The 288,358-nt window shown below is 40.8% G+C and overlaps 4 protein-coding genes, 2 long non-coding RNA genes and 1 pseudogene across 16 annotated transcripts; 5 read left to right on the forward strand and 2 right to left on the reverse strand.

Annotated features, from left to right (window-relative positions):
• The first annotated feature begins 2,358 nt into the window (after positions 1–2,358).
• On the forward strand, positions 2,359–52,832 carry CPLANE1 (ciliogenesis and planar polarity effector complex subunit 1). Of its 7 annotated transcripts, none has more exons than XM_081881307.1 (54): positions 2,359–2,498; positions 3,686–3,818; positions 4,184–4,303; positions 5,124–5,350; positions 6,109–6,215; positions 6,771–6,927; positions 7,300–7,403; positions 7,491–7,673; positions 8,281–8,530; positions 9,334–9,492; positions 10,487–11,232; positions 12,601–12,812; positions 14,489–14,569; positions 15,375–15,533; positions 16,290–16,445; positions 17,017–17,245; positions 18,101–18,240; positions 19,252–19,469; positions 19,738–19,902; positions 22,290–22,428; positions 23,477–23,586; positions 24,425–24,586; positions 24,737–24,845; positions 25,093–25,411; positions 26,270–27,188; positions 29,041–29,192; positions 29,310–29,467; positions 30,629–30,705; positions 31,262–31,344; positions 32,209–32,289; positions 33,145–33,322; positions 34,333–34,623; positions 34,738–35,466; positions 36,025–36,194; positions 36,947–37,061; positions 37,450–37,530; positions 38,822–38,873; positions 39,881–39,979; positions 40,376–40,474; positions 42,478–42,576; positions 43,723–43,841; positions 43,982–44,177; positions 44,381–44,625; positions 44,743–44,824; positions 45,424–45,582; positions 46,458–46,491; positions 46,789–46,920; positions 47,678–47,843; positions 48,715–48,776; positions 49,489–49,653; positions 50,282–50,379; positions 50,515–50,637; positions 51,640–51,782; positions 52,357–52,832. In XM_081881307.1, exons 1-54 carry the CDS (start codon positions 2,418–2,420, stop codon positions 52,495–52,497), a joined length of 9,714 nt encoding a protein of 3,237 aa, XP_081737433.1. In that variant the 5' UTR covers positions 2,359–2,417; the 3' UTR covers positions 52,498–52,832. The 7 variants fall into 7 exon arrangements, with proteins under 7 accessions (XP_081737433.1, XP_081737435.1, XP_081737434.1 ...); XM_081881309.1 differs by having other exon boundaries at positions 44,384–44,625; XM_081881308.1 differs by having other exon boundaries at positions 31,265–31,344.
• Positions 52,833–56,372: 3,540 nt separating this feature from the next.
• Positions 56,373–182,058, reverse strand: NIPBL (NIPBL cohesin loading factor). 3 transcript variants are annotated; one of them, XM_081881314.1, is made up of 47 exons: positions 181,535–182,052; positions 124,954–125,097; positions 123,908–124,073; positions 122,673–122,803; positions 121,571–121,670; positions 120,016–120,167; positions 118,213–118,364; positions 116,859–116,952; positions 106,611–107,243; positions 98,079–99,587; positions 95,051–95,233; positions 92,746–92,949; positions 91,861–91,932; positions 91,666–91,755; positions 90,297–90,400; positions 89,562–89,648; positions 85,091–85,322; positions 83,488–83,639; positions 82,974–83,054; positions 81,563–81,663; positions 80,163–80,301; positions 79,213–79,295; positions 78,080–78,212; positions 77,350–77,493; positions 76,701–76,790; positions 75,026–75,240; positions 74,807–74,909; positions 73,139–73,237; positions 72,891–73,037; positions 72,157–72,291; positions 71,557–71,655; positions 69,981–70,034; positions 69,469–69,577; positions 68,215–68,351; positions 67,183–67,323; positions 66,772–66,865; positions 66,518–66,672; positions 66,259–66,349; positions 65,251–65,424; positions 63,756–63,946; positions 63,128–63,235; positions 62,282–62,482; positions 61,072–61,218; positions 59,773–60,065; positions 58,973–59,147; positions 57,887–58,072; positions 56,373–57,347 (listed from the first exon to the last, which is right to left on the reverse strand). In XM_081881314.1, the coding sequence occupies exons 2-47, from the start codon at positions 125,015–125,017 to the stop codon at positions 56,982–56,984; spliced, it is 8,316 nt and encodes a 2,771-aa protein (XP_081737440.1). In that variant the 5' UTR covers positions 125,018–125,097; positions 181,535–182,052; the 3' UTR covers positions 56,373–56,981. The 3 variants fall into 3 exon arrangements, with proteins under 3 accessions (XP_081737440.1, XP_081737442.1, XP_081737441.1); XM_081881315.1 differs by having other exon boundaries at positions 57,204–57,347; positions 57,846–58,072; positions 181,535–182,058; XM_081881316.1 differs by lacking the exon at positions 106,611–107,243 and having other exon boundaries at positions 181,535–182,046.
• A 195-nt stretch (positions 182,059–182,253) lies between these two features.
• LOC309352879 lies at positions 182,254–215,417 on the forward strand. Of its 2 annotated transcripts, XR_014161435.1 has the most exons (6): positions 182,254–183,243; positions 192,483–192,702; positions 195,958–196,029; positions 198,669–198,777; positions 209,743–209,841; positions 214,898–215,417. It is a non-coding gene; the product is annotated as an uncharacterized lncRNA (long non-coding RNA). The 2 variants fall into 2 exon arrangements; XR_014161436.1 differs by lacking the exons at positions 198,669–198,777; positions 209,743–209,841; positions 214,898–215,417 and having other exon boundaries at positions 195,958–197,356.
• Positions 215,418–230,604: 15,187 nt separating this feature from the next.
• On the forward strand, positions 230,605–231,282 carry LOC309352298 (ragulator complex protein LAMTOR5 pseudogene; annotated as a pseudogene). Its single transcript has one exon. The product of its transcript is annotated as a ragulator complex protein LAMTOR5 pseudogene (transcript).
• A 4,777-nt stretch (positions 231,283–236,059) lies between these two features.
• On the reverse strand, positions 236,060–273,087 carry SLC1A3 (solute carrier family 1 member 3). Its single transcript, XM_081881531.1, has 10 exons — positions 272,867–273,087; positions 270,954–271,240; positions 255,137–255,274; positions 244,716–244,920; positions 241,892–241,934; positions 241,441–241,736; positions 240,854–241,087; positions 239,459–239,653; positions 237,505–237,639; positions 236,060–236,935 (listed from the first exon to the last, which is right to left on the reverse strand). The coding sequence occupies exons 2-10, from the start codon at positions 271,132–271,134 to the stop codon at positions 236,731–236,733; spliced, it is 1,632 nt and encodes a 543-aa protein (XP_081737657.1). The 5' UTR covers positions 271,135–271,240; positions 272,867–273,087; the 3' UTR covers positions 236,060–236,730.
• LOC309352406 (small ribosomal subunit protein eS26) lies at positions 243,171–243,615 on the forward strand. Its single transcript, XM_081880830.1, has one exon. It carries the CDS (start codon positions 243,193–243,195, stop codon positions 243,538–243,540), a length of 348 nt encoding a protein of 115 aa, XP_081736956.1. The 5' UTR covers positions 243,171–243,192; the 3' UTR covers positions 243,541–243,615.
• Positions 273,088–277,334: 4,247 nt separating the features above from the next.
• LOC309352906 lies at positions 277,335–279,081 on the forward strand. Its single transcript, XR_014161467.1, has 2 exons — positions 277,335–277,561; positions 278,675–279,081. It is a non-coding gene; the product is annotated as an uncharacterized lncRNA (long non-coding RNA).
• The last annotated feature ends 9,277 nt before the right edge of the window (positions 279,082–288,358 follow it).

The raw sequence follows: 288,358 nt of genomic DNA on the forward strand, positions 1-288,358 counted from the left end.
TTACCTTAGACCAAACTTAATTAAACTCAGTAAGACTTGCTCCTATATATACATATATTTACATATATAGAATATACATAGGATAGAAATCTTGTGCACACTTACCAGAGAGGCAAACTGTACTTCACTGCATGGGCTTTCTGAAACACACGAGTCCCTACAACAATTAAGAAAATGTTACGGGTGGGGGCGTGTCTTAAAGGAGCCCTGCATAACTTACACACCATGGGTAGGCAAACTAAGGCCCAGGGGCCGGCTCCAGCTCAATCTCCTTCTAAATCCGGCCCGCGGATTTATATATATTGCATCTCTGGGTTATTTGTGGGGCATCGGAATTTGTTCATTTTTTCCTCCTTCCGGCGCTTGCTGAAAACGTTTGCTGATCCCTGACTTGCACAGTCCTGTGGCACCTTAAAAACTAAGCAAATTTTATTCCGACGCAAGGCTTTCGAGGGTCGAAGCCAAAATTTAAGTCTCTTGAGACCAAGGATGGGGAAATCCCTTCAGATATCGTTGGACTCCAGCTCCCATCAAGCCCTGCGCGCAGCAAGGCTGATGGGAGTTGTAGTTCAACGGCGTCTGAGAAACCACTAGCATCCTAAGCCAGCTTTTTAAGGTGCCACAAAGCCTTATTGGAGAGGAGGCGCGTCTGGAATCTGCAAGCCCTGCGAATCCAGCGCAGGGGGCTAGAAAGCGGGCTTGAGCGACGACCGAAACGATATAAAAGACGGCCCAGCCTCCAACCTCCGCCCGTTAACCGCCGACGCTTGACTCCCGTTTCAACGGTCGCCGAGCGACGCATGCGCATTCGGTCGCTCAGCTCCTCCCCCACCCCAGCGGTTGGACGTTCGGGAGGCAGTTGGGAGCCGCGAGGCAGGATAACCGTTGGTGCTGAGGGGGAGAGGGAGGCGGTGACGAGACGACGACGCGCACGGTGGGTCCGCGAAGGCGGCGCCCGCTATGAGGAAAAGGAGGCGGCTAGGGAAGAGCTCTCCCGCCCTCGACCTCTCTATTTCCCACAAAAATGCGCTTATCCCTTCTCCAGCCGGGGGTGGACTGAACCTACATGCCCAAGGTTGAGTGGGGGAGGCAGGCAAAGCTTCCTTTATATGGGGGGGGGGGGCAGGCAAAGCTGGTCGGCAGCTTCATCTGTCTGTCTGTCTGTCTGTCTGTCTATACTGTATGTATGGAGAGAGGGGGTAGGCAGACAAAGCTGGTCGGCAGCTTTGTATATTGTATAAAATCTCTAATGGTGCAGTTATTCTAACTAAACCATCTGTGACCTGGTGGATCATTGCTTTATTGTTATGTATTTCTGTGTCTGGATGCTGGAAACCGCCCTGGGATCCTCAGGTGAAGGGCGGCATATAAATTTAATAAATATTAAATTTGATGCTGATGATGATGCTGATAGCACTTAGAATACAGTGTATAATGAATCTGTTGCCAGTGGCGTAGCGTGGGGGGTGCAGGGGGGGCCGGCCGCACCGGGCGCAACATCTGGGGGTTAGGGTTAGGGGGCGCAAATCCACGGGTTAGGGGGCGCAAATCCACGGGTTAGGGGGTGCAAATCCACAGGTTAGGGGGCGCAAATTACTTGCCTTGCCCCGGGTGCTGACAACCCACGCTACGCCACTGTCTGTTGCTGTCTCTCAGAAGGGATATCGCGGAGCTGGGAAAGGTTCATTGCTGACAGAAGTACCAACCTCACCTGTGTAGGGAACGGATGCTTATCCTGCTCCCCGATCCAGTTATGGGTTTTGTGGTCCCTCTTAACCGCTCTTTGTTTTGTTTTTGCCCACACTCCTCACCCCCCCTACGTGAAAGTAGACAGACTGAGCTTGATAACAGCAAATGCCCCTGTCCCCAAAAATAACATCAAAATAATCAAGGCTAGAGCAATTTCCTTATGAGGAAAAGTTAGGGGGGAGGAGATGAGCAAGGGTGGGACATGATAAAGGTGTATCAAGTATCCTTTTCTCAGTGCTCGAACCCCAGGGTGTGAAATGCTATTTAACACAGCAGCAACTCATAGTTAAATTTCACCCTTCACTAGCATAAGATGTAGTGACTGCCACCAATTTTGCTTTAAGGATTAGACTAATTGATGGTGGATAACGGTTATTAGTCATTATGACCATATGCTGCTTCCAGGATTAGAGGCAGTATGCAGTCATTGGAGAACAGCAGCAGGAGACAAGATGCTCTATGTGAGACAAGATGCTACACTACATAGGCCTTTGGTCTGATCCAACAGTTTCTCTTACATTCTTTTTACAATGGTGTACATTAATGTGATAGAAGTTGTTCTATAAATTTGAATGTCTCTATAGTTATGTGCTTCTTCTTTTTTACAGTCATGTAAAACGACGTTCCCTTTTTGAAAAGTTTAATGGCTACACTACCTTTTAATAATCATGGAAATTAAACTGGAAGTTCTAACTTCTACATGTATCAAGCAAAGGAAGCCATGGCCTCAAATCACTTGGCTGGGACAGGTAATCAATCATCTGCTATTTTTGTATGATACAGTAGGGGCACAACACCTCTAGAATTCAGCCTCCTGGCTGAAGTAAATAGTACTTAAAAGTGCTCGATTAAATTGTGTTCTGTGTTTGGTTATATTGCAAAGAACTCATCCTTTAGAGACCAGTAATAAAAATACAGATTTGTTAGGAAATACAGGGGCATATTATGGTTATGTCTGCAACTGCAACTTCGTTTCACAAGATTTAAATTCTTTACATATGAAATAAATAAATAAATGTGTAGGAATTCTGTTAATCTTAGTTTTCATATGATTTGTTTCCATATGTTAAAAGACACTGTCCATTCCTTTATTCATCTATTTATACAAAAAAAAGTATACAGCTAAATTATAAAAATACATCAATGCAGTTTACAACATTAAAAAGATAAAAACCATACAATAAAAGTGTAAAAAGTTAAAAACAATTTAAAAGCTAAAAAGTTAAAAACAAGTATCAATAAACATTGTGGAAGGATGAATTCTTAATTGCCTGCATAGGCCTGGTGGAATAGAAGAGTTTTCAGCAGGTGTTCAAAAATTGTTGCAGAAGGTGATCGCTGAATCTCTATTGGTAGAGGTCTGGGCTGATTACACTAATGACATGGTTTCTCTTTGTTGTCAAACAAGCCTGAGCCACTTGGGGAAGCAGCTGCAGTGTTCTCTTAGTCCTCCTATGTAGGAACTTCTATGTTACATCTTTTCTGTGATATGCAAAAGACCCTTTTAGCAGTGGGGAACTGTCTTTTTGTAAGTGTGAGCGAAAGTTCTGTATACATAAGGCATTGGAATGCAAGCATGGTGTGGTTTTTTTACAATTTTGTGCTTCTGTTTCTGTAATTCTAGCATTACAGTAGTACCTCAGGTTACAAACACTTTGGGCTACAAGCTCCGCTAACCCGGAAGTAGTACCTCAAGTTATAAACTTTGCCCCAGGATAAGAATGTAAATTGTGCGCTGGTGGCGCAGCAACAGTGGGAGGCCCCATTAGCAAAAGCATGCCTGAGGTTAAGAATGGTTTCGGGTTAAGAACAGACCTCCAGAACGAATTAAGTTCGTAACCGAAGGTACCACTGTATACAGTAGTTGTGCTTATTAGTTTTCAGGAAAAATGTGGAAGTAGGTACCTGAATAAAAGGCTTTCTTTCTTTATAATAGGAAAAGGAGGCTGTTTTTCTTTTAGATGACAAAAGTATAAATGAAATTAATCTGCTTTCGGGGAGGACAAAGAAGATCCCCCAGTTACATCCCTTGCTGAAGAATGTTGTTGTCTTAACAACTTCAAGAAATGGTTAAGTATTAGCACTAACAAGTTGTTGCATGATTTTATTTTTTGAATTTATTTAAATGAATTGTGTTTCTGACAATTAAAAATGTACTGGCTCTCTACTTTGTGAGGGCAGTATCTAAGTATCTTAAATAAATAAACAAGTAAAGGGTTTCCACTGCTACCACCTTACCCTCAATATAGTTCTGATTTAAAACTATGTAACGACTTGGGACCAAAGGGGGGGAAATAGTGTAGTCTTATGCATGTTTCCCTGGGAGTAAGCTAACTGAACCTAGTTTACTCCCATCTGAGTAAATATGCATGAAATAGTATTATTTGTCTAAAATCTTGCACTTTGAACAACAAAATTCTCTTTAATCAAACAGGAGCTTGGTTGGCAGGAATACTTAAAACAGGAGAACTCTTTCTTTGGAACAAAGACCAAGACACTATAAAAACTGTCTCGGCAGCTGAAGAATGTAAAAAGGTGGTTTTAGCAGCACAAGGTAGGAATATTCAATATTTTGATTAACATTTTCCTTTCCCCTGTTTATTTTGTTTAAAAAAAAGTTTTTATCAAACATTACAATTTTGCTTATCATTTAACAACTAAAAATGAAAATGTTGCTTTTATTCATGACTTTCTGAGTTATTTAATAGTGTTTATATTTCAAAGAGAAATGACTTGTTAAGCTAAACCTTAGCATATATAATGTATTTTTTATAGAACAGGGATAGAGAAGCTTTTTGGCCCAGTGGGCCAGATCTTTATCACCCCGTCGCTCATGGGCCAACTTTGGTTAGTGGGCATGGCCACCCACCTATCAATGATCAGCTGTCATGATGTCACATGACTGATAGTTGGGTAGTTCCACCCACCAGGACATTCATACCAGGGAATGTGCTGAGGACGCAGCACCTAGCAGGATTGAACCCCACATATCAGCTGACATCAGCCAATGGCCTGATGGGTGTGTTTGGCGGGAAATGGCATAATGGGCCTTATTTGGACCCTTTGGCAGGCCAAGATTGACCCATGGTTGAGAGGTTCCATACCCCTGTTTTAGAAGGTAATCATAATCATGTTGAGGGCAATAAAAATATTATACTGCTTCTTAGTGAAATATGCTAGGCTTTCTTTGTTCTGTGCTATTATAAGTACTAAACATGATATCCTAGGTTTAATCTTTGTATTGTGTTCATTGACTTTTATACAATAAAAAGTTAGCACAGTAGCTAATGTCAAAAACTATTAAAACTGTCAATGTTTTTTGGATAGATCATGTAAAGAATGAGATGCTGCATTAACACAACATTATTTTCTAGACTGTTCAATGAGATTATACCTATATGTTTCTGATGATGGAAATAAGGTTCTTCTCACTACGACAACTGCCAGTATCTTTCTATGGGAAAGTGAGGAATGTAAAAGTACACCATCTAAAGGTTGTGTAATGGGACAGTGGTCACAAATTATTCCTGACGCATCAGTTGTATTACCATCTGTTGAAGAGAAAGAAACGTCAGTGAGTGTTGACTTCATCCAAAATGAGGTAAACAATAAAATCGGTCTAATTTATATAGATTCAGTAAGCTGTGTGTGTAAAATGCATAGTGACCTTTCTGTTATGGAAAAGTAGTGGAAAGTAGAAGTTCACCAGCTCTATGTACTTTCTGAATTATGAGGCAAATAAGGGTGATTTAGGTGAGATTTTCACATGGCCTGGGTTGGATTGAGTCCTTAACAAGGCATCTTGAGTTGGTGGTGCACAATCCCAAAAGGCACTGCGCATTTGTTACTAGCTACCTAAAGTGGAAGACATGCCTGGCATGCTCTGGTCCATGTCGTCACGAAGAGTCGGACACGACTAAACGACTAAACAACAACAACACCTTAAGTGAACATTTGCTTTTAATTTTGAGGCTTCTGTGGGACAAGGATGGTCTATGACAAATCAGTGTCTGGTATCTTGATCCTCACCATATGTGCCTGCAGTAGAAGTGTCCTCATGATTTGTGCACAGGGCAATAGTAAATATACCCTATCCTATTTATGCCTAGACAACAAAAAATAGACCTCACTATAATACTGCATGAACACAAAATCTCAATGTAATTTTTGCTTAAATCATCAAGCTGTAAGATGTGAAAGCTTATGTTTTATATATTCTCTTGCTCCATGCGAATTATACAAACCATGTGGTGAAATGTTAATTGCTTTCAGCTGATTTGACCTTAAAATATGGCTTGTATATGAGTCATTTAAGAAATCCAAGTAGAGTTATTAAGCATTATTTTGATTCATTTGCAGATGCTGGGGGACTGCTGCTTGTGTTGTTTTGCATTTTATTCTCAGGAGCATTTAATGCTGACACTTTTGGAAATTAAATGGCAAGAAAACGGTTTAAAGATTGCTTGGTAAGATTAAATCATTAATTCAATTTTAATATAGGTTTTTAAGACTTGGTTTTAAAACTTCAATGTTTGCTGCCCCATCATTTGAATAACATGTAGATAGTTTAATCAAGAAAAATAATTCTGCATTAATTAAGGTGCTTTTATATGTGCAGGGATTGAATGTACAGTAGGATTGTAACGTATGCTGAAAAAGGTTGTTGATGTTTTTTAAATTTCCCCATAATACGGAACAGGGATACAAGATTCTTTTGTTTTTCCAAACTGGGATTTGTACCCGAGCCAAATTGGGCATGAAATAGTCCATGCTAAACTGTGCTGTTTTCCAAAGCACTGAATCAGGATTTGAGCTGAGTCATGTGGTTGGTGCATACTGCTAAACTAAACTCTACCAAAGTTCTCCTGGCCAGACAGGAGGACAGAGGCTTTGTTCAAGCCTGTTCAAGGTCATGTATCTATGCTTTAGTGTTACAGGGAAATCAGCCACTTAACTTACAGACATCCAGAAATAATGTTTCCTTTTATGTTCTTATCTATATATATTTTTGTTTTATGTAGCTCTTTTCCATTTCTGATACACTGGACACAGCGGACATGTTCTTTGTCTAGTTTGGCTCCCCATTGTAAGCCAATAAAATCAAGAGGTGCTTTGCTTACTGCATTTTCAAATGATGGGCTTGTTCTAGCAATAGGTGTCAACCAGAAGGATTTACAGGTACAAATATTAGTAGTATAAAGCAAAAGTGATCTTGTTAATACTGTAAAGTATATTAAGTGTGATGCTGCAAATCAGTCTTCTGGGCTACCTTCATACTTCAGCAAGGGGCTAGTAATAAAAACAAGGAATTAGAGAAGGAGTATGCAGTTCTTTTGTATTGTGTTATTTACCGTACATCAGTGCTTCAGATCAGCACATTCAGCAATTGAAGTTATATGTGCTATATATATATTAGATTATTCCAGTAAGTTTCTAATGAAAGCTATATATGTGCTGTGAAGTGTTAATTAATCATTATAATTTATGTTGCTTGGTTTGCATGCAGTTTAACCATTCTTTCTTTTGTCATTTTTTTTTTTTTTAATTCAGGCAACTCAGATTTTGTTTATGAGCACAGCAAATTTCATTGCAGTTTCTGGTAGCCTTAAAGGTTGTGGTAGTAAGAAACACAAAATTCAGTCAAAGTTTATAAGGTTAGTATAGTATTTTTCAGAATTTTCAGAATCATATTTGGATAGCTGGATACTGATGTCTGAAGGTGATATTTGTTTTTGTTTTAGATCCTATTGGATTTCTGACATGAGCTGGACTCATGATAGCCTTTTTTTGGCTTGTATGTTAAAACGTGGATCACTGATCTTAATGACTTGTTTGGGTGAATTGCTTACTTTAGTAACATATGGTTGCTCTGTAGAATTTGGACCAGCAGAATTTATTCCTCTACATCCACTAATAACATACAGGTGAGACAGTCATAATGTGGTTTATTAAATTCGTTTGCTCATATCTTTCTTTCTTTCATTCATTTCTTCTCTTTTAAATGTTTCGCCTTTCAAATAATTCTTTTGCTTTTTCTGTGTCTTTCTTCTCAATATCTTGTTTCTCATTCATAGTTCTCTCCTATTTCTTATAATGGCTTTTCCTGCTGAACAAATGACATTTTCATCATGTAAGTACAAATTACTTAAGCCACTATTAGGATCAATTATGTATTTTTAAGCATGACTGAGTGGAGTTGATGAGGGTTGTAGCCCAAAACATTTCAAGGGCACCAGATTGGCAACTGCTGTGCTAGTGTAGGAGAAGATATTAATCTGAGCTGGATTTTGTGTTACATTGTTTAGTCATGTCCGACTCTTTGTGACCCCATGGACCAGGCACTCCTGTCTTCCACTGCCTCCCGCAGTTTGGTCAGACTCATGTTGGTAGCTTCAAGAACACTGTCCAACCATCTCATCCTCTGTCGTCCCATTCTCCTTGTGCCCTTAATCTTTCCCAACATCAGGGTCTTTTGTGTTACAGAACTGCATTTACTTTACTTTTCTGATAATTTAGTATTTTATCTGTTAGATCACAGAACTCTTTGATGCAAGATCTGAATCATTCTAATGATTCATCAGCCTCTGAAGGGGATCTAATGAGGCAGAGATTTTCTGTAGCATCACATCCAAGTTTACCCTTCTTCATTGCCTCTGATGGGTATATAATCACCGTTCTTAAATTTTATGATGGTTTCTCACCCTCGGCATATATGAGGTCTTTGCTGCTTGATTCAGCCCAGAGGCTTGAAAAACTGCACCACAGCTTGATTAAATCTAAGGTATTGTTTCATTTGGTTTTCTACTGCAACATAGGTTTAATAGTATAGTTCTTAGATTCTTGCCTGGAATTGGTTCTAGACATTATTAATTAGTCACATTAGGACAATTCACTTATTCCATGATTAAATACTTACATTGCTTTAGCCTACTCAGTGTTGAGAAGGAAAGTTAATTTTAGGTTTCTGTTCAGAATAAAGTGTTTGAATCTCTTCAATTGTGTGATGTGGAATAAAGCACCCACAATGTTCACATTAGCCAGCCTATCTGCCAAGATCATTGTCCAATGCCCTTCTCAAAATAACATCAGAAGCAAGGTTGGTAAGAGCGAGAAGGGTTTTTCGGTAATGACATCCAAGCAAATCAATGCCGCCACACACACAAACGCAAATATAATCTCAATAATAATCTGAAGTCTTTAAAAGTTTCTGTTTTTGCATGCTTATCTGCTGGTAGTCTTGTATATATTTATTGATATTTTGCTAAGATGTTTCCAACAAGTTCCTCTTCCTTGATCCTGTCAAATCATTCTCTGTGTATGTACTGAGAAATAAGACAAAATTTCCAATTATAAGTGTATAAAACTGCAGTCTGTATTTATAAACATCTTAGATATTAAATATAGATTAGACTGTTTTTACTGCCCAGCAAGTCCATCTTAATCATGTTCTTTTAAAAGTTTCATCTCTTGAAATATTTTTGTGATCCATCTGCACTGTCAGCTTCAGCATCACATTCATCAATATCTTTCAGATGTTCAGAATATAAAAATAGGATAATAAAACTAACACATTGTTTCCAACAGTCCAAGGAGAAAAGGCTGCCATTGCAATCACTGTCCTCCTTAAAAGCTAACCTGTTACAACACAATCAAAGTCAGAGCTCTGCTTTCTCTACCATTCCAAAATTTCTGCAAGAAGAGGAGGAAACAGTAGAGCTAAATGGAGAAGTAACACACTTGCAGGTATTCGAGTTTCCTTTGATGCTAGTTTCTTGATATAACGCAACATGAATTAGAATAATAGTATATAACACATATATTTGTTCTTCTGATCTGCATAGATGTCAGCTCTGTTGCATGGAAGACATCTTTAAAAATAAATAAATCCTGATATGATACCTATAATAATAAAATAAGGTTCCCACTTCCTCCATATATGTGCTTATAAGCCAATTTATGACTTGGGACTCCTAGCTTGGCTTGTGATGGCAATTTCACTTTTGTTCTAAGTACAAATATGCCCTTCATTTTCTTGAATGCATGTCAAACCATTATATACTTCACATCACCAACAAGACAAGAAACCTACCCTTCACCTCATTTTGAGTTATCAGCCTCCATCTCATATAATTGATTTATCTTGTTAATTGATGGGTATTATGGAATAATAGCTATTGTAGCCAGCTGAATTATGCTCAGGATTAGACCCATTGAAATTAATAGATCTGTCATGTCCATTAATTTTAATTGGTCTACTAGTAGACTAGTAGAACTACTGTGAGATGCAACCATAAATCCCTTATATGTTCACAAAGCAAATACTAATGACTAGGGTGCAAACAGTTCCCCATTCCATGGCAAAGTCTGTAATGTGGAACTGTATGTGCCCCAGACACTGGGATTGCTTTGTTCTGGTGAAATGATTGCAGTTGTTTTGAGTTTGGTTTGACATGTATCTGCAGCCTAGCTGTTAAGGTTTAGTTTGCATTGGGAAAAATCTATGGATCCTCATCCATCTCTATACAATACAAGACATGTCAAAATGCACCATAACAGTAGCCTGGATTATACGTTAAGTTTTACATTGAGTGACATAGCTCCACATATTTATTGTGCAACATTTTGCACTAGTACCTGTGAAACAGTTCCCAGAACAATTATGTGGGGTACTTCTTTATACAAATGTGTGATAAAATTCACATGTATCAGATAATGAGTAATGTTATCTTCAATTTAGGATTACGAAGAAGAATCAGATTGTGACAAGCTGTTTCAGAGTTATTCCTTTATTTTGGGGAGCCAAAAAGGAGATACTTTTGTAACTGATGAAGGCCGGTTGGAATTTGCATCCATGTTTGACACCATTCACGCAATGGATGCAACAGGAGAAGAAGATGACACGGCTTTGGAACTGAACCATATCCAAAAAAATCTAATTGCAGCTTGGAGAGTAGGGATTTCAAGAAACATGCAAGAAAGAGACACTTTGTTAAATTGTACCATACGTTGCATTATATACTTTTTTAACATTCTCCAGTATGCAAAACTTAATGTTGCACATTTAGATCACCCTGTCCGGAATTGTACCTGGATACAGTCAGTGTTAAAATGTTTCCAGCAATTTTTGTCTCTTCTAAGTTGGGAGGGTAAGCATAGACAAATTCTGGGACATTTGATGAAGTTCACGTTTCAGGCCCTAAAACTGATGCTTGTGGAACAACAAAACCAACTGTTCTCCAATAATCTTTTGGGAGGCTTCTCTCTGCTGAAGATGGTTACTCATTTTTTAAATGGCAAGAACGCATCTCAGTATGAGATACTTCCAGCAGCCCCAGATGTTAATAATCAGGTGGAGTTTGATTCCATAATTGTGTCTGTGTTTCAAGCTATTGATTGGAGCAGCCACCAGCATTTCTGTGCATTGAATTGCATACTGAAGCTCTCTCCTCCAGCTGTAAACCTGTCCAACAATTCAGAAAAGAGGTATTTATTATCTGTTTGAAAACTTATTTTTATAGTTTGTAATAGTATTTAAATATTTTTAAAAAATTTGTATTGAATGAAAGAAATAGAGATTTTTGGATTACTTGAATTCTGAACAAAATAAGAAGACTGCCATTGGCCAGATTTTTTTTTTTTAAAGGTAAGGGTATTTTAGGTTTGGTTTACACGTACAAATCAAATATAACATTTTTTTTAACAGTGGGTCTTCATGCTGTGTTATAACTCTCCCCTCATCTCATTCAAAGCTGCTGCTCGAAAGAATCTGTGTTCACCCTTTGTTGGGCTCAGAATTAGTTCCATGGTTCTTTGGATCCCAACCATTGTGTTGTGTTGCATAAAATGGGAGTTGCAAAATATATTATTGCCTTTGTTTATTCAGTTTCTTTCCTACTCCTTTCCAGGGTCTTGGGTAGCTATTGCAATTAAAATAAAACACCCAATCAAATTAAAGATATCACATACAGTATGTGCTAGTCATTGACTGCCATTCTAAGAGGGATAGTCCTAAAGCTTTTTTGTGACATTGTGTGATATTAGACTTTGCTGGATTTCTAAGGGATGGGAGAGGAGTTTTTTCATAGGATCTTAAAAGTTCTTACTTAGGCCTAGATGGTCAACGCAAAAATTCAAAAAGTTGCACCCACCATACATATGCCATTGTTAATTATTACTTGGATAATAGCTTCCTTATCTGGCTTTTAGTTAAATGGGCTACAGTTGTCAGTGGTATCCAATCTTATAAAAGATTACTTTATGGCTAAGGAAAAATGTTGCAGATACAATGTAATTAATACAAAACAAATTCCTTCCAGTAGCACCTTAAAGACCAACTAAGTCCGTTCTTGGTATGAGCTTTCGTGTGCATGCACACTTCTTCACAGTAAAAGTCAGACCAACACGGCTACCTATCTGTAAATGTAATTAATGTTTAAGTAGACTTTTTCTGTGTCCTTTACATAAACATTAACACCTCAGAAATCCACATTCTATAGAAGTTTAGTGTTGTTGAGTTAATAAGTTGTTTTTTAACTTTTATCTATCTTGATCATAGTAAATTTATTTATGTACAGTATATTTAGCAGGGAAATATTGGGAGTTATTTTTTTCACCACAACTAGTAATAATAAATTTAACAGAAGGTAAATAAAAGTAGGACACCATTAAAATTGTGATAATGCACTGAAGTATCTGATAGGGTTAATAAACTGATTTACTAGTTTAATTCACTGATAAGTGATTTAAAACATAATCTGCAAGTATTAAGGCATTATTTCCTAGCATATTAGCATCACTAATTTTCTCTGAGCTGACTTTTACTGTAAATATTTGATTCTTTCTGTACTTCAGGGTAATTGTAATGTGGCAACTGTTATATAAGCATGTCCTTTGGTACTGGACACAGTTAAGGAGAAAAGAGCATAAGTCAAGCAAGCCAGTAACTGAAATACAAATTACATATGAAGGACCAACCGTTGAAGCACTGGCAAGTCATACACAGGCAATTTTACAGTCTTCAGGAGAAAGATTAGAACGAATACTGAAACTCAACTCTGTGATTGGTTAGTATCATGCAGAACACTGTGATCAGTTGATTTTTGTAACAGTGGACAATTTCCTGAGCTTCAACTTAATTTTGATACTATTCTTCTGCAATAATAATGAGTGGGACAAAAAGTCAGCTCCGTATTTTATTAATTTTGTAATTGCACATGTTTTAGTATGTCAGTTAAATTAGCATTTAGAGTTTGCTTAGCCAATAGTTGGGAAGCATTATGTTGTTGTGATACATAACGGAAGTGACCTTCCATTTTGAACCTTCAGATGGTTTATCCTGGTTGGGTAAAGATGTCCATACAACTTTGAAGTGGCAATAATTTTACTTCTCTTAAAGAAAGCAATTTAGATTTTACTGAGATTAATAGTTATTATCCAGTATCAAGTTTCTTAGCAAGGTACTTGAAAAGGTGGTGGCATCTCAAGTCCAGAGAGTGTGGCATTATACTGAATTCTTCATTCTATTTCAGCTCAGTTTGCAGCTGCCTCCATCACGCTAATGTGGCCCTGTTGGTTCTCCTGGAACCAATGATTTTCAATACCATTGACTATTGTATGCTTATGAGTTGCTTTGCCAGAGTAGGAATTGTGGCAAGGATGTTACAGTGCTCTGATCCCTTCAGGGGGAGCATGTCCAGAAGGTGGGGCTGGGAGACTATCCCTTGGCTGCAGGGTTGTTTTTTTAGCTTGCTCCTTATACATTTTAACATCTGCATAAAACTGCTTGGAAAGGTCATCTGGTGTTTGTGCCAAGCTGTTGTTATTATGCAAATGACACACCACTGTGATATGTTTGAGTGAACTAATCCTGGGGAGGTTGTGTAATCCCTGAACTGATTTCTGGAGGCAGTTCTGATTTCAATAAGGGCAAATAATATGACTCTTAATAAAGATTGTATTTTACTTTTTCTTTAGCTTTTATTTGTAGTTTACACGTTTTATTGTAATTATTTTCCCTGTTGCTAGAAACCGCTTTGTAGGGACATTGTCCCAAACATTTCTAATTAACTAATAAACCTGATTAATTAGAAACATTTCTAATTAATAAATAACAAAATTTCTGGTCTAGAAACCTGACAATTTAAAATTCGTTTCCTTTCTCCAAAAATATCCTGTGCTTAAAATAATATGTTTTACAGCTTGCAGCTGAGGGTAGCATTGAACATTGTGGCAGTTTTATGATGCTTTTTATGTATCCAAATCCTCCACCCTCTTGGATCTTGCCAAACCCACCTACTCCCTTTAGAGCTCTGCAGACCACTCTCCACTCCCCTCCAGCTCCCTTGGAAGAGTTCCTCTGCATTTCACTGGGGCCTTCATGCTACATCCATTTCTCTCTTCTCTTTCATCCACACACTCCAGTGCTGAGGCCGAAATGCTGTCATCACTGTGAGGTGGACAGCAACAGAGTAGGATAGTTGCTTGGGAGCTGCCCTAGACTATCCTGAATATTCCTCCCTGGATTACTTGTCCGCTTGATTCTGTCTCTCTTCCACCTTAAGACAAGACAGTCTCCAATGCTGCTGTCATGGTCCAGCAGCTCTCAGTAGTCTGACATCACATTAGTTAGCAGCAGCATCCCTTAGCAGTCAAGTGAACTGCTGTGTGACAACAGCCTTACCCTTTTATTATATGTTAAGAAATGTATTGAATATTGGCTGAAATTTATTTATTTATTTAGGTGAGGAGCAATTTCTAATAGGGTCTTATAAAGAATCAGTGGAGGCATGGGAGAGAGCTCTTCAAGAAATAAAAGGAAAAGGTAAGGTAATAAGAAACTCTAAGCTTATTCTCACTGGAATACTGCAGTCAGAAGCAGTGTCTGGGCAGAAATCACTGAAATATCTGGAGAAATCTGGATATATGGCAACCAATGTTGGAAGTCTAGATTTTGGCGAATTTCCTGCAAAATAGCGCAATAACTTCATTGTTGTTGTTATAGATTTTGCAAGAGAAGCTCAACAACATTTGTATCTGAGTTTTAACTTTTTGAAAAATGGCAACCCTACTTTACAGTATTAAGAGTAAAACTGGGAAGATTCATATTCAAATGTCCACTCAACTACAAAGCTTCATATGTGATGTTGTGCCAATCACTGCTTATCACCTTAGCATTCGTTACAGAGTTGTTGTTTGTAGAGGGATCCCACATACAGCGTTCTGAGCTTCTTGGAAGAAGGCTGGGATATAAATGCAATAAATTAAAGCAAATGTTCGGTTTGACAGTTGCATTTCTTCTGTCACAGTAACTAGAGAACCTTCACCTGTTCAGCTTCTCTTTGCTTTGTGTCTTTTGAAGTACTGGAGTTGAAGAGCATTATTCAAACAATATGGACCCATTCATGTTTGAATTACTGTTAACAGTAACTCTGAAAAAAAATTCAGTGGAGTTGATTTTGGTCCTGTATAATCCTATTCACCTTATTTATTCCTTCTGAATGTGATAGTACATCTGTGGGTGGGTGGGTGAGGAGACCTTAGTACACTCATATAGGTTGGGTTTATTTTTCATTACATCTCCAGGGTTTATATTTTTAACTGGATAATTATTTCGCTTTTTAATACAGGAGGAAAGAGAATACCTTTTCTTCAAACTCGATATTATCTTGCTATATTATATTGCCATCTATATCACTACAATGTAAATGAGGCTCAGGGTCTGTGCGATCATCTAGTGAGCGAGCTTCTAAAACGAACTCAAATTTCTGAAAGGGATGATGTGTCAGGTATGTGAATGTGGAATATCCTAGTATAGTTAAATGAATGATGTGTAACAAAATTTGTCATTTTATCCCATTATTTAAAACTGTAACATTATTGCAATAGAGTGGTATTTTTGTTGTTTTATAGTGATTATAGAATTTTTATTTAAGACTTGACTAAGCATCTGTTAGTTGCTTATTTTTTAAAAGTCCCTTTAAGAACCCTTTATCTATTTTAAATATATCTTTCCCTCAGAATTGTAGAGGTATGGTGACAAACAGCTGTCTTTTATAGTTAGCAAGATGGTTAAAAGGTCAGATTTAAAAGTCCCATTAGTTTGAATGAGATATTGTCCTTCAAGCTTAATATCTGGCTGTGATTTAATAACTATAGTTTGGTGTAATCAAGTATAACATTGTAATCATATATACACTTTTTAAAAAGTAAGTCCTGTTGGACTTAGTGGGACTTGTACCTCAGTAAATATATGTAAGATTGCACAGTTAATCAAGTTTTATTGTCATTGAATTCTTACTAAAGGAATTCCACAGAGTGAAGCTTACGTATGAGTTGTCATCATGCAGGAAGGCAAAGTTGATGTACGAAAGAGGCTTCTAGGGTTTTATTTTGGAAAGATCAAAGAATTATTTCAGCACAATATGTAATGTACCTTTGCCTTCAGTAGCAATGAGGGTTGATAGGCTTGAATTTATTAGTTATATCTTTTTATTTCTATAGCAGATATTTTGTTTATATAAGACTCTTTAAACTCTTTTTAGGTGCTGAGCAGATGATAACAGATGTTCATACTGAAGCTATATTAGCAGTGGTTCGGTCTCTGGCACGATTCATGGCAGCTTACTTCACTAATGAACCACTTTATGTGCTTCCTCCACATAATGTTGATGTTTTACCCCCGCTTCATATCAGACAAGGTATTCTGTTAATGCTGTCACATGTTCTGGTTTACTATCATCCAGACAGAGTTAGGATTTCTAAGCTCCATTGATGTTAGTGGGAGAAGAGTTTTCCTCAAAACTTCATATCTGCCATTTTTATATTAGTTTAGAGTCTCTTGTCTCAGGCTCATCTTATAAAAACTCTAACCTCCCCCCCCCACACACACACATTGGAGTGATAATCCTTCCTTCTCTTATCTTGTGTAATTTTTTGAGTGTAGATTGACTTTCCTTTGTGAATGCATTTCTCATTATGAGTTTTTGAGGTGCATTCACATTTCTGTTCTAGCACAAACAATTAAAAATAAGTGGGGAAAGGGAAGAACAGCAAAAATCAAGAGTCATGGTAATTCCCACAAAAAGCATGGTCTGAATGATACATTGCATTATGAAGACTGTAATTCACAGTTATTTGCGAGTAATAATTTGCGTGGAACTCAGGGGATTTTCCACTTAAAGATGTGTAGAACTCCTTTGGAAATCATACAGGAATCAGTTATACAACAAAGCAAACATAGATAACTAATAAACTTCCTTTGTATCTTAGACAGGTGTCTTCGTATTGTTCCACTGCAGCACTCCATAGTCACCAATGCAGTTAGGGACCATGGTCTCTCGTGCGTCTGGACAGTTGAATATGCTCTTGATTTGTTGCTTGTTGGTGGACTAATTCCGGAAGCTGTGTGGCTAGCACATAAACTTGGAGACTGGAAAATGGCTGTTTCAGTTGGGGTGGCTTATCAACTGTATTGTCAAAGTAGCAGTGGCTTCCCAACGTACGTTGTGTGTGTATAAATTACAGAACTGCATGCTGCAGTGTTATTTCGATGTTTATCATGTTATAGACATATAATATCTACTATTTACAATAAAATTAACTGAATGTCTTTATATCTATCTTTTATTATCCCTATTTTTGTAAAAGAAGAAATATGACATTGTCTTGTGTTGGTGATTTGGACAATAGTAGTTTGTAAAAAGATATGTTCTTTGCTTCTTTGACTCCTGCCCTCAACCTGATTCTTTCACATAGAGATAGGAGTGCAGTATTATTGGGTGGTGGAATGATTAGGACAGATAATATACATCTATTAACTGAAAGGCATAGTTCCCAGGAGTGCCATATAGACATAGCTTGATAATGACAGTGGTGCCTTCCATTCTATAATTCCAGTGGTGGTGCATCTAGCTGATAGCTGTAGTAATTGTAACATGATAGCTGCAGTAATTGTAACATAAGGTTACCATATTTTTTTTCAATGAATTCGGGGACAGTTCTCAACTTCAATGGATTTTGTATGCGGACTGATTTGTAAATCCGAGAACTGTCCCTGGGAAACGGGGATGTCTTGTATCCTTATTGTAACATCAGTTGAGCAAAGCAGTCATTAGCCCTCTGGTCACCAATTATGAAGTATCTGTGTCCGCCATTTGAAAGTATTAAAAATACCAAGTGGGAAAGAACTAGTCCTAAAGCCCTTCAGATCATTACACAATACAGATGTTCTCTGTGCCTGTCAAACTTTGAATTGTCACTGTACTTCCATAGATCCCATATATGACTGCACAAAAGTCATTCAGAGAACAACAGTTAGAGACAAGCTAATCTCTTTTTCTTGATTCACTCTCAGGTCACAAAAAGTAGAATTCTGCATGCCATTGCACTTGACTCCAACACAAATCTTTCAAGAAAAATTACAATCTTTTTTGGGCAAGCCAGTCAACAGTGAAACATCAAATGAAGGAGACCCCAAATGCAAACAGTTCACAGGTGTGCAATTTATACATCTGAGTTCATTTTCTTGAAGTTGTTTTTTAACACATTTGTGGAAATGCTATGATTTCATGCAAATATGTGACCCTTTTCCATGACCAGGGAATGACCAGAGATGCTAATGTGAATGCCATTTGTTTAATTATCTAGTCAGAGTTTCTGCGTGTCCATGTTATTCCTTTCCACTCTTCTGCATTTTTTATATGAACTATGATTCAATTCTCATTGAGATGGAAGATCTGTCTTCATGTGGGACTCACGTAGCTGTATGGAAGAAAGGCTCTAGCCTAGCCAAAAAAAATTATATGAAGTAGCCTCTACTTGTAAAGTTTTTTCACCTCAGTAGGTTGCAATAAGGTAAATCTGTGTGCAAGCAAGAGTACCGTGCACATACTCAGAGATTGCCTCATGCATGCATATAGAACTTTGTAAGATAGCAGTAGGCCTGGGTGACATATTGATGGCTTGGTACCCACAGTCTCGAAAGAAGCAATACTCTGTCCACTCATTGAAAAGCCAGGCCTGGACCCAATGAAATGCAGCAGCTGTCATCAACATGCTAACACTCCATTTTGGAATAAGGTATCTTGGGTCATGGCGGAGCATCTATCTACAGATGTTTCTGGAGGAAGCAAATTGTCTAGAATAGATCCATTTCATTCTGGGTTCAGGCTCAGATTTGGGACTGAATCATCATTAGTTGCCCTGAGGAATTACCTTCATCAGGAGAGAGATGAGACAGGAGGAGTGTGACTGTTTCTTCTACCTGAGATTTTGATACCATTAATCACAGTATCTTGCTGGAGCATCCAGGGCATTGTGTCACCTTGGTTTTCATCCTACTTGCAAACTCATGTCCAGAGATTAGTATTAGCAAACTGCTCTTTGAGCCCATGGTGGTTATGTTATAGGGTCCCATAGAGCACTATCCCCCCAGTGCTATTAAGCATTGATAGGAAGCATTATTATTGCATTTGCTTTATTACTTCCTCTGCTGTCTGTCTTTAGATCCTATTGAAGAGGAAGATGTAAATGTAATTTTTAGTTCAATAGAAGAAATACTGAAAGCAGCTGTTATGGCAGAAACAGACATACTGTCAGAGACATTTCAACTTTTGGTGGACTCTGCCAAAGACCTGAGCAGAAAGTTTTGTGGTTTGGTGCCTGATGGCTTATATCTTCCTGCACCACCCTTATATTGTCCTCAACCATCATTTCCTGGTGAAGTAAGTATATTTGGAAGCCATTTGATTGTTTCTTCTATTTTGTCTACACTTGACCCACTGTTTCTTTTGCTTTTGGATTTTGAATCCATCCTGCTTTTTTGGGGGGGGGTGTATTTTTGGGGGAGCCCATTAAGCTTTTCTTAGAATTCCAGCCATAAATATAGAAAAAGGGTTAGGGTGGAGATAATTGAGTGGAGAATCTGCACTGCACTCATTTTCATTGTTCATTGCTATACCCTTTATCCCCTTTTAATTTTGCAATATCTAGGAAGAACACATTGATTTAGCATTAAGAATGGAGAGAGTTTGTCGGCAGAAGGTGTCTGGAGTTGTTCAGCGAATTCTTCTCCTTTTTCGGGCAGCACACTGTTCTTTCCCTGCTGCTCAGTGGTATATTGTGCAGCTGAAACGGGCACGGAAAATAATGCAAAAGGTATACTGATGAAATTGCTTTAAACTTTTCTTATAACTGATAATAACTAACTTTTGTAAGCTGCTAAGTGTGGTTGTGATTTTTTATTGATTTTATTGTTTTATCTTTTTGTAAACCACTTTACGTGGTGAATAAATTTTATGAAATAAATGTAAGGTGGGATCTATAAAATGCACCTCAAGTGTCAATAGCCAGGGTAAAGTGGTGCAGATTTAGCATTTGATGGGAGGTGTATAATGAAGTGCCAGATGCACCTTGGGGGGGAGTGAGTTCCACAGCTTAGGGGCCACTGCAGAAAATGCCTTCTCCCGGGCTTCCAGCCCTCAAGCCTATGAGGGCAGAGAAAGTACCAAGTGGGCCCCCTCTGCCAATCTTGGCACTCAAAAGGGTCTGTAGGAAGGGAGGCAAGTCTTTCAGATATTTCGGGCTTTAAAAGTTGGTTGCAAAGGTGGGGAATGTTATAAAAAGGAGAATTCCTGGTTGCCTAGATCCAGGTTTGGGGCAAGAACTCTTTGGTGTGAGAACCCCAGCAAAGATTTAAAATTAAAATATGCAACAAAGTAAAGCATGAAGAGGGACGCGGGTGGCGCTATGGGTAAAACCTCAGTGCCTAGGACTTGCCAATCGTAATGGTCGGCGGTTCAAATCCCCGCGGCGGGGTGAGCTCCCGTCTTTCGGTCCCAGCTCCTGCCCACCTAGCAGTTCGAAAGCACCCCTAAGTGCAAGTAGATAAATAGGTACCGCTTTAAAGCGGTAAGGTAAACGGCGTTTCCGTGTGCTGCGCTGGTGCTGGCTCGCCAGAGCAGCTTCGTCACGCTGGCCACGTGACCCGAAAGTGTCTCCGGACAGCGCTGGGCCCCAGCCTCTTAAGTGAGATGGGCGCACAACCCTAGAGTCGGACACGACTGGCCCGTACGGGCAGGGGTACCTTTACCTTTACCTTTAAAGCATGTAATTATCGACTGTTAGACCTTTAAAATATCCCCTTCTAAGTTGCTTGCAAAGTTCCTCTCTTTCCTTAGCTTATAAAGAGACCACACATTTGGAAAGTTAAAAATGGCTTATAATGGAACCTCGGGTTGCAAACGTGATCCGTGCAGGAGGCAACCCGCAACGCTGTGTCTGTGCACGCACGTGACGCGATTCAGTGCTTCTGCACATGCGCGAGCACTGAAACCCAGAAGTAACCCGTTCCGGTACTTCCGGGTTTGGCACAACCCGAGGTATAACTGTATTTACAAATTCTTCAAAGGTCAGATTCATGTGCTTTCCCATACAGCATTCAGAAAACACAGGCAGTAAAATATAGATTCAAAAGTGATGAATGTTTCTAAAATATTTTCATAGAAACACAAAGATGGTTTTGTAGAAAACCATGCAGTCTGAGCTTGCAGCAACCAGCCCAGACCAATTTACATGTCATAGCTCACATGGTAGAATGATGAGGAACAAAAAGCTTGATAAACCTTGATAACTTTTCCTCCCAAGGTATGGGGGAGTGACTTAACTAAGCCTGTCAGGACAGCATACTCTTCATGCATTACCCCTTCATTCATTAATTAAATGTAAGCAAGTTGGTAATATGAGGCTGATTATCTCATAAACCCTTCCCAGGCAAATATAACAATTGCATGTAAATTAATGAACCAACCATAATCCCATCTTGACAAGAAGGTTCTTGAAACTCTCCTAGTAGGGGCTTGGTGAGAATGTCGGCTTTCATTTCTTTGGTTTGACAGTGTGCCAATTCAGCAAGTTCATCTTATATCACCTGACTCACATAGTGGTATTTCATCCTAATAATGTGTTTAGTTCTTGCATGAAACTTCTTGCTCTGAGATAATTTTGAATAGCTTTGGATGTGCTCCATCAATCAGACAGGTTTCTCCCCAAACAACCCAAAGTCCATAGTCTGTTGGTCAATCCAGACCAGTTTTCTGCATGCCTCTGTTGCAGCTATGTACTCTGACTCTGTGGAAGAAAAAGCTACAGTAAACAAAACCCAGTAAACAAGACCATTTTCAAACATAAAGAGAAAGCCACCTGTTGATTTGTAATCCTTTATGTCTCTGGCCTAGTCAGCATCCATGTAACCTAGATGAAAATGCTTCTTTAGGGACATGTAACAATGTCCAGACGTCCCAGAAATGAGAACTTGGGACACATAACACCTCTGTCTTTTCAGGAACACTTGTTTATCTAAATCAGTGTTTCCCAACCTTGAGTCTCCAGCTGTTTTCGGACTACACTTTCCATCATCCCTGACCACTGGTCCTGCTAGCTAGGGATTATGGGAGTTGTAGTTCAAAAACAGCTGGAGCATCAAGGTTGGGAAACACTGATCTAAATTGTTCTCTTGTAACCTTTGCTTTTTTCCACTCTTTCAGATTCGCAAGAAAGGTGCTCTTCCCTCATTAAGTGCTCTTCCAGAAAATTTGCTTAATTATTCTAAATGTCATACAGTGTTCTTAAGGCCTACATCTTCTGGTGATCATGGACTTGACAGTGTTTCATGTAAAACTATAGGTTTGTATCTAGAGAAAAGTGCACAGATGCTGTAAATTGTTGAAATGGAGTAAAAGGTCAAGTTGGAGTGGCAATGCCTATTCACAATGGTCCTTTTGAAACAGGCCACCCTTCGTTCTGAAGGTATTTGTCTACTAGTTTAGCCAATGAGCCTAGAAAATAGCAAAGACCCTTTGTTCCAACTCCTTGCCATTTTACTGATCACTTACTGTGAAAGCTACCTTTGTTCTCCTAAGACTTGAAAATGATGTACGGTACTAAATATAATATTTGACCTGTTGTTGAAAAGAGTATAAAAACAAAGAGTCAGATTCTCAGCTCCAGTTCTTTACATGGTGACTTTCAATCAATAGACAGGTCTGTCCACTAGAAGTACTTTAAGGGTGTATTCATCAATGTTAGAAGGAACCTCTTGCGAAGCACAGCCAGTTCAGTCCCCACATGTAAAGAATCCTTTTTTCTTTGGGGGCTTTTATGTCATGAAACAGTTCTGAACAGAAATTCATGAAGCTTCCTGCAGACATCTAAAGTGAATGTAGTCTGACCAATGTGAATTTTGCAGAAAAACATTTGATTTTCCTCTCCCTTGATGAAATGCCACCTGATGCAAAATTGTATTCCAACATGAATGCACCATTATAAGCTATAGGAGTTTGTAGGCTACTTTAATTTACCCCAAATCTGGGAATGTGGTCAGATTTATTTAAGAACCTGGAAGGTGCAATGAACCACTTTATCACCTAAATCTTTGTTTCCCTTTTATGTACTAATCCTGTCTTTTCCCCCAGGAAAGTCTATCAAATATTGCTTGCCCATAGGATGAGGAATATACTTAAAAATTAGTATTTCCAATTGAAGCTTATTGACAAAACATGCTGCTACAATAGTCTGTGAGCAAATATCATTTTTTAAAACCAACATTTTGTTTAGATACTGCCACTTATAAGTTAATGATTTTTAGTGAAAATGTTGATAATTTATATTTATTTTACAACATTCTTGTTCTCTTGCTCGATCAAAACTTTATCTCACTGGCTTCCTCTCACAGCATGCTTTAGAGAACTATGCGCATTGTGTTGGATGTTTCATGTTCGTGAAAGATTATCTGACAGTTGCAGACGGTACCAAACTGCAAGAGAGAACTTGGAAAATCAGAAGGTAATATTAATAGCATAGAACTTTAACATCATAGGCAACTATGCTGTCATCTCTCCATTGCTCTTAAATGGCCATCTTATAAATGACATGTTTGTGCTAAAAAAGAACAACAGCCAGGACTGAGGCTCAGAATATAGATACAATGCAGACGTCTTAGTTTTAGCCCAGATCCACCCCACTCACTTGTAAAATGGGTGTGTGTCCAGTTTTAAAAGCCAAAGCAGAGTTTGTAACAGCGCTGAACTCTTTCCACAGCCTGCACTCTCAGGCATGCTTAGGAAGCTGCCTTATGCTGAGTGAAACCAGTAGTCCATCTAGCTCACTATTGTCAGTAGTCTCTTACAATCCTACCTGGAGATGCTGAGGATTGAACCTACCACCTTCTGCATTCAAAGTAGATGTTATTCCCCTGAGCTATAGCCCTTCCTCTAAATTTTCTGAGTGTGTGTGGGGTGGGGGACATAGAAGCATCAGAACTGAAGACAGTCTCCAAGTCTTCAGGCATGTCCTCTGTTTACCTGGGGCTTGCCAGGTGAGAAGCTGCACACATCTCTCAAGGACCCAAAAGAAACAGAGAACATGTTCATGTATCTTCCAGTTGAACTTGCTTCTAGTGTTGAGTATCATCTGGGGAAAATGTGGAGGAAGGGAAGCTTGTGGAGGGGGAGAGTTTAGTTTTCCTAACCTATGCTCTCCTTTTTGCTCCTAAAGTTGGGACTTGAACCCAATTCCACATTTTATATGTTATTGGGACATACCGAGGTTTAAACAAATAGGTCTGCTGCCATCACAGGTAGTTTGAGACTTTTACACCTATTGCTTTGTGTTATTTCTTTAGGAATGTAAGACAACTGAATTTGATGCCTGTATAGTTGAACACTCTTTCAGTGCATTGGAGTGGGCTTGCCGAATGCTCCCTTTTGCTAGGTTCATGAATGTTGAAGAACTTGTACAGGATATCATTTTAAGCCTTACTGGAGAATTGCCACCAACCAAAAAGGTAATATTACCTAGATCAGAAATTATAGGGGATTACAGAGTTTAGCTTCCTTTATTAATATTTTCTTTTTCGTGTTTGTTGTTGTGTGTAGATCTTCCAGAACCTATGTTAAGTAGCTTAAAATTATCTTGACATTGTTCTTTTGTACAGGTGGCAGAAATTTTGGTAAAAGCATTTCCAAACCCTGATGATGTGAGAGTCCCATTAAGAGATAAATATAATGCTCTGCACCAGCGACTTAGACACTGCGTAGTCAAAGGTACCATTAGTGGTGATGAAGAAAACAAAGTGGACAACTAACTTATCTGCATTTTTCTTAAAAAACAACAACAACACAAAGCAAACCAAAAAACCACCCCTTTCTTGGAAAGTGGTGGAATGTTCAAAGGGTGGAAATGTTCAAAGGGTCATATGTTATTTGAAAGGCATTTTGTATGTATTTGTTTACATATACTGTAGTCTCTGTAGAAAAAGCATAGTAACAAATCTCATGTCTCTTTGATTAGGTCCCAACAATGAAGAAATAATGTCTGTTGTAATACAGGCTTCGCACAAAGTGAATATGAAAACATTAAAGCGTGTGATAAGGAATATAGGACCCCATCAAAGAAGCATCTGGGAGCCACCAGAAGAGGAGACACAAGATCCTGAAGCTTATTGCTATGATAGATTTTCTTTGGGAACTAGTCTAAGCAGAAGCACAATTTCAGATCTGGGAAACTCTCAGGTTTATAGTGATGCTGAAACAGCAGACTCAATCTCAGAAGCTTTTCTGATGGAAGAAACAAGAAGGCACGTTTCTTCTCAGATGCAAGAACATCACAAGTATGAGTTTATGATACTGCTGAATATAGTTCATTTCACCTTCCAGCCCTTCATAGCCAGTTAATACTTGGGCAGTCGAGAAAAGTCCAATGTAACTGTTCCGCATAGTTAATTGGAAATAAGCTGCACTGTATTCAGTGGAGTGTATTCCCAGGTAGGGGTGCATTGGATAGTAACAAGCAATTCTGCTTCTGTAGCTCCATCAGTGTGGGAACTACATGGAAACTTAGTAGAGTAGTAGTAGTAACTATTATTATTATTATTATTATTATTATTATTAATTTTATTTGTAGCCTGCCCAACATTATGTCAGCCTCCATTGATTGAAAAATGTTGTTTCCCTACCAGAAAGACATTTTTAAAATGTTATGAAATGATCATATTAAGGTATAATTAATAATCCTTTCAGTTTCAGTTAACAATTGTGATTCCATATGGAGTTGACATTAGTTTGATAGCTATACAGTGGTACCTCTGGTTACGAACTTAATTCGTTCCAGAGGTCCGTTCTTAACCTTAAACCATTCTTAATCTGAGTTACCACTTTATCTAATGGGGTCTGCCACGGCTGGCGCGCAATTTCTGTTCTCGTCCTGAGATAAAGTTCTTAACCCGAGGTACTACTTCCGGGTTAGTGGAGTCTGTAACCCGAAATGTTTGTAACCCGAGGTATTTGTAACCTGAAGTACCACTATAATTGGTGCAGGACTATTTTCATCTGGTATTCTAATAATAGTGTAAGGATTTCTAACGCAGAATCTGTGGCTACCAGGTTGGTGGCCCTCGTGTTTTTCAAGAAAAAGAGGTCATTTGTTAGTTGATTGCCCTTTCTAATCTGTTTGTTGTGATTTCTTGTAGAGAAGTGTCCAACTGTGCAGGAGAATTGACTGGATACGATAGAAGTACTGAAAAGCTAAAAGACTTAAACGTAGAAGGGAAAAGTATTATAAAAGAGAACTGCAAAGACTTAACCAATCAGCATGTTTTGCCTCTAGTCGGTGAATGGGAATTTGAACGTGATGATGACGAATACGTTAAGTTTTTAGATCTCTTTTTAACATACATGCTTGAAAGAGATCTGATCAATCATAAAGACTCTATGATTCCTTTTCTGAGGAGCTTTTCCACACTCCTTAGGGAACATGAACTCAACTCTTTCCTTTTTGATGTTCATACAACACTGAAACGTCGACAGATCAGAAATAAAGGCCAACAAGTTTTTAGGGCTGGTTCTTGCTACGCTCCTGTTTTTGATCCCAGTGCTGCTAATCTGGATCCTTTGTGTGATGATAAGAAAAAGGTTTCTAATAAACCAGCTGTGCTTGAGACTTCTGTTTGTGACTCAGTGATGAAACTCACTGCAAGAAGAGGATTATTTGGTCTAAGCCAGCAATCAATTTATGGTGCACGAGATTCCTGTAAAGAAAAAACTCTTGCGCCTGTATTCACTCAGCGTTTGTCTGAACAAACTTCTTCCCCCCAAACAGCTCCTGTTCATAGATATATCTACAAAGCAGTTCAGGTAACCAATATTCTACAAAGAACAGAACCAACTCCAGATATGAACTTTAAATTTAACAACGTAGCTCGCTTGCTTGAATGGATGATCAGATGGTCTGATAGAAGACTGCTTTATGATCCCATCTCCACAGAGCCATTTCAGGAATGCCAGCCAATGATGCATGTAAAAACATCTGCATCTGCCATACTTACATCGTTGTGGCTTTTAGAGCAAAATTTCTCCAGTGAATCACAAAATCAAAATATCCATCTTTGGGTAAGTAAGAGAAATTAAACCCACCAGGTTTGGTTGCTAGCTAATATGCATCAATGTACAAATAAAATCTGGATACAGAAAGACCACAAATTTAGAGTGGACATTTCCTAGCTCCAAATACTTGCCTTGGGAATATTTGCACTCTTTATCTTATTTTAAATGTAACTTCTCCCAAATGTAAGAATCTCCCAAATGTAAGAATCTCATTAATAATATCCATTGTGAGCAACAATGTATACAGTCACTCAGACTTCTCCCCAACTTTTTGTATGTATTAAGGGGGAAAAACACTTTCTAAGCTGTGGTGTAGTTGGGGGTCTTTAATTTATTATTTGTTCCACACTGTGCCATATTTAGGCTGCAAACCTATTCACACTTTCTTGGGAGTAAACAACACTGAACTCAGTTGTACTCATTTCTGTGTCGGGATGGGGGATGAATTTATAAAATGTGACTCATGAAGCAGACTCATCAGTCTTGCATTTCCTGCACTGATGTACGAATCGGACATGGGTCATTTTCAGAATCCACACTCCTACCAGATCCCACAATGAGCTGACTTCTAATTGTCCAGTCGGCAACCACTTGGAGCAACTAGGGCACACTGTTCTTGTGATGTGTTGGAAATATGGATACAATTCCCCACCCCCCAGGAGTGGTAGAAAATTATGATGTGCTAAACTGTCTGTACAATGTTCTTGTATGTTCCCAGTTGCATGTATTAAGCCCTGTTCCATCTTGAGAGAGTAGCACAAGGCAACACATGCTGACTGAACATCAGAAAGAACTTTCTGACAGTAAGAGCTGTTAGAAAGTGGAATAGGACCCTATTGAAAGTGGTGATGGACTCTCCTTCCATGGATGTTTTGAAGCAGAGGTTGTGTGGCCATCTCTCATGGATGCTGTAGTTGAGATTCCTGCACTGCAGGAGGTTGGATTAGATTATCTTTGCTGACCTGCCAAATCTATTAATCCAACAATTCCAGGATTCTAGAATTGTTTATAAAAAAGTAAAGTGGAGTCAGCAACAGGGATGAGGAACATGAAAATACTATAATGTTCAGCTGTATCTTTAGGAGACAATGTGGATAATCACATATTTCATGAGAGACGTATTTTAGGTGAATGCACTGTAGATAGTTCTGCCTCAGTGTTGAAATATAATTCAAAATACTTATAGCAAATGCTATCATACTTTCTTTGTTGTTGATTGCATAACATGCTTTTATGCTGGCTGAGTGTTTAGAATGTGAAGTAACTGCCTATAGTTCCGTTGCTAGGAGATCACAGACATTCCATAAACATACAAGTTCTTTCTGTGATGCACTTTGACTGCCTTGAAGACCTGAGTGAGAAATACTAGGGCTATGGTATTTATGTAATTAAAGTTTTGACATGTAATATTTCTAATGTATCTAAATACCATACTGTATGAACAATTTGGCCATTGAACTCATTGCTTTGCATTTAATTTGAGAAGTTTAATAATAACTAAGTAGAGCAAAGCCTTGTATAAAGAACAAGTTTGATACGCTTAACATGCTCGCAGGAACAAATTTGGTATGGGAGGGACATCAACTTCAAACTCTATCTAGATCTAGTAGCATATAGCAAGTTGTACTCCACTGTTAATGCCACAGAGGGGAATCTATATCAGAAGTCCACATCCAGTTCTGTGGATCCAAATTGGTTGCATGCTCACCATTCTCCTTAGACAGGCAGATCTTCCTTGCTAGATAAAGGCATTAATATATAGAGAGAGATTGTGGGGCATTGCTGGTGATGAAACGTTATTGCTAGTCATGTATTTACATAGAAATTATATGTGTGTTCTGTTTTGTTTTGTGTTTAGAAACGACACAAACAGTATGCAAGTACTTCAGCTATTAGAACCAAACTAGAGAAAGACATCAGTGTGGATACAGGCTATTCTCCATCAGTTGGGACTCCAGTTGGTATCCAAGATGGACATGCCTTTGGCGAACCTTTTGAAAGTCTTTCAGGGTAATAATTGTTCAGTCTCATGTAAGAGCTTAGAATGTCAGGAGCTGGAGCATGATGCTAAGAAAGGCTGTCTACAGTCTGAAGTCTTCAGTTCTTGCAATTTTTTCCCATGTATAGGACCTTACATGAAAAGCAGTCTGAGAAGAAAGAAATCAATTTCAAGGATCATCCTTTGACACGTGGTGTGGAGATTGAAGAAAGAAATCCTGTCAAACTTCTGACAGAAGAAATAGGGGGATACATATCAAATGAAGATGTGACATCTGAAAATGAAGGTTAGTTAAATTTAAATTAATTAAAATAATTATTTCTTTTTAACGCAGGTGGCGCTGTGGTCTAAACCACTGAGCCTTCTTGGACTTGCCGATCGAAAGGTCGGCGGTTCAAATCCCTGCAACGGGGTGAGCTCCGTTGCTCTGTCCCAGCTCCTGCCAACCTAGCTGTTCAAAAGCATGTCAAAGTGCAAGTAGATAAATAGGTACCGCTCCGGCGGGAAGGTAAACGGTGTTTCCGTGCACTGCTCTGGTTTTGCCAGAAGCGGCTTAGTCATACTGTCCACATGACCCCGAAAAACTGTCTGTGGACAAACATCGGCTCCCTCAACCAGTAAAGCGAGATGAGCGCCGCAACCCCAGAGTCATTCGCAACTGAACTGTCAGGGGTCCTTTACCTTTTAATTCTACAAATATCCACATACATAATATTACGTTGCTATTTTACACAAATTTTAATACAATGCCTTCCTGTAACAAATACCTATATATGTGCTTAAACTAGTAAAACTGCTAGAATAACACAAAAGCCTGCTGTTTCTCCAGAATTCATACTCTAATATTCAGCCTCTAGCTATGCTTTTTATCTATAGTTAAAGTCTAAGCCAGTTGCTTACAAATAGTGGCTCTCACAGCACTTTCAGGTGTTCCCTGCAACCATTATGAAAATATAAAACGTGGCTGAGAGCAATTGGAGGCACATATTGTTCATATGTCAGTTAAAAGGAAGTGGAATGAAGGAAAATAAAGGGCAGAGGAAGCCCTTGGCAGTTTCTAGTAAATGGTAGTGGGGGGTTAGTGTCTTTTTCAGAACGATATGCCCCTGCTCCCAGTATATCACTGTACAGTAGGTTTGAGGGGAAGGCTTGGGAGAGCTGGAAGGAAAATAGGAAGTGCTCTTTATTCCTTCCCCACTCCTGAAACACCCTATCCCACAAGCAGCCAGAACAGTACTACCAAGTTCCTGCTCCAGGCCTAAGAAGAGTACTCTTCTTAGGATATTTTGTAGCAGATCCCACTGGCCTTGAAATATACACACTTTTAAGGGATAATCACTTGATAATCTGCATGGAGCAGGGGTGTTTACAGCTGGGAAGGGATGGCAATAGACTGGATTGTTCCCATAGTGATTTAGTTTCTCTTGATGTGCCTTTTATTTTAAAGAGCATGAAGATCCGTTTGCAGTTTCAAAGAGCCCTACCATTTCTGTCAGCATTAAATCGGTACAACGAAAGAAAGAGGCAAGTTACCACAGCAATGAGTAAAATATATTCACTTGAACGTGCACATTCTCTTATGGTTGCCAGAGGTCTCTAAGCAGGTTGCATTGCATGCCCTAAAGCTTGCAAACAAATAATACCTAAACTTCAAAGTCTTTGCTCTTTTCTGCCTGTTGAGGCTCAATCTGTTTCCTGTGTCAGCTCAGAGCACATCCTCCTTGGGATCTTCACCTTACCTTCTGTTTTCTCTCTCTCTCCTGAGTTTTACCTGGATATTTTCCATTTAACCGTATAAAACCAAAAAGCTCATTTTTTACCTCAGCAGCTCCTCCTTTTCCCACTCCACCCTCACCATCTTTTTCTGCTCCTTCTGGGTCTTGAAGCAGGTCTTAAGAATTTCCCCACCACTAGTAACAAAGAAAACCAGACACATTTCTAGTGCTGAGCACTCATCAGCGGAAGCCATAAGGATCCAAGCAGTCACCATTGGACTGTATAGATTTAAATAAGATGTTTCTGTAAGGCAATTACATGCTGACATGCTAAATGCACTTAAAAGCCTTTTTTTTAATTACAGCAGCCGTCTGTATCAGATGTTGAATATCCACAAGAAGATCCATTGACGGAAACATTGGAGGAAAAATTTACCAAGCTGGATAAGTGAGAGAAATTATATCCTTAATTTAAAATAAAATAAAATAAAATTGTGCTTTAACTCTATTCTAGTTTAAGGGAAGTTTAGATACCTGACATTAAATTCATCATCAAAGAAAAGGATGTACTACTTAAAAGAGCAGTTTAGTTTTATCAGACTCCTGCAGATTTACATGAATCTAAACTAAACTTTTTTGAAAAAACAACCTAGCACAAAAATTATTGGAAGGGTGCTCAAAAGCCTTTTTGCTTTGGTATCTTGGCCATTGGTCACTTCCTTGTTTGCAATGGCCCCAGTCCAAAAAAATCCAGTTAATTTGTACAAAGAACTGTATCTCGTGGAGATTCCCTTCCCTCCTCTTCCCCTTCCTCTGATTTTATTAGAACTTTCAGTAATTCTATTTCCTGGGACACCATATTGTGTCACTTTTCTTCAGATGTTGCGGTGAAAGTTGCAGTCCTTCTATTTGTGCAAGGACTTCCACTCTGCCAACAGAACTTCCTCTCCCTGTGTCTCTCCCAAAATTGTCTTCAGAGCTTTGGCAGTGGAGTGGGTGGCAACCTAGAAGAGAATTAGGGAGGTTACAGAGGGAAAAGATGGAGGAGAAATTCAGTTGCACTAGTCTGAACAGAACTACTTCATTTGATCCAACAAAGCAGGCCAGCTTTTATGAGTATATGACATAATTCAGACATTCCACCCCCACTTGAATATGTGGGGCCAGCAAGCACCCTCTGAATTGGCCGCTTGTGTTTTAAGTAGGATCAAAGGAATAAAGAAGTATAACTTCTCTTAAAATAATTGACATGCATTCAAATCAAGATACCTAATGTGATGAAAAAATCCTGATATATTTTTTCTCTCTACAGTATTTACCATACAAAATGCGAGACAACTCCCAGTAACACTCCATGCTCATTTTGCCCTGAAATGAAGTCAGAAACTACTAGGCAAAAGAAACTAAGAAGCTCTTTTTAAATATTAGGCATAGCATAAGGTCATCTGTCACCTTAATCTCTAATAACACTTTTGGCCATTTCATGTGAAAAGTTGAAGTTATAATTAAAGATACGCTGGCTGCTTCATATGTTTTGCAACCCATTGTCTGGTACTGCATACAGGTAATGGCTGAGCAATTCAGTTTACTTTTGAGCCTGGATTCATAAGGGTTCAGTCAGATAACCTGCTTTTCCATGTCAGTGGCACTCAAGGCAGAGGATTGAGTCTACCAGCCCACACATTCTAAAGAGGAACTATGCTTGATTTTAGGTTGGTAGATGTTTAAGGAACTGCTAGGTATTCTAGGAAGTACTACTAATACTAAATTCCAAATTGAACTCCATTTCCTTGTGTCAATATTCATTTAACATCTCATGTCTTACCAGCATTAAGGATCAAGTATCTTAAGTACAGCCTACTTTTTCTGTCTTTTTCACAGTGGTTGATTAAAGTAGCAATTTTGTAGATAATATGCTTTAAAGAAAAAGCTATTAGCCATTTTGAGTCTATAAAAGACAGCATGGTATTGTATATTTATAAGCACATTTCTAATTGTTAATGAGAAAAATCACTAAAAATATTTCCTAGTCTACTGTGTTAAGTATGCAAATGACAAGCTGTCAGACAAAACAAAACTCTTAGCCACATCTTTATATTCCTGTAAATGGCCATAGTTACTGTCTCCAGCAGTAGAAAGATTGGGGGCAAACACTATATCAGATTAGGAGTATTTATGTGAAGTGATCAGAATCTAGGTATTTTACAAGTTAGTTTGTCTCAGGTATATTTTCCCTCTGCTTTTGCAGTGTACAGCTTGCGGTCTCAGATGAACGGGCTTCTTTCACTGCAGTGTCAAGTGTTCTTCCAAGTAGTCCTCTTGTTCCAAAGAACGAAGTTAACACTACTTTACCGATGGAACAACCACCAAACATTTCAGATGCTGTTAGGCAAATGATGCAAGATGAAATGTTTAAATTGGTTCAGGTAAATAATATTCATTATGAAAAAGTGCTCCAGAGCCTGCTAGAATTTTTCTGGGGGACATGTCTGAAACACTTATAGCAGAAGAAGTTCCTTGTTTGTTTGTGTACATTTCACTAATTCATCATGTTGTTCCTCAAAGGGGGTTACATATGGTACTCCAGCAGCTTCTGGGGCAGACACAGATGGGGGTTCAAATACTCGCCTCCCCACATATTTGTTTGATGCAGGGAGGGGGACTGTGGCTACTGTCCTTGCAATACTTGCCTGTGCTTTGTGCATTTGCATGAATCCTATGGGATCAGGGTTCCCTGTAGGCACTTTCAGCTTTATGCACATAGGAACTTCTTTCCAATGCTCTGCTGAATGTTAAGAGGTTGGGTTAGAGCTGGCGGCAGCCCACTTGGGAGTGGGGCGAATGGGTACACTCCACACTTTAAGTACAGTCAAACCTCGGCTCCTGAGGTTTTGGAACGTTTCGGCTCCTGAACGCCAAAAGCCCGGAAATAAATGCTCTGATTTTCAAATGTTTTTCAGAAGCTGAACTTCCGATGGGGCTTCCGCTTGAGTGCAAGAAGCTCTTGCAACCAATCGGAAGTGGCGCCTCAGTTGTTGAATGTTTTGGAAGCTGAACGGGCATCCGGAACGGATTACGTTTGACAACTGAGGTTTAACTATGCACATGAAGGAGGCGTTTCTGAGCATTGTGGGAGTCTGATGTGACTTGAGATGATCCGTTGAGCAAGACTGTGTACTGATTCATTTATTCATATATTGGTGAAAATTCTGCATCTACAATAAAGTACTTGCAATAATTGCGCAGGACAAAACTGTGCTTGTGAAATATGATCTTCCTGAGCAGAATGCTTGGTATTATTCAGCTGGCATTATTTCACTAAAATATAGAAACTTTTGCCTTCCTAGATAACTGCACTTTGCTGAGTCAATGCAATAGAATAAGAATATTATGAAGTCGTGGGTTTTTTTAGTCATGATTTTGGTTTATATTCTAGCTGCAGCAGATCAACTTTATGAGCCTCATGCAAGTAGTAGGATCATCATTTGCCAACTTGCCAAATATGTCACAGCAGATGCAGCAATCACAGTCCTTTCAGTTGGGAAGAAACCAGGCTTCAAACACTGGCGGCACTGATGTCAATAGGACTCCTCCAAAACTTGTAACATATGACTTGCCAGTAAAAGAGATGACAACTCTAGAAAACAGTAGTGATGTCACTAAGAAAAACACCAATTCCCAGGAGAAAAACAGCTTGCATTATCAAAGCCATAATGGAGATACTTCAGTAAGTAGAGAGTTGCCCTTTTAAATGTAAAGTTATAATTCATTTAGGGTCTTCATCTACTACATTAACCCAATGTCTCTTCAACTTGTGACAGTATATTTTTCTCTCATTTAGAATCCACTGCACATCAGTGATTCTTCAAGCTTGCCAGAGGGCCAGACCATTGGAACAAGCCAGATTCCACCATTTCAAAACTTGCTTCATCAGGTTCCAGCCAGACCATTACCTTTATTATCAGTCTCCCTAAATGCTGAGAAGATACCTAAGCTTATTCCAGTTTCAAAACCCGTAAATAATGCAACTGGGCTTCCTTTGCTTAAACTTAAACCTGACTTTCAGTTCCAGCCGCTCAATATCTGCCCAGTAAAAACCCCAAAAGTTTTCAATGGACCATTCCCAAAACAAAGAGAAGCCTGGGGTGTACCTCCTCCTCTGGTGAAGAGTCCTCAAGGTGTACAGATGCCAGAGTACAAAGGAACAACAGAACACCTAAATTTGAACAACTATGATCAGGCAGGCCGTTGGTCAGAAACTGTAAATAAGGGTCATTCCAACCATGTTAATTTGGATGAATATGAGAAAAAAGAAAATATGGCGCCTTCTCAACACCTTCATGCACATCTAAAGGCAGAGAAGCCACTGGTTGACAATGGAATTCCCTTGCATAAAACTTACCAAAAATTTGCACCAATTCCTTTGCTTTATCTGAAGCCCTACTCACAATACAAGCATCCATCCACTATGCCGCCTGCTAAACTTTCGGAAAAGAACTTTGATTCCATAGACCCCTTTTCGCAGACAGGAATGCCATTGCTTTACACTAATTTACCTCCACTCACCAAGGTAATTGATTCTATATAAGCATGCATAAAGATATCTTTTGAAAGTTTTTCTGTTTCGGTCACATGATTTGGTTATATCCATTCTGAAATTTGCTTCGGATGTTTTATATGTTTTGTTGTTTTTAGATGTTACGTTTTTTATTTTCATTTGTATTTTTATTACTGAACTGTTTGCTGCTGGGCATCCTTTGGAGGAAATCAACTTAAGAAATAACAAATATTTTAATTAAATAATTTAACCTTTCCTTTAAAAAACAGGGATGGGGAATTGGTGGCCCTCTAGATGTGACTGATGGGAGCTGGAATCCAGCAACATCTGGAGGGGCACAGAGTCTCCATCTCTGCTTTAAAAGAATTAAGTATGCATAAGAATTAAGTATGTCTTAATAAACATTCCTCCTTCCTTTCTTTGATTGTTGTTTTCATTTACATTAGTGGAATTTGAACGTCTTTCAGTATTATCAGAGTCTGACCTCTTTTGCTTTTCAAGGTCATCATCCAATTTGGGAAAAATATATTATTCACATAATTATCAAATTCTGCTTTCTTTCCTAAACAGTTTCAAACACCAAAACTCATCCCACTTCAGAATCTCATTGCATTTGAGCAAAGCCGCCAGGTTGTCCAAGTCCCCCACATTGGGGTTAAAGACCATCCTGAAAAGATTCAGTTATTAAAAGCTAACTTTAAACCGCGTGAAGTGAGACAAGATATGAATAATAAAAAAAGGTAAGAACAAATAGTACTGATCATACCAAGCTATCTAAATGTGATCATATCAGTTTTGGTGAACGTTCAGAAACGGGGGTTTCTTCTGCCAAATCAGAGGCAAGATAGCAAGCTGACTTTAGTCTGGATTAGGATCCACAGAAACTTCATAAACTCTGGTTTGCTGTCTCTTGTTCCTTTTAGCCCACCAAGCTTAAGCATCAGTCTTGTTTCTCTTTTGTTATTTTACATGTTTTGTTTTAAAGAAGGAGGCTTCAGCCCCACAAGTTCCCTGCTTCTTAAAAGTGTGGGAATTGTCTCTGATCCCTAATGAGCCTGGAGAGGAACTACTCACAGTAATTCTCCATAGGCACAATTCACCGTGCAAAACACCACAGGGAGAGGCAGGCAGGGTCTTGTGGTCCAGTTTCATGGTCATTTGAGTGTGTATAACTTGCCCATTTTTGCTTCCTTCTTTTAAACATGCTCTTGAGACACAAAATTAATTATTTGTATCTCTGTTGTACTGTGGTGTTAAGCGGTAAAAGTAAATAAAACAGCCACTTCCCAGCTGCCTGCTGCTGTTTTCAGATGAGTCCATTCTCAGGGAACACCTGGACATATAAAGAGACTTACCAGGTGGTATTTGTATTTTCTGCAAGTCCTTTGACACTAGTGCCATCCCTAGGTTGCTCAGTTGATGGACTTTGCTATTTGCCTAAATACAAAGAGAAAATTATCAGAATGTTGTTAAAATGCTAATGTAATAATAGGCAGAGGAGGCGTGTCAAGAAACAGATCAAAGAGAAGCAAGAAAGGAAGAAAGCAACTGTGACTTTTCAACAAGATGGCTCCGTTGTTTCAGCTGATATTGTAGAGCAAGCAAAGGTACAGTGATACAGCAATTCTGACTCATAATTATATTGTTGACTGTATTATTTGCTTTAATGAGCACTTCCAAGCTGTCGGTATTCAGCAAGAGAGATTCAAGCACATAGTGGGGGATTTAGATTTGCACAATTGAAGTGCTCTTTTGCCCTAGCGCAACAAATCCACTATAAAAAAGAAACAGGCTTTTTGTGGTTAGGAAAGTAACGAGAAAATTCACTGAAAAGTGTAGGATGAATGAATGACTAACTTGAAGACCCTGTGAGGAAATCAGGTTCAAAGCTTATTGTCATATAACCTCCCTGCTAACAAATCAGCACAAATGCTCAGTAAATAGGTCTGCCTGAGCTACCACCCATGTGAACATGTCTGCATTTCTTTTCCTTAGGTTTCAGGTGACATTGTCCTGCCAATAACGGCTCTGGAGCAGACGAAGGGAGAACAAGAGATATGTGCAGCTAGTGAAAAGGTTAACAACAACAACAACAGCAACACAAAAAACTATACAGATTAAGTATAGAGTCTCATAGTGAGAAAAGAGCAGCTAAATTCTGAGCAGAAATGACACTGATATGATAATAGGTCTGATCCTGGGCAGGGCAGAAAAGGAAGCAAGGGTAGCACCTCCAGAGCCAAGAAATAATAATAATAATAATAATAATAATAATAATAATAATAATAATAATAATAAATAATTATTATTTATACCCCGCCCATCTGGCTGGGTTTCCCCAGCCACTCTGGGCGGCTCCCAACAGAATATTAAAAACACGATAAAACATCAAACATTAAAAACTTCCCTAAGCAGGGCTGCCTTCAGATGTCTTCTAAAAGTCAGATAGTTGTTTATTTCCTTCACATCTGATGGGAGGGCGTTCCACAGGCCAGGTGCCACTACCAAGAAGGCCCTCTGCCTGGTTCCCTGTAACCTTACTTCTCACATGGAGGGAACTGCCAGAAGGCCCTTGGGGCTGGATCTCAGGCTGAATGATGGGGGTGGAGACGCTCCTTCAGGTATACTGGGCCGAGGCCATTTAGGGCTTTAAAGGTCAACACCAGCACTTTGAATTGTGCTCGGAAACATACTGGGAGCCAATGTAGGTCTTTCAGGACCGGTGCTGTGTGGTCTTGGTGGCCACTCCCAGTCATCAGTCCAGCTGCCACATTCTGGATTAGTTGTAGTTTCCGGGTCACCTTCAAAGGTAGCCCCACATGTTCCTGCCTATTCTGAGTAGGAGACAAAGACAAACTTGGATGCCGACCTGTTAAAGTTAACTCTGGATAAAGAAAAAGGGAAGGCATATAGACAAAACAGCTCAGCCAACAGAACAGCCCAGCTGGGAAACCCAGCCAGATGAGCAGGGTATAAATAATAAAATTATTATTATTATACTCTGGCAGAACAATTATAAGACTCTATGAAGTAAGCAATGTTAACATACATATTTTTTCAATTGTGTATCCAGTAGATCTTCCAGATAGGATGGACTAATCAGAACAAAACCTATTTAATTTCCCTCCCTCAGATGCTTCCTAGGTGTATTTTAAAACGATGATGGGAATCACAGAAGCAAATTGAATTTAAAATAATAATTTGTAAGAAAGTTATAGAAAACCATGTATGATCTCTTAATCAAAAGGAGTTGCACACTTATCTGTTTCTTATTTAAGCATACTGTATTGAAATAATATTAGTATCTTGAAATATGTTAGCAGCAGTTGAACCTATATGAATTTAATCATATTTATTCTTCTGTCAGGATAATCAAACAGAATTCAGCTATGACCTCAATGATGGTGGCTCCTTACTGAGTGAGTATTTCAACAAAACTGTTAAAAATGGAAGATCCAGTTATGACCTGTCCATTCTATTGAAATATGAGGTTGTATCCAATTAAGTCCTACTTAGAGTAGATCCATTGAAATGAATGAATTTAGTCATACCTGTTACCGTATTTTTCGCTCTATAAGACACACTTTTCTCCTCCTAAAAAGTAAGGGGAAATGTGTGTGTGTCTTATGGAGCGAATGCAGGCGGGAGGCTCTGCTCAGTGCTCCCTTTAAAGCGCCGTGTGGAAGAACTGCCCTTCTCCCTCCTCGGGGAAAAGCCCCCAAGAGCCGCACACACACTCTGCACGCTCTTTAAAGGGAGCACGGCTCTTTGGGGAGCCTTAGCCGCATGCAGCCTCTCCCAGGCAGGGGATGAAGGCTCCCCTTGCCTGGGAGAGGCTGCGCGCGGCTAAGCAAGAAGCCAGGACAGCCAGCGGGATCGTAGCGCAGCGATCCCACTGGCTGTCCTGGCTTATGGGATTCAGAATTTTTTTCTCCTTGTTTTCCGCTTCCAAAAAACTAGGTGCGTCTTATGGTCTGGTGCGTCTTATAGAGCAAAAATGCGGTAATTTCTATTGGCCTGCTCTGAATAGGAGTAAGATGGAAAACAACCTGTGGTATTCATCTTGAATGACAGTGATATTTAGCATGATCTAGTAGGTACAAAGAACTTTGGAATGAATTGTCAGTCATAACTTTACATGCATTCACTGCTTTTGTGGATTCATTTTGAAATAAATCACTATTTCCTGGCATCAGTTTCCTATCTGTAGAAATATGATTATATTTATAATGGATATAAGAGCAGGATTCACCTAACACACCTACATATGCAAAAATGTTTCTCTAATCATTATTAAATATAATTTTATGTTTTCTTCATTTTTAATTGTACAGCTGAGACAATGAAATTAGCAAAAGCTATTGAAATAGTTTTCTTCCCCTACTAATTTTGATGTGGATAGTAATTATGTATTCCTCCCTCTTAGACCCAGAGGCAGTTATTTCTTCAGCAGGACTACATTACTTAGCTTCTGTAAGAAAAAGAATTGCAGATCTTCAAGATGCCTCTACAAATACAGATCCTGGTAAAATAACCTGCCGGAAATTGTTATGTTGTTGCTCTTTTAGCATTTGCAGCTAAATTGCTTTCCTCTAAGTTAATTTATATTAGAATATCTCCTAGCAGCATAATCCTATGCATGTCTACTCAGAACTAAGTCACATTGAGTTCAGTGTGACTTCTAGGTGTGTTTAGGATTACAGCCTAAGAATTGTGGAAGAAATGGCAATCAATTTTTTGCAATGTTAAGCATTGTGTATGAAATTTGTCCTCTTCAGACCAAGTCATTCGATCCTTCCACCAGAAATAACCCTCCTTTAATAAGTAACAATGTTTTGTTTTGCCTTTCTGTTGATTGATCTTGATTTTACTTTTTTCTTACTTGATTGATCTTGATTTTACTTTTTTCTTACCAATCAAGTTAATAAATCACATCAAGATGTACAAACTGTCTCAGATGAAATAGTTTCTGAACCTGATAAAAATCAACCAATCACCACTGCTTCTGCGTCTGTAACAGGTGTGCTTTCTTTTAGTCTGTTTGTATGAAATGTTGGATTTTTTTGCTTGCTTGTTTCTTTTTCAAATGTGTTCATTCTGGGTGGGTTCCACTTTTCCCAAAGTCTCCTGGGATGACTAAAAATTTGCTCTGGGTGTTGGAGAATAGTGTGGGAGGTGTTGCAGGGAACTAACCTTTTTTGAAGATTGGCCACATTGTTTGCTGCCCCTCCAAGGACCATATGTCAGTGTCATGCACAAATCTGTGGTGCTGTTGTTAGAAGGAGAGGAAACAGGAACTCAGGAATGCAAGACTAACCTGCTGGATCAGACCAGTGGCCCATCTAGTCCAGCATCCTGTTGTCACAGTAGCCAAGTTTCTTCCTGTTTTCCAAGAATCTCTGAAACATTCTAATAAGGGCACCACACCAGAGGGAGAAGGGCCCCTTAGAAAAATAAAATGTGGCACTATAATGTCCCCTCCTTGTTTATGAGATCTGAGGATGGGGTTCAGCCTATTCAGTGTGGTGTTCAATAGCGCCACCTGCTGGTAAAAATAATTTTGGAAAGTTTCTCAGCATTGCTTTTTAATAAGATAAATTGAGGAACACCAGAAACTGCTTGGGAAGCCAAGCATGCCCTACAGGTTAGCCAGCCTTGCTGTAGGGTGGAGGAAGAATTGGCAAATGAGTAGGCAGATCTGTTGAACTGAGAGTCCTTGAAGGGACTCCTCTGGATCCAACCAGGTATCTTTAAAGTTATCTTTAATTTCTTTTTATCTTAATAAAAAAATTCCTTCCAGTAGCACCTTAAAGACCAACTGAGTTAGTTTTAGGTATGAGCTTTCGTGTGCATGCACACTTCTTCAGATACACTGAAACAGAAGTCACCGGACCTTTCTATATAGTGAGAAGGTGGGGAGGGGTATTACTCAGAAGGGTGGTGGGAATGGGTGATTGGCAGATAGCTGTGATGAGCCTGTTGACGACTCTTAACGACTGCAATAGGTCTAACAGGAAAAAGCAAGGGGTGAGAAGGTGAAAAATGGCTTTGTCATGTATAATGAGATAAGAATCCAATGTCTTTATTCAAACCAGGTCTCTCCATAGTTTTAAGTTTGGTGATAAGTTGCAATTCAGCAGCTTCTCTTTCCAGTCTATTTCTGAAATTCCTTTGTAATAGAACAGCTACTTTGAGATCTTGTATAGAATGTCCTGGGAGATTGAAGTGTTCTCCTACTGGTTTTTCTGTCTTGTGGTTCCTGATGTCGGATTTATGTCCATTTATTCTTTGGCGTAAGGTCAGGCCAGACCTTACGCCAAAGAATAAATGGACATAAATCCGACATCAGGAACCACAAGACAGAAAAACCAGTAGGAGAACACTTCAATCTCCCAGGACATTCTATACAAGATCTCAAAGTAGCTGTTCTATTACAAAGGAATTTCAGAAATAGACTGGAAAGAGAAGCTGCTGAATTGCAACTTATCACCAAACTTAAAACTATGGAGAGACCTGGTTTGAATAAAGACATTGGATTCTTATCTCATTATACATGACAAAGCCATTTTTCACCTTCTCACCCCTTGCTTTTTCCTGTTAGACCTATTGCAGTCGTTAAGAGTCGTCAACAGGCTCATCACAGCTATCTGCCAATCACCCATTCCCACCACCCTTCTGAGTAATACCCCTCCCCACCTTCTCACTATATAGAAAGGTCCGGTGACTTCTGTTTCAGTGTATCTGAAGAAGTGTGCATGCACACGAAAGCTCATACCTAAAACTAACTCAGTTGGTCTTTAAGGTGCTACTGGAAGGAATTTTTTTATTTTGTTTTGACCATGGCAGACCAACACGGCTACCTATCTGTAACTTTTTATCTTAAATTAATCTTCAAGTAATTCACTTGCTCTCCTAAGGCCAAATTATTAAAATATCCTCTGAAATCCTTGTATTTTAATAAAGAATAGAATGTGCTTTCCTGCTATTGATTCATCTTGACTTTTCTTTATTTTATCAATCAAGTTGTTAAACCTTTTGAGGATATGCAGACCATCTCAGAAGAAATCGTTTTTGAATCTGGTAAAAATCAACCAATCACTCCTGCTTCTGCGTCTGTAGCAGGTGTGCCATCAGTCTGTCCGTGTTGATTTTTTATATGTGTACATTGTATCTTCCTTTAGAAACTTTATTTTACTGATTTAGAATCCATATATGACTATAGTATGAGACTGTTCCCCGCCCCCCAGTTAATATGGACAGAAAGTTCATGTTGATTTTTACTGGCAAAAAAATGTTGATGAACCAACACTTTTCACTTATGTACCCTCTTTTATTGTCATTTGTTTTTCAAAGATAGCTAAGAAGTTAATGTTTAGTATTTGCCTTCTGTGAAGACCTTAGAAAAAAACTTTTGAGCAAATTTTGTATTTGTATTTCATATGTTATGATTAAGAGCGAATGGACTCCCCATCACACATCATGTTGTTTTCTGCTGAGAACATGCTTGTGGAGGAGAGGGTTTAACTTTCTCATTTAATTGTCTGTCTTTGAAAGCAGTCTTTTCTCTCTTTGAAAGCAGTTACAGTGGTACCTCGGTTTACGAACTTAATCCATTCCTGAAGTCCGTTCTTAAACCGAATCTGTTCTGAAACCGAGGCACGCTTCCACCATTTGGATGCGGAGTTCATAAACCAAATAGTTCGTCAACAGGGCTGTTCTTAAACCGGGGTACCACTGTATTTGTCTTGATAGGTAAAGGGTTAACCCACTCCCCCAGGGCTGCTGCTCCAAACAGAATCACAGGTCCTCTGTGGTTGCTTTTAACCAAAAAAAAGGAAGAAATACTGAGCGATCCAATGATGCATTTGCTGCATCTAGTGCAGCTAGGCCCTTGAAAAACTAATTAAAGTTTTTCTGATGGAAATGAGCACCATCAGTCAAGTAAACTCTGCCAGAATCCCTCTTCTGGGGGAGACGCATGAGGCTCATTCCCACTTGTAGTACAGGGCTGGGGAACCCGTGGCTCTCCATGTGTTGCTGGACTCCAGCTCCCATCAGCCTCAGCCAGCATGCCCAGTGGTATGCGGGAGACAATATGGTAACTAACCCCCACTGCTCAGCACAGGAGGAAAATACCTTGCTGTCATAGCATATTCAGGTTTTCAATGTTCTTATCAGTCCTATTACCACTGTGTCCAAATATATTTTCCAGCATTCCTGGATATTTACTGCCCATGGTGACTTAACAATTTCTTTTTCTCCACACAGAGCTTTTACCTGCAAGTGTTCCCCAGGCATTGCCACCAGATGTGTACTTGAACCTTACTTTCCCTGCTGAATCAGGAAATGTGACTTTACAATCCTCATCTGATATTACATCTGATTTGGTAAGTTATGAGAAATATGTGCTGCTGATGCAGCAGTACATAGATACAACATGTGTGTTATATTCATGCATCCACTGAAGGGGGAGTCGTTCACTAATTTCATTTACTAATTTAATATTGGTCTTTTTGATGCGGTTTAGACTGGACGGAAGTTTATCAATGTGATTGATATAGAAGATGGTGATCTTCTGAAAAACTTGCCAGATATTTCTGAGTCTGTTCCAAAACACATTGCCACTCAGCCTATGAAGTCTGAATTCCCAACTTCTGCAAAATTGCATCACATGGCAGCATCTGTTACCAATACAATTCCACCTGAAGAATTTGAGATAGAAGGTGAACAATTTTCATTTTATTTCAAAATATTCACTTTTAAAACCGGATCCTTTTGATGTTGTTAATTGAACAATTCCTCTGAGAATGTGCACCCCTTCAAAACACACTTTAAGTTCTTCCTGCAAAGCTGTAGCGTTCATTGTTGTATATTGTGTTTCTAGCAGTTAATGAAAAAGCATTTTCCCCACTTTTTTGATTCAAAGGAGATCTTCTTCAAACGGAATCACCCCAAGCGCCACCCAAGCCAGCAGAAACAGAGATTCCTGGTGATCGTCTAACAATGAACCTCCTGAACGAGGATTTTAGCACTGCTTCCTCCACAGGACCATTAGCCAGAAAAATGAGCAGAAAGCACATTTCTGCCAAGCTACAGGAAATGGATAGGCAGCTACTGGCCCTACAGAACGTGGCAGAAAGAATAGAAAAAGAATTTAGCAGTACGAAACTGGTAGGTTTATGTTTTATATGCTTCCTTCTGCTCAAAACTTTTTTGTGCCTGTGTTAAAGATTGGAGAGATATTTATGTTTAAAGTGTGGCTTTGTGATCTCTCTCCTTTTTTTTCAGGTTGTGGACACTGTAGAAGATGTAGGTACGGGAGAGGATGACATCTCATTCTTTGCCCCAGGTGTTAAAGTAACCAAAGAAGGTGGGTCTTGTTGGTTCTACCGGCTGATCTATGGAAAGTTGAAAATAATTGTCATCAGCAGGAGTGGAAGGGATGTGGGCTCAGGGTGAGAATGGTAGGAGTTTGTGAGGATGAGATGATGGGGAGAGGTTTTGCTGGATAAAATATTTTGAAATGAATAAAACAGTGTAGGGAGCATTGGGAAAGGGTAAAATATTTCAAATGTATCGAAATACTGCAAAAATAAGGAAGTGTCTTATGACACCTTCAAGACCTAATAAATGTATTGGTTCATTTCATGCATCTGAATGAGACTATTGCCAACAAAAGCTTATGCCCATAATGAACTTGGTAGTTGGATAATACCCTAAGTCACACAGAGCAGATCTGTGTAAGTTTAATAGACTTAAGTCCATTAAGTTCAATGGGTAAACTCTGAGCATGATTAACACTGGATTTTTGTTTTTAAAAACCCTTGTAAGTGTCACAAGACCCTTTCCTGTTTTTGCTACAAGAGATTCACACGGCTGCTCCTCTGAACATATTGTAAAAATGTGTTTTATTGCTTCTAAAAATCAATGTGCACTCATTTGGCTTCAATTATCCTTTTGTTGAAACAGAGCGCTATTCAACCCGTGTGATTGTGGAGAATTATACAGAGGAGGAAAGGAGTTTAGGAACGGAATCATTTCAAACTAACTACATTGCTTTGCAAACACCCTCTGCTTCTCCTTCAGCATCAGCTTCTAACCTTCCCAGAATCAAAAAGTCATCTTCTGGTACCATTCCCTACTTGTTGATTATTCTATAATCATGCTGCTTACTATTTTTAGTTAGCATTCTTTGTATAGTAGCCTCATTTCATCATGATATGTGGAATAGTTCTGCTTCCATAACATTTCTGACTTTGCCATTTCATTTAGTCATATTTGAGGAAAGTGTCATGGATCTGTGTGAGATAGTAAAGTTGAGCCTGGTTGGGAAATTGTTCTTTCCTATGCTGTTACCTCTGTTCTGCATTCTGCTTTCTCTGATCTTTGCATATTAAAAAGAAATGGGCAGAATATTATACTTACTCCTCCATAATCCCCCATATGAGGTGCCGTTTTACCTCTATTCCTTACAGAGCTAGACAAAGGCTTGGCATGAGAGCGTTGCATAAATCATTTTTCTTAATGGCCACAGATGGATGGTTGAGCCCTTGTAAAACATAATTGTAGGGTCACTAAGGTTTGTAGGATTGTGCTGTTCATCATCTAATGAGAGGCATTTGAAGTGTGGCTTTTTAAATTATGTGGGCTGGCCCTGCAATGCTTTAATGGTTTATTTTAGAGTAGTGTCCTCACAGTCCTTTTTTAGTGATAGACTTATGCTGTGGTTTTAACACTAAACTTGGTAGTTGTCCTGAATAATGTAATACTGTCTAAATACAAAGGTATAAACTATTCATGACTACTTAGCAAATCCAAACACTGCAACTCCCAAGATCCCTGACATTAGGCTGACGGGAGTTACCATCCAACAGCATCTACAGAGTTACACCTTTCCTATTTCTGTCCTAATGTATTTGTACAGTATCCCATGTTGGTTGTATCTTATGGTGCATTTCTCTTCTACAATCTATGTTGTCAATAAATTCTGTTTCTTTTTGCAGATATTAATGTTAGATCAGAAGAATTGGATGAGAGGTATGTATGAGAAAATATTGAAACAGGAGATTTGTCTGGAGAACTGGACATGGGAAAATAGCCTTTGGGAGGAAGGGTTAAAAAACACCTGCCCTCCCAAAGTCCTGATCCAAATTGAAAGTCTCCATAGATGCTTTTGTTTGTTTAAGTAAAGGTATGAAATTGCAATTATACATTTAATGTACCATCAAATTTGACTCCCTAGTTTTTTCTAGAAGTGGTATGTTTTTCCTATTTGCAGTAATGTAATTGCTTTTTTAAAATAGTTGCAGTAATGTAATTGCTTTTTTAAAATAGTTTTTCAGAAGATCCTCTGCAGATCACTGGCTTGAGTGGTGTTTCTGACATCATTGCTGACCTTCTACTTGAGGGTGGCATTTCTGCTTCAGAGCTGGGTCTCACAGAAACACAAGCAAAAAAAATATCCAGGTAATAGCTACATGACTTGTGACATTGTGGTAGAACGGTTAGAGGTTAGGATACACCTTGGAAAATCAAGGTTCAAATCTCCACTCAGCCATAAAGTTCACTGAGTGAATTTGGACCTGTCATTATCTATATCTAACCTACCTTGTAGGGTAGAACCATGTATGCCACATTGAGCTCATTGGAAGGCAGGCAGTAAGTAAATAATTACAGCTGAACCTTTACTGAAATTTGTGATAGATGTCTGTTTACCTTAACCGGTCAGGTGGCATTGTGGGACAACATCCCCACCCCATCCCCACCATTATCCAGTGATGGGCCATGACTTGGGGGGGCGTGTCCCAGCCAGCGCAACACCAAAAATGGTCTCCATGCCATCCGGGGATGTGGATTTCAGCCTGCCCCAAATTTGGCCAATCATGGGAAGACTGCATTGCTGTTTCCATCCTAGAGGCAGATCAGACTGAGCTGGAAGGCTTCACTCCCATCCATCTCTTGGATATTTATTTCCTCCCCACACAGCTTCATGGAGATTCATGATAAAGTTAATAATGTTACCTTGAGAGAGGTCCAAATCCAATTCGAGTTGTGGACTAACTTTTGTTTTCCATGTACTTGATATTTTTTGAAACTTGGTAGTCCTTTGAGATCAAAACAGATGTATATATTGCTATGCTACTTTTACATGCTTTTAAATGTTGTTTCATCTAATTATTTGAAGTATGTGTTAATTATGTCTGAGTTTTGTCCTGTATTCCAGCCTCTCCAGTGTAGTGAGTGGGCATTCACGTAAAACAGAAAAGGAGAGAAAAGAGTTACACACTTGGATGAAAAGAAAGCGAAAGGAAAGGCTAGCTGAGTATCTGCAAACGCTGGCTGAACAAAGGGCAAAAGAACACAATCCATTTCATTTTAGAAGAAAAATGGTAAGACTACTTACATTGTATTGTGATCATGTGGCTGTAACAATTCAATGTAGAAAAGCATTTTTAAAATGTGTTAAGACGTCGTTCTCAAATATGAATGCCCTAATCAGCTTCCGCTGCAAATTCTACATTTTTCTTTACAATCTATTACAGCTTTAAAATTAGCTGTATTCATTTGAGGCTGGTTCAGATACAGAAATGATCAAAGCTTATTTATTTGTGGGATAAAATATGAGAAGGGGTGGGGAGTGGGGGGGAGGGGTTGATCACATAGCCTGATCCTTTAATCCAAGGGTGGCCTGACATACCAATAGTGGGTAGAGCAAAATGAGTAGAGATGCTCTTTTCTCTTTGTCCTTCACACATTCCATTCATTTATTTTCTGGTTGGAGTGAACAGTGCATTGAGTATGGATTAGCTTCTCCTACAGCCCAAGAAAGACAGGGAACATGCAGCCAAATTTGGGAGGGGGGGTTGTCTGTGCCGAGCTTTAGACTAGATGACCACTGGGGTCTCTTCCAACTCTACAATTCTGTGATTCTGTAAGGGTAGCAGACATCACTCCATCATGCAAAGATGCATTTACCAGACCTCTGACCCATTCAGTCACCCCCCACCCCAGCAGTTGACTGAAAATTCTCATAGGTTGTGTCAGTTGAAAGTATAGTTGTGGACCACGTTTGTTGGCTTGAAATGTTCCGAGGCAACCAGTTGAATAGTTTTTATTTGTTGAGTGGCCACACCTTACTTTTCCATTTGGGCACAGTTCCAAAATCCTAGCTCTGAAAAAGCACTTATGATGAATGTGTAACCAATTATGAAGACTGGAAAGAGAAGATAATTTTAGTAACCGTTTGCCTTTCTTGTATAGCCACTTGGAATCACAACACAGGATATTAAATTACAGCAGAAAAAGAAATATGAAAGAAATAAGTAAGTTATCACTCAGTGCCATTCCAGCCTTTCCCTTTATTTTGTTCTGGTGTATGTGACTGCCAACCCCTTTACCCTGGGCAGGGGATGGAGTTTGGATCCGGCTGAGGTGTCTATGTCAGCCCTGCTGGCCTCTGTAGCTTCCCAGCAGCCACCAGCTGATGTCACTCTATTGGCATCGAGCTCCTCTTCTGCCCACTCACTGGGCGTGTGGATGGGCAGAAATGCCACTGGCTGCTGGATCCTAAGCATTGGGCCCAACTGTGATGTCGCCCTGTCATTCTGTAAAGCCCTGTTGGTGTGGGGGTGGGAACTTAGGATTTCTCCATATAGACCTTTCAGTCACCTGCCCGGAAATAAGATCGAATGAAGCAATTTTACATAAGGACAATTGTCTTAGGCCTGGATATGAAGCTCCAGCCCTGATGATCTGCTGAAAAAAAGGCCTTGGGCAGAAAATTCTGACTCAGAAAAGGGGGAAAGATGGTACATCTAAAAGTTGTATATTGCTGTCTGTCCTGTTTTTCTGGGGAAGTTATACAGCAGGGTTGTACAATTTAAGGCCCATAGATGAATTTGGATCCCTCTCTGCTTTCCCCCAAAGGTTAGATAGGCTTTGTTTTCTTCTTTAAACTAGACGAAATGTCAGTAAAGAAACAAAACTTGTAATAATAGGCTTAAATAATAGGCATCTTGTTTTTACTCCCTTCAGAGCCTTGTTTTCTGAGCATCATAACATTAGAGTCTCTGAAGCCCTCACTCTGATGCATGAGCTGTTGTCTGACACTGTGCAACTTCCTTCAAGTGACTTTGACTCACTATCTAAAACAAGATCACCTCATGATTTCAAGAGACCACATATTGCTTCCGCTGGAGGGTAAAGTATACAGGCTCCCCAATGTCTTTAATTTCCCCAGCTCAGAAATAAGACCAATTGAGGCCAATAGACAAAAATATTAGCTGCTGCTTCCCCCACCATCGGGGTCAGGACCGCAGCATGGATGGCTAGAGTTAACTACGCACACACACTCTCAAATATGCATGTTAATATAACATGTAGTTTGCTCTTCAGTAAATGGAGATTGTTGTGGATATCTGTGCTACTTCCAGTGCTAACAGCCAAAAGGGAACGTAACTTAGTGGTAGAGGATCTACTTTATATGTAAAGATCCCAGGTTCAATCCCTGTCATCTCAAGTTGAATTGGTAAGATGATGGAATCAGTTATTTGCTGTAGATAATACTTGCATAGAAAGCCAAATAGTTTGATATGGTTTTCTCAGTAGTTGGGAATCTGCCTTATGCCAACTCCTCATTACAAAAATGAACCATTTAAACACGGCGGTGGCACATGGTTGTCATTACAGACACAATGGTATTGTAATGTTACATGATTAGCCCCAGCATGGACCCTGCTAATGTTATGAGAAGCCATTTTCATGCACTTTTGTATATTATTTCTGAAACCAGTATTGCTATGATAGAAATGTGGTATATCCCTTGTAGAAGTTGCCACGGTGCAAGGAGGAAGGTTGCTTCCAAAGGTAGTTTGAGTCAGACGAGATCCTTTTCCAGTCTGTCTTGTGGCATAACTCCAAGGAAAGGTAAGAATGGAAATGAGATGGCCACAATGCCCAGATTGCACTGAACTATTTGGGCGGAGGGGGGGCGTTGTTATATAGTTGTGCTTTCCAATTCCTGATCCATAAATTGGGTGTTTTGTGTCCTTTCTGCTCAAGGCCGACTATCCCACACTCCATACAGAAGAAAGGGACCAGAATCCCATCAAGGGGAGATGTGGTGGAAAAGCAGAAGACACCTGCAACAGTGGTCAAGTCACAGGCTTGACTTGAGAAGTCAAGGTTTGTTATTGAACCAGTTCTCACACTGTTCATTGCTGCTCATCTCTGCTTTCCTGCAGTGAACACTGAAACTTCTGGGAGGAAAGTTTTTTGTCTTATTATAAGCTTAAAAAGTCCAAAATACATAGGTTAGGGGTTTAACTAAAGAGCTGGATAATGAAAAGTCTTTACCAATGCTGTTTGCTGGAGTTGGGGACCTTTCCAGAACTTGGTCTGGACAGCTTCCCCAAGACTTGGAAATGCGAGTGAGCTTGCCCAACAGTTGAAGGAGTTTTAAAAATGTTTGACTAGCTGTGCAAGCCGTAACTAGGGTCTTGAACTTGGTGTAACAATAGATAAATTCAAAAGCACTTTTTGTGCCTGTGCAGAACCTTCTGAGCCTTTGAGGAAAATAATGATGTTTGAGATGAATACCATTTCAACGTAACAAAGTAGCCAAATTTGTACTTGGTAATTACACCATTTAGTGGCATGTCCAGTGGGCATCACTGTCAAGACCAACATAATGGAGGAGGCTATGGGAGCAGAGCTTTGTGCTGCAGTCCCTTGATTAGAGATTGAGGGCTTTTGACTTCGTTCAATACAGTAAAGTTTGCTGTGTTGAGAAGTTTATATTGCATCGCTTTGTAGCGCATCTTGCTTCAAATAGTAAACGGTTGAGGGTTAAGTTGTAATACTGCATGCACTGATTACAGACTCTTTATTCTTTCCATTTGTAACAGATTCATTTTGCTGCATCTCTCTTCTGTGAACTTGGAACTATAAGCAGAGAACAGTAGGCCCCAAAGTGTACCATGGCAGGGGTGACTCTAAGACAGTTATAATTGGGTAGAACGAATAAGAGGACTCAGTAGCCCATATTAGATATTCTAGAGCAGGTGGAAAATCTGACTTTGGGAGCAAGGGGGATAAAGGTTGCAGAATTTAGGTCCAGAACACCAATTAACAAGAGATAATTGAAGGAAAGAAATACTTGCAAATAAAGAATGTGCTCTCTTGCAGCTTCTGATGAGCAGAGAAAGTTCCAAGACACTGACACAACAACTCGCACAAATGAGGAGAGTGAAGACGATGTCATGAGTGTTTGGAGCATTCCTGATGAGATCCAGAGGATACTGTATGGCGGTTCTAATTCCCATTTCAAGGCAAGGGTGGAAACATAATTAGCCATTACTCATTCTGCGTATTTGGGACAATCACTTTGTTTTAATCCCCTCTTCTATGCAAATGCACCCGACACTGCTGGCTAAAAATGCAGACATGATAACTGGAGGAAGGTGCCAGCCCAAGCCACTGGTGGAAGGGATCATGGCAGCATAGGATGCACCCACCCTACTGTCCCTGGTGGGTTTCTGGGAGAGGGGGAAGAGAAGCTGAAACGGTGTGAGCTCACAGAAACTCCAAATAAGGTGGTCTTTGCTGGCATTATGGACAGCAATGCTGGGCAGGCAGGATAATTATTCTCCTGCTGTTAAAGCAGGACCTGGCTGCTGCTCCAAAGGAGTGGCTATCTTGAATGTTTAGACCACCCTCTGAGAGGAAATACAGAATTTGGTAGACTGTAAGTCAGAGTAGAGGAGGAGAGGGGGGAAATGAGATCCTGGCAGTTGGTGGTGTCAGTATAAAGTTGGTGAAGAAAGCACTTTGGGGAGCTTAGTCTGGCTAGCTAAGCTCTATCTCACACATTCCTGTCATTGATTGCCTTTTATATCTCCACAGGAGTCTTTGCCTCATGAAGATGCTTGCTCCATTGCCAGCCTTAATAACTTGGACAGTGTGTCTGAAAGTACTAGCAGCATCCTCAGCAAGCTTGACTGGAATGCAGTGGAGGCTATGGTAGCAAATGTGGAAGAAAAATAAAACCAGAATTTCTTGGATGTTCTGCCCTTTAAAAGGAAAGTAGGCCCAATATTATTTGGAAAAATATCTGATAGCTGACCATCATGGCATAATATTATGGCAAAATTCTAAGCAAATAACACTTCTTTCCTAACCAATAAGCTAGCATATAAAGCAAAATCACGGAATTATGCAGACCAGTACAATACCACATATACTTAGGCTTCTTGGAACATACTTATGTTTGGTATATTGGGCAAAGAAGACAAGATTCATAGTTTCTGAAAGCAGTATTTAAATAGCAAGATTTAAATAGCCATAGTTGCACAGTGATTAAAAAGATAATTCATACCTAAGATTCTGAATCATGTTTTATAATTATTTAAGTAGCAGTTTGTAGTAATGTAATAATTTTTTTTGCTGTTTAATACTTTCAAATGGTGTTTTTGCAGAAGAAAGATGATTCTGGCAGGTCAGTCACAGTCACAGCTTTATTGTATGTCCTCAAAGGCCATTACAATTGAATGACGCAACAAGGTTTTGTTGTTCAGTTGCTTTGAAGACTATGACTGATGCTGCCCACCTAGCCCATAGTCGCCTTCTATGTTAGGCCTACTGTGACCATTTAGGTAAAGGGACCCCTGACTGTTTACGTCCAGTTGCGGACTGGGGTTGCGGCGCTCATCTTGCTTTGTTGGCTGAGGAATCCAGCGTACAGCTTCTGGGTCATGTGGCCAGCATGACTAAGCCGCTTCTGGCGAACCAGAGCAGCCCACGGAAATGCCGTTTACCTTCCCGCTGGAGTGGTACCTGTTTATCTACTTGCACTTTGACGTGCTTTCGATTTGCTAGGTGGGCAGGAGCAGGGACCGAGCAACAGGAGCTCACCCCGTCGCCGGGATTCGAACCACCAACCTTCTGATCAGCAAGCCCTATGCTCTGCAGTTTAACCCACAGCGCCACGTGTCTCCCGTGACCATTTACAAAATACTTGTTCCTACAGTCCACTGTGCTGTGAATGCAAGGCACAACACCGATTGTACCTTACTCCATTAGAAGGGCAGATGTGCAAGAATTACATCTGAGACAGAAATTGGTAGAATGGGAGTTAAAATTTAGGCTGTGATACTACACACACAAAACATTAGCACAAGAGATAGCGGTGGGGGGGGGGGAAGTCTTGTAAAAGTACCTCTACCCTCAGCTGGGCAATCTGTCTTCCCTTGGATCTCATTTCATCCCTATATACCCTACAGTATATACAACACAACCTCCTATAAGTATAGAGTTGGAAGGGACCATGGAGGGTGATCTAGTCCAACCAACCCCCCCATTCAATGCAGGAATCCTGCCCACAGCTGTCCCTGGGTGGGCTCAGGCCACCAGCCTTCGGGTTAAGAGCCATTGATTGTGCCACCTGTTTACATTTAAAATGGGATTACAGGCTGTGAGGCAGGAAGTCCCCAAAGAGGGAATTCTGAATAACTAAGAGTCGGAACTTGATCTTTGAAACAACATTCTTAAAAGGAAAATCCAGATTAATAGAGGGATGTTCAGCAATATATACAGGGCAACAAGTTAGAAACGGTGTGTGCTTGACAACAACTCCCACAATCCCTATTGGCCATGCTAGCTGGTGTTGATGAGAGCTAGAGTCTCGACAATATCTGGAGGGCAACATGTTTTCCTGTTCATGTTATAAATCATATAAACTAAGAGTTTAAGAGTGTCTGTTGGACTCACATTCTTACCTGTGAGGAGTACTCAGGTGGCATCCCAAAGCAAATAACCCTGTACAGAATTGCTCTTTGCCTCCAGTGGTACTTGCTATCTTTGCAGAAATTACCTGGAGGCTGAAGGGGTATATTTGAAGAAAAACATAAGCCAACCTTTAATTAAAAAGTAAACTTTAACTCAGAAGGGAGGAATACCCTTTTCTCTGCCCAGTTCCAAGGCACCATTCCTGAAAATAGTATTGCTGTCCTTATCAAATTATCCAAAGATTGATTTCTCTTGTCAAGCGCTCATCAATGGTCAGAGATTGCAAGATTCAGACTGTATAAAGATATATCAAACATCCATATTTTCTTATTCAACAGTTTTGCTTGTATATGTAAAAGGAGTAGGTGGAATTTATTACAATTTTTGATGCCCCTCCAGAAGCAAGACAACATATAATCCACTCACCATTAACAATACCTGCTCCCCTTAGGAGCTTGTGCTGGAAACACAGTAAACAACTTTGAATCAGTTCTGTGTAAACTCAAAATATCCTGGAACAGTTGCTGCAAGGAACAAGCTTAATTAGCAATGGGAATATATTAAAATGAAATTTCAAACATTTTTGCTGTTAAATTGTATTCCAGAGAAACAAAGTTTAACCACTAAGATATTAATTCTACCCAGGAAGGTAATAAGGAATAATAAAGTAATAAGGAAGTATTAAAACCAATTTGTGAGCACCTAGAGAGAAGCCTTCCCCATCGATCCCTCTATATGTTTTGCACTGCAACTTCCATCTAAAACTCAAAAACTGTAAACCAAAACATCTAGAAGGCACTAGGGTTGGGGAAAGCAGACCTAGAGGGTAGATTTGACTTACTAACCATCAGCATGGTTTTATAAAAAACATGTAAAAGAAACCCATTGACTAAGTATAACATTTGCTTTCCCAACTTAAAAGACTAAATTAGCACTAAACTGCAGTACAACAAAAAACAAATAGGAGGAAATGAAAATTATTTCATAGAAAATTATTAAATGGATTCTGATGAAGAATTAGTCATGTTGGTTTAATTCTTGAATTCTGTTTAAGAAAATGTAGGATTTGAATATTATTCTACTGTTCCTAAAAGATCAAGTAGCACACTAGAGTTCTGTAAACTGATGTAATAAAAATCCCACCCCACCATATATCCAATTTTGCAGAATAAAATAAATGCATCCCAAAATTGTTTGTTTGATGAACATCCACTTCTATACAAGCTTGAAAACAAAGACTTTAAAGTACTTCTCTGCTAACTATTTGGATGCTATTAATTTCTTTTCTGTACGTTAATATGGGGAGGGGGGAGAGATTACTATCCAGAAAGTCAAGCTGCTTTTAAACCTGGTGATGAGAGATATTGAAGCAACCACTCCAGAGTTTTAAGTAGTATTTCTGCTGTGTAAAAGGTGAAAAGATATTTCAGGTAACTACAATACAACCAAGTGTTCTGACCCCTAACTTTTAGAGAATAACTTATGAACATATTAGCACAATTAATCAGTTACAAATCCATATTTACTCCTCTGATATTTGCACCCTATTACTGTAATTTAGTTAAGTGAAAATACCACTAGTGCAGCTAGGATTTTCTGGTTCACATAAAAATATATCCAACAATAGGATCCTAACGCACAGGTGGTGTTCTTGGGTCACATACATTGTTCCTGGTCAAGAGCAGTCTGATCTCCTAACCAAGTGAAATATATCCATTGCTAGTTTCTCAGGCGAGTGTGATGGCTGTTCCCACCCCCACTCAAATTTTGAACATTGCTATATAGACAGCATTAGAAAGAAATTGAAGCATACAAGGCATAAACTATAGTTTCTTTTTATATCAAAATGTACTCTTGAAAATGTGTTTGGCACAGTGCTAAATCATATATAGTTAATACTAAATATTGCAGGATACAATAAAACCCTGGAGTTAACTTGTGTTTACACCCTTTTAAGGGATAAAAATAAAAGATACCAATTATTCAGAAGTCAGCCTATACAAACTGTATAAACAATATTTATGTCTTGCTTTGAAAACCACTGATATAGTAAATTTTACATAAAAGACTGCAAAATAATATAAATGGATTTAAACAGATCTTTACAATAAGAAATTCAAATGGAAACAGACAAGTAACAAAGAGAAGTAAAAAAATTTATTGCAGTATTCGTTCCACCAGATTTGCTGGGGATCCCTTTTCTTGTATTATTTCAGGGTGACCTAATACATCAAAATCTACATTTACAAAAACTCCTCCTGCAGATAGGTCATAGATACTGCATGCTTTTCCCCCCAACAGAATAAATTATATATCCAGGAGATTCTGCCATTTTACAGCCTGGAAAAACAATGCTTCCCTGGAAAATGGGCTAAGCTAAAGAAAGCCATCCGCTGCTAGGTTAAACTCCAAGAACACTTTATTAAGAACATTAACAGACTAATTTCCAACATTCACTTGTTTATTTTTTTTTTAAAACAGAAAGGTTTTTTTTCAAGATATAAACAATTTTTGTTAAACTATTATACAGTGGGAGTAAAAATGAACTGAGAAGTTTCTGCTGCACAACAGCGAAGGAAGCTCCCACAAAAATGTTTACCAAACATTTCCTTCTGTTTCCTGCATCCCAGGTGTCATTCTTACTCTTCATTAAAATGATTTTTTTTTTTTGCCAGAAAGTTGATATTTCAAGTTTTTTTCTGTTATTTCATTTCCTGTAAAATTTGGCTGCATGTACAAATGCATTAGCTGGAAGTTCCATCCTTGGCGGCATACAACGATCGTAAAGTCTGAACCACTTTATTAGTCAGCTTATTAGCACTCGTTAGAGCAATTTTTTTGTAAATAATGTCTGACTCTTTAATAGTGTCTACCCAAGGCACCAGTTTGCGGCCATCACGGCGCTTAGCCTCAGTCCAGGAGCCACTGTAGGAGCCTGCCATCCACTGAACACTGAAGCCATTGCTGGTTTTCTGTACTACTCTTGCAATTTGTGGTCGATCTTTGTACTTTGGACAGCAAATAGCGATGACATCCATGACATCAACACTTTCATTCATCTGTGCTGCCAACTCCGTAGAGTCTGAATTTCGTTTTGACCTTCTCAATGACTAAAACATTGGGAGGGGAAAAAAGACCAAGTGTTACACAAAAGAACTTGAGTGAAATTATTGCTTTTATTGCTTTTAATCCCTTGACGCCGGGAGTTGGGATTTCCCGGCACACATTCCATTGCCGGCAATGAGACGCACCGCGACCGCCAGCGCCAAGGGGTTAACATCCTTGCAAAATCACATATTAAATTGTACCCGTGTCTTTTAACTCTTATTGATATATAAAATTATATGTACAAATGAATCATAAAGCTACATAAAAACTTGGCAACAATAAAAAGGATACACACAGTACATTCCAAAGGAAAATTAAACTTTATGCTAGATAAAATCTCTTCTATGTTTTTTATTGTTTTTGTTAGAACTTTCTACAAAAAGGTGTATAAACGGTTAAGAATTTCTATCTACAAAATGGTTTTTTTTCCATATTGATTACATTACTCAGTGTACATTTTATTATAGACTGACATTTATAAGCACATAAAATCATTTTACGTAATACGCTGCGAAATACGTTGACTCCTCCTCCGCCTCACCCCTGAAGTGCCTCCTCCTCTATCCTCCCCATCACTCTCATCATCCTCTGTCTCAGCTGCATTGTTTTTAGGGCTGCCTCCTCCGAGCAGCGAGGTAATAGCTTTGTTGCGAGCATTTGTGCTAGCTGACACTTCTCCGTCTTCCTCTTCTTCATCAGGATCCAAGTGTTCCATGAGAAGTTTGAACTAAGAAAAGATATTGGAAAGAAGATTAGGCGCCACCTTAAAATGAGTTATGAAAACAGAAAAGAAAAAAAGGAAGGAAGCCTTATGGGAGTGACCTTAAGACAATTTGTGGAGTACACTATCAATTTAGTAGCATGTGACACATCTTTTCTTGGAGAAAGCAAAGATTGTTCTCTTCCTTAATAGGCCTTAAAGGGGTAAGGTTTTAGATTTCTTACATATTAGAGCCTCAATGTTGGCAATTGTGGGGAAATTTTGCTAGCACCACACCAACTCAAACCCAAGAGGGAGTCTTTTGACTCTTTGCCTGCTCTGTGGTCCATTTCTGGGCCAAGCCCATGCATGAAATTTGCATTAGGTAGAAAAATCCCAGTAGAAAGAACAGAGACTCCCCTGCAGCCCATAATGAAGATTGAAGGCATGGGGCGCCCCAACCCAGATCGGGACAACAGCACACTAGGGTATGTTGGTAATGTGTGAAAGCAAAAGCTTGTGCTCAGTGGCAAATTCTGCGATGTCACATGTAGCTTGAGCCTACACTTTAATTTTTGCGTGGACCATCTCAAGCTCACTGTGACAGCCCAACCCAATGACATTGCACTGTCAATGGAAAAATGATGCAACCTGCAGCTCATCCAACAGCCTCTAATTTGCCTAGTTTTGTGCATTAGATACACATTTCTTCAGCAAGCAAACTGAAGAGGGCAACTTGCAGTGGAAGAAGTCAGCATACTCCATTCCTCACCTCTGAAGAAAAAAAAACAATTTCAGCCTGCAGCCACTGCTCTTCATATTTCACCTTCTAAATAACAAAAACTTAAAAGTATTTCAGAACAGAGTTCAAGCGTTTTTATAATGAAGTTGATAGGCAGTAAAATTGTGCAGGCTCTCAATACTTACATCTAAGTACTGTTTGACTATATTCCTCTTCACTTCATCTGTGAGCTTGGAATGAGCCATATCACTTCGAAGGAAGTCTAGCGTCTGTTTTGGATGGAAATGAATTCCTGCCTTCCTGTTTATTGTTTTATCGTATACTTTTGCCGATTCAGAGGGAGAGTATTTCTGAATTTTACTGTTATCAAGAAAACAAAACGAATGCTTGAAGTTAGTAAGATTTCCCCACATCCTTTGAAAGTAGAATCTATAAGCAATTCTTCTGAGTCCCTTAGGTCAGAATTCTTAGTGTTATATAAAACAAACATAATGGCACTAGGTTTTGCTAGATGCATCTGCATTATGCAGAATTCACCCAAGTTTTGAGTTCAATCCGTAACAAAACCTCAATAATGTGATCACAGGGAATGATCAGCTAAAACAGATGTAGGAAACCTCAAGCCCACCAGCAAAATGTGGCCTTCCAGTCCCCAGGCCTCTCCTCAGCCACACTCCTCGCCAGCCTTACTGCATGCCTTCCTTGAGAGCTTTCGCTTGGCTAAAATGCACCTGAACTGTGATAAATAGTTCTTGCCTGCCTGAATAAAGGTTGGAGAGATGGGCTGGGTGTACAAGAGGAAAGATCTGACTTTCGCTTGGCTGGAATGTAGCCTACTGTAAGAGTCACATCTCTTGCTCCAAGTTTTGCTTCCAGCCCCACCCATCACTGCCATGCACACCCTAGAAGTTGCTCGCAGAAGAATGCAAACTGAAAAGCTTCCCCACTCCTGAGATAAAGTAAGCAAAACTTGAATGCTCCTCACCTGTCAGAAAATCCACAGAGGTTCTTCAAATGCTGTTTTAACATCAACAGCAACAATATGCCCTGGGAAACATTTGCAAATTCAATGAGAGGAGCTGAATTGTCTGGCAAACATTTCATGACAGCATTTATATCATTCTCTTCATCAGTATCTGAATCAGACTCTGCACGTTTTCTCAACTTTCGGGGTTTGTGAACTTCCTCCTCACTGTCGCTGTCACTTTCACTGTTACTTTCACTCTCACTCTCTTCATCAGATGATGGCTTCCTTTCTTTTTTATATTTCACCATAGACTGAAAGAAAATGGCAGGTAGTTAGAAAAATAGCAAAAACCATTATCAATATATTATAAAAAGGGATTTGAAGACCGTTCCGACATGTAGTCATTCACCAGTATGAACTATCAATCAAGGGAAATTAAGTGGCGAGATTTTGGGAAAGCAGACTCAAAGGATGAACTACACGCACATCTAAGCTATTAAATATTCAACTCAGAATACAGTCAATGCATCCTACAAGACAAAGGACTGCTTAACTTGATTATCAGCAGCCCCTTACATGGTTGCAGCATTTCTTTTTTAATGTATGGGTGGTAAATCTGCAGTGGGGGTGCAGGGCCCCAGCTGGTAGGCACAAGATTCGTGGCACATTCGGAAAACAGCAATAGGGTTCATTGTCACCCCCCCCAATTGATTTTTTTTCTTTTCTTTTCCCCCCTGCAAAAATAGTTTTCCGTTATTTCATATTTTCTTACAAAGGAATGTGGATTCTGGGCCTCTGACAACAAGTAGTCAACTATGGACAGATACTTAAATCTACAGGATGGGTTGTGTTTTGACTTTAAATTTTATTAAATAAATAAACAATAAATAAATATTTTTTAAAAAACCTGCAAAGTGGTTTACCAAGACAAAACAAAGAAAACACCCACAGCAATAAAATGAAGAAAAATCGGCTGCACGCAGGGGATGGGGTGAAGGCAAGGCAAGGCCTAATCTACTCGGCCTAGTCTCATTTTCTTCACATAGACAGACTTTCCAGGACCCAGGAAGCCCAGTGGAGTATAGGGCAGTAGGGTGGTTCATAAACTTTTTTTTTGTAAAGTGCCTGCTCCGAAGGTCTTATCTTACTAAACTAGGGATTATATAGCTATATCTGAAATTTCATGCATATTAGTTAATATCTTGACCCAGCTCCACTGAATTGAAATTTCAGCCTTCAGGACATAGGAAAAAGGCCAAGTAAACAGCTATTTTTGTGGAAGAGGGAGGTAATGTTGTATAATATAATTCCACTTACCTCCTTAAATGACTGGAGAAGGTTACTACCAGAAACTGATAATGTGATGTCTATATGGTGCATTATAAAAAGTGGCTCTTCCTGGGTTTGGTAAGGAAAACAGGCTAGATTGTCTGCTATGTACAAAAGCTGATTCACCTCCGTTTTCTGTGGAAGTAGAAGAAAATAATAATAGACAGATACACATATACAATCATTTCTGTGCCCAATGAGCTCCATGCCACATTCTTGCTCCTTGAATACAGTATCCAGTGAGTTCCACCCAACATTTTTTAGGGGAGAGGGGATTTCCACGTGTTTCATCGCGTGTGCCGCAAGGCCCACCACCATTGCAAGACCTGGCCCCTCAAGATTGGTAGGCTCAGCCCTGTCCCAATAGATTCTTTCTTTTTTGGGGGGTGGCTGAAGACATCTCAGCCCTACAGAGTTGGCACATTTAGACGGCATGGAGGAGATTCCGTTGTGCAAAGGCAAAGTAGTGGATTCCCACTACTTTGAATACAAACCATTATGCCTATTCCAAGTTATGAGCATGAAAAACTCTTGCAATTGTAACCACTGAAACATCACAGAAGGAATGGATTCTGTCTCCTGGTGCCTCTACCCACTCCATCTATAAATACAGGGGCTGTGCCAAAAAAAAAACAGAGAGCTCTTTTGGCATTGGAAGGAAGCTAAGATGAACCAGGAAAGCCACAAAGCATTCTGGGAAGAGAGAGGGATGGGTTTCACTCCTGTCAAGGAGAAGAAGTGAAAACTCAAATCTGACCAAGCAACTGCCTTGTTAACCCTAAGGATGGAATCCCGCATTTAGGAAAACCTATAAATATTATTGAATCAAGTTTAGCACTGTGTAGGGGGAATGCATCTTCATTTTTGTTAGCAATTCTCCAGGCCAGCCTCCCCCAACCTGGTGCCCTCCAGATGATTTGGATTCCCATCAACCCCAGATAGCATAACCAAAGTTTAAGGATGATGGGAATTGTAGTCTAAAACATCTGGAGGGCACATAATTGGGGACGGCTGCTCAAGACAATGAAAGAAATAAAAAAAATGCCAAAATTCAACATGTCACCACTTAATTTCTATGTAGCTATTATACTGCAACTTTTATACTATTTTCAAAACCAAGTATCCTCTCCAAAGCAGATCATACTTCATCAAAAGCACTTTTTAAAAAGAGTATAGAAAAGGTCTGCATTAGACTCACAGCTGTGTCATCAAAGAGGTTGAGTAAGGAAATGAGAAAGGCTCGTCGGTGTTGTCGGTTTCCTCGGATCATGGAGTAAAGGTGTGAGCACAAAGCACTGCTGGATTCATCATGCCTAAAGCCCCTCACAGGATCTTTACGGCAAGTGTTGATTGCTTGCTGTACCTGGTATGACATCTTCATACCAGCCACTGCTTTCATCTGAAGTTAAAAACATTTATAAGTCTTCATTTTGCTTAGGACAAACAGAAAGAGGTTGCCACAAAGATTTGAGCTCAAAGTTACCTGTTTCAGTTTCCCCAATAGCTTTCTATTGAACAATTTACAAATCATTTGCTTTTCTATAGCAAACATGCACAATTTTGACACATTGGTATACATGTTGCAGTTAGGGGGATTATTTGTGCTTTTAATATTTGTAGACTTTCTAGGCCAAGGAAGAGAAAATATATGTGTGTTTTCCAAAGCTATTCTAGTTGCAATGCAAGCATTTTTGTTATACTGTGAATTGAGGCAGAGTTCATATCTACATTCCCAGTTTGTTAACCACAATTTAGCAAGCTAGGATTGCGCATCAGGCATCATCTCTTCCCTGTGCACAGATCTTGATAAATGTAAACTACAGTTGGTCATTACTTCCAAAACAGGATTTAACGTCAGATCAAATTGTACTTGAAGATCGTAGTCAGTAAATACATTCCACCACCGTTCCCCATTTTATTAGCAGGTCTGTGACCATATAATAAATGACTGGTTTGTTGGTTGGTTCCCCATTTTGGAAGTAATTACTGAATGGCTTCACTGGAAAGGAACAAAAATAAGCACAACAAACAGAAGCATACATACATGAATAAATCCAGCATATTTTTTGTCAATCTCCACCAGCTGCTGGTCTGCTTTGTTCCTCATAGAAGGCTCTGGATCTGTGCCCATAGCTATTAAGTATGGCACACACTGAAAGAGAGATAGAAACATTGTAAAATCTTCACATATGCCTGCAGATGTCTATATTTTCCTCCTTTTATATTGTACATGTTTGACATGCTACAAATATCCATAGCCTGCAGAGCACCACAAAAAGAGGTCTGGAAAGGCTATGTGAACACCACAGAGCTACACTGTGAAAACTGTGTAATTTACTTCTTGATTTCAGTGAAGAACTGCAAAGTAGAAACAAAAATATCTGACGAAGTCACTCAAATAATAGCACAACAGTTTAACCAGGTGGTAGTTTTTGAAACTTTGAACCTTTTCTGGAGCACCTCTTAAGAGATTACAGATTCTATGAAAGAAAACCACCAGTTCCTGTGTCATTGTCTATAAGTCTGCAAGTAAACAGCTCATTGATGTATTACTGAAAACGTAAATCAATTTGCAGATTAAGAAGTGCAAAAGGTTTTTGTGAATACGTTTTTTTATTTTACTCCAAAGCAGGTGTATATAGGATAGCAGCCCAAATTATGCAATTGCATACCTGAACTGGATGGATAAGACCCTGGTTTAATGTCAGTGCAATAACATTGAGTGCGAAATGACGAACGCTGGACTGCGTGTGAAAGAATGCCTCAAGGACCTGTTTGAGATAGAGCTGCATGATAGAGCTGCTCATCCCTGAGGAAATATCACCCATTTCTTTCAGATCTTCCTGCTTTGCTACCTTTTTCCCTATGAAAAAAACAGAAACCAAAGGAGATGTTTTATCAACACTTTTTATCACATTATATACATACAAGTATATGGTTTTTCCTACTATATGGAACACAGGTTGGAAACAGCCTTCCTAAGGTATGGGCAGCAATTTTTTAGTGGTACTGCTTAACTCCTTCCTAACCAAATCCCTGGTCCAGTATTTGTATGCTTTGCTGGAAACACAGAAACAGCATCTCCTTCTTCCCTACTAACTCATTTCATCAGCATAACATGACTACATTTCAGCATGTGCCTCCTCACTAATTGGGATGACTGAAAGGCCTCTTGAGAAACACCATCACCGCTGAAGATCAAAAGATACAGTTTAAGCCCAAGCTTGATACCTGTGTCAAAAACATGGAGGCGCATAAACTTCTTGGTTGTTTTCAGCTGCAAATGCTTAAAGTTTCATTACCGCTACAGGAGAAAAGCATTGCTTATTTCAGGATATGAAACCACACAATATCATTTCTGTTGTGGTTTACTACAGAGGTAGCAGAAAGACTGGAAGGAGAAGTGCCTTCTAGTTTAACCAGACAAGTCTTTCTTCTAAAAGAAACTGCCACCAATTCCAAGTTTAGGAGGGAAGGAAAAGTTTGAAGCAATTGCTCGAAAAAAATCTAAGTATCGTTGAAAACTGAGCCAGAGCTCCTCAGAAGCCCCATCACTCTAGAGCAAGTAGGTGAGAAACTGGAAAACAGCAGTTACTTTTGCAACTGCCATTGACAAAGGTTTTTTGAATAATTTGCATAAGCCCCGCCTGCTGAAGCAAGTGGGAGGAGTAATCCACTCCAGGGTAGCTGCCTCCAATGATGGAGAAACTACTTTTAACAGCCATTGTTTAAGTCCTTTTCTACATATGAAAAAGGCTAAAGTGGAAGAGCAGACTGTACCACTTCATACTCCAGGTGGTAGCTGCTATGCTTTTAATGCTCCCTCTCAAGAAACCTTCTCTGAAAAGCAACACACATACGGTTCTGGCACAGCCCTTTCACTGCTATGCCACTTTTCTTCTTGCAAATATGTTTTTACTTTGGGGGTGTTCAAAATGTGATTATACACCTGAGGTTTACTGCTTAAACTGCATTCAACCATTTCATTCTGCTGCACGTATAGATCTTTCCTAATTTGTTATCCCATTATCTGTAAAGTTTTCAATGCACAGAAAGCTCTTTGTGAAAACAACATCAGAGATGGAACTGAAAACTAAGTTGCAGTTACTTGATATTAATTACTTCTTTAAAATGTTTACTTAAAGTGCAACAATGTTCATCACTCACATTCTCTATCTGCCTGCTGCATCCGTGTATCTTCCTCTTGGAGGTATGTTTGGAGATTTTTTAACACCTGGATTTTTAAGTTTACTGAGCTGTTCTTATCAGAGAGTATGCTGTTGTATAATGTTTTCACTTCTTGTTCAAACATTAGACCTGGGTGTTGTATGAATGCAAACCCTGAAAGAAAATAAGATGATACAATTTGGTATATCCTTTTACTGAAGCAGATTTTAAAAGAAAGTCCTGAGTGTTTATAATGGGGCCACATTCATATTTGCAGGCAACTTTATTTCAAATTCCTTTTGAAAAGATACTGTGCCAAATTGTGGAATAGTATCAGCTGCCTTACGACAGGACACAAAAAGTATATAGATACATAAAGTGGGTACTAACCCATTTTAGAAGCATTAGAATTTATCTGAAGTATAAAACTTGCTTGCATAGAATCAAACTCTTACAATAATCTATTTCAACACAGAAGCAAATCCTCATGGAATACTGTACAGGTGGCGACCATTCTGCATAGGGGTTCCATTCCTGGCCCCTGTGTGTGTCAGCAGAGTGCATATTATCCTGTCCTGCCCCTGTTCCGCCCCCTTCTGGATCCAAAAGGACCTCATGTCAGCACAAAATGGTCACTGCCTATATTTAATTAGCAATTGCTCTGAATCATCATAACCAAGAACTCATAAGTAATCCTGAGTGTCTGTTCAACAAATGCAAAGGTAACTGCTATTCATCAAAGCAACTTCAATCCAGTGCAGGTTGCTTCTGGAGGAGGGGACAGGAGGCATTTTCCCACCAATTTCCCCTTTCCCTTGCAAATTTCCTATTCCACCTGCCATCCACCAACTCTCTGGAGCAGATGGAGGGGCATGTAGGAGGCTGCAGGGGAAAGCAGAAATCAGCAGAAGCTCTCTTTCCTACTTCCATCAACCGAACTTTGGTAGCAGAATTCCACTATAGGCAAATCTGTGTGCATCTAACACCACAGTATTTTGATGTTCTTACCTAGACCAATAATGGCTTTTGTTTGTACCTCCTCATCTGAATGTTTGGTAAAATACATCAGCAGCTCAAGTACTTTATCCTTAATGTTAACCTATTTAAAGGGGAAACAATGTGGATAATTCAGGGGGGGAAGCTTGAGAAAATTTTCATTCATTTAAAAAGTAATCACATAGGAAAATCTGCTCATCTAAGTTTATTTTTCCCCAAAATGTCAGTCTATCCAAATGTAGTAGTAAGCAAATAAATACTGAATGTTTACCTTGCTGTTGCCTTTAAAATCTTCTTGATCAAAATCAAAATGCCGACACAGTGCACCAACAGTGAAAAGGGATCTAAGGAGTGCTGGTTTATTTGCTGTAAGTATAGTGCTGTTTGGGTCTTCTTGATGTTGACTTTTTAATTTTGAAAGTGCACCTGCAAAAAATGAAGAATACTTGTCTTCATAGTTTCTTTTCCTATTAGATGTTTAATTAACTTTAAAATAATGAAAATTCTGCATAAAAATTTACTCACCATAGTATCTATTAAAGCAGGCCCATACAAATTTGTAATTCTGAGTGACCTTGTTTACAACAGCCCCAAGACAGCTGACACAGTGTTGCACTACCTAGAAACAAAGCAGAACACATTAGATTTTGTTAGAAGTAATTTCTAAGACAATGCAAAGCAGTCAGTGGAGTAATCAACATATTGCTCTTATTTTAGCAAATGCCAAAAGCTGAAAGCTCTGCGGCTATTATGAGAATACAATTTTATTCTACTATATTTCTAGCTTTCTTTTCTATACAAAAACTAACATCTCTATAAGAAGACTAATGCTAATAAAGTGCAGTAAAAACCATTACAAAAATATGAAGTCAAGTCATATTTAACATGAGTACCATGCTAATGCAAAATGAGTTTGAAGTAGAAATTAAACCTTACTGTCATGCCATATTTGATTATAAGCTTCATGAGATCTTCTTCAATAGTAGCAAGGAAAGTCTCACTCGGATGTTCCATCAGTGGCACTACTAATTCTAAAATTTTTGCAACGTTGCAGATCACCATGAAATCATTTTGACTCTACAGAAAAACATTGCATATGGTTAAGCTTCTACACTCTTCATGTTCTGTTATACTACTACGTTATCTGAATAAAGTGAGTAACAATCACTCCTAGTGATCAATTCCATTTGTTTACAAATACACCTTGAATGGAATATTAAAAATTATATTGCAGATAGAAAAAACAGTTGCCAGTATGTGAGTTTAAACAGTTAGCAACTTTATTATAAGTAAATAAATAAATGTTAAACTAGCATCGGCAAGGGTTGACACAAATGGGCATATGACAAGGGCCAACACGCCAACAGAGCTCACTGTAAAGGGCCCCCTAGACCTGCTGCAGTGAGGAGGTAGGCTCACTGGGGGTGGGGCATGGAAACCATCTCCAAAACCTGGAGCTGAAACTGCCCTGAAGCAAACATAAAAGGCATATATGACTAACATGTAGAGATATTTGTCTAATAAGGTCCCTTCTGATGTGTACACACACACTCTGCATGTTATCACACTTTACCCATTTGCCGAGGGAAGTATTGGAGACCATGCAAACTTATTGGGCACATAAGGTTTGAAACTACCCTGAATTAAAGAAGAGCCATCTGCCTGAAAAGGAATGCTTTCTGAGGCACAAGAGGACTATCAACCTTTTTCCCAACCCGTGATCTCCAGTTTGCAAATTTAAAAGCAGCAAGATGTTTGCAACTGTTTCCTATGCAGCTAACCAATATATATAAAAAAGGAGTAAATCAGGGCAACCCCAAATTCCCCTGGAAATAGGTTACCTAGGCCTGGTGCCTAAAAGCCAATAGGGAAAGCCAATAACTTTGTTGCTTCCAATTTTCACTTCAAATCATGAGTTTCATATAACATAAGCAGAGGCAATGTGGGGAAACAGTAGGGAGTACTTACACTGCATTTAGTGGTAAGATATGGCTGCATGGTCATGGCATGTTTGACCATTAACTGGGGCCTGATTTTGCTGAATAAGAACAAAGTGGTTATGCAAGCTACCAAGCAACTTGAATTCACACCCTTATTGTCGGAATCTGAAAAATAAAGAAAAAAATGTAAGCATACATGTATATACATATGCACACACAAACACACTTAACTAATATTCCATTAAGATGTTCAAATATACAAAAACTGTTGTTAGTATTATTTAGTATCATGTGCGTCCTGGATATATTATGGACAATTAAATCAACAAGCAGAATTAGAACCGAAGCTGCTTGCAATGGCCAGGTCCATGTGCTGCTTCCTGGGGAGGGGAGAACTGTGAATATCTCATTTGCCCCCCTTCACCCATCAGAGGGCACAGTGCTACCATCCTCCTCTGACTCGAGGATGAGTGCCCTACTGTACTTCCGTCTTGCAGAAGTCAAAGGCTACAAAATAAGGCAAGGGCCCTTTAACAAACCAGCCAGCTCCACCAGCAAGGTGTAGATGCCTTAGGAGGAGAATGTTTCATCCAACAGTGCCCCCTTGGAGCTGTCTATTATCCTGTTCCTGTCTACTTTCTGGTTTGACATGACAACATCTGCTTCCCCTGCAACACTCAAAGCTTCCATGGGAACATTATTTAGATGGGTTTTGATCTCACAAGTACAGAACTATTGCAATTCAGTTTAAGACCATAAAATGTGCACTGTGTGCTTCATTTTGTAATGGATATAGTTCTGAAGGCTGGGTCATAAGAAGCTTTCGCTCAATGTGAACAGGTCCTCCTGTACCTGCTTTCTAGCTACACAATCACATGATCAAGTGCATTTCATTTATTGAATTTATCTGCCACTCTTCCCCTCTAAGGGGACCAAGACAACAAACTCACCCACAACAAATTTTAAAAAGCATTCTAAAACAGTTACCGTTAAAAATACCTAAAAGGTTACAGGTAAAAATATTTCATCCAGTGATCTCAGGCTGGCCCTTACAGTATTCTTTAGCCACCAAATGCCTGGGTAGACAGGAATGTTCTCCAATTCCTCCTGAAAGCTAACACTGTTGGAGGCACACACCTCACTACATGAGGTTTATATATGAACACACTTCTGCAATAATTCATACAGTCATGTGGAAGGGTAATTTGAATTCCACCTGGAGCTCTGCTACCCACCAAAAATTCTACATAGCTTATGAATGGAATGTAAATAACTGTTTTACCTGCCAGAGATTCTTCATACTTCAGAATGTGTTCAACCAAATTATCCACAAGCTGAGTACAGGCTTTCTTTACAGGCTTATATGAAGCATCTTCTTCAGATTTTAGCAACTACAAAGATAAACAATATGGACAATGTTGATACTCATGGATAGATTCTGAGAATATACAAGCCATCTTCATAAGAAAGCATGTAAAAATAGCAAAGAACTATATTTCTGCCACACATGGGAAGCAACTGTCAATAGGCCAATAATTTGCAAGCAGTGCATTGGAGCAAAAGAAAAGTGTGCGTAGTGGGGTTGGAGGAGGGTGACTTTCCTCACACCCTCCTGGCAACCCCCCCCCCCGAAATGGCTTCCCAAAAAGGTCTTGCTCCCATTTGTGAAAGCAACCTCAAGAATCCACCTTCACCTTCAAATTCCCACTCCACAGCCTACCCCATTCAGTATAAACCTCAAACTGAGGGAGTTCCATTTTTAGAAAAAAAATTGTTATCTGAACAGTTACTTACATTTTGAAGAAGCTGTTCAAACCAATCATACCCTGTATCTCTACAAGCTGCAACCTAAGAGAAAATGAAAATTCATTTACATGTAACTTTTCTACAGTAACATATGTGAATATTAAAACATCAATAAGAAAAGGTAAAGGACTCCTGGACAGTTAAGTCCAGTCAAAGGTGCCTATGGGGTGTGGCTCTCATCTCGCTTCAGGCCAAGGGAGTCAGTGTTTGTCCACAGACAGCTTTCCGGGTCATGTTTGACAGTGGAATTTGCTGCCAAGGAGTGTGGTGGAGTCTCCTTCTTTGGAGGTCTTTAAGCAGAGGCTTGACAACCATATGTCAGGAGTGCTCTGATGGTGTTTCCTGCTTGGCAGGGGGTTGGACTCGATGGCCCTTGTGGTCTCTTCCAACTCTATGATTCTATGATTCTATGATTCTATGTAGCCAGCATGACTAAACCGCTTCTGGCACAACAGAACACCATGATGGAAGCCAAAATGCACGTAAACTCCATTTACCTTCCCACCGCAGTGGTACCTATTTATCTACTTGCGCTAGTGTGCTTTAGAACTGCTGGGTTGGCAGAAGCTGGGAGAGAGCAACGGGAGCTCACCCTGTCACGCAGATTCGAACTGCTGACCTTCTATCGGCAAGCCCAAGAGGCTCAGTGGTTTAGACCAAAGCGCCAACCACAATAGTAATATACCAAATGTAAGTTTTTTCTAACCTTATGGCTATTGCTTTATGTTACTGTCCCTTCACTCTGTCTAACCTACAATATTTTTGGAGCAGGGATTCCTATTAGGCTCTGTAAAGTGACATGCTCATTCATAGTACTAATAGATTTCTGAATAGCATCTCAAATATTTGAAACACTATCTAGGTTCATTAATCATCATTAAGACCAACGCAGACCAAATATGTTTTTGGAAACAATGTCAAATAAACACGAAATCTGCTTTATATAAATGAAAACTATAAAAATATTGTAAGTACAGTGGTACCTCTAGTTATGAACTTAATTCGCTCCGGAGGTCCATTCTTAACCTGAAACTGTTCTTAACTAGAGGCGTGCTTCCACTAATGGGGCCTCTTGCTACCACTGTGCTGCCGGCACACGATTTCCGTTCTCATCCTGGGGCAACTCGAAGTAACTCTTTCAGGTTAGTGGAGTTTGTAACCTGAAGCATTTGTAACCTGAGGCGTTTGTAACTCAAGGTACCACTGTACTGTAGGAGTATTGTTAAATTCTCTTGAAAACATTCGAATCCATTTAATGTTATGTTTACTTAATCAACTTCAATCCTACATACATGCTATACTAAAATAGTTGGATCAGTTATAGGGAACCTCACAAGACCCAGAGTATTTTACAAGTATCAAGAGAGATGTGTGCTACAAACTGCAACATTTGCTTAAGCGCTACAGCATGAGAACTCTCAGCCTTCAATGAATAAACCAACACTAGGGACAGAGTATAATCACCAATCATGTCAAGGACAATAACAAAATTAGAACATGTCAGATACAACTCAATTTATCACAATTGATACATTAGTCAATGCGAACAATAGAACTCTCATACCACATCTGTAATGTTCAATATTTTCCTGGTCATTGCTTCTTTGTCATTATGGGGAGTTGGAGTAAACCACAGCTTCTGGAATGTCTCATTTACCAGTTTCTGGAAATAAAATGGATAGCTATTGATTAGGTAAAAGTAGCTTGCCACCGTCTCTAAACTACCAACAAGAGTCTACAAAAAGCACAATCCACTAGACACACATCACTAGCAGCTCAACTTGAATGGAAGGGAAATCAGCACCAATATAGCCTCAGTCAAGCAACCTCCACCTTGCTGAAGCAGCAACCACCCACTGCTCACAGGAGATCCAAACACTGCTTTTGAAAAGTGCTTTAATCCCTGCTCAGTCCCACTGTCCCGGCTGCACAATCCTGTTACTTGCTGGAAACATGGCATGCTGCTAAGGCAAGATGTCAGCTGATGGGCATGAGGACAGGGTTTAATCCTGCCTTAGCAGCATGCCATGACTTCAGCAGATGGAAAGGTGGGCCTGGTTTGAGGGAAATGGCCTCACAGGCAAAACTGGAACCCCTGCCGACCAAGATGGGCCCACAGGTCAGAGGCTGCTCACCCCTGTAGTGAGTGATTTGTTTACTGTACCTTAATGCCTTCTTCATCGTTGACTCTGCGAATCATTTTCACACACATTTCTGTAATTTTGGGAAATGTTGGTTGTTCAATGCAGATATCCCTAAGAATCTTTATGACTCTTTTTCTGACACTAATACCAGTATCCTGAAGAAGCAGAAGAAAGAAAAAATTTAATACTGGAAAAAAAAATAAGCATGTTACCCATCTTACAACACATAGGGCAGCTATAATAAGCTGATTAGCAACAGATAACGAATATAATGTCTATTAAAACATGACCACACAGTACCATGATTAATAAACTAAAACACTTAGTGTAAAATCCTTACAAATGGAGAAAAAATCTTCTTAATGCTCACTATCGCCATTTGAGATGCTTGTCAGAAACTATGTTTCAAAAGAGGTGAACAGAGGACCATCATATTTATTTTCATTATAAAGAGCTATGTAAAAATTGAACTTATAAAATATAACAGGCTCATCACAGCTATCTGCCAATCACCCATTCCCACCACCCTTCTGAGTAATACCCCTCCCCACCTTCTCACTATATAGAAGGGTCTGGAAACTTCTGTTTCAGTGTATCTGAAGAAGTGTGCATGCACACGAAAGCTCATACCAAGAACTGACTTAGTTGGTCTTTAAGGTGCTACTGGAAGGAATTTGTTTTGTTTTGACTATGGCAGACCAACACGGCTACCTATCTGTAATTATAAAATGTTAGTATTTAAAAGTAGCCATACCAGTATTCGCTCAATCAGCATGTCATAATACTGTTCAGCAAGCTGTGGTCGACAAAGCACAAACCGACCAAGTAATTCCACGGCTGCTTCTCGTACACTAGTGGAATTGTCCATCAACCGTCCATGGACACCACGTTGCATGTCAAGCTATAAGCAACAAGCAAGAAAGAAACACAAAGTGAGGGAAACCATAAAAGATGCTTGTGAGAAAAATATGTGTATGGTTACAGAGTGTTTTCTTTGTTTACCCTGGCTAGAATGCTGGGATCTACAGCAACAACCTCAGACAAACACTTCATGGCTTTTGTTCGAACAGCAATTGCATTTTCACCAAGCACACGCAGAATCTAATAAGAAAACAAAAAAAAAAAAGGCATTTTATTTGCTTTTGAAAAGTAGCAAGCAATGTTTAACGAACAAAAATGAAGTGAGGAAACATGCTAGAATTGAAGTAAAATGAAAAACCAGCTACCAGAAATCTAACATAACCTCACCAAAGGGGCACTCAGTCAAACATATTAATTGCACCACCCCATTTCACTCCATGTGAAAGGTCCACATGTTTTGCCACAATTCAGTAGCCAAGCCATTATTTGAAATAGCCAATATTCCCCTCCTTCAAATCCTTGAACATGTGCACACTTGCATATGTGGAGGACTGGGGGCAAGAGGTGCCTTACGTCTTGCTGACATTTGAAACTGGCAGAAGCAGAAAGTGTTTGCCTGCTCCAAAGCCCAGCTTATTCCAAAAGGAGACTGGGTGGGGCACCCTGTGTCCCACTTGATTCACTTATGGGGTGGGCAGGTGCATCCATTACCTGTGTCACTTTTCAAGAATGATGTAAATTGAAGACCACTCCAGAGAATATTACGGCTGGCTGAACTGTAAGAGGGTAGGATTTTCATTGGCTATCACAGAGAAAGCACTTCCTCCTCACCAAAGATGCATGATTTTGGGGCCAGGAAAATAAACTATCCTGTCTATACCACTGTTGGGCAGATGCAGCAGTGCATTGGAACTCACTACAGTGAGCCTTGGCTGCTTGTATCAAATATGGTCAGGAAGAAGGTAAAGAGAACATCTAGGCCACAGCACTGAGCCTGGGTGAGGGACATTTGCCCCGGTAAGTGGATTTGTGGAGGGCCTGCCCCTTGAAATGAATGGAGGCTGTGCAATAGCAATGTTAGGTGGATTGTGCCCAGAGTGATATAAAATATGACTGCTTGCTTGTTGATAATGCCTTCGTTAAAGAGGCATCTAAGTATGTGTTTTCTTTTGATTTTTTTGTGATAATTTTGGATCAAGTCCTCCATAGTAGCTATTTAATTATTCTTTCTGCTTTTTTAATCCACTCTGGTCAAGAACCACAATGAAGGCCAAAAAATTAAACAAAGTAGGAGTACGCTTGTATTTCTGGAGGCCTAACGTGGTGACCCATTCAAACATGCTTGCATTCCTATTAAGTATTAATATAATCAAGCTACTAAATTACGACATTCATCATGGCAGTACCATGCACTGCAAGCAAACTACTAAAACTATTTTCTATTTTGAGTTATTAAGCTGCTCTACTATGATGTGTGAATATACACTTTATGAGGTAATATCCTTAAAATTCAAGAATGCAAATAAAGTATATGTAGGCAAAGGACCATTATCCTTTTAAGACACCTTTTTAACTTAAGGTTCTTGTTACAAAAATGCAAAGATGAAATAAAGAGTTCAAGGAGGTGTGAAATGCATGCAGGATAAAGAAAAATGTTGTGGAATTGATACATAATTATGGAAGCATGTGGTGTTACCACGACCTATTAAATACCTGCGCTTAACAATGAACAGATATTGCACACTACCGCATAAGCGTTTGGAACCAGGAAGCCAACTGTATTTCACTAAGACTTCTGGCACAGTTTACCTGTGTCAAATAAATATCGAAGCTCTGGGCAAACGGCCTCATAGAGGCCAAGTAGCGAACAATCAAGCAAGCATCTTCATAGTCCACAGTATCAGAATTCATCCTGTAATGAAGTGGTAGAATATTACTTTAGCATTTGCTTATCAACAGAAGAATATGGCGATACATGAACACCAAATGTTGTTTAGTAAATAAAAATGAACTATCTGTGGAACTCACCTTAATGTACTGAACTGAGAAGGTGCCGTTTTAATGATGTTGCGAAGAAATTTTTTGCGACTTTCTGCTCTGTGCATGATTTGTCCCGTTGTCTCGATTTCTTTTGCATGGTGTGTTCCTTCAGATGAATCATCATCCTTCTGAGTTTTCATTGCTTTCTCAGTCTCCATAGTAGTGTCCCGAAACCACTGTGCTATATAAAATTTCCGAGAAAACTGGTGCAGCAGGAGAGAGTGTGGGAAAATAAATCCCAAAAAGGACAATGTCAGAAAGTGTTTCATTGCTCATACTGTTTGTTGGATATGCTTATTTAGTATATTTTTAATTGGTGAAAGATGCCTTGAGTATTTTTACAGCAACGGAATGGAGGGATATAGATTTTCGTCAATAAGTAAGACACTAGTATTTTAGAATATATTGATCTAAGTTCTTGTTACTGGAAATGAAGCAGGGCATTTCCATATTCCAAGCCAACTACATTTTGAATTACATATAGCTGAATTTATCAACTGTATTTTGAGTTGCATATAGTTGAATTTACTCCAAAGTCATTTTCATGTACAAAGTCATTTTCATTTTGCAAATACACTTTAACTCCTGGATTATTTACACTACAAAACATGATAAAACAATTATAAATTGATTTTTAGAGTCTATGATAAATGAATGTGTTCCTCAACTGCTTATTAAATGTGACCATCATAAAAGTGTTAGGGCCTACTCTTCACCTACCCAGAGTGCCTCTGTCCATGATAATACAGAACTGCTTACATGATAGGAAGCAGAGTCAATGACAAATTCAACCTGGGGTCTTCTGAATGTAAAGCATGTACTATGCCTTGAGATGTGGCCCTTCTCCTTTATGGGGAATATACCACAGTTGTCATTGACTCTGCTTCCTATCATGTAAGCAGTCCTGTATTATCATGGACAGAGGCACTCAAATGTAGTTCTGTCATCTCTTTCTTAGGTTATATTACAACCCCACAAACTTTAAAAAGAAAAAAAGTATTGCCAAATTGGAAGAACGAGCATTTTTATACTGAACAGTGGTGTAGTGGTAAATTTTTAGTGCAGGAGCTTGTCAAACTTCCTAACACTGGGTTTGTATGAAGCAGAAAACAGTTTATAGTAAAAAGAGGCAATTTGCATGTAATACTAAAACACTGACATGTAAAGCTCAGCAGGGAAAAACACTAGAGTAATACAATTTGCCAGTTTTTTGCCTCATATCAGAAAGCTACAAGTAACATGAACTTTATAATTGTTGGTATCAATCTCTACATAACCTTTTAGATGTCCATACATCTATATGTTTAACTTTTGATGCCTGTGTATCTAACTTAGTTGCAGTTTCAAAGTTTCAAAGGCAGTAGCCTTTGTGCCACCTCCTCTATTGGTGTGCTAAGGGAGAAAGGCTTAAGGTCTCCCAAGACCTTACTCACTCAGCTTAAAAGGGAACAAGCCAGCACATTTGCAAGGTAGGCAAAAGACCTTCCTTTCCAATACAGCACCATGGTGTGTGGGTGGGTGTGCACGTGCATGTGATTTCTTTCTGCAAACTTTGGCCATGCCCAACATGGACATACCACCCTCAAGGGGTTGGCCTACAGTTGATGTGGCCTTCAAGACAGAAAGGGTTAAGCAGACTTTCACTTAAACAACTACAACATACCACTAGTGCTGCATCAGTTTCTGTATTTTCTTCCAAATAATCTAACAGTGCCTTTTGCAGTTGCTGGATTTCATCATCCCCTCCTGAGACCTGTAATACACAATATATTTTAAATAAAATTCACCCTTTCCAATATCAGAACACACTAACTTGGATCAATTTGATCTAAACACACTTTAAAGTAAACAAATTACAAAACACACCGGGAGCATCAATATGTCACACACAACATGTTAACACACAACAAAAATAAAAGGTATCAAACAAAGTCGTCATACGCACAATCAATTAGTAGCAAGTGTGTGAAACACCATCTCCCAGCAAACCTGTTGGGCTGCTCCTTCTGCAGAAATTTTTTATTTTGCCATGAAATTAAATGTTGTCTCTTCCCCCTCACCCTCCACATCACCCCAGCTAACAGCTGGATGCTCCCAGAGGCAACTGCCACAAACTTATATTTTAAGGGTAAACTAATCAAAATGAGAGGTCAAAAGCACTCTTGATTTTTGAGAGTAACACAAAGAAGAAATCTCACAATGCTATTTTTCTCATCAGTGTTTTGTATGGGATGTTACTCCAAATATTTTATGGACACTAATCTCTACACTGAAACCTGCCTTAAAATAATCAACAATAACTTCACTCAAACCTGTTTTAAAATTCGAGCTATAGATCCTTGATCCATTTTGCTAGTGACTGCATCTTTCCGCAGCCGTGCTGCTACGGTACCAAGATAGTCGAGTGATGCCACCCTCAAAGCCATCTCTGTAGATTTATTACTAAATTGATGGACCTAAGAAAACGAAAGAAAAAAAATATGTAAACTTCATTTTTATTCCCCTCACATTTCAAGACAATATTGCTTGATCCTCTCCTACAATAATGGGAAGAGTTCAGTAACATTATTTAGCATTTCACATATAATTCAGGCCACTTCATATCAAAAGCCTGAACTTCCCCATCCTCTCTCCATTTGTAAGAAAATTTCTTCTGCTTCTCATTTAGCATATCTTTACAGTTGACCAACATTAACTCAAGGATACTTCAAACATAGCTTTTGAAATCTGGAGTCCATTTCTGTAACCATGTTTAACACTGGTGAGACTTAACATGGAACAGTGATAATAGAGCAGGAGGGAGAAGAATTCAAAGTCTAAAAGAAGAAATGGTAGGAAAAGGAGTGAAATTGCCTGTTCTTCATCCCTCATCCTAGTTAAGGATCACTCTTATATTAAGTCTGCACCAGCTCAAAGCACATCGCACTGCATGCAACAAGCAGATTCAGTACAATAAGACTATTTTCACAACTTACATCAAAATAAGCAAGCCATTATTAAAAGTGAAGCAGAATTATTGCTTCAAAAATCCAAGCATCTTACCAACAGTCTTCCCAATAGACTAAGTAGTAACTCCGCAGCTGGCCACTCTGGTTTGTTGACCGTGGAAAGGAGATCCTGAACAAAGTTCTCAAAGAGTGGCCTATAATCTTCTTCCCCTTGCTTGCTACCACATCTGTTTGAAGAAAGCAATGAAAAGGGGAAAATAAGACATAGTGAATTCACCTTTCAATCAATCCTAGATTTTTCTTTTACATTTTAAGTGAGAATTTTCTGGCACTATATATATAATCATAAATGTGGAAGAATATAACAGTAGCAAGCCTGATAATCATATCTGGGAAAAGAAGTATGCCTTAACATCCTTTTGATGCCAGGTTAATGAGCGCTAAATATAAAAGCACTCACACATTTTTGCCTCCCCGGAACAAGCCCCTCCCAGTTTCACCATGGACAAGCTCATAAATGTCAAGAGTTATCCGGAATTGAGGGAGGGACAAAGATTAGAGAAACTATGAGGGAAGGGTTGTTTATGATGCAGAAGTGTCTGCATGTAGTCCTAAAAAATAGATTATTGCCACTGAATGCCAGCCACTGAATGAGTGTTTTGGGTTGATTCTGAATGCCTCTGGACATTTTGAGAAGGAAAGTCCCAATGTTCCTTTCTCTGTGTAGGCAGATATCCAGACTGTGATAACTGTCCAACAGATCTGACATTGGAGCATTTGATGACAGGGATGCTGAGGGAACTGCAGCCCTGATGGAAAGTACAATGATGATGAATTAAACAGGGATGTGTTCTGCTTTGTATGCTAGAGGAATGCAAAACTTGATCTACTAAGCAATGGTGGAAGTAGATACTTCTTTCACCAGGGAGGGTGGAAGGAAACAAAAAGGCTATAAAATTTTCTGAACAATGATGTGTGTTAGATGTCTATTTTGAGAGCTCTGAACACAACCAATTTATGCCATAGGTCTTTGGTAGAGTGGGATAATTCCTGATATTCTCCAGGGAGAAAGAAAGAATTATAGAATTGTAAGAGTTTAATAAGGGAGGTAAGGGTAATATTTAGCATGATCCCTGCCTCTTGAGCAAGTGGAAGGAGACAAAGCCCTGCATGGACAGCAACACAGAAATAAAACTTATAACAGATGATCAGTTGAATTCTACTCACTTCTTGAGAAAAATGGAAAGGAAGTTTTGTGCTGTTCTCATGGCTGTTTCATATGAGTTTGTAATGAGGACATCCTGGTCCACCTGAAAATGAACACAGCGCCTGCTTACTGAATGTGTGTTGTGATTTATGCAACAGCAAGTATAATACATACGTTTCTCAACTATGAACAAGGAGATGCAACCCTGCAATCACTTTTGAGTCTAATGAACATGAACAATACCGTATTTACTTGAACCTAACACTCACCTTTTTTGGACAAATTACACTGTGAAAATTAAGGTGCACATTAGATTTGATGGCACATTTACCATATTGGCCTGAATATAAGCCACACCCGAATATAAGCTGCACTACGCGTGAGGCGGGCGCTGTTTGTCCTGTACTCCTGGCTGCATACCGCAGGTTGCGAATCTAAGCTGCACCTTAACTTTTCATGGTTGGAATTTGGGGGGAAAGTGAAGCTTAAATTCAGGCCAATACAGTACATTCACCAGCAAATACTTTTTTTGGTTTCAATGTTCTGAAAATTGAGGCGCTCATTTGATTCGATGGTGCATTAGACTCGGTAAATACGCTACTTCATTATCTTAAAAACAAAATATAATTCACTCAGCCAACGAACAATGTCATCAAATAACTTAACCTCAGTTAACACAGTTAATTGAATATTCATTTCTCACAGTTCTTTCAGTCTATCTGCTCTGTTGCCCAGGTTCACTTTTCTTCCTCTCTGATATATTGTGTTTACTTGCTTCCTCTCTCTTCAGTGCCTTTTCAACTTCTCCTTCAAGTGTCACCAACTGAGATTTCCCCCTTTGCTCTTTCCCCACATTCCATGCCCTACCCATCACTGGCCCAGCATTCCATGAATTCATGATGATAACGGTAAGAACTATATGAACATATGCTAAATACATATATCTTCATAAATCTAAAGCATTTTTCACCTTCTTATTTGACTCCTCTTCAGAATTAGAGTCCTTCTCGCCTGATGGTAGATGCACAACACACTGAATTAGTTGTAGCACCAGTGCAGTCACCATTTGAATATACATAGGTTCACCATCAGTGTCACTGCTGTTCAGTCTGTTGAAAAACACAAACCTATTTTACTAACGTTAAAAATGAACCCAGTGAAAAACACTAAAACCCCTGGCATTTTTTTCAATTGGCTTCAATTATTACAATGATCTCAAATCTTATTCCCACAATAGAGATGTGATTTTGCATTCAAACTAAGCAATAAGCTTCCCCCAAAGAGCAGTACATTTCTGGAACAAAAGTTGATCCAACAGAAGTGTATCACTTTACTTTGAAGCTACATGATTTAAACCAGGGGTGGGAACTTTTTTCCTCTACAGCCCAGCTTGACTACAAGCAAGGTTGTAGAGGAAGACCCCTGACAAAAGCAGGACTTGGAAGTTGATGCTGAATTCAAGCCCCACTTTCAGCATGTGAAACTGCATGTGAAAAGCAACTGCATGTGAAAGCTTTGAATCAGGAACCCCAGTGGAGATTGCAGTCATCACCCTTGAGCTATGACAGCAACCCACACCTTCAGAAGGGATCAGCAGCTCCCAAGTGCTATGGAACAACTGGGAGTGCTCTTCAAGGCTTTTGGTTGTTCCTTTGCAGTAATGTCTCTACCTGTCCTAAACCTAATACTGGGTGTAGATACAGATTGACAGGAGGTGTATGGCATGGGGAAAACAGCCTTGTAGGCCAAACTAGACCTGCTGGGTCTAATTTGGTCAGAGGCCAAACTTTCCCCATGCCTGATTTAAGCATTCCCGCCTCACACTCATACATCTCCTTCCTTCAATGTTATCCCACCTTTCTTTTATAGCATTCAGAGTGGCATGCTTTGCATGGCTTGATCCTATGCTATGCTCCACCCCTCTTTTATCATCTCATCAAATCTGTGATGTACGTTGGGCTGTAATAGTAGCTAGTGCAGGTCACCCAGGGAGTTTCATGGTGGAGTGGGGATTGGAATAGATGCTTGCCTAGTCTTAGTCCACTAAACCTCACTGGCATTTCGTTAACCAATATTCAGTTAAGCCATATTAACAAAAAATCAAGCAAAATCAAGCAAAAAGTAGGGGATGGTAGGAGTTTTCCCTCATCTGACATTTGATGTGTTTTCTACTCTCCCAACAGCCACAAGCCTTGTATGCAAAATCTGAAATTGCACCTTAGATTCAAATCCCAACCCTGCAATTATGAAGACATAGTTTGGCTTAGCATACCCCTTGAAGCAGGCAGTTAACAATAAAATGTCTTAAAAAATACAGACTTCTTCAAAAGATGGGAGGAGAGGGAGAGAGAAATTAGCACTGTACATTACCTGAAGTTCCTCAGACTTCGTTTGCTGGTTGGTAACCTTGCAAGTGAAGTGAAAATTTCTTCTAATATCAACTGCCTATGCTTTTCATATCTTGAGAAGACCTGAAAAAAGATCATTATGGTTATTATATGTATTTTATTTCCTGTTTATTTTGCTGTCCAAAATACAAAACATATTACAAACACACATACACACTTATTAAAACATAAAGTTATTTTCCTATTACCAATCAATATCTATAGCCAAGAGGTATGAATCCAGAAAAGTGGTATTAATGTAAATGTATTAAATGGTTTAAAATTATTTTGGAAAAGGTACTACTAACATCAGTTTAAAATACCAACTCAAATTGTTTTCTAAGTAAACTTTCAAACCTAGTGAGGCTCACCAAGTTGTTCACACACTGAGCCATCAGGCTGGACAAATCACCGTACTTTTTCATGAATAAGACAAGGTTTTTTTACTCTAAAATAATGTTAAAAATCTGGGGTCGTCTTATACATGCATAGTGCAGAGGGGAGATGGGCTATTGGTTGCAGCCACGAGCAGGAGCTTGTCAACGGTGATTTGGTGGGTGACTGGTGGCTGCGGCAAGGGCTGCTGTGGATTGGCTGTCGCTGCGGCAATTGGGCGTGCGAATGCCGGCTTCTGTCAACAAGTGAACAGACGCTTTGTGGCTTTGGCGACACTTGCGATTTGTAGCATTTGTAGCATTTGTCAGTCAGGTTAGTGATTTTTGGCACTCCCCCCAAAAAAGCTCAGCAACCCTAGGCAATCCCCCCCCCATTTTCTTACATTGGAGTCCCCCCAAAATAGAGGTCGTCTTATACATGGGGGCGTGTTATACATGGAAAAATACAGTAGCTGCTTTAAAGCTACTGTCCTAATCTACACTGCTTCAAAAAAAATTAAAAATCAGACCAATCTGCATTTGCTATAGCAATGAGATTTCTCTCTCAGGGATATCTCCTTGTAGGTTTTCAGCTACTCTCAGCATGCCCCAAATCAAGTTAGTGTCCCATCATAGACACATCAGACATGGTCTCAGTAACATAATTCCTTAATCCTTGCCTACTATCAAAGCAATAGATTTGTTTGATCGGCAGTGCTCCTGCCATCATATCCTTCCTTCTAACAATTAAGGTAAATAATGGCGTGAAAGATCAGTGGCGTTGTTATACTTTTCTCACAAACCAGCAGCAATCTGGGTTATGAGGCAAAGCTTAGTGAGAAGTAGTTCAGTGGGGAAAAGAACCTGTTGCCAGGCAAAGTTAGAAGTGAGGGCATGATCAGGACCAGATTAAGTAATTCATGAAAGCCACCCACCACAAAGGTTCCTTTAAAAACCAACAACACCACAAGAAGTCATTCATTTCTGTACAATTAAATATTGGTTAAAAGGTGTGCTTACTGCAGTGACAAGTTTGATGGCGCATAACTGAAGTTCACTGACATTTTCTACAAAAAAAGGTGTTATCCCCATTGAAGAAACCTATTAACAGAAAAGGAAATATATACATAAATTCTCAAAATGCTTGAAAAACGAAAATAAAATCTTTTCAACAGAAAAAGACCTCTGATCATCATCTTTTTAATTGTGTTCTCCAATTCCCATACTAGTCGCAGTAGCATACAACAGGGATGAAAAGGACCTCAGATTTAAGACAGAAAAACACATTTGTTTTCCTTGGGTATTTTGTAGTTATTGTTCTTCAAAGATTCATATATTTTCCATATCATATATATTCATAACTGACTGTCCAAGTTGCCTTATAAAATAATTTTTAAAATCTAGTAGCTTAAATTTAAGAAGTTTCATCATTACTGCTTGTAAAAGAAAAAAAATAGCCACTGGAGAAGAACTTTAGACCTGTGTGTGTGTGCAGAAGGGGAAGAGAAATCTGGATAAAATGGATCAAACTTACCTGAAGAATAGTGGTGTCAGTAAGAAGCTGTATCTCCAACAGTTCAGCCAAACTGCTAACAATATCACAAATTTTGTTATATAACATCACGATTACTCTTTGCTTATGGGTAGAACACTTGGCACGCTTTGCTTTTGAGCTTAATACACCACCTAGTAAATTTTAAAACAAGACACATTTTTTAGAAATTTAGCACAATGCAACCGTATTAGATATAAAGCTGCTCCTCACCAAGCTCATATATTTCTCTTATCTCCCAAGATGAAATACAGTGGTACCTCGGGTTACAAACACCTCAGGTTACAAACACTTCGGGTTACAAACTCTGCTAACCCAGAAGTAGTACCTTGGGTTAAGAACTTTGCCCCAGGATGAGAACAAAAATCACGTATCCGCAGTGCGAAGCCCCATTAGCTAAAGTGGTACCTCAGGTTAAGAACAGCTTCAGGTTAAGAATGGACCTCCGGAACAAATTAAGTTCGTAACCAGAGGTACCACTGTATAGTCAACCAAGTTGACTATAATAAATCACGTTGATTATATGTATTGTATGTATGAGAGGAGAGAGACCTTCTGAAGGGAACACTTAATGAAGCTTTTACACCATTAAGTATGCAAATTAAATTTACTCAAATCAATTATGACAGGGCACCAAATAATTTCAGACTATTCAGATCCCAACAGGATTTTCCCAGTCAACATTTTCAGGGAAAATGCAACTTATACTTTAAGTTGCAGCTGGCACAGATAGCAATGGGAACCCTCTAAAGCACAAGCCAATATTTTGAAAAATACAAGAAGAGCATAATGAAAAAGAAAAGAGACTGCTGTGATGTGCTTTGCATGGGTCTATCAACAGCTATATATTGATAGACCATCTAGCAGCTATCAATGTCTGCTAGCTGCAATGTCTACACAGTTGGAAGCAATAGGCTTCTCAGGACCAGTTGCTGGAAACCACAGGAGGAGATAGTGGTATTTTGTTCAGATTCTGCTTGTGAGCTTCCTATGGGCATCTGATTGGTAACTTTGAACACAGGATGCTGGACGAGATGAACCACTGGTCTGTTCCAGCAAGGCTATTCATATGTTCTTATGGGGCTGTCCTTTCAATTGCTCCAAAATGAGCTGCCAGGTAGTCAATCAAATTGTTTTACACTTTTCTGAGCTTCACTTGTTGCCAGTCTCAATTCAAGGTATTGATAGTGACCTTTAAAACTCCAAGCAATCTGGGACCAGAATATCAACAGTTCCCTTTTTTCCACTACACGACATATACTTGGCAGTATTAATTTATTTTAGCCTCCTCAGCCCTCTCAGATCTCTCTCTATATTTTTAAATTTGTTGTTGGCAGATACTCTGGGCACACCAGTGGTGGAACAGAAAGGCGGGATATCAATACTGTAAACAAAATATAGCTAAGTAAATTTGAGAAGGCTTACTTTACATTAGAGTGGTTGGGGAAACCCAGGCAGATGGGCGGGGTATAAAGAAGGAGGAGTAGGAGGAGGAAGGAGGAGGAGATGATGATTTTGGATCTGCCTGTATATTCTCTACAATAGTATGATTTCAAAAAGCAAGAAATATATCTGTTATACTAACCACCATGAGGGTCCAATCGGTAAACAGGATCATACTGAGGATAAAGTGTGTTCTGTAAGTGAAATTTAGTGTATTGAATAACTCTTTCTATTACATCTTCAATATATACAGCTTTGGGCATGTTGGGTGATGTCATAATGTTGATAGCTGTAAGACAGGCATCTGCAGATTTTGTGACTCTCTCCATGATCAAGTCTCTCCATAATCTTTCCTCATCTTCAGTGTCATTATTCTGCAGAAAAATTCAGAGTGCTAAGTTTAAAAGAAAACATTTTTAAAAAGCAATCAGAGAAAATAAATGTGAGCAAAGTTTACGCAGAAATAGTTAATATATCAATATGAAAAAGTTTAGTGATTACTCGTATTTTAAAACCTCCTAATAGCCAAATACAAACCAGGAATCTCTGTGATATATTGCACAATGCTACAATCTCAGAAAAACTCTTCCTGAAGTACAGTTGCCAACTTTTTCACCAGCTGTGCTCTTGCATCTAATCAGCCAGGGATTTTTTTCTGGTTAGTAACCGTCACCCAAAATGACCCTGCAGAATGACAACAGTGAGTGAGGCTCACACTGTTCATGGCAGTATTGGAGCCTTACTCAGTATTTCTTCATCCATTGAGATGAACTCTTATAGAGCATCATTTCTGATTTAAAAAAATCTGCTCTTTTCCATCTTCTGTTAACCAAGTAGGAAACCATGTCAGGAAGGAAGAAGCAACACAAAAACAGGGAAAAGTCACTCTGGAATAATAAATAATAATAATAATAATAATAATAATAATTTATTATTTGTACCCCGCCCATCTGGCTGGGTTTCCCCAGCCACTCTGGGCGGCTTCCAACAGAGATAAAAAATACACTAAAATGTCACATATTAAAAACTTCCCTGAACAGGGCTGCCTTCAGATGTCTTCTGAATGTCAGGTAGTTGTCCATCGCCTTGACATCCGATGGGAGGGCATTCCACAGGGCGGGCGCCACCACCGAGAAGGCCCTCTGCCTGGTTCCCTGCAACTTGGCCTCTCGCAGTGAGGGAACCGCCAGAAGGCCCTCGGAGCTGGACCTCAGTGTCCGGGCAGAACAATGGGGGAGGAGACGCTCCTTCAGATATACTGGACCGAGGCCATTTAGGGCTTTAAAGGTCAGCACCAACACTTTGAATTGTGCTCGGAAACGAACTGGGAGCCAATGTAGGTCTTTCAAGACCGGTGTTATATGGTCTCGGCGGCCGCTCCCAGTCACCAGTCTAGCTGCCGCATTCTGTATTAGTTGTAGTTTCCGGGTCACCTTCAAAGGTAGCCCCACGTAGAGCGCATTGCAGTAGTCCAAGCGGGAGATAACCAGAGCATGTACCACTCTGGCGAGACAGTCCGCAGGCAGATAGGGTCTCAGCCTACGTACCAGATGAGCTGGTAAACAGCTGCCCTGGATACAGATTTGACCTGTGCCTCCATGGACAGCTGTGAGTCCAAAATGACTCCCAGGCTGCGCACCTGGTCCTTCAGGGGCACAGTTACCCCATTCAGGACCAGGGAATCCTCCACACCTGCCCGCCTCCTGTCCCCCAAAAACAGTACTTCTGTCTTGTCAGGATTCAACCTCAATCTGTTAGCCGCCATCCATCCTCCAACCGCTTCCAGACACTCACACAGGACCTTTACCGCCTTCACTGGTTCTGATTTAAAAGAGAGGTAGAGCTGGGTATCATCTGCATACTGATGAACACCCAGCCCAAACCTCCTGATGATCCCTCCCAGCGGCTGCATGTAGATGTTGAAAAGCATGGGGGAGAGGACAGAACCCTGAGGCACCCCACAAGTGAGCGGCCAGGGGTCTGAACACTCATCCCCCACCACCACTTTCTGAACACGGCCCAGGAGGAAGGAGCGGAACCACTGTATGACAGTGCCCCCAGCTCCCAGCCCCTCAAGACGGTCCAGAAGGATGTCATGGTCGATGGTATCAAACGCCGCTGAGAGATCCAGCAGAACTAGGAAACAGCTCTCACCTTTGTCCCTAGCCCGCCGGAGATCATCAACCAGTGCGACCAAGGCAGTTTCAGTCCCATGATGAGGCCTGAATCCCGACTGGAAGGGATCCAAATGGTCCGCTTCTTCCAGGCGTGCCTGGAGTTGTTCAGCAACCACTCGCTCAATCACCTTGCCCAAGAATGGGAGGTTTGAGACTGGGCGATAATTGGCCATCGTGGCCGCATCTAAAGATGGTTTTTTAAGAAGCGGTTTAATAACCGCCTCTTTCAGCGGGTCTGGGAAGGCTCCCTCACGGAGGGAAGCATTCACCACCCCACGAAGCCCATCGCCCAGTCCTTCCCGGCTAGCTTTTATAAGCCAGGATGGGCAAGGATCCAGGAGACAGGTGGTTGGCTTCACTCGTCCAAGCAGCCTGTCCACATCCTCGGAGGTAACAGATTGAAATTGATCCCACACAACTTGACCAGACAGGACTCTAGCACTCTCCCGCCCCGGCCCTGCTCCCACGGTGGAGTCTACTTCTTCCCGAATCTGAGCGATTTTATCTGCAAAAAAATTTGCAAATTCATTGCAGGAGAACATGTGGCCCGTACTGGGCCCCGATGTTACAGGTGGTTCCGCTAAATTGCGAACCACCTGAAAGAGTCTCCTGCTGCTGTTTTCTGCAGATGCAATAGAGGCGGTGAAGAAAGTCTTCTTCGCCGTCGCTATCGCCACTTGGTAGGCTCGACGTTGAGCTCTAACCCGTGTCCGGTCAGATTCAGAATGAGTTATCCGCCACCGGCGCTCTAGCCGTCTCAACGATTGTTTCATTGCCCTCAGATCCGTGGAAAACCACGGGGCTCTCCGGGCTTCATGCAATCGGAGAGGGCGCTTCGGAGCCAAACAGTCAATAGCCCTGGTTAACTCCTGTTCCAACTAAGGAATCTGAATTTCCAATGCAAGAGCATTCAGCTATTTCCAGTAACAGGAAAGTAAGAGCATTAACTCTCTCTCAAAGTGGAAGGTAAACAAGTCACTCTAAAGTCTAATTCTGTGGAATTTAGCATAATGTGGATAAGGCATTATATAGAGGTCACAGCACTTTGCTACAGTATTCCTTTAGGCCAGGGGTTGTCAACCTGGTCACTACTGCCCACAAGTGGGCGTTTCAGGATTCTAGGTGGGCGGTAGGGGGTTCTATGGCACAAGCTGAATCCTCCTTCCATTGAGCACTGGTGGGTGGTAAGGAAATTTTACCATCAAGAAAGATGCATTAGTGGCCGGTAGGTATAAAAAGGCTGACTACCCCTGCTCTAGGCAAACCAACAGAAAGAGAAAAAATAGAATGTAGATCTTGACCCAAGTCAGTCACAGAAGTCAGTTACAATAATGGAAAAAGGCCTTTGAGAACAAAAAAACCATGCAGACATATCACTGATTGAGAAATATAGAGCAATATGCATGTATGTAAATTGTCCATCCCAAGCCTTCAGGTGAGTTTACATTTCAAAATAAAAATTGGACACTAGAGGGCAGGCATGTGCCAACTCTAGGCTTGAGAGGACCAAAATTCCTGTTTTCCACAGATGTATGTTTAGTGTCAAATTCAAGAAAGGTAGCCACAGTCTTCTGCTAGAGTAAATACAAATAGCTTTGGTTAGCGTCTGTGATTCCCTCAGTGTGTGCATTGCTAAGTGAGCGAAAGCCTTTTGCACTGCAGCCACCAACATTAAGAAGGAAGAGTAGAAGAGGTCAGGGAGAAGTAAATGGAATGGAGGGGGCAGGGAGAAGGAAACAGATTTGAGGCAGAAAAAAGTAACAAAATGTGATGCACAGAAGCCTAGGTAATGGGAAGAGAAAGTTGGTGGGGGAAGTAATACATCGGGTACAGAGGGAATACAGAAAAGTATACAGACTGCAGAGAAAACAGAAAGGTAACAAATGGGATACAAAGGTATTTGGAAATGGGAGCAGAAAGTGGGGAGGCTAGAGAGGAGAATGAAGTTCTATGGTGGTATAAAGAAAGAGAAAAGTCTCTACTTGGAGAGAGATAATAAACAGCAGTATGGGTCATGGAGAAAAGAAAGGTCAAAAAATTAGCTAAAGAGAACACTGGCTAGTTAAAATTATAACATGATGCTTGTCTTCAGTTAACGTATCAGTGATGTCCTGTTGATAAAATATAAACAAATCCTTTGTGGTTATTTGAGTTGTGCATAACTAGACTAGTGGAACCTCTATTTCAATTTAAAGAGGCTCTCTGTAGAAATGACTTCCTAGTAAGTTACTTAGACTAGATATTATTTTCTCTATGTGACATTCTCAGCTGAGGTTGGTAGCAATGTCACAGTATACTCCATGCCATCTGAACCAACCTTTTTGGATTCCTCAAGTGCAGTCTCCAGTTCAGAAGGAGAGCTGGAAAGGCTATTTCTAGCCTCTCAATTAATGTATAAAATAAATACAATGACACTAGCATCATTTAGCAACTTACATGGTTAAGAAGAGTAGAAAGCTTTGAACCATCTTGAATGTTCTTCTCCAATATGTTCAGGACTTTCACTGTTTTTTCTGTTGAAAGCTAAAAACAGAACATTTTATCTGCCAATTATCCTTCATGGATATAATAATCTCTATGTCCACCATTTGGACTTATAAACAGAGTAGTGTCTTTCATCCTCAAATTGTGTATCCTTCCTTTCACTTGCCAATTAAAAAAGTAATGGCTCCAAATAAAATTGGAAGTAGATCCTAGTTCAGCTCAAGGTTAGGATTTGGAGGGCGGGGACTGTCTCCTAGTGCCCAGACAGAGCTCGGACTAGACTGCGGGCAACTCTCAAGTTACATTGGGATTACGTTCCAGATAGCGCCTAAAGCCAAAATAATGTATTGTAAAAACCCATGGGGTTCTTGAGTGGGTAGGCTTCCCAAACGGGTTTTTCCTGGATGCTCACCCCATTTTTGCCATCTTTTTAATTTATTTTAATTTCTTAATTTGCCAAGAGCATAAAGCTGAATGTGTATAAGTTGTGAGTTGCCAAAACAAATAATAAATGTCTCTACATTTAAATGACAGCACACACTTGTCTTTTACATTTCGTCCCAAATGCCCTGGAGATTAAAAGAGGTCTCAGGTAACATCTCTTCCAGATGAAAAATATTTGTTGAAGAATCCCTCTGTGAACAAAAATCTGCTGCATTCTTCATTTTTAAGGCAGCAATAACTTACCCTGTCCATAATGCCCATTGCCTTAATTTTAGCAGATTCACTGCCCAATTCACTAAGTTGATGCTTTCCCAATAAAAACTCCTGAGGAATTTCATCATCGTCTCCTAAAGAAGAAGAAATTGAAAGATTTCGTTTTTCTTTTCAATGCAGCAGCATGACAGAGCCATTTTAAAGATAGACATCAATATCTCAAGAAAGTTAGAGCTGCTGTTTTTATTTTATCTTTGTTCCTTATTTTTCCAGTCTTCCATTCACCTTAGTTGTGTATCAGTTTGCATTTTTTTAAAGTCCACTAATAATCTGTGTGCATTTTCATGTGCATTTCACCTAATATATACTTTTTGTATGCAATTTTTCCTAATATACGCATTTTTGTGCAGAGTCTCCCCAAATATATGCTTTTTAATAAGCATATTTTTGTTGCAGAAATGCATCACAGTTTGGGAGATGTGACTACGAAGAATGTGAGCCCAACTATTTTCTCCATCCCTCTCAACTACAGAAGTATAGGCTAGAAGATTGTCTCTCAAAACCTAGCTCAGAGTTTCTCAAACTGCTCCATAGATCAGCTCCATTCAATTGGTCCACTGAAACATTGCAGAAGAATTGAGAAGTTATGAACTTTAAATTTTTGTGATGACAGAAACTGAAGCTATTTTGAGCAGGGTTGAATTATCAAGCAGGCTAACAAGACCATAATCTAAGGTTCGTGATCCAGGGGGACCCCCTATGCCATTCCATGGTTTAATATGAATGAGCAGTGTGCTTCTGCATGCTGCTCAAAAGTCTTGGCTTTGATCCTTCTGTGTGACTTGAATGCTGGAAACAAATCATAAGCATTGGCATGTTGTCAAGCAAACCTTGGCTCACATTTTGTTTCCCCCCTGATGAAACACAAGTGGTACACAGGAAGATGACTTAGCTACTATTCATGGTTTATTTAGTGAGAAACAAACCACAAGCCTGGGTCTAGATGACACAACAAGCTGCTCCTGGTGCAGCCAAGAAAGCAGGAGGAGTGAAGTGGTGACTCCACCGGTACAATGCTCAATTGCATAAAACAATTAAGGTGTAAATGATGTTTAAACATAGCCAATGTCTGCAAGTACAGCAGTTAGAGATCCCTGGCAAAAGTTGGGTAAAAAAACCCCTGAATTTCAGAACAAAAGTCTAAGCAACACATTCCACCCTGTCTAAACAGGAATTTTTGTGCTGGTTGCAATGACTATTCTTTCTTGAATTCTCAAGCGGTGCCATGGGGAGGGGGAGTTTTAGGAAAATAATGTTCAAGTCCACTAAATCTGTCAGTCAAAAAAGGCCAATATATATAGCCATCTATGTATCATTGGATAGGAAAAGGGTTATTTACCAAACGCAGTATAATCCATGTCTTCCAAATTGTCCAAAATATTTTCTACTGAAGCGCTGAACCGCTTGAAGGTAGACGAATCCATCATTTCTAATAAAAATATGAAGTATAGTATATTTGAGCCATGATCAATTAATGGCAACTAACAATGGCAAAGACATTAAAGGTAGGAAACAACGGCGGCAGCAACCTTACCTTCTGGTGTTAGCTTTGGTTCATAAGCTTTCCTCTTCTTCTGTTTCTCTCTTTTCTTCATTTTTCTAGCCACTTAAAATACAAAATGGAACATTTCCACAAATGCTTTCTTATATGGTAATGCAAAGATTGTGTTCAGACATCACTATAATCATGGTTTATGGAGATGGGAATGAGCCCAGCCTCCTCCCTGGCTCATATGCTCTCCTCTCCTCCTGCTGCATGGCTGTGAGAGGAGACAGGAAACTTTTGCTTCCACTTTCAGTTACCTGAAGCTTAGCATTATGTCCAAACCCTAAACTGAAGTTAATCTTAATTATGGGTTGTTGAAATAAACCAGCTTCACAGCCAAGGTTAACAGCTTCCAAGCAAGCCAGGATCACAATCCAAATTCAAACCATGTTTGACTTCCAAATCCTGACTTTTTTCAAAGTCATTAACCATAGTTCCTGGTTCACATGAATGGAAAGCTATGGGCAATTGCAGCTTCCTGGTTTGTTTTGTTGCCTACATAAAAGGAGAAGTGACGCGGGGGCTATGTGTAAGTACATGCAGCTCATGTATTACTGTGGCTTATTAAGCCAAGATTTCATCGTGTGAATGCAGTAATTCTTAGGTTCAGGTAGATGTCACATTTAATCAATCTCAGAAACTTCCACACTCCTTCTTGGGGACATACTGAAGTAGAGGGGAATACAAGCCAGGGGAGACTAGGCTTCTTCCTGTCACTATAAAGTATGGTTTATCATGACATTCAATATGACCAATACAACTTTAAAACTATCTGTCAATAAGTCAGGTTTTTAAGAATACTTTTTTAAAAATTAAGCCTTAGAAAAAAATTATCACTAATGTGAGCAAGTTTAACAGTGGTGTGATAATTACCCTCACTGAGGCTAGGAGGGGGAGAATAATCATCTACATCTGAGTCTTCTGGACTACGATTGCGATATCGACTGCTACCAGAGCTCCTCCTTCCTTCATGATAGTGGCTACTCCTTTTATGTTCTCCAGAAGCTCGTCTGTCATGTTCTTCATATTGCCAAGCTTTATCATCCTCTCTATCCTTTTTATGCCTTTTCCGAGAAGCTAGAAATTAACACACTGTTATGAATGCAAAGTCCAGTTTAAAGAAACTCAACTTATCTTCCAGCTAGGAGCAATTCACAAGCATGTTTTCACTTCTTTCTTGGTGCAGTAGTAATCATGGAGGACAAACCGATAAAGCTCAAGTTGCTAAATTCTACTGAAAGTTTTCAAGCACAGTATTCAATATACAGAAACACAGAAGCCCATCCTTTCCTGTTTCTGCTCCCAAAAGCTTTTTCAACCTTTTATTTCTTGTCTAACGTATTGCTGTGCTTACCTGGGCTTCATCTCTCACCTTCGATTTTTAGGTCAAGATCTGTATAAACTATTATTATGGTTGATGTCTGACTTTCATTTGCTGTTTTCACTTCAGAAATTCCCACAGCTAAATATATAGGCTGAAGTGTGGGTTGTGTTTGTTTGTTTGTTTGTTTGTTTGTTTGTTTGTTTGTTTGAGTTAGTGCTAGTGGTAGGTTTTTTCTTTTAATTAAGCAGCAACATCCCAGATGTGCATGCAAAACTGACTTGTATGCCAGCCACTTCTTTGAAACCTTGATGCTGTTCCAGAATTCCTTTACTTACATTATTTCTCTTGCTCACTGAAACAAACATGTTCTCTCTTCTTTACCGTTTTCATCCCTGGCTCCAAATCTCATCAGGTGTTCAGTTTATATGTCTGATTCTCACTTTTCAGGCTCTCAAAAGTTGGCGGGGGCCCTTAAAAATATATATATTGATGTTCCTGCCTGGACTCTACATTAATCTGACCCTCTTCTTGATAGACCTAATGTCTCTTATTCCATCAAACTTCTGCAACCTTTCTTCTTTTGCCTCTCCCTTAATAAGAAAATTAGTATGTTCCAGAAAAGTTTCAAAATGTAAGTTTGAATTTCTCTCCTATGCCTTTTCTCCCTCTTACTCTTTATAAATTGCCTATTGGTTGAAATTAGTGTTCCTTGACTGGATAAAACTGTGTATCTCTAGCTTCAGTTACTGAAAGGTATACTTTTTAGCTAAAACTTAGATTTTCATTTCAAGACCAAGGACACCATTATATGTATTATTATTTTCCATTTTCCCCTAATTCTTTTAATTTTGTTTTGGAAATACAATTAAATTCCTAAACACTTTGTTTAGCGGCCTATTCATTTTATCTTCTTGTAAATAAAGCGTATCTGTAGCACCATGAAAGTAGTAGGACAGGAACCCAGAAGTAGGCATGTGCATGTTATTTTCCACTCCAAAATTTTTCAAACCCTTCTACTGAACCATAAAACCTTTCTTCTGATGTTTCTTTACATTTTGTTCACTTTTTGCTCAGTTTCTAGGAAGGGAAGGAAAACATAGTAAGCCATCTTTTTCAGCCCAACTAGTTCATTAAAGGTGATTAATTTTTCTATAAAACACAATTTCCTGAAGCACCACAGATGAGTTCTCAAAATAAATTTGTTTACTGTTTAAAGAAAAAGAGCCATGTATGATTTCCATGACTGTGTTTATCTCTGTATTGTAGTGAGTTCCTATTAAGTGACCTTTGTCTAAGTCAGGCATAGGCAAATTCAGCTCTCCAGATGTTTTGGGACTACAACTCTCATCATCCCAAGCTAACAGGACCAGTGGTCAGGGATGATGGGAATTGTAGTCCCAAAACATCTGGAGTGCTGAGTTTGCCTATGCCTTGTCTAAGTTATCTCCCCAAGAGTTGCCATACTACACCAGCATACCTCAACACAGCCTACTATAGTTTCCTCAATATGTCTACAGTACCCTACACAAGAAAACCATCCAGACTTGTGAAGGAGAGCCAGTGGCTAAATTCTGTCTCAGCTCCTATTTGCGTACTCAAAATGTGAGACTGCAGGTTACATAGCTGTTTCCTTACTATGCTGAATCAGGAAGTGATTTACTTCAGACACTGGGTTACTCAATGAAGACCACAGAATGCTGGGAGTGTGTACACCTACTTGGTACCCCCCCCCCCATGTGAACTACCCTGGCCTCATCCTTGCTCATCTGGCAGGACTGATTAGGAAGACACCACAAACCATTTTTAACACAATATATCACCATTATCAAAATGAGAAATCACCACTCTACTTACTTTCAAAAGCCACTTCACTGTCATTGTCATCATCAGAACTGATTTCAGCGTATTTTGGTTTTTCATTTACTGTGCTACGCTTACGTTTGTTCATTTTCACTCGTTCACAGAGAGGCATGGTAGATTCAATTTCTGCTAGGAGTTCTGGAGGTAATTCCTTTAACACTGACTGATCTATGCTACCTATCAATGAAGGGTACACTGTGAGTGAATAAGGTTCTAAACAAATTAATATTTGCATGTGTTGATTAGCACTTTCACCTGTCCTTTCACACGGTATCACAATATAGTTTCTAAAACTTAAAAAGTTATAGCAACTAGCAACACACAGCATTATCAGCAAAAAGACCTAATTCAAACTTTAAAGTACAAATTGTTAATTAAAATATCAAATCAATCAACAGCTCTTGTTTGCAAAAAATAAAACTTTAAAAGATCATCTTCCTCTCAGAAGCAGCCTACTTCAGCATGACTCTTCATAAGCACAATACACAATGTTTTATTTGCACCCATTCATTACCCATTTCATATTTGCATATATAAGCAGACTGTGCATGTAATCAGATGAAGGCAACTTTGAAAAGCTAGTTATGTTGACAAAATGGATATTCCCAACTTATAGCAGAGCAATTTTATGTGCATCTTTAGATACACTGGCATCATTTATAACAAGCATACTGTACAAACAAGTGGCAAATACATCAATACTATGGTTCAATTCAAGGACATGCCCCCTCCTGCCCTCAGCAAAGCCTTAACACAGTGAGCTATGTTGCAAGCAGCTGACAGTAACTGCTGAACACTGGGTGAAGGTGCCTCCCAGAAGTTTCTGCTCACAAAAGGTGCCTCTCTCCAACTTTTGGTGAGCCTCCCCGCCCCCATAAAAACTTTCTGGGAGTCACCTTCGAATGATGTGGGAAATGAAAAATTTCCTACAGAAAAAGAAAGCGTTGGAAAATTTTCTATTTCATATGTTCATTAAGAGCAATGAAAGAATGTCAAATACAAAGAAGGCATAAGGTAAGCTTGGCAGTTTCAAAGTTTTTAACTTTGTTTACTGAATACAAGCAAAGTAAGCATGCTAAATCAGATCATCCTCTCTAGTCTCTGCTCCTCTCCTGTACTATTTATCCACAGTGAGCTGCAACATAACCACTGTGAAAACAAGGATCTTTCTCCAGTTATGAGAAATGAGGCATTACCCTTCTCTAACAGAACAAATGACTGAGGTTGAGATAAAACTCACAGACACCTCTTCTCCCACTTTGACCACCTGATGCATACTTCCACCCTCTAGATTGTTCAGTTATCTAAAATGTTTAACACATCTGTCATGAAATCCGTTCATGTGCTCAAATTAAAGTCTCTGACCCAGATATTAGTTATAGATCAAGAACTATTTAAATAAACCAGTTTTACACTAACTATCGAAGTATGCTTGTTTTACAACTTAGTTACTATTGTCTCAGGCACATCTGTGAAAGGAAACAGTTCATTTTTCGAAGTGACAATGAAATAAATAAATAATCCCAACTGTAGGCCTTAAATGAGGACAATAATGACAACATTCACATATCACAGTGAGCCAGAAACCATGGTGTACCATGCACAAGTCCATTATACCTACTCTGCTCCTCCCTCCTTGTGCTGAGGAACAAAGCTTATCATGGACATGTGAATGTAGCCAAATTTTTTAATGCTAAAATGGGAGTTGTAGTTCCAGCATCAGTGACCATACAGTAATTGCTCTGTTTAAGTATAGATCAATATTTTGCAACCAAACATAGATTGAAAGCTAGCCACTCTTCTACATTCAGCTAATGTTTACAGAAATAAAGACATATAATACATTGATGCCTTCATATATATATTTTTGAAATTTACATTAATTATAGTTACACATGTGTGTGCAATATAATAGTATCATGTTGAGCAAAAACCTTTAAAGGAAAGGATACTAATAACTGAGAAAGGACTACCATGTGTAGAAATGGGTAAATTAGCTACAACCTGGACAAGAACAGAAAGGCAAAACAAGCTGAACATGGTTAACTAGGTGTACATGGCTGATCATCTGCTTATACTGTACAATATCTACAAAAACAAATTAAGTTCCACTTTTTAGGTTGATATGCAGAATTAAACAGTTAGCACTAAATCTTCATCTGAGGCTCTTCTTTGTGTGCTTCTGTCAACTGAGCTTCATTCAGCAGGTGGCTACAAGTGAAAGAATCTTCTTGATAGTGGCATACTTCCTCCTCAAAGAATTCCAGCTGGCACTTACTGCAATGCCTTCTCAGCACCAAATACCATTTCATTTTCACAAACCTACTAAATCATGATTTTTTTCCTCTTTGTTTTCTTTTATCTGTTTTGATCCAAGTATACTTTGTTGATAAAGTATTAAATAGGGAAATGATTATGTAATCATTATTTCCCGAAATCTAGGCAGATTGGTGACTTCTGTGAAATTCCAACTTTAGGACAAGCCTACACCTGGCATTTTTAGAGCCATGTTTGTTTCATTTTACCAAGCTAATATTGGTCATACTCAGTGTAGACCCACTGAAATTAAAAGACATGACTAATTTAGACCCATTAAAAATCCACATTGGTTATACTTAGCTAGATAAAACATAGTATTGTATTTTACTATTTTTCTGAAAAATGCAGCAGGTTACCATCAAAGATGAAAGCTAGAAACCCTAAGAAATAACGCCCAAGTAAATATATAATAAACTCGATTCCACAGATAGGCTGAAATAAAAACATGTACTTTTCCTGTGGGGTAGAAAATCAACACCTACAATACTTTTATCTTTGTTAAACAACCTTTTTGGATAATCAAGCTATGTAAGTACAATCTAATACAAAACAATCCCTAATATGTTTACACAAACTGATTTAGGAAAGTCATGGCTCGCAACAACAGCAACAACAAGAAGAAAAACCCTCTCTACCAAAATTAAAATTTAGAATAAAACACACCACGATACTAAACATAATGGATAAAAACTTGAAAACTTACCTTTGTTTGATCTGGATGACTTGTTCTTGTTAGGTTTAAAACAAGAGCTTCTAGATTTGTCTTCTCTATCCTTAATAATTTTTTGTACATCATCCAAAGAAAGCTTCTGCAGAACAACAACTGGTTTAGCTCCTTTAGTTAGATCCTCCACAAGCCCAATCTTCTCAACTTTGTCCTTCGGTTCACCCTTAATTTCTGATTTCCTTGCTTCGTGCATGACATTACCATCTTTATCACGTTTGATTTTTGGAATGATAAAGTGTTTCAAAGCCCCTGATCTTCCCCCCAACAAATAACTGGGAAATTCCGCTTTATTGTCTGTGTGTGCTTTGTTACTATCCATTTTGCTCTTATTACCATCTGTCCTTCGTTCATCTTTACTGTTGTGTGATTTAAAACCCGGTCTATCTGGCCTTAATTTACCAATATCACTTTTACTTTCTTGTTTAATACGAGGGCTGTCAGGTCTTGGTCTCTGATCCCCAGATGACAGCCTATCCCGGGACTCACCAGACTCATGCCTGTGTTTTCTGTCTAGTTTTTCAGGTTTTGTGTTATCAGATTTAATGATATATTTAGAGTCATGCTCGCCCTTACTCGAAGACCTCAAATACTCAGGTCTTCTCAGCTTGGATGAATCTCCTCTGTGTCTTTCTGATTCACCCCTGTCCTCAGATTTTTGTTTAAGGTTATCATGATCCCGTCTTAGAGAGTCAGAAACTGAACGTCCATCTGTCCTCTGTTTTAATGCATCAGGCCTTTCAGATTTCACTCTGGAAGGATCAGATTTCATGTCCATTTTATATTTAGATATATCAGGCTTCTTTTCTGAAGATGATTTACCAGAATCCCGCCTGTTTTCATGTCTGTGTTTGGGGGTTTCTGGCCTGCCTTCATTCTTCTGCTTTGGGGTTTCTGGCCTGCCTTCATTTTTCTGTTTTGGAGTATCTGGCCTCACTTCATTTTTCTGTTTTGGAGTCTCAGGTCGTTGCCTTATTTCCTGTTTGCCATTATTCTGCTTGCTCTCGTTTGGTTTCACATCCACCTGTCTACTCTCATGTTTGCTCTCATGTTTAATTTCTGCCTGCTTGCTTTCAGTGTGTTTAGTTTCTATCCGTTTACTCTCATTTTGCTGCACTTCTGCTTGTTTGTTTTCATTGTGTTGTATTTCCACCTTTACACCTTCGGAATCTGACTTTTTCCTAGGGATGTCAGGGTGGTTTTCAGATTTTAGTTTAAGTACTCCAATAACATCCTCTTGAGGAACAAAAACAGAACCATCATTACACTGCTTTATCTCTTCAGGCTTTTTGATGATGTCAGCGTCCTGAGTAGCAGTCGCCTGAGAGTCCGCCCGTCCTGCTTGTTGTAGATCAATACTAACCATCAAGGCTGGCCTCGACCCATTTCCTGCAGAACCTGTCTCCTGAGAAGCTGGCTTATTTCCTCCAGTAGCACCTCCAGCCTCCTGTGGATAGGAATCTTGTTTTCGTTTCTTCAAAGGCTTATCTGCAAATCAAAGAAAGAATAAATTAAAAATCTTCATTTTAGTGAATATATCAAGGAAATGAAACATATGCATTTTTGTATGTTCATTGACTATGCCACATAAGTGGACTGCTGTAGAAAACAATATAACTTAAAATGAATTATGGAAAGCTACTGAGATTTAAAAACAAAACAGTCACACTAAATTATGTTTGAACCATCTACAGCAAGATAGAACCAACTATACCAGCAAGAACAGGAAATAATTAAATTTCATTCAACATTCATTACATAAATATTCTTTGAGGAATAAATATGATTCTGAATTACATCTGTAACCTGAAGCATCTGTAACCTGAGGTACCACTGTATTCTGTCTAAAAGATTTGTGGTTAGCAATGAGCTTTTACAAAATTCCTGACATCCACCAGGGGGAGCCCTGAGCTCTGCTGCCTGCCAATGCAAGAACTGCTAGGCAATGCTTATTTCCAAATGTATCAGTGGGAAATGATAGGATTTGATTCCCTCCTCCCCCACCCCCTTGCACGGGGTTGAGCTAAGACTTCACCTGTTCTGGTGGTTACTTTCATTTTCTATTTTAGTTCTGTGGCTGCTTATTCCTAAACCAACAGCCCACAATTTGGGGCAACAAAAGGGAAGTAAACAAACAACCAACTGTAGTAGCACCAAAGGGGGAGAGGAGGAAGCAAAGTAAAAATAAAAACAAAAACATCACCAATTCAAAAATATACAATAGGAAAAGCACCAGACCAAGAAAAGGCAAGTACTCAACAGAGAGCAAGGAGACTCAATCATCACCAACTGCAGGCAGGAAAAGTCAGTCTGGTGTGAGGGATCACTCCTCCCACTGGAGAGGAGGCAAAAGGCTTCAGTGAACCTGCCTGTTCCTTCCAGTAAGCAGTGCCATCTCTATGAGGAACACCATCCATCATTCTCTAGTAAACCCTCCCCTGCCCCCAAAGTGAGGAACTTAAAAAACTAAAGGTAGCTAAACTAGGTCTCTTTAGTCCTGGCCACTGCAGCAGTGGTGGAAAAGGTGGAGGAAAACCCAATTTCTGAAAGACAGGTACCATAGTACTATAAAAGTGAAGGTGGAAAAAAAATCATTGCACAGAGAAATCCTGCCTCCTACTTGACTGAGCATAGAGCACGCCAGTGTCTGGGTGATTGGATAGTGCCAAAGAAAGAAATTACTAGTATTCAACAGTCACAAAGTTCATTAATAAATCTATAGCTCTTGTGCAGATTTTTAGGACTACAGAAATTATAGTCCAGCAATCAGAACTCAGACCATCAGCCATGTCTTGTGGTCAGCATGACAACCCACCTATTTTTACAGTCCTCAGGAGAACGAGTTTTGCCAAGGCAGAGTGGCTTAGGGAATCAGAAGGTAAACAGACATTATACACCTGTACACGTAAAACCTCATTATTTTTGTTCTCCTGGCATGCATTTGTTTGTATCCCTAATTACAACAATTTTAGTTGAACCAAAATTTCTCAAAAGCCTTTTTTTCTGAAAGAACTTGCGAGATTTCACCCAGAAAAATATGTCACTTTGAAAATTTTATCTGAATGCTCTCCACCATTTTTTGTGGTGAACACTTTTTCCTTCTACAATGCCTTGGAATGGTGTTAGGTCCAGGCAATGTTAAGAATGCAAAATGGTGGCCAGGCTGCCAACAGTTTCTTGCAACAGCAGTGGGGGAATTAATGAGAAAAACAAGCTATACTACTGCTTTATAAGTTCTTACATAGGTTGTATCAGTATCCGTTAGCTACACTGATTAGTGAGCTCTGATCCACAAGTACTATATTTACCTGTATTGATATTCTAAAAAAAACTACTTGGTATGTATTCCTTATTCCTTATTTAATATGCAGGTTGCTCAGTATTATTTTTGTTGTCATTCACTGTAAGTAATGTCTTTAATTTCATTATCAGCTTACGAAGTGTCTAGTTCAAAACAGTTGATCCAATACTGTACTGCTTATTTGCTTATTGCTGTTGAATTCGTTACGTTGGAGCACCCACCACAATACTTCTTGGGCATTGAAAGGCATCCTGCCTGCATCATGGTGTTCCTCACCAGTAACTCTTTACAGTAACTGTTTGGTTATGAACCGATATATATTATTTGGATATTACTTGGAAATTGTAAACTCTGGATGACATTCTACTACCAATTATAATATATTTATCACATTCATTAGCAACATGTTGTGGTTGTGTTTCATTAGATATAACTACATTTATAATGGCAACCCTAATCCAATTTCTCCTCTCTCCAGAAAGATGATGAAATGCTTATTCCCCCTTTCCCATCCCCAATTTCTCTGTCCATAAATAGGGTTGAGAATTACAATAGATCATTTGCATACAACTAGTTTAGATTACAAAACTACCAATAGTGGACATAAAACTGTCTTTTAAAAAATATGCATTAAATCCATCTCCTGATAAGAAAAAGAGTGAGACACTAATAGAAGGAAATAGTTAATAGTTAAACAATTACCTCTGAAGGATGTAATCAGATTCTTTGACTTTTCATTGAATCAAAGATCAAAGTGACTCAAATCAGATCATATATAATCCTAGGAAATGAGATCCTTGAAGTTCAATATTTAAAGATGGCAAACACACCACAGAAAACAGCACAACATAAAACATGGCCACTTCCTTTTTGTTCACTTATAGGCATGTGCATACTAGAATGAAATTAAGAGAAGTCTTATAATCTCTAGAAATTTCTTAATTTGTGGAATTTTGGATAGAATTTCCTACATACAACAGAAAACTGGAAGAAGCTTAAAACAGTGATGATGCAACTCTCTGGCTTTGTGTGTGAAAGGTGTGTGGAGACTTCAACACACACTCGGTGGATCGAACCATTCAAAAAGGTTGTGGACATATGTAGCTTTTCAGTTGTTTTAAATCAGATCTACATTTCCGTAAGTCAAACCAATTTCTTCTCCTTTCATTGGATAAGGAATCTCAGCACAGGCTTGGAACTATGTTATTATGCATGCATTTTTACACATACTGACTCACGGTCCATCAATGCCCACCTAAAACTTTGCTCATTATTATTTGCTCATTATTTGCTCGAATTATGTTGCCTAGCCCACTATCTCCAGGATCTATTCAATCATTACGGACCCCTGGATTTACCTCACTAAAACAACAACAACCAGCCCTCCAATTTGAGATCATCCAGAATCTCAACTTATCGTATGTTCTGTAATTTATGAATCAGATTTTATATATTATCCATTCCTTGAGCCACATAATTAATAGAAGCTGCACTGACTCATGCAGAATGTTGATGGATAGTCAAACAATTTGATGTTGATCTGTGTATTTTTACTCAGGAAATGAATTTTCAATTAACAGTATCAAACTTACAGTGGTATCTTCCAGTTCATTTTTCTCAAGCTCTCACTAGTAGACAATGTGGCAAGGCTAAAAGTTGCTATGATACAGATATAAATCAGATCTCCTGGGCTACTAGATCTTTTAAGTATATCTAACTGGGCACAAGATTTGTTCTGACTGTTAAGCTTTCCTCAACATACCTTGAAAAGCGCAACCCACACATTAGAGTAGCATTTTTAGTTTACATATCCCAAATATCTGGGAATGGGTTGGGGGAAGGGGAAAGCAGAATGTTTTTTTTTAAAAAAAAATGTTTATAAAAAAGCAAAAAAAAGGTAAATATGGATTTGTAATGATTAGGAAGCCGATTTCAGGACACCTTTATATTGTGTCACTAACATTAAGATGTAACACACATTTCTGAACCAGCTGTAAGAATACATAAGTGAGAATGATCTGATAAATTTAGTAAAAGTATTAGATTTAAAAGAGAAAAAAGAAACACTGGATTTGTATACAAGTAATGCCAATCAACACTTTGAAACATAATTATGCTAAACCATTAAAACAGATTAAAGCTTCATTAAAGGGAAAATGAATTTTAGACTTTGTATCACACACTTGGTGTATTCTGACAGCTGAAATAGTGACCTGGTATGGTACGGGCTTCCATTACTGAAATATAGCTCTACTGTTGTAGTAAATTATGCAGGACATGGCATTCTTATCTATGGCACAACAGTGATTGCATCAGATTATTAGGGAAAGGCACTCCCAAACTTTTCATGTTGGTGACACACTTTTTAGACATGCATAATTTTGCAACACAGTAAATCAGTTTTGTTAACAAATTGGAGGTTAAACTAACCACTTTCCAGCCCCGGTAGGAGCACGGAGAGCATTCACGAGACACACCACAGCCAATATGCTGACGTGTCACAACACACAGTTTGAAAAGTTCTGCTCTACCTGCTACCTATCCTTCCCATAGCACCATCTATTTAACATCTTCTCAATCTCACAGGGTATGGAAAGCATTCCTGTTACTATAGCATCTGACACCTCTCTCCCACATCTGCAGCAGCTGCAAGGCATGTGTGCATTGCACCCATTGTCCAAGCTCTAGGTTTAACCCAGAAGAGGGAAACATTCCTCCATTGTCCATACTGGCAAAGACACAACAAACAAGGGCAATTCCCATGGTCTTATCAGGTGCTATAAAATTTACTGAGAGCTATCATTTCAAAGAAAAAAAGAGGCAGCATGTATGCTGATTGGACTATTTCACTGGACCAATGGAGCTAAAACAATATGTCATCTACACTGATTTCAGAAGAACTAATGTAAGTGTTTGTATTTACAAACCACGGTATCACTGATACCTCCTAGATATTTCAGATTTAGAAAACTGGTGGTGATGTATGTTAACAATGCTCTGCCAAATTACTTAAGATATCCAATTTTAATGAATTATGGATAAAACGTAACAACTGAAATTGCAGGCAACTCTTTGTCAATGGACCCTTAGACGGCTCTATGCTATTTGAAGATATCCCTGTTTGCAACTAGAACTGGTGATTAACTTATTGGTGTCAGCCCAAATATGTATCACAAGCTATTGGAAAAAAGAATTTCAAAGGTATAAGCTAGCGTTCAGACAACTTTTAAAATAAAGAAGGAGCCCTTTTCCTATGTCTTTTACTAGTATTGACTATCCAACAATTCAGTAGATTTGGTTGTCTTTCCATTTCTCCATGAAGCAAATGTTGAGGAAATGCTGCCAAAATGATTTAACAATGAAATGTAAGTAGGCTACATGGATATTCCCATACTGAACAGCAACAGCCATTTCTATTATCTCAGTGTGGAGGCAAGCAGAACACTGCAAGGTAAAATGTCAATCATGATGATTTTTGCCTGCCAATAGTCTCCCCTGAGAGACTTGGCATGATCTTTCTTTTATTGCTGCTTTGTGCACATGTCCAGCAGCATTTTTACCCTAACTGCGGATCTGCACCTGTTCAAAAGGCCAGAATAAGAGTAACTAAGTTGCTTCTGATGAGGCAAAGTTAGCAGCCCAGATGGAGACAAAAAATTGCTTGGGGTGCCAACTAGCAAAATTCTGAGGTGAGAGCAACTATTTGATCAAATTCCCCTCTCATTCCCAAGCATGTTAAGCATCCATCCATAGAACAGAAGTGAGAATCCATATGCAGGAGCCACAGCTGTTTTCCCTCTCTTTTGCCTCCCTATCTTCTCCCCCTTGCAAGGAGAAAGTTTGCCTTGCACTAGCCTGGAGAAGTTGGAGAGCTGTGCCTGCAGCCTTAATTGTGATGAAACTTGAGAGTTTGTTCTATTTGAGAGAAGTGCTGCCCATAAACTTTTCCTCTCTTTGCACCTGCCTCCCCGCCAATGACTTGCCCAAAGTGCATGTAGTTCTACCCTCTTGGTGACAGAGCTAAACTTGTATCAACTTAGGAGCTGCCTATTTTATATTTTCTTCTTCTCTTCCTACTCTTCCACTTCCTTCCTCAAAAAAATCCTACTTCCCCCCTAAATATAACTGCCACTCTATCTACTAACAAAAAATCTGGGGGGGGAATAGCACACTTACTTGAAACCAAGCTCAACTGAATACAAAGTTACATTTCTAAGTAAACATGCAAATAATTGCTCTGCAGGTCTGATGGCGATGAACTCTGGTGATCTGCTATCTTACTTTTATGAAATTGTTCAACCTAGTTCTAGTATGGCTTTCAATCACTCATATCTTGGTGACATTTCTGACTATATATGCATTGGGTAGATATTAGATGTATCTCCTAAAATGAATTAATTTAGTTTTACAAGTAGAGTAGGTTCGCAAGTCTGTTATTTTGATAATGCAAGATGTTACTAGTTTTATTTGTGGTTAAACAAGCACAGGATTGATATTAGTTCCATTCTCTCCCTCCCTTCTTTTCTTCTTATTTCTCATCACTTGAGGTAATGAGGGGGGAGCACAAGGGAGAATCAATCAGCATTGGATTATGATGTTTAGAAAAATAATATACTAAATGCAATCACTGTAACAAGATCTTTGTGTGATGTTAAGTCTCTGGTGTGTGGTTCAGATGTAAATGTCTACTGATAAAGGAAGGTCACTGCAATTGTGTCCAGCTCCAGCCACATTTTTTCCAGCTAGATTCACCACCAGTATGTTGTAACTGGCTCTGGCAAATATACACACACAAAAACCAGATCCTGCAAGCTGAAAGTCTGCCCACCTTAACAAATGCATTACAGGATGAATGCTGCAAAAAGTGGTTATCATCAATTACAAAGCTTTTCCCTTATCCCCTGCTCTACTCTTGAGAAGAGAAATGCAAGTTACAGTAAACAGCCCTATCCTATGTCAATCCAATTGAGTTCAGTAGCACTTATCTCCAAGTGAGTATACACAAGATTACAACCTAAATTGTATTCCTTTTCGGTTTAAGAGAGATTTGTCACACTACAAGTTTGTTCTCTAAATATTCAGACACCACTAATCACCAACTTTTTACTAAGAATGTGATTTTATATGGAGATTATGGTTTATTTTCAAGGACTTCTAGGGGATAGGAAATTTGATTAAATATAAATACAGCACATACGCAACAGTTTTACCTTTGTCTTGCACTTCTTTTGAAAACCGTTCCCTTTCAATAGCTGATTCCCGTTCTATCCGTTCAATTTCAGCCAATGCATCCAATTCTACTTCATCATATGGCGTGATAGTTCCATGTTGTGAAACCTGTTGATGCGTCTGTACCAAAGGATTTTGAGGTTGTTTTGCAGAAACTGAAGTGTTCGGTTGTAAAACAGGCACTTGTTGTGCCTGAAGGAATGCTGTTTGTTCATGCTGCGGCAAACACTGAGCAGCATTTAATGGGCGATTAATATCCTGTGGAGTAACTGGTGTTTTAGAAGTCTGTCCTGGATACTGCACATTAAAGGAAATGTCCCCTTCTGACACGTTACTGTTTTCCAAACCAGAAAGCATATCATCCTGCTGGTCCATATCTGAAGATCTTACACGAGTAAGTCTTAACGTAAGTTTAGTAGAGTCCTTAGATGGAGAGCTAATGATATCATACATTGCAGCTTTTTCAGTCTGGTCTTTTTCATCCTTGCCTAACTTCATTTTCTTTTGTTTCTTTTGCTTTCTTTCAGGAGAATCTAATAATATGTCTGGGGGAACATCTCTAGGTGATGAGTAAGGTGGAGGCTGAGACTGAAGTATTAAAGGTGGTCTTGATCCTAGAATAATAATTCAGAAAAACTGAACAGTTATGTTGGTTCACATTTCTATGAAAGCACACAAAAATAGTCTTTATTAGTAATTTGTACTTGTACAGATATTTGCACTTACAAAATGGCAAAAACTCAGTTTAGAGGAATATTGAGGTCTGTAATATTCACTACAACCCACCTATAATATCTGCAGTAAAAGATGCCTGTAACTCCTAGCAATTTAGCAATCCACATCTAACATGAGAGGTACCAAGAGGTAGAAACCATTTTGGGACTGTGCTCAACCGGGGCAGGGCTTCAACTATTAAAGAATGGAGTTAATCAAAATGCATCCAAGGCCATAGGGGAGAACAAAGTTTAAAGATTCTCACTAGAGTCCAGTGATCAAAGCCCAAAATAATGAGCTGTAGACAGGCAAATCGGATTGCAAATAACACACATCCATACACACATCCATACACACATGCAGCATCATGCGAGTTCCCTACTCTTAAGGATCTGAGAAAGGAAAATGACCCTAATAGATTAGCTGGTTTTGCCTCTTTCAGCAACTGGAACAGGCCTCTCACATGAGTCTGGCATAATTTTTACATACCAATACATTTTCTACTTACAAACAACTGAAAGTATTGCTTTTGCCATGTTGCCTACTGTTATTGTTTGTTAACTAACCCCCCCCCCCCAAGATTGCCCAGTTATGTGAAAGATGTTGGTAAAGTCCATTTGCCATTACATCCTATACTAATTAAAAGCATTCATTTGCACTGACACACTACCTGATATCACCCTCCTGTGATATCTAAAAAGTGTCTAAAGTAACACACAAAGTTTAACATCCACAACAATTTCCTCATATAAGGTTCTTCCTCTACTTAAGTACAGAGGTAGAAAAGGTGATTAAATTGTATGCCACTGCTGTATTTTCAGCTAGTGAAGCACAGTGATAGAGAATTTGTAGTAGTTCATGGTACTGCCAGCAACTGAATGCTTTAACACAGTAGCAGATAGGTCACATTCTGTGAAGTAACTAACAGAAGTCATATTCAAACTCAAATTACTTAGGTCCTCAGGTTTATGTAAGTAATGCAATAACGTTAAATTTAAAATATAGTCCACATTAAAAACATGGATCTCTGCCTCTCTGTGTGTGCTTTATTCATCTTCTTTCCCTTTGCATTTTTGTAGTTATTTACTGCCATTTTTCCAGCATTTCTTCCAGCCTGTAAATTTGTGAGCCTTGATAACATGTTTCTGCATGAGACACAATCTATTAATAGTGATTAATCTGTAATGCCCCAAACTCTATATTCCAAAGGAATCATTTACTTCTCTAGGGCAGAACTGTTGCTGCAAAAAGGGCTTGCAGCCCCAGGGGAAAGTGTCACAGGGATTACCCACTAGCGCTGAACTTCAGGAATCACCAACAACATTCTAAATTTTGCTCTACATCTTAGGGTGTGTGTTTTTTTAAGTACATCTGAGAAGGCTGCACAGTTAGAACATCAGATAAACACACACTATTTAATATAACAGCACTCAAAGTACTTATATGAACTCATTCTCAGAAAGCAATTAGCTTTTTTTTAATTAGGGATCCTTACTGCTCCGCTACTTTGTGATACAATAAATCCAGCAATTTAAAAAGCTGAACAGGAAGACTGAAGAATTCCTCTCCTATTATTATTTTTTTCAATGATAAGCATCAAATAAGGATGCTTTACATACAGTTATCTTTTACCAGAAAGGGAGTTGGGCTAGTTGACTCAGTTAGGTCCCATCTAACTCTTGAGCTGTTGCAATATTTGTTATTTAAGTTACCAGTAGAGAATTTTGCTGAATTTAGGATGGTTATAAACAGTCTTGTCTTCTGAAGAATGCTTTTCCAGATGATTGTAGGTGGGGCTTGCAGAAATTTGGATTGTGCTGATGACCAGGCATCAATTCAACTTGTAAGTATACTCTACAGAGATGCAAGAGCCCCCTTTTCCAGATATTTCACTAGGAAGCATGATCTGTCTGATAGCGTCTATGAGTGATTTATCCTTAGCCAAGCACTCTCCCATGAGCAGGGACATTTTCAATTGCTTCTCTAGCCTCATGTTCATGTGCAGCCTCAATACATCCAACAACAGGTGACTCAGCTTCTTTGGTATCAGCAACTTTCAGGTTCAGGAATAATCCAAAACTTTGCAAAGGCTCACTGCTCCATCAGTTTGCTTGTTAATAGATAATCCACTAGTCAGGTAGTAAATCTACATCACTTTGGTATTTATGCTTCTTTTCCCCAAATTACTAATAAGTCTTCTCTTAAGATGATCCTGTGAGTCTCAGGATGGTGCTTCACCTCTATTAAGCAAATGTTCTGCAGTCTCTATAGTTGAAATTCACCTTCACTGTGATGTTTCCCCATCCATAAAAGTGTGACAATATAGTACATATTTGGGGATCCTAAAAGTGTAAGTTTTGCCACTATATCAATATTTCCACTAATTGAAGAAACAAATCACTCCAGATGGCGCCTTCATTTTTCTTTTCCCCCTTTAGATGGGACTGGTCACAGTTGGAAGGGACTTTTCAAGCCCTCACCTAGTATCCGGAAATTAATTCACAGAATTGTATATATAGAACAATGAATATCCCATGTAACAACACATTGGAATCCAAAACATGTCAGCTTTTTCTGCATGGCAATGAATGAAAGAATAAAAACTTTGTTGATTTAGTATTGAGGAGTCACTAGGCACACAAACTATTACAATATGTTTCAGTGAGTATATTGTCCAAGTACAGATGACCCCCAAACTATTATTCCATAGAGTTAAATGAGTTATTATTCTATAGTCAGTTAAATGCCTTCTCAATTATATTAGTACAAGTACTTTTTTTAATTATTTGGAATAAAAGTATAACAAAGTTTATCTAGTATTAATAACTAAGTGGTCCTCAGGCAAGCCAGAAACTTCTAGGGGCAATATTTAATGTCTAATAATAATAATAATAATAATAATAATAATAATAATAATAATTTATTACGGCCAAAGACCTGTTCAAGAGTCTCCAAGTAAATATATAAGTTCATTGAAAAGGCCCATCTTCTATTTAAAATGTGATATAAGATGAAGGCAAGACACCAAGAAACAAAGTTTTACATGCCATACAGGATTTTCTTTTATTTCTCCTTTATTTTTATCATGAGGAAAATGCCTGATCATTCTTCATGTTTGTGGACTGATGCTGCTCTTCACTCTTGAAAAGTGTGACCCCTACAAAGTGTTGATATTCTTATTCCATCCATCCCTAACAACTTTTTCCAAGGCAGAATGGTTTCCACCAGTCTAGAAATTCTAGAAGATCAGCAGATTTGCAGAATACAAACCCTATGGAGATAATCAATCTAGTCAACCTTGCCTCCATTTCAAGGCATAACAATTTAAATACACTTGACGATCACGCTGAGCTAGAGAATGGATCATCTCTGCAGCATACATGCAGCATAACAGACACTGTAAAGATCTAATTTACAAGGCAGCATATTATAAACTTAATGCCACTCGAGGGTTGAAACAAAATCAATAAGCATTTAAAGTTTGCTATCAGTCTTCATACACTGGTTAACCAATTCAAACTTTCCTTAAAAAGGAAACACAAGAGCTAAAGGCCCTGGTTCCAGCTCTACCCACAGAAAACTAGTCACGCATAGCAAGTGGTGCCTCAGTGAACATCCACATCCCAATGTGTGTATAAAAATTCAGCCAGTTTGAGTGAGCCTGGATGAGCCTCTGCATAACATTAACATACAGAAGTCCGTTTCAGAATTTTCCCTGAATCAGGACAAACAGAAACATTCTTAAAGTCAAAAAAATGGTTTGTTAGCATCAACACTTTTACTTCTTTTCAAGAATGATCAGGAATAGATCTAATTCCTGAAATAGAAATTACTTACCCGTAGCAAATTATTAAAGCAGAATAGAAGTACAGTGGTACCTCGTGTTACGCACTTAATCCGTTCCGGAGGTCCATTCGTAACAGGAAACCGCTTGTAACATGAGGCGTGCTTTCTCTAATGGCGCCTCCCGCTGCTGTCATGCCGCCGGAGCGCAACTTCCACTCGCATCCCGGGGCAAAGGTCACAACAAGGGGCATCTACTTCCGGGTTAGCGGAGTGCATAACCTGCAGCATTCGTAAGGGGGACGGTACGTAACACGAGGTACCACTGGATTGTTGAAAGAGCCAACCAGGTGTGGATGAATGAATACACACACACACATCCCTCTCTAATATTTTAGGGGTAAGAACTAGCCTGCCATTTTTTAAAATAATGGTATTAAAGGCATACCTTGGTCTAATACAGTGCAACAAAAGGGTGACATAAATTTAAACTAATAGTCAAGCCTTTGAAGAAAAAAGATTGTCTGCCACCTACAAGCAAAGTAGTGGTTATCCATTCCCATTAAGCTTTTTCTAATGCCAACTGTAAAATATGATCAACATATATGGCTCCTATCATGCAAGATCTGCAAATATGTTAGGACAAATGCTAACCATTTGATTAGCTTGTGATTATTTAGGCTTTGTTTCTTCATCTAGTGCCCACCTATTCTTGGATGTCAAATAGCTGGACTTTTAATGCTGGAACTTGGTATCAAATCACAACTATTCCATTTTTCAACCACTTCTCAGAAAGTATCAGTTAAACAAGCTAAGGCAAAGAAAATAATGGAAGATGCTTTTTAAAAGTATGGAATAAATATGCACCATTTAATAATGGGAATCGAAGGGAATGGTAGGCATCACAAAGGGTGCAGACAATGGAGACAGATTGCATCTGGTGCTTGTATCTGCCTCTCCACACCCCCATGACACTGTTGGGTGCTCATCCACTGTGCTCAATAGCTAAGTGGTGCTGTTGCTAAATTCTAGGTTAATGAATAATAAGACCATGCTCACACATGTTGTTGATAAAGGTGCTGACCAGGGTGTGCATTACCAAGAAAAAAGAATATAAGAAGAGCCTGCTGGATCAGTTAAATGACCTATCTAGTCCAGCAACCTGTTCTCACAGTAGCCAATCAGATGCCTGTGGGAAACCAACAAGCAGGACCCAAGCACAGGAGCACCATTCCCTCCTGTAGTTTCCAAAAACTAGTATTCATAACCATTACTGATGGCACAGCCATCATCGCTAGTAGCCATTGAAAGCTCTACTGACTCCCTCTCCTGAACTTGTCAAATCCTCTTTTAAAGCCATCCAAGATGATAGCCATCACTGCCTCCTGTGGAAGTTAATTCCTTAGTTTAATGGTGCAATATGTAAAGAAGTACTCGTTTTACATTTCCTGAATCTTCCAGCATTCAGCTTCTTTGTATGTCTACAAGTTCTAATGTTATGAGAGAGGGAGAAAAACTTTCCTATATCCACTTTCTCCATGCCATGCATAATTTTATAAACTTCTATCATGGAACCTCTTAGTCACATTTTCTGTAAACTATGAAGTCCCAAATCTTGAACCTTTCCTTATAGAGTATTCGCTCTATCCCCTTGATCATTTTGGTTGCCCTTTTCTGAATGTTTTCCAACTCCACAAAATCCTTTTCACAATAAGGTGTGAGCAGGAGAGAAGGGTGAGCCATATCTTTCCCAGTTCTGTCCCACTGTGTACTCAGTGCAGCACCAACCCAGGCTAGAGAGATGGGATTACTGTGGTTCATCAAAGTTCATTCTCCCTCGTCAGGAAATCTCTATGCCCCAGGGCTGGACCAGAGGGTCTGCATCTGACTCTCGGTCTTAGGGACACATTAGGCATGCTGTTGTTGTACCACCCACCAAGCTGCCCTGACTGAGCAAGTCTTGGGCTTGGTGTTGTAAGAATCTCAGACAATAATTCTGGATGATTTCAACAACCATGCCAAGCCTGCAGTTGGAGCAGCTCACAATTTCATGGCCTCCAAGGCAGCTGTCTCAGATACCCTTTACTTTGTCTTTGCTCCAAGTGGGGAAAGGGGTGGTCTAGAAATAGCAGCGAGTAGGTGTCTCTGTGACTCTGTTGTCATGGTCAGACCACTTCCTTGTGAAGATTGGACTTCCTAGTGAAGCTAGCAGTATCCCCACTGCAAGGGTGGGGGAGCGATTAAGATAGTCTGCCTTTTGAGACTTAGGGATCCTGATGGAAACTGCTTTGGTCATCCTGTATTTTGACTTCTGTTGGGAGAATGGAGTGTGTGTGCCCATTATTTGTCTTTAATCTCAGCTTTCAATACCACTGACCACGTTATCTTTCTGGAATGGCTGTATGAGTTGGGGGTAGGTGGCATCACTGTGTAGTAGTTCCAATACTACTTGGATGATTGTTTCCAGAAGGTGGTGCTTGGAGAGTGTCATCCGGTCCCATGGAGTTCTTCAATGTGGGGTTTCACAGAATTCAGATTAATCCCCCATGTTGTTCGACTTCTGCAGGAAATCACTGAGTGGAGTCATCTCAAGTCTTGAGTGCATTATCAGCAATATGCTATTGACGCACAGCTCATCTTATATCTTCAGCTGCGGCAGTGGATATGCTGGACCAATGTCTTGCCTCATTAATAGACTGGATGAGAGCCAATAAACTGAAGCTCAAACCAGAGAAGACTGAAGCACCATTAGTGGGTGGTTACCTAGACTGGTGAATGGAAGGTAGCCTGCTCTGGATAGGGTTACATTCCCTCTGAAGGAGCAGGTTCATAGCTTGGTGGTACTTCTGGATGCATTACTTTCACTTGAAGCTCAAGTGGTCTTGGTCATGCTGCTTCCATCAGTTTCAACAGGAGGTCCAGTTACTCCCCTATCTGGACATGGATAGTCCAACAGCGGGTAGCACTGTGGTCTGAATCACTGAGCTTCTTGGGCTTGCCGATCAGTTGGTCGGTGGTTCGAATCCGTGCAATGGGGTGAGATCCAATTGCTCTGTCCCTGCTTCTGCCAACATAGCAGTTCGAAAGCACACCAGTGCAAGTAGACAAATGCCGGCTACCTTGGCTGGAAAGAAATGAGCGCTGCACCACATAGACACCTTTGACTGGACTTAACCGTCCAGGGGTCCTTTACCTTTTACCTTTAGTCCAACTTCTGTTGTCTATGCTCTGTTGACCTATACATTAGATTACTACCATGCATTATATGTGGGGCTGCCTTTGAATGCAGTTTGGAAACTGCAGCTGCTGCACAATTTAGCAACCAATTTGCTCACAAGTGCACGACAATCTGAGCCCATAAAACCAATCCTGACCCAACTTTACTGGTTCCCAATTAGTTCCCAGGCCCAATTTGAAGTGCTGGTTTTGACCTATAAAGCTTTATGTGACTAAGGACCACCTTTCCCCATATGTACTGACCTGGAACATGTAATCATAATCTGAGGCCCTTCTTCAGGTACCCACCCATCCACCCTGCTCCATGGGAGGTCCAGAGAGTGGAATCATGAGAATGGGCCTTCTCAGTAGTAGTTCCTCACTTGTGGAATGCTCTCCCCAGAGAAACTCAGCTGGTGCTACCATCACATATCTTTAGGCTCCAGCCAAAAAAAAAGAGGCATTTGGCTTTTAATTATCTATGGCTTCCTTGAATGGGTGGGATGTTTTTTTCCAGCTTTTGAAAAACTGACTTTCATATTTTTTGGGTTTTTTTATTCCAGTTTTAATGTATGCATTTGTTTATATATTGTAAGTCGCTTTGAGTTAACTTGGTAAAAATTGTGTCAACGGCCCTTTGCAATCATTCCACAGTGAGATGGAGGGCCTCAACAGGTTTGGCCTTCACTAGGAGTCAAAGCCTTTAGTGTGGGAGGCTCTGTCATTTAAACTGCACACCTGTAGCAGTTCAAGGAGAACCATTCCCGCTTGCCTTCAGAAGTATTCTGAAAACACTACTGTTTAGGCAGGCTGATTTTTTCTTTTTAATCAACCAGTATCTGTAGATATTTTTAATTATGCATTATGTCTGTTTTTAAGATTGATTTCATCATATTTTATGTGTTGTAATCTACCCTGCTATATTTTATGAAAGTGCAGATTATAAACAAAAACATAAACATTATAAACATAGAATAATTTCTTTTTTAGATACTATCTATATCTGATTGGTATTATCTAAGGGGCTGCCTTCTTTGTCCAGTAATAATCTCTACGGTCAACTCAATCTGCCCCTTACTAGCATTCTTAATGTACATCTTGTCACTAAACAGGTTGAAAATAAATAGGATGAAGAACAAAACGTGCTCTTGGTGTTGAATTCTCATGTTATGGAACACCCTTCTCCTTGCCTAGATTGCACGGGTGACCTTCTTATTTAGTGATGCATTTAGCTGCCAGAGATAAAGGGAGCTTTATCTATCATCGCAAAAATTAATTAACACTGGTAAAAGGGCAGCAATACTATGGGGGGGATTATAGCACTATACATCAACAATAGAGATAAAGGTTTTATTTAAGACAGGCAGTGCTGGAGTTCTGTAACTTCAGAAAATATTAGAAAGCAGTCTGCCACACATTCAAACACATTAATGTACATAGAAGACATTTCCCACATACAATATCTTTATGATGTAAAGGAAAGAAAGAGGAGTTGCATTCAACAAAAGATGTAACCGAATATTATAAATTCTTCAGGTTGTACAGCAACTAACTATATATGAGCTCAGCTAAACTATTAAGCCAACAAGTGGTCTAAACGTGTTTCTTTCCCAACAATGTGACTAAAAAATTAATGGTATCATGAAGAAGAAAGTACATAGTGAACATGAACTGACAAAAAGTACATGTTCTTAGTTTTTTGAAACTTCTAATTGGAATTGTTTTTTCAACTTTTTGGATTTTCAGTTTCATCAGGAATTAGTGTTGACCAAGCTTGAATAACAATTTTTGAGGGCAGGAAGTAAGGTAAAGAATCCTGATATTTATTTTTTCAGTGCCCAACTATGTGAGTCAGGCCTGCAAAACCTGTGACCCACTAAAGCCAGACGTGCCCAACCTGGTGCCCTGCAGATGTTATAGACTAAAACTCCCATCAACTCTAACTCCGACCATGATGATTAGAGCTGATGGGAGCTGTAGTAAAAGGCATATTGGAAAAGGCTTCATTTATAGGCATCAGACCAGGTGGCCCTCCAAGCCCTTCCCATCACTGTAAAATAAAAAGAAAAGAGGGAGGGAGGGAGGGAAAACAGATGGCTTTGCAAGCTGCATTCTACTTGATAGGCCAAAACTCTAAGCAGTATGAGGGTTATGAAAGGTATAAACAGTTATGAATCTGAAACCTGGAGGTTTTTTTAATGTAGAAGGTAACCAGGAATATCCAGAATAAATGCGCCATATTATTTATATTTTCTTAAAAATAAACTATAAACTATGATACAGTGAAACAGCCTCTCTCTTGAAATACACTTTAGCCCTCCACATGGGCAATGTGTTGAAAGACTGTCAATTTTCAAGGTGTATCAAAAGTTATTGTTGAGTTAGTCTTTCATCTAACATAGTCCTGTTCTTGTTAGAAATCCAAAAGTTTTCTGTCCTGAACTTTCTTTGTCCTGAACTTTTGGCACAGATCTAGGTTTCTTATCTACAACAGTATCAAAGAGTCATACAGTTACCTTTAGGGGTTCCATCACTTCCAGCAGGAGAACATACGGACTGTGGTGATCTCAAGGAAAACGATGCAGTGTTCCTTACTGAAGAATCACCCTCCTAGGGATCATATTAGTGGATTATTAGAAAGGAGCATTTTTTTCAATGACTTCCAGTTTTTGTTTTTTATGAAGTTGCCACAAGGATAATTACCAGTGCAATTTCTCTGTCTTGCCGCATATTAGCAACAAGGACTTCATTTTACAGTGGTACCTCTGGTTATGAACTTATTTCATTCCGGAGGTCTGTTCTTAACCTGAAACCGTTCTTAACCTGAGGTACCACTTTAGCTAATGGGGCCTCCCACTGCCGTCACACCACTGGCGCGCGATTTCTATTCTCATCCTGAGGTAAAGTTCTTAACCCGAGGTATTACTTCCGGGTTAGCAGAATCTGTAACTGAAGTGTTTGTAACCGAAGGTGTTTGTAACCCAAGGTACCACTGTATATGAAAATAAAAGCATTCATCAGACAGTAGTACAATCAAGCTATGAAAGTTAAGAATTATGAACAAAGCATTACTAAATTTTGTGGTTCAAATCATAGGCTAAAGAGAAAAACATTTCTTAGTCTCAATTGAGAAGAAAAGACTCCTCCATCTCCTTCTTCAGCTTTTTTTAAGAGCTTGGAGGAAGCAGGGGAGGAAAACCAGTACTACAAGAGGACGAGGAGGGATACTCCATTTCTCTCACAGCCAGGGGAATGAAAAGGCTCTGGCTCACCATCAACAGTTTAGGGCTACAGTGATGCATTTTCAAAGTAAATGCAATGTGGAGCTATTTCCCTGAGAAACTGAAAACAGTTTCACATTGCATCATGCCCTCCCTGCACCCAAAAAAGCTTTCAAAATATGTGAAACATACCAGAAAGTGAGAGGAACTAAGAATTCAACACGTTATCACACAAGCTTAAGTATTCCTTTAAAAACCATCATACTATGGATCAGTAATACTAATCTCATTTTGTAGGTTACTTGACCAAAAGTAATACAGGAATGCTTTACCATAAAATATATGTCATTCAAGCACCCAAAGGCAATGTTTCTACTGCTCTGTATCATTTTCAGTAAACTAATTTATAAAATCAGACTGGAGACAAAGTCTGAAGTTGGGCTAAAGTTTTAACTGTATGCACAAAATTTTCCATCTTTCAAAAATTAATGTACAGCATAGGTACCTAACACACACGCACACAGACAGACACACTCACAATACATCACACACACACACACACACACACACACACACACTTATTTATTTATTTATTTTCAGGGAACAGTGCCTTAATGTTTATAAAACATTAAAATGTTCTGTTACATACTTCACTGCTTATTCTGTGCACCATTTGCAGGTAGTCTTCACTTGAGCCATGTCTAGAATTATCAGCATGGTGATTAGCTGAATTGCCTGACAACTGACTTGTAACTTTATTTTCATGTATATTCCTCATCCCAATGGGACTGGATACTGAAGCTGAGAGAAGAGAAGAGAAGAGAAGAGAAGAGTGAATGCATACGTTTAAATATTTTCTAGCATAAATTTTCAAGCACAGATTTCATATTTATATTTAATCAGTGTGGTTTCTATGTTTTCTTTAACTAAAAACATATTTCAGAGATCAGATTTTGAGAACTAGTATTCCACAAATTGTAAGACTGACTAGATGAATATGGTTCCTTAACTAAATTTTCCCTAAGCTCCACACAGACTTTGACCCCAATGCACCTGTGAGGCATGGGAGAGTTGTGGTTTTTTTTCTGTATGTCAATTCCGTCTGCTTAATGGTTACTAAGGTGTTCTGCCTTGAAGTCATCCTCGGCATCCTCTTGATGTCAAGAAACTCAAGAGTGTATGGCAATACAATATATTGTATTTCACTGCTTCAAAAACTTGGAAAAAGAACCCCAACCTTAACTTTTGAGTCACTGTGAATCCCAGGAAGTCCATTCCTATGCCATCTCCCTGCTTTGGAGAGGTAATTATTAACATTTCTACTTTCCCTTTTGCTGTCTTCTCTGTTTCCCTGACCTTGCCATTCGTTCTACCCTTCTTTGACCCAAAACAACTGTATTTTGAGTTTCTCCACTGCACTTAGGCCTCCACTGTAGCTTTCTGGATCACAAGCACTGCTCCCCACTCATTAAATGGAAAATGTGAGCTTTTCCCCACTTCCATCCCCTACCCTCTCATACACATATAACTGTTTAAGCCACTTTCCTATTTTTGTAGCAACACATTTTCTATCTTCACCCAAACTGGAACTCTGTTCTTTGCTATTTCACCATATAACTGAAGTGCATGACAACAGCCCATGAACATTTAAAATCTTGCATCCATTGCTGACATGTACACTTTAATGTTTGTGTGCAACATATGATCAGGAACAGCATATAAAGTACGAATTTCCATTGGAATTGTTTTGAATATTTATTAAAAAATCACCTGTTTGCAGCCTATACTTTCGTTGCACCAGCTTTTGTTTTACTATGTTTTTATATGTGTCGGAAGCCCCCCAGAAACACAGGGTATAATAATAATAACATAATTTAATATAATTAATATAATATAAACTTACAGAATTGTAATTAAAATTGTTGTTGTTTTACTTACAATTCTGTTAAAATAAAGGTCTGACATAACTAATTCATGTCTTCAAGCTTTAACTCATAGTTATAAAATTAATTATTCTGAAGATTAAAGTTTTATACTTACTGTAGTTTATAAACTGCAAGTTGTGTTATCAAATAGGTGGAAATAAAGGTTTAGAGAAAAATTAGCTAACTATAACTCTCTATTTTTTAAAGAGAATAATTTGTGTACATATAATACATTCTATGAAATAAAAATGGGAGCAATTATTCCATCTTATTGTCTGTGTTGGTATTTTGTTTTAGAGTGCAACTGAAAGAGTTTTAATGCTCAAGATTAATTCTTAGAAGTACAATCAGTCACCAGCAGCACATTTGAATATTTTCTTCATTATCCATATGCTCACCAGTTGTAAGGTATGAATTTCTGATGTAAGAAGAAGTACTTAGATTGAATAGTGTATCAGAATGTGATACAGTGACAAAAACCAACTCTGTACATATATATATTCCAAAGACACAGAGAAAATAAATACCTTGCTGTATCTGCGGGTGAGGCGTGTAACTTGGAGGGTGTGAATATGGCAAATATCCTGCAGGGCTTTGAGGAGCATATGGACTAGGCACAGGGCTGTTTTGTGGTGCCATAAATCTATTACCAGAGCTTGTTTGTGGTGGCACAAATCGACTGTAAATAAAATCCAAACAAAGCATATATGAACATCAATCTAAACATGATTTTCCTCAAATAGTTTCACAGATGTTATGCAATACAATAAACAGATAATACAATTCCTAGTAATTAATGGATTGGATCCACAGGTGCTCTTCCATGAGCAGAAAGCTTCTTCAACTCATGGAAGGGCCATATAGATCTCCCAGAGGAGGAAATTCTTAAAATAGTCCTGTACTGTTGGAAAGACCAGTATTATCCCAGGGAGGAATGGTTCACAGTCTCCTCCCCTGACACAGTCTGGAGAGCTCTTCCATCCCACACCCCAAGAGTCAATGGGGGGGGGGTCCTGTTGCACTAGTGAAAGTCCTTGTGGAGCGTCTACTGGCAGACTGGTTTTTCAAATATGCCTCCAATAATTTAGATAGAGCAAGGGGATCAGACTGTGAGAATCTAAAATAGATTTGTTTAAAAATCATCATATATTATTCATTAATATCTGTAATGAACCCTGTATAAAATTTTAGAAAAACCAAGTCTGACTAATGAATTTATAAAGATTAAGAAATTTCCTCCTTTTCTTTACACAAGTAAATGAAAATTGGAAAAAGAAGTGCAGGCACTATAAAATTGTGAGCACTGCTGTTGAGTAAAAGCTGCTTACAGAAAATCTCAAAACCAATGTCATAAACTGTGCTTAACTACTTTCCTTGTCCATGTATATACTAGCAACCTTTTCTAACCGATTACACTATGCGTTTCCTAATAACTCCTCAAATTATAATTGAAGGCACTAAAAAGTTTTCCTGGCATTTTAAGTGCATTGTATGCATAATACCAAGACCTTAGTAAGTCAACACATCTTGCATTAAATATCAAATAATTCCTTTTATTGCCAAATATTTGGAGAACAGTCCTTGTGCGTTTCATAAGTTCATTTTAATTTTTGCTGTCCAAATTACTATTTCACTGACATTTCTTAACAGAGAATCAATTGCAATTTCGTAAAATCTATCAGAATTTCTGTTTATGTACATCCCTGCAATAATCTTGTAAACTGCTGCTTAAACCCCCATATTGCATCAATTGTTAAGGGAAAGGTTGAAATGAGAACTGCCAATAAGGACGTTTGCTGGGGGGGCAGGGATTACTTCAGGTGTAACTGAGACAGTTCTGAGAGTTTGGGGACTCAGTGTTGAGTATCTGAATTCTGGATGCACACTCTACTGAATCCTACCCCTACAGCCTGGCATCATACTGTATGCCATTTTTATGGTTCATCTAGCTATGCGTTTTGTCTGGGGTTCAAAGTGCCTCACTTCAATATTTAGAAAAACAGTAGTCCTTACTCAAAATATTAAATAGGTTTTATATACAGGCTTAAAAAATTATAATCCTATGTTACAAACTTCATTTACCTGGAAGGGCTATGAGAGATAGTGGTTTGCTGATAATTGGAAGATGCAGGACTACCATGCATGGAATTCTGAGACAGTTTGTACTGCGGCATCATCATTCCTTAAAACAAAACAAAAAGTTTTAGAAGTCACATCAAAGTATCTACTTACTTGTATTTTTAATCCAATGCTTTGTTTTCCAGTTGTCATAACTATTACAAAATATCTTCAACTATAACTATTATCTAGATAAAGTATTACAAGCATCAAACACATTTGTGCATATGACAATGGTATCTGAGCAACATCTCTCTCTCTCTCTCTCTCTCTCTCTCTCTCTCTCTCTCTCACACACACACACACACACACACACACAATTGGCCAGCATCTCAAAATCCATTCTCAGCAGCATACATAGCCCTACAGCTTTCTGCAATTTTTCAGAGCAGTTACAGGTGCTTATCTTAATGTAGCACACATGAAATACTGGATTACTGCTGAAAGAAAAAGTAATATACTATACCTCCCCTTTATTTTACAGGTCAGAAAACAATAGTTCCATTCAGACAATACACACAAAATCATAATGTGCATAGTTTCGAATCCACACCATAATTTGAACTTACTAATGTATGGGCAAGTTTAGAGCTGCCAATTTGCTACATCTTTTCATCTCCTCAGTACTTCCAGAGGAAATGGAGCAATGGCCAAAGCAAAAGTTTGTCAGATATTATGCTAATAATAATCACATTATTATTATTATTATTATTATTATTATTATTATTAGCACCCTGACCATCTGACTGGGTTGCTACCTTGAAACACTTGGCTCGGGATAAACCTCAAGTGGCTGTACTACTTAACATTTACTTAGATCCAGTGGTATGCTAGGCACTGCAGAAGAACATAAAAAAGTAACTCCCCTAGGAACAGATGTACTTGTTTGAAACTGAATGCTCTTGTGTCTAATTCATCTGAATCACAGCACATTTTCATATAATAACAGAAAACCAACTATAAGAATCTGAATTGTATCCACAATCAGTTTAGAGTATCACAATGAAAAGTAACACAGCTGCATATTATCTTGCTTAGAAATAATAAAATGAATAAAAACTCTCACCACTTTGTACCCCGTATCTGTTTTGCATGCTTTTCTCCCTGAAAACATTAGGATTCCTTGCCAGGACAGCCTGCAGCAAGACTGGTATATCTCCTTCTGGATCATCACTGCCAAGGTTATCTTTCAGTTCTCTGGCATTGGAGATAAACAAACAGGGACGGATGAGATTTTTTTCAAAAATACAGGAAGTTACTAAACTGGCAATTTGTACAAGATCATTAACACATATCCTTTTTTCTTTCCAATGGGAACTGTTGCAACTCTTGTTTCTATGGCAGAGTACATGGGCAGCACTCTGGACAGTTACAACCAGAATCACTGAGTTCTGGAAATCATTGTATTGTTACTTGTACACCACTGAGAGACAATTGTAATTAAGCAGTATGTAAATTGTCAAAAATAAATAATCCTTTGCTCATCGTGGTTAATGTGATGTATCAACGAATAATACAGCAATACTATAAAATGAAGAGTCACTCTAAATCTTTGTGTAAGCTATCCTGTAAATTATGGATGGAATCTACTCAATTTTCTCTACACAACCAGTTTTGTGTTGCTATCTATTATCTTGTTTTGTCTGACCAATTCCTCTGTCCAATTTATTCTGAAGCTAAATTTTAAACTTTATATTGTTCTTTTGGGCTCGATACTGGCAACTGTGTTTCTGATTAGAAAGACACTTCGCTTAAACACTTAATATGTTGTCTTCACTCTATTTTCATCAGGTCAATAAGCCACACATTCATTAGGAGTTCATGTTAGGGCCACTTTTCCCCAGACCAGAACTCTTTCCTAAGTAGAATTTTTTCTCTATGAAATCTTAATAATTGTTCAGAACTAATACGTACATTTTTATCCAGACCTCTCCCGCATCTCTCCAAATAAATTATAATTGGGTGTAGACCCTGGTGAGATGTTTAATCTTGTCAGTACAAGGCCACTGATTAAGTGCCCTGTTCTCTAAAATAATTCTTACGTTTAAAATCCATTCAAACCACCTTCTTTGAAATTAGTTTCTACAGCACCAAATCTGAAGTTTATTGCTGGCATCCAATCCAGCACAATAATAGATAAGTGGCCACCTGTTGCTGAAAAATATACAGCCATGTTCAATAATTACAGAATCTTGCATTCTATTAGGACAGAACAACACAGTAATATCTATAACCTGCCTCTACTATAGTTTATACTGAAACTTTTTGACATTAATTTGTGAAGTGACTTTTAATACGTACATATGATCTGTTGAAACCTGGTTGAGGCTGTGCACAAGCTGTGAAACCAGATTTTCATCTCTACAGGCCAAAAGGCAGTTCACCTCTTCTGCAATTCGTCCATTAAAGAGCAAGCTTTTTGTAGTTGTAGCAGGTAAAGGTGATGGAAGAGGAAGCTGGTTCAAAACTATTTTGAAAAGAGTAAAAAAAATTTGCATTATTCCACCAATACATAAATGTTTTAAAAAGCATTTCTCCCCACCTCCCATTGCTAATTTGAGCATTGTGCAGATTGTGATTGGCAATGTGCTCAGTTACAGTGCCTAGTACATCATTAATGACAATCAGTATTTTGCCAGTGCCAAAACCTATGCCATAACTGGACTAGATGCATTAATTTCAAAACTAGTTTCACTATTAAGCATCATGCATACCAGTCAAACTATCAGTTCCACCTGCACCAGTGCCCTGTTGCATAGACCTTCAAAAATGAATTTGGGGGGTGTTTAGGCACTCTCCTTACTTCAGTATATTCCCTGGAATATATTTTGTTTTATATGCCCTGTCAATTTCACTTCACAAAAGCTAAATCAACAATGCTCTAAACAAGGCATTTCCTAATCCCTACTATCTTCCCACATGAAGAACCTAGGAGTGTGCATGTGACCACCCACCCACAAAGGGAGCCTAGTAAGGTGCTGCAGCTTTCATTTCAAACCAGAACAAAGGAACCTTTAATGTCATCCTTCTGCCCAAGAAGAAGGTAGGCAGTTTAGAGATTATAGTGTAGCAGCTGAATTTCACTATGCAGGTTTCAATCTCAAAGTTTTTATTAAATTATGAATAAAGCATTCTTTAGTAGGAACCAGGCCGTATGGTCATCTGCCCAATACCCCTCCAACTTTTACTCACAGATGGATAAAGAGAAACCCATAAAATGCCAAAGGGCTGAGAGAGTTTAAAGAAACTAAACCCACCCCACCATAAAAATTAATGTGCAATTCAGAATTTTGCTCCCCAAATGGGTTAATTAATGAATTGCAACAAAACTCAAGAGAGATACTTACGGTCTGTGAGACTAGCAATCCCTGCAAGAGTAGTGATGGGAACATGAGGCATATCCCCATTCATCCTGAAATGTTGGGATGGTAGTGCCTACACACAGATCTTAGTTCGGATGCCAGCTATCATTACTTCCCATCTCCCAAGCACTGGAATGAGAAAGAAATACTTATTTTGCAAAGAACCACCAAGAAGTTCCCAAGTATGTAAAAAAATAATTTTACTGAACTTTATTATTCTTACAGCAACTATAGCAAAAAAAAGAAGTAAAGAATCTATTGATTTCATCAACACAAGGAAAACAACTGCCATGATTTTGTAGATAGACATTACATGGATGACACCTTCTTCTAGTTTTGTAAAGTCACCAGTCGACCCCCCCCCAAAAAAAACCAACAACATGTGGCCAATTAAAATTTGTGTAGGTTATTCAGTTTTGTGTATTTACCAGCACAGTTCGGAAATTAGAAAAATCTAATCACATGCCTCTAGTGATCCTCTAGATTAAATAATTAACATGTGAAAGCAGTTACTTCTTGATGAACCATTACTATAAATCAGCAAGGTAAAAAAGTTTCCTTTCCCACATTTGTTTTCTTTAATGTGCAGATAAAGTAAGTTAATTGCACATCTGAAGTGTAAATGTGACTCTTAAAAAAGTATTGGAAATCACTTGGGCCCTAATGTAGATACGCTTGGTCACAAACTTGGGTTTATCTCTACATAGTGTGAAATAAGCCTTTAGTGTCGAGTAAGTTTTAATTATACATTCTGACCATTTAACAAAACACAATACTATGAAGTTTCTTAGCCATACAGAGCACATGACAAATCGAAATAAGTGAAAGGCTGGAAATAAGAGCATTTGTTTTTACATCTATAGTTAATGCCTAGCTAGTTTCACTAATCTCCACACATCTGCAGAATGTCTTATAGAATATCAAAAGGCAACTTTTGCACAATCATCACTGTGGAACTTACAGGGAGATAGCGATCTACTGCTATTTAGAAGTTAATAAACCATAAAACACAAAAATACATACACCATACATCACACAGGCCAGTTACTGACTAGCAAAGGGAAGACAGATCAGATTGGGGAACTGTATATGCCGCATTTATCTCTATTTTTTTAACAGCTGAAGATCTTAGCTAGATCAGGACGATGGTGTTATAACAGAAACTGTTTAGATTAACTTTCTGCAGACAACTTACAGAACAAATATAGTGTAATTTCAGGATGGGGGCTAATTAGAGAATGTTCATCTAGACAAGTCACATTCAGTTTCATACAGTTAATAATAATAACAATAATTTATTATTTATACCCCGCCCAACTGGCTGGGTTTCCCCAGCCACTCTGGGCGGCTTCCAAAAGAATATTAAAATACTGTGATACATTAAACATTAAAAGCTTCCCTAAACAGGGCTGCCTTCAGATGTCTTCTAATAGTCTGGTAGTTGTTGTTCTCTTTGACATCTGGTGGGAGGGCATTCCACAGGGTTCCCTGTAACTTGGCTTCTCGCAGTGAGGGAACCGTTCTACCTCAGTGTCCGGGTAGAACAATGGGGATGGAGACGCTCCTTCAGGTATACTGGACCGAGGCTGTTTAGGGCTTTAAAGGTCAGCACCAACACTTTGAATTGTGCTCGGAAACGTACTGGGAGCCAATGTAGGTTTTTCAAGACCGGTGTTATATGGTCTCAGTGGCCACTCCCAGTCACCAGTCTGGCTGCTGCGTTCTGGATTAGTTGTAGTTTCCGGGTCACCTTCAAAGGTAGCCCCAAGTAGAGCGCATTGCAGTAGTCCAAGTGGGAGGTAACCAGATGAATACCACATTTCAACACCCATTAGAAATGAAACAATAAAGAATCCCCCCCATATATTTATACAGTGGTAGTGCTGCTCTTGTGACCCACCTTAGATCATGCCATGACCCAGGAGTGGGTCCCAGCCCACCAGTTTAAGATCAAAGTTTTGATAGGACAAAGTAGGATGCCTTAGATTTCTCAAATGCTTCCAGCCCCCCAAAGGTCAGTGTTTGCTGTCTCCAATGATGATGCCAGACCAATCATTACTGTAATTTTACACAGTAATCAACCAACATTAAGGCATTTTTGTTGTAAATGATTAAAATGAACTGAAAAATGTACTAAGAGAAAATGCTGTTATATTCCATCTCAATGCTGGGTTTCACCTTACTATTCAAGACTTACTTGGCATGGACCATATCTATCTCATTGCTACATAAATTCCTAATTCATGATGCTAATTACAACTGGCAGCTTTAAGGGCTGTTACCAAAAAATGAACAAGGTTTTACAGATCCAAACAAAAGTATAACATACATAAAAATCAGTTATATGATGAAAAATGACATCTTATTTTGCTCTTATTTTTGTCCAGTTGCTGGTAGGCTTTGAATTTACAATATAACAAATATAACTGCGCTAAAGACATCTGAGGGTTAAGAAATAGGCTGTAGTTCAGTAGCAGAGCAAAGGTTTAGCACGCAGAAGGTTCCTAATTCAATCTCCAGTTACATGATTAAATTGAATGTAATGGGAAAGACCTCTGCTGGAGAACCTGGCCAGTCATCAGAGCAGACAGTATTAAAGCAGATTTCCATATGCCCTTCATTATCACAGTATACCTTCTGCAGCTAGAACTGTGTATTTTTTAGAAGAATAAATAAATTTGAAGATTGAGGAAAATATTTTTTTAATATGTAAGAATGTAAGCAGTTTTATTGATACAGCTGATTCTCTGTGGTTATTTTGATCCATTTTGATCCATATAAGACAGAAATTAAGTCATCTTCCTTTCATAAAACAAGTTATAGGAAAAGGGCTTCCATTTAATTATATCTTTCAAAAGTATAATCCTTACACATGCACGTGTCTAAGTATAAATATGGATTTGTCCACAAGAGGGCGCATGCTATACTATAGTCTCAGATCAAAGTTACTGTACAGCAATTCTTGTAATACTTGTGTGAAATTCTGAATGCAACAGGTGAAATAAGACAAAACTGTTAGCAAACATGGCATGAGAGGCAGCACTAGCAGTCATCTTAAAGAGGTATAAGCAACTGCTCTCAGTACAAAAACTCAAAAGTGAATAGATCAATATATTTAAAATCAGTGAATATCAGAAAAGTACATCAAATAATAATTGGTATAAATCAAGTATCTCCCCCCGCCCCGCCCCCCCGCCACCATATAATACAAGTTCCTGAACAAACACATTTGCTATAACAGTTGATGCATATTGATTTGCAACTGAATATAACTTTTATACTAGTTAAGAGCATTGTCCAAAACTTTGGCATTATGCAATCCAGATCCCTGTTTTGTATTTCAAATATTATTTTCTGAGAGATCAGGGATAGAATTGTAAAATAAATTGTTTGTTTTTGCTTTCCCTCTACCCACATGAGGGTGCTAAGCAAAATCCCTTTCTTTGATACGGAATGCCCAGAACTTTATCGAAGTTCTGCAGCGACAGAGCAGAACAGTGTTTTTCCATCAGGTAAAACAAGATGTCTATGCTATTTATAAATAATTTTCCTTAGTAATAAATATGCAACTATTGTGTCACCTATAAATCTAGCACTGATTTACATCCAGAATCGTCCATGGAGGCACAAGCTACTTCCATGGTGAGAAGTGCCTTTTTACCACCTCCGGTTAGTACTTCATCTGTAACTGTTTCTGTTTCATAGCTACAGTGGTTCTTCCATTGGTTACTTTATGACTAGATTATTGCAAGGTGTTTTATGTGGGGGAGTCTTTTGATTTGGTTCAAAAAGTTGTAACTAGTGCAGAACACTGTGGCAAGGCAGGTGTCTAGCCACAAACATGACACCAGTACTACAGAAACTGCACTGGCTGCCAGTTAGCTACAAATCCAGGTTCAAGGTGCCTGAGGTGACTTACAAAGCCCTATGCAACTTAGGGCTATTGAAATTCCCAATGTTCTAGGTGCATTTTGCAACAAGGAATTTCATTAGCACGAGCAGTTGCTGAGCTCTGGGTGCACTGCGCCTAAGATTTCAATTTAAAACTGCAAAGTGGAAAGAAAGGAGGAGCTTTTTCTGCCTCCTCACTTCCAGCTACTCTCTGATGACTGGAGAAGAGACCCTCTTAAGAATATTAGGGGGGTGGGCAGGGGAAGGACTAGACCATGTGAAAAATGAACATGATATTTTAGCTGCAGTTCATCCATTTTTCATCTTTGTATTCTTTTCTAGCACTGTGCCTAGGATATTTGCTAGATCACCTTTTCCACTATATACCAACCCGTTATCTGATATCATCTCTTAACTGTGCCACAAAGATGTACAGTGGCATCATAACTAGAGGTGAGCAATATATCCATACTTTTTTCCTTACAGGTATGAACTCCAGACTGTGATAAAGTTTTCATATTTTTTCACCCTGTATCAAGAATGCACTGCCCAGCTGGCCTTGCAGACCTAGCAGGCAGGAAGCAGCACTTTACAGCAAAGTAAAGCCTTTACTGCAAAGTAAATGGCCCTTTCCTGCCAGATCTGCAAGGCATAAGCCCCTGCCACCTCTTTGCAGTAAAAGCTGCTTTCTGCCTGCACAATCAGCAAGGAACAAATCCCATGCCTCTTGGTAGAGACAGACCCAGCATTAATAATGTTTCCCTTCTCTTGATAGGCAAAGTAGAGACCCAGCTTCCCTGCTTTCCCCCCAAAAGATCCATGCGGCTTTAAGGCACACACCTATGCCTCTTGCTAGGCAGAACAGAGATGCAGCACGGGTATCAGGCTGAGAACGATTATCAGGGTCTCTACTCTGCCTAGCAAGAGGCAAGGTGTGTGCCTTAAAGCCATGTTTATTAGACTCTTCCTGTGGTATGGAGATTCCGATCAGCAAACAAAGTTTCCTCTTCGGATAAGATCAACGGATAAGATCAATGTGGCTTGGCTCCTGCTTCTGTTCAGGCAAGGCTGCATCAATTTACTTCTACAGTAAAGGCTTTATGCATTTGGAAACTAAGGTGCAGACAATGCTGATGTCTGGGCTGCTGTCAGTTCAAATTGCTGGTTTTAGATATATTGTGGTGTATTTTAAGTATCATTTTTACTATTATTTATTCTACAACTGATGTTTTTAAATGTTGTAAGCCGCCTTGAATTCCAACTTGGCAGGATATAAATATAGTATATAATAAATAAAATAATATGAGAGGCATCCATGAAATTATTTTGAGTTTCTTGGAGGATAAACACTATAAAGACTTAGTAAGTAACACATAATTTGACATCTTTTTTATTAGTGTGGCTCAATATAAAGAATACATATTTTTAATTTTTTAAAAAAGCACAAAATATATAAATATATATACACTATATTATAGTAGTGAGTAGAGCTACATACATGCAGAGCTACATACACACAAGAATGAATTTCATTGGGGACAAATGTAAGGTTCTGCACTTAGGAAGAACCAACTGCACAAATGTAAGATGGGGGACACCTGGCTTGCCAGTAGTACATGCAAAAAGGATCTACGGGTGTTAGTAGACCACAAGCTTAAAATGAGTCAACAGTGTGATACAACAGCAAAAAGCTAAGGCTATTCTAGGCTGCACCAACAAAAATATAGTGTCATAGTCCCACTCTATTCTGTCTTGGTCAGACCATGCCTGGAGTACTGTGTCCTGGGTGTTCTGGGTGCCACCATTTAAGAAGGATATTAACAAGCTAGAATAAGTGCAAAGGAGGTCAACCAAGATTATCAAGGGTCTGGAAACCGAGCCTTATGAGGAATGGTTAAGGGAGCTGGGTATGTTTAGCCTGGAAAAGAGGAGACTGAAAGGAAACAGGGTAGCCACTTTCAAATATCTGATGGATTGTCACATGGAAGATGGGGCAGCATGTTTTCTCTTGTTCTGGAGGGGGCAGGATCCAAAGGAATGGCTTCAAGTAACAAGAAAGGAGATTCTGGCCAATCAACAGGAAGAACTTTCTGACAGTAAGAGCTGTTCGAAGATGGAAATGACTCCCTTGGTAGGTGGTACATTGTCCTCCCTTGGAGGTTTTGAAGCAGAGGCTGGCTGGCCACCTGTGACCTAGTTTTCAGGTGCCAGGTGGCACCTAGATTGTCTACCTGACTTTCTAACACTGATCTACAACAGTTCCCAATGTGTTACGGAGTCAAGTACAGGGTGTTGCTATGGGTATATAAGACCCTTAACAGAACAGTAATATATTCTCCAGAAGTCTTTAATGGTTTAGTTTAACATGCTATCACTGAGTAAATTTTCATTTAATTAAATGCATCAAATTTAGATTTTTATTTTTCCCCAAAAGTTCCAGCCTTATTTCAGACATCATGATATATTGAGATATTGCAGTGTTTAGCTAGCGATATATTGTGATATTGAAAACCAGACATCACCAAACCCTAATCATAACTGGAATGCCCTCCCCTCAAGAATCATGTTGATGCAAACCCTGATATGTTTAGCTTTCTTTTAAAGATTTATTTATTTATTTATTCAGGCATTTAGTTAAATTGACTGGAGATGTTTTACTGTTTCCATAGTGCTGCTATGAAAATGTGATGTATTATTGCAGCGGTTTGATTTTCAGATTGTGTATTTTATTACATATTACATATTTTTATGGTGTATCCTGCTGTGGAATTGGTTTAAATGATGAGCAGGTAAATAAATAACTAAATATAAAACAAACTCAGTCAGTTATTGTTTTCAATGCTTTTCTTTTACATAGAAAACTAGTTATTTGATTAGCAGTCATGAATTATTATTATTATTATTATTATTATTATTATTAATGTATATAGTCCATATTCTCTTATAATTTTGAAGTTTGCAAACCTTATCTAGCCTGCATTAGATGTCACAACCAATGTAATCTTCTTAAAATTACCCCTCTAAGATTTCTGCTCAAAACAAATTCAACAATCAATCACATGTATAATAAGCTGGGTTGCACTTTAAAATGTTCAAAAATTAAAAAAATAATGTTCACACAAGAACAACAGGGGCTACTATATTTGATGCTAACTCTCTTTTTGCTGGGGGCAGGGGTGTCTAGTTCCCTTTGCTACAAGCATTATGCACAACAGGGATCAGGCCCTTGCAGCCAAGAAGCCCACCCCAGGCTTCAGACAGAGCTCTGCACAAGCCTTGCAAGGGATACATTGCAACACTTTGTTACAAGGTCTCTATTTGTTATTTTCTACCAGGCAGTTCCAGTCTGATCACACTGCTAGCTACATGATAATTTCTAGAACAATTCAATTTTATATTGAATATATGAAATCCCTACCTGTTTCAAATTTGCCTGTACCAGAAAATGTAACCTTTTTAAACAAATTATGTCGTTAGTGGTGGTTGTTGTTGTTTAAGCCAGTACGACACCTAGTGTAAATTGGAGAGTCCCTATCTAGGCATGCTACTCAGTGATGCAACTCCAAAAATCATTGAAAGAAACCACTATTTCAGCTAGGACACAACCACCATGAACAATGAAGAGTCATCTTATTTACAAAGATGTATTTGTCAAAGTGAGCTCTGGTTAAAAACAGACTAACAGAGCTACGCCTCTGTAATTTGTTGCTAGGAATATATAAGCAGCCCCAAGTATTATCTGAAGCAGTTGGAGCCCATCTATCAGTGTTCAGTGGATAGGGAGATCCACAGACAGCTGTTATCCTTCCAAGTTCTCAGAATCACAGCTAGCCTCAAAGGCACTCTACTGTCATAATAATGGGGAGGGGTGAGAACAGAACATAGATTTAGTCATTTTTTATTTTTTACTGTACTTGAAAACAAATGAAAACACCAATACTGAAAATGATACTATTTTCATAAAAGCAAAAAGATTTGCTAAATCTTTAAATAGTCTTCAAAGTAAATGTATTAAGCAAACTAACAAAAACAATTGCCTCACATTAAATGTGAATACATCATTCAATGCAGTTTAGACTGGTTAAAATCACGTCAGAATAAAACAGTACTTACTATCTAACAACAATTAAACAAAGGGAGGCGCAGCACCTGATATATGGTAGAAAGGAGTATGCAGGGGAAAGGAGAGTTGTTTAATGAGAGTTAAGGTAGAAAGGGGGCCTCTGCAGAGCACTGCACACAAGGATGGAAAAATTGTAAACAGATGCTATATCATATCCCATATCAAACCACAATCTCAATAATTGGCTTACTACAAATCTATACAGTGGCAATCAGAGTCAAAATAATTTCACACCTTTGCTCACAGATTCATAGGCACCTTCCACACGCCTCTATGGATGAAACCATACAATTCTTATATAGAATTGCATAAGATACTTTACTCATATCTGTTAATTCCTTTGCCACTCTAACCTTTGGTCACTTTTCAGATTTGCCAGTGCTGCAAAAGCAGTAACAACTTCCTTTTCACCATATTAAACATCAAATAGAGCAGCTACAACTATTGTGAAAACTTCACGGCAAGTTCTATTCCAATGAATGCAGCAATGCCCCCTGGTGGCCATTCAAGGATCAATATCTAGTCTATACGTATATCAAAAGATGCTACTCTTCCAATCTTTGTCAAGGGATCAATTTAAAAGACAAAAAGGAATAAATACTTTTATTTGTAAATCCTGGTAAATATTCAGAACATTTCTGCATTACTTGTTTTGAGACTCCTAATTATTTTTCAAATACAACCTTATAAAAGCTCAAGTGAAAAGCTACCAGATACCAACAACATATTAAAAGGAGAGATCCCAGGCTACCATCTTATTTAAAGTTTCAGATAATATAAGGAAAATTACTAGAATAAAAAGAAGTGTCATGTGATTATACATTCAAAATATTGTATATCTAGGTAGCACATTTGAAATACACCCATGTAGTAGTTTCTAAACAAGATAAAGATTGTGTTATATTGAACTGGTCCAACTGTAATATAATCTAGCTATGTACCTGATGTAAAATAAAACAATTTTACAATTTTAAAAATATGAACAGCACTCAGTACATTTAGAACACAATGGTTTGGATCTTGCATAAATTTATGTGCCTTTCTGATGGCAAAGTTCCCAAGGATGGCAGGATCCCAAAGGATGTGCTTTACGGGGAGCAGGTTTCAGGCACCAGGCCCACTGGCAAACCAACTCTGCATTACAAAGATGTCTACAAAGCATGTGACATGAAGGCTGCCAACACCAACCCAACCCTATGGGAATCCCTTGCAGATGACCTCAGTGCCTGGCGGCAGACAGTCAGGTCATGTATCTACACCAGAGACTAGAGGAGGAATGACTACTGGGAAGAGCACAGAAAGAAGAAACGTCATAGTACACCTGCAACAACAGAACTGAACGCTTTCATCTGCCACAGCTGCAACAAAATATGTCTTTCCCATATTGGTCTCTACAGCCACAGCAGATACTTCAACCTTCCAACAGTTAGATTTTACACACACATCCCCCAAAAAGCACACTCCTCCACTGTCTCCAGAGACAGATGGATACTGCTAACAACAAGAACAACTACTCAAGGAAGGCAGCCCAACCCCAAATTCTGCCCTGTCCCACTGCAATCCCCCAGAGGGTCCTTCAAACTTCTGGACTGGCTTTTAGGAGTATGCAGTAGGATAATGCGGGAAGTCAAAGAAACCTCACTGCAACAGCAGAGTTCCTTTCATGCTTCTCCGGTTCTCAACCAGTCTAAGAATTCTATTATTTCAGGAATGTAAATATAAATATTTTATTTGTACCACCATCTTCAAAATATGTGCATTCATGTTTATGAACAAGGGTTCCCAAGGCAAAGGTGGCAGTCTTTGTTAATGGTGCCAACCACCTTTTTAAATCAAGAATGTGGACCAAAATATAACTTAGCATGACAGTTCCAAACAGTGTCAAGATATCACCATCCCACTGGGTGGAACATCATCAAGTTTGGCATGACAGGTCCACCCTGCACCTATTTTGATGCCTCTGAATATATTATTGCACGATTCCCCAAGAGGTAAGTGGCAGTTTTTGTGTGTTTGGATGCCAGGTGCCATTTTGAATCAAGATGATGGACTGAAACATGACTTTGGCATGACTTTGCCCAATTTTTGGCAGATCAGCCCAAACCAATGATTTATATGCCTCTTGTATCATTGCCCAGATCATATATTTCTTGTAACACGGAAACTCTGAAATGTAGCCCCTACATATCCATGTATAACTCATATGCAATTTTGGTGGAGGACCTAGAAAACTTTTAACGTTCAGTTCACATAATTCACTTGGTGGAAACAAGACTTTCATGGCTGCTGCTTACAACAAAAAGGTTAGGGAGCAAATGTTGCACACAAGAAAACAAGGAAGCAAGGGGAGAGGGATTGTGACAAGAGACAAGTGAGGTCTGCAAAATCGAACAAATCAAATCAGTACACTTCTGAAGAAACTACATTTTAGTTTACGGACAAGTTACTACATTGTTCACACATTTAAAAATAGTCTTAAATTTATCAACAAAGCAAGTATGAAAAACAGAATGCATCCTTCTAATGCATATTTTATGATAGCGTGTTATTCTTTTGGAAAGCTCTTTGACTAAAGAACAGGATGAAAATGCTTTACATAATAAAAGTGCACATACTGGGTGGAATTCAATGGTGCAGAAGCAGACATAACATGACTTTGCCGCCTTCTCCTTCCCCATGAAGCTTCCTATGTGCCCCAAAAAATCTCCCCTGGAGTGTCACCCACCCTTTTTGAAGGTGAAAGAAAGGTAACAGAGAGAAAGAGACAGGAGGTTCTGCTATGTGGGTGGAAGTCCATTCTGCTAATGTTGGATTCAACCAATTATCTTTATAGTAAGAAAATGAAACAAATTAAGTTTAACAAAATGTCTTACAGTGCAACCTTATGTATGCTTACGCCAACAACAACAACAACAACAACGTTCTATTAAATTAAGTGTAACTTGTTCCCAGGTAAATAGTGTTGCAATTGCAGCTTTAGTTTCAGTTTCCTTTCACCATTTATCAATTTGTGGTTCACCTCTTTCTTTCTCTCTTTTTTTTTCATTTCTAGCCATTCTCTGTGATGCCTCAGTGTGTTTTATAAAGTCTTAGTGGGTATAACAGATGTACACTCTGCACTATAGTACTGAAGGTCTACTTAACTATCTTCTGCATTTTGTGTGTCTTCTACACAATACACTTTCCTTTTGCCCCATGCGTTGCCCACAGACGATTCCCCTCCCCTTTTTTGTCATCTTCCTCCCTTTCAGAATCTAAATGCTTCAAATTCCCCAATTGCCAATCTCTAAATTGATTTTCATAATCATATTTCATGGAATGGCAGACAGATCAATCATTTGTCTTTTATAGACAGGAGCAAGGGATATTTTTACCCCAGTTAAAAAGCAGAGAAATGAGAGTGAGAATATTCAGCAAAAAAGATTTCCATGGAACCTCCATGGAAGTCCTAGATGTAACACCACTTACAGATGCTGTGTAATCTTACCATGCAACAAAGGAAAGCAGAGAACAACTCACTGAAGACTGCATATTTAGGTATGCTTATGAGCCCTGCGGGGGTTGGCACTGTGGTCTAAACCACAGATCCTAGGGCTTGCCGATCAGAAGGTCAGCGGTTCAAATCCCTGCGATGGGATGAGCTCCCATTGCTCGGTCCCAGCTCCTGCCCACCTAGCAGTTCGAAAGCACGTCAAAGTGCAAACAGATAAATAGGTACCGCTCCGGCGGGAAGGTAAACAGCATTTCCATGTGCTGCTCTGGTTTCGCCAGAAGCAGCCAGTAAAGTGAGATGAGCACTGCAACCCCAGAGTCGTCTGTGACTGGACCTAATGGTCAGGGGTCCCCTTTTTGAGCCCTGTGACACAAACATATACTCCATGCTAATCTGGAGTAAGTTTTACAACTTGATTCTCTACTCAGTTGCTAACATAGAACAATGTCATCCACCAGCTTCATCCAATTAGCATAAATGAAACAGTTGGGAAGATCTATTCTTAGTACCCCACTGTAAATATGGTAGAGTAGTTAAACATGGCTCCAGATAGCTTAGTGCCGGGGGGTGCTCATTATGCTGGCATATTTAAATATACTGGAAAATACAAAGAGAACTGGAAGAAACTGATTTTGGCTTCTGGTCATTTAAGATATTTTAACATGCCCTAGTCTCAACTGTGGAATAGTGAGATGTGATAGGCCAACAGCACAACTGAACCAACATTGTAGACCTCCCACCACACCGATGCTGTTTTTGGTACTCCCAATGAAACAGGGTGGACAATAGCTAGAGCACAAATGGCAGAAAACCTGCAATGAAGATGACCCAAAATACATTAGAGCACATAATTCTGCCTATGGTGTGGAAGCCAAGGCTTACGTTGCTTTCCACTGCAGCCTTCTGTAACCTAGGCACTTTGAAAATCACTTATCTCCATAACAATGTGGATTTCATGCATTTGATGGGTCCTGCTGAAGTCTCCAAAACCTTATCCAGATTTATGAAAGTCATTTAAGACCTTGGGGCTGGATGATGTGGACAGGGTACTTGGAGTTGTAACTTGACTGGCCCTCTTGACCCTTACCTAGCATGGCTTTTCAAGAGCCAATTAAGGAGGGCTTACCAGGTGGGTGCAGGGTTCAGTAACTGCATCACTGCATGAAAGGGAGGTGTCTGCCACCTTAGAAGGCAATTAAAAAGCCTTTGACTCAAGAGATTTAAGACAATTACCATACACCCAAAAGAAAATGCTCAAGAGGGGAGGAGTTGGGGGAGGGAACTGACATATATACAGTACTCACTTCCTTTTTTTTCCTTTTTTTTTCGTTTCAATAAATATATAGATTTATTGATTTAATATATAGTTTTATATATTATATATTATTGATTTATTTTATATTATTTAATATATAGTTTTATATATAACAATTACCAAAAAGAGAGGAGCCAAGTTTTCCAAAGTCCAATCTGTGATTTTGATAATTGCTATTCTTCAGGATCATCAGGAAAGTATTTTATAAATGGAGGCCATATTTCAACAAAATTGTCTACATCATTTCTATTATCCAATGCGTGTAATCTCTTTGGTTTTTTTTTTTCTGATATAGCATTAGACCATGCACTCTGTTTCTAATGACAGATACACAGATGTTCCACTTGACAGATGTAGCAGGAAATAAGGGACTTTCAATGGCCAAACTAAACATCTCACTCTTGGCAGATGAACCACTTGACTGGCAGTTTTCTCCAGGATTTCAGACAGAGTTCTCTCCCAGCCCTACCTAGGAATGCTGGGGACTGAATCTCCGACATTCTGCATGCAAAGTAGATGCTTTACCACGGAGCTGAGACTCTTCCTCCATATGCCTTCACAGAAGTAAACTCTACTAGTGGGACTTATTCCTAAGTAAATGCAGATAGGAAAAGCACAGGCAAAAGCACAGGCACAAGATGCTTGTGAGACGCATGCAAGCAGGATCTGATCTAGAAAGGGGGTGGGGGTTGAACCAGCAGAGTACAGATTTCCATTTATTCCTAATAATGCCTGACCTATTAAACCCACCTAAACCTCCTGGATTCTCTTCCTAACCTCTCAAATTTTCCTTTTCAAACAGTGCAGAGTTGCACTTGGCTCAGGAACATTTTTGATATTACTGTCTATGCAGTCTTGTACACAATTCTGTTTTTTGCTGCTATTTTGTTATTTTTTACATGCTTTCGATATACAATACTAAGAGTTTGGAAAGGTGACTTAAATGAATGATATTTTTTTTTACCATGCTTCAGATACTCCATTTACGCTTACAATTCCCAAATTTGTTTTTCTATCCCTTAACTCTATCAACTCCAGATAGTGCTGGGAAACACTCTAGTCTGAAACTTGTGAGAACTACTGGCAGTAAAGCTGAGATCCCCAACATGCTCACAGACACCCACCAGAACTTGAGATGCTATGAAAGCATGGGGGGGGCAGGCAGCTATAGGTTTTTTTCCTGCTTTCCATGCTTAAAGAAATTCCTCCTTGCTCTGCGGCCCCTGCATGAAGTTTGAACATGCCTGCCACACCTCTGATCGGATGCCCTCCTTTCCATTCTCAAAGCTATCCAGGTAAGGAAGAAGTCAGCTCCGTCCATTGGGCTTTTTTCTTCCTCTATAAGAAAGGATTGCAAATCTTCTGTGAGATACTCTCCCCACAGGGCTCCATGATTCTGCCAGTTCATAAGGGGGTAGGGAGACAATAAAAGGATGTAACGTTGTATGGGAGGGAACACTGTTGGCTGCCAAGATTATTCCTGCATCTCTCAGATTCATTGATGTCTTGATTTCTTGGATAGAGGTGATATAGGGCTGTTTCAGACAGAATAGGAAACCATGATCACCCAATACATGAACAAGCCTTGGCCTTAAGCACTCTCCCCTCCTTTTGCAACTGGAAGCTTCTGCTTCTACTTCTAAACTAACCACTTGTTCTCCATCATGCATGAACTCAGTGAGCTACATTTTCTTGAAGCTTTGGTTTCTGACCAAGCCACAGTCTAAAACCACAAAAGTTCAATCATGTAATGATCTAGTATGAGAGTCTGAAATCCAAACATACATAGGGTTTAAACAACTTTATAAAAGGTAAGCAATCCCTTTGATATGATATTTAGCAATTTAAAAGTCCGTATTTTCTTCTATTGTCAAACTTTATGGTTGTTGTTTGTTAAAACTATGTATGTAAGTCACCAGAAACATTTTGTATTAGGAGACAAATAAATCAAACAAAAAGTAATCATAATATACTAGCTAACTCCTAGTAGGAGCTACAGGTGTTGCCTGGGTGCCAGGATTATGCAAAGCTTCCATGATAGTTCTGAATGGCAAGCTATCAGTTCCCCTGTGCCTCAATGCCATACTGTCTCCTGCAGCTAATGTTTCTTTTAGGCCACCCCACTGACATATGCCCTAGAAACAAGGAGCCTCAGACAGCAAGGAATTCTTGCCTTCATTCCCTATTTAGTTGGGCTGTTCAGTCTATAAACTAAACCCAGTCCACTAGTTTCTGATTACAAATCGCAGCTGCTTTGGTGGGATGGGCTTCTGCATCAATAAAATATACTTTGATAGATCATGGGAAAACTGGATTCCCCACCCCAACCCCCCGCTTTCCCAGCTTCATGTGTCTCCCTTCCTTCTCCACAATTTAACTACCCTCTGGTTACCTCAACACTGCAGTCTCCTGGCAAATATTGCTTGGAGCCAGTAGCAGTTGGTGAGGTGGCACAAACAGGACAATGCAGCTCACCTGCCTTCTAAACACTGGTGTCACTCCCAGTTCCTGAGAGGGGTGAGGTGCAGGCAGCTGAGGCAGTGGCAGAGCCAATCCAATACTCCTGCCACCATGCCAGACTGTACTAAGATCCCAAAGCTTCACTGCTCCCCCTCTCAGTTACTGGCAGTGACAAGGCAGGTGAGCAACACCACTCTACTTGTGCTACCCTGCTGACTTCTACTGCTTGGAGCTATGCATGCTCTCCAACCACTCCCTAGATAACAACACATACTGTAGCATCACAGACCCTCTTTTCCTTCACCCCATCTGGGTAAACCTTTTGGTATCACAATTTCTTCTAACAAACCAATGTTTAAAGCAGGACTGGCTAACCTGTGGCCGTTTCATATGTTCCTAAGTTACAGCTTCCATAATCCCTGAAGGCTGGCCATGCTGGCTGAAGTTAGCTGGGAATGGAACATCCACAGACCACAGGTTAGCCACCCTGACTTAAAGAAACCAACGCTCCTGAGTCCAGACTTAACAAGGAACTGCTGTTTATTTCAAGCAGAATAAAAGCTTTCCTTAGCCTTCTTCCGTACAGCTCATGAAGGCTCATACATGTAGCAGGAAACTTTCAACAGCCAAGCTAAATGTCTTACTCTTTACAGTAACCTGCCCCTTTGACTTTCATGAGCATCTCTTCTAATATGAACAGCATTGTTTCCTGACTAGCTCAAAGAGTGAAATATTTATGAGATTAGATTGATTTACACAATTTACGTTCATACTTGCAAAAATCATGTTCATGTTGCAAAATTAGCTTTCCATACTGGAACTGGCAGAACAACTGAATCCTCTGGTTAGACCCAAATAATTGAATACGGTTCATTTATTGAATATTAAAATATACGTGCAATAAGAATTTAAAACTATGTATACAGGCAACCCCCAATTTGTTTGGGGGTTACACTCCTGGCCCCCATGTGTTTCAGCAGAGCACATGTAAGTCCACCCTGCCCCATTATGCCTATTTATACCCCACCCAATGGGTTAGCAGGGTGGCAGCTGCCCCCCAAAATCAATCAAAATCAATACAAATCTGAGGTTCTGCCTCCCCCCTAACAAAAGCCTGCCCCCTGACAAAAATACTGGCTATGCCCATGCCCCACCCCATTCTGTCCTTTTCTGGGTTCAATAGAACTCATACATCAGAGGTTGCATGTCAACTGAATGCATGCAAAATGGACCCCCATCTGCACTTTGTTTCTAAATATATAGTTTAATCATACATATAAACAGTTGCAGTGTCTACTACCAAGTATTCATTTACTAAAACTAAGCACACATCATGATGCTATAAAATATACCTGTTTTTACCACCACCAAGCAGTGGTCATGCTTTCCTCCCTTGAAAAAACATGCAAACGAAAAGCCTACAATCGTTTTAATAAAGATTTTCCTCTTGCCATTTAACTATTATTGATGATAAACTTAAACTTATAAGAGGCCTACGTGAAACTGAAACCCAACACTTAAAAAACAACACATTGCATGTCAAAGCAAGCTGTAATTAATAGATTACTCTGAATGAGCAGGACTTTGTCCCTATGCTAGTAGTACGAACAAGCCATGCAGTTTAGCTCAGCATGACATTCGAACCAGAGTTATGGTTTGCTTCTCCCTCTAACTTTTTGTTCTGGCCAAAATTTTCTATAGGCCAGTGTTTTACCAGTGGATCAGATGGTGTCAGGTCATTTTAAAATAAAAACTTTTTTTTAAGAAGTGCACTTTACATGTTCAAAGATGGATGCATGAATCCAGAAGCAGTTCAAATACTTGGAAACATATTTCAAGTATTTAAACACTTTAAATGGCAAAATAAAGAGCTTGCAAATATATCCAGCCTGCAAACATATCTCAGGAATTTTGTAACATCTGTCCAATAGATAATAGTATCAGCAGCAGCAAAGATAAGGAACATGAAAACATTTAAATTGTATTGTTTATGGATAAATTTGGATGTATTGTTTTTGTTATGGGCCAATGGCCGCAATAAAAAATCCTTGAATCCTTGAATCTCATAGCTTTTTTAATCAAATTGATTTATTCAAAATAGAATATTTTCTTCATATTTTACAAAGCTAATGACCAATCTATGAAATAAAAATGAAAAATTCTGATCAGATATGAAAACATGTCAGGAAATACCATCCATGGCTGCATTGGAACATCCAGTTAAAATATGTATGAGAACTAAAAGTATTATAAACAACAAAGAAAAAATGACTAATATAAACACATTTTACTCACTAAAGAGTACTGAAAAAAATTAAGCATTTGTACAACAACAACAACAACAACAAAACACAAGCTGTTTTAGCCTGCAATGTGAAAACCTCACAGTGTCATCAGCAATGAAATCTTACTCAGACACACAGAATACACCTATGTAGCCTGGAAACTAAGGACAAACAAGGTCTCATACTGATGGCACTTCATTCTCCCCAAAAGTTTAGGAGAATAAGATTTGCCACCAAGTTAATCAGCAAAATACATTCAGAAATTTATTTCTATTTCTGTTTTAACGTCAACCAGGCTTCTTCACTCAAGCACTTTCCAAAGTGAGTTAAGATGTTATGAGGTTACCCTAATTTGAGATTTTACATACACGGCTATTATAACCACCACCACATTATGATTATTGTACCTTTTATAGATAAACAGATGCAGATTTTACATTTCCCAAAGAGACAAAATGCTAACTGTACCTTACAGTATTACTAGTTTCTAAACACTTCAGAGCTAAAAGTCTTATTTTATAAATACCTTTATATCCCACCTTCCTTCCAAAGACCTCAAGCTAGCACACATGATTCTCCTGTTCCTCATTTTATCCTCACACTACCCTGTGAGGTAAGTTAGGTTGAGAGGCAAGGCTAAACCAACATCACCCAGTGATATTCAAGCAGAGTAGGAATGTTATCCCTGGTCTCTCAGGTCCTAGGCCTGGCTCTCTAGGCAGGCTGTTATCTAAGCCCCCCATCATTTCACATACATTTAAATCAAACCTATCCCAAAGGGAGAAAAGAACCAGTGTACTATGTTAGCACAAAGCTGCTAACACTTCCCACCCTTATTCAACTCAAGAGGCCTGCTACTTAAAGTTGCATTTTTAAAGACTTACAGTATAACAATATGCAACTATGTGTCCCACTTCAATAAGACTTATTTCCAAGTAAAAATGGATAGGATACCAGCCTAAAACTGCAATCTGATGAATTAAACTTAGAATACAAGACTGAAATCAAATTTAATTCCAATGAAGCGTGCTTTTGGAGCAGAATAAGGCTTTGGCCTAGATAAAGACATGACACAGAACCAAAAATCTCAGGGGAAAGCCTTCATTAAGGGACAGACAAGATACAGTGGTGCCCCGCAAGACGAACGCCTCGCAAGACGGAAAACCCGCTAGACGAAAGGGTTTTCCGTTTTGGAGGCGCTTCACAAAACGAATTTCCCTATGGGCTTGCTTTGCAAGACGAAAATGTCTTGCAAGTTCCTGCGGGGTTTTTTCCCTCCCCCCCCCCTTTTCCTAAGCCCTAAGCCGCTTATCAGCTGATCCGCTAAAAGCCGCTAAACTGCTAATAGCGCTAATCCGCTAAGCTGTCAATGGGCTTGCTTCGCAAGACGAAAAAACCGCTATACGAAGAGCCTCACGGAACGGATTAATTTCGTCTTGCGAGGCACCACTGTACAAGAGTTGCAAATGAATTTCCCTTTGTGTGTTTGTTCATTTTTCAGTAAAAAGTAGGTAGTAGTGGGGATCTGAATGGGACGGTGGTGTGAGAGAAAGAGAATTGAACTTTTTACCCATGCTGTGGTCACTACCAGAATCCCCCCCAGGCTTGCTATCTACAATAGGTGCAAAGTTATGGTGTGGGGGAGCAATTCCAGCTGGTACCATGGCAGGGACAGATGTTTAAAGTTCCCCTTTCTTGTGTCATGAGGCTGATCCAGATTCCCTACCTCATCAGGCTATTTGTAAAAGAAAAACCATGCAAGAACAAGCTAGATGACCAATGTAACAAATTCAAAACAGGGAAGAGTGTGGTGATACCTTAAGAACTAAAAAGGGAGCATACAGATATTGATGGTGCAGTTGGAAATTCTCACAAGTCTATATGCAAACCTAGTGAATTTAGGGAATAACAAAGACACATAATATAAATAATTAGAGTGATTGTACAGAGGCATGTGGTATCCTAAAACTCACTGCTAGAACTTAAGTCTAGAGCAGGCATAGCAAACCCATTGCCAGATGTTGTTGAGTTGCATCTAACACTGCCATTCCACCCACACAACAGTTTGTGCTATGGAACTTCTCTCTCCTGCTTGTGCCTCAAAATCTGCTCCAGGGAGGTGTGGAGCTCTCCAGATCAGATTTTGGGCAGGTGCAGATAGAGGATTGGAAGGGAAAGAGGAAATCTCATTATATAAGTAGAACTCTGCTTGCGAAGGGTTAATACAACTCATCATGTCTGACCATTGGTCATGCTGGCTGGGGCTGATGGGAAATGGAGTCCCACTACATCTAGAGAGTCTCTTGCCATTGTCTCTCCCACCCATTCATACTAGACAGATACATCCTGTTCAGAAGGGTAAGGTATATAATGAAAGGCATTAAAAAATATGTGCTCATTGCTTAGGAAAGAAGCAGCAGAGTATCAGAACCCCCAAAATGTCATATGGTGGGGGGAAGGCTACTGTTTTAAGAAACATATAACTCAAGTTCCCTTGGGTACATGAAACTAGTTTTATAGATGTACTGGATCATGGTCACGCCACTGAACAAAATCTGCAGCAGGCTACTGCATAAAGCACAATCCTATGCATATCTATTCATAAGAAAGCCCTCCCCCCCATGCATTAAGTCTAACGCTTAGGCAGCAAGCCTAACATACTCAGTTGGGAGTAAATCCTACTGTGAATTCAATGGGACTTAATTCTGAATAAACATGCTTATTATTGCACTGTAATTATTTATTTTACTTTTCCTCTAGACAACATCTTAGATGCTTGAAAGCTTGCATTTGCTTATCAACAGAATAAATTAATCTCTCTCATATTCACTATGATTAACTGGGCAACTCAATTCACTATTTACCCATAATTTGATAGACTTTACATGCAAACTTTAAATTAAGCCCTAACCACATACATGCAATCATAAGGAGACGCAAATAAGACTGAGTTTTTCATCTTTGATTCCTCCTGTAACATTCTCCTTTAAGTTCCAGCCTGGCTCAGCTGCCTGTTTCTTAAGTGGGCAGGGCATTCTTACAACTTTGAAATGCAGCAGCTGTTCACTAGGCTCTATTGAATTGAAATATTACTCTGCCCCCTTGTGGAAGAGGAAACAAGGCTGCTCACATAAACAGAAGAAAAAGGTCTATGGAAGCTACATTGCAATGATGTATGAATTTCTGGCAGATGCATGATGTGGTATTTCATGTTAGAAAGAGAATGCAAGAAAAGAGCTAAAATACACCATACAACAAACAAGATAACACCTTTTCTGTTAAAGGAACAGGCATGTAAACAAAGCTGCTATCTTAGACACACTTACAAGAGACTAAGCTTTATTGAACACAATGGGACTTACTACAGAGCTAACATGCATAGGATTGCAGTGAAACCTTTTCCTAGCGTTCTTCAGCATAAAAAGTCCTATGAACACACCATCACAAAACACAAATGATTTCAAAAAGGCACTATTCATTCAAATGGGTATTAATTCTGTGCATCTTGCACTAAGAAAAAACTCAGCAACTGTTCTTCACCATGTAATAACTTTGCTTTATCTTTTTATACTCTCCAACTTGTATTTTATTACCTCATTATTTTAATATTCCTTCTGCTCCTACAATCTGAAAGAGTTTTATAATGTCTTCTTCATACCCTGAAATTCATATTCAATGAACTTTACACACAAGATGTAACTATCTCAGCCTAAGGCTTTAACCCTATGCAGAAATACCTGGGAGCAAGTCCAATGGAATTCTTTGAGTAAACATGCCTGGGGCAGGATACAGATGCACATCTTTAAGAAGGTGTTTTAAAAACCTAAGTCTCTTGAGGCTGTGTTAGTCTTGCATATCAATGCAAAATGTAGTAAAAGCTAAGTGGCCAGAAGTAGGTTATACTGAAATGGGTGTCTTTTACAAACAACTTGTCAAGGTATCATCATATTTAAAACTGCCACAAGTGCTCTGGCATCTATCCAGGACTAAATTTAGAACATCAGGGCCTTAGACTAGTATAATTTTCTATTTTTGGTAACTTTTATACATTTAGTTTTCAAGTGTTTAAACTTCCTCACAAGTCTATAAAATTAGTTAGACTGGTCAGCCCTTAAAAGCACAAGAGGCTGAATTAAATTGGCCGAAGTAAACATTTACACTGCAGATAGATAGATAGATAGATAGATAGATAGATAGATAGATAGACAGACAGACAGACAGACAGACAGACAAAGTAGCAGTATTCAGAATTCTAAATATGATACAGTGAGCTTTGGAATTAAACCTTAGCAACAATAACTTCTTACAAATCTTTAGTACAAGACTGCAGTCCAGAACTTTATACCACCACATTTACTGAAATGCCAGTTCTTAATTCAGTCAATCAGAATGCCAACCAACTTTTGCCGATTGCGTACTTTACTGTTTATATTTTTATTGATTCTTTGCAAATCTATTACATTTTTCAATATACCATAATCAACAACATGAAAAGCATTTTTTTCAAAAAAAACAAACAAACACCTAGGTAAGACACCAACTGACTGCTAAACCTCAGGAATACCTTCCACACATTTGTGCACAGGAACAGTGTTTCTGTCAAAGTGGCAGCCAAGGTACATACAATATGGATACAACTCAGTGGACAGAGACCCAATATAAGGTTTCTAATTAATAATAAGTTGTCAGGCAAGCCACTGCACACACATAGTATTCAAGTATATGCAGCAGAGAAAATACAGAGGAAGAAGATTGACATACCAATCTCATTAATGGCATAACACAGGCATGGCCAAACTTGGCCCTCCAGATGTTTTGGGACTACAACTCCAATCATCCCTAACTAACAGGACCAGTGGTCAGGGATGATGGGAATTGTAGTCCCAAAACAGCTGGAGGGCCAAGTTTGGCCATGCCTGGCATAACAGCTTTGATGTCTAGAGGTATTTACTCTCTGAATACAGTGGTACCTCGGGTTACATCACCTTCGGGTAATGTTCGAGTTACGAACGCGGCAAACATGGAAGTGTATACTTCCGGGTTTCGCCCCGTGCGCATGCATAGAAGCGCTCTATTGCATCACACACATGCGCAGAAACGGTGCCTCTTGATACAGACTTTCTGGGGTAAGTACAGACCCCCGGGACAAATTAAGTTCGTATCCAGAGGGTCCACTGAATTGAGATTGTGCTTTTGACTATGATGGATAGTAGCCATCTAATCCTTTCTAAACAATATACACCAGTTGTAATCACAACATCACAGGAAATAAGTTTCACAAGCTGAATCTGTATTATAACCTTTGTTTATACCACTGCTTCTCTAACTTTTCTCTACAGGCCACACTTTCAGAATAAAAATTTGCTTGTGGCACACTGACTTTTTTATTGATAAGAAATACATTGGAAAACAAAAAGAAACAACTACTGGCAGTGGTTGATTTATAACATAGAACAAAACTACTTACTAATATGATGGTGGGACATCCAGAAAGTATAAAACAATGTGGTTACACAAGAACATGAATCATTCCCAAAGTATAGTTATAAATGCACCTTCTCCAACACTCTGTTTGAATAGCGATTCTAGATCACATCTAGGATTGTCCTCAGTATCACTTGATGCTCTCATGTTGAAAAGTTGTTTATCCGTATTTTGCAAATTAAAAATATATTTTGAAACTATACTATACTACATTAAAATGTTTAAATGTTTCTTTGTCCTTGAAACTTCCTACCACACTTGCCATCCTTGCCTTGCCATCCTTGCCAGTGTGGCACACCAAACGCTTTGAAAACCACTGGTTTATACAATACAGTGGTACCTCGGGTTAAGTACTTAATTCGTTCCGGAGGTCCGTTCTTAACCTGAAACTGTTCTTAACTTGAAGCACCACTTTAGCTAATGGGGCCTCCCGCTGCCACCGCACCGCCAGAGCACAATTTCTATTCTCATCCTGAAGCAAAGTTCTTAACCCAAGGTACTATTTCTGGGTTAGCGGAGTTTGTAACCTGAAGCATTTGTAACCTTAAGCGTATGTAACCTGAGATACCACTGGGGCTCTTTCTTTCTTTCTTTCTTTCTTTCTTTCTTTCTTTCTTTTTCTCCCCCCCCCCCCTCATACACACACAGAGAGACGGGGGGGAGGGTCACATATTTAGCTCCCTTAAAATAAGTTTATTTCTGCTTTAAACTCCACTTTATGTGTTACAACAACCAGAAAGCCTTAGAACCTCTTTACTTTCTGCCAACCTTCTCAAGAGTTGAAGCAAATTTCCTACAAGCATGAGCCAATTCTTAGTACACAGTAGGGCAGGCAGGCAGGCAGTTTCATGCTACAGTACTATTAAAATCCTCCACCTTCTGGACACTTTGAAATGTATTATTTTTTATTCAGTCATGCCACTCTTGTAGGAAGGTTTTTTTAAAAAAGCCAAGAAAACAGGAAATCACTGCCAGATTTAGGAGTATTTAAATCATTATCTGCTACCTAATATTTAACCCAAATGAGAAACTCTTATGTACTTTCAAATTTCCACGTTCTGCAACAATCACAGAATTGTCACTAAAACATGCAGTACTACTTCTAGCATTAAACCAATTAATTTACTAGGGGGGGGGGGACACAATATTTCATCATACTTGTCATAAGCTTGGGTATACACTTTTCGCTGTGGTCTAAACCACTGAGCCTAGGGGTTGCTGATCGGAAGGTCGGCGGTTCAAATTCTCGCGATGGGGTGAGCTCCAATTGCTCGGTCCCAGCTCCTGCCAACCTAGCAGTTCGAAAGCACATCAAAGTGCAAGTAGGTAAATAGGTACCACTCCAACGGGAAGGTAAACGGCGTTTCCCTGCGCTGCTCTGGTTTTGCCAGAAGCAGCTTAGTCATGCTGGCCACATGACCCGGAAAAACTGTCTGCGGACAAACGTCGGCTCCCTCAGCCAGTAAAGCAAGATGAGCACCACAACCCCAGAGTTGTTTGTGACTGGACTTAACTGTCAAGGGTCCTTTACCTTTACCTTACATTTATACCCCCATCTCTGCAAAATACATGCTTTACTAATAATATGGGGAAGAGTAAAGTATCTATGAAAATATTGGGGAGTAAGGGAAATGAAATGATGATTGAGTAAGAAAGCAGCTGTACCTCTTATGAATATGAAGGCACAGCATGAAAGGTATCAGAGTAAGGATAAAGGTTTGCAGAAGTCCCTCAAAGAAGCTTTAATAATAATAATAATAATAATAATAATAATTTATTATTTATTCCCCGCCCATCTGGCTGGGCCTCCCCAGCCACTCTGGGCGGCTTCCATAGAAACAAAAAATACAGTAAAATATTAAAATATTATTTAATAATAAGATTCCACAACAGCAATGGATGAATGGTCATAGGGAAGGGGAAGCAACAGAAGCCAAATCTTAGTGCACGAACACCAGTTTTAAGTACATGGTACAACATATACTCTGCATCTCAATTCAGGGAATCTTGCAGGGTCGGGACTATCTCTAGTTGACACAATTAGTACAGCTAAAATTTATACCCTGCCCATCTGGCTGGGCTTCCTGAACCACTCTGGGTGACTCCCAACAGAAATAAATAAATAAATAAATAAATAATATTGATAAAACATCAGACAATAGGCTGTTATAGAGCAAAAAAATTAAAAGTTCACTTATCATGGGACTGAAACTGCCTTGGTCGCACTGGTTGATGATCTCCGGCGGGCTAGGGACAAAGGTGAGAGCTGTTTCCTAGTTCTGCTGGATCTCTCAGCGGTGTTTGATACCATCGACCATGACATCCTTCTGGACCGTCTTGAGGGGCTGGGAGCTGGGGGCACTGTCATACAGTGGTTCCGCTCCTTCCTCCTGGGCCGTGTTCAGAAAGTGGTGGTGGGGGATGAGTGTTCAGACCCCTGGGCTCTCACTTGTGAGGTGCCCCAGGGTTCTGTCCTCTCCCCCATGCTTTTCAACATTTACATGCAGCCACTGGGAGAGATCATCAGGAGGTTTGGGCTGGGTGTTCATCAGTATGCAGATGATACCCAGCTCTACCTCTCTTTTAAATCAGAACCAGTGAAGGCGGTGAAGGTCCTGTGTGAGTGTCTGGAAGCGGTTGGAGGATGGATGGCGGCTAACAGATTGAGGTTGAATCCTGACAAGACAGAAGTACTGTTTTTGGGGGACAGGAGGCGGGCAGGTGTGGAGGATTCCCTGGTCCTGAATGGGGTAACTGTGCCCCTGAAGGACCAGGTGCGCAGCCTGGGAGTCATTTTGGACTCACAGCTGTCCATGGAGGCACAGGTCAAATCTGTATCCAGGGCAGCTGTTTACCAGCTCCATCTGGTACGTAGGCTGAGACCCTATCTGCCTGCAGACTGTCTCGCCAGAGTGGTACATGCTCTGGTTATCTCCCGCTTGGACTACTGCAATGCGCTCTACGTGGGGCTACCTTTGAAGGTGACCCGGAAACTACAACTAATCCAGAATGCGGCAGCTAGACTGGTGACTGGGAGCGGCCGCCGAGACCATATAACACCGGTCTTGAAAGACCTACATTGGCTTCCAGTAGGTTTCCGAGCACAATTCAAAGTGTTGGTGCTGACCTTTAAAGCCCTAAATGGCCTCGGTCCAGTATATCTGAAGGAGCGTCTCCTCCCCCATCGTTCTGCCTGGACACTGAGGTCCAGCTCCGAGGGCCTTCTGGCGGTTCCCTCACTGCGAGAGGCCAAGTTACAGGGAACCAGGCAGAGGGCCTTCTCGGTAGTGGCGCCCGCCCTGTGGAATGCCCTCCCATCAGATGTCAAAGTGATAAACAACTACCTGACATTCAGAAGACATCTGAAAGCAGCCCTGTTCAGGGAAGTTTTTAATATGTGACATTTTAGTGTATTTTTCATCTCTGTTGGAAGCCGCCCAGAGTGGCTGGGGAAACCCAGCCAGAGGGGCGGGGTACAAATAAATAATAAATAATAATAATAATAATAATAATAATAATAATAATAATAATTATTATTATTATTATTATTATTATTATTATTATCACCCAACACCATGAAGAATAATTTGAAAGCTTTGCACTGGATAGGGCCAAAATACCTGCATATTGCAGGTAGAAGTTGCATGGAAGTTTGCAAGTAACCTGTTCACAGAGCCCTGATGAGGCATGCAGGTCCCACAGAGGTCAATGAGCCTACTTATGAGTAATTTGCAAATGAGCATTTTTAAATAAAATACCTAATTAACTTGTTTTAATATTCTCCTGAAGAATTGCTACTGCACAGGCTAAAGGATCCCATATTGATAATTTATAACTAATTTCACATGCATTGAATGGTATTGTAGACATCCTTCTTCAACTGCAAGCACAACTTCTCAGCCAAGATTATATTCAAAAGGGAATTGAATGAATTTGAGAAGTTGCTTTTTCAGTTTGGTTCTGTTGGCATTGATGTCTGTGTAGCAAAGGTGTTTGGAAAGATACGTTTGATGAACATTTTGTGTGTGAGTAATCCCACTGACCACTGGATTACATTCCACATGATTATAACTTCTACCTACAATATGCACCTGGTAGCCAGAAGTAAAAAAAGGGGGGGAGGGCTGCCTGAAGATCACTCTACCTGCTAAGCTCATCCATCATTCTATTAGATGCAGGTGAACAGTCACAGGAAAGAATGAGCCCACTTCTCCAATACTTGGTACTAGACTGGACCACTGGCCAACTAATTGCCAACAATTAACATATACTGTCCCATTAATAGCACATTCTCGAAACAAGTACTATCATTCTTGAAGCATTATTTGTAGTACCAGCCCAGAAATATACATTTATAATGTTTTCAAGAACTGCGCCATATCTGTACTGCACTCAATCACACACACAACTAAACTGATTGGTTATCAAAATACTTCAAAATTATAGTTTAAAATAGTATTCAAATTATAACACTGATGGGGGAAATTGTCATTTATAACTTGATTTTAAATCTAACTTGCAATTTTCTAAGATAAAAATATTTCCTCTGTAAAACAAAAGTATTGTTTTTATTATTTTTATTCCTAAGTATTCAAGCCATTCAGATTCTACTCTTAGATCAATCAATGTTCCCAAGAGTGGCCTTGCATTTGAAATCTGAAAGCAAACTATGTATTTTACTAGTAGAATAAAATGAAGTATACAAATAAATAAAATATTCATGCAAGGCCCTATTTCTAGATTCCCCAACTTTACAGCTTTCACTTGTGGAAAGCTCTCCCCAGGAAGGTTTTACCTTGTGTCTACAGATGTATTTTTAGCATCAGCCAAAACTACCCACACTTAATTTTTAACCATTCTGTGATGGTTTCATCATTGCTAACTATTTTCCCCTCCTGCTTTACTGCTGGGTTGCGTTAGAAAAGATTTATCTTTTTAGAATGATTAGTTATGCTAAGCTGCTATGAAAATATGTATATTGAAGGATGGGGTATAAAGTCTTTAAATAAATAAATTACTTTCCTCCAAGAGGCAGGAATTCTCTCTGCACAGCATTTTATTTATCTATTTCATAAAATCTACACAGTTTGATAGTAAAAACAAAACCACCACCACCACCACCACCTCAAAGCAGTTTACAAAAATACAAAACAATAACATCCCTGGACGATTTACAACAATAGTTTAAAACATACAAAAATTTAAAATACTTAAACAGGTCAGAATGCACATCAACTTTCTAAGAATCTTTTCTCCTCCATCAGTAGCAAAACCAGAATTATGTGACATATTAAAGAATTATATAAGAGAAATTGTGTAAATCTGTTCAATTTCCTTTGTACAGGATAAAAAGTATTTTGAAAATGGAGTATACACAACCCAGGGCTGAATGTTTCCATTTTTATGAATAAACCAAACCCCTCTTAATTTCTACCTGCCGCTTAAGAGTTAAATTTGCTAATCTCCAATACAGAGAAACTAGTCTCTATTGCTTCCAAGCAACTTCACCAAAAAGAGGGAGACTGGTTTCAGACGAAGTCCAAGGAGTACCACAAGACTCTCTTGTTCCTGTTAACAGCATGTACCCTCAGAACAGATTAACTAGCAAAACACTGAAGGGACCCTGGTCTCCCACTGTTCACATTCCAAAGAGCTTTTTAAGGAAGATCATGAAAATGTGTGTCACCCCTGCCCACTGGACTAAGACACATCAGTCATCTTAACTAACAGAAAACAGAGTTTGTGCCCCTGCAGAGGCTCATTTCAGAAAGCAGGCTGCTTTTTATGATTATTAGCACAAGCTGTGGATGTTGCCCTATTGTGGATATTTCTAGCAATGAAATAAGCTTATAAGGGAAGTAGCAAAAGCAGATATTTCAAAGCTGGATAGTTTCAAATCATTCAGAAAGGTAAATGGAAATACTACCAAATATTTTCAGAAAGGTATATTAGTAACTGCTGCAGCTGGGTGTTGTTCTCTGCTGTCATATATTCCCATCCTTAAACCTTCCCTGCAATTGACAATATCTTAATTGAAGTATTGAGACTTTTCAGAGTCTACATGTTGCTGGGATTCCTACTCCCTTTTTCCCTAGCCATACCCACTGAAACAACATCTAGAGGGCCACAGATTCCCCATCACTGCTATATAGGATACTGGTCAAAGAATGTCACTTTCTAGTACAGTATTGAAAAAGCTTTGTCATCTTTAATTTCATTTATCTCAAAATAGCCTTGTGAAAAAGCCTAGACGAGGAGACTATGATTTGGCTAAGGTTGTCACTCAGGCACTTCCCCCATCCAAAACATCAATTTCACTCCATCTCTCTCTGATTTATACTGAAATAGATTGTACTTCTATTTTTAATGGAATAAAAGTAATAATGAAAGGTAATATTTCAAGAGTATTTTTTAGCTCTTGTGGGACATCAGAAGTACATGCATTCTAAGGAGGTCCTGGGATGCAGGAACAGGCCCAGCAACGGAAGCAGCAACTTTATAGCAACTGAACTCTGAGAAAGGGCCCCCAAGGTTACAACTGCAGAAGCCTGAAACAGTTCCCAGCCAGGAGAGGAGCTTACAGGTGGGGGTGAAAGAAGTAAGATGTGGCTTTGAGATGTACCTAAAAGGGTCAGGAGGAGAAAGAGGCAGAGAAGGAAGGAATCTGCTGAGCTCCTCAAAACTATAGGAAGCATGAAGAAATAGCATGTGAAACTCTTTCCCTTTCTTTTGAGGTTTTGTGTAACCAGCTGGATTGGTTGTAAGGGTTTCCCCACTGGAGCTGTATGTATGTTGTGCAGTACCCCCATACAAATAGCCCCACAGAGGTTGCAGAATTAAGAAACCATTCATCACTTCTACACAATCTAATAAGGAGTAAGTTTTTCACCCAGTTTAAGGAACAAAATCATATACTACTATACAATTTCCACTGTCTGCACAATCTCCAAAAGGCTGCCCTAGTTTCTTATAAAAGTAAGAAAATTCAAAAACCAGCTATATAATTTCCATTTACTAGTCATGTTATTAGCAAGCAGTAAGTACTAAATCAAAGGCAGTTTCAGATTGCAGAAGATAATGGATACCCAGTACATACACTATATAACATAAAAGGACAGGTGTTTTTTTTAAAGGAATGGGTTTTTAATAGTACTGTACTATTTTTGTTTTTATTATTTGCATTTTAATAATTTTATTGTATCAATTCTATTAGAGTTTAATTACTTTTTAATGCCTATATTTTATGTGGTTTTTAGCTTTTTGTATTTTGTGTTTTAATTTGTGTGAGCTGTCTTGAGTCCTGGTCTGGGGAAAAGGTGGGGCATAAATAAATAAAATAACAACAATAATAACAATGATGCAGGACAGACAAGGCTCTTTCACAAGAACAATTCACAGCTTTTTAAACAGAGAACTGCTAATTAAAATGTTTGTTAATTTAATTTTTTAACAGTACCATGAATGTATATTGTAAGCTTAGTAACTTTAACTGGCCCCAGGAACAATAAACTTTTGCACTGACACTGCTTTAGCACTTAAGACTGCACTGAAAAAAACAAAAACAAAAAAAACAGAACCAAATTCTTCCTTCATTTACATTAGATATAACCTTCAACCTTGGGTGGTTTTTCCACTCTAAACATGTTTCGTGGAAATGTACTAGAAAATGAGAATTCACTTTTATTCAGCAGATCTCAATTCAGTGCCCTTGCTATTCTGAAATAAAAGTCTTCAGCTGCTGGTAAAGTAAGCTTCTATGCAGTATCTTGCTGGATCATACAACTAGGCAACTTTGAGACTTTCAAAAATACAGGAGAAAGTGACAGGAAACCAGTGACACAAAGTGTTACACATGTAGCCCTTCCCCCTGATGACTCAGCTACTAGTTTTATTTACAACTAGCAAAGTGCCTGTCATTGTGGTGTCTGTGTATGGGTGTGCCCTGACTCCAGCATCTAGGGAGTGGAGATAGATGTCCTCCCACAACTATGCCTCAGATAGTCTTTCTTGAACACACTAAAGTGACACCGCATATTGGGAACTGGAATAGAGTTGTTTGCCTTCCTGTAGTGCAATATCAGAACATACCTACATTAGAATACCACTGCTAATCCTCTCACTACAATAAAACCAACATTTGATGACAGAATAATTGCATGTCAAATTGTTTTTAAAAAATAAAGTGGAAAAACTCAGAGCAGCAACACACACAGCGCAACCTTTGTTGTTGTTTAGTAGTTTAGTCGTGTCCGACTCTTCGTGACCCCATGGACCAGAGCACGCCAGGCAACTTTACTACATCCTATATTCAACATATGCCACTATTTTAGAAGTCATGAAGTGAAAAATGGTCTAAGCTCAATAAAAATAATTTCACTAAGAGGCACCCATTCACAAAAGGCACAAATGCACCAATGAGTTTATATTTTCCCAGGTATTAAAAACTTTTTCTACCTTTTTGAAAACTTAGGTGAAGTTTAAGTATACTATAAGACACCTCAAGAACTTTGATTCGTAGGTCTATAAATACTCCCAAATAAAATCAAATTAAAACAGAAATGTGTTTGGCTAATGAGTGAGACAATATGGGTAACAGCCATTCTTTTTATTTTCAAAGATGTGGAATCAGTCATTTTATGCTTGTTCCCAACATGCCTTTTGCAACCAGATACCTGCAGAGCACCTAAATAGGTTCACCTTATTTGTATGTGTACTACCTCCTTCCAATTCCATTTTAAGACTATGACTTGATAGAGACTCCATGGCTTCAACATCAGCCAATAAGTGTTTGTTTTTGTTTTGTTTTTTGCTCCCCACATTCCTGCCCCCATTTACCATCCAGCTTGCTAAAGAGTTCTGAAGAACTTGAAAATCTGCACACTACTTTGTGATATTTAGGTTGGCCTAATAAAAGGGAAGACAGGAGGGCCTGGCGTGCTCTGGTCCATGGGGTCATGAAGAGTTGGACACGACTAAACAACTAAACAACAACAACAAACAAAAGGGAATGCCATGTCAGTTTTAAATTCTTATATTGTCCTAACGTTTTAGTGATCAACACAGAAAGAAAGAAAAATTGTTAAAGGGATTCCATCAGTCCAAAGTTCTGGTAGAGGCAGAGTACCACATATATCAATTATATTCAGCAGACACTTGCCCAGCTTTTGCATGGAATGTATGAGCAAAAAAAATCCGACAATCTTATTTGGTAAACTGCTAACCTTTTCTGAGCTTAACATAACCAGCTCCTTCATTCTTTTCCCATATAACTGCCTATTATGCAGCTCTTCTCAAAGGCAGTGACATCAAAAACTAGACACAGTACTCCAAATGTGTCCTTATATTTATATTCATGCCTTCGTATGTCACCTTAAACCCAACAGGAATCCAGCACCCAAAGTTTCAAAAGTTTCAGGTAATAACTATTTTTAATAACTGGGGAAATGGAAACAAGTAGATATTTCCCAAAAAGCATGTAACATCATAAATGTGTGTGTGTACGCACGCACGCACGCACGTGCTGCACAAATAAAGGGAAAAGCTCACCATGCAAGAATTCAACTTCTGAATAAAAAGCCAGTGCTCACTTACCTTTATGGAAAAGAAACAAGTTTATTAATGTTATCCATCTTTACTTAAAGCTAGTTAAATAACATTTTAAAAGAACAGAATGGCAAATACATTCCCTGACAGTGTGGCTTCAAAATACTCAAGCAAGAATAATTAGTTGTTGAAAAGATTCCAAATTGTGCTGAGGGGGAATTATTCCAGAAGGAATAGTAAGAAAATATAGCTGCTGAGAGAAATCTAAGAGATGGCTAAGCACCAAAACTTTAAAAAGACAGGCTGTGGCATACAATGAATTATTTGGTGTTTTATTATACATGTATTTATTTGTTAATGTATCTGGGCAATATAGATCCAAGTGTTATACACTTTCTCTTACATATTTAAACCTCAAGTAATATATGATTTCAGATGACTTGATGTATGATGCATGAATTACTGAAAGATCAAAACTGGCCCCGAGCCACCAAACTACCATCATTCAGGTGCACTGGAAAGCACAGAAGAATATTTGTGTGGCTTTTACTACAGCTAGGCACTCTAAAATTCTCCATTTGCGCAAAATGGATACCCATTTTCAGCTGGTTAAGCTGCAGAACAAAGGAGATTCAAATGGATTAAAGTGACCAGGTGACAATAGCCTACACGGTTATTGTCATGCTCTGCCTACAAGAATTTTGCTATTCATATCTGTTCTAGATGGTTTTAGACAAATTAACATAAGCATAGTTCCAATGAGTTTATAAATATTTACATTTTGTTTAAAGTATACTTAGGTTGTAATCCTATACAGCACTAATATTTGAGTAATCCTCACTCAATACAATGGGATTTACTTTTTAGTAGAGTTATAAAGGATTGTGCTGTTGTTTGGGATTAAGATGCATTCCAAGTAACTTCCAGAATTGTTAAACCATTGAGAAAAATGCCGCCCAATTCTTCACTCCCCATCCAAAAAAAAACCCCTGACATTGTCAGGGGATAGTGTATTAACTCTTAATGTAAACAGTAATAGAGAAAGCTAAGTGTTGTCATGCAGTAGCTAAAGAAAATGATGCTTTTAGAGGAAAAGGCTCGGAAAATAAAAATCCTTTAAACATAATTAAGCAATAGCCATAAGTTTGAGTATTTACTAAAAACGTTAAAATTACCACTTAACTCTTCCCTGGTATACCACCACAACACACTGAAAGACTACGATTACAGTGGTACCTCGGGTTAAGAACGTAATTCGTTCTGGAGGTCCGTTCTAAACCTGAAACTGTTCTTAACGTGAGGTACCACTTTAGCTAATGGGGCCTCCCGCTGCTGCCACGCCGTCACCGCTGCACAATTTGTTCTCATCCTGAAGCAAAGTTCTTAACCTGAGGTACTACTTCTGGGTTAGCGTCTGTAACCTGAGGTACCACTGTACTTATGAATAAGCATCACTGAACTCAGTGAAACTTGCTTCAGAATAAGTATACATGGATAATAATATTAATAATAATAATAATAATAATAATAATAATAATAATAATATTTATTTATACCCCGCCCTCACCAGCCAAGGCTGGGCTCAGAGTGACTTACAAGCAATAATAAAAACAAGTTGAATGATTACAACTTAAAAACAAAATTAAAATACAACATTAAAATATTGAAACATTAAAATATTAAAATGTAGCCTCATCGCAGAAGGAGAAGGAAAAGAAAAAAGAAAGAGAGGGAGGGAGGGAATCAAATTGGCTCCAAGCCAAAGGCCAGGCGGAACAACTCTGTCTTACAGGCCCTGCGGAAAGAAATCATATCCCGCAGGGCCCTGGTCTCATGAGACAGAGCGTTCCACCAGGCCGGAGCCAGAGTTGAAAAGGCCCTGGCTCTGGTTGAAGCAATCTAACTTCCTTAGGGCCCGTGACCACTAGGGTGTTGCTATTTATGGACCTTGAGGCTCTCCGTGGGGCATACCGGGAGAGTACGAGGGTCCTAGGCCGAGGGTCCCATAAGTACGAGGGTCCTAGGCCGTGAAGGGCTTTAAAGGTCAAAAGCAGCACCTTAAATCTGACCCTGTACTCCACCAGGAGCCAGTGCAGCTTGAAAAGCACTGGGTGAATATGCTCCCATGGCAGAGACCCCGTGAGGAGCCTCGCTGCAGCATTCTGCACCCGCTGGAGTTTCTGGGACAGCTTCTGGGATGAGGCTGCAAATATCGTAATAACTGTAGAAAAATTTAGCTATCCTGAACCCTTATCATTTATACTTCCCTCCATCCCAGTAAATATATCATTGGGGAGAAATACTAGAATCACTGAAAAGAAATAGCTATGTGTCTAATTTCAATCAGTGGCCAGTTCACACATCACATTTAACCACAGTTTAAAGCTAATGGCTTAAAGTGAACAGCATTCTCATGCATGCTACTTGAAAGTTTCTACAGTGCTCCTCCTCCACTTCTGAAGCACTGGAAAAAACAAGACTCAATCCAGCTTTTCACATCATCTGAACCCAGACTCATAGTTTGCTCCCCCCCCCCCAAAAAAAAAAATCCGTAAGCAGTAACCAAGGGTTGTTTTGGGTTTACTGCTCAAACCATGAGCCTGGTTTTGAGCAATGCAACAACAAAGGTCCTGTATTGTTTTGTCTGCAAATCAGCAGAAGCAGGAATTGGGGGGAGGGGGATATTTCAAAGAAGCTTTTGAGCAGCATGCATAATCATGAAATCATAGCTTGTTTTTAAACTATGGTTTAACATGGTGTGTTATGGATCAGCATCTGAAAGATTAGATACTAAATTTTCATGTTGAGCTTCATAGGATTTTAGAAAAAATAAAGTTTGCATGAATTAAAGATATTCCCAACTCATTCACATGTTAATTTATACTATTCTTTAATTATGTATGAACATTTATAAACATTCATCAGCTTCTTTCTTTAACTTAAAGAAAAAGGTGAAAGATTTTGAGGCAAGATAAGAGAGGGGCTGTATTATAGAACACCTTGCCAGCAGGTGACACAACCAATGTTCCACATGCTCACAGATTGCACCCCTGGGTCAAATACCCGAAGATGCTTTGCATTCTGCAACATTAGAAAGTACTTTTCCAGGATCAAGAGTTTGTTGATTGCTGGTAAACTCTGTCAAACGCTGTTTATCACCAAAATTACTACATTTGAATTTTGATCTAAGAGTTTTTCCACAGCTCAGTATTATTTTCAGACACTGCTTTACAAAAAGATTAACTTCATTCATGTTCTTCTCTATTTAGCCCTTCATGGCTCTGGAAAAAGATGGGGACAGCCTGCCTATTGATGCGAGGTGAGAATATTATTGAGAATGAGAATATTCTCAAGAATACTCTCTGCTAGAAAATTCTCCGGTGAATATTCTCCACAAACTGTAAATTCTAATGTAAGACCCAGTTTTACAACCCACATTTAAAAAATCTAGTAAATAGTAAGTCAAGCTGTGATATTTCCAGTGTAAGTAATGAGCATTTTTTTTATTATTATTCAGTTGCATTACTGGGCATTGTGTCATTCACCATTGGCAGTTCTGAAATGTGAGCTACAGAAAACTTTTTTTTTTTTTTTAGTTTTAAAAATGCTATTCATTGAATTTGATGAACATTTGAATTCGTATGTATTTCAACTAGTCTTTTCTCTATTTTAAAAAGGTAAAGGTAAAGGACCCCTGACAGTTAAATCCAGTCGCGAACGACTCTGGGGTTGCGGCGCTCATCTTGCTTTACTGGCTAAGGGAGCCGACGTTTGTCCGCAGACAGTTTTTCCGGGTCACGTGGCCAGCGTGACTAAGCCGCTTCTGGCGAAACCAGAACAGCGCATGGAAACGCTGTTTACCTTCCCGCAGGAGCGGTACCTATTTATCTACTTGCACGTTGACATGCTTTCGCATTGCTAGGTTGGCAGAAGCTGGGACTGAGCAATGGGAGCTCACCCCGTTGCAGGGATTCAAACCACCGACCTTCCAATCGGCAGGCCCTGGGCTCAGTGATTTAGACCACAGCGCCACCCGCGTCCCAATTTTCTATTTTGGTGTGACCTTATTCTTAGCAATTCTATACCCTTGGCCATACAATGTGACTTTTTTTTTACAGAAAGTAGCTTTAATGCTTTATACACTTCAAGTACCTAGGCTTATACAATTATGTGTAACAGCATGTGAGGTGGCCTTGATTTAAACAGTTGGCTTTTCTATATTTTTATTTACTGCCAGTAACTGGTTTTTGCAGTGCCATTCAATGGTACAAGGTGCCATTCACCAGAGACATACTGACATACTGAAATATATTATCATATAATGATAATATATTTAATGTTAATGGCTTCTTTTTTATTTTTATTTTTTTATTTTATTTTTTTATTAAATTTTGACATAAATATATTTCACAAACGTACAAAAGACAAAATGAAAAAGAAAAAACAGAAAAAGAGAAGAAGAAAAAAAGAAAAGAAAAAGAGAAAAACACAAAATACATACAACTTTAAATAAACATTGATCGACTTCCCTTTATCTCGATTTCGGAAAATATTGCCTTGTTTATCTATCTGCTGTGTCTATTCCTTAATAAAACTTTTTACGTAGTAAGCGTTATCTCATGCCTACTGTGATTTCTGTAAGTACATATGTGTTTCTGATCAACATTTTGATTTTCCCCTTGTCTCTATTTCCATATATATCCTAAATTTATTCCATTCATTGTTAAATTTTGCACTTCTTTGATTTCTTATTTTCTGTGTCAATTTAGCCAACTCCAAATAATCGGATAGTTTAAGTTGCCACTCCTTTAGTGTTGGGATTTTTGGTGTTTTCCAGTACTGTGCTATGAGGGTTCTGGCGGCCACTGTTGCATATTGAAAAAAGGTTCTATCTTCTTCTTTGATATCCTTACCAATTATCCCCAGCAAGAAGGCTTCGGGTTTTTTAACAAACGTATATTTAAGAATTTTTTTTAATTCATTATAGATGGATTCCCAAAATTTTTTGAGAATCTCGCACGTCCACCACATATGGATGAAATCGCCCTCCTTGCTCTTACATTTCCAACACAGTTTATCGCCCGTTCTATACATTTTATGTAGTTTTACTGGCGTTATGTACCACCTGTACATCATCTTATACATGTTTTCCTTTAGTGTCGTGCATGCTGAGAAATTCATATCTTTACACCACAATGCCTTCCGTTAATGGCTTCTTTTTTATATGTCATTACTGGTTATTTGTGTTTTATTTTCTGGAAATAATAGCATTTATTTTAAACTTTATATTGATTTTATTAATGTTGGACTGAAAATACTGTACCATGTAGATATGCTTATTAAAGAACGTACTCAAGTAGCAGACATGAGTTTTTTTTAATATTCCTTTTACTTTAAAAGCTACTTTTCATACATACACAACATAATTAGAATTCAAAGTTGATGGTAAATATACAGTTAGTGGCAGGCTTACAGATTAACATGAGTCATTCATGTTGAATTTTAAATTTCAGGTTTGGTGCAAAAAATCAAAGAATATGAATTTACTGCATTGCCCCATTGAAGAAAAGTATCTGTACAGTGGTACCTCTGGTTGTGAATGGGATCTGTTCTGGAGCCCCGTTCACAACATGAAAGGAACACAACCCGCGTCTGTATGTGTCGCGATTCCCCGCTTCTGCGCATGTGCGTGATGTCATTTTGCACGTCTGCACATGCGCAAGCAGCGAAACCCAGAAGTAACCCTTTCCGGTACTTCTGGGTCACCGCGGGATGCAACCTGAAAACTTGCAACCTGAAGCAAACGTAACAAGAGGTATGACTGTACAGTTTTTGGTTGCCATCTGAACAAGTTTACCCACGAATAAACATGTATGTTAACTAATTATATCAATTTCAATGCATTAAAATTATATCATTTTCAATGCATTCAGATGAATATTCTCCTATTTTAAATGAAAATTCTCATTAATGCAGAATATTCTAGAGAATATTCTCCAAAAGATTATTCTTGAGAATTTAACATCACTCAGCCTGCCTTCTGGATTTTCCCAGGCCTTCAATTTCTACAGAGACCACAGCCAGATGTCTGCTCACTATTCCATACAGAATACACCACTGATATTAATGTCTAATATAGGAAAAGAAAATCTAACTCAGTAATAACAATATTCTTCAGAAATTTACCAAGCATCTGGTGTCTTGCAAAACATTAACAACAGGGCTGCAATGGGAAACTGGGTTCGGCTGGAGGCAACTGAAGACTTCAAAGGAAGAATCAGGAGTGTGCTTCAAATGCACTTGGCATCTGACACTGAATTTAAATTCAGCATTGATTGCAAGTCCTACTTTCCATAGGGATCAGCTCTATTCCAGTGCTCTGACCAGGAACTCCTAAATGAAGATCATTTATCTGGGCCACACTCAATGTTGTAGGACAACATGAGGTGAGCTAGAGGGACATCGGGACTTATTTGCGCTGCTTATCTGGGGGGCCTTGAAAGCTCCTCCCCCCAGCTGAGTGAGCCCTGGTGCCTCTCCAGCTAACATGCAAGGCATCAAGGCTCACTTAGCTGAGGGGGAGCAGTTTAATGGAGAGCCCACAAACACCTCTGGCTCACACAAACAGGAGGCAGTTGGTGGCTTCTTTAAACTGCTCCACTGAGGAGTGCATGGCTGCCCATGCCTTAGCAGAGCAGTTTAAAGAAGCTGAGGAAGGAACAAGCTGTAGCGGCCCTCTGATGCAACTTTGTCCTCCCTCTGCAGTATGAGGAAGAGTGTGATGGCGGCTTCATCTGGCAGTATGTCGTGCATGCAACCACTGCTGCTCCTGAGTCCCTCTGCTACCAGCAGCCCAATACTGAAAGGAACGCTGGTAGCAGAGGGACTCAGGAATGGCGTCAGTTTCACCCACGATATACCACCAGGTAAAGACACCATCGCACTCATACTGGTCCTGGGCGATTTATCGATACATCGCCCAGGCCTGATACATATATCCATAAACAAACAAACAAACAAAAATCTATGGTCACAAACAATTATAATCCAACCTGGTTAGAATCATGGCTACTGAAATGATGAACCTTGCAAACTTAAGTTTACATTTCCAGCTGTCACCACCTACTCCTTCTGCAGTTATATTAAATCAGAGGCAAGACATTATTAACTTTACCCTAAAAGCAAAAAGCTACTCAAAGTCAGTAAAATGCTACGTAAAGAAGCAGCAAGAGAAGGCTTAGACATTCTACGACTACAGTTTTGGAATTTGCTTCCATGTGAACACACTCATTAGCCAAGATCCTTATTCAAGATCACACATCTACAGAGATGGGATGGTTGTTCACAGCGACAGGGTTTTCTCTGCAGTGGCATACCAACCACGGAACTCCCTGCCCTTAAATATTTGCTAGGCACTGTACTGCCTTCTAGATGCCAGGTTAGAACTGGCCTGCACTTCTCAGTCTTTAAACGTAAGTAATACTGATTTGTTCTATTAATTTTAATTGCTGCTTATTTCTGCCACTTATCTAGCTTAGACTATTTCTGATTTGTTATACAGCAATGTATTTACATCTTAAATCTTTAAACAACTGGAGGGCAGCAGTTTGGGAAAGACTGGTCTAACTAACTTATCATATTTACTCAGAAGCAAGCCCCATGTTATTCAATGGAGTATGCACAGAACTGCAGCTTTGGTTACATATATTTCTCACACTTAAGTTTCTTTCTGCACATATACCCAGTTTCAGAACTCTGCTGATATTACTTGCTGTGACAATGCACTTGGCATACTGTTTCACTGGCCCCATTTTTTATTTACAACCACAGCATAGCAAGAAAAATCATTGAACCCCTCAGTATACTTAATTTTTTTTGGGGGGGAATGCATGCAGTGTTAACTTTTCCATCTCAACCTCCCCATTATTTGCTTCCTACCAATAATGTCTCAGGAGCTTTGCCCCATCATCAATTACTATATTTTGCTAATCTGCTTTCAGCAAGACTCTCAAACTCGAAAACTGTATCTGTACATTTTGTACATAAAAGACTGAGTTTGAAGAGACAGAAACCAGGCATGAAGTTAATAGCTAAAACACTGCTATACTCAGCTTTCACAGGGAGAGAAGCCTGCCTATATTTTCAGAGGTAGCCATCAACTTAAGACATCACCGGTAACTAGGTGAATCAGGATTGTAAATTTGCAGAAGACTGCAAGCACTTCTAAGAAAAATCAAGAGGGCTCAAACTTTTAGTATGTTCAGCATTACTAATGCATTAGGACACCTACACACTTTCTGTACAATGACGTTTATGTAAGTAAACAGGGAGTTTTGCTATCTGTATTCCATTCATCTCACAGGAATCAAATTGGCAACATAGCTCATTAATAAGTCCTGCAATTTTACACTTTCAAGTAATTAAGATACAATATACAGAATTAGATGCTAAACATTGAAGGTGTTCCAAATCATGGTTAAGAAGCACAGTGCATTTTCCACTTCTAATCTATCCTCACTCACTTCAGGAGTTACTATGACTTAATAAGGTAAAAAACAGGTTTTCACTGGCCTAGTCCTAGTTTAAGGCATGGACTGTCCTTAATGACCCTCTAGTGTCACTTCTCTCATTACAAGCATGGCAACAGATTACATCTCTTTTAGTTCAATTTTCAAATGTTGATAATCTATAGCCATAATATTTGCAAATTAATTATGGCTATCATGAATATCCATTAATGCATAATACCAATGAGAGTCTGTGTGATCAGATGTAAAGTTTGACATGGAAATTCAAACCCACTGTGGGCTTACCAACTATTTAATTATTTTAAACATTTTTATCCTGCTCTTCAGCCAAAAAGACTCATAGCGGAGAATACAAATATCAGTGATAAGACTAGAAACCTGAAGGAAAGGACTGTCTAAAAACACTACAGAAACAAAATGGGATTGAGTGGAAGAAAATAATAAAAATAATCTCAGACATTATTCCTTAGAGAGTTCTTATAATATCCAACTGAAAAAGATATATTTCAAGAAGTGGAGCTAAACGCTGCTGGTCTTTCAGCACAGCAGATGCAAAGGGCCTACAGTCTCATCTCTCTCCCACTCCAACAGACTGCAGGAGTAGCCAACATGGGACCCTCCAACTGTTGGACTACAACTGCCATCAAGCTTTCCTAGCATGACCAATGGTAAGAGTTGATTGGAGTTGTAGTCAAGCAACATCTCAATAGCACTATGCTGGCTACTTCTGGCTAAATGTAATGGCTGCTGTGGACATATACTGCAAAGAAAAATGTGAGGAGGCAGCAGGGATGAGCACCCAAGCTCTATCCACTCATGCAGTGGGCAACTATAGGAAGCTTCCTATATGAGCTTCCTGTATTCATGAATGCTACCTGCGCATTTTGAAACCCTGAGCCTCACCCAAATGATGATCTGAATGCACGACTTTATCTCGTCTTAAAAATCACAAAAGGTGTTTTGGTTCAGTATAGATAGCCATTACATGGAAACTTCAGTGGAAGGATAGTTTTCCTTTCCTACTCAATAGAACTTTCCCACATTTGCTATATAGCTATTAAAAATATTCACGTTTGGCACTGGCAACCAACCCTGAGCACTATATAGCACAAAAGAGGAAGGCCTCAAAGGGTTAGGAAATAAGAAAGATTTCCTCTCCTTTCTGTTTTGCTGAATTTCTCAGAGGCCTGAACAGGATGAACTCCTTTTCTAGGCTGGCTAGGGACTGAGAATATGCTGCAATATATTTGTGTGTGTGTGTGTGTGTGTGTGTGTGTGTGTGTTTACATATATATGTCCCAATATTTTGTTTCATAGGATGGATACAGACAACCAAGTCCCATAACCTCAATGTGTGAAAGCATGAGTCATAACCCTCCCTTGCCCAAGCCTACCACTTAGAGCAAGTGGGTACTAATTCAAATTACCAATCCCCTTTTTCCTGGCAAGGGTTCTCTCAATATTCCTGTGTCCCACATACCGTACCTATTTGCCTTATAGGGCTCCCAGCAGCAAGCTTCTATAACCTTAAACAATCTCCTAACTACTGGTATTCTGCTGCCACCATACAGATACAAATATCTCTGGCTGACTTTGTCACAGCCTTAATAGCTTGGCCAAATTTGAGAAGTGGTTTGAATGAAGAAATCCTTATTATAGCAAAAGCTGTATGGTTTGTTTTCCATAACAGTGTTTGGATACTTTATATTTCATAACCTCACTGTTAAGACCATGTTCATGGAAGACAATCTTACTCGACTACGGGTTATCGCCAAAGAAGATTTCCTAACACATGCTTATAACTCTATCCCTACTGCAAATCCTAATCCTATCCTATTCTGCCTACTCTACCCACTACCCCTCAGCATTTACACTAGTCACCCTTCTCTTTCTCCCTCCAAATCCAGCTGTCTTGAATATCCAAACAAGCACACAACACACTCCAGAAATCCATCCCTTTCTCATTCTCTTCCACCTTACCTTATATAAATATCTCCCAGCACAGAATTGTACTGCCTATCTCATAATATACAAACCTGTACAAGTTGGTTACAATGACAAACACCACAGTATGTCCACTACTTAAATGTGTTTTAAGTGTAGTTAACTTCAGCAAAGCAGATAACCATGATAGAGGCTCTGTCTTACTAGTGTGGATGCTATAGCCTGACCACTATAGTTACTGGCTATTCCCCCTCCAACCACCATGCATTACTGCTGTGCTACATCCTGGTTCTTTGTTTAGGGAATTAAATGGTATATGACATTCTGTTTACTCAGACTGATAACAGAATTGTTTCAAAGAGGTCAATAAAACATTTTCCTATTTCTTTAAAGTTGTTGTCTCTGTTAGGAAAAAGTTCAAGCTTTTTTTAAGAAAAAAAGAAATGTACACTGCCTCCTACAAAGTAATCTGCTGCTTTGCTGTTAACCTACTGAAGCCATTGACTTGTTATATTAAATTTATCTATGCATGTTTTGTGGTTATTTTTCCAACTGAAAATTATATGATATGCACATGTGTACATGCAGAGTATTTATATAGCATGTGAAAATTATTAAAGCGAATGAACCCATATTTTTATTCACTAGATTGGAACATAAAACAAATGGAAAGTAATTGCATTGCACAGACACAGTTTCTTCAGTTTCCCTACCAGTGTCATGCTGCGTGCAGTGTTAGAAAAACAGATTTATAAGATAGGCACCAAATGATTCCTTAAAGCAGGGTTACAGTCGCCAAAACAGAATGCCTAGTTTCCATTTATGGGCTAGATGGCTTGAAAGTTGTATTTTTCAATACAACTTTTTAATTCCTAGAATTCATTGTGCAGATAAAAAATAACAGATAGAATTCTACAGGATGTGTTACTAGTGTGGGAAACCAGCCAAAATGCAAGGACCCCCAGGCTTGCACCTCCAGATGGTAGAGAAGTCAGATGCCTGGTGCCCTGACATCTTCACTTGGTTGCAAGTGGCTAACAACCAGGTGCAAAATGCGCCTGGCGCCTGGTGAACTTCAAACACTGACTGAGTGTAAATATTAGAATAAATATTAACTGCAAGAATGTTAGATGCTCCAGAACAGCTCAATGGTACAGCTTCATAATTTCCTGTTATTAAAATCACAGTCTGACTGTGCACCACAAGTGACCAGAATCCTTTGCATGTTTATGTATAAGTACAGTGCACAAAAAAGGAAAAAAAGTACACTGTGCCTGCCACATACACAATTTACTCACGCAATTACAACCTTGGGAGCATGGTTGAAAGATAAATAAATAAATGGAGAGCAGGGAGAACCACCACAGGAAGAACTTTTTGAGCCCTTCTGTCCTCAGGGACACACTTATTATTATTTTAGTATTTATATGCTGCCCATCTGACTGGATTGCCCCAGCCACTCTGGGCAGCTTTCAACGAAGTACAGTCATACCTTGGAAGTCAAACAGAATCCATTCCGGAAGTCCGTTCGACTTCCAAAACGTTCGAAAACCAAACCACAGCTTCTTATTGCCTGCAGGAAGCTCCTGCAGCCAATCAGAAGCCGCAGAAGCCCCGGGAGACGTTCGGCTTCCAAAAATAGTTCGCAAACTGGAACAGTCACTTCCAGGTTTGTGACGTTCGGGAGCCAAAACATTCAGGAACTAAGCTGTTTGAAAAGCAAGGTACGACTGTATTAAACCACACAAAAATACTCAAAACATTAAAAACCTCCCTGAGCAGGGCTCCTCTAACAGAGGTAGATCTTATTCCTTGTCCCACAAAAAAGGGGGTGGACCCTCCCTGCTCTCACCTGGGAGCTTCCCTTTCTTCTCCCAGCCTCCCACCCTGGGAGATCTTCCCTTCCCTGCCTCTCACACAGGATGCTACTGAAGGAAACCTTCTTGCCTGTGTTAGGTTTCCAGGACTCTGCTCATTATACATGCTGGTATGCTTTTGGCTGTGGTGGAATATTTCCTATTTGTGATATACATTAGAGCTTAGCTTCTACTACTGTGATTTTTTAACACAGCCCAAGCATTTCAGAGAGACTGTCCCTCCACTTTTCCTTTGAACTTCCTTTTTTTTAATCAATCCTGTCATTTTGGGGAAGTTTCCTCAAGTCGAAAATGCCTGTTTGATTTTCTTGACAACCTGTCCAACATGTATGTTGGCAAAATTCAACAAGTATGTTGAATTTAATAGCACTATGGTTACTGTTACAATAGGTTCAACACTTACATCTTGCACCAGGTCCTCCTAGGCATCACTTAAGACTTACGTCCAGAGTCACCACTGGTTAGTTGCCCCAACCAATGGCTCAAGCGCAGTCATTCAAAGCATCTAGAAATGTTACCTGTCATGAATGGAACATGCATGTACAAGTCTATGCAGGTCACCCATTACTACCACACTTCTTTGATTTCATTCTCCATCTCAAGTCTACCCTGGACATTTTGAAAAGATAGACAATAGTATATTTCCAGTCCTAACTACTCCACCCAATCACTTCTCAGCAATTATGTGAAGTCCACCCGTTTTGGGATTTCTAGCTTGTTATACTTTATATTAGGCCTACTATATTTATTATGCCAATGACTCCAGCTCACCCATCTTGGCTCACAAGCTTCTAGCATTTGGCCTACCTCTACACACTGTCTCTTTCCAAATATCTTAGGCAGATATGTTTTACCCTACAGCGCTTTGGCTTCTCTGAATTGCTCTCATGTGCCCCTGCAGTCTCAGTGCATAGAACTATGTCGTCCTCTTTTGAATGATCAGACCAAATCATTCCCCAGAGGTAAGATTGAAAATGTTTATGATCTGGATGCTTCGCAGCTCCTGTCAGCTTCCCCTACACACTCACAAAACGTACTTCTGATGCTCCCACTCCCATCCCTACAAAAGCCTGGGGAAACCAGAGCCAGGACCAGGCCTGAAAAAGTAGGCTTGGTCCTATTTTTATGGTTTATGAGGCAATGTATGATTTGCCCCTTCTTCTGTGTGGAAGACTGTATATCTACTGTACACATATTATGCTTTCCCTGTTAAAAGTGATATCTTGTATATAACTAGAGGATTCTACCCTCCTTTGTATCTCATTACCTTAGAGAAAAAATGGCTGTGTACAATAAAATAGAGAAAGTCCATACTGCAGCTTCTGATTAAAAGTGAACCCTGAATCTGAAAATCATGAAGACTAAACTCTTAAATCTCTTAATATGTGTTCATGTAATTCCTTTAATATATTTCTACACAAAACAAAAATCCTTCATATGCATGCCACCCTCTAACTTCAACATATACACAGGAGCATGTGCCCTTGATATCCTGTAATAAAGACCTGTAATGTGTGTTTTGCAAGCTGGGACTGGTGTAAGATTTACACCTGTCCTTGCAGAAGCATCTGTTTAATTGCAGAAGAATTCACCTCAACATTTACTGAAGGAGGCGTCTACCAAGTTGCAGCCAGCAAGATTTTTAAAAGTAATGGATGTCAAGTAGATTTTCAATATACCATTTAGGGAAATGTAGAGTTAACACTTTCTCACCCAGTAATAGTGAATATCTATCTTCTCTGTAAGATATATGCCTTTTTATAAACTAAAGGCAGACATTTAACCCTAATCAGGGTTCTTATATAGAGCAACTAGGGATCATGTAAAGCTCAGAAAATAATTAGCCTGGAAACATTCACCTTATTGTAATCTAAGTAAACACAAATTCAACATTTTTTCATTTACTTTCTCATATTAGAATGCAAAGAATTGCACCTTTGATTTAAGATATTTTTAGTAAGAAAATTGTTTCCAGACGTCACAGTTGTTCAGAAACTCAAACACGTGATAGTAACAAAAGCCTGTAGTACAACCCAGGACCTATAGGCAATGGACCTTGCTGGCCTTTGTTAATTCTCAGAAAGTTGTTCCCATAACTGAAATAAGAGTACCCATCAACTTTATGGGACTGCCAAGAACATTTCAAAACTCTGTGTCAAAAATGTCAATATAAATAAGAATTCTATTTCTCTCAAATTGTATGACCCCTAACAAGATTTGAGATTGGAAAAAACCATGCATGAAACCATGCAGTAAGTATCTTGTTGCATCTACCATGTTCATTAATGCACATGCAATCTGATGTTCCATACAGCTAAAGTTTTAATCTAACTATACCAGTTTCTGAAGACAATTACCAATTCTTATAGAGCACATTTCCTTCTTTAATTACAGCTAAAGGCACAGAAGAGGCTGGTAACAAACAAAAACTACTGTATCAAAAGAGGACAAAATAAACCAAGTAAGGTTATGAAACAGTTCTTGGATACCTTAGAAAGAAGTGCAACAAAAAGACATACCAGTTTAACTATACTGTAGTATATACCACCACATAAGCCTGTCTACTTACTGACTTAACAGGTATTGCAGGAGGGTATTTATTTATACGTATGCTCACTTTGTGCAGAAAATTTTATTTATAAAGAGTTTCCTAGTAAATTAAAAATTCACTTCAAAAGGTTCACAGGGATCATAACAGATATTTTAGAGCAGGGGTAGCTAAACTTTTTGGCTCTAGGGTCATAATCACCCTCAGCCAATACAGTGGTACCTCAGGTTAAGTACTTAATTCGTTCTGGAGGTCCGTTCTTAACCTGAAACTGTTCTTAACCTGAAGCACCACTTTAACTAGTGGGGCTTCCTGCTGCTGCCGCGCCGCCAGAGCATGATTTATGTTCTCATCCTGAAGCAAAGTTCTTAACCCGATGTACTATTTCTGGGTTAGCGGAGTCTGTAACCTGAAGCATATGTAACCCGAGGTACCACTGTACACGTTTGCAGCTGCATGCTAGTCCTGCACAGTCTCCCCTCCTCAGATACATGCGGATCAGCTGGATGGGTTAATGCCCCTCCCTGCTTTTCAAGTGATCAGTCTGATGACCAAGAAGGGGATGATTTGCCCCCTCAGAATGCTGGGCTGTCTGGAGAGTTTTTGCAATCCATTGCTGCCTCTACTTTAATTTTTTTTATCTGCTGATAAAATCAGTGCAGTTGGAGGTGGGGGGGGGGAGTGTGCTAAGGAGTTGACTCTTTAGCAACCCATTTTTAAACACCACATCATGATTCCTCTAATGTGTTCTTGTATTGACATTTATCCTTGTGAAAATATTTAGTTATAATGGGAGGTGCAAAGAAAAGTTAAGATGGTTAACAGCATATAATAACATAGATAAAGTGATATGTCTTGGCCATTGATTAAGTAAATTTAGAACCACATAGCTTCTTCTGTACCTATGCAAGCAGAAACATTTTTTCTGATTGAAATATTTTAGTATTTTTTTAAGTACCTTGAGAGGCAATAGCTAACCTGCCTCCAACACAAGAGTTCAAAAACTTACACATACCTGAAAAACTGTCTCACCACATTTTGCCTCTGTGCTAGATCTAGGTCACTATGGTGTTCTTTGCATAAAACATACCAAGTCTGAAGCAATTCCATAGAGTTTACTTTGCAGTAAATAATTTTACTATTCATATCCCAGCGACTTCATAAGAATCCTGCTCAGACAAAAATCTGCCTAGTCCAGCATCCTATTTCCCATGGTGGCCAACCGCAATATTGCTGAGAAGCCCACATGCAAAACATGAAGGAAATAAACCTCTCTTGCAATTGTTTCAGAAGTCCAACAGGTTAGACTGTAATCTGTCCCCACAACTTTGACAGGTGGGATTATTTTTACATCAGATGATTGACAGGCAGGTTCTGCTAGAACTCTAGTGGAATGATAGCCCATCATCTTGGAAGGATTCCTGCCAGCACATTCTTCTCATCTGTGTACATGCACATATATGTATGGTAAGAAAGGACAGTATATTGTCCCTACAAAAAGTTATTAATTTTAATGTAAGTAGCCTTAACTACTGGGATAGCTTGGTATCATTTTATTAGTGCTTTGACATGCAGCCTTGGATAGGTGTTAGTAAGATAGAATAACAATTCCTTTAAATTTTCCCCTCTCCTTGAAAAGCAGTCATGGTCTGGTTAGAGAGGAAAGGCTTGATCTGGAAGAGGTAGGCAGGAAAAAGACCTGTTGCCTGGCAGAGTCAGGACAAGGACTTATCTGGAACAGAACCAGAAAGCATCACTTGGCCATGCAAGCACTCTTGTTCTGTGCCTGTCTAGCTAGGGTATGCTGGTTAAAAAAAAAAGGGGGGGGGGTTTCAGACATAATACGAAACCAATGTTAAAACAAGGCATAGGTTAGGGTACAACAAATGAATGTGCAGGCGCACTTTTTAAATAACAATACAAAGTTGAAAATGAATGAACCTCAACTAAAATATGTTCACTTTTCACATGGGCTAGTCCTTCCCCCATCCACCTCACTAATATTCTTAAGAGGGTCTCTTCTCCAGTCTTCAGAGAGAAGCTGGAAATAGGGAAGCTGTTTTAAGTGCGGAAGCACTCTGCAGTTTTAATCTGAAATTTTAGGAGCAGTACTGTGCCCAGAGGTCAGATACTGCTCGCACTAATGAAATTCCCTGTCGCAAAATGTGCCTAGAACAATGGGAGTTTCGAATACTGAGAACATCCTCTTTAGCGTATGTAACCTGAAGCATATGTACCCCTTCTTTGTGTGCCTCCTCCACAAAATGTTCTGAGGGTGGCCACACAAGAATAGGCCTTTTCTGCAGTGGCTCCCTGTTTGTGGAATGCTCTCTCCAGGGAGATTCAGCTGGTGTCTTCATTATATACCTTTAGCTACCAGAGAAAAAAACATTCCTCTTCAACCAGGCCTTTGGCTGATTGACATCTGATGACCTTTCAAATGTGTTGTGGAAGGGAGGATTCTTGATTTGTTGTTGCTTTTATTTTTACTATGCATTTTGTGGTTTTAATATTGTAACTTTATGTTGTGAAGCACCCTGAAATCTATGGATGAGGGTTGGCATACAAATTTAATAAATAAAGATATATATATATTAATGCACACAAGCAACTGAAAACAAAAGATACTATTCACATACATAAGCAATTATGGGCACACAAAGTATTCCAGTTTTTCCATCCAATCAGCTGGAGCTTTACTTGAGAGGCACCCCTTACTATCAAGGACAGCTTTTTGAATGATCCAAGGACTGCAGTGGAAATTGGAGGGAGTGGTTCAAAAGGCTGGATGTGTTTTTGTTTTAAAATGAAGTTATTCAGCATTGCACAAAAGCTGCATTGTAAGCATAAGAGTAGATAACATTAATCTGCATGAAATGCTTTTGAGCTAGTATAAAGTACTACAACACATTACTTATTATTTAAAGCTAATGTCTAGTCTTGGTAGTGTGCAAAAACTGATACTGAACTGGAACTAAACCAGAACATTAGAAAATATGGGTCAAACCAAAGAGTAGCGAAACCTATTTTTTCCCAAGGTTCAACTCCTGGGTGAAAGCTGATCATTTGAATCTCCCACACTGTGGGGTGTTTTCAGACACTGCTCACATTTCAAACACTACTACATGGCAGCATTTTCAGAGGCTCCACACAGTGAATAGCTGAATAGTGGTTTTGACTGAAGCATGTGTCAGTAATGAGAAGCATGAACTAATCCAATACCTGCTGCTACCAAGTACTGCTTCTCCTTCACTCCACACGTTCAGTATAGTTGCATCAGACTGCAGAAGGAGTTGTATTTCAATTTGCTATTCGTTGTAGATGGCCATGGAAACGGCTTCAGCATTTCCCTCTTTTTAAGAATTGTACAGTATTAAGATTCTATTGTTCTGCTCAATCCCAATCTCCCTCCCCACCCACTAACATTGCCAAGTTGAAAACTCACTGAATATTGTTGGGCTTTTACCTTCTGGACATAGTCAACACAATACTGCTGCCTCAAGACTCTGCTGTGTGCCCAAGGTGTTATGTTAAAGAGGTAGGTTGTCACAAGTTAACCATGCCATCAGTCAAGCCCAGAAGGCATTTAAAAAGCCAGGGAAGGCCACTATTGTCAACATTTCTGCCATACTGGTATAGAAAAGACAGACACATGCTGTGTTTCCTACAGACAAACAGTATGGTGCTATCATGGATCTTAGCTTATGGGTGTTCTGGTTCAGAACCAGATGGAAGAGAGAGCAAAAAGGAAAACACAGCAGGGGGCGTGGACAAGTTGCTGCCATTTTAAGTTGAAAGTATGGCTCTTCCTACTTTTCACCTCCTCTAAAGAGCTGTGAAAAGTGCACACAGCCTCAAAGGAGAGTATTTAATTTAGGGCTGCATGCAGAGTCAGCAGTAGTGCTTGGCCAACTGCACATACAGTTCAGATGCTCCTCAAGGGACAACTACTACCCACTCCAGGAGGCCAGGCTTGCAAACTGTTGGTCTACAACTCAAATTCCGAAACATCCCATGCCCCAAAAAGTATTTATACCATCTGCACAGTTTTCCACTAGCCTGCTGAAGCTGCATAAGGAGAAGTCCTGAGTGGCATACTACCCTCCTGTGATAGAGCAGTGACTGCCTCCTCCATAGCCTAGCCCTAGCTCTTTTTTTCATTTCTTGGCTCCAATGCTAGATGACAGTGATATCAACAGTCATTCAAAAGTAAGGCTGAATAAGAATATATAAAAACCCAAAATTTAAAGCACTGTTATAGAATGGTTATGAAGAAGAAGAAGAGTTTGGATTTGATATCCCGCTTTATCACTACTCAAAGGAGTCTCAAAGCAGCTAACATTCTCCTTTCCCTTCCTCCCCCACAACAAACACTCTGTGAGGTGATTGGGGCTGAGAGACATCAGAGAAGTGTGACTAGCCCAAGGTCACCCAGCAGCTGCACGTGGAGGAGCTGAGACGCGAACCCAGTTCCCCAGATTACGAGTCTACTGCTCTTAACCACTACACCACACTGGCTCTCATTAATTACTAAAGCTAATAATTAGAAGCTACAGTGGTGCCCCGCAAGACGAATGCCTCGCAAGACGAAAAACTCGCTAGACGAAAGGGTTTTCCGTTTTTCGAGGTGCTTCGCAAGACGAATTTCCCTATGGGCTTGCTTCGCAAGACAAAAACGTCTTGTGAGTTTGCTTCCTTTTTTGTAAAACCGTTAATACCCGGGGAATCCGCGCTCCGCAAGACGAAAAAATCGCAAGACGAAACAACTCGCGGAACGAATTAATTTCGTCTTGCGAGGTACCACTGTATTTAAAAATAAATAAACTATAACCTGCCTTGCAAGCTGTTTTTGACCAAAAGGCAGCTCATTAATATTTTTTATAAATAAGTAAAATAAATTCCAGAAGGTGATCAGGCAGGGGAGCTCTGTAAACCAGAAGTTAGTTTCTTCATTTTGCTTTCAGGCAGTGACAGACAGGCTAGTAAAACTTTTGCTGAGTACTGCACTAGCAACTTGTGTCATTTCCAAGCCTGGTGAAATGCCTAAGTTTTCAATAGCTACATCTGGGAAAACAAAACAGTAAGTCTGGAAAATCTAAAACCAAGAATGATATGAAGAAAACTACCACACTCAACTTATTTGAAAAATTATTATTATTCCCAAACTTCAGCAATATTTAGCAGTCAATGCAAATTTAAGCCCCAAGCTTTCAGCAGGGCTAAAAAGTTCCTAAGCTCATGCAAACTTGCAGCAGAATGGAATTATGCTAACTGGATGCTTTTGAAGGCAAAAGAGGGTGAGATTATTTTTGCTAATTCCCCCTGCAGTCATCTGTACCTTCAAAACATCTGTTCTGGAAGGTCAGGAGACTCCCTGGGAAAATGAAGTGATGGTGGCTGGTGGGGTGGGTGGGTGGGTGGGAAATGGGCAAAGATCACCTCCCCTCTTCCTCTAACAGAAGACTTTCAGATAATGGAAGAGCAATTCTGCATCCAACCCATGCAATTTCCCCAGCCCTGTCCACAGTCATATATACAAATGCCTTACAATGGAAAATTCCAATTCTGACTTGAAAACATGGAAGGAAGTCACACCAGTTCCAATGGAACCTATTTCTAAGCAGATCTGTTCAGAACCAATGCTTAAGAAGCGTTTCGAAGAATCACTAACTTGCATACTTAAGTCCAGTCAAGACTTCTATACTGCAAAGTACAGTATAACACTAATTACTAATCTCTAAAAATGCCAATGTAGGTTAATGAAATAATTTCATTCACAGTAAATTATTCACCCTACTCAGCATTAACTAGTTTCATCATATGTATAAAGTATACAAGATGTGAATGGGCACATCTTATTGCCCATTTAGGATTAGAAGTGCATTGTCCTGGGCACCAGATACAATAAAGGGGCATTGTCCTTGACCTAGATTGAGTGCATATATGGCACTGATTCCACACTTAATCCATGCAGTTAGAATGTATGTCATTTCAACAAAGTAAATGGGGAGCAAAAGTGTGTGGGCATATGGTAGTGCCAGAATGTGTAGCTCCAATGTTAGAATAAAGGTTTAAACTAATTTGTTAACTTTTTTCTTAAATTAAAACTATTAAAAATAGAATATATGTAATACTCTGCTAAAATGCAGTTACCTGTGACACAATTTAAAGTTTTACATACCATTTAAAATGCATCCCTATATGTGCAGTTTTCAAAAAACACATTCACCATTCCCAAATGCTTAGAGAAATTGGGGGGGGGGGAGAGAGAGCAATGTCTTTTTGATAAAATGTAAGGCTTACACAAGTAAAATCCTATTCACAACCCAGTATATGAACCATATCCTTTTCATTAATTTTAACAGAACTGAATCAGTTTCAATTTAAGATTATAGATTTGCAAAATTAGATATGTTTTATACTTTGTTAAAACAAAGTACAGTAAGTGTTTTAGCACTTATTTTATTTTATGAACTTTTCATTAAAAACTATTCAAGAACTAAAAAAATGGAAAGTGTACATCATATATAATTTTTTAGGAAGCAAGAAACAAAGATTTGCTTATTAGCTAAGGCATCCTAATCACACATATTTAACCAAGAAATTCAATGAAGAAATAATTGTTCAGTATTTCTAGAGACTATTTTAAGTTTTCTGTCCACTGCTTGGTATTTTTTTAAGAAGCTGGAGACTTTGTAATCTCATATAAATAAAAATAAAAATATGGTCAAATAATAATACAAATCATAGAATACATGTAGAAAAAGTCTGCTGAATTTTCCATATTCCATATATTACATGATCACCTTCAAAACACACAAAATCTTTGAATAAAGTGAAAGACAGCAGTAGGAGAATGTGTGGCTATAGGAAATTATTTCATAATTAAATCTTGAACTAAAATAAATAACTTGCTGGAATTATACAAAATGTGATCAGAAACATCTCGCAATTTAAGCAAAATCATATTGTGTGTAACTTAAGTGACAAAAGAATTATCAGATCTAGTGTCGCTTTCTGATGATGAAAAACAGTCAAGTACAACTATTTTCCATACAGTCCTTTCTTTCCTGTAAACTAGACCTATGCCTCTACATACACCACAGCTTAGGGAAAACAAAGATTCAGTTACACACACGGGCACAATTAGAAACGACATGTCTCGCTCAGCAATTCATAAAGTTCAGAAATAAAAGCTGCTTTTTCAAACTGAAAATGGTTCCTCTCCCGTGCATATAGGCCTGAGGCCCTGTTGCAAACAGTGTCTAACAGGCCCAGGCAGCACAAAGACAGGAATGGCAGATTAGTGGGAGGGAGGGAGGCCAGGTTTGGGGCTCAGCAGGATCTTCAAGCTTTTTAAAATTCAAACTGCTGCCTGACCAATACAAATCACGGACACATTGCTGACTACTACACAGATTCACAGCATTAAAAACACGCCTTCTGTGTGACAGCTATATTAACGTCACTATATTAACATGTATGAGGAGCCATAAATGCACAATAGTACTCTATGAACAACAACAAAAGTTACTTTACTTATGAGAAGCACTAAATAACAGCTAACTTCCAATACAAATACAACACTTACAACATCATGAAAGCTAGCACTATGAAATGTTGCTATGCTCTAACCATCATTGAAAGACATCATTTGGCAACTAGCAATATAAAAATAGCTATCACAACCAGATGAAATGTAGTTCTTCATAGCTATGCGGAACAATTCCATTCTATTAAAACAACATTTATAAATCTATAATTTCAAAAATATTCTATATGTATCTTTTAAAATGCTACATATGCTACCATTTAATGTTAGGAGGCTTAACAAACTTTCAGATAAGTGACAGAGGCATCACCCAATTACACAAACAGCCTGGACGCAATCAATACCTATGGATTTGAAATTGATCTACTTTCGTTTTTAAAATATTAAAACTTCAGTCTAATTCTGCACAATTTTGACCCATTTCTCAGCCCAATCCTAAACATGTTTACTCAGAAGTATGCTGCATCGACTTCAGTAGCACTTCCTTCAACATGTATGTTTTAGGACCGCAGGCTTAACTACAATTGATGAGGAGATTCCAAATTTAAGGTTTTTGGCCTTTACAGTGGCAATCAACCACATAGATGTTTAGGCATCCGTCGTTGCAAAGTATCAACGTTTTAGTTCCCATGGAGCAACAACAGCTAACTATTTATCTTTTTATGGAAGCGAGATGGAAAAAAGGGAAATAAAGGTGGCATACGCTGCAGCCAGTGTACGTTGAGAGTTGGGCAGGTGTTTGCGTTCTGTCAGTCATCCAGAAAGGGCTACCTTTATTTTATCAATGCAGTAGTAGTAGTGCACGCATTCGAAAGGCCTTGCACAGAGCCAGCGACAATTAATCACCTCTCCAGCCAAACAAATTTACCGTGTACACTCCAAGTATCTGAACCGTCGGGATTGAGCAAGGAAGGTTCGAAGGAAACATAGTTGCTGCCAACCATACACAGGGAGCGCGTGGGAGCGCCCGTCTCTCTCTCTCTCCGCCACCCCGCGCGATTTGGCTGGGACCTTTTCTTTCCCCTCCTTCCTCCCTCAGCTCAGCCCGCCGGTGTGAAGTTGTAAATATGGCACAGGTTCGGTGCCCCGGCCTCTGCTCCAACTGTATTGTTTCCTCCTCCCCGCTCTTGCTCTCGGGCGCCGAGGCCTGTCACACAGGAGCCACCTCGCCTCTCTAATCCCCGAGCTGGAGTGAACGCGCTGGCCGCTGGGCCTGCGCCCTCCTCCGGGCTTGGGCTCCTCCAGCAGCTCGGCAGAAACCATTCTCTCCTCCGCCAAACCCCGGGAGGCGGCGGAGGCGGGGAGAAACGTGAAAACACCCCCCACCCCTCGGCTGCCACTCATTATTTCTCTTCCCCTCACCCCCGCCGCCCCACTCCTCTCCTTTTTCCCACACCGGCCGAAAAGGCTAATTCCCCTGACTGGGCCGCCTCGCCTAAGAGGAGGCCCAGCTCGCGGCTTCCCTTTCGCGGAGGAGGAGGAAGAGGAGAAACCTGAAAGGGGGGGAAGAGGGGGGCTTTTACCTGAGTAAAACACCGTCTGAAGCCAACCGAAAGCCAAGCGGTGGCGGGGGGGGGGGGAAGGAGGAAGGAGAAAAATCCGCCCCCCTCCCTCCTCAGAGGATCCGCCGCTGGGCCGCCGCGGAGCGAGAGGAGGAGGGGAGATAATATAACAACAATAATCCGGGCCGGGAGGGGGGCTGGCTCCTCTTCCGTCTCCTCCTCAGTGCAGCGAACATGTAGAGCCGGGGACGGGCGGGAGCGGCCGAAGCGAATCCCTTAAGTCGCCGCCGCCGTCGTCGTCTTTGCCGTCCTCCTCCCCGCCGCCGCCGCCGCCGCCGTCCTCTTCTTCTTCTTCTTCTTCTTCTTCCTCCTCCTCCTCTTCTTCTTCTTCTTCCTTCCCCTCCTTGCCGTCGTCCTCCCACCAAGCCCGATTCACGCCGCCAACATCCACACGGGCCGGGGCCGAGCCGGATTCGATAAACACCTCACGCACCGAACGACCGACCGACCGACCGACCAACCCCGGGAAGGGAGGGAGGAGAGGAGCGAGCGAGCGAGCGGGAGGGAGGGAGGAGGGAGGAGGGGGAATCTCCTCGGCCGCGGCTTGTTCCTTCTCTTCCGCCGCCGTCACCACCGCCGCCGCCTCTCCGCCTCCTCTGTGTACGCGGGCGGGCGGGTGGGGCGGGGCAGGGAGGGGACTGCTTAGGCCACGGTGAGTCGGTACCGGGGAGGGAGGAGATGGGGAGGGAGGAGAGAGAGAAGAGAGAGAGGGGAAAAGGAGCCTGCGTGAATGTGAGCGTCGGTCTCGCTCCCTCTCAGAACAAAATGCCGACCGGAAGTGCAGCTGTAGGAATGACTCCCTCCACCGGCGCCAAACACCAACAACCTCCCCTTTTTCTCTCTCCCTCTCCTTCTTCTGTTGCTGCTTCTGTTTCGCTTGCTCACTGCTTTCCTGCCTCCCTAAGCCGAGAGATCCATCCATGCACTCGCTGGGGAGGCTTTTCTGTCTGCGTCGCCGCGCAGACAGCTGATGGCAGCTCCGAGTTGCGTATATGGGTGCTTTGCTGTTCTCTTTTTATCCGTTTTTCTTTCTTTCTTTCTTTCCCCCACTCCTCTCTTTTGCTGTATGTATATACGGAAGGCTGGAGTTTGCAAATAAAGGCCTGATGTTACGAGGAGAAGATCTACGAACTGTCAAGATGAGGCACACGACTGAAATACTTCAGCAAAATAAATTGTCCATTTTTTCCTATCTTTTAAAAATGATAAGAGCCACATGAAGAGGATTAAAAATACGAAGAACTCCCAAGGAAGAGGATGAGTGGAAATTTAGAAAAGGAGGGGTGGGGGAATACCTGCTGCATTCTTTCATATCCAGATGGAATATTGGAAGCTTGTTTCCGCTTACGCCTGGTTTTCTTTTATTAAATTTCTCGTTCGTGCTTGCATGTGTGCTTTTATAAGGTGTTGATCCTGATCGCCATACCGTCGGATTTGAAGTTCTCACTGTTGAAAATTCTGGTTTCCAGATGGGCATGCTTTTCCAAAACCGTGTTTTCTGAAATAGCGTTGAGGGGGGAATCCGTGATATTGAAATGAAGGCTCCTTCGCTGGAAAATTGAGATGGTTGTTGACAGATTTCTTGCAAATAGTGTAATAATGGGTTGAGAAGGCAGCATTGGAAGAAGGGGACATTGACGGACTTGAAAGCCTATCTATTTTCTCTTCAGGTAAATTGTTTTAGTTTGTGAGATTATGGAATAGGAACGAAGTGGAATTCATATAAATTGGCTTAAATGCCTGCTTTTTTTCCAGTGCTTTGGAGCTCTCAAACCCCCCAAATATAATCAAGGTGCTGATTTTTAAATACAGTATTTCTACTTGAGTCAGTTTTCCATAATGCTCAGAGCTCAACCTCATGTAGTTGTTTGAATGTAGTAATCCAGGGCCAGCCTCTGCCAGAAATTAGGCACTATGGCCCTGTTTCAAAAGAGCACATACAAACAAGATGTTCTTGTGTGTAGATGGGTATAGTTTTAAGGGTATAGTTTTAAGTTTATGCATATTGTGCTATAGGAATATGATTTTAGCTACTTGTAACATTCTGGGTTGTAAGTCTTTGAATATAAGGAAATAAATATACATATACTCCAGATTTAAAGACCTAGAATCCTGCTACAGTTAGTCATGACTAATGCCATACACACTTACCTGGGAATGATTCCCACTGAACACAGTAGGACTTCCTGACTAAATATGTGTAGGATCATATTGGACATTCAAGTCAAAGCAATGAAAATTCAGTTTCATTTGTTTCAAAGAGATTTAGTAAAGACAAAATTAGACATATTTGCCAGGTAGTGACCAAAACGTGTTAGGTATCATTTATCTTGAAAAATAATTGCACAGTTTGTAGAGAAGAGACACTAACTTTTAAAATTGTATGTGTTTTCAAGTATTATTACAGGTAGCAGGTCCTAGATACCAAAGCAGTAGTATACCACAAGCAGATTGTTTCGGTGCAGAAACTTAGGGGTAACGTATTTCTCCATTAACTAAAAGTGTCATTAAATTCTTCGTTTACTATATGTTTGGGAATTATGGTATGGTGATTTTTTTTGATAAAAAATCCAGAATACCTGTCTTGTATAAAATATATAGGTTAAAATGTTATGAATTTAATTTCTTCACATAAGATGTATTCTGAGAAAAATGTTGGTAAAAAGTATTTGTGGGCAATTTAAAGTATGTTGCAAAAAAAGCATAAGAATTAATCTCATATTTCATCTGTAAATTATTTACAAGCTAAATACTTGTTTGGTCATAAACCGTATGTAGTTGTGCTCTTAAATTTAAATTTAGGGTGTTACTTAAATAAACCTAAGTAAATTTATGGACCTAACTTAGTCATATTCATTAATTTCAGTGGGTCTACTATGAGTAGTACCACCCTCTACAGGTTTTCATTCAGTCAGGTCTATACATTAAAACATAGTTTGAAGACTATAACAAAACAAGTTTAGTTAAATGTGGTTTTCTCAGATATTGAAATATTAATATATTTTAATAAGGCAGATCCAAAAAATATCTGCTCAGCTACACTTTGCCTTGTGCAGTCAGGATTTCCTTTTTAAAATGTAGACTGTTCATACTAAGTATAAATGTAAAGAGCCAAATTGTGCCCTCCTGTGGAAAAAGCACAAAAAGCCCAGAAAACTTTTGAGTTATTTCTAGGCAACCTTAGCAGGAAATTCCCTTATTTGCAAACCTGCATTCTGAAAATGAATCCAGAAACAGACACTAACATATCCATGCTGCCCTGTAATTAATACAGAAATCAGCACCACTCTGAAAGTTTAGATGCAGGATGAGCAACATAAATACTGTACTGAGCATCATATATAATATCATGAGTTGCAGAGCTACAGCCTATTTACAAAGTTGTTTCTGAATGTATTAAGCATATTATTACCTGATGACCAAAGCTCCTAGACCTGTTATACCTTTTGCATAATTTAATATAAGAATTTCAATTAAAAAAATTCTATTGAAATTGATACTTCTAAAGGTAAAGGACCACTGGACGGTTAAGTCCAGTCAAATTTGACTATGGGGTGCGGCGCTCATCTCGCTTCAGGCCAAGGTAGCTGGCATTTGTCCACAGACAGCATTAAGGGTCATGTGGCCAGCATGACTATACCACTTCTGGCACAGCAGGACACTGTGACGAGTGCCAGAGTGCACAGAAATGCTGCTTACCATCCCGCTACAGCGGTTCCTACTTATCTACTCACGTTGGCATGCTTTTGAACTGCTAAGGTTGGCAGGAGCTGGGACAGAGCAGCAAGAGCAAACCCCGTCACTCGGATTCAAACCACCAAGTGGGTGGTGCTGCGGTCTAAACCAGGGGTCAACAAGGTTTATCTTTCCTGGGCCGGATCGGTCCGGCAGAGATCCCTCCGTGGGCTGGATCATGCGCCCGTGCAATTTTCGGCATCTGTGTCTGCGCAGACACAATTTTGAATTTCTGCGCATGCGCAGTTTTGATTTCTGGCACCGCAGAAGCAGGTCCCCGTGCCACACTGTGCCAGTTTATCACAGCACGCGAGCGGGCAGCTCTGTTCGTGGGCCGCTTGAACGACCTCTGCGGGCTGCTTCCAGCCCATGGGCCTTAGGTTGCTGACCCCTGGTCTAAACTACTGAGCCTTTTGTTACTTCTAGATGTCAGAAACATTACACCAATCATATCAGTAGTACAAAATGAGTAATACCCTCACTAAGAGAGTGTTGAGTTGGAATACCAAAATCTGGGTTCAAATTCTTACTTGACTCTGAAATTCACAGTGTAGCCTTGGGCAAGTTAACCAAGCCTAGCTTGCAAGAAGCCCAAATAATAGTCTTTTACTTTAAAGGTAAAGACTCAGGCAACAGCATTCATGAACACAATACATTTTTAGTCTTTAAGGTGTCACATGATCCTTTTTGTATTTGCTTTTATACACTAACACAGCTAACCCACTGGAATTTGCAATTTCACAGGATAAAGTGCTAGTCTAACCTTGGGATACAAATAGAGCAATTTAAGTGCAACAAAGAGTTTTCTGGCGCCATAAAGACATTTAACTTTTATTTAGATGGTAAATAGCTAATCCATATACTACTCTAATGCTTTTCAACTACTACAGTGACAACTTGACTGGTACAAACCTACATGTCCAATATTTTATAATAAGCTTTTCACTCATTGCATACCTGCTTTGCTTGCCTTACACGTACAAATGTATCAACAAATAGCTTTTTAGACTGGAATATAATCTGGAATTGAAGATGATTAATTTGCATTTGTATAGCGTTTTGCAAGTTTAGGAAATACTTGGGTTAATGGAATAATTTAAAGTAATAAGAATTGAGTGTTATCTAAGATAGTTTCATAGTTACTTTGTGTAAATATGTCAAAATATTCATGCAATGGAGCAGAAAAATATTCATTTTTTGGGGGGGGGCATTTTTAACACATTCTTCTATTTGTCATGGTGTAATGTTTTTAGAATACAATAGCCCTCTTTGGACATTTAATTTCCCCACACAATTAATATCACATGAGAAAGAGTAGGACTCTATCATGTCCTTGGGTCTGGGCCTACTTTACCACCCTCCATGCCTGGGGGGGCGGGTGACACCTTCTCCTGAATTCATGCAACTGGAAAAGGACAATTGAAATTATCAAGCGGCTGGAGCAATTCCCCTGTGTTGAAAACATCATTTTGGGCTTTTTTCATTTGAAAAGGAAGGGTTATTAGGAGACATTATATTATGCATACTGTGGAGAAAGTGAAATTTTTCTCACTTTCTCATAATACTTGGGGCCATCCTATGAAGCTGAATGTTGGAAGTTTCAGACAGAAAAACATTTGTATTTTCTTACCTTTTCCTGCTTCCTCCTTACCTTGTCATAAATTTGTGATTCTTTATTCTTCCACAAAAATGATGCACTGCAAATCCATGTTTTAAGTAATAATACCTAAAATAGAATGTTTAAAAGTTTTAATATGTGATAACAGTGCTTATAACCGACTCTCAATTTCCCTTGAACAATGAAAAACCAGTCACCAATTGCTAATAATGGTGAGATTTTAGTCATTCTCAGAGTAGATGTACTGAAATAAATCGAGTCCAGTAACTTGTCCATTCATTTCAGCGAGTCTATTCTGCATCTAGTACCTATAAATTTTTTATCTGAGAAAATTTCTAGATTGCATAATATCATAAAAAAATAAGCAGCATTCAAATATATGATAAAACAACATACAAACATTAAAATCCTGAATTGATTTAAGTCTGAAATTCTATATACACTTGCTTGATGGTAAGCTCCATTGAATTTAATGGGTCTTACTTCTGAGTAGACATGCATAGCACTACATTATTAAAGTTTTCAGCCATTCTGGAAGCACATAAACAAAAGGCCTATCATTAGGTAAACCCATATGATCCAGCCAAACATCTCCTCAGAGTACCTTTAAAAAAAATCCAAAATATTTAAATCCTATAGAATTTATCAAGGATTAAGAGAATAACTGCCCCATAGGACTTCAGAGAACTAATTTCACGTGATTAATCTTTTTTTAAAAAAACAACACCACAACTATGTGTTTTACTCATTTTATATTAGGTGTGTTTAGAAATTACTCTCTCCTCACCTGCTCATTGCCTTCCATTACTCAGAAGGTAATCCTTATCTCTCATATGGGCTGAATATCTAATGCTTGCTCATTAAATACACTTCAAAACCACCTTTTAATTACAAATACGCAAAGCAGTGAACAACATTTAAGCAAATGTCTCTCTTGATAGTTCCCTTTTTTATCTCATTATCATGAAGAAAATCTGGAAATTACCCTTGCTTGAATTGTAGGGGGGGCGGGAATAGTGATATTGATGTCAAATGGCGCTCCCAACAGACCTTACAATATGCTATATCCTCAAAATAATTAAGAGGGACTCATAAAGTCTCCTAAGATATAGCTATGAAGCCCTGTAAGATTTCCAGAGTGGCCCTTTGACTTGAAAAAATCCTTCACCTTTCTATTCCCCTCAGACAACGGACTAGGCCACTAAACTCCTTTTAGGAAAGAGTCCATATTTGCCCTCAAATATTTACCTCAGGTTTGACCATTTTATTTCATAGATGTATACTTTAACATTTTTACAATGATATTATAGATTCATTTATAACGTTTTTAAAAAAAGAAATATGCAAATTAATGGATAACAATAAGTCATCTTCCTTTTTTATCTGGGTAATGGTACGGTCCAGTGAAGTTTCTCTCAGGAGTATGAAGAAAAATGATTCTGTTTCTTCTGTTGTGCCAGAGCATACAGAACCCAAGAATCAGACAGCTAGATCACACTTAATATGAGATTTTAAAGAAATTATTGGCTTTTAAAGATTCTCATAGTCTTTTAAACATTAATTTGTGTATTCAGAAACATATGTCACTCCATGATGCGATTTTTTAAAAAAACAGAACTGCTATTTAAAAAAAATAAACCCCAAAAACCATAACAACATAAAGAATGTGATTTGTAATTTAAACACATACACATCCTTTTTCATGTAATATATGCAGTTCTAGACATTAATGTTCATTAATGCTTTATGCACTCTAGTGTTTTGAAAAACATTTTTCATGCTTTTTGTCTAATATCACCACTGGGACACATTTTCCTTAGGCAGACTGTGCTTTATATCGCCCATTAACTAAGTTTCAGTTCTTTAAAAAGTAAATTAAGAAAATAAGATGAAAAGTCTGGTACCCAGTAATTCATATCAGACTTGCAACCTGATCCCATGCTTGTTTACTCAAAAGTAAGTACCACTAAGAAATGGAGTCTGTTCTCAAGTCAGGCTCAACTCATTAGCCACACTTGGCTAACAGTCAGTCCCACTGAACATGATGGGACTTTTTATCTGAGAAAGACAGAGGATTGAGCTGTTAGGCTATATTCCATGAATCGTGCACCTGTAACTTCCTATCACTGAAGGAGAAACTGCAGATATTTGTGTAAAACTGACTCCAGTTTAATTATAATAAACAAAAGATGAGAGGTGTTTGGTAATTCCTTTTACTTTAGCAGAACACATGGCATATGAACAGCCGCAGCTAATGGGGTAGGGAAAACTCAAATCTTTTGACATCCCTTTGGATGTTACAAATAACTAAAAATATGTAAGGGGGGGTGTTAACATGTATTACAGATGGAACAATTCGTTTTCATCTTAACTTTCCTCAGAGTTTTTATTTATTTATCCCCCATTTTCACATCCCACTTTTCCTGGTAGGAGCTCAAGACAGTGTTGAGTCTCTCCCCCCCCCCCCCACTTTATCCTCATAATAACCCTGTGAGGTAGGTTAGGCTGAGAAATAGTGGCTGGCCAAGGACACCTAGTGAGCTTCATGGCTGAGGGGGGATTTGATTGGGGGTCTCCTGAGCCCTAGTCTGACACTCTAACCACTATACTATCCTGACTCTTTTAGAATAGTCTTTTAAAAATCGAATGCTGAATCTTAAAAAAAAAATACTGAAGTTTTCTGGCCAGCAACAGCATCTACAAGCCCAGCATTGGTGTTCAGCATGCGGGGGCAATTGCTACCAGCCACACACTCCAGCAGGGGATAGCTGAGCTGATGCTTTGCCTAGATGTCTGTCACCATCCCCAGCCATCACTTGGCAGCGACTCCACCAGGTGTGCTTACCTGCCAGGGTATCACTGTAATGGCCTGGAAGCTAAAGGAATACTTAGCTCAGGTGGGTGCCTGGCAGCTGCCACATTTAATCTCTAACAGTGCTGTGGAAGATAAAATGTGTCAGCTACAAGCTGCTAATCAGTGGTCACTTGTCTCCTAGCTCTTTACATCACTGCCAACAGGTAAGCCTACCTGACTGTTTACTTGTTTGGGAGAGGGGAAGTCTGGCAGTACCACCAATAGAAACTCATCCAGAGTTCCTAAAACCTGGAGCAGGGCCTAAATACCTGTCATCAAAGGTTACTAGTATGGCTTAATTATACTTTGCATTTATACTCTTTCCAATGTCCAAATGTTTGACAAATCCCTCCAACAAGGTCTCATCATGCAAGCTGCAATCTGAACCATGTCTACTCAGAAGTTAGTCCAATTGAATTCAGTAGGGCTTCTTCATGGGTAAGTGGACTTTGAATTGCAGTCTCAATTGCCAACAGTCTGTATATAGGTGATACAATCTAATGAAAACGTTCTATGTGGCCGCAGTCTCACTTCTAACTGAAGCAATAACCACAGTGATGGATGGGGAGCATGAAGGGTAGAGAAAGTAGAGTTTTGTGAAAGGGGGTTGAAATAGAAGAGGGAGCGCATCATTTGTTGTTTTGTGAAGTATCTAACCTGCCATTACAATATGAAAAATAATCAGAGCTAGTATGAGTTGTATGGAATGTTAAATCCTTAACTGTCCTGACAAAGGAGATCCACAGGTGCAAATGAGCAGTGAGAGCAAGTGACAGACAAACTGGCTTAAAAAAGAAAACCCCACATCTGCTTTTATACCATTCTATAATGTTTCATGCAAAGGGGCACGGGTGGCGCTGTGGGTTAAACCACAGAGCCTAGGACTTGCTGATCAGAAGGTCAGCGGTTCGAATCCCCGTGACGGGGTGAGCTCCCGTTGCTCGGTCCCTGCTCCTGCCAACCTAGCAGTTCGAAAGCACGTCAGAGTGCAAGTAGATAAATAGGTACCGCTCCGGCGGGAAAGTAAATGGCGTTTCTGTGCGCTGCTCTGGTTCGCCAGAAGCGGCTTAGTCATGCTGGCCGCATGACCCGGAAGCTGTACGCTGGCTCCCTCCGCCAATAAAGCGAGATGAGTGCCGCAACCCCAGAGTCGGTCACAACTGGACCTAATGGTCAGGGGTCCCTTTACCTTTACCTTATAATATTTCACAGGTCTTCTGCTTTGGCTGAATCATCACTGCTTGGCAACAAAATTGGGGGTTTTTTGGGGGGTTGGTATTGATTGTTTTTCTTCAACCATTTGATTTACCGTGTGACAAGTACAGCTTTTTAAAAGTTGAGGCAGTGGGTGTGACAGACAGTGCCAGTGAGCAGCTTCAGAGCATAACAGCTCCCAGCTATAACGTTAAACAGATAAAGATGCTATCAGCACTCATGATTCTGTTCTACCTTAAGATACATAACATACTGAATTGTAAAAAAGTTTTGCTCACCTGAAGGATCCCAGAGCGCATTGCGTACCATTATGATGGTGCCTCCTGCAGAATCCCCTATTTCCTGTGCTACTCAGGGAAAGGGGCATTGGCAAGGGAGTATTAGAAGTGGTGGGCCACCCTACGTCCTGTGCTGTCTGGGGGGAAAGGGTTCCTAGCAAACACAGTGTACCCCTATGCTCAGTCCACTCTTCCACTTTAAACAAGTCATTGCTACCAGATAAAAGTGGAGAGTGTATATACCAGGCTACCCCTTATGAATCAGCCTAAACTCTCTCCTGGGGTCTCCCTGAAGCCTCTCAAGGTTAACACAAGCTATGGTTTCCAGGCATGAGAGTGGTACAGCAAGCTGAGACTACATAGGTTTATGAAACAAGATAAAAGTTTATTAGAATCATAGAGTTGGAAGGAAACCTGAAGATCATTTAGTCCAACATCTGCAATGCAAGAATATGCAGCTGTCCCATATGAGGATTGAACCTGCAATTTTGGCGTTGTCACCACCACGCTCTAACCAACTGAGCTATCTAGGCTGATGATGGAAAATAGTTTTAAGGTGGAAAATTGTTTTATAAGTTACAGAAGTTATAGAAAAGCAATATATTTCCATTTGGATCAAAATAACAAACTAAAGTAGATTAAAACAAAATAAAAAAATTCCTTCCAGTAGCACCTTAAAGACCAACTGAGTTAGTTCTAGGTATGAGCTTTCGTGTGCATGCACACTTCTTCACTTCTTCACTTCTTCACTTCTTCACTTCACTTCTTCACTTCTTCACTTCACTTCTTCACTTCTTCTTCACTTCTTCGTGTGCATGCACACTTCTTCTTTCGTGTGCATGCACACGAAAGCTCATACCTAGAACTAACTCAGTTGGTCTTTAAGGTGCTACTGGAAGGAATTTTTTTATTTTGTTTTGACCATGGCAGACCAACACGGCTACCTATCTGTAAAGTAGATTAAAACACCTTCCATGGGTGAATTGTTTCATACCCTATTCTTAAAACAACTCTCTAAGTAGGTCAGTTATTCCCATATTGCAGATGCAGGGCAGTGGCTGAGAGGTTGTGGTTTGCCTAATGTAGCCTAGTGAGTTTAAGGCCAAGGTGAAATTTGAAGCAGGGGACCTAAGTTCATTGTTCATATTCTTAGCTGCAATGGTTCACCAGCTCAATGCTATATTTATGGTATACCTTTCTTCTGATTAGGGAAATCCCCGTTCTGTGATGGGAAACATTGATTGCAAATATATCAGCACTTCTAGCTTTGTAGTGACATTCACCTTCTAGAGAGAAGATTTGCATTCATCAAATAATCTTGATAACTATACAAGAACCAACTTGGATGAAGTGGATAAATGTTGGGCAAGAGTGGGTGAGACCCGCATTCAAGTCCCTGCTTAGTCACATAGCCACCGCATAGCCTTGGGTAAGTCATGACCTCTTTCCCTAACCTACCACGCAAAATTGTTGTGGAGATAAAATGAGATAATGCCATACATACCAACTGGGGGGAGGAGGAGGCAGAAATGTCAAATAAATAAAGCAAAACCAATGGTGTAGAAAGACAAGCCATGGCATTTTCAGAGTACTGCAACCTTTGCAAGTTGTCATAGGACAGGACTAGTCCTCACTGTGAGAAGTGAGGTTACAGGGAACCAGGCAGAGGGTCTTCTTGGTAGTGGCGCCCACCCTGTGGAATGCCCATCAGATGTCAAGGAAATAAACAACTATCAGACTTTTGGAAGACATCTGAAAGCAGCCCTGTTTAGGGAAGTTTTTAATGTTGACCTTTTAGTGTGTTTTTAACATCCTGTTGGAAGCCGCCCAGAGTGGCTGAGGAAACCCAGCCAGATGGGTGGGTATAAATAATAAAATTATTATTATTATTCCTGTTCCACACCAAAAAACGATTTGAAAATGTTCCAAGGAACTTCAGATAGCTGCCATAGACATCAATGGAGAAATCAATGACTTTGATGTAATACCTGCCCTAAAAAAACATAAAAATGGAGGAAGAAACCCAAGTCAATGAGGACTGAGAATGCTCACTAGACACTAAATACATACTTTGGGGTCAGTTGGGGGGGGGCAGGAAACTGGAAGGAAGAATGGATTGGAGTGGCTGAAACCATGAACAGAAGATGTCCATACTGCATAATTTTGTTGCTGGGTCCTGCTTGCAGAAGCCCTATATGTGGCAAAGCATTCTAGAACACATTCTAGAACAGGGGTAGCCAATATTTTGTCTACCAGATGTTGTTGGACTACAACTCTTTTCATCCCTGACCCATTGGCTATGCTGGATGGGGCTGATGGGAGTTGTAATAGAACAATATCTAGAGAGCATTACATTGCTATCCTGTTCTAGAGTGCCAGTGAAGCCACAAAGGTTTAGGTAATTGCTCATCCTCAAAATGGACTCTTGAGCACTATAATGTGTCCAGTGTTTTCTCAATATAAGACATTGTAGGATATGGGTGGGGAATTTACAGCTCAACAGATATTGCTGAACTACAACTCCCATCATCCCTGAACATGCTGGCTGGAGCTGATGGGAACTGAAGTCGGTGACAGGTCCCCCTTCCCTGGTCATAGAGGAAGTTCAGTAGTGGTGAATAAGATGTCTTTCTGACATTGTTGATTTTCACACTAAGAACCTCCTGAGAAGATCCCAAGGAATCCCAGGGTTCTTAGGAATAGTTTGAAAACCACCAATTTAAGACACTGGAGAATACAATTACTGTATCAGTGATTTTTTTCACTATTCACTCAGATTGTTTATGCTCTTCCTTCCATAGCATGTTATCAAAGAGTGTGTCATCAAAAGCATATAATCCGAATGTGTATGTTGCTGAATATCATACATACAGAAAGCCATGGATTCCCAGTGTATTAATTATAAATGCTAGGAAGCTATACCTATTTGTCACTAGATCCACTGAATTATAGCAAAACTCATTAACTCAATGTCTAATGAAATCAGTATGGGTCCTCCTTGCGGTCATATTCCAACATAGTATCTGATAATCTGTGAGGTTGGCAACATACTTCTGAATAAAAGTTTTAATACTGAGAGAGGCAAAAAAGTGACAAGAATTTGAGCTTTTATACAATTTAAATATTATTCTATACTTCTCATTAATTCCAATGAGGTTTAAATAATGGTTCAATGGTACATTTAAGTACTGGTCTGGCAGTACATCTTTATAATTGCATATTGTGATTAATAGCTGTTTCTAGTATACAACATACTATTTTAAGGAATAGCCATGTCTGTTGAAAGTAGATAAAATGTTGACAAAAGTACTTTAAATAGTAATAGCCCTTTAGTGACTTCCTTCAGCAGTAATTTTTATTTATTCAGAAAGTGCAGTGTATAAATAAGGCATATAAGAAACTGAGGACTATTTTAAAAGCCTTGTAAAAGTGCTCACGTTACAGCAACAATTATTATTCCCCCAGAAACACTAGTTTATGGCATATGGAAAATTGTTTCTTCTTTGACAAATAAGTTTTTATTAATTTTCCAATATTTCCCCCCAATGATAGCCAAATTATAACAATATCAATTAATTTGGAAAATTGTTTCTTAACCAGGTATCTAGGTGTTTTATAGTTAACAAGACAAACAGGTATCTAGGTATCATTACTGTCTGGGAGGTACAGGCAGCAGTTGTGGCAAGGAGTGCATTCTACCTTCTCAGGCTTGTATATCAGCCATAGCTGTCAACATTTTGCTTTTTTTAAGGGAAATTCCCTTATTCGTAATAGGATTCCTCGCAAGAAAAGGGAAAAGTTGACAGCTAAGACAGCTGCGGCCCTATCTGGAGCAGCATGGCTTAGCTTTGGTTGCTTCAGTGCTCAGGGGTTGGGGGTGGTGGCAGTCTCTCAAAGATGATTCAGAAACTTAATGCAAAACACAGCCACCTGGGTGTCAGGGCTTGAGTCACCAGGAAGCAGGAAATCAGGTTGGAGCACTGCTCCAGGACTGTCTCCATCCGGGAGGCGGGGGGTCTCCATGTCTCGTTCTTGCCCATGGTGGGGCTTCACTTCCAGCTGTTCACCAGCACCCGGGCTCTCGTCATTAACTTTTAATTCTTAAATAGTTTGCACCCTGCATCCGCGTGATCCTGCTGGCAATCTAAGATCTGTGTCTGAAGTCCTATTTCTGCGCCAGCCAGTGAAATTGGTTAGGAAGGCAAATGGTCTTCTCATTCAGGCACTGCCCAGATGTAGATGCCTTAGCTTTAATAAGCCTGTCTTCAGAACCTGTCCTAAATAATGTGTGTTCTAGAACCATGTGAAAGCATTCTGACAGCCTGTTCTAATGCTGATTCATTACCTTGCACTATGCAATGAGAAGCTGAAAATTACCCAAGCATATAACATTGCCAAAATCATAGTTCAAATAATTTAACTTACATGTGTAGCTGTAACTGTATGAGAAATGTAATCCTTCCTTTAATGAAATATTAATTTTGCTAGCATATTCACACATTTTATGCTGGCCTCGGGAGAAAGGATAATCAATGTTATAAGTGTTACATTTTCTGTTCTAAAATTTGAAAAGACAAACAACAACACACACTAAAAAACAATGACAGTGTCACTGCAAATATTTCACTTTAATGATATTGACTAGGACAATCCTTTAAAAATGTTATTTATTGATTTTTTGCAGATAACATAGTTATATGAACACAGCCTCAGTTCAGCACTCATGGAGGGTTGACAAATGCAACAGATACATCATGTGAGGCTGGAGCCTTGTTCAGTTGTTAGTAGAGGTGATGTGCGCATTTCAAGCAGGAGTGATCACCAAAAGCTGCTACAAGCTGGATTGGTGCAAGGACAGCCCTGCTCACAGCCTGTTTCAAGCAGGGTTGTGCTTGCTTTAGTCCAGCAAGCCACTATCCCTCTGCCAACAACTTAGCCAACAACTTAGATATGAGACAGCAGAAGATGTCACTGGAGAATGCTCATGAACTCCTACTTCCTTTATTTTTCCACAGTGAGCTTGGATGAGCAGCATTAGATTCCTCAGATTCATTTCTCATTATAGGGCAAGCCTTGTCATCACACATGGACATGAATACACCGCAGACAAGTGTTTTGCCACGCTGGTGGTGAATGTTGCTGCCCCTACCCAATTTTAATTAAGCAGCAACATAAAAAGTTTACCCACATTTTAATTTGTAAGGAAAAGACGAATGTTTTCAACTTCAGTGTTCTATCCTATCTTGCTTTTAGGTTATATATGTTTGCAAACATACATATTTGATGATAGAATCGCCTTCAAAAATACGTAAATTGGGTATCCCTGGTCTAGATTTGTTTTCTTATATTAACTTGCCAGGTAGCTTTATTCTCTTCAGTTTAGGAACTTCATACCTGCAGCAAAAGCTAAAAGCCCGGTATATAAAGAGGAAAAGAATGGTGTAATCTGTGTCCAAAGCTAGCATTGTTTGTACATTAAATCAATTCTCAAGAGAGACATTGATAGATCAGTATGTCACAGCTTTGTGTAAACAAAGTCATGTGAATTTGAATGCTTAATAGAGACCAGAAGAGAATAGTATATCTGATAATATGAACAAAGCAAAGTTCTATTTGGCTGTGCAAATAATGCATGACATTTGGAGAGCTAATAGTCTCAAGAGTCAGCAAGTAGAAAAGGACGTTGAATTAAAAGTGTACATAAGGGCACTGAATTAAGCTAGAATCCACACGATAACTTGTCTGACATACAATGTAGAGCATACATTCTATATTAACAGTCTGCCCTAATCTATAAATGGGTTATTTGGTTATTGGGGTGCTGAGAAACTATTGTTGTTACAGTTCTATTATCACCTCCTGCAGACTTTGATTTCTTCATTCTATTGCTCTTGGTAGCATAGTAGATCATTATTACTATCCCCCCACCCTGAAACCTTATGGCATCAATTAGATTCTAAAAACTCAGTGATGGACAACATCATTCCAGAAGAAACAAGAACCATTTCTTGCCTTGTTGTTATATTGAGCATTTGTTTTAATCTCACACTTCTTCATACCTCACCTCCATTTTTTAAAATGTATTTTTTTATTAAAGATTTCTTGGTTTACAAATGTATGTGCAATGTCTCTTTTTTTCCAAGTTACATTTTCTACATTTGTCGAGACATTAGTGTTACATTAGGAAGAAAAAGGGGGGAAGAGGTGGAGGGGCCATGGTGGGTTGGGTGGCGATGTTTCTATTTTACTTTATGTGTGGGGTTTTGTGTCAGCGTTGCTTGTGCAGGTATAAGGTGCTCTATGGCAGGGGGTTAGATCATGGGTTGGCAAGCTAAGGCCCGGGAGCCGGAGCCAGAGCCAGCCCAATTGCCTTGTGGATCTGGCCCACGGAATCGCCGCATGGATCAGTGTGGGGATTCTGATCATTGAGGCTGCTCCATTACCCCCCTTCCCTCATACACACCATGGCAGCGGCGTCTCCTCCCTCCCTCCTGGCTTCTCCCCGCCCTGCCTAGAGGAGGGAGTCTGGGCTTTGTTGAACCACGGTTGGTTGAGTGCCATTTTAAGCAGCCCCTCTCCGGAGACAGCCCTTTCACACCACTCATCGTGCCGCCGCCAGCCCCTGCCACTCGCAAGGCACAGGTAAACAGCCACCGGGGCTCGTCCAGTGCTGTGGAGAAGGGAGGGGCGAGTTGGGGAGATTTCCCCCAAAAATTTATTCCGGCCCCCCACAAGCTCTGAGGGACAGTGGAAAAAGTTTGCTGATCTCTGGGTTAGATAAATAGATTACCAGCAATATACATCATTCTTCATGTACTACACGTGTGTGCTCACATGATGCAATAGTGGTAGCTACAAGAAAGATAGAGATTATTTACAAATCACAATTGGATACAGTTCAATATCTGGACAATATAATAGGGGATCTGACAAACTTTATAATTATTATTTCAAAATCTGATTAACTTTATCAGTTATTAAATGAGCTGAAATCTATATCTGAATCCCTTTACCCGGAGCCAACTAGAGCTCTATATACATGGAAGCTGGCTTCCATGTGCCTTTTCCCATCTGGATAGGAAACTGCATGCACAAATGTGTCCTGTGTGCATGATTCCCCTGCCACAATTCAAAAATTGGGGTTGCATAGTAGGAGAAGCAACCTTCTGTAAAAGGCTCCCTGCCTGTAGCCCTTGCCACTCCACCTTTAGCCTGCTGAAAAGTTGTCAAATTTCTACTCCTGTGATACAGGAGGTATTATTTGGTTTTTGCTTTTATTTTAATTTTATATACTGTGATCTTTTTATGTGAACTGCCCTGAAACCTCAGGGTTTAGGGCAGTATATAAATTATAATAATAATAATAATAATAATACACATTATCTTACTCAACAGCTTTCTGATCATTAGCACAAGAGAGAGATTTTGAAATGAAGAAACATTGGTTCCCAAGGATATCCATTTTAGCTGGACCATAGGACCAGGCTGCCCAAGATCATGTTTGGTGAATATTAACACTTGCTAATATGTTGCATGGGACTGAGTACCCCAACAAAAATATATATCTCAGTGTGAAAACATGGGAGTTTTGCAGCTGGGTCTCTGTTTTTGCACCTGCAGTTAATTGTGCCCATATTCTTGTGCCTACAACCCATTTTTGGTCTGAGCATCTGTTCCTTTTGTGTTTATTTGCACTTCAGTGATGCAGGCTTAATTTCTCCCATTTTTATTTCATAACATGCTAATGCTTGGTTTGTTTTTCGCTTAATGCTTTCTCTGTGGGCATTACAGAATTGTGTTAAGGATGTAATTTACTGTTTTGTATGTACTGGATGCTTCCTGCACATTGCCACAGCTGAGTAGATACAGTTAGGGTGACATATCAACTGTGGAAATAACATGGATCAAAAGTAGCAACTATGGAAATAACATGTTCTTTTCACACATGCTCCATCAGCTGTAGCTTTTGACTTCCACTGGCAAAGCACAAATGCCTTCATATCATACATTCCTCTATAATTTAGAAAATTAAATGTTGGCATATTTTATATGAGCTGTCCATTGTTTTCAAGTGGCACAAAGCCTTACCACATTATCCATAGGGATCCTCTCCTAGGAAAACATATTCAGAACCTGATGCCTAATACATTTCTAGAGCTACTTACTTGCGTATAACCATGCTAAACTCAACTGGATTTGCTTCTATGAGTAAACATATATAGGATCAGAACTCAAGGTTGCAGTCCTAAGCACATTTAGACAATAAGGCTGGATTCCTGTGCACAGTTACCTAGGGATACTCTTCTTAAGAACACTGTGGTTTACCATCACCATTGCCACCTGCCACTAATCATAGAGCGCAGCATGGGCATAGCCAGGATTTTTTCTTAGGGGGCAGGTTTTTGTGAGGGGGGGGTAGAACCTCAGATTTGTATTGATTTATATTGATTCAGGGGATGCAGGTGGCGTTGTGGTCTAAACCACAGAGCCTAGGACTTGCCGATCAGAAGGTCGGCGGTTCGAATCCCCACGACGGGGTGAGCTCCCATTGCTCGGTCCCTGCTCCTGCCAACCTAGCAGTTTGAAAGCATGTCAAAGTGCAAGTAGATAAATAGGTACTGCTCTGGCGGGAAGGTAAACAGCATTTCCGTGCGCTGCTCTGGTTTGCCAGAAGCGGCTTAGTCATGCTGGCCACATGACCTGGAAGCTGTACGCCGGCTCCCTCGGCTAATAAAGCAAGATGAGCGCCGCAACCCCAGAGTCGGCCACGACTGGACCTAATGGTCAGGGGTCCCTTTACCTTTATATTGATTCAGAGGCAGCTGCCCCCCTGCCCCCCCCTTAGCTACTCCCATGGACACAGGGTGTTTTACCCTGTTCCTGTTAATATTTGCCCTCTTCACAGTTTTTCTAAAGGGCTCATTCTGCTGCTGCTTTTCCCACCATCACCAGAAGAGAGAGCTTTGCTACCAGCCATTTTACGTTAAGCCTGAAGTGTTTCTCATTCTTTTCCTAGTAACAAACTTTTAAAACAAACTTTTAGAAGACATCTGAAGGCATCCCTGTTTAGGGAAACTTTTAATGTTCAATAGGTTATTGTATTTTAGTGTTTTGTTGGAAGCCGCCCAGAGTGGGCAGGGTATAAATAAATTATTATTATTATTATTATTATTATTATTATTATTATTACACCAGGTGCTAAGGACTTGCTTCTGCAGTTGCCACTACTGCTCAGGCCAGAGTGAGCTTCACTATGCCCTTGCTGGTAATAAGCATTCTTAATTGTCTAGCTATGTTATTTTATTATTCATTTATTACTAAATTGTTCTGAATTGTCTTTTATATAGTAACAGGCATGTGTTTGTGTATGAGAGACCTTGACTATAATTGGGATCACATTCACACTGTAAATTTGGGGCACTTTTATACTACTTGAACAATCATGGCTCACCCCCCCCCCCAAGACTCTTATACCATATGAACGAAAGTGGCTTCCCCTAAAGAATCCTGGGAACCGTAGTTTAAGGGCACTGAGAGTTGTTAGGAGACCCCTCGCATAACCAGAAATCCCAGCACACTTAATATACCAAAAAGCTGAATACAAATAATCTGGCTATGACTACTATGATTTTAATGCAAACAGGAATAGCATTGGGTGGCATTGTGTTCTCCAATGTTTATCTTATCAATAAAAAGAAATTAACTGTGGCACAAGCACAGTTTTATTCTGAAAGCTTGCCCCAGAGAAAAAGAGTTTGAGAACCACTGCATTAGCCCAGAAAGTTTCATTTTAAAAAAGAGAGAGAGAGAGAAAATAAAACTCTCAGTTCAGTTCAGTTCAAACAATGGGTGGATGGGAAAACTGCCATATTCCAATTACAAAGCAGTCTAGGTAAAGGTAAAAGAGCTTGCGAGTGGATGGCACTGTGGTCTAAACCACTGAGCCTCTTAGGCTTGCTGATCAGAAGGTCGTCAGTACACAGGTGAGCTCATTGTTCAGTTCAAACAATGGGTGGATGGGGAAACTGCTATATTCCAATTACAAAGCAGTCTTAACTTCCAGCTGCTCATAACTATATTTTGATTGTATGACTGCAATCCTATGGATGCTTATTTGAAAGTAATCTCCAGTGAACTCCATAGTAAAAGGTAAAGGGAACCCTGACCATTAGGTCCAGTCGCCGGCGACCCTGGGGTTGCAGCGCTCATCTCGCTTTATTGGCCAAGGGAGCAGGCGTACAGCTTCCAGGTCATGGGGCCAGCATGACTAAGCAGCTTCTGGCGAACCAGAGCAGTGCACGGAAATGCCGTTTACCTTTTCGCCAGAGCAGTACCTATTTATCTACTTGTCCTTCATGCTTTCGAACTGCTAGGTTGGCAGGAGCAGGGTTTTAGCAACAGGAGCTCACCCCGTCGCAGGGATTCTAACTGCCGACCTTCTGATCTGCAAGCCCTAGGCTTTGTGGTTTAACCCACAGCAACTTCTGAGTAAATATGTGTAGGTTCAACTTGTAAAACACATGCCTAATAAAGGCTCTTATTCAGCCAGCTGAAATGTAGCCTTTTGCAAAAGCAAACAATCTTAGAGACATTTTACCATTTACGCCTGCTGGTGTGAAGTAGAAAACTCCTTACATAAAAGGAGATAAGTGCTTCTACTGATTATCTTCAGCAGTCACTCTTCTTATTTTGGTATTCTGTCCCTGCTTGACAGTTGAAGTAAGCAGTTTGAAATGTTAGAACCAAATAACTACAAAGGGGTTACACAGCAAAAGAGAGGATCACACTCCAGCTTGCTCTAATTGATAAGCATAGGTAAGAAAACTAAACAATCACGCATTCCTTCTCTTGCCACACCTTTTGAATTTGAGCTACTAGTCACAGACCACTTCAAAGCTTCATCCATTCATTCCCTCCCCAGAACAGGGGAAGCCCATCACTATAATTATTTTTGGCTAATCCTGGCCTTTAGAAGGCCTTTCTTCTTTCCCAGTGGCCACTCAGTTTACTTTCATTTCTAGCCATTCAGAAACCCAGTATATTCCCATAGCTATTTGGAAGCAATCAACACATCCCAATGGCCATCCACTGTCATTCTTTTCAATATGCCCCTTTTACACATGAAGGACAAACATAGCTGTCCCCATCACATCTGATGGCCCTGAGGCAGAACAGATAAAACTGCTCAGACACCTGCGTGTTTGGCTTTGAATGGCCTCGCCCTCAGGCTACTGGCTTTCTTTCCAAAGACTCAAATAGCAGGGCAGAGCAGGGGGTGTTAACAGCTTGGGATGGGTGGGGGGGTCAAATGTATTAAGGGCTGTGACAATGGAGAGGGAGAAGTCAGCAGGCCAGGTGCCTGCTTGCCTCTGCAAGATAAAAGAGGATTAGGGAGCCATCTGCACCTGTCAGGTGTGCTTCCCCTGGCAGGTTTCCCTTAACAACAAAAGTCCCTCACCAGGAGAAGAGTGGCTGCTTCAGATGACAGGTGTGTTCTAGCTATCTAACTTTTAGAACAGGTTAAAGGAGTGCCTAGGTTGAAATTATATAACTGAAGGGGAGAAGTAGATGTCTCTCTATTGTCTTAGGCTACATTCCTAACTCTCTTTATCTGGGAGTAAGCCTCATGGAATTCAACAGGATTTATATTTGAGTATACATGGAAAGGGGACGTGGGTAGTGCTGTGGGTTAGACCACAGAGCCTAGGGCTTGCTGATCAGAAGGTTGGTGGTTCGAATCCCCGTGAAGGGGTGAACTCCCATTACTCATTCCCAGCTCCTGCCAACCTAGCAGTTCGAAAGCACGTCAAAGTGCAAGAAGATAAATAGGTACCGCTCCAGCGGGAAGGTAAACAGCATTTCCATGTGCAGCTCTGGTTCGCCAGAAGCGGCTTAGTCATGCTGGCCACATAACCCAGAAGCTGTACACCGTCTCCCTCGGCCAATAAAGTGAGATGAGCACCGCAACCCCAGAGTTGTCCGCGACTGGACCTAATGGTCAGGGGTCCCTTTACCTTTACCTTTTTATACATGGTTAGGATTACACAATGCCTATCTTTGCCTTATGCAGAAGTACCTTGCACTGGATAGCCCAGCACAGGAACAAAGAAATAGCTTGCTTGCTATATCTGAGGTTCCCATGTCTGCATTACCCAACGACTATTAGACAATGGGGCAAGAGTTGGTTGAGAAGTTGACCAACCCCCTGTTTCTTAACAGGGGTCACCGTAGCAATATTAGCTAACTATAAATATAATAATGCAGAAGATATAAGGAAAGCTATATGCTGACATCTTTAATTAATGTGTGTGCATTGAGGAAGGGTCATAGCTCCCTAGCAGAATACATACTTTGCATGAAATTCCCATGCAATCTCTGGCATCTCCAACCAAGGGATAGCACAGGAGACCCAGTAGCAGGTGATGGGAAAGACCTTGTGAGACCACCATTTGTCAAAGTAGACAATACTGGACTAGAAAGGGGTGATATGATAGCCATGTTCAAATATATAAAAGGATGTCACATAGAGGAGGGAGAAAGGTTGTTTTCTGCTGCTCCAGAGAAGCGGACACGGAGCAATGGATCCAAACTACAAGAAAGAAGATTCCACCTAAACATTAGGAAGAACTTCCTGACAGCAAGAGCTGTTCGACAGTGGAATTTGCTGCCAAGGAGTGTGGTGGAGTCTCCTTCTTTGGAGGTCTTTAAGCAGAGGCTTGACAACCATATGTCAGGAGTGCTCTGATGGTGTTTCCTGCTTGGCAGGGGGTTGGACTCGATGGCCCTTGTGGTCTCTTCCAACTCTATGATTCTAAGAAAGATAATTGGATCTAGAGTAAGGGAGCTTCCTGAGTGTGCTATTGTTGAGATGCATCTGCTCTGAGATTCTGGTCACTTCCAGATAACCTAGCATTCATTCTGATTTGTCTGCGGGTAGGTTAGACAATATTGTATCAAGCAAGTGTAACCCCACACTTTCCAGTGCCTTTTTTCCTGTCGCTTTTCTTATAGCAAAAAGTATGTTTTGTCTGGGTGGGAGAGTATACACTGTAGCAAATGTGTATGTATACAAATTAACAAATAAAAATGTAAATGTATCCTGCAACATTTCTCTGATGGGGCAAAACATGAGCAGTGTCTCACCTAGGAGAAACCCCAGAAAATGGGGACTGACTCTGATAAAAAGGGAGGTGGAATATATGGAAATTAGTTGATAAGTCCAATTTTGTTGAGGCAGAAAGTAACAAAGAAATATTCCCAAAATTCTAAATGGTGAATAACAAAATCAAACATGTAGCCGTCCAAATCCAAAATTAAAATGCAACCAAGGTTGGATGAGGGAAGAATTGCCAAATTTCTTACTGCCTCTGTTCCTGTGCCTTGAACAGCAAAAGGGCACTCAGATTTGGCAGGAAATTTTCTCCCATCACTTATCTCCATGCCAGAGGGGGCATTTCAACTGCTTCATTTCTGTATATTGAGCTGAAAGCAGGGGGGGAAGGTCTTTAAATAAGTTAACAACTTAGGTACAGGTGGGAGTGGGGAAGGAGTCTACAGGGCAGATCCAAAATGGAGTGGGGTGGGGGTAGAAGCTCATTTCTAAATGAGCTTCTACAAAAGTGGAAATGACCCAATCAGGCTGAAAGAAATATATCTGAATCAATTTAAAGAAAAGAACACATTTTTGGGTGCATATAATCAGATCTTACTTTCCTAGGAGCACAGGTATAGAAGCTTTCTTTGCAGAGGCTTCAGATAGCCCCACAACTCTCAGTAAACATATACTGTACTGCAAGTACCTGGTTGTCTCCTCAGGATGCAAAACCGATGATTAGTCATCAGAAGGAATTGTTAAAGCCTTGCAGTTTTGTCACAACCTGGGGTGCCTTGATTGCCATCATCCTTTTAAATTGTTCCTGTTATTCTGCTGCTTTTTAACTCTATATGGAAAAGTCTTTTCAGTCCTAGGTGAAGCTGGACAGAGAGCCCATTAGCTGAATAGGGAAAAGCTGATATTTAAATAATTTTGAAAGAGAAGTTAAACCCAGATTGATTCGGGATGCGGTGAGGAGTGAAATGCTAAGCATCCTTTATCATTGCCCTCTGGTGGTGCATCTTGGTATTTCAAAACTAATTTTAACAGAAGTGGAGAGCATTTGCTTGCAAAGCAGTCAGAAGGCAACATTGGACACCAGTTCAGTCCTGTCCTCCCCACTCAGTTGCCTTCCAGTATGGTATTAACAAACAGCTTTCTTGATGAAGAAACTAAGCCTTTGTTCCCATCAGAATTCTGCTCAACTGAATTTCTCTGCAATACCATGCAGTCAGTACCCCAAATGTCTGTTTCTGTGTGTGATCTTATCACCTTTTGACAACTGTATTAAATACCTCATTCTGCCAGTTGCTACAGTATATGGAAAATTAAGTGTCTGGGTGCATCAATAGGTTTGCTGTCATTTGAAATGTAAAAAACCCCACTGAGCCTGTACAGCAAGAAGAGAGTTCTTTGGTGTGCAACAATGTGTGGTCAGCTCCCAATGCAAGTAGGATTTACTCCCACTGTGTATGCCTAATGCTGTGCATAATACTCTAAGAGGCATTAACGTGTTGATTCCAAGAAAGGCTTTTGTCCTGTTCTAATGGCCTATTTAGGGACGTGGGTGGCGCTGTGGGTTAAACCACAGAGCCTAGGACTTGCCGATCAGAAGGTCGGCGGTTTGAATCCCCGCAACGGGGTGAGCTCCCGTTGCTCAGCCCTGCTCCTGCCAAACTAGCAGTTTGAAAGCATGAAGGACAAGTTTGAAAGCACGTCAAAGTGCAAGTAGATAAATAGGTACCGCTCTGGCGGGAAGGTAAACGGCGTTTCTGTGTGCTGCTCTGGTTCGCCAGAAGCGGCTTAGTCATGCTGGCCACATGACCCGGAAGCTGTACGCTGGATCCCTCGGCCAATAAAGCAAGATGAGCGCCGCAACCCCAGAGTCAGCCATGACTGCACCTAATGGTCAGGGGTCCTTTTACCTTTACCTTAATGGCCTATTTAAATGTTAGGGTTCTTTGGCTTTTTTAAAGTCATTGTGGTCATCTGGATCTAGTTGGAAGCCCATATTGTATGCAGCATGGGCAGCTGTCGGGCTGGACTACTTGCCAATCTAGCCCAGAATTTACTCTGACTGGTTAAGGTTCTCCAGGGTGCTTGGCAGAAGTATTTCCCACCACCTACCTGTTTATCTGATCCATTAGCTGGAGATGCCAGAGACATTTTTTGCATGCAAGGCACATGCTCTGCCACTGAGCTATGATACCTCTCCTAGTTATCTCTGTGATCTCAGCCAAGCATCTTGCACTGCAGCCTGCTAGTGAGCACAGTGGACTCTGCCCTCCCCAAAAAGAGATTTTGTTGCTCAGAATTCACTGGGATGATAATATGGCAAGTTGGTAAAAGACTATTGCACTTTTTGTATGAATGAATGAATGAATGAATGAATGAATGACTGGAAGACACCCCCCCAGCATATAACAAAGGGGTAATGGTATCCCCCCCCCTTTGCCCCCAAACCATGTAGTTCACTTGCATGTATAACACTTATTCTGCTGCTGCTGCCTTTTGCTCATTTGTTGTTTTTAAACTTATTTATGCTATGAGAATTACATTTATTCAAGCTTTTGTACAGTACTGTGGAGTCGTTTGGAGAAGGGTAGTTATTTTGTGTAAACTACTTAAAGAAATCTGTTTTTTTGAGAAGGCATTCTATTGGTAGTTAGTTAGATAGATAGATAGATAGATAGATAGATAGATAGATAGATAGATAATATTAAATAAACAACCCAGCCATCACTTGATGAAGCAGTTACCCAGTGGTAAAATGCATGTGTGAAGTAGCTCTGAGTTTGAGATGTTTGTTTGTTTGTTTATTATACCACCCTATACCTGTAGATCTTAGGGTGGTTCACAACATAAAATCACAATATAAAAAAGACAAAATACATAATAAAAAGAAAGACAACCCAATAATCCCCCCTCTCACAACACATTTTAAAAGGGCATAAGATGTTTTTCAGCCTGGTTAAAGAGGAATGTTTTTGCTTGGTCCCTAATGGTGTATAATGAAGATGCCAACCAAATCTCCCTGGGGAGAGCATTCCAGAAGTGAGGAACCACTGTCGAAAAGGCCCGTTCTCATGTTGCCACCCTCCAGACCTCTTATGGAGGAGGCACATGAAGAAGGGCCTTAGAAGATGATCTCAGGGTCTGGGCAGCTTCATATGGAGATAAGCAGTCCTTGAGGTATTACAGTCCTGAGCCTGAAGTAGGAATTCACCAGTTCATTTATAGAAATTATCAATATTTTTCAAAATGGCTCTTCGATTACATACCACATGCAGCCATATGCATCCACACACACACCCCACAACCCCACATTAGAGACAAAATAATGTACTTACTTAATGTAAACTGTGACAGCAGGCCATGCCCTCAATATGACCTCTTTTTACACCTCCCAATTTTAGGCCTCTGTTTTAATGAAGATGATGCTGTTTCCAATTGAATGGTGGCTATATTTGTTTAACGAGTCCATTCTAGTGTGCTGCTTAATACTGTACTCCACTGTTTCTTTTGTCAGTAAGACAAAGTTGTGTTGGGATTTGACTAATTTGTCACGCTTGGTTTAAAGTGGATTGGTGACTATGATTTCCACTATCAGGAGAGTGACTAGACAAGAAGGGGAGAAAGTACAGGGCAGAAATGGTGGACTTGGAAGACTGTTGGTTGGTGCATGTGCACACATTTCCTTAAGAGTATTTCCTGAAAGTAAATTGAATTTCTGATAACCATTCAATCAAACTGAATTTTAACACTTTTGTCTCCCAGTATAAAACTTCATCGCTTAAGGCTTCTGAATAAAGTCCAAACAAAATGTGTGCTTTTGCTTTTTATAAAACAACACACTCCTCAAGGTCTAGGTGCATTTCAGGTCTTTAAAATAAATGTAAAATGACCAAGTCCCTTGCAAGCAGTGTTTTCTTCAAGAATTGAAATGGGGGAGGTTGTTGGCTGGAGAATGAAAACTTTTGCCTTTGATAAATATGGAGTGAGGTTTGTTTGTTTTTCGCATGCTACCGCAGCAAAAAGAGAAAGAAAAAACGGGGGGGGGGGGAATCTTACCATCATTAGGTTTTCATTAGATTTAGCTTAAGTTTTGATTAAAGTTAGCCCCATTTTAGATCATCCTTGCAAATTTGCAGACCTTTGCTCAGGAACTTCTTGAATGCACGGCATTCCTTTTCAGTTGCTGCTTGTGTATCTGATAGTTCTAATCCATCAACTGAGAGGTATTCATTTGTTCACATTTCAGAACATATCATTCTACTTGGTGACGAGAGCATACACTGAATTATACACGTTTTATGTTTGGAAGTGGCCATATACTGATTCCCACTATTGTTCTTTAGGGGAAGGACTGTAGCTCATTGGTAGAGCATCTGCAGAAGGTCCCATGATCAGTCCCAGACAGGGCTGGAGATGTTCCTTTGTTTGGAACCCTGGAAAGCCTCTGCAGTCAGTGCAGGCAATAATGAGCCAGATAATAATAATAATAATAATAATTTATATCCCGCCCATCTGGCTGGGCTTCCCCAGCCACTCTGGGCGGCTTCCAACAAAATATTAAAGTATCGTAATGCATCAAACATTAAAAGCTTCCCTAAAGAGGGCTGCCTTCAGATGTCTTCTAAAAGTCTGGTAGTTGTTGTTCTCTTTGACATTTGGTAGGAGGGCGCCACTACCGAGAAGGCCCTCTGCCTGGTTCCCTGTAACTTGGCTTCTCGCAGTGAGGGAACCTCCAGAAGGGGCTTTGTTTGGGTCAAGATTATTATTTTTAAAGTTAAGATAAAAACAATTATGCATCTAACAAGTTGATATTTAAAGGGGAGGGTAGTCAGAGAATTTGGACACCCTGGAAGGGTGTAGGCTATTTTCTGCCTGCAGAGGGTGTTCAGCATTAACTACTCACCCTTGTCCCTCCCCTCTTTAACCAAAGACCAGCCTTCTTTCATGACAGAGGTAGGGTAGACGCTGCAAGTAGATCGGAAACCTATAGCTCTTTAGCTAATGATAGACAGAGTATGTCTTCCCATCATCTGTGAGCATTGGCCAGAGAAGTTCCCTGTACCTAAAGTAGGAGAAGGTTGCCAAAAATCTAAGTGCTGGGAGGTCTGTGCTGATTTATTATTTAATTGCAATGATTCTCCGTTTGTTGGTCCAGGCTTTTTTCTACAGTATCCAACTACTTTTGAGGAGCTTAACCTGTATGTCTGTATGCTTAGCTTTTTATTAATTACTGGTACTTCTCACACAATCATACCTTTCTCCTGAACAGGCCCTTCTAGGAACTGTTTGTGTATTCTGACTGAGCTGCCTGTCTCCTGGGCAATCTCCATTTAAATGCTAATGTTGTTTGTTATTTAACAGAGGTGTAGTTGCTCTGCTCTGGTGCCTTATGTCATTTAGGGCTTGCTGAAGTCTAATTGGCCCAGGAACCAGGAATGATGGTATTAGCTTGATACCAAGGTGAGAACAAGACCAATTTGGGAAATAGTAAGTTTGTCCTTCCCCACTTTGTATAGGATTTTTCCTGATGGAAGGTGAGCCAGTCAAAGATTTATTTGCAGGAAGTCAAAAGAGTCAGTTGCCCAGGGTGGCAATGTGAGGAGGCGCAGTGTCCCTCAAAAGCCCAACCCCAGCTGTGAAATAAGTAAAAATGAATAAAGATGGAATAGTAGGGGCTTTGCTGACTTGAACCTGTTGCAAACACTAAAGACATTGCATTTCGGCATTTCATATGCATGGATCCTGCCATTCTGGAACCACATTCACAGCATCTTTTCTGCTGTAGAGAGACTGTTGTTGCTAAGGGGAACTGGCACTCTGCTGTCAGGGGGGAAATACAGCTTTTCCTGGCTGGGAGATAAGTGGTAGGAAAATCTTCATCTCTCTGTGTGTCTGCCTGCTGTTAAAGGCACACAGAAGGGCCAGTAACAAGGCAGCAAGCTTGTTAATGAGAAGTGAAAGGTCCCTGGGAGTGCCTTTTCTGTGCCATTAACTTGTACCAAACCAGGCTCAGCTGCAACCATTGAAACAGTGGATTGATGCCGTTGGCCACCAAGGGCCTAAGGCCTTGCATCAGAAGCACCAGCAATTTCATCACATTCTGTCAATAGGAGTACAGACTTAGGTTGCTGAACTGATGCAAGAGCAGTTACAAAGCTGTTAGCAAGGGAGCTTAGTGCCCCTCTGGGAAGGAATTGATGGAGAGGGGAAGTTTATAAACAAAATATCCTTTAGGCCCTGCCATAGTGAAGTGGAGAAACCAATTTCCAAAGGTAAAATTGCCACAACAGAAAAGATCATGAAAACATCCGTGTGGCAAGATAAGAGAGCAGTAAAGTAATATTTTTATTTTTGCATAACAGCCTATGGACTCCATGGGCTAAGTTTGGTAAAATAATATAATGACAGTAAGGAGGAAGGCCCACAGCTGTGTCTTTGGGGGCGGGGGGAGCAGGGAACAGCTGAATTCCTATGAGATGTAAACCATGAGCAAGAGTATTAGAAATAGCTACAACAGAATAGTAGACTTAAAAAATAGCTCTTGAACAGAAATGTGTAGGTGATTTCAAGAGTTTGCTTAGTTTCATAGCAGTGGTGTGCGGTCAGTGGACTAGGGGGCCTAGGCTTGTCCCCTAAATGTTCCTGGTAAATTAAGAGTACTGTATTAAAATATTAAAGCTTAGTGCCTCCTTCCTGGGAAGCTTCTGCCTGGCTTAGGGAGGGAGGTGCGGTGCCCACATGCGCCACCCCCTCCATCGCCCTCACAAGCTGGCACCTCTGGCCCTAACTGTTCCCCTATGAAAAATGTCACCGTATTCCACTGTTTCATAGATACTGTGCTTAGAGTTATCTTGCAGTTATTAATATGCTCCAGGCCTACAAAAATGGTGAGCTACCTACCAAGCTAAATGAATCCCAGCAGTTGTATATCGTGGCCCACAAGGGCTGCAATAAAACACTGTAATTGCTGGTTGCCTGGTCCTGCAGAAATTAGGTGGAATGGCAGCCAAAATGTTTTTTTTTTTTATGATGTAGATGTTGGGATGCTGGAATATCCTAACGGTAGAGGGGTATTGTTTTTTCTTATATCTTTTAATATAAAAATTCACTGATGTACAAAAATGCTAAAACGTGGCAAACTGTCGAAAATACTGAGATCAACTCTGCTGTTACACTGCTGTAGAAAAACAAAAACAAAAGCCAAACCGAGCTTGGTTAAGAAGCAGTAGAAGAAGCAAACAAGCGCAGTAGAAAAAGGACAGTGGTCACTGTTGCAATGTATGCCACAAATCCTCTTGCTCACTCCACTATGTCTTTCTTCTCCACCCAGTGCTGGCCTTGCTTGTACAAGTCTCTGTCATCAACAGTGTTATTATCACTCTTCGTCAATAAGTTGATGTCTCCGTTTTGTTTTTCATGAATTTTCAAAGCCTGATGCGCTTTTGGAATTGCCCTTCCTTCCAGTAGCATAGCTAGCCAGGGGCGGGGGCAGTTGGGGGGGGGCGGGAGAGTGCTGGTCTGCCTCAGGCACCGGCAACTGTTGCTAAGCTGCTGCTTCCTTCTATCCTAAAGACCATGGATAGGCAAACTAAGGCCTGGGGGCCGGATCTGGCCCAATTGCCTTCTAAATCCGGACTGCAGATGGTCCGGGAATCAGTGTGTTTTTACATGAGTAGAATGTGTCGTTTTATTTAAAATGCATCTCTGGGTTATTTGTGGGGCATAGGAATTCGTTCACCCCCCCCCCAAAATATAGTCCACCCCCCTACAAGGTCTGAGGGACAGTGGACTGCCCCCCCAAGGTTTGCTGACTCTGCTAAAGACCACAATTTCGCCCACTCTGATTGGCTCCTTGATACGATCAATTAAGAATAGATCTCCTCTGTGAAATGCGGGCTCCATACTGCCACTGCTGCTTATTCATCCAGTGATCATCATCCAAGAAATCCAGAGAAAGCATCATGAGGGCACTGGGGGGGGGGGGACAAAAAAAAATTCCAGCATCAAGGAAACCAATGGAGTCTCGCACTTTCGCTTCTGGTCACCCCATGTGGAGGTGTGTGTTGTCCCTTTTTCTGATTCTGCATGTCCCTCTTAGTGCTATGCTACATTTGGCGCTAATGGCTATTGCTAGTGCAGCAGTTCAAGGTTGTACCTCTGCTGCTACTATTTTTCCCATTTATTGTCATCATTTTATTTATATGCCACCTTTCCATAGTTAAAACTGTGCTCAAGGTGGCTTACAACATGACAAGATTTGCACAATCCCAAACTGATTGCCGAAGAATTGATGCTTTTGAATTATGGTGCTGGAGGAGAATTTTGAGAGTCCCCTGCTGCAAGAAGATCAGAGAGTCCCCTGCTGCAAGGAAATCAGCCCTGAATGCTCACTGGAAGGACAGATCCTGAAGCTGAGACTCCAATACTTTGGCCACCTCATGAGAAGAGAAGACTCCCTGGAAAAGACCCTGATGTTGGGAAAGATGGAGGGCACAAGGAGAAGGGGACGACAGAGGACGAGATGGTTGGACAGTGTTCTCGAAGCTACCAGCATGAGTTTGACCAAACTGCGGGAGGCAGTGGAAGACAGGAGTGCCTGGTGTGCTCTGGTCCATGGGGTCACAAAGAGTCGGACATGACTAAATGACTAAACAACTACAAACATAAAAAAGTAATAAATAATAAATAAAACACATCAAAAAGTACACAACCAAATTGAAGCAATTTCCACATAAATAATAAGATCTAAAAATAATGATACGGACATCAATATCATTAACTTACCAAACCCCCCTCAAAAAATGCCAACTAACCACCTTAAACAATACCACAGCCTAAGAGTGTGTTCAGCAGCTTTTGTAGCTGGAGTCAGTCAGGGCCTTGCCCTCCCAGGCCAGAGAAAAGGCCTGTAAGGCAGGGAACAGGTCTTCCACAACTCACAGCCAAGATAGGGTAAAACTATGTGTGATGTTGCATGGATTTAATGTACAGCATCAAAAAGACATGATACAAAAAGAAAAAGAAACGATGGAAGAGAAAAATAAGCAAATTCAGGTACTAACTCCTTTACTGTATATGGGGAGGTTCAGATGAAATAATGTTTGTGGTGGTGGTGAGGTTGCAAGTGAGGTTGAGTAAATAGCCTGTGGTTCCTTAGTGCAGTGCCTTTTGGGCCTGGGTTGCCTGACCCTATAACTCTAGGGATGCTTGAGGAATTTGATTTCCTTAAATTCCAAGGTGAACCGATCTGGTATGTATCTCCTGGGCTAATGTGTACATCAGAATCAAATTATCTTCAGTTCTATTAATTTTCTGATGCAGTTGGTTCAAAAAAAGTCTCTCTCTATATCATAAAAAGTCAGAATGCAGCCCACACCAGAGGATTTGTAGTGTCTCATCACAATTCTGGATTTGCATGACTGCAGAATGGGGTAGGAGAGCAAAAGTGAAGGCAAGGTTGCACAACAGCAGTAGCCATGGTATGGGAGTGAGTGAGGGAAAGTGGTGGTTTAAAACAATGGCAGAAGTTTGAGTAAAGCTGGGAGTGAGGGAACCAAGAGGAAAATTGTGGTTTTTAACAGAGACCAAAGGTTGGAATAATGTACTTTAATTATATCTCTTCTTTAAATTTAAATTGCACATACATGCAGGAATGCAATGCAACACACTTATGAATAAACTTAAGAACATTAGAAAAGCCATAAGAATTTCACCAACACTTGTGAAATTGGCAAGGACCAGAAATAGATGGATCTCTCCATCTGTAGAGGACACCATCTATCCCTCCCAAAGCTATTTGGTGGAAGCATGGAATAAAAATATAATAATGACTTTGCAACTTCTCTCAGACGATTGCAGAAATTTTACTCCCTTATTAGCCAATATGTCACAAATTATTGTATAAAGTTTTGAGCTCTCCAGAACTCTCTCTGGTTTCTGCTGCTTTTAAGTACAGTGGTACCTCGGGTTACAGACGCTTCAGGTTACAGACTCCGCTAACCCAGAAATAGTACCTCGGGTTAAGAACTTTGCTTCAGGATGAGAACAGAAATCGTGTAGCAGCAGCGGGAGGTCCCATTAGCTAAAGTGGTACCTCAGGTTAAGAACAGTTTCAGGTTAAGAACGGACCTCCAGAATGAATTAAGTTCTTAACCTGAGGTATAGAATGTCTGTCTGCCTTGATTTTCAGTTTGCTTTGAGATAATAGCAGTTTGCCACAGGGTGGCAGTATAAACCAACTTGTTGGGAAATGTGGCAGGGATATGGAGGGCGGGGGGAGCGGGTAGTCGCAGCTGATGGTTTTGAAGCTGAAGGATATTGTGGGATATGTGGGGGTGGAGCAGGGGGAATGAAACCCTGGCAGAGATTGAATAGTTTCTCCCCACTCCCACCCCCTGACCTCTTTATAGGAGCTACAGTGGTTCAGTGTCATAGCCCTTTTTCTACCCAAGTCCTGGTTTTACATCCTGGATTTCGTCCATAAATTAATGCATAATGGGTGGTCTCTTTCTACTAGGCTCCTTCATTCATGCAAGTCATGAAATAACTATGCAGTTTGGCAGAGACAGGATTAGAAGAGACTAAGAGGCCACGAAGTTGAAGATAAATGAGAACTGGCACAGAAAGGTGAAGGAAACCGTGCACCTGTTCTGACCAAGCCGGAGAGACTGACGCTCATCATCACTAACTCAGTTCAAGGAACTTGGGAAACATTTTAACATCTTGTCTCATTGTTCTTCCGGGCCAAGTTCAGCCCTTTTAAAAAATGTATAAATTATACAAGGCAGTGCAAGTTATTTGTCAAGGAAGAAAGTGCTGTAAAATTAGGACGTTGTTCCAGAACTCAATGCTATGTATCTTCAAATACAACTTTAGGTTGCTTCCTTTTTAAAAGTCATTTAGAAAATGTCTGTTTTAATTCCTTCTGCGCATCAGCAGCCCCAGATTATTCTGCCAGCAACCAGAAATTTTTGTACAAGTGAGCAATGGCTTGATCATACAGTATCATCCTGTATATACAGCAATAAATAAGTAATAATTTTACTTGCAGTTATTTACAATAAATCACTAATGGTTTTAGTGGTGGTTTTATATTTACATGTTACATTACTATAGTTAACTTCCTCCAGTAGGGTATAACTTTTTCTCATTTCTGCAAAAAGCTCAAAGTGGTGTACATTGTTCTCCTTTCTTGCAGTTATACTCATATCAACCTCGTGTAAGTTAGGTTGTATTATTTGGCTGTTGTTTGGGTGGTTTGCTTGGCCTTGGCTTAATGCAAAGATAGTCTATTAACCATTTTAAAATTATTTATTTTAAATATTTTGAAAAATACAAAATAGTTAATTGCCTATTGGACAGTTTTCAGTGATTTGCTAAATAATATGAACAATATTTTCATAGCACAGAATTCCATACGCTAAGATTTCATATGAACAGGTGACCCCTTAACTTTACATTAATGCAAAGCCCCTGCTAAACCAACACACTCTCAAGTATGCCTTGGGGCCCCTTTTCAAGTTTCAGGATACTGTTTTATTGGAATTACAGACAAACACACACAGATCCCAGAAGATATTATAGGTTTTGTCAGATACTGAGTAGGATCTGTGAATAAGTGCTTCAGAGATTTGATGATAATTGTATTTGATGATAATTTGATGATGATTCTATTAGGTTTTTTTAAAAAAAATTCTTGTATTGCTTTAAAAAAATCCCTTGGTTCTGGCTTATATTTACTATATTTTATATACGTAGTGTTTTCAGTACAGTATTTACAATTGCAAATGTGATTCTTTGTCTGTTTTTGAGCCTGTTTGGACGTTTGCAAAGGCCTTTGGCCACAAGCAATAAAAGTTTGACCTGATTTGAGTAATATGCAAAAACAGGTTGCCGGGAGGCTAAATACGTTGCAGCCATTCTGCAAACAGCACAAGATAATACATAGTTCCAAAACGGCAGGTAATTAACACACACACCATTGTTTGCACTCCTGAACTGAGGATGTGCCAGGACTGAAGGCTACCTGCAAGTGACAACTTCCATTCTTCTTGATTAGAGAGAAATGACAGTCTTCTGGAGGGTGTGTTTGCAGTTACTCAGTGGTGACGGAAAGTAACTCTGTCCAGGCTCAGCTTACACCTTGTGACCTCTGCCTTCCTCCTTCTCTTTACTCTGTTCTGACACTCTGAACATTTCCCACCCCTGTACACTGAAGGGAAATGCAAAGGGGAGCAGGGGCTCTATACTGAACAACACAGATCACACAGCAAGTAAGAAAGCGGATGCTAATAAGTGTTTGGCATGTGCATGTTGAATTTCCCTGTTGCGGTGGGATGTTATATGGCAGAAGAGGAGTAAAATGGAATCTCTCAGCATTTGCAGCTACACTGGAGCACAAGCCTCATTCTTGATTTCCCCCTCTCTCAAGTACAGTCCTTCACACTGGGGAACAGAAGCACTTTGCTGGGCCCATAATTGATTTTTCCACATGAATGAGCTCTCTCCTTTATCCTTCCCGCATGCTGTTACACAGACACAAACTCTTGTTCTGAATAGGGTGCTCATTATGTACCCCTGCTCCCACATAAAAGCCCTATTGAAACACAGCAGAATTGCTTGAGCCCTTTATTCCAGGAAGGAGGCACTGTTTAGGAGTTTAACTGTTTAACAGGTACAGTGATTGTATCTAAAAAGCGTCTGCCACTCATCCTCATACTGACAACCACCCACTTTTTAAAGTTGGGCCAAACGCTAACAGCAACCCAGTTTTCAGAATACTATGTAGTTGGTTTGTAGGTAGAATATGCTACTTCTCAACCCGGCCACTGCAAACAAAATTCAGCATAATAACTTGAGTCCAGCAAGGGAGGACTAGACATGTATCAGGCTTTCTGTGTACACAGCAGAGATGTGATGCAAAGGCACAAGGAGCCAAGGATGCAAGCCAAACGCTCATTATTGGGTGCACTGCACCTTGCTTCTTGACTGTTGGTTATATGCAATCCTTATATTGCAAATCCTGCGGGGGGAAGTTATAGCTCAAGGGGTAGGACAGAATGTCACAGATTCAATCTCCAGCATCTCACCTGCTTGGAATTATGGAGAGTTACTGCCAGCCATTGCAGACAAGACTGAACTAGATGGACCAATTGATCCAGCTCAGTCTAAGGCAACTTCTTTTGTTACTATGTCCATATGTTTTTTGTTGCTCCTTTGTATCAGCTCATTATGTTTCCCTCTGGCTGTGTGTTAAGATCCTCCTCACTTCTCTTTGTTGTCGTTTAGTCGTTTAGTCGTGTCCAACTCTTCGTGACCCCATGGACCAGAGCACGCCAGGCACTCTTGTCTTCTACTGCCTCCCACAGTTTGGTCAAACTCGTGTTGGTAGCTCAAACTCATGTTGACCTGTTGTCTTTGTCCATGGAGTTTTCTTGGCAGGGATACTGGAGTGGCTTGCCGGTTCCTGCTCCAGGTGCATCACATTTAGTCAAAACTCTCCACTACGACCTGTCCGTCTTGGATGGCCCTGCACAGCATAGCACATAGCTTCTCTGAGTTATTAAAGCCCCTTTGCCACAACAGTGATCCATGAAGGAGCCTCACTTCTCTACTATACCACAAATGCCAGGTATGCAACAATATGTATGTATAACAAAAACATTTCTTTACAACCAGGCCTTTGGCTGATTAACATCCTATGGCCTTTTAAGTGTGCTTGTGGGAGGAGGTTATTGGTGGTGATGGTGGTTGTGTATTTTGTGTTCTCATTTTATACTTTTATGTTGTCAACTGCCTGTGATCTTCAGATGAAGGACGGTATACAAATTTAATTAACAGCAGCAACAACAACACACTTGACTGACAGTACACATAGAATCAGTGACGGATTCAGTTTGCTGTGTTTCATCTTCCAGTTCTTTCCTCTGTTCCTTTAAGTGAACTGCAATGGCACAGCAGGATATGGTTGTTTCAGTGAACTAGTGAGAGCTAGCATTTCTGTTTAGAGAAGAGGTGGGGCCTGTTAATAGTCTTCTTAATTGAGATGGAATAAATGCTTTCTGGAGGGAAAAATGGCTGTTTCATCACCTGTCTTTCATATATATATACATAGGAGGAAGCATGCTCCTAAACCAGAGAACAGCCTAGCAGGGTGGGAGTGTCTCATAACATGCTCAGTGGTTATTCATGTTAACTGTTTTTGTGAATTAGCCCACAGCATTAACTATGTCATCCACACCCCAGGAATCAGCCAAAGCATGACCCAGCCTGCATGCTTTACACCAGACCCCTACAAATTCCCTCCTAATGACAATAGACATGCTACCACATCCACAAGTAATAGACTGGAGGTATACTTGCACTGCTGGGGCTCTGCTTAGTTGCATGTATGCACTCTGGGAAAGGAGGGACATTTTTTTTTTAAGTTCATGCTGCATCTAGCAAAAGGGAATGACTGAAGATTAGTGGTAGAGCATATGCATTGAATGCAGAATCTCTCAGCTTTGGAATCCCTGGCACTTAAGGAGGAAAAAGGAAACAGGTAGAAGGTATTAAGAAAAAGCTTCTTCCTGAGACTCCACAGAGTCACTGCTAGTCACCATCCTAAGCTAAATGGACAGATAGTCTGCCCTAGTATATGGCACACAATGGATTTTTAAAGTTACTTAAAGTTCAGTAGGTGAGGTAAGCTCATGCTCATGTATTTATTTATTTATTTGCTTTCTTATTAATATCCCACACTTTGACACATAGTTCTTGTAAGCCAAACCCCATCCATTACATTCTAGCAAATGTATATTTTCAGAAGTGGAACTGTGCCACCCATTTTCTCCATCAACTCCTCTGAAGTCACATGATGATGTTCGACTATTAACTTAAGCAGGTCTAGGCATCTACTAACCTTAGAGGTGGAGAATCTGTGGCCCTTCTTATGATATTGGACTACAGTTCCATTCATCCCTCATCACTGGTCATGCTGACTGGGACTGACTGGGAATCTAGCAACATCTGATGGGCTACAGCTTTCTTATCCCTGATAGGGGGTACTCCAGATAACCCACTTTGGAACTATACCATAAGCTGCTTGGAAAGAGGAAGATCAGGGTAAGAAATAATACAATAAAATAAATAATTAAATGATGGGGAGCTCTATGTTCAGGTGTGTGTGTGTGTCACCAGTAAACTTGCTTCCAGTTTAATTCAAACCATCCATATGAATTCTGCTTTCTGACAAGGAAGTGCTCTTGTCAGTTACATAGCAAATGTAATTTTCATTGCTTTGGGAACCTGTCTTAGTTGAAAAGGGGAATATAAATCCTATCAATCAGTCAGTATAACTGAAAATAGTGTTCTTAGAGAAAAATTAAACATATATTGTATGGTAGCCTTTACCAACCTGATTCCATGCTGGTTGGTGCTGAGGGGAGTCTGTAATTCAAAACATCTGGAAGGCATCAGGTAGGTAAAGTCTGTGGTATAAGTATAAGGTCACTTATAGACTATCAGTATTATGCAGAAGAGTTTCCCATACCTTTCTGGACATTTAAAGGTAAAGGGGCCCCTGACCATTAGGCCCAGTCGTGACCGACTCTGGGGTTGCGGTGCTCGTCTCGCTTTATTGGCTGAGGGAGCTGGCGTACAGCTTCCGGGTCATGTGGCCAGCATGACTAAGCCGCTTCTGGCGAATGAGAGCAGCACATGGAAACACCCGCTGGAGTGGTACCTATTTATCTACTTGCACTTTGACATGCTTTCGAACTGCTAGGTTGGCAGGAGCAGGGACTGAGCAACGGGAGCTCACCCCATTGCAGGGATTCGAACCGCCCAATTAAATTGGATTAATATGCCCTGTTGCTCACGTGCAACAGGGTGCCCTCCAGATATTGTTGGACTACTTCCCTGACCATTGACCATGCTAGCTGGGGCTGGTAGGCATTGGAGTCCAACAGCATCTGGAGGGCATCACATTTGTTACCTTTGCTCTGGTGCAACAAATCCACTTCTTAAAAATGGACTTTTTGCAGTTAGGAAAGTGATGGGGAAATGCACTGGAAATCTTGGGCTGAATGAATAGTGGGAAGATGTATAAACATTGCACAAAGAGCTAAGGATGAATGCTCATTGTTGTACAACTTTTCTGCAAGCAAATGCAAATGAACGTTCACTAAAGACCACACACAGTCTAATCCCTGTGCCAGCTTTGTGCGAGCAAGTCAGGCTGAATGCTCAAAACACAGGTCGTCTGGAAGAGAGCAGAGATTGACGGCCACCGAAAGCACTGTTGGCTTTGAACGAAGACTTTCCTTCTTTTTGTTGTTCTTTAGTTGGCCGAACACACATCTGTAGAATTGTAGCTGCTCTTTTAAACAAAGGGTTTTTCTGGGGTACAATTTCTTGTGAAGACGTTGTTGCTTGTCTGCATCTGCAGTTAGCATTCAGGAATCTGAATTTGATATCTTTTTTTGAACCTTATCCAAAAAACAAAACAAAACAAAAAGCCATGACAAGGCAGCCAGGGGGTTTCCGCCTGCCACAAGTGATTTATGCATTAGACAATTTAATAGGCAAAACCCTTCCATGTAGTGGGAATGAACCAATTAAAAAAGTGCACATCAGAGCTAACCCAATTTTATACAACACATTTAAACGATAATTTAGGCAAGCCCTTGACTACTGTCTTTTGTCCAAAGATACCTTGCTGAGATTTATCTGAAAGAGTAAGAATAGCTTGAACTCTAACACAAGAAAATGGAACTGGATGGAAACATGTTGAGCAACTGATGCTAGCAAGGTTAATCTTATTCAAGTTTGCTGTACAAAATTCAGCTGCTGGCAATGTTCCTGTAGCACCATGTCCTCCCCAATACTTCAGTATATTGGAATGGAAAAACAAGATTTTGCACATGTGGTTCTGTCTGAGCTCTGTTAGGTCCTCCTTGCAAGCTTCCCCCAGGTGGCCCACCATAAGAGCAAGACGCTGAACCAGAAGACCTGTTGGTCTGATCCAGCAGGCTCTTCTTATGTTCTGAGCTGTGATTAGTGTCCATGACTTGGGCAAAAAATAGATTAACTTTACAGAAATGATAAGTTACAACCAATACTGTGTGTCATTTCAGCACTCTTGGGAGGGAGGTAACTTTTCTTGTAGGCTCTCGCATGACGCACACAACTGATGATCCAATTCTGAAGTGAACTGGGGGGGGGGGGGATTCACCCATCACTACATGCATCCCAATCCTGTGCATGTTTAGTAACTTGAGAACAAGTCCCATTGGACTAGTGAGACTTACTTCTGAGTAAGCGTCCCATTGGCATCTGGTTGGCCACTGGGGGAAACAGAATGTTGACCTAGATATGCGTTTGATTCAATTCAGCAGGGCTTCTCTTATGTTCTTAACAAGCACAGAACATGTGCTCTCTTATTATATGGAAACAGACTTGGTAAAAAGGCTGCTCCTGAAATTTACTGTCACTATATGACGGGTTATATAGACTGTGAAGAAAATTTCTTTTACAGAGTTGTCAAAATATGATATACAACAGTACAACAGAATGTTGGTAAGCAATTCAAGGGCTCCACATATATTGGGATATGTTAGCTCTCCCTCCCCACATTCATTAGTTGTACATTATCTTGTTGGTTGTCATCTTGAACCATAATTTAATTAGTCCAAGTGAGAGAGTGCACTTTTCTTGTTTCAGGTTACAGACACTGTCAGGGAACTGCCATCGGAGCCAGAGGGAGAGGGAGGGCTCCAGAGGGATTCCGGAGAGCGTCCTGGGATGGGGAGAAGCAGCCCATCTTCTGGGGAAGGAAATCAGCGTAGCACCAGTGGAGAAGGGGGGCAGATGGGGGAGTCGGCGAGGCGGTCCCATGACTCCTCCCCGGGGACCAGCGGGGAGAGCACGCGTCCTCCGCTGCCCACACCCTCCTTGCGCAGAAGGCTTCCGCGCAGGGAGAGTAGGCGGAGACTAGGCGTCAAAGAGCTTCTTTGCTGGAAGAAGTTCAAGAAACGCCCACTGATGGATTCTGCCAGCAATTGAGACAGCCACGGGCAAGTGGCTGTCCGGACTGTTCACTCAGGTAACCCAGCCTGGTGTGGCGCCGATTTACGCACGAGCAACCCCTAGAACCATCACAGACACAAAAACAGATAATTATATATAACTATTAACAAATTATATAAAACTGTCAGAGCTGCCTCTAGGTCCCAGCTCACAGAGGACCAACGCCCGGTTGATGTAATGTACAAAAGTCTTTATTGAAGTTTAGTTTCCATTTCAAACCCCAGAGCGTGCAGCCCTACGTCTTGGCTCCAGATCGACGAAGTCCCCTCTGAATCACTACCCCTTCCGCACCAGTTTAAGATCCTAGCCTGGCTCCACCTCCTGCGCTGTTCTTTCCTCCTCTGGGTCCTTCTGCCCCCTGGGGTTTCCTCCTTCCTGGACTCTTCTGACGCTGACCCCCCTGAGTCTTGCCCTTCCTTCCGGCGGGCTTTAGGACCTGGCTCCCTATCCGGGCTACCTGCTGTGCCGCTCGCCTGTACATTTGAACTTGGCGCGCGCGCCCAGCCGGTAACCTTCCTCCTGACCGTTTCCCCGCTCTCCGATGTGGGCGTGGTCAATCCTGACTCATCTCCTCTCGCTGGTGGTGAGAACACTGGTCCCGATTCCTGGGACTCCTCCCCCCTACTGCGTTCTGGTGGGAAGCTGGTCCTGATTTCCAACTGCTGCTCAGGGAGTTCCCGCTGGCCCCTTCCTTCTGGGGTTTCCCCCTTGGCACCCCCCTCGCCCTGGCCATCGGCGCTCCCTTCTGTGAATCTTCCGATTCGCTGGAGAGACTCGTGGAATCCCTCTGACCACTGTCACTGCCTACATCCCCCTCGGATTCCTCCCCCTCGCTCTCCATTTGCTCCCTCTCCTGTGTCTCTGCTCCTGAACCCCTGACATCCATCCCCCCTCGAAGCCCCCCTTCCCCCCTCCCCCTCTTCGGGTGCGGGTTCCGGGAGCTCCAGTGTTGTGGGGGTGAGCGCAGGGTACAGTTCGTCCCCCGTGGCGTGCAGCCATCGGGATAAGTCCGGGAAGTCCTGCATGGGCTCATCGACGGCGATCTCCTCTGCTTCCATCTCTTGGGAGGCGTGTTCAAAACCTGGAGCCACCCCCAAATCACCCATGACCCCCTCTTCCCCGTCGCCTGGGATGACACTGCGTGCCAAGGTCCCTTCGGTAGGTCTCTGCGCCAGCCCACTTCGGGTTGATCCTCCCACCAATAAGATCCTCCCGTGCCAAACCCTGAGAGCGATCCCTCTGGGAAACTAGTCCCCGGAGACGTCTCCTCAGCTGATGAGAAACCCTGGAAAGTGCTGGCTGAGAGTGTGGGTGTGAAAAGATATTCGTCGAAATAATCCGCTGGCATGGGTTTGTGCGGGAAAATTGTATGGAATACTTCTTTGAGCCACTGCTCCTCCACTGCATAATCCGGCACCCACCTGTTGGCGCTGGCCGGGGTGTCTTCCGTGGCGAGGAGATATTCAATCCCTTCCTCCCCCCACCTCGAGTCCAAAATCTCTGTGGCTTCATTGAGTGGCTCCCCTCTTGGCGACCCCCCCTTCTCAGGTGCTCCCCTGAGCGGTTCTGGTGCTGTCCCTGGCGCCTGAAACCTGTGAGGTGCCTTGTAGGGCGTGAGCACCGATCTATGAAAGACCGGGTGCATTCTGGATCCCTCCGGGAGTGTCAACCGGAAAGCCACTGGGTTGATCTGTGCCTCGACTTGGTAAGGGCCTAGCTGCTTGTGTCCGAGCTTCTTCTTAGCTAACGATTTGGCCGGGACTGCCTGGGCTGCTAACCAGACCCAGTCCCCCACCCGGATGTCCTCCCCAACTCTCCTGTGGCGGTCTGCCTGCACTTTGTAAGCTTGTTTCGCTAGCTCTAACTGCCTCCTGAGCTGCTCGTGGACCTCCTGTAACTCCGCTGCCACGGCCTCTGCTCCCTGCGGCTCCCCCTCCCTCACCTTCTCTAAACCCGGGAAGGTTCTGGGATGCCGCCCATTGTTGGCGAAAAACGGTGTCACCCCCGTGGACACGTGCTTCGTGTTGTTGTAGGCAAACTCGGCCAGCGGTAGGTAGTCCACCCAGGTCGAGGGCTGCTGATTCGCGTAGCATCTCAGGTACTGCTGCATGACGGCGTTGACCCTTTCTGCCTGTCCATTGGTCTGCGGGTGTCTCGCCGACGCCAGGTTGACCTTGACGTTCAGGATGCCCATCAGCTTCTGCCAGAAGTTGGAGATGAACTGGCGCCCCTGGTCGGACAGGATAGACCGTGGTAGGCCGTGCACCTTGAACACGTGGTCTATGAACATCTTGGCTGTCTGTTCCGCTGTGGCCACCTTCGCGCAAGGAATGAAGTGGGCCATCTTGGTGAACAGGTCCACTACCACGAGTACTGCTGTCTTTCCCCTCGAGCTGGGCAGATCAGTGACAAAGTCCAGAGCCACCCTCTCCCACGGTTCGAACGGTGTCTGTAGCGGTTCCAACAGTCCCGCTGGCTGCCTGTGTACCGGCTTGGCCCTTTGGCCGGTGTCGCACCTATTGACGTAATCCGCGACTCCCCCCCTCATCTTGGGCCACCAAAAGTCTCTGGCTACTAATTCCACCGTCTTCTCTTTGCCGAAGTGCCCAGCGCTGGGCGCGTCGTGCAACTGCTGCAGTACGTTCGCACGGAGGTCATCTCCCGGCACGTAGAGGGCCCCTTTGCGGATGAGCAGTCCGTCGCTTATTTGGAACTCGTCGCCCCTCGCTGTGCCGCTGCGCACCTCCTCTATCTTGGCTCGAGCGAAGGAGTCCGTCTGCAGCGCGCGACGTACCGCGTCCAGGTCCACCGTGGCTGAGGCGCATGCCCACGCTTCCGGTGCGAAAATGTGCTTGGCCGCCGCCGGCGCCTCTTCCTCGAGATACTGCGGTTTCCTGGATAGCGCATCCGCCATGATGTTGCTGTCTCCCGGGATGTATTCTATCCTGAAGTCGAAATCTGCAAAGAACTCCGCCCAGCGGATGTGCCTCTAGTTCAGGAACCTTGCCGTGCGCTAGTACTCCAAGTTCTTATGCAGACCTGCACCGTGTGTTTGGCTCCCGAGGAAGTGCCGCCACACCTTGAAGGCTGCATGAATGGCCAGCAACTCCCTGTCCCAGATGGTGTAGTTCTGTTCCGACTTGCTGAGTTTCCTGGAGTAGAAAGCGCACGGCCTCCAGTCCCCCTGGTGGTCTGGCTGCAACAGGACGGCCCCCACGGCTCTGTCTGAGGCGTCCGTCTCAACCCTCATGGGCCTGGTGGGGTTCACATGTAGTAGTTGTTCCTCGGACGCGAAGAGCCGCTTGAGCTTTTGAAAGGACTGCTCCGCCTGCTCAGTCCAGATGAACTTCTTCTTCTTGGAACTGAGGGTGTCGGTGATGGCCGCCGTCTGCATAGCGAAACCCCTGATGAATTTGCAATAGAAGTTGGCAAAGCCGACAAACCTCTGGACCTCCTTCCGATTGCGCGGGCTTTTCCAGTCCAGCACCGAGCGGACCTTGGCGCTGTCCATGGCGAGTCCCTTGTCGGACAGCTTGTAGCCCAGGAAATCCACCTCCATCCTGTCAAACTGGCACTTCTCCAGCTTGGCGTAAAGCCTGTGCTCCCTCAGCCGCTGCAGGACTTCCTTGACATCTCTCTCATGAGCCTCCGGCGACTCCGAGAAGATCAGGATGTTGTCCAGGAAGCAGACGCACTTCTTGTAGAGGAGACCCGCTAAGACGTGGTGCATGAAGGCCTGAAAACAGTGGGAACCACTTTGTAATCCAAAAGGCATAACTCTATATTCATAGGTGCCTAGCGGCGTAAACATGGCCGTCTTCCACTCGTCGCCTTCCCGCACGCGTATGAGATTGTACGCTCCGCGCAGATCCAACTTAGTAAAGATGCGACCCTTCCTCACCGTCGCCAGCAGGTCATCGATCTTGGGCATGGGGAAGGCTGAGGCCTTGGTCTTCGAATTCAAAATTCTATAATCAACTACCAGCCTCTTCTGGGGCGTGTCCCGCTTCTTCACAAAAAACACGGGACTGCCCCCCACTGCCTTGGATTCTCGGATGAATCCCCGCTTCAAGTTGTGATCTATGAACTCCCTGAGTTCCTGCAGTTCATCCTCAGACATGTAATACAGTTTCCCCGTCGGCAGCGTCGCCCCCGGCAGGAGGTCAATTTTGCAGTCGTAGGGTCTGTGGGGAGGCAGCTTGTCCGCTTCCTTTTCGCAGAAAACCTCCAAAAACTCTTTGTACTTGTTGGGTACTGCTTGCAACATGCCTAAGTTCAGCTGTGGTCCATCCTCGTGCCCCTCCTCTTCCGCGTTAGCGAGGATGCAGTGTTTTGTGCAGTAGGAGGAGCCGAAGGTCAGTTGACGCTGGTACCATGCTAATGCCGGGCTGTGCCTGTCCAGCCAACTCATGCCCAACACTATGGGCGTGTCTGACAGGTGGGTGACATTGAAGCTGATGACTTCGCGGTGATTACCAATTCGCATCACCATTGGAGGTGTCTGCTGCAGCACTTGCCCTCCCAGTAGCTCTCTGCCGTCCACCGTGACTACGTTCAGGGGCATCGCGGCTGGCAGGAGCGCCACATTGTGTTGCTTGAGAAAATCCACTCCGATAAAGTCTGCATTGCTGCCAGAGTCAATGGTAATAGGGACTTCCATGGTGAGCCCATTGGGAAGCTGGAGGGATGCGGTGAGCTGCACCACTGGTTTGGGTGGGAGGGGGTCTGTGGGCTGTAAGATCCCTGGGGACTGCTTCACTGACTCGTCTGGCTGGGCCCCAGTGCCTATGATTCCAGCCAGACTCCGTCGTTTCCCTGCTGTGGTACATTCTGCTGAACTGCTTCTGTAATCGTCACTGAGGCTGCAGTGTGCTTGTGCAGCCTCTGGGGACACTCTTTCGCGATGTGCTGAGCACTGTCGCAGATGTAACACTTCCTGTTTCCTCTAGGAGGCTTCATTTTGACTGCTCCCGGCGTTAGGGCTCCGGCTGCTGACTGAGCCTTAGCACCACCTAACTCCATCGGCTCTTCTCCCCCTCCCAGCGGAGGCGTGGATTGAGCGCGCGCTGTTTCCCTGGGAAAGGAGGGTGGTGCTCTTGCTGGCGTGCGTCCCCAACACCCTTCCTCCTTGTTCCAAGGGCGTCCCTCCAGGCGCACCCCAATCGTTAGCGCCCTCTGCACCACATCTTTGGTGGTCTGGGGTCTCTCCCCCCTTGCAATTTCGTCTTTCACAGCACCGTTCAGCCCCTCCCAGAACAGGTCTCTGACGGCAGCGGACTCTTTCTCCCACCCCAGTGCGTTGACCAATGCGAAAAAACGGTAGTGATATTGTCTCACAGTGGCTCTGCCTTGTCTCAGTCCATGCACCTCTTTCCTGGCGATATCTACATCAATCTCTGACAGAAAACACGCATCCATCGCTTTAATGAAGGCATCCGCATTCCGGAGGGCTGGATCCTTATCTCTCCAGAGATTGCGCAACCATGCTTTAGCTTCTCCATGGAGATGACTGACTATGAAGCCTACTTTCTCCTCCTCATCTCTAAAATCCTTCTCCAGCAACTTTACCGCATAAATCACGTCTGCTCTGAAGTTAGGATACTGCTGCAGATTCCCATCGAACTGAGACACAAGGCTCCCTCCTCTCTTTCCCAGCCCAATCCCCTCTGGTCTGGGTCCCGGCAGCCCCTGTGTAGTCAATGCTTCTAACCTGGCTCGCAGATCCTGGCAGGCAGCCGCTGCTTCCGCCTCCTTTTTCCTGGATGCCAAAATCTCCGCGTTAAGTTGTGTTACTGCGTTCCGCAGGCTTGCTATGTGTTCTTCGGTAGTCATTTTGCCTCCTTTTTGTGAGCTCGCGAAGCACCAATCTTCGCCCCTCGCTGCGTTCCCTCACGTTGCGAGGTTTTAAAAGTGGAGAGGGGACTTACTGTCAGAGCTGCCTCTAGGTCCCAGCTCACAGAGGACCAATGCCCGGTTGATGTAATGTACAAAAGTCTTTATTGAAGTTTAGTTTCCATTTCAAACCCCAGAGCGTGCAGCCCTACGTCTTGGCTCTAGATCGACGAAGTCCCCTCTGAATCACTACCCCTTCCGCACCAGTTTAAGATCCTAGCCCGGCTCCACCTCCTGCGCTGTTCTTTCCTCCTCTGGGTCCTTCTGCCCCCTGGGGTTTCCTCCTTCCTGGATTCTTCTGACGCTGACCCCCCTGAGTCTTGCCCTTCCTTCCGGCGGGCTTTAGGACCTGGCTCCCTATCCGGGCTACCTGCTGTGCCGCTCGCCTGTACATTTGAACTTGGCGCGCGCGCCCAGCCGGTAACCTTCCTCCTGACTGTTTCCCCGCTCTCCGATGTGGGCGTGGTCAATCCTGACTCATCTCCTCTCGCTGGTGGTGAGAACACTGGTCCCGATTCCTGGGACTCCTCCCCCCTACTGCGTTCTGGTGGGGAAGCTGGTCCTGATTTCCAACTGCTGCTCAGGGAGTCCCTGCTGGCCCCTTCCTTCTGGGGTTTCCCCCTTGGCACCCCCCTCGCCCTGGCCATCGGCGCTCCCTTCTGTGAATCTTCCGATTCGCTGGAGAGACTCGTGGAATCCCTCTGACCACTGTCACTGCCTACACCCCCCTCGGATTCCTCCCCCTCGCTCTCCATTTGCTCCCTCTCCTGTGTCTCTGCTCCTGAACCCCTGACAATAACTATTAACGATGGCTGATGTTTACAGCCCAGTGTCAGCAAAGCTGTCATATGATTCTCCAAGGTTTAGTTCAAGGGTGATGAACCTCTGGTCCACAGGCTGAATGCAACCCTCCCAGCCTCTACATTGAGCCCTCAAGCTTCTTCTCAAGCCATGTCATCTTCCTAGGCCCACCCCCACCCTCCGCAGGACTACACCCCCACCCACCCCCACCCACCCCCACCCCCACCATGGTTCTGCTCCACACACTATTCAACAGGTTTTTTTTTGCCTGAATAGAACATGGCATTAATTTATAATAATGCCTCTTTCTTGTCTGGATGGAGGTGTGTGTATGTGTGTAGAAACTGCTGGATTCTGCATGGGTGGAATGTAGCCTAGTATACAAGGTAAAAGTCAAATCAGTTCTGCTCATTTTTGCCTCTGGCATGCAGTCCAGAAGGTTGACCCCAAAGAGTTGCAGCCCTTAGACTGAAAATGCTTCCCCAACACCCCCAAACATTTTAATAACACGGAGAGCAGTATATCTTCAACATTAATAAAATTAAGGTTTTAACATACAGAATCTATGCCTTGTACCAACCAACTTCATCTCTTTTGCATTTAAAATATGGTCCCAGTCCAGCTGTAGTTCCATGCAACGAGCTTTGTATAACAACCAGGGTTCCCAGGTGTGGGATATACATTCCCAGTTGTAGGTGAAGTCCAGTGAGTCGACTCATGATCTCAAAATGCAAGTACTTGGAAATTATGCTGAGCTGAAACATTCCACTCACCTCATGTTGTCTGCCATTCTCATTCTTGACACAACATATGTCAAGTTTGAGTGGTGTATGGAGTCTCCCACTTTCCACCTCAGGAATCCAGCTCATCAATTCTATGATAGTTTGGTGTGCTATTCTACTTGCGTAAGTGTAGTTTTACATTAAGTTCATGTGAGGCGAGGCTTGGTTTGCCAGATCAGTTTGTGTGGTGGCAAGAGCAGCCAATTCTGCAGAGACAACTTTGTTCTCTGTTCCTCTGTGGTTGCCTGTTAAAGCACTCGCATGAAAGGTGAGAATCATAAATGTGGCTAAATAAGAGTGGCCATATTAGTTAAGGACAGACGCTATGGAAAGAGACTTCCATTTCAATTGAAAACTTTCATTTCAATACCACCTATTTCTGATGGGATATATCTCTGCACTATAGTTAAAAGCCCCACCCTCAACAAAAATGATCATGTTTTACAGGGGTGTGGGGGGAATGCCATAAACAGTGGATGTTCTCTCAGAGCGGATGTTTGCAAAAAGTGGGCTTTTTATTCCTGCCCCTGTCCTAGGTGCTTGGGAATCATGACATCAATTTTATGATGTCATAATGACACCATCTGATTGACAGTTGGGTTCTCCCACCCACCTGTCAAAGTTGGCCTGTAGGGGTGGAGCCAGATAACGATCTGGCCTGTGGAGCCAAAAAAGTCCCTCTTTCCTGCTAAACAAGACTTGTTTAGAGAAAATAAGATATGTGGCAACATTACACCTCATTTTCCATCTTGGTGCCTAACATCCTGAAAAGTCTAAGATTCACTTCAATAGAAGAACTGGGAGGTGGTGCTCAGCAAGATGGAGGGGGTGTTGGAGCATCGTTTAGAAATCACAATGAAGAACCCCTCAATTGCAGGAGCCCTGTGCACTGATTCCCGGGGCCTAAACCTGGACTGTCGTGGTACCCTCTCAGATGAACATGCAGGTGTGATATCTGTTCTATCCCAGCAAACACCCAAGTTGACGTCTGATCCAACAGATATTCCTGTAGTGTGCCTTGAGTCAGATACTGGCAATATCATGATCCAGAAGCATGATGGCATCACAGTGGCAGTTCACAAAATGGCATCTTAATCTTATACATCCACAATACTCCTTGCTCTTCAACAATGCACCTTTGTGGAATACTCTTCTGCAGATTAGTATAGGTTGAATATCCAGTATCACTAGGCAGAATCTAGTTGGGATTGGACTGTAAACATTCTCCCAAGTTGGTATGGAATATTAATTGTTCTGAACTTGTGCCATTTCATATTATCAGATGTGGACTGTTTTCCTGTTACGTGGCTGGGGAGAGCACCTTCTCAGGTGGTCCCAATACTAAATAAATCAATAAATAAACCAGAACACACTGCTTGTTCACTACTGTTTGACTTAAAAAGAAGAAGAAGAACTGGAATTAATTTATGCACAACAAGGCGAAGAGTCCCATTATTCTCTGGAAGGCAAAACACCACACAGTTCAAAAATAAAAATGTAAAACTATTTTTTTTTTATTGAAAATACATCTACAAAGTAATATTTCTCAAGCCACACTGGGTGCACCCAGCTGCCAACCCAGAGTGGGCAGGGAATAGAGATTGTTCTATGGTACCTGATTTCTGTAAGAAACAAAGTTAGTGTAAAAAATATTTTAAAAGCTGTCATGCTTTGTAACACATCCCCCCCCCCCCAGTGATGTTACGGAAGGACAACCTTTAACATGAAATCTTCTTTGCAGTGTATTTCCAAAAAAATAGTATCCAATCAAAAGCAAAAATGTAATTAAAAAGTTACTCCATATAATCTAATATTAACTTTTGTACACACATACTGAATACAGTATTTCTATAAAAAATATCTCTAGTTACATGTCAGAAGATGCCTGTCTGTAATCTAGTTTTCCTTTCTGTTAGCACAAGTAAGAAATATAATAAAAAGGAGCATCCATTACTGCATTCAGTTAGAGATGACCCAAGAGCTTTGCATTGTTTAAAACACCTCCAATTCCTGAATGCACTGGGTTAACTCCTATCCACTTTCTATAAGGAAAGTGCTCAAGGACAAGCTAAGTGAGTAGGATCTGCAACTTGTGGAATAAGGAGCCTGCCTCATCAGTCCAAAGAAAGACCGCCTGTGTCCAGCATTCTGAGAATTTGTCCACTTCACATTTTGTAGTATGTGTGTCTGCAAGTTTTATTCACAGGTCACATTTTTGAACCAAAGATCCCCTCTACATTCCAGAAAACCCTTGGTGGTCAGTGGTTTTGTCAGGGCAGGATTTTGGAAAAGTCCATGGTCCCATTCAGCAGAGTAAGTAGAAGAAGAGGAGTTTGGAGTTGATATCCTGCTTTATCACTACCCAATCTCCTTTCCCTTCCTCCCCCACAACAAACACTCTGTGAGGTGAGTGGGGCTGAGAGACTTCAGAGAAGTGTGTCTAGCCCAAGGTCACCCAGCAGCTGCATGTGGAGGAGCGGGGAAGCGAACCCGGTTCACCAGATTACGAGTCCACCGCTCTTAACCACTACACCAGGAGGGCTTTCAGATGCAGCTGAGCTGGTTTACCACATTCTGAAGTGAAGCAGTATACACTGAGCAGCATCAAATGCACTTGTTCTGTTAGCGTAACAATTGACACTTGTGCAACAGAACTTTCCCCCTCCTCCAGTTGCTGGGAATTGGAGGGGGTTAGAGTGCTGTCCAACTAGCAGGCTTCCCACAGGTATCTGGTTGGCCCCTGTGAGAACAGCATGCAGAACCAGATGGTCCACTGGCTTGATTCAGTGGGCTTGTCTAATGTTCTCCTCATGTGCATGCCCTGTGCCATCCCCAAATCTGCTCCAGAGGGTTGGGGAAACCTCCAGGACAGATTTAGTGGGTGCATGGTGGTGGTGGGGGGGAAGTTCTATTGCACAAGTGTCAATCCTTGTGCTGGTGGAACGATTCACTTCATGCTCTACTGGATACAACCTGTTATCTTCTAAAGAACTACATCCCATAAGATCAGTGATTGCCTAACTGCACAACTGGTGTCTGTGGGCCATTCATCAGATGGGCTTCTTATCAGCTTGGCAAGGCAATTTCGTACAGTGAAAAGAGGATATGAGATGGGTTTGGGCCAAGTGGAAAGAGCTGATAGTAAGGCTCCTCCTCACTTCTGGAAACATAGGGAGGAGCCTCATATTGAATTGCTCTCTGATGGTCCAGCTTTCTGATGCTACCTTCTGCACTCCCATGGAAGTGCATGCAGGAAGCATGCACTATCTGCCAGTCTATCCTGAACATACTTTTGGTTTCTACAGATGCACAGAACAGGGAGGAAAGGATGGTTTATGGGGCAAAACTACTAGGAATTTTGTGGTGAGGAAGGACCTCTGCCTTCACAACGCTCTTGTGATACTGATGCCCTGATTACACATACATTTGAACTCATCTGTTTTGCACACAAACACATGTGTGCATTGTAGTAGAATGTGTATAACAATGGAGGTCTCCAGCATCCAGCCTCAGCTGCACACCCAGTTTGCATCTAATTCACAAATCTGTATCTATACAGACCACCTTCACTACTGCTTCAAACCCCCCCTTCTCCCATACAAATTAAGGAAGACTGTAGTGTTAGGTTAATTCTGGCCACTTTGTGAAGGGAAGCGAGGTAACAAAAAAATCAAAGTTTAACTTCATAGCCTATTGAGATTTAGCTGAGATGGTCTTGCAATTCTCAGGGTTCTTTGCCTTCAAAATCTGTGACCATATGAATGAACTCTCAGGGACAAAAATTACATTGAAATGGTTGAGTGGCAGCTGTAACACAAGAAATATATTGTACCTACCTCACAGAACTATTATTAATTCCCCAACCCCCATAGACTATGCAACCAGTTTGTGTGTGTATATATATCTACAGTACAGCACACCATCCCTGTTTCACATCCATAAACCTTTCCCGTTTGACTGCTATGGCAATGCATGTAAATATATATATATATATAAATCATTCTTTTCTTTTTCATAAATGGGCTTCATCGGGGAGTAAAGATTGGAGCAGGAAAAATAATCAATGATAATATATGGATCTCACCTCAGTGTGTAAAATCTGCCCTGCCTCTTACTCCCAGAAGAAGACTTATAATATTGCTCTTTAAAAATCCTCTCTTATATTTTCAATATTTATTCAACGTATTTGCTATCCTGCTGTGTTTTTTTTTTTTTTTTATATTCTTCCTACTAAAAGTAATTGAGCACCACATTAGCTTCACTATTCTATTACTCCCCCTACATCAGAGGTGTTGCTAGTATGGAGAACTTGGCAGTGGAATGGGAAAAAACAAAAAACAAAAACCCTCTTCCCTTGTAACCCCAATGTTGGGAAAAAATGCATTTGGCAACAATTTCTTTTGTTTAGCAAGACAACGAAACAGACCAAATTAATTGGAAAATCACCCTGTTTGAAAGCATTCTCCTGTCCCCTGCAGTTCCAATATGACAGTGGAAATGTTCCTGAACCCTGTCAGATGCTCTGTGCGTTCTGCTTTCTACCTCTTAGTCTATAAGTGCTTCTTTCCATCGGAAAATCTCTGACACAAAGTAGATAGGCAAGGGTGAAGATGGGCAAACATTTTAACTGTGCAGAAGTGGCTCAAACTCACAGTGCCTGCCCTGAAAACAAATGGTTCGGAATACAACAAAGATGTGTTCAAAAACTACTATCTTTTCACCTTTAGGTGGCCAGCTTTAATGAGCCCTGTACAGCAGTTAGAAGTGAGATGATAAGCAGGTTGTATCTGTGTCACACAGATTTAAACTATCCTAATAAGTACCTCTTTTTGAGGGGGCAGGGGCTAGGGATCTTTAATAGAATTATCAGCACCAGCTAAAGTACACCCTTGAGTGGGTATAAAACTGATATGCCTTTATAAAGTGTCACTTAGGATCCCAACTCCCATCGAAAGTTAAAATGCATGTCAAACTCAACTCACTGGGCAGCTACAGATCTAGGACAGGCCTTCACAATTTATGGCCCACGACAAAGCCAAACGTAGCTCGCTATCGGTCTGATGCTTGATAATCCCCCTGTTTCTGTGATCTGTCGTGTGCAGCAACAGCAACAAGTTTCTTGAACTATCATTACTGGTGGGCTACATTCAGTTTGGTGGATCACAACTTGTGCAGGCCTGATCTAGTTAAATCAATGGAATGTTCAGAGTTAAGTAAGTGGCTGGATAATTATGTCCGGTGGGAGGGGGACACCTAGGTTATTTCAAAAATGCCCACACTGATGTGGTATCAACAGTTTAATATCCCGCCCCCTGTAACGAAGGGATGAAGACAGTTTATGTTCCAAAGTGCATGCGTATATTAGATCTCTGATCCTGAAAAGACAGTGCGCATAGGTAACAGTACTTGTGTTAAGTAGTAATGCCATAATCCAAAAGAGGAACAGTAATGTTACACATACACAAATGCATTTTTCTAGGTTCATGATCTAGGAATTAAATGGGACTTGAAGGTGCACAGTACCAGGAAGCCTTTCCTGATCCTAAAATATCCCATTAGGTAGAAATGAAACTATGATACATCCTTTTTTGCTTAGATGGTAACTAGAGCAAGTTGAGGGACATATTGTCCATGTATTTAAAACAAAAATGAGTGTCCCTATTTTTAGTGCTCCAATAGCAATAAAATAAGGAAATAATATATTTAAAAAGAGAAACCAAAATTTGCTACTCACTTTTCTGGAGAATAGCATCAGGTTTAAAAAGTAAATTTACAATGCAATCCTATATGTGTCTATTCAAGAGTAAGGTCCATTAAATTCAGTAGGACTTACTCCCAGATAAATGTGTATAGGATTACAGCCTTCCTGGTGTGAAGAATGTGTAACAGTCAAACAAACAAACAACCCCCCTTTTCAAGATTTCTTGTCTGCTTTGCTGCTTCAGCTTACATAAAGTGAGATCACATTTACAGGACTATGCAACATGTGCATTTGAATATTCTTGGTAATTTGATTACACAATATATCCCATCCCCATAGCACATCACATCACATCACATCATATCATAATGTTGCATGCTTGGTATTTTGTCTTATTATTATTTTAATGGGATACAATCATATAACACATTCATTACTAAGTAATAGGGTATATTTTTCAGCAAGGACTTAACTAGACATTACAGTAACTGTAGCGCTGGAGCCGTTCAATTTTCTTTCCCCTCTCCTTCCACATGCCACCTGAAACCTTTATCCAGGTAAACATACCACGTGGAATGATGTCATTGTGCTGTGCATTGCCCTCCTCTGGCCACACAGGACTGAATGCAGGGCGATGCACACAGTGATGACATCACAATACGTGTCGTGCTTACCTAGATGCAAGCACAAGGAGAAGGGAGCGAAGAGACCTTGCATGTAGCCACCATGGGTTTTATCCAGTAAAGTCACTGAACTGACAGTGAAGCTTCCATCAGCGAAATGAGGAGGGACGCACTTCCCTAAGCTGCACTGGAGGGTTCCACAACTCTCAGGAGCAGATATAGGGTGTGAGAGGGGCTCTAGGCCTGTGAGGAAATGGCTGAAAATAGCTTCCCTTCCTGCTGATGGAAGCCTTAACAACAGCTGAGTGACACCACTGGATATAACCTCACATCTCTCATCATGTCTAGTTAAGCCCTAAACTTCTTCAGTGCTCTGCTTGTATATATAGAGAGAGATGAGGAACAAACGGACAAGTTACAGAAAAGATTGGAGGAACTGTACGCTTTCTGCGTATCTAGTGCTTTGTATCGTTCCTCTACCTTACATCTTGGTTTCACTGTCTAAGGGCTTTTCATTCTCGTTCTCTTGGGAGATCAGCTGGTAAGGCTTCTTCATTTCATTCTCCTCTATCACAGAGTTACCCATCTCAGCATCCTTGCTCCTCAACTCATGCCGCGATAAGTGTTCTACAATCCCTGCGCCGATAGAGTCTCCCAAAACGTTGGTGGTGGTACGCAGACGATCCCTATAGAACAATTTGAAGATTTAAACAAGCTAAACAGTCCCAGCCCTCCAAAGCCCCAACAGATTACACAGTACATTATTACACTGATTCACTGAAATTAGGAAAGGGAGATGTAATCTGCAGTGTATTTAACATTGCAATTCTATACTCAAGTAACAAAACAAAACAAAACAAAACAAAACATGCAATTGTATATAAATAAATTTATTTGTAACACTTCCATCTGATCTTAACCTGTGGCCCGTGGAGTAGTGCGAAGGGGCTATCCTTTCCCCCAGCACAACAACCCTATGAAGTAGGACAGATGAAACAAAGTATGTTTCTGGCACAACGTCATCCAGAAAGCTTCTTGAGTGAGCAGAGATTTGAGAAACACAATACTTTCAGGGCATGGAGAACATCCTAACAGGTGCTGGCGTGCTTTGCAGTTAAAATGGTAATTTTTTATATCCTATGCAATACAACTGAATATTGGTAAAACATTCATGGGGAAATGAACTAAAATGACTTGCAAGTTCAGTTTTCATGAATGCCCACTAGCCTATACTTTACACTGCAGAAATACTCACAAAAACCAATCCACTGCAATGATAAGGGTGATATCGTCTGTAGGCAAACCAACAGATGTCAATACGATCACCATAGTGACGAGGCCAGCCTGAGGAATTCCTGCTGCACCAATGCTGGCTGCTGTAGCCGTAATGCTGTTCAGAGAAAGGAGACACCAAAACAATCACACAGAGCTTTTAATTTTTAAACACACACATAGGTTGTGTTTTTGTTCTATCTGTCATCTATCTATCTATCTATCTATCTATCTATCTATCTATCTATCATCTATCTATCTATCTATCTATCTATCTATCTATCTATCATCTATCTATCATCTTACAAAAATGTTTTCCCCGCCTTCCTTCATGAGAAAAATTTGCACATAGTCTAGACCAGCCTTTCCTAACCTGGTGCTGTCCAGATGTTTTAGACTAAAACTCCCATCTAGAAGAAGAAGGGTTTGGATTTGATATCCCGCTTTATCACTACCCGAAGGAGTCTCAAAGTGGCTAACATTCTCCTTTTCCTTCCTCCCCAACAACAAACACTCTGTGAGGTGAGTGGGGCTGAGAGACTTCAGAGAAGTGTGACTAGCCCAAGGTCACCCAGCAGCTGCATGTGGAGGAGTGGGGAAGCGAACCCGGTTTACCAGATTACGAGACTACCGCTCTTAACCACTACACCACACTGGCTCTCTAGCCAGCACAGCCAGCTGGAAGGCAACAAGTTCAAAAAGCCTGAGCCAGATCAGTCATCAGGGACACCTCTCTGCTCCACGATGTGGTGCCATCCAGTTGTTGCATTGAGCAGAAGGCTGGCAAAGCACTTTCCTGTGGCCTTGAACTCAGCTGATGGGTGGTTAATTCAAGCCTGCTTTGTGCAGGGATTAGTAGCACAAAGTGGTTTACATTGAAACTGCTAATAAAACGGAGGGGAAAAACTCGGCTGATGACTGATTGGGGCACACCTAGCTCCTGCAAAGGAACAACCAGGAGCTCACTTCAAGCTCCCAAATGTTCCTTTGTAGTCACATGCAGAGCTACCCCACACCTGATGTAATACTGCATATGACATCAGATGGGTGTGGTTTGTTAGGAATGGCCAGATTTGTCCCACAGACTGGAGGTTCTCCACCACCCCTGCTGTAGCTGATTAAGACTGTGCAGTAATCCTATATACACTTATCTGGAGGCAAGTCTCACTGAACTCACTGGGACTTACTTCTGAGCAAACATGCATACACTTGTGGTGCAAAGTGCAGATTAAACTGATATGTGTATTATAATGCTTTAAACATATGTGCTATAATATGTTTTTGAGACGTGTGCTTGCTTTTGCCTATAACCTGTATTTGGTTGACCAATAAAATCTGATGATAACAACGATATTCAAGGAATGATCATTTACTCTTTACCCCTGATTATACTTATGGAAAAGTACTAAAGTTACAGGAATTACTGAAGATTTTCTCAAATGAATATAGAACAAGCTCAAGGAAGTATGCTGAACTGTGTTGATAAAAAGGGATCTATTTCAATGGGAGAGAATTATAGCCCAATCCTATGCATGCCTACTCAGAAGTGAGTTCAATGGGACTTGCTCCCAGGTAAATGTGCCTAAAATTTCAGCCTGAATCATTAAGTTATTCAAGGACCCCCATTTTATTCAACATTATGGCAATCCTTTTCTTTCTTCTTCCTTGTACAGTCTAGCTTGTGAGGGCTATATTGTGATACCCTAGAAGTGAGATACTTCACTATGTTAAGTGATGATTTAAATCCTATTGCTTTCAGTGGATTTACAAAATCTGGAGCTAACTCATAATGACAATGTTTTCAATCATGGGCATAATGAGGTACACATAGAGCGCAGCTGAAATATACTGTGGCTCCTATCACATGTCTTTCCCACTACCATATGATGCAAAAAGCAGCCTATGCAAACGTCTAAGGTTTTGCAACATTTACAAACCTGATTGTGATAATCTGTCCAAAGTTGAGGTCCATGTTATTAACCTGTGCAATGAAAATTGCAGCCAGTGCCTCATACAAAGCTGTACCATCCATGTTAATAGTTGCACCCACAGGAAGCACAAATCTTGTAATGCGTTTATCTACTCCATTATTCTCTTCCAAACACCTAAATGTGATTGGCAAGGTGGCAGAACTAAAGCCAAAAGGGGGGAAATGGAGAAAAATTAACTCATCGGAAAAGGCAGGTAACATTGATATGGATGATGGCTATACACATTATTGTTGACATTATGGAGCCACCCAGAATAAGGATGGCAGACAGAGATTTCCTGTCTCCTCAAATTACCTAAAAAATATTATTTAAATGAAATTAGTTCACATGTTCAACTGTGTGCCAGTGCCCCAGTCTAGCTAAGAGCATCTCCCCACATAGTTGGGTGCCTGTGTGTTATTGGTAGAGCCCATACCTCAGTGGTGGATCTCATGAGCTGCCTGCAGATGTGTCATGGTTCACACCCTGTCATTTGAGTTGAAAGCCTTAGATTTGGAAAGCTAGTGCCAAAGTAGATAGCACTGGATATAAAGTAGCTCCAGATGCTCACTTACTGGATCAGGAACCATGGACTGTATCCAATGCTAGTCCATCTCAGAATAGACCCATGAGTGTAAATTGGATGTCCATTGGTATGTGCACCCAAATGTGAAATCTCTGGCCCTCCAGAAGTTGCTGGGCTTCAGCTTCCATTAGCCCAAGCCAGCATAGTCAGTGGTCAGGTTTGATGGGCGCTATAGTCCACCAACACCTGGAAGGCATCAGGTTCTCCACTCCTGGCCTAAACTCAATGCACTGCTGTAAACGTTATGTGAACTGAAATGCAGTTCCCTGTCCATACACTGGTACAGCTTGTCATGTTTAATTCCCTTTGTAAAACATGACTAGAGCTGGGTTGAGGCAAAAGTGGAGCTCTTAAAATGGTGTGCGGTTCGAATCCTCGCGATGTGGTGAGCTCCCATTGCTCGGTCCCTGCTCCTGCCCACCTAGCAGTTCAAAAGCACATCAAAGTGCAAGTAGATCAACAGGTAAACGGCGGGAAGGTAAATGGGAAGGTAAACATCAAAGTGCAAGTAGATCAATAGGTAAACGGGAAGGTAAACGGCATTTCCGTGCGCTGCTCTGGTTCGCCAGAAGCGGCTTAGTCATGCTGGCCACATGACCCGGAAGCTGTACACCGGCTCCCTCGGCCAATAAAGCGAGATGAGCGCCGCAACCCCAGAGTCGGCCACGACTGGACCTAATGGTCAGGGGTCCCTTTACCTTTTAAATGCACATGCAACCTCAGTAACTCAAAATTCTACTCAAAATCAAACTCGATCTGGCTATGAATATTCCTACCTTGAAGATGTTCCCAGGGCTGTGATGAGAGCTTGCAGCAATCCTCCAATGAAGACCCAAGGGTTCTTTCGAGTGATGAGGAAGTAGAGTAAAGGCAGCACTACAATAGCATGGATGAGCAAGCCAATGATGACAGTAACAGTATACATGGCAAGCTGCCCTCCAATCACACCCATATCTTCCATCTCAACAATTTTTCCAGCAATCAAAAACAGGATACCAAGTGGTGCATACCTACAAACAAATCACACAGTTAATATAATATACGACTACCCAATGAGAAGCCTAGGAGTGTATATTTTGGTGGTGCTATTTGCATGCACTCAGAAATTTCCTGACACATTCCAAGGGGGCTAAGGCTGAAAACCTAAACACATTTACATGAGAGTAAGCTTCACCGAATAGAGAGGAACTTACTTCCAGGCAAACATGCATGAGATTGTTCTGTTATTTAGATGCACTGGAAATTAATGGCAAATAAATGGAGAACGTTAGGCAGGGAAGGGATATTTCCTCTTGTATTCTGTAAAATGCCATGCACACGGATGGTGCTAGATAGATCAACAAACGTAGCATTCAACACCTACCACATGATTAGTGATACGAGGCGCATGATAGCCTCATTAAGGCTATCAAAGAATTCTCTCAATGCTCGTCCTTGCTCCTTCATGTTCCCTATCACCAGTCCAAAGCTGATTGAGAACACAACCAGTCCAAGTGCATTTACTCCATTTACAGCCCCTGGAACAGGGATCATCTCCTTTTTCAACTGAGTTAGGTTTTCCATTGCTTCGGACACATTGTTTATAATGCCAGCAAGGACAGATGTTTCGTTTGAGTCAACTGCTATACTAGGTGTCCGTTCCTCATAGTTTGTTTTGAACTGTGAGAGATGGGGAAAAGGAGAGACGTTATAGCCGTGTCTTTTCTAGGCATTACAAAAACATAATGGCTAAGACTACTCAGTTGCATCTGATCAGAAGATTTACTTGAAGCTCCCGGATGAAGATAGGTGTAATTAAAACCACACATTGTTACCTGTTTAAAGCAGGCTTCCACCAGATTCGGAGGGAACATGTTTCTGTGAAAAAAGAACAACAACTATTTGAGGAATAGTACACATCTTCTATCATTTCAAGATGAAGCCCTATTGAAGCTGGTGGGGTTTACATCAAAGGCACTATGTATAGGGTGGGGCTCCATGGTCATCTATTTGGCCTGACCCAATAGGATTCTTCTTATGTTCTTCTCATAAGAAGCTTCCATACCATACCAGGTCAGATTGTTTGTCCACCTAGTGATGATCTATAGTGACTTGCAGTGGTTCTTTGGGCAGAGGTGTTTCCCATCATTTGCTACTTGATCCTCTTAATGGAAGATGTCAGGGACTGAATATGAGACATGTATTCTACCACAGGCATATGGTCTCAGCAGTATATTGAACTAGAAGAAGAGGAGGAGTTTGGATTTGATATCCTGCCTTTCACTCCCTTTAAGGAGCCTCAAAGCGGCTAACATTCTCCTTTCCCTTCCTCCCCCACAACAAACACTCTGTGAGGTGAGTGAGGCTGAGAGACTTCAAGGAAGTGTGACTGGCCCAAGGTCACCCAGCAGCTGCATGTGGAGGAGCGGAGACGTGAACCCGGTTCCCCAGATTACAAGACTACCGCTCTCAACCACTACACCACACTGGCTTAGCACACACTGAACTAGCATCAATTTACTCTCTCTTTTTTTCTTTTCTTTTTTAAAAAGACTGCTACTTCTTTGCAATTCACCAAATTAATCTCAGCGAATTTTCTCCTCAACCTTTTGAGCAGGAGCATGCTGCAAATCTACCCCGCCTCAAGTTTACCTTGGTTAGACAGTAGAAATAATAAATACATGTCTTCCTTGATTCAGAATATAAACAACACTTTTGCGGTGAGAAAGTAACGCCGCTGAAGGAGAAGGGTATAGAAAGAGGCCCTCCAAAACTTAGAGCCAGAACATTGTTTGAAATCACAGTTCCAACAGGTTCACAGTCAACCCACAGAAGAAATTCTCAAATTCCTCACATGCTTTTCGAAGGCACAGCTGTGGGGAGAATTGGGGCAGGTCTGCCTAACACATCCTTTGCTAACACAAAGGATAAGATGGTGTCCCCCAAATCCACATATCACAATCCACAACATTTTTGTACACTGGCCTTAATGATTTCCAGAATGAAATGTCCACAACAGGAAGTTAGAACCAAGTCGTACTGTAATCTTTCCATATTAAAAATTCTATGTGAAATTTTATTTGAGTCAGTACTATAAAATTCTAAACTGCTCTTTCGCCTCTTCTTGAGCGCCGAAATGACCAAGAAGAGAAGGAATAACGGCCGTGCCAAGAAGGGCCGGGGACATGTCCAGCCTATTCGCTGTACCAACTGTGCCCGCTGCGTCCCCAAGGACAAGGCCATTAAGAAGTTTGTCATCCGAAACATAGTAGAAGCAGCCGCAGTCCGAGATATCTCGGAAGCAAGTGTGTTTGACTCATATGTGCTGCCCAAACTCTATGTGAAGCTTCACTATTGTGTTAGCTGTGCCATCCACAGCAAGGTGGTGAGGAACCGTTCCCGTGAGGCCCGGAAGGACCGTACCCCTCCACCCCGGTTCAGGCCTGCTGGTGCTGCACCAAGACCACCCCCTAAGCCTATGTAAAGAGATGGTTTGAATGATGCCAGTTTCTGCTATTGACACAATAAATTTACAGCTGGTCTTTAAAAAAAAAAAAAATTCTGAACTTAAAAAAAGCCACAGACATCCTGTTATTATGTCAAGGAGTCCTACGCTAACTGCCTTCTTCTTTTACTTTTCCATTCTACATACAGAATCAGACTGGAGCCCTGGAACATAAAGGTAAAGGTAAAGGGACCCCTGACCATTAGGTCCAGTCGTGACCGACTCTGGGGTTGCGGCGCTCATCTCGCTTGACTGGCCGAGGGAGCCGGCATACAGCTTCCGGGTCATGTGGCCAGCATGACTAAGCTGCTTCTGGCGAACCAGAGCAGCGCACGGAAACGCCATTTACCTTCCCGCCGGAGCGGTACCTATTTATCTACTTGCACTTTGACATGCTTTCAAACTGCTAGGTTGGCAGGAGCAGGGACCGAGCAATGGGAGCTCACCCCGTCACGGGGATTCGAACCGCCGACCTTCTGATCAGCAAATCCTAGGCTCTGTGGTTTAACCCACAGCGCCACCCGCGTCCCAGCCCTGGAACACAGGAAGCTGCTATTTAAACAAGTCAGGCCATAGGTCCATCTAGCATCAACATGCAGCACCTCTCCATGGTTCCAGATGGGACATTCCCAGCTTTGCTTGGAAATGCCAGGGATTGAGCCTGGTACTGTCTGCATGGAAAGCCATTGCTCTACTATTGAGATCAAAGGTGGCTGGCCCCTGAATCTTACTTCAATACTGGTGATGGGACAATATCCTCCACCACACTGAACATAGGAGGAGAGTTTCAATAGTGCAGAGTAGACCAGCTTAGGGAACTCAGGGGAAATGGTGGGTGAACACCACCTCCTCCATTATGTTTCCTGAGGCAGCCATATTACTCTGCCTAATAGTAGGGCTGACCCCGAATGGGGGAATTATGAATTGCTTCAAATCTCATTAGTAAACCCCACAGTACATTGTTAAGAAGCTTAAAAAGCCTGATCAATAAGCCTTGGGGGGGTGTCTATGTTTACAAGTTATTTCTGAGCCGGGGATGCCATTTTGAAGGGAAAAGAGAGAGAAAAGAGATTGATAGCTCTGGGTGTTAATAAATTCAGTCATATGCTGTAACTTTCATTACCTTGCTTATGCGACAGAAAATGCATTTTTACCTGATCAAGTCCAGAAAGGCATCTGCGGCTGTCACTCGCACAATCTTGCCTTCTCGATGCATTTTTTCCTTCGATCCTTTCCCTGGATGGATGATGACCACCATGATAATTCCAATCAGGACAGCAATGATCGTGGTGCTCATGTAGTAGACAACGGCTCGGAGCCCCATCTTCCCTGATGCTTTGCTGTCCAGGGCAGCAACTCCTAGCAAATAGAAGCATGAGAGTGAAACTAGAGTCTGTACATCACAAAAAACTGTGAATACACATACTAGAATAAGCATTCTTGTAATACTAGAACCCTGATGAATGGCGTGGCTTTCAGAAAAAGAAGTATTGCTTCTCAGAGTGTGTTGTTAAATTACGGAATTTGCTCCCACAAGTTACAGCCACCAGCTCTGATGGCTTTAAAAGAGGATGAGACAAATGGAAGAATAAAGCTATCCGTGACTACTAGTCACGATGGCTATATTATCAACAGTATTAAAGATAGAATGCTTCTGAATATGAAAGCAGATGTTCTCTCATGGAGCTACAGTCCAAAGAGGGAAGGATCATAGTTCAGTGATAGAGCAACTGCCTCCCCACCCACAGATTCAATCCCAAGCAACTTCAGGTATCATAGAATCATGGATTTGGAAGGGACAACATGGATCATCTAGTCCAACCCCCTGAAATGCAGGAGTGTTTTGCCCAACATGGGGCTCAAACCCACAACCCTGAGATTAAGAGTCTTGTGCTGTACCGACTGAGCTATCCCAATTCAGTGTTGACGGTGCTGATGTAGATGGCCCAATGGTCTGGCTTGATATAAAGTGACTTCCTCCGCTCTTATGTTACATTTCTCCCTTGAAATTTGAGACATGGTGTGCTTTATAACAGCACAACTGCAGGGGAGATAAAAGCTTCTCCTCTCTCCCTTGATACACATGAACTTCCCTTGGATTGAGAGAGATGGTATGTCTGTTTTCGGAATGCGTTGCAAATGCTATATAACACAATTATTTTGTGCTCGGACTTCTTATGTTGTAATTTCTTATTTACAAAAGAAGCTGGTTCCCAAAAATTGTACAAACTGTTATACTTCACAAATTGTAATTTAAAAATTGTACAAAGAAACGCATGAATATATATTAAAAACATATAGTAAAAACATCACATTATACACAGGCTGTAGATGCTATTACCCCAAAATATTGAGCTGGTATAATCTTTTACTGTTTCCATATACTTTCTAATATATGTATTGATTATTTAATTTCTATAGTGCTTAATATATTAAAAAATATCTCCAAGCAGTGTACAGAAAGCTGAAACAACAGGCAACTTAAACAGATATTACAAAAACACACAGCTACATATAAAAATGTTACATTAATATAAAGTTTGTAATATATAAAAATATCAATTCATTTTCCTTCTGACACCCCTTCCTCTCTGCCTCCAGGTTCTCACCCAGGGTCCAAAGAAACTCTCAGCTCACCCACAAAAGTCTCACAATGAAAAGAGTTCCTGGAAACAGCTGACATCACCCTAGTCTCTCACTCTGGACTTGCTTTTTATGGACATGCCCAAGGAGGATGGTACCTCCTTAGGCTGCCCACAGCTGCACTCTCCACACCCAGTCCCAGGTGCAGCAGGTTTGATGAGTTTCCCAGGTGGTCCAAAGGATGGGGAAAATGCTCCCCTCCACTCACAGCTCTTTCTTCACCCTCTGTCCTCTCTTCCTCTGGCTTCATACCCATCCTTCAAGCATCTTAACTTGTGGGAGTGAAACCTTCATCAGTGCTCCAGCAGATACTTGATTACAGGTGCAGAGGAAATTCCACATTTAAATAGAGATGAAAGAGACACAGGACAAGAGTTCTATCTGAACTAATCAGCCCCTTGAGTTATTAGTGGGGTCTTCTGCTCCCTGATTCCTGCTTATTGCTGCAGGCAGGGCACCAGGTGGGAGTTAAGTGAGAAGCAGAGTAGTGTTAAGAACTGCCACTTTTCAGGAAGTGGGTAAAGCATGGGAGAGGTAATCAGCTCCAGGTGCAGTAAAGGCTTTGCTGATTTTTTTGGGAAGTATATGAGATCCTGTGACTCTGACCTGGTCTGCTAGACCAGCCTTGTCCAAGCTGGTGCCCTCCAGATGTTTTGGATGCCACCTCCTTTCAGCTCCCAGTAGAAGGGACAATGGTCATGGATCATGGGAACTGCAGTCCACAACATCTAGAGGACTTCAGTTGGGGAAAGGCTGTGGTAGACTATCCCTCCTTGTGGACTTCTGCTCATGATCAGAGCAGGATGTGAAGAACACAGCTAGTACAAGTCTGAAGGAACACCTATCACAGCTAGCTAATCCTAGCCTAGACTCTGTCAACCAGGAGGTCTGTTGTCATCCCAGACAAAGGACAACAGTCCTCTGATAGCATTTTAAAAAACAAAACAAAAGCATTTTAAGATACACAGGGAGCCTCTGCAGATATAAAAAGGTCCATGCTTTAGACAACCACATTCCAGCAGTTGGAAGGTGATGAAGAGGATGAGAGATGGGATGCAGCTAGTGTGCTCAACCAAACGCCCCCATCACATGTTCACTGTCCCTTATTCATAGCACCTGAATTGCTTTACTGTTTTTAGTGTATGCCATATGTTTTTAATGTAAGTCCCTTGTTTCCCTGGGATGCTCCTAATTACTCTAGATTTTTTTTTAATAGGGTTGTTTGAAACTCTTCAGAAGACTGGTAGATCATTGTATGTTTCCTATTTCCTCAGTAAACATTCCTGAAAGGTGTACAGTGGTACCTCAGGTTACATATGCTTCAGGTTAAGAACTCACCTAACCCAGAAATAGTGCTTCAGGTTAAGAACTTTGCTTCAGGATGAGAACAGAAATCGTGCTCTAGCGGCGTGGCGGCAGTGGGAGGCCCCATTAGCTAAAATGGTGCTTCAGGTTAAGAACAGTTTCAGGTTAAGTACGGACCTCTGGAACAAATTAAGTACTTAACCCGAGGTACCACTGTATAAGAACATTAAAAGTGCCTTGGCAGGATCAAAATCTCAGCAACTATCAAGTGAAAAGAAATTAGTTGGCGGCCCACCAGTGGAGTGTGATGGTCCACCTGTAATATTCTTCACTGAGCTCTCATGATAAACCTATGGATATTGTATCACTGGCATATTATACCTATAGCGTCCAACAAAATTTAAAAAACCAACACTTTTAGCTGCTCAAAATGCCAGGTTGACATGCTGAAGTGTTCCCTATACTTATGGGATCCAGGTGTAGAGGAAATTATCAAATAGTGAGCAGTCAGTGTAAAATTTGATCTGCAAACTGTATTTCCGAATTATTTGGAGGATTAATGACAAAGCAGCTACTAATTTGCTAATAGAAACCCAATTCTGGAATGCCCTCCCTTAAAAGGCTCACTAGGTGCCTAAGTTGCCATATTTTGGTGCCAGACAAAAACATTATTTAGCCAGGTATTTTAATTTTAATTGCTGTCATTGTTGACCCTGTTTAATATAAACAAAGCAAAACGAACTTGGCATTAGCCATGTACGCTATGTAATACAAAGAGACCTCCAATGAAGATGATGTAGAGATATTTTCATTTGGACCACGGTTCATGAATCTTTCACCGGGGTCAAGGCCTCTTGCCCTCAGACAGGTTCCCCAATGCCATGTTTTGTGGAGAGACTGTGATTACTTAGAGATAATTTTGTACATGCTCAGATTCACTCTTGTCTTTTTATCATCACCTTCCGTAACTCTGCCCTTGGCACTGAAGCCAGGTTCTATAGCTGAAGAGCATAGGCAGGCTCCATATAAACTCCTGACATGCTGTGCTTTGAGCTGCAACTGATTTATCCTCTGAAACTTGTCAAGTGCAAAGCAACAAGGAACTTTTTGGATGCCCAGCCCAGCAGTACATTTCCTGTTCCTCACATCTGCCAGGGCAAAGCCCTGCTGCGGGGGCTGTTTAGATACTAATTTAACTCTTTGCATGATTCCGTCTTTTGCTCACTGTATTGGAATGTGCCACACAATATGCTTTTTGAAGGGAAACTAAAGGCGTAATTTATCTTCTTTATGTGTGCTAAGCAGAGCAAGAGGTAAGGACTCGCAGAGATTCACAGCAAGCCATAGAACAGTGATTAGTAACAGCTGACAGCCTCGGACCAAGGCTCTTTCTCTTTGGTAGCCTCATTGTAATACCAGAGCACAAAGAACTTACTGTCCCAGTGCCAAGAATCAGAAGTGCAGGAGCACAGAGAATAGCAGCACAATTTTATTTTTTTTACAGGAACAAAACACAGCTGATACCTGCTTAGTGGAGACCTGAAAAGGCCATCCTTTTATGGACGTGACATCTTGATTAGCATTTCCCCCCATCTCACAAGAAGGTTTAAAGTTGCTCATTCACAAAAAGAAGAAGAAATGAGTGTTGGCAGGGAGGGGGGGGGGGAAAGGGGCGCATGCACACTCACACCAGTCACCCACTATTAAAGGCGATTTGCTTCTGAAAAAAGAACTTCCAGTTGATGATTTTGTTGGCCCTCCTAATGCTAAATAAGCATGATGTAATGTGGTGAATTGCTTTAGTTTAATTAGAGGAGGGTTCATCATAGTAACTGATTAAGCCAGTCAAACGGCATGGTCACTTGGGATGCAGAGCAATTAAAGCAGAAAATTAATACACTAGTAAAAATAATACATCAGAAGCAGATTCTTGATGCATGGAAGTAGCAGACACTTGTACGTGTTGTTAGACTACAACTCCCATCATCCCTGACCATTGATCATTCTAGCTAGGGCTGCTGGGAGTCAATGTTCAACAATATCTGCAAGGGTAGCCATCTTTGGCTTGAAAGATCATTATGTTCATTTGGCTGGGGTTACCCTCTCTCCCACATCAAATTCCCCAGTCAGGAACAAAAGGATTTCGGGGCGCTGACTTGGGCCCCAGATCATGGGTGCCCAGCGGTGCTGTTATAACATGAAGTCATGGCTTTACATCACCCCTGGAAGTGATGTTGGAGGCCCTGCGAAGCCTAGGACACCCCTTTCAAGGCCCCCCAAGGCCTCAGATGAGACCCAGAAGTTGCGTCCAAGGCCCCACAGAGTGGGTGCTGAGCGAGCCCCCAGGGCTTGTTGGAGTTGCAACCAGTGATGGATTTGTATGACCAAACTATAGATTCAGCTTTGTATCTATGAAATGCTTTCTCAAAATGCTCCACTTGTACAACTCACACAACTTGCAACTCAACAGGCTGAAAGCAGTGCACCCTCTGTGTACAGCAGTCCACCATAAACTGAGCACTGTTTTTCCAGTGAAAGTGCAGGATGCACATTTTCTTAAAGAAAATAAAAAAATAAAGTTTCTGGAACTGCAAAACGCAAAGCAGGAGGTTTCAATGGAAAGTGGAGCATATTGCAATATGCAGCTGATGGGCTTTCTTATGCTCAGAGGACCATAAATTGCAAGGATTAGTATATCTTATACTAATAATTATTACAAGAACTCTAAAAGATAGATTAGCATTATTATCCTCATGCTGAAGATGAGTGCTTGAGGCTGAAAGATAAAAGCTTGGCTAAGACTACTTAGTAAGTTTGAGACTGGGTGTCAGGTGTGCATGCAGGAGCCAGGCCCTGTGACCAATAGGACTCTGCAGGACTGGGGCCTTCCTAAGTTTGTTCTGAAGAGGCAAGGCGTGGCCGCACAGGTGAGGCCAATTGGTAACTCACAGCACCTGGTGGCAAGAGCCGGGAAGGGATATAAGGTCAGCATTTCCCTTTGGCTCTTTGCCACAGCAACACACTTCCTGCCTTGCTGAGTTTGGCTTCTTGCTTCTTGATCCTCAGACCCTTGACTTCATGACTCCTGGCTTCTTGATCCTCGGACCCTTGACTTCGTGGCTTCTTGATCCTCGGACCCTTGACTTCATGACTCCTTGCTTCTTGATCCTCGGACCCTTGACTTCATGACTCCTGGCTTCTTGATCCTTGGACCCTTGACTTCATGACTCCTGGCTTCTGGACCCTCGTTCCTGCTCCCACCCCGCCATCTTGCCCCCGGTCCTGACGTTCCCTGCCAGGACTTCGATCGCCCTTGAACTGGACCGTGATACTGGGACAGGGTATAAATTTGGGACTTCCACATTAACAAGGGCCAAGTCAAACATTCTTTTAAAAGAACTCTTGGCTCAGGATTTGGGAGCTCTGAGTGAGGGCCGAGATTTCCCAAGACCACCATCCTTCTTGGTTTACCCATCATCTGTTTTACTGTCCTGGTGATGATGACAATGGTGTTCCTTGGAATTCCAGTGGCTGGTTGCTGGCATTGCCATCCTCCAACTTCCAAGAGTCACAGCAGGAAGTATTGCCCTCACTCTCATTGACTCAATGGTGACACTATGTGGTGACCTACTGCCCTCAATCTAGGAAGTCCTGGAGGCAAAATGGTGATCGCCCCACACTAGGAAACAGTCTGGTCACCAATAGCAATTACTCTCTATGTCAGCCCCATCACTTCTGTGCCACAGAAAATCATCAAAATGACCTTCCTGAATGCAAAGCTTCTGAATGAGGTGGCAAAACTGGGGAGGCCATTTCAGCTCAGCCCTGGACAATCTCTTCCAAATGCTGTTGGTTCTTCCAGGTCTATGGAATTAGATTTTCGCTGACGATAAGACTGATGCTTAGAGATGGACTCAGAACTAAAACCAGCAAGATGACATTCCCCTGAAACATGAGCCATGGAGTTTTTCTCCTATAGCTGCAGGCAGGGGTCATGGTGTCACAGAAAAACCAGATTTCCCGCTCCAGAATCAGGCGCAACTTTCTGACCCCTGGAAATGAGGGTCAGAGTTCATGGCCTTGTTGGAAATGCTGTCGGTTGCGGCAACGGTGCTCTCTGAATGCAGCCACACATCAAGTTCAGCAAGGAACTCCTGCTGTTCCTGGGAGAGAAATTTAGGTCCGGTAGAGTTACGTGGCATAAGGGAAGGGAGTTTTGTGGCCACAATGACACTCATCACTTACTCTCAGAAAAAGAGTAAGTGCTGGACTCAGATTGCTGGAGCATCTGAGAGTGCATGGAATGGGGAAGCACGAAGGTGCAGTGAGAAGGCAGAACAATCACAGGGTGCAGGAGAAAGGAAAGAAATACTCTAGTCTTCATGCCTCATTGCAGTGACTTGAAACTTCATGGTCTCAGAATTGGTCAAATGACACACAAACTGCTCCTGAGAACAACCACTGGGAGAGCTCCATCTCAAGCTGCTATTTGGTATGGGAGGAAAAACGTGGAGCACCATATAAAAATGTTTTAATAATTATATGTCCCTCTGCTTAAGGGGAAAAAAAACAGCTTTCCAGGGGCAGGACTTTCAACAGTACAGGACCTCTTCCCTGCATTGTGGTTAAACTTGCTCTCTCCACCAGTGGAGTTCAAAAGGCTGAAATGCAATGCATAACATTTATTGTCATGACTAGCTCGACTCTCAGTCCTGAAGTGCTGGTTCTGGGGTTTCTCACTGAATGGGAATGTGGGGAACAGGTTGCATATCTATTGCTATATCTCAGAAACACCTTGTATCAAGATTAGTATAGAACACCACAAAACAAACAGAGATGAGCAAAGATCTGCCATTTCATGCAAGTAACTTGCATTAAAAAAAAAAAAAAATCAAGTTCGGGGGGGAATCTAACATATGCCCAAGGTTAGCAACTAGATTTCTCAGAGGTGGGGATGCTTGTGGAATGCTCTATTTAAAAACAGAGTTGATTTTCACTCCCCTACCCCCAGCCTCTGCAAAATGAGAACAGGACAGTTATCTTTCAGATTTCACACTGCTCTGAATATTGCAACACAGTTCTCAGCTATTTTTGTAAAGTATTTATACAAGTATAAATGTGTACTTTGTGAGAAAATGCATCCAAAGATTCATATTCCAATGTGTATTTAAACATGACTTCTGATGCAATTAAAAAAAACACAGATTAGTGCAGAAATGGAATAAGCTTATGAAGGAACAGATGCAAAAATGACATGGAGTCAAAAGAGACTGATCCATCTATCTTTTCATAGAGAATCACTTTGAGAAGGTACAGATAGGTAGCCGTGTTGGTCTGCCATAGTCAAAACAAAATAAAAAAAATCCTTCCAGTAGCACCTTAAAGACCAACTAAGTTAGTTCTTGGTATGAGCTTTCGTGTGCATGCACACGAAAAATCTGAAGAAGTATCTGAAGAAGTGTGCATGCACACGAAAGCTCATACCAAGAACTAACTTAGCTGGTCTTTAAGGTGCTACTGGAAGGAATTTTTTTATTTTGTTTTGAGAAGGTAGTTTGTGAGGAGAGATGGGCCACAATCCAATGGCCCTCAAAAGACTTACTGCTAAGTTGTATTGCCTCAATGAGACTTTGTATCCAGACAAAAGAAGTGGATTCTTTGCACCATGCGAAGCAGCCAAACAACTTGTGCTGAAACATCAGAACGAAGAATCCTTACCTATTCACACTGGACAACTGACCTCATTCCCTTTACAAACTAGCTGCCTTCTGCAGACAACAGCATATGGACATCAATACTGTCTACAAAGATACTTCTAGCCATTGATAAAGCCACTCTGTCCTCCCTGCTCAAGGAAAGTGGAAACCATCCTGTTTTCTTGCCAACCACCCCACTGCCACTCATCCCTCGCACCATTCTTGGTTCAACGATGAGTCTTCTTCCTCCCTCTGATATTTGTTGTATTTATAAAAGGGTGGAGGAAGGAGGGAAGGATATTTTCTGTTTTAAAAATATTATTGCAGTCACACAAAGCAGATGAGAAGATTTTTATGCAGTATCGTAAAATAGTCTTATATTTTTGTTACAAGTCAAAATACTCAAAGCACTATCTACGCAGCAGACCTATTTATTAATTTATTTTTAGGAGGGGTGTGTAAATCCTAATTTCCCTGGCTTTGTCATTTGTGGCAGCAGAGAGGGTTTGTTGTGGCTAAAATGTCTTCCACATTCTTCCATTCTTCTACTTACGCTCAGCCTGTATAAATACAGCGGTACCTCTGGTTACAAACTTAATTCGTTCCGGAGGTCCATTCTTAACCTGAAACCGTTCTTAACCTGAGGTACCACTCTAGCTAATGGGGCCTCCTGCTGCTGCGTGATTTCTGTTCTCATCCTGAGGTAAAGTTCTTAACCCGAGGTGCTACTTCCAGGTTAGTGGAGTCTGTAACTCAAAGTGTTTGTAACCCGAGGTACCACTGTATGTATAAACAAAACCTTGCTATCACAGAAATGCCATCATTCTCCTGCGGCCTTCATTCCAAGATAACTAACCCCAGGGCTCACACTAGAACCCCCGAAACCTCTCACTACTCAGAGACTGGGGTATGTGTAACAATATGAAATAAAGCAGATGAGTAAAACATGAGCATATTTGGTATGACCAAAGACAACTTCAGCTCTGAAAAAATATTTCCTTCTCTTGTAAGGGTTGCCATGGCCTTGCAAAGGCCTTCATTGGCAGCCCCAGGGAGGAGGCCCTGATTCTGAGATTTACTTTTTTCAGCAAGTAGATCTATAGAAAGAAAGTTATGAAGCAAAATGTGCAGGTATGTTTCTGAGCAATTTCTGTGAAATCAGCCAGTCTTGCTGCTGACTGTCAGTGTTTTTAGACAAAGAAGCTTAGACCAGGTCAGACAATTTGCTCACCTGTCTCAATATTGTTCCTTTGAATGGTAGCCACTTTCTAAGATCTCAGGCAGAGAGAGATCTTTCTCATCAAGTATAATTTGCCCTTTTAAATGATGTCAGAAACTCAACATGGGACCTTCTGCATGTAAAGCATCTATATATAAAGGAATTTTATTTTCAATTTCTTTCCTAATAATTCTCATGGTGTATTACTGCAGAGGTCACCAATACTTTTAAGCCAGTGGGCACATTTGGTTTTTTAAGCTACTCCTCATTCTGGTCAATTCTTTCCCCCTTCCTTGAATCAGCCCACACCTCACCTTTCCAAGGGAGCTGTGTAAAAGTCAGACCCAGTGGAGTTAATGAGCTGAAAGAGGAAGTGGGAAAGAGCATCACTCTTACAACTTCCTCCTTCAGCTCTATGTATTTTTCAAGGGATAAAAAGGTAACCACCACTTTGTGATCAAGGGGTGCTCATTGAGAGGGGGTACTCAAAGGCTTTGTTGTGCCAAGGGAAGACCCCAAGGGGACCACTGCACCCAGAGGTACCATGTTGATGGCCCCTGAATTATTTTATCAAGTATCTGAATCCTGGAGTTTGCCATCTTTCATGCACTCGGCTGTAAGCATTTCTTTCTCTTTATCAAAACATTGGCAAAAGGGAAAGAGAAAGCAGCAGTTGCTGCAAAGCAGAAAAAGGGAAAAGGTAAGGGTGTACCTGTTACTAAGCTGGATACAATGAGAGGCAAAACCAGCATCTGCAACATTCTCATTAAGAGTTCGCCTGGGAAGGAAAAGTACTTCACTTCTCGGTAGCTGAAGTGGTATGACCGAAGACCAAATCCAAGGATGATACCTGGGGAGAAAGTAAGAAAAAAAAAAATGAGACTACCATCTTTGTCACAAATTGCATGTATTCAGGGTCAACTCAACAAACTTTCAAACTATCAAATACTTTGCTGAAATCAAGATAAATTATATCCATAGCATTCCTACAATCCACTAAACTAGTAACCCAATAAAAAGGAAGGCAACATTAATCTGTTGGGATACAAATCCATGCTGACTCCTACCAATCACTGCATTATTATCAATATGCTTATAAATTGTCTCCATTATATTCTCCACCAGTATCAAAATATTTTCCGTTAACTCTTCCCTTCTCCCCTTTTTGGAGACTGGGACAACATTTACCTGTCTCCAGTCCTGTGCTACCTCACCTGTTCTCCAAGATTTCTCAAAGAAGGTGGACAAATGTTCCGGGCATACCCAGCAAATTCCTTCCTTACACTAGACCTGAACACATTTAAGGTAGCTTTGTATTTCCTCATCAACACCTTAGCAATCATGAACCACAATCCTGACCTTCCTCTAGTTATGCTATTTATGCAAGGTTCCTTGGACCAAGGCAGTGGCCATTAAACCTGCTTGTCCATAGTACAAGCATGCTCCGAGTTCACTTGCATGGGGCTTGCCCTTGAAGACAAAACCTCACAAACTTTTATTTCATTACAGTAACTTGACTTGCACTGAAGGTCACCACACATGAGTGCCCTGCTTACAGAAGCTTGGAAATAATCTTTTCAGACCTCTCTGTAGTGATTCTCCCTTCTCATCCTAAATAGGTCATGAGGCATGTTCACCTCAAGGAACCCTTGCTGTTTTGCTCAGCACTATGGCCAGCACACGCAAGGTGGTCCTGTGCACCAGCCTGGATTGTCCCCAAGGACATATATCTGTGCCAAGTGTAATGGGTAACTTGCTCCTGTTTGACCTCAGTGGCTATGGAAGGACAACTTTAAATTACAAACTCTGCAATGTGCAACAGCTGTGTGCTAAGTTCCTAACTATGCTAAATGTGCAACTTTGGGCAGAAGAACAAAAAGATGCTGTGTGCATTTCCACTCCCACATATCAGTGTGTGTTTCAGACAGAATCCAGAAATAGCCCAGATATGCAGAAAACTCTTAGCAAATTCAGGGTCCGTAAGCTTTTTTTTTTGCATCTTGCTGATGTGAACACAGTTTGTACATAAGAAGGGCTTCACCCATCTGAAGACGTTGGGTCTGATGGATGCTTTGTTACAAATTCCCTTTTGCTACAGTCTCTCTCACAGCCCCCTTCATGGATCACTGCCTTGCCGTGGCGAAGGGGCTTGAATAACTCAGAGAAGCTGGGAGCTATGCCCTGCAGGGTCACCCAAGATGGACAGGTCATAGTGGAGAGTTTTGACCAAACGTGATCCACCTGGAGCAGGAACCGGAAAGCCACTCCAGTATTCCTGCCAAGAAAACTCCATGGACAAAGACAACAGGCATATAAAAGTTTTGACCAAACTGCGGGAGGCAGTGGAAGACAGGAGTGGCTGGAGTGCTCTGGTCCATGGGGTCACGAAGAGCCGGACACGACTAAATGACTAAACAACAACAACTCTCACAGCACACCTTTCTGCACAACATAGAGAACACACTTCAGTTTTCATAGCTGAGCTGTAGCTCATCCTGTTTCCCGGGTATGTGCTGTTAGAAACTAGCCTACTGCGCATAGGTAAATTTTGAATGCATCGCTCCACCTGTTGTTTCCTCTGTCCTTGGCCCGCCATGGGCATGTGGCCCTCAGAAGAGTGCCTGGGAGAGAATACGGCCCTCAGGATGAAAAAAGTCCCTAAATCCAGATCTGGAACACAGCAGGAGATAAAGGACTAAAGCACCCTGTCTTCTACTCTGGGATCCCAATCCAGACTGGACCCCTTATGCTGGCTATTTCTGCAAAAAGAAATCCTGCACTCAGGGGCAAACAACATGATAATTGTCATGAGCTGTTAGACCCTCAACAGTACAACTGTACTCTACAGAAAAATGGAGGTGCTGAGTATCACTTAAGAGGAACTTAGCACACTAAAGGATCAGACGTAAATTGACTAGACCTGGAGCAAGCCCTTTTCAGTAAGAGTTTCAGGTTTCCAAATAATTTGTGAGCCTTTCAAAGGAACAAAGGCTTGTAAGAAATACCCCAAAGCTGTTCTACAGGCTTTGCCTTGACCTTTCACATCAGTGGGGTAGAAAAAGCAAATATTCAGAGAGAGCACAGAAGCACATATTTTCATATAATTAAAAAAAACCCACACCAATCCATGCCCTGATTGTTTTCTGGAGAACAATTTATTCCAGTTTTAATATAATGCAGAATTAGAAATGCACTTAAAAGATTTAGCTGTATATAACCACCAAAAAGAACAGAATAAAATATAAAGCCTTTTTATTCCATTTTATACTTTTTCATGTTAATGGACAGATATTAGGTTTAAGTGAGTTTTTAAAAGGCAGCTCTGCTATGTTATTAGTTACAGCTTGGTAATACTTCTATTTGCTTGACCATAGGCCATGCAAGATGATGACAAACAATAAGCACATCATTTGAATAATTACAGAATGATAAAACTACAGAACTATAAGCCAATTTCGAGGCAAGCATTCAATAGATTGCTGCATGTAAACTTGCTTATCCAAAATCAGATCTTTTACCAAACTCTGATCACACCTAAAAGCCTATCCCAGGCATCCCCAACCTTCAGCCCTCCAGATGTTTTGGACTACAATTCCCATCATCCCTGACCACTGGTCCTGTTAGCTAGGGATCATGGGAGTTGTAGGCCAAAACATCTGGAGGGCTGCAGGTTGGGGATGCCTGGCTGAATATTTGCTTTTTCTATCCTATGAAACGTCTATGGGTCAAACAACTGGGTTCTGTGAGACTCCTGAACAGCAATGAAACCATGTGGCTACATTGCATCCTCTTTTATTCTATTAAAATCATATCACATTTTTCATTTAAAACAAATCCAAGAGCAAATAATTAAAAAAGAAGTAGACAAGCAATGAAAATAACCATCTACATACAACAGTAACAAAATTATCACATCTGTGAAAATAACCCAGCCAATTCCACCTCCAATTAACCCAGTCTATGTAAATTAAAATGTTTATAATAGGTGGTGGATAACGATCAAGGTTGTTGTTTTTAACATTTATTTATTTGAATTGACTTGCTTGTCTCTTAGTCCAAAAAAGTCTCTAAGAGACTCACACGAAGGGAGGAGGCATAATGTACAAAACAATAAATGTCAATAAAACCATTTCAATAACCCGCATGGAAACCCAGCAGAGAAATAACGTAAACTAAAGCACCTAGAACCTTTTCTTCAATAGTCCTTCAACCAACTTGTCCACCATCCATCTTTTGATTACAATGAGAGATGATAGACATTTTAGCCTGGTAGCCTAAAGGATGTTGATGAAGGCACCAGGCAGACCTAACTGAGGAGAGCATTCCACAGACGAGAAGCCACTTGTCACTGAGGGGAGAGCACTCCACAAATCGAGGTGCCACAGATGACAAAGCCCCCTCACTTGTTGCTGCACAATGCATACTTGGCAAAGGAGAGCATCCCAGCCAGTTTTACAGCAAGGGCAGGTGTATAAGGGAGTAGGGACTCCATCGGGTATCCTGGTCTGAAGCAGTGTAGGGCTTTATGTCAACACAAGCACCTTGAACTTGGCTTGGTAGTACACTGGTAGCCATTGCAGCTATTTTAGAACTGGTGTGACATGTACTCACCAGCCTGCTTCAGTCGGCAGCCCCACACAGAGTGCACTGCAATAATCAATTTGTGAAGTTACCACTGCACGGATCACTGTGGCCAAGTTATCCCTGACTAGGAATGGCCCTAGATGGCACACCAGCTAAAGCTAGCCAAGAGCGCTTCAAGCCCTATGGAGGCTACCAGCATTTCCATTGGCAATGCTAGATTGAAGAGTACTAACAGACTACGTAGCTATTCCTTATAGGGGGCTGCAACCCCATTCAGAACCTGCCCAATTCCCAGACGTTGGAACCTTCAATTCACAGGGCCACCATCTTATCAGGATTCAGTCTCAGCTCATTGGCCCTCATACAGTCTATTGCTGGAACCAAAAACTGACCAAGAAGTTGCCTTGCCTCTCCTAACTCAGGTGGGGGGGGGGGAAGTAACAGAGCTGTGCATCATTAGCAAGACTGTATGACAAAAAACCCTTGCCCGTCCACATTCACACAAACATTACTAGCCCACTTATTTGCACCTTACCCTCTGCCACAAATACCTTACTAAAACCCTACCCACTTGTGAAAAGTAGGGGGGGGGTGTTCCTCGATTCTCCACCCTCCATCTTGTTATCAATGTCAGCCCAACATGGCTTCCGGCTGAATGTCTGCAGTGCAGAGTCTGCTGGACTTGCACAATTTAAAAGTTTGATCATGAAGGGAATTTCATGACTGAGAAGGAGGGAACAGGACTGAGGTCACACAAAAGACTTGGTCCAGCAGGCACAACGTTTTATTAATGGACTCTTTCTAGAAATACCAAACATGATCCTTACAAGGCATTTGCAGGTACCTGGCTTTCTCCAAATCATACACAGCATTTAAAAATAATTATTAATGTTAAATATCTATATGGTGTTTCTGTGGTATATCTGATTGATACCTGCCTCACCTGTGATGGTGATGGCACTGAGAACAGGGCCTCAGGGGTGGACTTTAAAGAACAGGGAGGTTTGGAACGGGCAGTCCTTCAGATAACATGAGCCCAAGACATGGAAGATTCCCCCCCCTTTAAACAATGTGATAAATGTCATGTCAACTTTGCCACTTTATATTCCAAAGTTGCAGGCAATGTCTAGCATTTAAGCCCTATTTTGGTGTAGGTGCCATTTATTTATTTCCCGATACAACACTGTCTGAAACACAACTGTGGCGATAAAAATACATAGAACCCAACCTGAGCCAATGGATTCAAGTGACAAGACATATAGGACTTTATATGTTAACATCAGCTCCTTGAACTGAATCTGCTAACCGGAAACCGGTGAGCATTGTTTTAACAACAGAAAGCTACCCATGCCGATCAATTATGTGGTGGCCATGTTCTGAACACGGGGATGTTTCCAAGGAGAGCCCCAATACATCGTAGCAGCCAAATCTTCACCTAGGGCATGGGTAAGTGTGACAAGAGGGCCTGGAGCTGGAGAAAGCAAAATCATTCCCCTGATAGCACTTGGGCATCTAAAGTAAGGGCCAGAGCTAACAGTCCTCCTAAGCTGCAAAACTGGTCTTTCAGGGGAAGTGCAACCCCACCCAGATCCACTAAAACACTCAATTGGCAGGATTTCCAACATTGGTATTTTGCTTCAGTTTCTTACCCCATCATTCAGACCATTACTGATTCCAGGCACCCGTTCAGCACATCCATCACCTCATCTGACTCAGATGAATAGGTGATAACGGAGTCCTGCATTTTAGTGATCTGTTGGTGACACTTTAGCCCAAACCTCTGAACAGCCTCATATACATTTAGATCAAGGTAACCAATAGGGTGCCCTCCATATGTTGTTGGACTACAAACCATATCTTCTTTGGCCACTGGCCATGCTGCCTGGGAGTTGTAGTTCAACATTACATAGAAGGAACCACATTGTCTGATCCCTCTTTTAGGTGTCTACCACCTATCCAATGAACTAAAACCAGCTTTTCTTTCTGACCCAAGAAAAGGGGAATATAATTTAAAGTCAAAGAAACCAAAACTACAGCTCAGAAGGCTATTTTTAATGTTTTCTTTTTCCTTTCATATTTCAACAACACATCTGAGCCCAAAGACTACATGGCTGCTTGCAGGGTAATAAGCACAAAATTGGGCAACTGCAGAACTTTTAACAGTGTCTTCTTGGTACAGTGAGCTGTGGCAAAAAGCCCTGGCAGAAAAAATAATAATCATGTACCAACTTAAATTAGCTGAAGGCAAAGATAAAATATTATATTTTCATATAGTGTAGTTTGATTTTATCTCACATGCAAATCAGGGACACATGCAGCAGCATTTATTACAGCCTCTCTCCAAATGATGGAAAAGAGACTAAGTATACACTGTAATATTATGATGAAGAATACAGAAAAGGTCCAAGTTGCCAATGGAGGTTACATAAATGTTTACCTACACAGAGATGAAAAATATGTTACATGCATTGCCTTCTGTTAGTAATTACAAGATGTAACCCTGCCGATTTTGTTTATTGTTGCTTGTTTTTGCAGTCTGGATTTTTATTTTTAAAAAATACATGCCTCTTTGAGTTGTCCTGCATCTGTTTAAATTTGTGGCACTAATTCACATCAGTTAAACCTGTGCAGGACAATCTTAGATTTGTAAGTCTTACCAACTTCAATAGGGCTTACTTCCCGGAAAGCATTTTGTAGGATTGCTTAGTTTGTTAATCTACTGATTATGATGAGTAAAGCTAGCAGTCCTACATAATTTAAAATAGTTATTTTACCACAATAAAATGTATTTAGCAGCTGACTGGTCTAGATTTTTGGAACTCTCATAAGACCCAAAGGATCCAGGTAGGATACACTGGGAGACAGGAAGCAAAAGGAGGAGTGGTTTTTAAAAGCAATGCAAACTTGAGATGGAATTCGTTTTGATATGTCATCCAAAATGATGTCCTCTTGTGCAGGGAAGTGTCAGAGATGTGTTATCTTAGTAGAAATAATGATGCTTCCTATCCAAAATAAACCAGCTGGAAGAACATGGACAAAAACTAACGAGAAAGATCAATTTATGGCTGGAAGGATAAACTATTTAAAAGAGGTGCACTATGCAGAGAGAATGAAAGGGTAATATAATATAATACCTCCTTGTGCCATTTATTTATTACACATATAACCCACTTAGATCCTTTAAGGAAGTCCAATACCAGTAAGATTTAGCTTGGTTTTATTTCAGTTTTGCCCAATTCTTTTCACTCCCTTTGATAAACATACACATCCAATTCAGTGGATAAGTTCAGATGTTGCGGCCAAACCAAGCTTTGTCTACCCGGACTGTTCTTCAGGCTTTTGTGTAACCCCCTCCTTTCTTTCCTGCTTTTTTATGCACCAATTCCCTCTTTGGTTTGCAATAACTACAGTTTGACAAGACATCCCATTTTTAAAAAATTATGGTGGTTTCAAACTACAGCTTGGCTTTGAGAATGGGATATCAATTTGAACTGACTTTCCAATTCTGATAATAACAATAGTTTGCTCAAAGCCCAGGGAATGATCTGGGAGTGCCCAATAGGCTACTGTTTTTCTGGCGCTAAGAAGGTGTAGACTTTGGTTAGGAGATTGCTGGGAGTTCCAATAAGATAGCAGTATTTTAGAAACCCCATAGTTTGCCCTATTAGTCATCATGGCAATTTATAGTTATCATGAAGCAGGAAATGAGAGAGGGAACCACAGCATGCAAAGCCAAGACATGGCCCTGAAGACCACCCACGGTGTGGTTGTAAACCAGGCCACTATTAGCAAACCATTGCATTCTTCTTTTTCATTATGAAAAATAATCAAAATATACTGTATGAAGTCAAGTATCACACAAATAAGCATGAGCTTGCAATAAAACAACTCCCTCCTTATTAGGGCAATTGAAGGGCTTTCTGTGGAAACTAATAATATAAGAATTGCTGGTGGTGCTAAATTATCATCTCACTCAGCAGCCAAGATGATACCCCTGGAAACCTAACATGACTGTTCTCTATTACTGTTTGTTCCAGCATTCAGTAATCATATGTATATTACAAAAACAGAATAGTATACTTCTGGATAGTAGGTAATACAAAGATCGTTAACATCTTGCTAACTTTCCTAGCTAATAGCTATTGCAAGACTGTTCTCTGTCAAAACCCAATCTCGAACAATCTGTCTTATTTAGCAACACAGCACCATCTTGGGATCAGTTCTGTATGTTATTCCATGTGAAGAATAACTAGACAAGGAAAGAAAAATGTAACCATGCCCCGCTAGGAACATCATCCAAAGAACCAAACCAAAATCTGAAAAAAATAGCTGGCGCAAAAGACAGTGACATCAAATACTTGTGAGAAAAGGAAAGTCTTGAGCTGGTACTAAAAATATTGTAGTGTTGGTGCATTTCATAAGCAGGGGCTCTTCCTCTTTGCCTCCCTCTAAACCACCAAATAAACTCACTCCAGAATTTTCATAATGTCATAAACTTCAGTGATGTAGTTGCCGCCCCTAAACTAAAAAGCATCCCAAATGTTTCTTCATAAGGAAGCTAGTCCAAGCTCTTGATGGGGAACTTGCATCCCTCCAAATATTGCTGGACTTGAACTCTGTCATGACTAATGACTTGGGGACCCAGCCATGCATAGTGGGGACTGTTGAGGAGAAGGTTCTGGCATCTTCCTTGAGGGAAGAACACCAGCACCTCATTCAGGGCCCCAGAGAACACATCTCTACCACCATACCTTGACTCAGAGGAAAAGCCCCTGCAGAACATCTGTCTCCCTAGTCTCACAGAAGCCATAGACTGCAATATAAGGTGATGACTCTTCAACCAGACAGCCTGCTCTTTCAGGGAGGTAAAGCCTAGCACACGACAGGTCTGGTCAGCCTACATAAGGTTCTGGTTGGCCCCACAAGGGACATCATCTCCAGTAGCTGCATTAGTAGGGCCCCTTGGAGCTGTCCAAGGTTCTGTACACTCTCTCTCTTCTTTACCTTAGCATTGCCAGCTTCCCCTGGGAGCCTCAAGTACCCACCAAACTGGACCAATGCCCATGAATCCTGACCATTGACCATGCTGAATGAGGCTGATGGGAGAAGGAGTCCAACAAGTTCTGGGGAGCCTTAATGGATTGAGCCTTTGTAATGTACATCAAGGGGGAAAGGAAGAAGGCACAAGAGACAGAACTCAAAGGATTACAATGTTATACTAAGTTAACTGAATGTACAACTTGATGTTTCTAGTTCAGCTGTAATAGTTTTCAACCTTTCACAAACGATGAAAGGAGTTACTTAAATTAAGCTTGCAATCAGTCTGTGCTAATTGGTTAAACTGGAGCTAAGGCAAATTGTCCCAGAAAGGTAACCAGTTCTAATGTTCTTTTGAGGCCTTAAGCCCTGAGTGAAACCAGGTGCTAAAATCTGAGCAAAACATGATGCCAAACTTAAGTCTCACACTGAAGTCAGAGCTTTCTCCATACAGAGTAAGCAAAAATAAACTATGTTGGAGGTCAGCTGGTTGGAGACGAGGCAAGCAGTAAATCAAAACAAGAGCTGCTAAAGGCAACATCTCTTGGATAAGTTGAGACGAAACTGACCTGGCTACCTGGGAGGTATTTATAGGAATCATGGCGCATTAAAATTTAGAGAATCAATGTGGTGCAGATGATAGTGTCACACAAGGCGATCCATGTCCAAATCTATGTTCAGCCATAAAGTTCATGTGGTCTCCTTGAGCCCCTCACTGCCTCTTAGCCTCACTTCGCCTCACAGCAGGTTAGTGATTATAAAATGGAGAAGGTATTTCTTACTGATGGTAGGTGGAGTTTATTACTACCTGGTCCAAAGAAAGAGAAAAATGGCAAAGTTTTGGCTAGAGCATAGATGAGAAACCCATCTGTGATTGGATCCCACCTGCCCAGACCATTGCCATGCTGGCTGGGACTCCCTCGGAAGGTGGCAGAATCTCCTTCCTTTTTAAGCAGAGGTTGGGTGGCCATCTGTCATGGATGCTTTAGTTGAGCATTGCAAGGGGTTGGACTAGATCAGCCTTTCTCAACCTGTGGGGCCAGAGCTCAGGGATGATGGGAGTTGTAGTCCAGCAACATCTGGGGACCCACAGGTGGAGAACTGCTGGACCAGATGATCCTCATGGTCCCTTCCAATTCTACGATTCTATGATTCTGTTGTTCACTGCTAGACCAGACAAGATAGAAGAATCATTACAGGTGGCAGCTACAGCCTCATCACAGCAGAACTGCTATCCCTTAAAGCATCTGCAAAATGAAGTGCCCCTTGCTTTAGGTGCTTCAAGTTCTATGCTACCATTGCTGCTTGGTGCTGGGTCTAGCCACAAGAACATGAGACTTTTTGCTATACAGTGGTACCTCAGGATACATATGCTTTAGGTTACAGATTCCGCTAACCCAGAAATAGTACCTCGGGTTAAGAACTTTGCTTCAGGACGAGAACATAAATAGTGCTGCGGTGGTGCGGCAGCAGCAGGAGGTCCCATTAGCTAAAGTGGTGCTTCAGGTTAAGAACACTTTCAGGTTAAGAACGGACCTCCGGAACAAATTAAGTATGTAACCAGAGGTACTACTGTACTGATCCTGCTAGTCACCATGGATTAGCAGTGGCTGTAATGAGGATTGCCTGGCTGAATATTTACATAGTTATCATGCTGCTGGCACTCACAATTCAGATTGCTCATCACACACGGCATCTTTGCTTCCATTTTACTGTGCATTTATGAAACCCACCAAAATATTCCTTATATGAGAAAAATCTTTTCATCCTGATGTTAACCATTAGGTCTCCTCCTCCTCTTTGGTTTTGCCTGACGGTGCAAAGTGCCCTTAACTCAAGCTCAGCCCTCTATTTAGAAATAGCGCTCCTCTGTGAAGTATAAATATCCATCCTTTCCCTCACCACTTCTTTCCAGTCTTCATCCCTTCACCCCAAAGAATCATGACCAGTAGGAAAGGTTCTCCTTTTCAGAAAGGAATTCTCAATGCTCTGCACCGAGGTTACAGAACCTGTGACCCTACAGAAGCTGTTGGACTCCAACTTCCATCATCCCTGACCACTGACCACAAATCTAAGGCTCATAGGAGCTGAGTCTAACACCACCTGATGGGCCGCGGGTCCCCCATTCTTGCTCGATGCATTCCTGATTAAAATAGACAATATCCATGCAGAAAGAGAGAGAAAACCCAAACTCATAGGATTCCAGAAGATGACAATGTAAGATTGCATTGCAATTGGCGCGGTTGATCCTTTTACTAAACGTCCATGGTACAAAATTAGATATTTTACAAGTGAAACAAACTAAATTAGTCTGCAAATCAACATCTTAAGACTATCATATATTGCTGATTGGACTTTACTACACTATTTTATAGTGTCTGACCAGTGTCTACACTGCTATGTTTTAGACCTATGCTTCAAGCTTTCTTATTCATGTAGGCTTTCCCTGCCATAGTTGCCCATGCTGTTGAAGATATTTTGCTCTTTTTCCGTATTGTATTTTGCATATACCGTAATTCCAGGTTTTAAAATGCACATTGCTCATGTATTTTAAAACGTTAAGCGGTATAGAAATTCCAACAAACAAATAAATTCAACAAATAAGTCCTTGTATCAGAAACATTCTTTTTCTCGTCTTCTTTCTCCTTCTCTTTTTCTTAAAGAGGAGGAAGATTTCCGCAAAATTCAAAAGTTAAATCACTGTATAGGCACTGCTACTGTATGGATCCCGCCCCGCAAAGTTAAGTTACTTAAACTAAGTCCTCCAGTGAACCATTTGAAGAAGTGTTTCTGTGAGATTGTATGCCAAGACCTGTGATTCTACCAACATCATTCTGGTTTTTTTGGGGGGGGGCACTAGGAAGGCTCATTTCCAAATTGTAATAGACATTTCAGAATATGTTAGCACGCTAGAAAGATTGCACATCAAAACTTCGAATGCTGCAATTCAAGGTTCCATGCTGTCCAATATGACTGACAAGACAGGAAGCAGCTCATACGAAATCATTCCCAGTGGTTTCTCAAACATGTACAATGTCGCTTTCTGTTTTACTGCGACCAAACAAAACTAGCTGTTGGTTCTGATGTTCAGCTTGCAGCTTGGTTCTGGGGAAAACAACGGCTCATCCCACACCCCATACAGAGCTTACAGAATCTCTCTTTTTTTGGGCGGGGGGAGTGCACAGCAGGTGAATCTAAGTTATCCTTAGAGGAACTGGGCATGAAAGGACTTTCTTTAAGCGAATCCACCTGTCCTTTTGGTTCCTTTTTATAATGCAGAAGGTTTTGCCCATTGAAGCTATCACCGCTAATTCTGTAGCCACTCTTAATAATTGTTGGTATAGATTTCCAGACAATTTTTGTGATTGCTTAGAGTTCCACAACAAAATGTGTGTGTGTGTGTGTGTGTGTGTGTGTGTGTGTGTGTGTGTTAGATAATATCCATCCATTAGTCTATGATTCTATACGGGGACCAATCTAAGGGCATATATATGTGATGGTGCTAGATTGAGAATCTGTTAAAACCATGCAAATCTAAGCCTATTCAATGCCCGAAGAGAGATTTCCTGAAAGGCGTGTGAGACAGTCTTTGCATTCTGAGGGAAATGCAATTCTTAAAATTGCTCACCAATATTTTTTTTTAATGAAAGGTGTATCCACATAGAAACAATTAGGATTCTGATGGTTCCATTTCCAATACCTAAACAGTGACATCCTGTAGACCTTATTTGCAGAATAGCCTTACATAGGTCTATTCAAGCCCCACTGAATTCAGTGAGGCACGTTCCCAGGTACAAGAAGAAGAGACTGCAGATTCAGGCCAATGGCCCATCTAGTCTAGCACTCTGTTCCCATAGTGGCAAACCAGATGCCAGTGGGAAACTAGGGAACGGGACCCAAACACAAGAACGTTCTCCACTCCTGTTGTTTCCAGCAACTGGGATTCAATGACATTACTGTCTCCAACCATGGAGGCAGAGAAAAACCATCATGGCTGGTAGCCATCAATAGCTGTCACCTCCACAAATTTTCCGAACCCTTTTAAAGCCATCTAAGTTGGTAGCTACCATGGCCTCCTGTGGGAACAAGTTTCATAGTTTAACTATGCACCACATGAAGAAGTATTCATTTTATTTGTGCTGAATCTTCCAATGATCAGCCTCATTGGATGTCTATGTTCTAGAGAAGGGGTAGCCAACTCCCAAGAAACTGCAATCTACTCACAGTTAAAAACTGGCAGTGATCTACTCCCTTTTGCGGGGTTCGGGTCAAAGTTGTTTAGCTTTTCTTAGGTGGGGAAGCCCTGTTTTTGTGGGGTTCAGGTCAAAGTTGCTTGAGGGGAGCCAGTGATCTACCAGCGATCTACCAAAGATGTCCAGTGATCTACTGGTAGATCACGATCTACCTGTTGGACGTGCCTCTTCTAGTCTTATGAATAGGATAACCCCCCCCCCCATTTTCTCCATGTTATGCATCCTTTTTATAAACTTCTTTCATGACACCTCTTACTTGCCTTTTCTCTAAACCAAATCAAAACGTCACACACACTGCAATCTAGGGGAGTCACCCTATCCCCTTGACCATTTTGGTTGCCCATTTCTGAACCTTTCCCAACTCTACAATATCCTTTTTGCGGTGAGGTGACCAGAATTATAAATAGTATTCCTAGTGCAGCCACACCATACATTTGTATAACAACATTATGATATCAGTAGTTTTATTTTAAATTCCTTTTTCTAATTATTCCCAGCGTGGAACTCTTAAGTCATTCACAAACAAGTTAAAAGAACAAGTTCCAATACCCATCCTTGGGGGTACTAATTTTTCTACATCCCTTCGTTCAGAGAAATGTCAATTCATTCCCACTCCCTGCTTCCTGCTTAACCAATTCCTGATCCACAGGAGGACCTCTCCTCTTTTCCCTTAATTGCTAAGCTTACTCAGGGGTCCTTGTTGAAAACTTTTTTGAAGTCCAAATACATTATATTAACTCTAATCGGTTTGTGAGACAGGTTCAGGGCCAGAGGTTTTTAGCTTTACTTTTTCCTGAAGTACCACATCCTCCCTCGAAGACATAAGCTTCCTCTTGGGAGTCCAATTTGTTTCTTAAGACGAATCGTGGCATAAATTAACTAGACGTTTTCGCTTGGAAGCCCAACTGCATTGGTTCACACCCAACTGGGCCATTAAAATGTAATGACGAAAAGGGTAGAAAGCTTGGGACACAATCTGCACGTAGTGCAAACTTTGGGAAAGTGGTCCGGGATTCTGTGCATCTTCTCACTGAACCAGACACCCCTATTAATATCCTTGTGAAATTCCCACAGGAATATATCCATGATGTGCAATCTTTGCAGAGGTTTGGGAAGCAAGCTGGGTCAGCCTCTTTCGCTGTATTCGGCAGCCTTTCTGTCTTGCTTTTAATAATAGCCAACACCTGATACTCTCCAAAATAAAGAATGCGACTCTCTAGAGTGCAAATGATTTTTGTTTGCAGAAAGCAGAACCCCAGAAATCAAATATTTTCATACACACCACACTTTCGTGAATTCTTTTCTTCCTATAAAAATATTTTCTCACAAAAGGAACCCGACAGCGATGGCTCAGAGAGCTACTTTAGGCGTGCCTAAGGAGTTGGACGGGCCTGGTGGGATCAAAATGGTTTTTCATTTGAATGGTGGATGAGAATGCTGTATCTTTTTAATGTTTCAAAAAGAGATTTGCCATGAGGCAAATGGGGACTACCAGCCCAAAGTCTCCTTGCCTTGTAAAACTGGCGACCACACAGTTCTGTGGATTCAGGCCACTATAAATTCTTATCTGAAGGTTTTTTTTAAAAAAAAATATATATATATTTGGGTGGATTGTAAACACAGCAAGGAAAATTCCCAAGCCAACTTTTTTCTTTCATCTCACCGGAGATATTCAAAATATATAAAAAGTGCAAACATTTCCCTAATCGGCTTTGTAAACAAAACCCAATCAGGTTACCTTCCATAACCATTGTGCAGGTATATATCTTAATAGCTACTGAATTGCACGAGTAACACACAGATTTCTAAAAAAAACCCCAAAACCAAACAAACCATAAACTCCTGACCTTGGCTTTGTGGCTGTAATTCTTTAACTGTGAGGGGGGAAATAGCTTAATACTGAGGCTGTTATGTTCTCATTTTTGGATCTTGACTTTGTTCAAAATTAAGAGACACTGGAAACTTTGCTCTAAGAGCTACCAACTGGAATTTAAGCATGAACACCAGCAAAGGAAGATCAGCCTGACCCAAACGGTATAACAAATGCTTATAACTCAACACTTCGTTCTGGCCTCAAGTAACTGATTTCCTCTCCTCTACCTTTCTTTCCCTTTACTCCTCTTCCCTTTTGAGTCCTGCCTTTTTAGATTGCAAGTCTCATGGCTGGCCTCTTTCACTCTCTTTTTATTGAAGTGAGCTGCTTGGGGAGACAATAGTTGTCTGAAAAGGTCTGAGAAGCAGGATAAAAATATAGTAAATAAATACGTAAGAGAAACACACCCTTGGGAAATTGCGCTGAGGCAGTAGCCAATTTTCTTTAATTGTTAAGACGGATTAAGGGCTCATAAAAAGCTGCTTCTAATTAAGGGCTTTTTTTTAAAGGAATCAGTAAAATAACTCAACCATTTTCCTTCTGATTTAACCCCCTTTGAGCTCTACTGATTTAAAACACGGAGCAGTGCAACTGCAGTCAGAACTGCAAACCTGACCACCAACAGGGAAACTTTCACCAACTCCTGAACAACCCAGAGTGTTTGGATAGAAAACTTTCCAAGCCGGCAAGTTCTTCTCAACGGGAAAGAAAGTGGACAACAGCAACCGCTCTGTCCAAGTGATGTTTTTTCAAGATTTGTTGCCTCAGTCAAAATTACTCACCGACAATGACAGCAATGATGGTGAAGAGCACAAAAAAATTCCTCAGTAAGTAACTTTTGACATCATCCTTTGTGATGCTCTGCACTTTCTTCTTTGCCAGGAGAGTACGTTTCCGGACTCCTTGCTGAATGCGCTCCATCTTGTTGCCTGACCTCGTGTCTTCACCGTTACTTTTAGTCATCTATAGCTCACAACGCCTCTACTTTATAGATTTGCTGCTGTTAAAATCTCTGTGGTGGGGAGGGGGGGTGAAAACTCCTTTTCCTTGATCAGTGACAACAAAAATCCTAAAAGAGAGAGAGAGAGAGAGACTGAGAAAGCAGAGTTTTCAATAACTGCCTTCAAAACCATGCAGTAGAAACCCAACTTTCAACTCTTTTATGCAAACATTTTTTAAAAAACAAACAAACAACAATAATAAAGGCATTGTAGTCAATATCAAATAATTTACCGGTACATCACAACATAGCAGAATAGAGTCACTTGTATGAAGAGGGGCGCGGACACAATCCAGCTATTTTAGGGCACAACGGTATGCGTGTTTATTCAGATATGAACTGCACTGTGTTCATTGGAGCTCAGCTAAGCAGCATATTAAAGCATCCTCAAAGTTCCAGTGCTTAGATTAAAGAACTGGTTTAGCACCCCCACTATAAGCAACAGGACTTAAATTTGGCTGCGTTGCGTCAGGATATCTTATGGTTGCTTTAAAAATCTATTTATTTCAGATCAAATTACTTATTATTGTTTATTGGGGGGAATCATACCACACTTTAGCCAAATTTCACAGCTTTTGTGCAAATCATTTTTAGTTCTCTGCTGACAGTATATGAGTAATTTTCATTATCTTGTACATGACACCAAACAAAAGCATGCAATCCATTCATCTGCTGTATTTAAGGTTGCTCTTAGACATTTTCCCACCCACAGGTATGCTGTAGTCTGCATATCAACTCAAAACAGGACAAATTAGAGTTTAAACCCCTATTAGAGGGACACTGCTTGCTTATTACACATTTACACTCACAAATACTAATATTTTGCTGTACTGCAGCCCACACATCCAACACCTGATTCTAAAGGTGTGCGTGATTGGTTTGTTTTTTTAACCTTTGACTTAAATCCAACTTCACCTTCCACGTTTGATCATAGTATTTAAGACAGCTGTTCGTGTCTCCCACTGCAAAAGTTATGAGGCTGACTCACAAAAGATTAGAAATGATGAGAAGCTGGGCACAGACAACATGATTTTCCAATTGTATCAACTGCTTAACATCTCTAGTAGCTGCTGGTTCCCAGCTACCGCAAACCATAGAAGTTTTAATAAAGTTTCTCACAAGTACCCGCTGAAACATTCATCCTCTCAGCCACACTGAAATATTAATTTCTGCATTATTTAGAACAAATTAAAGTTTCCCACTGTCAGCTGGTTATGGAAAGATATCGTTTTGGGGCAGGGAAATCCTGTGCAGAACTATTAGTAAGGTGTTTATTTTTTTAACCAGAGCTGCAACCCTAGACACCTTTTTTTGGAAACAGGTCCCACTGAACTTCGGGGAACTTACCTTTCCAAGGCGACACTTCACAGGTTATTACGCTGTTAAAGAAACAGTCGCTCTTCTCCCGCATCTCCCAAATCAGGAGCCACCCCCCAACCTGTCCGTATCCATACCCAGGGTGCAAGGAGTACCCCAAAGGAAGACAGCATCCACTGAGGCAGGAAAGGACGGGGGGGGGTGCCAAGGGGAGAGGAAGGCGTATGCAACTGGAGAAGGGATAGCACAGCGAGACTCTTAACCTCGGGGTCGCGGGTTCGAGCCCCACGTCGCGCAAAAGATCCCCGCACTAAAGGGGCTTCGGACTACACGACCCCTTTGCAACCTTACAATTCGAGATCGAGAGCGCGCGCTCACCTTTCCAGACTCCGAGCGAAGCGGGCGGGAGGCAAGAGGCGAGATTCCCTCCGGATCGAGCGGAGTCCACGAGGGGAGGGTCGGAAGCTGTCCGGGGAAGCGGGAGCGAGAAGGTGGGCCGGGGCGCAGGCTGGGACTCTGCCGGAGGCAACTTAGAAGCGCAGCAAGTTAAGGAAAGGGGAGGAGCCGCGCCGGGCAAATCTGTGTGCGCGCAGGCGGCGGCGCCGAGGGGCGCGGGGAGGCGAGCCTGGCGAATACTGATGAGCCTCCGCGCTCCGCAGTCGGGGTGGCTTTCCTTTGTGCGCCCCCCGCCCCACTTTTAGGCCACTTTCACGCTTTGTCAGTTCAGCTTCCTTGGAAATGCAAACTCTGGATGGACCTGGGAGAGAATGGCGAGCGCGCAAGCCTCTCCTCTTTCCTTCGTCGCCTTGCCAAACGAGATTTCTGGGTCTCCAGATAGCGTTATGCAGCATTATATACATGCATCTATCCTTTTAGGATAAATAATAATAATAATAATAACAACAACAATAACAACGTGGTGCAAGTGTGCGCTCTCTTTTCAAGCCTTCCTGTAGGAGGTCAGGAAACGTGTTGGTATTTTTATTTGTGTGTGCGTGTGAAATCAGTGCTCTGTGAAAGCTGCCCCAGAGGGCGATGAACCTGTCTGCGATTTCTCAGGAGTGAGCAGGACCAGGACAAGGGAAAAGTCAACAGAAGCACAGACGGCTCTTCTTCCTTTTGGTCTCCCTGCCCTCTCCCGTGACTCGTCGTTACGCTGCATTCAAGACAGGGCTTGTTCTGTCAACGTTTTCTTTTAAAAGCCTCCCGAAGCAAATTCAAGCCCAGCCGAAACTTTCAGCGCTTTAGGAAGGCGTGAAAGGTAACGAGGGAAAGGACAGCTGCTCCGAAGTTTCTCGTTTGCTTTAATTTACTGCGCACCCAGGATGCAGACTTCCAAAGAATGAGCGCGTTTGAAGATGCCGAGTGAGACGTTGCACAAAGTTTAAGAGGAATGCTGGTGGCTCCTTCAAGCCACTCATAAGACATTTCCATATTTATTTTTACTCTCTGAGTCATGGAAAAAAAATGCATACCTCTATAACTGCAAACTTCTTCCCTGGGCCTGAGGTCACGTCCATACCATACATTTAAAGCACTCTTATATCACTTAAGAAGTCATTGATTCCCCCCAAAGAATCTTGGGAACTGTGGTTTGTTAAGAGTGCTGACCTCAGAGCGCTATATTTCCCAACATTCATCACAAACTACAGTTCCCGGGCTTCTCCACGACTGCTAAAGTGATATAAGAGTGCTTTATGTAAGAACATAAGACTAGTTCTGATGGATCTGGTCAATGGCTCATCTGGATAAGTATCCTGTTCTCACAGTGGCCAACCAGATATTTATGGGAATCCAATAGGCACCAGCACTCGCCCTTTCTGCAGTTTCTGGCAACTGGTATTCAGAAACATACTGTCCCCAATCATGGAGGCAGAGTATAGCCATTGTGGCTAGGAGCCATGGAGAGATAGCCTTACCTGCCCTGAATTTCATTTATTAAATTTGCATGCCTTTCACCAGTACAGTGGTACCTCAGGTTAAGTACTTAATTCGTTCCAGAGGTCCGTTCTTAACCTGAAACTGTTCTTAACCTGAAGTGCCACTTTAGCTAATGGGGCCTCCTGCTGCTGCTGCGCTGCCGGAGCCCGATTTCTGTTCTTATCCTGAAGCAAAGTTCTTAACCTGAAGCACTATTTCTGGGTTAGCGGAGTGTGTAACCTGAAGCGTATTTAACCTGAAGCATATGTAACATGAGGTACCACTGTAGTTCTCAGCGTGGTTCACAAAATAAAGATATAAACCCAAAGCATCCAAATTAGAACGAATAATCTGTGCACATGGTTAAAGATTTGAAGAGAGAACAATTTTTGGGGGGAGGGGCTAAAGGGGAGGGAGGAAGGGAAAAAAATTAGGATAAATGAGTATGGACAAAAGAATATACTGTTATGCATAACTAATAGGAGGATTTTGATGCATGTTATTGTTAGATTTCCGACTGAATGATTTTTTGTAAGTTATTCGACATCCCTGGATGCAAGTGTGATTATAAAGAACGGAAAAACAAAAATAAATTAAACAAAAAACAAAATATCAGTATAATGAATCCTAAAATAGCAGTAGACATATTGCCAGAGTTTTGTTGTTCGCAATAATAATAGTTCAGGTAGAATGTATATTGCAGATCAGGAAAGGTAGCACTAACGTCAAGAGGATGGCAGCATAGTTAATGGGCAGAGTCAAGGAAGGTAAGAGAGGGAAGAAGGGTTCTCTCAGTAAATGGAAATCTTTAAATCTGTTTAAGCTATGTTGGGGGCCATTACTACCTCTTGTGGGAGCAAATGTCATAGTTTTACTATTTTATTTATTTATTTCATAACGTTTATATACCACTTAACAGTAAAACAAAAGCAAAAAACCCCAAAGCAGTATGCACTGCGTTAAGAATTACTTTATTTTGTCTGCCCTGAGTCTTCCATACTTCAGCTTCACTGCATGTCCCTGAGTCTTATAGAAGAACATTATGCATGAAGTGAAGAAAGTGGATACGGAGAAGTAATTGTACACGCCTCTATCATGTCTAAACTCAAAAAGCCCGAAATGTTGTAAGCTTTCCTTATAGGGAAGGTGGTCATTTTGATTGCCCTTTTTCAAACCATTTCCAATTTGCCCAGTGGCTGAAAGTCACTGACAAAACAACCCTAGATATGCCTACTTAGAAGTTCAATAAGGTTCATTCCCAGGTAAGGGCACAGGATGCAACCTGAGTGTCTGTCCAGAAAATAATCAAACTGAATCAGAACTGGGGTAGGTGTGGGGCCAGCTCTATCGTTAGGCAGAGTGAGGTAGCTCAGGCATCAGCAAAGTGTGTGTACTATGCGGATAGCTCTGCATGGCAAAGGCAAGCCTCATATGTGCTGCTGTGTTAGTGTTGAAGTCAGATTAAATGGCTAGCCCAGTTGGCCTCTGTATATAGAATTTTGTGTATATAGAATGTCTCAGACTGGTTTGTTACAGATAAGACGGTGAACTATGGAGGATGTAGGAACCAATCAGAACGGACAGCAAAATCAAAAAGTGCCACATGAATTTACCAATAGATGGAATGATATTAGACTAGGAAGCTAGCAAACAGTACTTTTCGCTAGCAGTCATAATTGAAATTGGAAGCGTGCAACCCACTGAAAGTCTGTAGGAATAGGGATGATGGACCAGTAACACTCTAGATCTTGTTGGACTCCAAGTCCCTTCATCCCCAGCCAGCATGGGTAATACTTAGGAATGATGGGAGTTGTGGGCAAACAACTGCAGGGCCCCATCCCTGTGCTATAGAGGCACCATTTGAATACCCCCCCCCCAATAACCTCTACTTGTTTACCATACCCAGATGATGTGGCCAACTGATCTCAAGTTTAGTATGGAATATCTGCATGTTGACTGTGACACAAGGTGGACAAATTTGAGACAAATCTGTTGAGAATTGCAGTTTATGCATGTAATGGTGTGAACTAGTTAGAGTGGTGGAGGGGGACTCAGATTCTTCATGAATGCAATTTGTTTTTTTGAGCAGCGACAATGTTGTGTATGTAAAGGACACAAGTCATTTAAACTACTCGGCCAAAAAGGGAAAAAGTTCATTGTATGCAGCGCCTGATGTTAGCATGAATTTGCAAAAATACACGTTTATGGTCACAGAATCAGTAATCACAGCAATCAAGACATATACACATCATTTGCAGCAATAATTCTAATTTAAGAGTGCTCGTAGCTCAAAGTTGCTGTTGTAGTAATGACTGTTATAGCTACTCTTTAGCATTTGGACATTTCTTTGGCAGGAGGGGAGATATTGTCTATTGTGGTGAAAGAAACGAGCTCTGAGAAAATATGCAGATTTGGTAGCAAGGGAAAATGCAGCTTCAGGTTTTGAAAACAGGATGCCAGAAAGTCTTACATGCTGTGTATGCAAACTGCATGTATACACATAGCCTGGTCACAATGGCTGAGGTCATTACAAGCCACTCCATTATGTGGTTTTCTATAAAATACCACACTGCTTTAGATTATCCTTGGCAAGTATGCACCCAGAATATGTGGTAGGCAGACTTTTAGAAAATACTCTTGTTATGATAAGGGAGGAAAAAAGTGTATTTTTCGCTCTATAAGACGCACCAGACCATAAGACGCACCTAGTTTTTGGAGAAGGAAAACAAGAAAAAAAATATTCTGAATCTCAGAAGCCAGAACAGCAAGAGGGATCGCTGCGCAGTGAAAGCAGCAATCCCTCTTGCTGTTCTGGCTTCTGGGATAGCTGCGCAGCCTGCATTCGCTCCATAAGATGCACACACATTCCCCCTTACTTTTTAGGAGGGAAAGAGTGAGTCTTATAGAGCAAAAAATACGGTAATTCTTTCATGGACCTGGTAGACTAGTCTGTAGGACAGCAAGATCTTGGATGACATCATCATCATCATCATTTACTTATTTACTTACGTACTTACTTACATACTTGTACCTCACTCATCTGACTCAGTTGCCCCAGCCACTCTGGGTGGCTTCCAACAGAATATAAACACAAGAAAACATCAGACATTAAAAGCTTCCTGAAACATGACAGCCTTCAGATATCTATGGAAGGTCGTATAATTGTTTATCTCTTTGACATCTGATGGGAGGGCGTTCCGCAGGGCAGGTGCCGCTACCAAGAACGCTCTCTGCCTGGTTCCCTGTAACTTCACTTCTCACAATTGAGGGAACAGCCAGGAAGCCTTCAGAACTGGTGTCTGGGCTGAGTGATGGGGGTGGAGATGCTCCTTCAGGTATATCGGCCATTTAGGGCTTTAAAGGTAAGCACCAACGCTTTGAATTGTGCTCAGAAACATACTGGGAGCCAGTGTAGGTCTTTTAGGACCAGTGTTATACGGTCCTAGCCCCTGCTCCCAGTCACCAGTCTGGTAGCTGTATTCTGGATTAGTTGTAGTTTCCAAGTCACCTTCAAAGGTAGCCCCATGTAGAGCACATTGAATTTGTCCAAGTGGGAGATAACCAGAACATGTACCACTCTGGTGAGACAGGTAGGTAGGGTCTCAGCTGGCGTACCAGATGGAAATGGTAGGCAGCTGCCCTGGAAACATAATTGACCTGCACTTGGTTCCCCATCTGTGGAAGCCTCTTCCCAGGGAAACTGGCTTAAAAATACACCATCAGAGATGCTTCAGTGAAATGCATGCCTTCTTCCACCATAGCAATAGTGAAATTAAGTACGTAAACTCTGAGGAAGAAGCAGAACATGCCTACATTTTAAACTGGAAATGGGGGGAAAGTTCTTAGTTGTGCTAAAAGGAAGCGGTGCCAAATCTTCTTGACATGGCGACATCCCGTTCTTAGGAGCGAAATGCAAAATAGCCCTTAGTCTGCTTAATGTACTAAAATTGAAAAGAGCCTATGAGAGATGAGACAGGCACCTTAGAAAACAGAATTTAAAAGGCAAAGCAATGCAGGGGAAACAAGAGACAAGCTCATTAAAAGTGTTCTATGAAAGCTTGGCTCCAGAAAACCCCCGTCTCCATCCAGTCCTGTCTGCCACCCAGTGTTAGCTGAAAACTTGTGATGTGTTGGCAAGTGATCTTTGAGTGAATCCCATTGAGCAGTATTCCGGACTCACTCTATTCCATACGCTGGGAAATTCCCCCTCCCCGCCCATTGAAAGCAGCCATTCATATGACTCAGGTTTCTCTTTCCTTTCTTTAGAACCAGAATTCAACATCATTAACAAGGAGATAGGCCTACATATGGAGGAAGAAGCAGTTGCCAGAGGGGAGACAAGCATTTCCTCTGCATCAGACTGGTTCTTGAATGAGTCAGCAAGCCGATGAACTAGGGTTCCACACCTCCAGCAAATTCTCATCAATGGGAAATGTCCAGCTTTCATGCACGGTCTCGATTCCTTTGTTCCATGTGACCCCCATGCCTGGGATTGTGTGGGTGGCAACAGCCAGAGCCAAGCATCAGTTAGATGTGTGGAGGAACCCTTCTGTGGGTTTGCTTCTTGAGTTCAGGAGGTTCTGTATGAGAAAGTTTCCCAACCATTGTTTTGCAGAGGAAGCTCTGCTGCACCGCAAGTGAGTCTGAAATGATTGCATTGAGATGCAAATGAACTTTGCTTTGAGTTTCTTTTTTTAAAACTTTGGACACCCACAGAAATGATGTTCAGATGCTGCATACATGTGGATGGGTGGGCTACTAGCCTAGTAGTCATATAGAAAAGCCTTCACTGCTTTGTTGTTGTTTAGTCGTTTAGTCGTGTCCAACTCTTCGTGACCCCATAGACCAGAGCACGCCAGGCACTCCTGTCTTCCACTGCCTCCCGCAGTTTGGTCAAACCCATGCTGGTAGCTTCGAGAACACTGTCCAACCATCTTGTCCTCTGTCGTCCCTTTCTCCTTGTCCCCTCCATCTTTCCCAACATCAGAGTCTTCTCCAGGGAGTCTTCTCTTCTCATGAGGTGGCCAAAGTATTGGAGCCTCAGCTGCAGGATCTGTCCTTCCAGTGAGTACTCAGGGCTGATTTCCTTAAAAATGGATAGGTTTGATCTTCTTGCAGTTCATGGGACTCAAGAGTCTCCTCCAGCACCATAATTCAAAAGCATCAATTCTTCAGTGATCAGCAGTAGCTCCCAATTAGCTAAGTACAGCAGACCCCCTGTTTTCCAAAAGCCAAACCATAGATCCCCTACTTTTGAACATTTTGATATCTCTACGGTAGTTTTTGTTATTTGAATGGCACCATGGACCTCCTGGGTGGGTTATATGTACCTCTTGGGGCCCGTGGACCAGCAGTTGGGAACCATTGCCTTATTGCACTCTTGCTCCTGTACAAGGATGTTGGAGAAGCAAGGCTGACAGCTCACATGGCCGGGTGTTGTGAACAAGTGGTCCCTCACACGGATGCAGTCATTGTGCAGTGAGAGTATATGTACCTGCGTGCTGTACATAAACATCAAATCAATGGCCGGCATTAGGAAACTGGGATAAGAAACACATAGAGCACATTGTCCAGATGTGTATAGGAAAGTTTTAGAAATGAATTAAATAAATGGAAGTAGTGTAGAATAATGTAAAATGGGCATCGGTGTTAAAAAAAATACAGTCATCATACAAACTCCAAAGAAGAAGGTTAAAAAATGTCAAAGGTCAGTTCCTTTTGCTTGCTGCAGCAAAGTTCTTGGACACCCTGAGGGTGACAGATGCAAATTTGATCTGAGAGAAGTTGTTGTTGTTTAGTCATTTAGTCGTGACCGACTCTTCGTGACCCCATGGACCAGAGCACACCAGGCACTCCTGTCTTCCACTGCCTCCCGCAGTTTGGTCAAACTCATGCTGGTAGCTTCAAGAACACTGTCCAACCATCTCATCCTCTGTCGTCCCCTTCTCCTTGTGCCCTCCATCTTTCCCAACATCAGGGTCTTTTCCAGGGAGTCTTCTCTTCTCATGAGGTGGCCAAAGTATTAGTCTCAGCTTCAGGATCTGTTCTTCCAGTGAGCACTCAGGGCTGATTTCCTTCAGAATGGAGAGGTTTGATCTTCTGGCAGTCCATGGGACTCTCAAGAGTCTCCTTCAGCACCATAATTCAAAAGCATCAATTCTTCGGCGATCAGCCTTCTTGATGGTCCAGCTCTCACTTCCATACATCACTACTGGGGAAACCATAGCTTTAACTATACAAACCTTTGTTGGCAAGGTGATATCTCTGCTTTTTAAGATGCTGTCTAGGTTTGTCATTGCTTTTCTCCCAAGAAGCAGGCGTCTGTTAATTTCGTGGCTGCTGTCACCATCTGCAGTGATCATGGAGCCCAAGAAAGTGAAATCTCTCACTGCCTCCATTTCTTCCCCTTCTATTTGCCAGGAGGTGATGGGACCAGTGGCCATGATCTTTGTTTTTTTTGATGTTGAGATTCAAACCATATTTTGCGCTCTCCTCTTTCACCCTCATTAAAAGGTTCTTTTAATGAGAGAAGTAGGAGGACATAAAAGACATCTGAATTGCCTATCAGATTTAGGACGATTTATGCAGATCTCAATGAAAGGAGCAGAGGAGACCAAGAGTCACCAACTCAGCCTCTCCAGAGTCACAGGGACACTTGTGTCCATGGGAAGAGATTTTTAAAGATCTTCCCTCTCACACTGTTGAGGGAAGGACATTTGGGCATACCAAAGGGAAGCCATATTTCGTTTGATTTATTTATCCTGCATTCACAGTGTGCTGATAAATTCTCTTTTGCTGAGAAAAGAAAATGGTTACAAGGGTCATCACAAGGTGTTGGTGAAATTCTCATGGGTGGGATGCAAAGGTTTTTGTCATGCTTATCTTTCTAGACGACAATCCCTGCACTCCCAAAATTCCACAGAAATCATCAAGTGCTTTGAGAATGAGGCAGACAAAATGGAAACCTCTTTCCCAGAGAAAGAAGATTTCTGGGTAACTGAAAGGCAGATTTGGCACAATGCTATCCAATAGGGAGCAACCCGCAAGTCCCAGTTCGGACAACACGCAAAACCAAACCTTGACTTAGCATGGCGCAGCGGGTAGAAGCAAAGTCGCTGTGAACGCCTATTTGGGAGCCTGCCTGTGGCATGCCATTGTTTCAGACTACCCCAGTCCCCACCAGACTTTGTTTGTGTCTTGTGAACTGCCCTTAGATATTGTGATGAAGCACGGTAGATAAGTCTGATAAACACATAAATGAAACAAATGGTTTTCTCTGGATTCTTCACATTTTTTGTTGCTGTACCTTTCTGATCCACTCCATCCAAATGATCTCCAGACACATGTGTAGTGCTATTACAAAACCTTGTAATTTCTGATGGCTTATCGCCAGTCTAAATACCCTCTCCCTTTGGGTTTTTTCTCTCCCTCACCCCTGCGAGATCATCTTACTCCATATATCCCCACCGGACTGCTTTGATCTATTGAACTGGCACCATATAATACTTGTTCTGCATTTGTAGGAAATTGATCTTTTAGTGTGGCAGCACCCAGACTTTAGAGCTCCCTGCCTATTGACATCAGGCAGGTAACAGCACTGTATTCATTTCAACACCCACTGAAAATATTTCTGGTTGTTGTTGTCTAGTTGTTTAGTTGCAATACATGGTTGATGATTGTCAGGGAACTGACATCGGAGCCAGAAGTGGAGGCAGGGCTCCCAAGCGATGCCGGAGAAGGGCCAAGCAGGGAGAGAGGGAACTCATCGGCTGGGGAAGGAAATCAGCGTAACACCAGGGATAAAGGGGGGGGGGCGGTTGGGGGAATTGGAGAGGTGTCTCCAGGACTCTTCGCTGGAGACCAGCGGGGAGAGCACAGGTCCTCCTCTGCCCACACCCACCCTGCGCAGAAGACTTCCGCGCAGGGAAAGTAGGCATAGACTTGGCGTCAAAGAGCTTCTGTGCTGGAAGAAGTTTAAGAAACGCCCACTGACGGATTCTGCTAGCGACTGAACAGCCACGAAGTGAAGGGCTGTCCAGTCACGAAAGGTTTAACCAGGCTACCTAGCCAGGAGTGGTGGCAAACTTACGCACGAGCAACCCCCATACATCCATTACAATGATGTTGTTGTTGTTTAGTCATTTAGTCGCGTCCGACTCTTCGTGACCCCATGGACCAGAGCACACCAGGCACTCCTGTCTTCCACTGCCTCCCATAGTTTGGTCAAACTCATGCTGGTAGCTTCGAGAACACTATCCAACCATCTTGTCCTCTATCGTCCCCTTCTCCTTGTGCCCTCAGTCTTTCCCAACATCAGGGTCTTTTCCAGGGAGTCTTCTCTTCTCATGAGGTGGCCAAAGTATTAGGCAAGCCTACCCAGATATGTAGAATGTTGACATGTGTTTTAATCCGTCTTTTTAAGTCTGCCCTTGATTTTAATTATTTTTTTGTAAGTTTTATAGTAAATATTTGTGTTTAACTCTGTTCAGCAATACTTACATGGTTTTATTCTATTTGTAAAATGCTTTGAGGCTTTCTTTTTCTCTAACAATCAGGTGGGATTTAAACTTCACGAAATAAACAAATGACTAAATAGCTGGCCCATCTTTTGCTGGTGCATTTCCACAGCGCTTGATTTGCCTGTTCAGATCTGTAATCGTCATTTTTCAGAAGGATGTTGTAAACTCTTGAAACAGTAGCAATGCCATGAAGCATGCAGGACATCCACAGTGGGGAGGGCCCTAGGTCAGGGTCAGTACATTGGCTTCACCTGCAGAAATTCCCATCCTCAGTCCCTAGCATCTTTATGGAGGGCTGGGAGTGTTCCCTTCCTGAAACCTTAACTGCTGCCAGTCAGTGGAAACACTACTGAGCCAGATAGACTAAGGCAGTGCCCTGTCTTCCTCTCCTAAAAGGTCTTTGAGTTCCCTTTTCTGAACTTCCTTTTACATTTCTGAACTGTTTTCTAAGCCCTCCAAATCATTTTAGAACTCTTCCATTTGGTCGAGTGCTTGAGATAAGCACCCCAGAGGCTGCAAGGGCATTCACTGCCCGCAGTGGGATATTGCTCCATTAAAACAACTCTCCCATAGCCCTGCAGTTCTCAGAACTCGTCGCTCCATTCGGGCACCTTTAACACAGCACAATGAAAGGGTTTTCTTTCTTTTCCTTTTCCTCCGAAATGCCCATGAACTACTTCCTGCCGAGAGCCCCACGCTCAGGATGCACAGCGGTGTTCAAAAACAGCACGGGAAATTCCATTATGATTTTTTTTAAAAGCAGAATAACTCGCTTCTCGTTCGGCAGCAGAGCAGCTGTGTAAATAGAAAAAGTGTTTGCAGGGCACTACATAGTTATTCGGGGGGCTTTCTTTTGAAGGCACGCTGGGAGTCTTGCATGTGAAATCATCCAGACAGGTTCAATAATAAATATATTTAGCATGTTGGCATGTTTGTGTGTGCATAAACAGAGCATAAATTAATTATATTAGACTAGAGCAGATGTCACAATTATTTCACAGAACTATACCTGTGTTTTAGTAGCAGGAAGGCAGACCAGTGCTACATGTAGCTCAGAATTGTCTGCACAGCTCTCAAGGGTTTCAGGCCAGAAATATTTCCAGCCCTACCTAGTGGACCTACTTGGGACCTTTTTGCATGGAAAGCAAATGCATTGCAGCCCTCCCATGCTGTCTCTCATATTCTTGTAATTACACTTGTAACCAAAGGGAGGACAGAAGAGATGGTGTATCTGCAGCAGCAGAAACAGCAGCAAGAAAAGAAAACACGTCTTTCCCGTGTCAGTCTCTACAGCCACAGCAGGCGCTGCAACCTTGTGTCAGGATTTACAATCTCCTCTCACACCAAGAGACGGCAAGCTGGCACTTTTATAATGTTCAGATTTATCGATATTTACACAGTAGCTCAGTCCGAGCACACAGCTCAGTCTTCATCACTCGATGGGTCAGTTGAGCCCACTGGAGGGTGGGCTCTTTTCCAACAGGATTTATGCCATCAGATGCTCCTCCTTCTGTGGGCTTGACACCAAGCCTGGACTCTGCCCATTCTCCTAGTAGGAGGAGACTCAGGAGCAGATAGTCCAGTTTGCCCCTCCTCCCCTGAGAGCATGTCTGAGAGCTGTGGCCCCTCTGCCTGCTTTATGCTGTCCTGGAAATTTATGACCTGCATTCCAGGAAAAGGAGAGGCTCGCTTCACACTCTATGCGTGTGAAGAAAGCAAGACTCCATCTCTTTCTGTCTGCCACCCTCCTTTGTCCTCGGAGCCCTCGCTGTCACTCTGGGAAAGAACGTTCCTGACACCTTGCAACAGTTTGACCTCAGCACCAAAGATGCACTCCTCCATTGTCTCCCGAGATAGACGGATGCCAACAATAACATAAAAATAGTCATTGTGAACCACTTTGAGCATGACTTACACTGGGAAGGTAAAGGTAAAGGGTAAAGGGACCCCTGACCATTAAGACCAGTCGTGAACGACTCTGGGGTTGCGGCGCTCATTTCGCTTTACTGTCCAAGGGATCTGGCATTTGTCCACAGACAGCTTCTGGGTCATGTGGCCAGCATGACTAAGCCGCTTCTGGCAAACCAGAGCAGCGAACGGAAATGCTGTTTACCTTCCCGCTGGAGTGGTACCTATTTATCTACTTGCACTTGACATGCTTTCGAACTGCTAGGTTGGCAGGATACACTGGGAAAGCCACATGTAAATAGTGATGATCCTAACTCAAGACATTGCGGGGAATTTACAGGTTGGCTGCACTCAGCGACCTGGTGGGCCAGGAGAGACTTCTGCAGTGGGCGCTGTCAGGAACCTTAGAATGGGTGAGTCATCTGGGGCAGCCTGGCAATACGATGCTCATACATCTCATAGAGGCATTGTCCTTTCCTCAGTTCCAGTGGAGACCACCAGAGGCAGACTTCCATAGCAGATTGGAAATTTAGGAACATGGTAGCTGGTGTGGATTGATCACACTCAACTATTTAAATATACAGTCAGCACAAAAAGGGGGAAACCAGTAGATTGGAAGGTCAGGAAGAAGACAGGCTGGTCAAAGGCACTGTTGTCATGGGGCAGTGGAACGGGGAGGGGGGCAGATGCCAATAACTTTTCTTGCCATGGTTTGCCCTGTACAAAGTTCATCTAGCATTGATAATTGATTCCATGGACTAATGCTTGCTGGTGCAGGATAATCTCCCACTCAGTTCTTTGAGAGATGGGATAATTGCATGTTTAGAAGAGCATCCAAACCCTTGCATTGTGGGATGATCACCCTTCACTAATTTTTACAGAGATGCAATTATGCTGGGCCACCCCATTGAAGCCAATCTTTCCTAGCCCTCGTACAACTGTCCTCTCTCGTCTTCTTTGTCTGTAGGCACGGTAGTGAGTCAAATATCCCTGAAATGAATGTGCAATGACTTTGGATAGTCAATGATGTTTGTTGCCCTGTTCTTGTCTCCTAGCAAAATCACTACTTTGACGTGGAATGTGCCTTCTTTCCAGCATTGGGATGGTTCTGGTGAAACAGACAGATAAGCTAATATAACGAGAAGGAATTTATAGACTCCTACAAGTTGTGTAAAATCTACAGCCAGTCCCATTCAGGTTTAATAATTTTTGGTTTTAAAAGAAGTAACTCGGTGATTTTGAGCTGGGGAAATATATTGTCCTAGAATGTGAGCTGTGATCCAGCAAGTTCCCAGTTCAGATTCTGCTTTTTAGCCATTAATCTGCAGGGTGACCATTGCAACAGTGGTCCATTAGAATGAATGGGGAACTGCTCTACCAAACTTAGTCTGCTCTTAATACCACCCCTACCTTCTTACCTACGGGGAGGGAAGGAGGAGAAATTCATTTCAGTACACATTTAAACCTCTCAAATTCATACTTTCCAAAACAATATGCTAACTGAAACACAGCTGTATTTCCAAATTCACACTTACCCAAATTTTTCAGTGCAGGTGTCTAAACAAAGAATATTTACAAAAATGCACATGTTAGGGAAGGAAAGTGCATTAAAATGAATATATTAATGAAAATAACATACAAAATTGTGTTATATTAGGGGAAATTGCTTGCAGAAATGTGTACATTAGTCAAAAGTGTGTATTAAAGTGTTTGACAGGAGAATCCACACTAAAAAGCTGATGAATTTTCATCAGGTTTTTTTTTTTAAAAAAATGAAATAGTCATAAATTGCTGTAAAATGTGCAGAACTGAATTTAAGACTGGAAAATATAAGAAATGGAGAGAACAGAAATTGACAGATTCTCCTTCCCTTATTTGTGATTCTAGTCAACATTGACCTTCTGCTGACAATACATTAATTTGGCATAGCCAGCAGGCTGACATTTGGCCAGTGCAAACTGCACCTACCTGATAGGAATCTAGGAATCCCAAGTTTAGGAATTTGAAGTCAGAGTCACTGGGTCTGAGCAAACCGTTGCAATGTGAACAAGTGTTGTTATACACTTTATGACTGCCATTACGCAGTTGATGACCCACAAAGCAAAACTTGGTAGAACCTGAAAAACTGGCTTTGTGATATCCTATGTTCTCCATTTGCCAGGAAGAGTAGCCAGAGAAAGGAAATGCCCTTGTTGTCATCTCCACTGGCTTCTTCTTCTCCAGCTTGTGCTGGGCCCTTCCTGCCCTCTCAGAGGCCACCAGAACCAACTGCTCGGCTAGGTAGAAACCATAAAGCAGCCAGTGAGTTAAATTGTTATCATCATGCTAGTTTTGAAAACCACATGGGACCAGGGCTGGTCCTACCATTAGGCGGAGTGAGGCAACTGCCTCAGGCAGCAGATGCTGAGAGGCAGGGAGTGGTAGGGAGGCACTGGAAAACAGAGCTGTGTGTGCCACATGGCCTGGCCTGTACCTCTTAACATATGCCTCTGCCCTCAGGTATAATGGAGAGTGCTGTCCTGTTGCCAGGGCTGGAGTAAGGCCCAGCTGGAGGCAGTGGCGTAGCGTGGGTTGTCAGCACCCGGGGCAAGGCAAGTAATTTGCGCCCCCTAACCCGGTAGGGGCAGAGAGCTGTGAGTGTGAGCGCGCCCCCCCCAGATGTTGCCCCGGTGCAGCCGCCCCCCTGCACCCCCACGCTATGCCACTGGCTGGAGGTACATTTAGCTTTTCCTTATGCAATAGAGATGGGCACCATCTTGTCCCGGGCTGGTCCTGCATGGAACATTGTATTGTTTCAGTCATTGGTTATTCGTTTTCATTGATCATATACAAGCTGTTCTGAGAGCTTGTTACTAAAAGGGTGTGGTAAGAAGGGGGGGTGTCTTTGAAATGTTTATAAAATATATTTAAAGTTTAAATAAATTTAAGTCTAAGGAGAGGTTGATGTTTGCTTTTATTTCTATTTCCTGGCTGAAGGTCGTCTGAGTAAGGGACAACTTCCTTCCATATGAACCTGTGTATGGTCATTAATGTCACATTTGGAAGCTCTTCTCTGGGTCCCTCTCCCTCCCTTTTCAGTTTAGGTGGGTAAAGAAGACAGGCTCTCATTTGATGGTTGATCCAGCTCTTCTGCCTGCTGCCTGCATCCCACTGTTAAAATACTGGAAACAGAGATGTTCACATATAGATACACCTGTTTGGTTGGTTGGTTGTTTCAAATATGTATAGGTTGTTTTTCTTCAGAAATGATTGCAAAGCCATATATGAAGAAAAAGCAAAAAAGAATGTGTAAAACAATAAAAATTAAATACTGTATTGAAAACATCAAGTGCTATAAATAATGCAATTTATAAAACATCAAACTCCATAATTCAGAATTCCATTCACTCAGTATACTTACTCACTCGATACCCATGTTTACACACAAACTAGAATAGAGTACTATATAAATGCAAATATTTCACAAGAAATTCCATTTGGGGGAGAAAATGCTGGTTTTAACTGAAGTAAATCCATCTCTTAA

The sequence above is a fragment of the Podarcis erhardii genome (genome assembly GCF_964252035.2).
Source record: "Podarcis erhardii genome assembly, chromosome: 11".
NCBI classification, from domain to species: domain Eukaryota; kingdom Metazoa; phylum Chordata; class Lepidosauria; order Squamata; family Lacertidae; genus Podarcis; species Podarcis erhardii.

Bases quoted from the DNA above. Each gene is read 5' to 3' on its own strand.
- CPLANE1 (XM_081881307.1), top strand. From the start codon at position 2,418: ATGGAAATTAAACTGGAAGTTCTAACTTCTACATGTATCAAGCAAAGG. The intron at 3,819-4,183 runs GTTAAGTATTAG...TTAATCAAACAG, and splicing joins CTTAACAACTTCAAGAAATG to GAGCTTGGTTGGCAGGAATA. The intron at 32,290-33,144 runs GCAAAAGAAACT...CTGCTTTTGCAG, and splicing joins ATGAAGTCAGAAACTACTAG to TGTACAGCTTGCGGTCTCAG.
- LOC309352406 (XM_081880830.1), top strand. From the start codon at position 243,193: ATGACCAAGAAGAGAAGGAATAACGGCCGTGCCAAGAAGGGCCGGGGA.
- NIPBL (XM_081881314.1), bottom strand. From the start codon at position 125,017: ATGAATGGGGATATGCCTCATGTTCCCATCACTACTCTTGCAGGGATT. The intron at 80,302-81,562 runs GTAATGTACAGT...GTTTTTCAACAG, and splicing joins CGAAGTCTGAGGAACTTCAG to ACTGAACAGCAGTGACACTG. The intron at 57,348-57,886 runs GTGAGGCGGAGG...CCAATGTTTTAG, and splicing joins GAGGAGGAGGCACTTCAGGG to TCATTGAGAAGGTCAAAACG.
- SLC1A3 (XM_081881531.1), bottom strand. From the start codon at position 271,134: ATGACTAAAAGTAACGGTGAAGACACGAGGTCAGGCAACAAGATGGAG. The intron at 241,935-244,715 runs GTAAAAATGCAT...CTTTTTTCACAG, and splicing joins GCCTTTCTGGACTTGATCAG to AAACATGTTCCCTCCGAATC. The intron at 241,088-241,440 runs GTAGGTGTTGAA...ATTTGTTTGTAG, and splicing joins CTCGTATCACTAATCATGTG to GTATGCACCACTTGGTATCC.